The 215,758-nt window shown below is 45.7% G+C and overlaps 1 protein-coding gene, 73 non-coding genes and 10 pseudogenes across 76 annotated transcripts; all 84 read left to right on the forward strand.

The window, feature by feature from the left end:
* The first annotated feature begins 1,554 nt into the window (after positions 1–1,554).
* Positions 1,555–1,745, forward strand: LOC130340451 (U2 spliceosomal RNA). The gene has a single exon (XR_008880554.1). It is a non-coding gene; the product is annotated as a U2 spliceosomal RNA (small nuclear RNA).
* A 2,093-nt stretch (positions 1,746–3,838) lies between these two features.
* LOC130340463 (U2 spliceosomal RNA) lies at positions 3,839–4,029 on the forward strand. The gene has a single exon (XR_008880565.1). It is a non-coding gene; the product is annotated as a U2 spliceosomal RNA (small nuclear RNA).
* Positions 4,030–6,118: 2,089 nt separating this feature from the next.
* LOC130340475 (U2 spliceosomal RNA) lies at positions 6,119–6,309 on the forward strand. Its single transcript, XR_008880576.1, has one exon. It is a non-coding gene; the product is annotated as a U2 spliceosomal RNA (small nuclear RNA).
* Positions 6,310–13,110: 6,801 nt separating this feature from the next.
* Positions 13,111–13,286, forward strand: LOC130340426 (U2 spliceosomal RNA; annotated as a pseudogene).
* A 2,089-nt stretch (positions 13,287–15,375) lies between these two features.
* LOC130340487 (U2 spliceosomal RNA) lies at positions 15,376–15,566 on the forward strand. Its single transcript, XR_008880587.1, has one exon. It is a non-coding gene; the product is annotated as a U2 spliceosomal RNA (small nuclear RNA).
* A 2,101-nt stretch (positions 15,567–17,667) lies between these two features.
* LOC130340408 (U2 spliceosomal RNA) lies at positions 17,668–17,858 on the forward strand. The gene has a single exon (XR_008880526.1). It is a non-coding gene; the product is annotated as a U2 spliceosomal RNA (small nuclear RNA).
* A 2,097-nt stretch (positions 17,859–19,955) lies between these two features.
* On the forward strand, positions 19,956–20,146 carry LOC130340420 (U2 spliceosomal RNA). The gene has a single exon (XR_008880537.1). It is a non-coding gene; the product is annotated as a U2 spliceosomal RNA (small nuclear RNA).
* A 2,102-nt stretch (positions 20,147–22,248) lies between these two features.
* LOC130340432 (U2 spliceosomal RNA) lies at positions 22,249–22,439 on the forward strand. Its single transcript, XR_008880543.1, has one exon. It is a non-coding gene; the product is annotated as a U2 spliceosomal RNA (small nuclear RNA).
* Positions 22,440–24,532: 2,093 nt separating this feature from the next.
* LOC130340443 (U2 spliceosomal RNA) lies at positions 24,533–24,723 on the forward strand. The gene has a single exon (XR_008880547.1). It is a non-coding gene; the product is annotated as a U2 spliceosomal RNA (small nuclear RNA).
* A 2,096-nt stretch (positions 24,724–26,819) lies between these two features.
* On the forward strand, positions 26,820–27,010 carry LOC130340444 (U2 spliceosomal RNA). Its single transcript, XR_008880548.1, has one exon. It is a non-coding gene; the product is annotated as a U2 spliceosomal RNA (small nuclear RNA).
* Positions 27,011–29,111: 2,101 nt separating this feature from the next.
* LOC130340445 (U2 spliceosomal RNA) lies at positions 29,112–29,302 on the forward strand. The gene has a single exon (XR_008880549.1). It is a non-coding gene; the product is annotated as a U2 spliceosomal RNA (small nuclear RNA).
* Positions 29,303–31,391: 2,089 nt separating this feature from the next.
* Positions 31,392–31,582, forward strand: LOC130340446 (U2 spliceosomal RNA). Its single transcript, XR_008880550.1, has one exon. It is a non-coding gene; the product is annotated as a U2 spliceosomal RNA (small nuclear RNA).
* Positions 31,583–33,667: 2,085 nt separating this feature from the next.
* LOC130340417 (U2 spliceosomal RNA) lies at positions 33,668–33,858 on the forward strand. Its single transcript, XR_008880534.1, has one exon. It is a non-coding gene; the product is annotated as a U2 spliceosomal RNA (small nuclear RNA).
* Positions 33,859–35,950: 2,092 nt separating this feature from the next.
* On the forward strand, positions 35,951–36,131 carry LOC130340424 (U2 spliceosomal RNA; annotated as a pseudogene).
* Positions 36,132–38,223: 2,092 nt separating this feature from the next.
* On the forward strand, positions 38,224–38,414 carry LOC130340447 (U2 spliceosomal RNA). The gene has a single exon (XR_008880551.1). It is a non-coding gene; the product is annotated as a U2 spliceosomal RNA (small nuclear RNA).
* A 2,081-nt stretch (positions 38,415–40,495) lies between these two features.
* LOC130340449 (U2 spliceosomal RNA) lies at positions 40,496–40,686 on the forward strand. Its single transcript, XR_008880552.1, has one exon. It is a non-coding gene; the product is annotated as a U2 spliceosomal RNA (small nuclear RNA).
* Positions 40,687–42,772: 2,086 nt separating this feature from the next.
* Positions 42,773–42,963, forward strand: LOC130340450 (U2 spliceosomal RNA). The gene has a single exon (XR_008880553.1). It is a non-coding gene; the product is annotated as a U2 spliceosomal RNA (small nuclear RNA).
* A 2,084-nt stretch (positions 42,964–45,047) lies between these two features.
* LOC130340452 (U2 spliceosomal RNA) lies at positions 45,048–45,238 on the forward strand. Its single transcript, XR_008880555.1, has one exon. It is a non-coding gene; the product is annotated as a U2 spliceosomal RNA (small nuclear RNA).
* A 2,092-nt stretch (positions 45,239–47,330) lies between these two features.
* Positions 47,331–47,521, forward strand: LOC130340423 (U2 spliceosomal RNA). Its single transcript, XR_008880540.1, has one exon. It is a non-coding gene; the product is annotated as a U2 spliceosomal RNA (small nuclear RNA).
* A 2,078-nt stretch (positions 47,522–49,599) lies between these two features.
* LOC130340453 (U2 spliceosomal RNA) lies at positions 49,600–49,790 on the forward strand. Its single transcript, XR_008880556.1, has one exon. It is a non-coding gene; the product is annotated as a U2 spliceosomal RNA (small nuclear RNA).
* A 2,091-nt stretch (positions 49,791–51,881) lies between these two features.
* Positions 51,882–52,072, forward strand: LOC130340454 (U2 spliceosomal RNA). The gene has a single exon (XR_008880557.1). It is a non-coding gene; the product is annotated as a U2 spliceosomal RNA (small nuclear RNA).
* A 2,090-nt stretch (positions 52,073–54,162) lies between these two features.
* Positions 54,163–54,353, forward strand: LOC130340455 (U2 spliceosomal RNA). Its single transcript, XR_008880558.1, has one exon. It is a non-coding gene; the product is annotated as a U2 spliceosomal RNA (small nuclear RNA).
* Positions 54,354–56,436: 2,083 nt separating this feature from the next.
* LOC130340456 (U2 spliceosomal RNA) lies at positions 56,437–56,627 on the forward strand. Its single transcript, XR_008880559.1, has one exon. It is a non-coding gene; the product is annotated as a U2 spliceosomal RNA (small nuclear RNA).
* Positions 56,628–58,711: 2,084 nt separating this feature from the next.
* LOC130340457 (U2 spliceosomal RNA) lies at positions 58,712–58,902 on the forward strand. Its single transcript, XR_008880560.1, has one exon. It is a non-coding gene; the product is annotated as a U2 spliceosomal RNA (small nuclear RNA).
* Positions 58,903–60,930: 2,028 nt separating this feature from the next.
* LOC130340400 (uncharacterized) lies at positions 60,931–65,777 on the forward strand. 3 transcript variants are annotated; one of them, XM_056554189.1, is made up of 6 exons: positions 60,931–62,503; positions 62,753–62,887; positions 63,970–64,018; positions 64,109–64,150; positions 64,814–64,903; positions 65,566–65,777. In XM_056554189.1, exons 1-6 carry the CDS (start codon positions 61,211–61,213, stop codon positions 65,625–65,627), a joined length of 1,671 nt encoding a protein of 556 aa, XP_056410164.1. In that variant the 5' UTR covers positions 60,931–61,210; the 3' UTR covers positions 65,628–65,777. The 3 variants fall into 3 exon arrangements, 1 of the variants encoding a protein (XP_056410164.1); XR_008880519.1 differs by lacking the exons at positions 63,970–64,018; positions 64,109–64,150 and having other exon boundaries at positions 64,814–64,872; positions 65,566–65,627; XR_008880518.1 differs by lacking the exons at positions 63,970–64,018; positions 64,109–64,150 and having other exon boundaries at positions 65,566–65,605.
* Positions 65,778–66,125: 348 nt separating this feature from the next.
* LOC130340435 (U2 spliceosomal RNA) lies at positions 66,126–66,338 on the forward strand (annotated as a pseudogene).
* A 2,045-nt stretch (positions 66,339–68,383) lies between these two features.
* LOC130340458 (U2 spliceosomal RNA) lies at positions 68,384–68,574 on the forward strand. Its single transcript, XR_008880561.1, has one exon. It is a non-coding gene; the product is annotated as a U2 spliceosomal RNA (small nuclear RNA).
* Positions 68,575–70,677: 2,103 nt separating this feature from the next.
* Positions 70,678–70,868, forward strand: LOC130340421 (U2 spliceosomal RNA). Its single transcript, XR_008880538.1, has one exon. It is a non-coding gene; the product is annotated as a U2 spliceosomal RNA (small nuclear RNA).
* A 2,098-nt stretch (positions 70,869–72,966) lies between these two features.
* Positions 72,967–73,157, forward strand: LOC130340460 (U2 spliceosomal RNA). Its single transcript, XR_008880562.1, has one exon. It is a non-coding gene; the product is annotated as a U2 spliceosomal RNA (small nuclear RNA).
* Positions 73,158–75,239: 2,082 nt separating this feature from the next.
* LOC130340461 (U2 spliceosomal RNA) lies at positions 75,240–75,430 on the forward strand. Its single transcript, XR_008880563.1, has one exon. It is a non-coding gene; the product is annotated as a U2 spliceosomal RNA (small nuclear RNA).
* Positions 75,431–77,527: 2,097 nt separating this feature from the next.
* Positions 77,528–77,704, forward strand: LOC130340440 (U2 spliceosomal RNA; annotated as a pseudogene).
* Positions 77,705–78,397: 693 nt separating this feature from the next.
* On the forward strand, positions 78,398–78,577 carry LOC130340427 (U2 spliceosomal RNA; annotated as a pseudogene).
* Positions 78,578–80,663: 2,086 nt separating this feature from the next.
* LOC130340462 (U2 spliceosomal RNA) lies at positions 80,664–80,854 on the forward strand. The gene has a single exon (XR_008880564.1). It is a non-coding gene; the product is annotated as a U2 spliceosomal RNA (small nuclear RNA).
* Positions 80,855–82,945: 2,091 nt separating this feature from the next.
* On the forward strand, positions 82,946–83,135 carry LOC130340418 (U2 spliceosomal RNA). The gene has a single exon (XR_008880535.1). It is a non-coding gene; the product is annotated as a U2 spliceosomal RNA (small nuclear RNA).
* A 680-nt stretch (positions 83,136–83,815) lies between these two features.
* Positions 83,816–83,995, forward strand: LOC130340428 (U2 spliceosomal RNA; annotated as a pseudogene).
* Positions 83,996–86,085: 2,090 nt separating this feature from the next.
* Positions 86,086–86,276, forward strand: LOC130340464 (U2 spliceosomal RNA). Its single transcript, XR_008880566.1, has one exon. It is a non-coding gene; the product is annotated as a U2 spliceosomal RNA (small nuclear RNA).
* Positions 86,277–93,191: 6,915 nt separating this feature from the next.
* LOC130340437 (U2 spliceosomal RNA) lies at positions 93,192–93,375 on the forward strand. The gene has a single exon (XR_008880546.1). It is a non-coding gene; the product is annotated as a U2 spliceosomal RNA (small nuclear RNA).
* A 2,080-nt stretch (positions 93,376–95,455) lies between these two features.
* On the forward strand, positions 95,456–95,646 carry LOC130340465 (U2 spliceosomal RNA). Its single transcript, XR_008880567.1, has one exon. It is a non-coding gene; the product is annotated as a U2 spliceosomal RNA (small nuclear RNA).
* Positions 95,647–97,744: 2,098 nt separating this feature from the next.
* On the forward strand, positions 97,745–97,935 carry LOC130340413 (U2 spliceosomal RNA). Its single transcript, XR_008880531.1, has one exon. It is a non-coding gene; the product is annotated as a U2 spliceosomal RNA (small nuclear RNA).
* Positions 97,936–100,036: 2,101 nt separating this feature from the next.
* Positions 100,037–100,227, forward strand: LOC130340416 (U2 spliceosomal RNA). The gene has a single exon (XR_008880533.1). It is a non-coding gene; the product is annotated as a U2 spliceosomal RNA (small nuclear RNA).
* A 2,095-nt stretch (positions 100,228–102,322) lies between these two features.
* LOC130340466 (U2 spliceosomal RNA) lies at positions 102,323–102,513 on the forward strand. The gene has a single exon (XR_008880568.1). It is a non-coding gene; the product is annotated as a U2 spliceosomal RNA (small nuclear RNA).
* Positions 102,514–104,590: 2,077 nt separating this feature from the next.
* Positions 104,591–104,781, forward strand: LOC130340467 (U2 spliceosomal RNA). Its single transcript, XR_008880569.1, has one exon. It is a non-coding gene; the product is annotated as a U2 spliceosomal RNA (small nuclear RNA).
* Positions 104,782–106,858: 2,077 nt separating this feature from the next.
* Positions 106,859–107,049, forward strand: LOC130340468 (U2 spliceosomal RNA). Its single transcript, XR_008880570.1, has one exon. It is a non-coding gene; the product is annotated as a U2 spliceosomal RNA (small nuclear RNA).
* A 2,077-nt stretch (positions 107,050–109,126) lies between these two features.
* LOC130340422 (U2 spliceosomal RNA) lies at positions 109,127–109,317 on the forward strand. Its single transcript, XR_008880539.1, has one exon. It is a non-coding gene; the product is annotated as a U2 spliceosomal RNA (small nuclear RNA).
* Positions 109,318–111,407: 2,090 nt separating this feature from the next.
* Positions 111,408–111,598, forward strand: LOC130340469 (U2 spliceosomal RNA). The gene has a single exon (XR_008880571.1). It is a non-coding gene; the product is annotated as a U2 spliceosomal RNA (small nuclear RNA).
* A 2,081-nt stretch (positions 111,599–113,679) lies between these two features.
* Positions 113,680–113,870, forward strand: LOC130340471 (U2 spliceosomal RNA). The gene has a single exon (XR_008880572.1). It is a non-coding gene; the product is annotated as a U2 spliceosomal RNA (small nuclear RNA).
* A 2,093-nt stretch (positions 113,871–115,963) lies between these two features.
* Positions 115,964–116,123, forward strand: LOC130340439 (U2 spliceosomal RNA; annotated as a pseudogene).
* A 7,526-nt stretch (positions 116,124–123,649) lies between these two features.
* Positions 123,650–123,829, forward strand: LOC130340429 (U2 spliceosomal RNA; annotated as a pseudogene).
* A 2,086-nt stretch (positions 123,830–125,915) lies between these two features.
* On the forward strand, positions 125,916–126,106 carry LOC130340472 (U2 spliceosomal RNA). Its single transcript, XR_008880573.1, has one exon. It is a non-coding gene; the product is annotated as a U2 spliceosomal RNA (small nuclear RNA).
* A 2,075-nt stretch (positions 126,107–128,181) lies between these two features.
* LOC130340415 (U2 spliceosomal RNA) lies at positions 128,182–128,373 on the forward strand. Its single transcript, XR_008880532.1, has one exon. It is a non-coding gene; the product is annotated as a U2 spliceosomal RNA (small nuclear RNA).
* A 2,100-nt stretch (positions 128,374–130,473) lies between these two features.
* LOC130340473 (U2 spliceosomal RNA) lies at positions 130,474–130,664 on the forward strand. Its single transcript, XR_008880574.1, has one exon. It is a non-coding gene; the product is annotated as a U2 spliceosomal RNA (small nuclear RNA).
* A 2,075-nt stretch (positions 130,665–132,739) lies between these two features.
* Positions 132,740–132,930, forward strand: LOC130340474 (U2 spliceosomal RNA). The gene has a single exon (XR_008880575.1). It is a non-coding gene; the product is annotated as a U2 spliceosomal RNA (small nuclear RNA).
* Positions 132,931–135,044: 2,114 nt separating this feature from the next.
* LOC130340441 (U2 spliceosomal RNA) lies at positions 135,045–135,180 on the forward strand (annotated as a pseudogene).
* Positions 135,181–136,630: 1,450 nt separating this feature from the next.
* LOC130340430 (U2 spliceosomal RNA) lies at positions 136,631–136,815 on the forward strand. Its single transcript, XR_008880541.1, has one exon. It is a non-coding gene; the product is annotated as a U2 spliceosomal RNA (small nuclear RNA).
* Positions 136,816–138,902: 2,087 nt separating this feature from the next.
* LOC130340476 (U2 spliceosomal RNA) lies at positions 138,903–139,093 on the forward strand. Its single transcript, XR_008880577.1, has one exon. It is a non-coding gene; the product is annotated as a U2 spliceosomal RNA (small nuclear RNA).
* A 2,069-nt stretch (positions 139,094–141,162) lies between these two features.
* Positions 141,163–141,353, forward strand: LOC130340477 (U2 spliceosomal RNA). Its single transcript, XR_008880578.1, has one exon. It is a non-coding gene; the product is annotated as a U2 spliceosomal RNA (small nuclear RNA).
* A 2,090-nt stretch (positions 141,354–143,443) lies between these two features.
* LOC130340438 (U2 spliceosomal RNA) lies at positions 143,444–143,603 on the forward strand (annotated as a pseudogene).
* Positions 143,604–144,296: 693 nt separating this feature from the next.
* Positions 144,297–144,486, forward strand: LOC130340431 (U2 spliceosomal RNA). The gene has a single exon (XR_008880542.1). It is a non-coding gene; the product is annotated as a U2 spliceosomal RNA (small nuclear RNA).
* Positions 144,487–151,404: 6,918 nt separating this feature from the next.
* On the forward strand, positions 151,405–151,601 carry LOC130340434 (U2 spliceosomal RNA). Its single transcript, XR_008880545.1, has one exon. It is a non-coding gene; the product is annotated as a U2 spliceosomal RNA (small nuclear RNA).
* A 2,089-nt stretch (positions 151,602–153,690) lies between these two features.
* On the forward strand, positions 153,691–153,881 carry LOC130340478 (U2 spliceosomal RNA). Its single transcript, XR_008880579.1, has one exon. It is a non-coding gene; the product is annotated as a U2 spliceosomal RNA (small nuclear RNA).
* Positions 153,882–155,987: 2,106 nt separating this feature from the next.
* Positions 155,988–156,178, forward strand: LOC130340479 (U2 spliceosomal RNA). Its single transcript, XR_008880580.1, has one exon. It is a non-coding gene; the product is annotated as a U2 spliceosomal RNA (small nuclear RNA).
* Positions 156,179–158,262: 2,084 nt separating this feature from the next.
* Positions 158,263–158,453, forward strand: LOC130340480 (U2 spliceosomal RNA). The gene has a single exon (XR_008880581.1). It is a non-coding gene; the product is annotated as a U2 spliceosomal RNA (small nuclear RNA).
* Positions 158,454–160,544: 2,091 nt separating this feature from the next.
* On the forward strand, positions 160,545–160,735 carry LOC130340482 (U2 spliceosomal RNA). The gene has a single exon (XR_008880582.1). It is a non-coding gene; the product is annotated as a U2 spliceosomal RNA (small nuclear RNA).
* Positions 160,736–167,910: 7,175 nt separating this feature from the next.
* Positions 167,911–168,104, forward strand: LOC130340433 (U2 spliceosomal RNA). Its single transcript, XR_008880544.1, has one exon. It is a non-coding gene; the product is annotated as a U2 spliceosomal RNA (small nuclear RNA).
* A 2,090-nt stretch (positions 168,105–170,194) lies between these two features.
* Positions 170,195–170,385, forward strand: LOC130340483 (U2 spliceosomal RNA). Its single transcript, XR_008880583.1, has one exon. It is a non-coding gene; the product is annotated as a U2 spliceosomal RNA (small nuclear RNA).
* A 2,095-nt stretch (positions 170,386–172,480) lies between these two features.
* On the forward strand, positions 172,481–172,671 carry LOC130340412 (U2 spliceosomal RNA). Its single transcript, XR_008880530.1, has one exon. It is a non-coding gene; the product is annotated as a U2 spliceosomal RNA (small nuclear RNA).
* A 2,092-nt stretch (positions 172,672–174,763) lies between these two features.
* Positions 174,764–174,954, forward strand: LOC130340484 (U2 spliceosomal RNA). Its single transcript, XR_008880584.1, has one exon. It is a non-coding gene; the product is annotated as a U2 spliceosomal RNA (small nuclear RNA).
* Positions 174,955–177,040: 2,086 nt separating this feature from the next.
* Positions 177,041–177,231, forward strand: LOC130340485 (U2 spliceosomal RNA). The gene has a single exon (XR_008880585.1). It is a non-coding gene; the product is annotated as a U2 spliceosomal RNA (small nuclear RNA).
* A 2,079-nt stretch (positions 177,232–179,310) lies between these two features.
* LOC130340401 (U2 spliceosomal RNA) lies at positions 179,311–179,501 on the forward strand. The gene has a single exon (XR_008880520.1). It is a non-coding gene; the product is annotated as a U2 spliceosomal RNA (small nuclear RNA).
* Positions 179,502–181,588: 2,087 nt separating this feature from the next.
* Positions 181,589–181,779, forward strand: LOC130340486 (U2 spliceosomal RNA). The gene has a single exon (XR_008880586.1). It is a non-coding gene; the product is annotated as a U2 spliceosomal RNA (small nuclear RNA).
* Positions 181,780–183,874: 2,095 nt separating this feature from the next.
* LOC130340488 (U2 spliceosomal RNA) lies at positions 183,875–184,065 on the forward strand. Its single transcript, XR_008880588.1, has one exon. It is a non-coding gene; the product is annotated as a U2 spliceosomal RNA (small nuclear RNA).
* Positions 184,066–186,152: 2,087 nt separating this feature from the next.
* Positions 186,153–186,343, forward strand: LOC130340489 (U2 spliceosomal RNA). The gene has a single exon (XR_008880589.1). It is a non-coding gene; the product is annotated as a U2 spliceosomal RNA (small nuclear RNA).
* Positions 186,344–188,424: 2,081 nt separating this feature from the next.
* On the forward strand, positions 188,425–188,615 carry LOC130340490 (U2 spliceosomal RNA). The gene has a single exon (XR_008880590.1). It is a non-coding gene; the product is annotated as a U2 spliceosomal RNA (small nuclear RNA).
* A 2,087-nt stretch (positions 188,616–190,702) lies between these two features.
* On the forward strand, positions 190,703–190,893 carry LOC130340491 (U2 spliceosomal RNA). Its single transcript, XR_008880591.1, has one exon. It is a non-coding gene; the product is annotated as a U2 spliceosomal RNA (small nuclear RNA).
* Positions 190,894–192,995: 2,102 nt separating this feature from the next.
* LOC130340419 (U2 spliceosomal RNA) lies at positions 192,996–193,186 on the forward strand. Its single transcript, XR_008880536.1, has one exon. It is a non-coding gene; the product is annotated as a U2 spliceosomal RNA (small nuclear RNA).
* Positions 193,187–195,259: 2,073 nt separating this feature from the next.
* Positions 195,260–195,450, forward strand: LOC130340493 (U2 spliceosomal RNA). The gene has a single exon (XR_008880592.1). It is a non-coding gene; the product is annotated as a U2 spliceosomal RNA (small nuclear RNA).
* A 2,079-nt stretch (positions 195,451–197,529) lies between these two features.
* Positions 197,530–197,720, forward strand: LOC130340402 (U2 spliceosomal RNA). The gene has a single exon (XR_008880521.1). It is a non-coding gene; the product is annotated as a U2 spliceosomal RNA (small nuclear RNA).
* Positions 197,721–199,815: 2,095 nt separating this feature from the next.
* On the forward strand, positions 199,816–200,006 carry LOC130340404 (U2 spliceosomal RNA). The gene has a single exon (XR_008880522.1). It is a non-coding gene; the product is annotated as a U2 spliceosomal RNA (small nuclear RNA).
* Positions 200,007–202,091: 2,085 nt separating this feature from the next.
* LOC130340405 (U2 spliceosomal RNA) lies at positions 202,092–202,282 on the forward strand. The gene has a single exon (XR_008880523.1). It is a non-coding gene; the product is annotated as a U2 spliceosomal RNA (small nuclear RNA).
* Positions 202,283–204,381: 2,099 nt separating this feature from the next.
* LOC130340406 (U2 spliceosomal RNA) lies at positions 204,382–204,572 on the forward strand. The gene has a single exon (XR_008880524.1). It is a non-coding gene; the product is annotated as a U2 spliceosomal RNA (small nuclear RNA).
* Positions 204,573–206,662: 2,090 nt separating this feature from the next.
* Positions 206,663–206,853, forward strand: LOC130340407 (U2 spliceosomal RNA). The gene has a single exon (XR_008880525.1). It is a non-coding gene; the product is annotated as a U2 spliceosomal RNA (small nuclear RNA).
* A 2,101-nt stretch (positions 206,854–208,954) lies between these two features.
* On the forward strand, positions 208,955–209,145 carry LOC130340409 (U2 spliceosomal RNA). The gene has a single exon (XR_008880527.1). It is a non-coding gene; the product is annotated as a U2 spliceosomal RNA (small nuclear RNA).
* Positions 209,146–211,241: 2,096 nt separating this feature from the next.
* On the forward strand, positions 211,242–211,432 carry LOC130340410 (U2 spliceosomal RNA). Its single transcript, XR_008880528.1, has one exon. It is a non-coding gene; the product is annotated as a U2 spliceosomal RNA (small nuclear RNA).
* Positions 211,433–213,523: 2,091 nt separating this feature from the next.
* Positions 213,524–213,714, forward strand: LOC130340411 (U2 spliceosomal RNA). Its single transcript, XR_008880529.1, has one exon. It is a non-coding gene; the product is annotated as a U2 spliceosomal RNA (small nuclear RNA).
* Positions 213,715–215,758: the final 2,044 nt, after the last annotated feature.

Below are 215,758 nucleotides of genomic sequence, written 5' to 3' on the forward strand. Positions count from 1 at the left end.
TCTGTGGTATTGCAAAGGCAAAGACAAATGCTTCCAGCCATCCATTGCACTAATGGATTGGTCATCAGCTGGCTGTCTATGTCCCGCATCAATATAGACCAAAGTACAGAGGGTTAGGCTATGCTATTGTGCACCTACCTGATGCATCAGAAGGTGCGAGGCCCTTGCTAAATTCTGTGCACAGACTTTGAGATCTATGCTTTAGACTGTATCTAAACCTGCTCCAACATGGACTGACATTCTGGCCTACTTTCAGCCGATGCGACTTGTCTGTCGCTGAACAGTCGCTTTTTATGTATTCAGCACCTATGTATAATGTTGTAAAAATGCTCTAGAAGCTAAAGTCGCAGAAATGTCACACATATTTGGCCTGCAACTTTCTGTGCGACAAATTCAGACAGGAAAAATCAGTATAAATCCTTAGAAAATTATCCCCCAGTGTCTCCATCTGCTGGCGGTATTGAATAAGCATTGCTGCACTGATGGGGTATGCATTAGACGAAAAAAAAGAAGAAAAAGAAGAATAATACGCCCAGAAAAGAGGCGAAAAGGAGAAAAACGTAAAAAAACGTGAAAAAAAAGTAAGAGGAAGAGAAGGGAAAAAAAGGTGGAAATGGGTTTAAAAGTGATTTCGGCGGAGAAATATATATATATATATATATATATATATATATATATATATGCGCACACACACACATAGATATAAACGTATTCTCCGTTGAGATATTGCAGCCGCTGCTGTGTCCAGGCCCAGGAGCCTTAGCACTGTGCTGTGATGTCACTCAATACCACTGACATCACTAGGTGTAAACAACATCTCTCCTTTGCTGTGTATGTGACTATGGAGCTGTTTGGTGATGTCGTCTATTACGGCCTTCATAGAAGCAACAGGAGATTGTTGCATCCATCTTGAACCCTCAGAACTACAGTGCTATGATGTCACTCACTTCCACAGGCCTTGCAGAGTGTAAACAACAACAACCCAGCTTTGTTGTGTATGTAACCATAGGGATTTGTGATGTCACCTAGAACCTTCACAGCAGCGACAGCTTTATGAGGAGCATCAGCACTGCTCTGCCTGAGCAGAACCATCACCGCCATAGGTTGTCAAATAACCCGGATTTAACCCACACAGGTAAGTCCAATGGGGTGCAGGCATGTCCTCTATGCTTACAGCTTCCCGTGGGTGTTGGTTTGATACCGTTTGGGGACAGCCAAGGAGGCATCTGCAGGCAACAAAGGTAGGTGTGTGCTTGTGTGTGTGTTTCCTATGCAGATCCTAAGCCCAGTGTCACATGCAAGTAGGAGGAGTAAGAAGGGTTCCTGGCAAATCCGGGTTATGGATTGCATTTAAAAAGGCCCCGTGGGAGTGCAATGGGCCCCTGTCTTGCTGCTTAGCAATAATGGTATGGGTTTAGGTTCTGCTGTGTGTACTGGTGGTTGACTGCCCCCCAGCCCAGAGTGTGCATGGAAAATTGTCTGGCAGCCTCCCTGACAGCAAGCAGTGATAGTGCCCATGAAGGGGACCTTGTTGGGCCCGCCCCTTTCACGGTTATCGCTTCTCGGCCTTTTGGCTAAGATCAAGTGTAGTATCTGTTCTTATCAGTTTAATATCTGATACGTCCCCTATCTGGGGACCATATATTAAATGGATTTTTGAGAACGGGGGCCGATTTCGAAGCTTGCTTCCGTCGCCCTATGCATTGACCCGATATGGCAGTATCTTCGGGTACAGTGCACCACCCCCTTACAGGGTTAAAAAGAAAGATTCCTACTTTCATTGCTACCTGCTTGCTGGCTAGCCAGCTAGCCAGCCCTGTGGGCCTTGCTGCTGCTGCAGCCAAAAAACAAAAGGTGGTGCTGCTGCTGCTTCTGCTGCTTCTGCTTCTGCTTGTGTCTGGCCCCTGTTGGAGCGTCCAGGCACAGGACTTCTGCTGCTGCTGACTAAATGGCCTCCTTAATTGGATCATTTGAGTAGCCAGCACACCTGTGCAGGTAGGGCATGACATGATAGGCAGCTGCCTTGATAGCGGGTGGGTGCTGAATGTTCCTAATTGACAAAATAAGATTAATGCTTATGAAGAAATATAAAATCTCATCCCTTCCCCAATATCGCGCCACACCCCTACCCCTTAATTCCCTGGTTGAACGTGATGGACATATGTCTTTTTTCGACCGTACTAACTATGTAACTATGTAACATAACATGGGGGGGGGGGGGGGGGGGGGGTCTCCTGGCTGTTCACACAGGTGTGTCATTGCTGTACATTGACCATGCATTGCTTCTGTGGTATTGCAAAGGCAAAGACAAATGCTTCCAGCCATCCATTGCACTAATGGATTGGTCATCAGCTGGCTGTCTATGTCCCGCATCAATATAGAACAAAGTACAGAGGGTTAGGCTATGCTATTGTGCACCTACCTGATGCATCAGAAGGTGCGAGGCCCTTGCTAAATTCTGTGCACAGACTTTGAGATCTATGCTTTAGACTGTATCTAAACCTGCTCCAACATGGACTGACATTCTGGCCTACTTTCAGCCGATGCGACTTGTCTGTCGCTGAACAGTCGCTTTTTATGTATTCAGCACCTATGTATAATGTTGTAAAAATGCTCTAGAAGCTAAAGTCGCAGAAATGTCACACATATTTGGCCTGCAACTTTCTGTGCGACAAATTCAGACAGGAAAAATCAGTATAAATCCTTAGAAAATTATCCCCCAGTGTCTCCATCTGCTGGCGGTATTGAATAAGCATTGCTGCACTGATGGGGTATGCATTAGACGAAAAAAAAGAAGAAAAAGAAGAATAATACGCCCAGAAAAGAGGCGAAAAGGAGAAAAACGTAAAAAAACGTGAAAAAAAAGTAAGAGGAAGAGAAGGGAAAAAAAGGTGGAAATGGGTTTAAAAGTGATTTCGGCGGAGAAATATATATATATATATATATATATATATATATATATATATGCGCACACACACACATAGATATAAACGTATTCTCCGTTGAGATATTGCAGCCGCTGCTGTGTCCAGGCCCAGGAGCCTTAGCACTGTGCTGTGATGTCACTCAATACCACTGACATCACTAGGTGTAAACAACATCTCTCCTTTGCTGTGTATGTGACTATGGAGCTGTTTGGTGATGTCGTCTATTACGGCCTTCATAGAAGCAACAGGAGATTGTTGCATCCATCTTGAACCCTCAGAACTACAGTGCTATGATGTCACTCACTTCCACAGGCCTTGCAGAGTGTAAACAACAACAACCCAGCTTTGTTGTGTATGTAACCATAGGGATTTGTGATGTCACCTAGAACCTTCACAGCAGCGACAGCTTTATGAGGAGCATCAGCACTGCTCTGCCTGAGCAGAACCATCACCGCCATAGGTTGTCAAATAACCCGGATTTAACCCACACAGGTAAGTCCAATGGGGTGCAGGCATGTCCTCTATGCTTACAGCTTCCCGTGGGTGTTGGTTTGATACCGTTTGGGGACAGCCAAGGAGGCATCTGCAGGCAACAAAGGTAGGTGTGTGCTTGTGTGTGTGTTTCCTATGCAGATCCTAAGCCCAGTGTCACATGCAAGTAGGAGGAGTAAGAAGGGTTCCTGGCAAATCCGGGTTATGGATTGCATTTAAAAAGGCCCCGTGGGAGTGCAATGGGCCCCTGTCTTGCTGCTTAGCAATAATGGTATGGGTTTAGGTTCTGCTGTGTGTACTGGTGGTTGACTGCCCCCCAGCCCAGAGTGTGCATGGAAAATTGTCTGGCAGCCTCCCTGACAGCAAGCAGTGATAGTGCCCATGAAGGGGACCTTGTTGGGCCCGCCCCTTTCACGGTTATCGCTTCTCGGCCTTTTGGCTAAGATCAAGTGTAGTATCTGTTCTTATCAGTTTAATATCTGATACGTCCCCTATCTGGGGACCATATATTAAATGGATTTTTGAGAACGGGGGCCGATTTCGAAGCTTGCTTCCGTCGCCCTATGCATTGACCCGATATGGCAGTATCTTCGGGTACAGTGCACCACCCCCTTACAGGGTTAAAAAGAAAGATTCCTACTTTCATTGCTACCTGCTTGCTGGCTAGCCAGCTAGCCAGCCCTGTGGGCCTTGCTGCTGCTGCAGCCAAAAAACAAAAGGTGGTGCTGCTGCTGCTTCTGCTGCTTCTGCTTCTGCTTGTGTCTGGCCCCTGTTGGAGCGTCCAGGCACAGGACTTCTGCTGCTGCTGACTAAATGGCCTCCTTAATTGGATCATTTGAGTAGCCAGCACACCTGTGCAGGTAGGGCATGACATGATAGGCAGCTGCCTTGATAGCGGGTGGGTGCTGAATGTTCCTAATTGACAAAATAAGATTAATGCTTATGAAGGAATATAAAATCTCATCCCTTCCCCAATATCGCGCCACACCCCTACCCCTTAATTCCCTGGTTGAACGTGATGGACATATGTCTTTTTTCGACCGTACTAACTATGTAACTATGTAACATAACATGGGGGGGGGGGGGGGGGTCTCCTGGCTGTTCACACAGGTGTGTCATTGCTGTACATTGACCATGCATTGCTTCTGTGGTATTGCAAAGGCAAAGACAAATGCTTCCAGCCATCCATTGCACTAATGGATTGGTCATCAGCTGGCTGTCTATGTCCCGCATCAATATAGAACAAAGTACAGAGGGTTAGGCTATGCTATTGTGCACCTACCTGATGCATCAGAAGGTGCGAGGCCCTTGCTAAATTCTGTGCACAGACTTTGAGATCTATGCTTTAGACTGTATCTAAACCTGCTCCAACATGGACTGACATTCTGGCCTACTTTCAGCCGATGCGACTTGTCTGTCGCTGAACAGTCGCTTTTTATGTATTCAGCACCTATGTATAATGTTGTAAAAATGCTCTAGAAGCTAAAGTCGCAGAAATGTCACACATATTTGGCCTGCAACTTTCTGTGCGACAAATTCAGACAGGAAAAATCAGTATAAATCCTTAGAAAATTATCCCCCAGTGTCTCCATCTGCTGGCGGTATTGAATAAGCATTGCTGCACTGATGGGGTATGCATTAGACGAAAAAAAAGAAGAAAAAGAAGAATAATACGCCCAGAAAAGAGGCGAAAAGGAGAAAAACGTAAAAAAAACGTGAAAAAAAAGTAAGAGGAAGAGAAGGGAAAAAAAGGTGGAAATGGGTTTAAAAGTGATTTCGGCGGAGAAATATATATATATATATATATATATATATATATATATATATGCGCACACACACACATAGATATAAACGTATTCTCCGTTGAGATATTGCAGCCGCTGCTGTGTCCAGGCCCAGGAGCCTTAGCACTGTGCTGTGATGTCACTCAATACCACTGACATCACTAGGTGTAAACAACATCTCTCCTTTGCTGTGTATGTGACTATGGAGCTGTTTGGTGATGTCGTCTATTACGGCCTTCATAGAAGCAACAGGAGATTGTTGCATCCATCTTGAACCCTCAGAACTACAGTGCTATGATGTCACTCACTTCCACAGGCCTTGCAGAGTGTAAACAACAACAACCCAGCTTTGTTGTGTATGTAACCATAGGGATTTGTGATGTCACCTAGAACCTTCACAGCAGCGACAGCTTTATGAGGAGCATCAGCACTGCTCTGCCTGAGCAGAACCATCACCGCCATAGGTTGTCAAATAACCCGGATTTAACCCACACAGGTAAGTCCAATGGGGTGCAGGCATGTCCTCTATGCTTACAGCTTCCCGTGGGTGTTGGTTTGATACCGTTTGGGGACAGCCAAGGAGGCATCTGCAGGCAACAAAGGTAGGTGTGTGCTTGTGTGTGTGTTTCCTATGCAGATCCTAAGCCCAGTGTCACATGCAAGTAGGAGGAGTAAGAAGGGTTCCTGGCAAATCCGGGTTATGGATTGCATTTAAAAAGGCCCCGTGGGAGTGCAATGGGCCCCTGTCTTGCTGCTTAGCAATAATGGTATGGGTTTAGGTTCTGCTGTGTGTACTGGTGGTTGACTGCCCCCCAGCCCAGAGTGTGCATGGAAAATTGTCTGGCAGCCTCCCTGACAGCAAGCAGTGATAGTGCCCATGAAGGGGACCTTGTTGGGCCCGCCCCTTTCACGGTTATCGCTTCTCGGCCTTTTGGCTAAGATCAAGTGTAGTATCTGTTCTTATCAGTTTAATATCTGATACGTCCCCTATCTGGGGACCATATATTAAATGGATTTTTGAGAACGGGGGCCGATTTCGAAGCTTGCTTCCGTCGCCCTATGCATTGACCCGATATGGCAGTATCTTCGGGTACAGTGCACCACCCCCTTACAGGGTTAAAAAGAAAGATTCCTACTTTCATTGCTACCTGCTTGCTGGCTAGCCAGCTAGCCAGCCCTGTGGGCCTTGCTGCTGCTGCAGCCAAAAAACAAAAGGTGGTGCTGCTGCTGCTTCTGCTGCTTCTGCTTCTGCTTGTGTCTGGCCCCTGTTGGAGCGTCCAGGCACAGGACTTCTGCTGCTGCTGACTAAATGGCCTCCTTAATTGGATCATTTGAGTAGCCAGCACACCTGTGCAGGTAGGGCATGACATGATAGGCAGCTGCCTTGATAGCGGGTGGGTGCTGAATGTTCCTAATTGACAAAATAAGATTAATGCTTATGAAGAAATATAAAATCTCATCCCTTCCCCAATATCGCGCCACACCCCTACCCCTTAATTCCCTGGTTGAACGTGATGGACATATGTCTTTTTTCGACCGTACTAACTATGTAACTATGTAACATAACATGGGGGGGGGGGGGGGGGTCTCCTGGCTGTTCACACAGGTGTGTCATTGCTGTACATTGACCATGCATTGCTTCTGTGGTATTGCAAAGGCAAAGACAAATGCTTCCAGCCATCCATTGCACTAATGGATTGGTCATCAGCTGGCTGTCTATGTCCCGCATCAATATAGACCAAAGTACAGAGGGTTAGGCTATGCTATTGTGCACCTACCTGATGCATCAGAAGGTGCGAGGCCCTTGCTAAATTCTGTGCACAGACTTTGAGATCTATGCTTTAGACTGTATCTAAACCTGCTCCAACATGGACTGACATTCTGGCCTACTTTCAGCCGATGCGACTTGTCTGTCGCTGAACAGACGCTTTTTATGTATTCAGCACCTATGTATAATGTTGTAAAAATGCTCTAGAAGCTAAAGTCGCAGAAATGTCACACATATTTGGCCTGCAACTTTCTGTGCGACAAATTCAGACAGGAAAAATCAGTATAAATCCTTAGAAAATTATCCCCCAGTGTCTCCATCTGCTGGCGGTATTGAATAAGCATTGCTGCACTGATGGGGTATGCATTAGACGAAAAAAAAGAAGAAAAAGAAGAATAATACGCCCAGAAAAGAGGCGAAAAGGAGAAAAACGTAAAAAAAACGTGAAAAAAAAGTAAGAGGAAGAGAAGGGAAAAAAAGGTGGAAATGGGTTTAAAAGTGATTTCGGCGGAGAAATATATATATATATATATATATATATATATATATATATATGCGCACACACACACATAGATATAAACGTATTCTCCGTTGAGATATTGCAGCCGCTGCTGTGTCCAGGCCCAGGAGCCTTAGCACTGTGCTGTGATGTCACTCAATACCACTGACATCACTAGGTGTAAACAACATCTCTCCTTTGCTGTGTATGTGACTATGGAGCTGTTTGGTGATGTCGTCTATTACGGCCTTCATAGAAGCAACAGGAGATTGTTGCATCCATCTTGAACCCTCAGAACTACAGTGCTATGATGTCACTCACTTCCACAGGCCTTGCAGAGTGTAAACAACAACAACCCAGCTTTGTTGTGTATGTAACCATAGGGATTTGTGATGTCACCTAGAACCTTCACAGCAGCGACAGCTTTATGAGGAGCATCAGCACTGCTCTGCCTGAGCAGAACCATCACCGCCATAGGTTGTCAAATAACCCGGATTTAACCCACACAGGTAAGTCCAATGGGGTGCAGGCATGTCCTCTATGCTTACAGCTTCCCGTGGGTGTTGGTTTGATACCGTTTGGGGACAGCCAAGGAGGCATCTGCAGGCAACAAAGGTAGGTGTGTGCTTGTGTGTGTGTTTCCTATGCAGATCCTAAGCCCAGTGTCACATGCAAGTAGGAGGAGTAAGAAGGGTTCCTGGCAAATCCGGGTTATGGATTGCATTTAAAAAGGCCCCGTGGGAGTGCAATGGGCCCCTGTCTTGCTGCTTAGCAATAATGGTATGGGTTTAGGTTCTGCTGTGTGTACTGGTGGTTGACTGCCCCCCAGCCCAGAGTGTGCATGGAAAATTGTCTGGCAGCCTCCCTGACAGCAAGCAGTGATAGTGCCCATGAAGGGGACCTTGTTGGGCCCGCCCCTTTCACGGTTATCGCTTCTCGGCCTTTTGGCTAGATCAAGTGTCTGGTCAGGAGGATCCTGGGAGTTTGTCCTACCTTTTTCAAGGGGGGCTGCTACGAGGAACCGAAAAGGCGATCGACAAGATGGGTGTTCGCATCCGTTACCTTACATCCGGTGAAACGCGGATTCGTTTTTCCTTTCGCTTTGATGTTGATGAAGACAAACAAGAACTCGTCCAACTTTCTTATTTTGTGAAAGAAACTCTCTACAAGCTTCTTGGGGTGAAGAAAGAGAACATCGTCTGTCTCAGAGATCCTCGGAAGGGCAGCTTCATCCTAACTCTGGACTCTGCTTATGCATGCCAGAATCTTTTTGAGAAGCTGAAAAGCAATCAAGACCTTGCTGAGCTTGATGGGATCACGGTCACAGTGTTGTATACTGGAGGCGATATTCCTCTAGTTGTGTGTATGCACAATCCCTTTGTGACTGTGTCCCATATTGAGCTCTTTTTGGGGAAATACTGCAGTTCTGTTAAGTATTCCCATAAGGTGATGAATTCAGAAGACCTATGGACGGGGAAACATAAGTTTTTTGTGAAAATGAAGGAGGATGCTACTGGCATTGGAGGGTTGTGTCATCCACCCTCCAACTTTTCTATCGGTCGGGATAAGGGCTATTTGTTTTATCCCGAGATGCCTACTTTTTGTAGGAAATGTAAGAAATTCGGACATACTATGGAAGTTTGCACGGACACTACAGTTCGCTGTGGTCGGTGCAATCAAGAAGGCCATGTTTCTAAGGACTGTGCTAAAATCGTCTGCAACATTTGTGGTGAAGAAGGCCATGCCTTTAAAGATTGCAGTCTCCGTTCCAGTGTAGCTAGATCGTGGGCTGACCGTGTAGCGGGGAGAGTGGGTGTAGTGCAAGCTGAAGTACCACCTGCGAAAGCACCCCAGCGGTCTGAGGCGCCTTCAGAAAAGCCGGCTGTAACTTCTCATGTCGTGGCGGAGCTTATGGACCTTTCTGCTGTGCCTGAGACAGAGGGGAGACCTTCTGTGGAGGGTTCTGGTGGTGGAGGGTCACTAGTGAGCAGTGAAGCCATGGAGGTTGGCGTGAAGGAGATCAAGCGGAAGAAGGAACTTGGAGATGAGCCACAACTTGGCATTAAACGGCCTGTCAAAAAAAGCTCAGACGAATGTGAGGACAGTCAACATGCATGGAGGCCTTCTATAAGATCAGCGTCCGATCCAAAAAATATCAAAGAGTTCGAAAGCCCGGAGTCACCTGTGGGTTTCATATCGGACTCAAACTCCAGTAGCGAATAGCTTCCTTAAAGTGCTCCTCTCTTAATGTGAGAGGTCTAAAGAGCCCTACGAGAAGGGCTGCTTTGTTTAGTTTTTTAGAGACCTTGGACTGTTCTCTGTTCTTTTTACAAGAATGTGGAATTGAACATAGTCCAAATTATGAGGACCTTTGTCGTAGCTGGACTTTGGGACCATCGGTCTGGTCGGGTGACAATCTGAACAGATCTTCAGGTGTTGGGATCTTGTTTAGAGGTTCAGATGTACAAGTTTTGTCCTTCTTAGAAATTATACCTGGTAGAGCGCTATTAGTTAATATTAAGTACAATGGCTCGGAGATTAAGCTTTTTAACATCTATGCTTCTCCTGAAAAAAATGAGAGAGCCGACTTGATTAATGATATTCAGGCTTTTATCCCAGGTTCAACACCTATTTTAATGGCTGGAGATTTTAATTGTTGTATGAGTGGTGATCATCGTGAGAGTGGAAGTGTGCATGTCAGAGTGGATAAAACAGAGAAACAGATTAAGAGTATGACTGAGGATTTTAACTTTACCGATGTCTGGAGGAGAAAATACCCAGACGACCCTGGTTACACATGGGAAAATAATGTCTGCAAATCCAGGATTGATTTTATTTTTTTATCGGAAAGTTTTAATCTAGTTGATGTTTCTCTTTTATCGAATATTTTCTCTGATCATAAGTTATTATATGCACATGTCACTTTACCTGGCCTAGAGAAAGGCAGAGGCGTTTGGAAGCTCAACACTACTTTATTAGAGGACATGAAAACAAAAAATGATTTTATTGCTGCTTATAACAAATGGAGATTGCGTCAATCCCAATATAAAAATATTTTGGATTGGTGGGAGGATGTTAAAAAGTGGACTAAACTGTTTTTTATCCGTGTGGGCATCCAAAAGGCTAAGGAGAAAAAGTTATGGTTTAAAATGTTAAACACTAAAATCCAAACATATTATAAACTAAAGCAAGCCGGGCTTGAGATGGATGATGTTATTGCTCAGACAAAGAATGAAATAAAAAATGCCATTAGTCAAAAAGGAAAAGAAATGATTTTTAACAGCAAGGTGCAATGTCTGGAGAATGATGAAAAGTGTTCGAGATTCTTTTTTAAGAAGGTGGTGGGAAAGAAAGAAATGATATCTGTAATAGAAGGGAAGATAACTAATGAAGAGATGTTGCGAGAAGCACAAGTATTTTATCAGGAGCTTTTTAATAAAAAAGATATTGATATTTCCTTTACTAATGATGTTTTAGATACCTTGGATTCAAAACTTGACAAAACTGACCAAGAGAGCCTTTGTGATGAAATCTTTTTACCTGAACTTTTAAGCACTTTTAAGAGTTTTTTAAATGGTAAAACACCTGGTTCGGATGGGTTGCCAGTTGAATTTTATCTGTGTTTTTGGTCCATTTTAAAAGATGATCTTTTAGGTATTTTTAACTGTGCTTTTAAATCTGAGATTTTACCTGCGTCCTGGAGAGATGGTGTTGTTACTCTGATTTTTAAAAAAGGAGACATCTCTAAATTAGAAAATTGGAGGCCTATTACCCTGCTAAATACAGACTATAAGGTTTTAGCAAAAATTTTAGCAAATAGGCTCAAGCAGGTAATTGCTAAGGTTATACACAGTGACCAAGTATGCGGAGTACCTGGAAGGAAAATAAGTGATCATCTAAACCTTGTAAAAGATGTTTTATGGTATCAGAAACAATGTGATCAGAAATTGGCAATTTTATCCTTGGATTTTCAAAAGGCTTATGACCGTGTTTCTCATGATTTTTTATGGTTGGTTTTAAAGAAAATGAATTTTCCTGATTTTATTGTTGGAAAAATTGCACTTTTATATAAAAACTGTTTTAGTCGTATTTTAATTAACGGTTTTTTATCCCAAGAGGTATGTTTACAGTCTGGGGTGAAACAGGGGTGCCCCCTATCACCCATTCTTTTCATATGTGCAATAGAACCTCTGTTGAATGTTTTGAGAAAAGATAAGCTCATTAGAGGAGTGCCAATCCCTGGAAGTGGAGGACAGAGCGTAAAGACGATAGCATACATGGATGATGTTAATATTCTATGTTCAGATGAACCATCCCTGAAACGTGCTATCAGACAGACAGAATTTTTTTGTGAGGGCTCTGGCTTCAAATTAAATAAAAATAAATGTGATTGCTTTGCAATAGGGAATTGGGGCAATACGGAGGTGAATGTGCAATATGATAAAATCAAAATCTTGGGTGTCATCTTTGACAATGAAAATAATGGAGAGGAAAGCTGGTCCATCGTCAAAGAGAAAGTGCAAAAGAAAATAAGTTTTTGGAAAATGAGGAAATTAACAATAGAAGGAAAAGTACTGATAATGAAAGCTTTGTTGCTACCTATCATGCTTTATTTAAGCTTGGTTTTCCCACCGAGTGAACGCACCTTAAAGTTTTTAAACAAGATTTGCTTTCATTTTTTATGGGGGTCTAAAATGGATAAACTCAGGAGAGATGTAATGATGAAGACAAAGAAATTGGGGGGTAAGGATGTGCCTGATTTAAAAAGGTTTTTATATATTCACTTTTTTTCTATGTGTTTTAATGGCTTGCAAAGAAACTGTTATTGGTCTTATTTTTTAAAATATGCTGCAGGTCACATTTTTAGAAAAAGAAAGTGGATAACCTTACCTTTAACGTCCCCAATCTTATTTATTCCCCCAGCGCACTATGTGGTTTTAGAAAAGATTATTCGTATTTATGGCATTGCTAATTTTAGTCAAGAAATTTGTAGTAATGCACGAAAATTAGTTCCTGAAATCAGGAAGATAGAACAGATTTGCTTAATATCTAATTATTCCACTGAGAAATCTCTAAGAGTTTGGAGGATGGTGAATATGGGATTCTTATCTAATGACTTAAAAGATCTGGCCTGGCAGATAGCACATCAATGTTTGCCTACCAGAGAATTCCAACACAGAAGAGGATTGTGTCGTAGTGCAAAGTGCCCGAGAATGGGGTGTCCTAGTGAGGAAACAGTTTTACACATTTTTTGGAACTGTTTTTACGCCCAGGAGATATGGCATTTGATAGGACCCTTACTAAAATTCATTTCTGATCTTAATTTTTTAAATTATGAAGTTATTTTATATGGATTTTATAATGTTTTATCTGTGGAGAAGTCTCGGGTTTTGTGGATTAGTATAAATTGTATTAAAATTGCACTATGGAAGACGAGGAATATTCTTCTTTTTAAAAGAGACACTATTACCTCTAAAGATTGTGTTCGCCTAGCTCTTAGTGAGATGTATGTTTTCTATTTATTGGATAAAAAAAGATTAGGTCACAAAGTGGCTAAAAGTCTTTGGAATCTACATCTGTGGAATATGCTTTTAGCAGACTAAGTGTAATCTGGACTGCGTAAGGTCTTTTAGTCTAAGAATATTATATCTAAAAGTAAAAAATCTGTTCTTATCAGTTTAATATCTGATACGTCCCCTATCTGGGGACCATATATTAAATGGATTTTTGAGAACGGGGGCCGATTTCGAAGCTTGCTTCCGTCGCCCTATGCATTGACCCGATATGGCAGTATCTTCGGGTACAGTGCACCACCCCCTTACAGGGTTAAAAAGAAAGATTCCTACTTTCATTGCTACCTGCTTGCTGGCTAGCCAGCTAGCCAGCCCTGTGGGCCTTGCTGCTGCTGCAGCCAAAAAACAAAAGGTGGTGCTGCTGCTGCTTCTGCTGCTTCTGCTTCTGCTTGTGTCTGGCCCCTGTTGGAGCGTCCAGGCACAGGACTTCTGCTGCTGCTGACTAAATGGCCTCCTTAATTGGATCATTTGAGTAGCCAGCACACCTGTGCAGGTAGGGCATGACATGATAGGCAGCTGCCTTGATAGCGGGTGGGTGCTGAATGTTCCTAATTGACAAAATAAGATTAATGCTTATGAAGAAATATAAAATCTCATCCCTTCCCCAATATCGCGCCACACCCCTACCCCTTAATTCCCTGGTTGAACGTGATGGACATATGTCTTTTTTCGACCGTACTAACTATGTAACTATGTAACATAACATGGGGGGGGGGGGGGGGGGGGGGTCTCCTGGCTGTTCACACAGGTGTGTCATTGCTGTACATTGACCATGCATTGCTTCTGTGGTATTGCAAAGGCAAAGACAAATGCTTCCAGCCATCCATTGCACTAATGGATTGGTCATCAGCTGGCTGTCTATGTCCCGCATCAATATAGACCAAAGTACAGAGGGTTAGGCTATGCTATTGTGCACCTACCTGATGCATCAGAAGGTGCGAGGCCCTTGCTAAATTCTGTGCACAGACTTTGAGATCTATGCTTTAGACAGTATCTAAACCTGCTCCAACATGGACTGACATTCTGGCCTACTTTCAGCCGATGCGACTTGTCTGTCGCTGAACAGTCGCTTTTTATGTATTCAGCACCTATGTATAATGTTGTAAAAATGCTCTAGAAGCTAAAGTCGCAGAAATGTCACACATATTTGGCCTGCAACTTTCTGTGCGACAAATTCAGACAGGAAAAATCAGTATAAATCCTTAGAAAATTATCCCCCAGTGTCTCCATCTGCTGGCGGTATTGAATAAGCATTGCTGCACTGATGGGGTATGCATTAGACGAAAAAAAAGAAGAAAAAGAAGAATAATACGCCCAGAAAAGAGGCGAAAAGGAGAAAAACGTAAAAAAACGTGAAAAAAAAGTAAGAGGAAGAGAAGGGAAAAAAAGGTGGAAATGGGTTTAAAAGTGATTTCGGCGGAGAAATATATATATATATATATATATATATATATATATATGCGCACACACACACATAGATATAAACGTATTCTCCGTTGAGATATTGCAGCCGCTGCTGTGTCCAGGCCCAGGAGCCTTAGCACTGTGCTGTGATGTCACTCAATACCACTGACATCACTAGGTGTAAACAACATCTCTCCTTTGCTGTGTATGTGACTATGGAGCTGTTTGGTGATGTCGTCTATTACGGCCTTCATAGAAGCAACAGGAGATTGTTGCATCCATCTTGAACCCTCAGAACTACAGTGCTATGATGTCACTCACTTCCACAGGCCTTGCAGAGTGTAAACAACAACAACCCAGCTTTGTTGTGTATGTAACCATAGGGATTTGTGATGTCACCTAGAACCTTCACAGCAGCGACAGCTTTATGAGGAGCATCAGCACTGCTCTGCCTGAGCAGAACCATCACCGCCATAGGTTGTCAAATAACCCGGATTTAACCCACACAGGTAAGTCCAATGGGGTGCAGGCATGTCCTCTATGCTTACAGCTTCCCGTGGGTGTTGGTTTGATACCGTTTGGGGACAGCCAAGGAGGCATCTGCAGGCAACAAAGGTAGGTGTGTGCTTGTGTGTGTGTTTCCTATGCAGATCCTAAGCCCAGTGTCACATGCAAGTAGGAGGAGTAAGAAGGGTTCCTGGCAAATCCGGGTTATGGATTGCATTTAAAAAGGCCCCGTGGGAGTGCAATGGGCCCCTGTCTTGCTGCTTAGCAATAATGGTATGGGTTTAGGTTCTGCTGTGTGTACTGGTGGTTGACTGCCCCCCAGCCCAGAGTGTGCATGGAAAATTGTCTGGCAGCCTCCCTGACAGCAAGCAGTGATAGTGCCCATGAAGGGGACCTTGTTGGGCCCGCCCCTTTCACGGTTATCGCTTCTCGGCCTTTTGGCTAAGATCAAGTGTAGTATCTGTTCTTATCAGTTTAATATCTGATACGTCCCCTATCTGGGGACCATATATTAAATGGATTTTTGAGAACGGGGGCCGATTTCGAAGCTTGCTTCCGTCGCCCTATGCATTGACCCGATATGGCAGTATCTTCGGGTACAGTGCACCACCCCCTTACAGGGTTAAAAAGAAAGATTCCTACTTTCATTGCTACCTGCTTGCTGGCTAGCCAGCTAGCCAGCCCTGTGGGCCTTGCTGCTGCTGCAGCCAAAAAACAAAAGGTGGTGCTGCTGCTGCTTCTGCTGCTTCTGCTTCTGCTTGTGTCTGGCCCCTGTTGGAGCGTCCAGGCACAGGACTTCTGCTGCTGCTGACTAAATGGCCTCCTTAATTGGATCATTTGAGTAGCCAGCACACCTGTGCAGGTAGGGCATGACATGATAGGCAGCTGCCTTGATAGCGGGTGGGTGCTGAATGTTCCTAATTGACAAAATAAGATTAATGCTTATGAAGAAATATAAAATCTCATCCCTTCCCCAATATCGCGCCACACCCCTACCCCTTAATTCCCTGGTTGAACGTGATGGACATATGTCTTTTTTCGACCGTACTAACTATGTAACTATGTAACATAACATGGGGGGGGGGGGGGGGGGGGGGGGGGTCTCCTGGCTGTTCACACAGGTGTGTCATTGCTGTACATTGACCATGCATTGCTTCTGTGGTATTGCAAAGGCAAAGACAAATGCTTCCAGCCATCCATTGCACTAATGGATTGGTCATCAGCTGGCTGTCTATGTCCCGCATCAATATAGACCAAAGTACAGAGGGTTAGGCTATGCTATTGTGCACCTACCTGATGCATCAGAAGGTGCGAGGCCCTTGCTAAATTCTGTGCACAGACTTTGAGATCTATGCTTTAGACTGTATCTAAACCTGCTCCAACATGGACTGACATTCTGGCCTACTTTCAGCCGATGCGACTTGTCTGTCGCTGAACAGTCGCTTTTTATGTATTCAGCACCTATGTATAATGTTGTAAAAATGCTCTAGAAGCTAAAGTCGCAGAAATGTCACACATATTTGGCCTGCAACTTTCTGTGCGACAAATTCAGACAGGAAAAATCAGTATAAATCCTTAGAAAATTATCCCCCAGTGTCTCCATCTGCTGGCGGTATTGAATAAGCATTGCTGCACTGATGGGGTATGCATTAGACGAAAAAAAAGAAGAAAAAGAAGAATAATACGCCCAGAAAAGAGGCGAAAAGGAGAAAAACGTAAAAAAACGTGAAAAAAAAGTAAGAGGAAGAGAAGGGAAAAAAAGGTGGAAATGGGTTTAAAAGTGATTTCGGCGGAGAAATATATATATATATATATATATATATATATATATATATATATATGCGCACACACACACATAGATATAAACGTATTCTCCGTTGAGATATTGCAGCCGCTGCTGTGTCCAGGCCCAGGAGCCTTAGCACTGTGCTGTGATGTCACTCAATACCACTGACATCACTAGGTGTAAACAACATCTCTCCTTTGCTGTGTATGTGACTATGGAGCTGTTTGGTGATGTCGTCTATTACGGCCTTCATAGAAGCAACAGGAGATTGTTGCATCCATCTTGAACCCTCAGAACTACAGTGCTATGATGTCACTCACTTCCACAGGCCTTGCAGAGTGTAAACAACAACAACCCAGCTTTGTTGTGTATGTAACCATAGGGATTTGTGATGTCACCTAGAACCTTCACAGCAGCGACAGCTTTATGAGGAGCATCAGCACTGCTCTGCCTGAGCAGAACCATCACCGCCATAGGTTGTCAAATAACCCGGATTTAACCCACACAGGTAAGTCCAATGGGGTGCAGGCATGTCCTCTATGCTTACAGCTTCCCGTGGGTGTTGGTTTGATACCGTTTGGGGACAGCCAAGGAGGCATCTGCAGGCAACAAAGGTAGGTGTGTGCTTGTGTGTGTGTTTCCTATGCAGATCCTAAGCCCAGTGTCACATGCAAGTAGGAGGAGTAAGAAGGGTTCCTGGCAAATCCGGGTTATGGATTGCATTTAAAAAGGCCCCGTGGGAGTGCAATGGGCCCTTGTCTTGCTGCTTAGCAATAATGGTATGGGTTTAGGTTCTGCTGTGTGTACTGGTGGTTGACTGCCCCCCAGCCCAGAGTGTGCATGGAAAATTGTCTGGCAGCCTCCCTGACAGCAAGCAGTGATAGTGCCCATGAAGGGGACCTTGTTGGGCCCGCCCCTTTCACGGTTATCGCTTCTCGGCCTTTTGGCTAAGATCAAGTGTAGTATCTGTTCTTATCAGTTTAATATCTGATACGTCCCCTATCTGGGGACCATATATTAAATGGATTTTTGAGAACGGGGGCCGATTTCGAAGCTTGCTTCCGTCGCCCTATGCATTGACCCGATATGGCAGTATCTTCGGGTACAGTGCACCACCCCCTTACAGGGTTAAAAAGAAAGATTCCTACTTTCATTGCTACCTGCTTGCTGGCTAGCCAGCTAGCCAGCCCTGTGGGCCTTGCTGCTGCTGCAGCCAAAAAACAAAAGGTGGTGCTGCTGCTGCTTCTGCTGCTTCTGCTTCTGCTTGTGTCTGGCCCCTGTTGGAGCGTCCAGGCACAGGACTTCTGCTGCTGCTGACTAAATGGCCTCCTTAATTGGATCATTTGAGTAGCCAGCACACCTGTGCAGGTAGGGCATGACATGATAGGCAGCTGCCTTGATAGCGGGTGGGTGCTGAATGTTCCTAATTGACAAAATAAGATTAATGCTTATGAAGAAATATAAAATCTCATCCCTTCCCCAATATCGCGCCACACCCCTACCCCTTAATTCCCTGGTTGAACGTGATGGACATATGTCTTTTTTCGACCGTACTAACTATGTAACTATGTAACATAACATGGGGGGGGGGGGGGGGGGGGTCTCCTGGCTGTTCACACAGGTGTGTCATTGCTGTACATTGACCATGCATTGCTTCTGTGGTATTGCAAAGGCAAAGACAAATGCTTCCAGCCATCCATTGCACTAATGGATTGGTCATCAGCTGGCTGTCTATGTCCCGCATCAATATAGACCAAAGTACAGAGGGTTAGGCTATGCTATTGTGCACCTACCTGATGCATCGGAAGGTGCGAGGCCCTTGCTAAATTCTGTGCACAGACTTTGAGATCTATGCTTTAGACTGTATCTAAACCTGCTCCAACATGGACTGACATTCTGGCCTACTTTCAGCCGATGCGACTTGTCTGTCGCTGAACAGTCGCTTTTTATGTATTCAGCACCTATGTATAATGTTGTAAAAATGCTCTAGAAGCTAAAGTCGCAGAAATGTCACACATATTTGGCCTGCAACTTTCTGTGCGACAAATTCAGACAGGAAAAATCAGTATAAATCCTTAGAAAATTATCCCCCAGTGTCTCCATCTGCTGGCGGTATTGAATAAGCATTGCTGCACTGATGGGGTATGCATTAGACGAAAAAAAAGAAGAAAAAGAAGAATAATACGCCCAGAAAAGAGGCGAAAAGGAGAAAAACGTAAAAAAACGTGAAAAAAAAGTAAGAGGAAGAGAAGGGAAAAAAAGGTGGAAATGGGTTTAAAAGTGATTTCGGCGGAGAAATATATATATATATATATATATATATATATATATATATATATATATGCGCACACACACACATAGATATAAACGTATTCTCCGTTGAGATATTGCAGCCGCTGCTGTGTCCAGGCCCAGGAGCCTTAGCACTGTGCTGTGATGTCACTCAATACCACTGACATCACTAGGTGTAAACAACATCTCTCCTTTGCTGTGTATGTGACTATGGAGCTGTTTGGTGATGTCGTCTATTACGGCCTTCATAGAAGCAACAGGAGATTGTTGCATCCATCTTGAACCCTCAGAACTACAGTGCTATGATGTCACTCACTTCCACAGGCCTTGCAGAGTGTAAACAACAACAACCCAGCTTTGTTGTGTATGTAACCATAGGGATTGTGATGTCACCTAGAACCTTCACAGCAGCGACAGCTTTATGAGGAGCATCAGCACTGCTCTGCCTGAGCAGAACCATCACCGCCATAGGTTGTCAAATAACCCGGATTTAACCCACACAGGTAAGTCCAATGGGGTGCAGGCATGTCCTCTATGCTTACAGCTTCCCGTGGGTGTTGGTTTGATACCGTTTGGGGACAGCCAAGGAGGCATCTGCAGGCAACAAAGGTAGGTGTGTGCTTGTGTGTGTGTTTCCTATGCAGATCCTAAGCCCAGTGTCACATGCAAGTAGGAGGAGTAAGAAGGGTTCCTGGCAAATCCGGGTTATGGATTGCATTTAAAAAGGCCCCGTGGGAGTGCAATGGGCCCTTGTCTTGCTGCTTAGCAATAATGGTATGGGTTTAGGTTCTGCTGTGTGTACTGGTGGTTGACTGCCCCCCAGCCCAGAGTGTGCATGGAAAATTGTCTGGCAGCCTCCCTGACAGCAAGCAGTGATAGTGCCCATGAAGGGGGACCTTGTTGGGCCCGCCCCTTTCACGGTTATCGCTTCTCGGCCTTTTGGCTAAGATCAAGTGTAGTATCTGTTCTTATCAGTTTAATATCTGATACGTCCCCTATCTGGGGACCATATATTAAATGGATTTTTGAGAACGGGGGCCGATTTCGAAGCTTGCTTCCGTCGCCCTATGCATTGACCCGATATGGCAGTATCTTCGGGTACAGTGCACCACCCCCTTACAGGGTTAAAAAGAAAGATTCCTACTTTCATTGCTACCTGCTTGCTGGCTAGCCAGCTAGCCAGCCCTGTGGGCCTTGCTGCTGCTGCAGCCAAAAAACAAAAGGTGGTGCTGCTGCTGCTTCTGCTGCTTCTGCTTCTGCTTGTGTCTGGCCCCTGTTGGAGCGTCCAGGCACAGGACTTCTGCTGCTGCTGACTAAATGGCCTCCTTAATTGGATCATTTGAGTAGCCAGCACACCTGTGCAGGTAGGGCATGACATGATAGGCAGCTGCCTTGATAGCGGGTGGGTGCTGAATGTTCCTAATTGACAAAATAAGATTAATGCTTATGAAGAAATATAAAATCTCATCCCTTCCCCAATATCGCGCCACACCCCTACCCCTTAATTCCCTGGTTGAACGTGATGGACATATGTCTTTTTTCGACCGTACTAACTATGTAACTATGTAACATAACATGGGGGGGGGGGGGGGGGGGTCTCCTGGCTGTTCACACAGGTGTGTCATTGCTGTACATTGACCATGCATTGCTTCTGTGGTATTGCAAAGGCAAAGACAAATGCTTCCAGCCATCCATTGCACTAATGGATTGGTCATCAGCTGGCTGTCTATGTCCCGCATCAATATAGACCAAAGTACAGAGGGTTAGGCTATGCTATTGTGCACCTACCTGATGCATCGGAAGGTGCGAGGCCCTTGCTAAATTCTGTGCACAGACTTTGAGATCTATGCTTTAGACTGTATCTAAACCTGCTCCAACATGGACTGACATTCTGGCCTACTTTCAGCCGATGCGACTTGTCTGTCGCTGAACAGTCGCTTTTTATGTATTCAGCACCTATGTATAATGTTGTAAAAATGCTCTAGAAGCTAAAGTCGCAGAAATGTCACACATATTTGGCCTGCAACTTTCTGTGCGACAAATTCAGACAGGAAAAATCAGTATAAATCCTTAGAAAATTATCCCCCAGTGTCTCCATCTGCTGGCGGTATTGAATAAGCATTGCTGCACTGATGGGGTATGCATTAGACGAAAAAAAAGAAGAAAAAGAAGAATAATACGCCCAGAAAAGAGGCGAAAAGGAGAAAAACGTAAAAAAACGTGAAAAAAAAGTAAGAGGAAGAGAAGGGAAAAAAAGGTGGAAATGGGTTTAAAAGTGATTTCGGCGGAGAAATATATATATATATATATATATATATATATATATATATATATATATATATATGCGCACACACACACATAGATATAAACGTATTCTCCGTTGAGATATTGCAGCCGCTGCTGTGTCCAGGCCCAGGAGCCTTAGCACTGTGCTGTGATGTCACTCAATACCACTGACATCACTAGGTGTAAACAACATCTCTCCTTTGCTGTGTATGTGACTATGGAGCTGTTTGGTGATGTCGTCTATTACGGCCTTCATAGAAGCAACAGGAGATTGTTGCATCCATCTTGAACCCTCAGAACTACAGTGCTATGATGTCACTCACTTCCACAGGCCTTGCAGAGTGTAAACAACAACAACCCAGCTTTGTTGTGTATGTAACCATAGGGATTTGTGATGTCACCTAGAACCTTCACAGCAGCGACAGCTTTATGAGGAGCATCAGCACTGCTCTGCCTGAGCAGAACCATCACCGCCATAGGTTGTCAAATAACCCGGATTTAACCCACACAGGTAAGTCCAATGGGGTGCAGGCATGTCCTCTATGCTTACAGCTTCCCGTGGGTGTTGGTTTGATACCGTTTGGGGACAGCCAAGGAGGCATCTGCAGGCAACAAAGGTAGGTGTGTGCTTGTGTGTGTGTTTCCTATGCAGATCCTAAGCCCAGTGTCACATGCAAGTAGGAGGAGTAAGAAGGGTTCCTGGCAAATCCGGGTTATGGATTGCATTTAAAAAGGCCCCGTGGGAGTGCAATGGGCCCCTGTCTTGCTGCTTAGCAATAATGGTATGGGTTTAGGTTCTGCTGTGTGTACTGGTGGTTGACTGCCCCCCAGCCCAGAGTGTGCATGGAAAATTGTCTGGCAGCCTCCCTGACAGCAAGCAGTGATAGTGCCCATGAAGGGGACCTTGTTGGGCCCGCCCCTTTCACGGTTATCGCTTCTCGGCCTTTTGGCTAAGATCAAGTGTAGTATCTGTTCTTATCAGTTTAATATCTGATACGTCCCCTATCTGGGGACCATATATTAAATGGATTTTTGAGAACGGGGGCCGATTTCGAAGCTTGCTTCCGTCGCCCTATGCATTGACCCGATATGGCAGTATCTTCGGGTACAGTGCACCACCCCCTTACAGGGTTAAAAAGAAAGATTCCTACTTTCATTGCTACCTGCTTGCTGGCTAGCCAGCTAGCCAGCCCTGTGGGCCTTGCTGCTGCTGCAGCCAAAAAACAAAAGGTGGTGCTGCTGCTGCTTCTGCTGCTTCTGCTTCTGCTTGTGTCTGGCCCCTGTTGGAGCGTCCAGGCACAGGACTTCTGCTGCTGCTGACTAAATGGCCTCCTTAATTGGATCATTTGAGTAGCCAGCACACCTGTGCAGGTAGGGCATGACATGATAGGCAGCTGCCTTGATAGCGGGTGGGTGCTGAATGTTCCTAATTGACAAAATAAGATTAATGCTTATGAAGAAATATAAAATCTCATCCCTTCCCCAATATCGCGCCACACCCCTACCCCTTAATTCCCTGGTTGAACGTGATGGACATATGTCTTTTTTCGACCGTACTAACTATGTAACTATGTAACATAACATGGGGGGGGGGGGGGGGGGGTCTCCTGGCTGTTCACACAGGTGTGTCATTGCTGTACATTGACCATGCATTGCTTCTGTGGTATTGCAAAGGCAAAGACAAATGCTTCCAGCCATCCATTGCACTAATGGATTGGTCATCAGCTGGCTGTCTATGTCCCGCATCAATATAGACCAAAGTACAGAGGGTTAGGCTATGCTATTGTGCACCTACCTGATGCATCAGAAGGTGCGAGGCCCTTGCTAAATTCTGTGCACACTTTGAGATCTATGCTTTAGACTGTATCTAAACCTGCTCCAACATGGACTGACATTCTGGCCTACTTTCAGCCGATGCGACTTGTCTGTCGCTGAACAGTCGCTTTTTATGTATTCAGCACCTATGTATAATGTTGTAAAAATGCTCTAGAAGCTAAAGTCGCAGAAATGTCACACATATTTGGCCTGCAACTTTCTGTGCGACAAATTCAGACAGGAAAAATCAGTATAAATCCTTAGAAAATTATCCCCCAGTGTCTCCATCTGCTGGCGGTATTGAATAAGCATTGCTGCACTGATGGGGTATGCATTAGACGAAAAAAAAGAAGAAAAAGAAGAATAATACGCCCAGAAAAGAGGCGAAAAGGAGAAAAACGTAAAAAAACGTGAAAAAAAAGTAAGAGGAAGAGAAGGGAAAAAAAGGTGGAAATGGGTTTAAAAGTGATTTCGGCGGAGAAAATATATATATATATATATATATATATATATATATATATATATATGCGCACACACACACATAGATATAAACGTATTCTCCGTTGAGATATTGCAGCCGCTGCTGTGTCCAGGCCCAGGAGCCTTAGCACTGTGCTGTGATGTCACTCAATGCCACTGACATCACTAGGTGTAAACAACATCTCTCCTTTGCTGTGTATGTGACTATGGAGCTGTTTGGTGATGTCGTCTATTACGGCCTTCATAGAAGCAACAGGAGATTGTTGCATCCATCTTGAACCCTCAGAACTACAGTGCTATGATGTCACTCACTTCCACAGGCCTTGCAGAGTGTAAACAACAACAACCCAGCTTTGTTGTGTATGTAACCATAGGGATTTGTGATGTCACCTAGAACCTTCACAGCAGCGACAGCTTTATGAGGAGCATCAGCACTGCTCTGCCTGAGCAGAACCATCACCGCCATAGGTTGTCAAATAACCCGGATTTAACCCACACAGGTAAGTCCAATGGGGTGCAGGCATGTCCTCTATGCTTACAGCTTCCCGTGGGTGTTGGTTTGATACCGTTTGGGGACAGCCAAGGAGGCATCTGCAGGCAACAAAGGTAGGTGTGTGCTTGTGTGTGTGTTTCCTATGCAGATCCTAAGCCCAGTGTCACATGCAAGTAGGAGGAGTAAGAAGGGTTCCTGGCAAATCCGGGTTATGGATTGCATTTAAAAAGGCCCCGTGGGAGTGCAATGGGCCCCTGTCTTGCTGCTTAGCAATAATGGTATGGGTTTAGGTTCTGCTGTGTGTACTGGTGGTTGACTGCCCCCCAGCCCAGAGTGTGCATGGAAAATTGTCTGGCAGCCTCCCTGACAGCAAGCAGTGATAGTGCCCATGAAGGGGACCTTGTTGGGCCCGCCCCTTTCACGGTTATCGCTTCTCGGCCTTTTGGCTAAGATCAAGTGTAGTATCTGTTCTTATCAGTTTAATATCTGATACGTCCCCTATCTGGGGACCATATATTAAATGGATTTTTGAGAACGGGGGCCGATTTCGAAGCTTGCTTCCGTCGCCCTATGCATTGACCCGATATGGCAGTATCTTCGGGTACAGTGCACCACCCCCTTACAGGGTTAAAAAGAAAGATTCCTACTTTCATTGCTACCTGCTTGCTGGCTAGCCAGCTAGCCAGCCCTGTGGGCCTTGCTGCTGCTGCAGCCAAAAAACAAAAGGTGGTGCTGCTGCTGCTTCTGCTGCTTCTGCTTCTGCTTGTGTCTGGCCCCTGTTGGAGCGTCCAGGCACAGGACTTCTGCTGCTGCTGACTAAATGGCCTCCTTAATTGGATCATTTGAGTAGCCAGCACACCTGTGCAGGTAGGGCATGACATGATAGGCAGCTGCCTTGATAGCGGGTGGGTGCTGAATGTTCCTAATTGACAAAATAAGATTAATGCTTATGAAGAAATATAAAATCTCATCCCTTCCCCAATATCGCGCCACACCCCTACCCCTTAATTCCCTGGTTGAACGTGATGGACATATGTCTTTTTTCGACCGTACTAACTATGTAACTATGTAACATAACATGGGGGGGGGGGGGGGGGGGTCTCCTGGCTGTTCACACAGGTGTGTCATTGCTGTACATTGACCATGCATTGCTTCTGTGGTATTGCAAAGGCAAAGACAAATGCTTCCAGCCATCCATTGCACTAATGGATTGGTCATCAGCTGGCTGTCTATGTCCCGCATCAATATAGACCAAAGTACAGAGGGTTAGGCTATGCTATTGTGCACCTACCTGATGCATCAGAAGGTGCGAGGCCCTTGCTAAATTCTGTGCACAGACTTTGAGATCTATGCTTTAGACTGTATCTAAACCTGCTCCAACATGGACTGACATTCTGGCCTACTTTCAGCCGATGCGACTTGTCTGTCGCTGAACAGTCGCTTTTTATGTATTCAGCACCTATGTATAATGTTGTAAAAATGCTCTAGAAGCTAAAGTCGCAGAAATGTCACACATATTTGGCCTGCAACTTTCTGTGCGACAAATTCAGACAGGAAAAATCAGTATAAATCCTTAGAAAATTATCCCCCAGTGTCTCCATCTGCTGGCGGTATTGAATAAGCATTGCTGCACTGATGGGGTATGCATTAGACGAAAAAAAAGAAGAAAAAGAAGAATAATACGCCCAGAAAAGAGGCGAAAAGGAGAAAAACGTAAAAAAACGTGAAAAAAAAGTAAGAGGAAGAGAAGGGAAAAAAAGGTGGAAATGGGTTTAAAAGTGATTTCGGCGGAGAAATATATATATATATATATATATATATATATATATATATATATATATGCGCACACACACACATAGATATAAACGTATTCTCCGTTGAGATATTGCAGCCGCTGCTGTGTCCAGGCCCAGGAGCCTTAGCACTGTGCTGTGATGTCACTCAATACCACTGACATCACTAGGTGTAAACAACATCTCTCCTTTGCTGTGTATGTGACTATGGAGCTGTTTGGTGATGTCGTCTATTACGGCCTTCATAGAAGCAACAGGAGATTGTTGCATCCATCTTGAACCCTCAGAACTACAGTGCTATGATGTCACTCACTTCCACAGGCCTTGCAGAGTGTAAACAACAACAACCCAGCTTTGTTGTGTATGTAACCATAGGGATTTGTGATGTCACCTAGAACCTTCACAGCAGCGACAGCTTTATGAGGAGCATCAGCACTGCTCTGCCTGAGCAGAACCATCACCGCCATAGGTTGTCAAATAACCCGGATTTAACCCACACAGGTAAGTCCAATGGGGTGCAGGCATGTCCTCTATGCTTACAGCTTCCCGTGGGTGTTGGTTTGATACCGTTTGGGGACAGCCAAGGAGGCATCTGCAGGCAACAAAGGTAGGTGTGTGCTTGTGTGTGTGTTTCCTATGCAGATCCTAAGCCCAGTGTCACATGCAAGTAGGAGGAGTAAGAAGGGTTCCTGGCAAATCCGGGTTATGGATTGCATTTAAAAAGGCCCCGTGGGAGTGCAATGGGCCCCTGTCTTGCTGCTTAGCAATAATGGTATGGGTTTAGGTTCTGCTGTGTGTACTGGTGGTTGACTGCCCCCCAGCCCAGAGTGTGCATGGAAAATTGTCTGGCAGCCTCCCTGACAGCAAGCAGTGATAGTGCCCATGAAGGGGACCTTGTTGGGCCCGCCCCTTTCACGGTTATCGCTTCTCGGCCTTTTGGCTAAGATCAAGTGTAGTATCTGTTCTTATCAGTTTAATATCTGATACGTCCCCTATCTGGGGACCATATATTAAATGGATTTTTGAGAACGGGGGCCGATTTCGAAGCTTGCTTCCGTCGCCCTATGCATTGACCCGATATGGCAGTATCTTCGGGTACAGTGCACCACCCCCTTACAGGGTTAAAAAGAAAGATTCCTACTTTCATTGCTACCTGCTTGCTGGCTAGCCAGCTAGCCAGCCCTGTGGGCCTTGCTGCTGCTGCAGCCAAAAAACAAAAGGTGGTGCTGCTGCTGCTTCTGCTGCTTCTGCTTCTGCTTGTGTCTGGCCCCTGTTGGAGCGTCCAGGCACAGGACTTCTGCTGCTGCTGACTAAATGGCCTCCTTAATTGGATCATTTGAGTAGCCAGCACACCTGTGCAGGTAGGGCATGACATGATAGGCAGCTGCCTTGATAGCGGGTGGGTGCTGTGAATGTTCCTAATTGACAAAATAAGATTAATGCTTATGAAGAAATATAAAATCTCATCCCTTCCCCAATATCGCGCCACACCCCTACCCCTTAATTCCCTGGTTGAACGTGATGGACATATGTCTTTTTTCGACCGTACTAACTATGTAACTATGTAACATAACATGGGGGGGGGGGGGGGGGGGGGGTCTCCTGGCTGTTCACACAGGTGTGTCATTGCTGTACATTGACCATGCATTGCTTCTGTGGTATTGCAAAGGCAAAGACAAATGCTTCCAGCCATCCATTGCACTAATGGATTGGTCATCAGCTGGCTGTCTATGTCCCGCATCAATATAGACCAAAGTACAGAGGGTTAGGCTATGCTATTGTGCACCTACCTGATGCATCAGAAGGTGCGAGGCCCTTGCTAAATTCTGTGCACAGACTTTGAGATCTATGCTTTAGACTGTATCTAAACCTGCTCCAACATGGACTGACATTCTGGCCTACTTTCAGCCGATGCGACTTGTCTGTCGCTGAACAGTCGCTTTTTATGTATTCAGCACCTATGTATAATGTTGTAAAAATGCTCTAGAAGCTAAAGTCGCAGAAATGTCACACATATTTGGCCTGCAACTTTCTGTGCGACAAATTCAGACAGGAAAAATCAGTATAAATCCTTAGAAAATTATCCCCCAGTGTCTCCATCTGCTGGCGGTATTGAATAAGCATTGCTGCACTGATGGGGTATGCATTAGACGAAAAAAAAGAAGAAAAAGAAGAATAATACGCCCAGAAAAGAGGCGAAAAGGAGAAAAACGTAAAAAAACGTGAAAAAAAAGTAAGAGGAAGAGAAGGGAAAAAAAGGTGGAAATGGGTTTAAAAGTGATTTCGGCGGAGAAATATATATATATATATATATATATATATATATATATATATATATATGCGCACACACACACATAGATATAAACGTATTCTCCGTTGAGATATTGCAGCCGCTGCTGTGTCCAGGCCCAGGAGCCTTAGCACTGTGCTGTGATGTCACTCAATACCACTGACATCACTAGGTGTAAACAACATCTCTCCTTTGCTGTGTATGTGACTATGGAGCTGTTTGGTGATGTCGTCTATTACGGCCTTCATAGAAGCAACAGGAGATTGTTGCATCCATCTTGAACCCTCAGAACTACAGTGCTATGATGTCACTCACTTCCACAGGCCTTGCAGAGTGTAAACAACAACAACCCAGCTTTGTTGTGTATGTAACCATAGGGATTTGTGATGTCACCTAGAACCTTCACAGCAGCGACAGCTTTATGAGGAGCATCAGCACTGCTCTGCCTGAGCAGAACCATCACCGCCATAGGTTGTCAAATAACCCGGATTTAACCCACACAGGTAAGTCCAATGGGGTGCAGGCATGTCCTCTATGCTTACAGCTTCCCGTGGGTGTTGGTTTGATACCGTTTGGGGACAGCCAAGGAGGCATCTGCAGGCAACAAAGGTAGGTGTGTGCTTGTGTGTGTGTTTCCTATGCAGATCCTAAGCCCAGTGTCACATGCAAGTAGGAGGAGTAAGAAGGGTTCCTGGCAAATCCGGGTTATGGATTGCATTTAAAAAGGCCCCGTGGGAGTGCAATGGGCCCCTGTCTTGCTGCTTAGCAATAATGGTATGGGTTTAGGTTCTGCTGTGTGTACTGGTGGTTGACTGCCCCCCAGCCCAGAGTGTGCATGGAAAATTGTCTGGCAGCCTCCCTGACAGCAAGCAGTGATAGTGCCCATGAAGGGGACCTTGTTGGGCCCGCCCCTTTCACGGTTATCGCTTCTCGGCCTTTTGGCTAAGATCAAGTGTAGTATCTGTTCTTATCAGTTTAATATCTGATACGTCCCCTATCTGGGGACCATATATTAAATGGATTTTTGAGAACGGGGGCCGATTTCGAAGCTTGCTTCCGTCGCCCTATGCATTGACCCGATATGGCAGTATCTTCGGGTACAGTGCACCACCCCCTTACAGGGTTAAAAAGAAAGATTCCTACTTTCATTGCTACCTGCTTGCTGGCTAGCCAGCTAGCCAGCCCTGTGGGCCTTGCTGCTGCTGCAGCCAAAAAACAAAAGGTGGTGCTGCTGCTGCTTCTGCTGCTTCTGCTTCTGCTTGTGTCTGGCCCCTGTTGGAGCGTCCAGGCACAGGACTTCTGCTGCTGCTGACTAAATGGCCTCCTTAATTGGATCATTTGAGTAGCCAGCACACCTGTGCAGGTAGGGCATGACATGATAGGCAGCTGCCTTGATAGCGGGTGGGTGCTGAATGTTCCTAATTGACAAAATAAGATTAATGCTTATGAAGAAATATAAAATCTCATCCCTTCCCCAATATCGCGCCACACCCCTACCCCTTAATTCCCTGGTTGAACGTGATGGACATATGTCTTTTTTCGACCGTACTAACTATGTAACTATGTAACATAACATGGGGGGGGGGGGGGGGTCTCCTGGCTGTTCACACAGGTGTGTCATTGCTGTACATTGACCATGCATTGCTTCTGTGGTATTGCAAAGGCAAAGACAAATGCTTCCAGCCATCCATTGCACTAATGGATTGGTCATCAGCTGGCTGTCTATGTCCCGCATCAATATAGACCAAAGTACAGAGGGTTAGGCTATGCTATTGTGCACCTACCTGATGCATCAGAAGGTGCGAGGCCCTTGCTAAATTCTGTGCACAGACTTTGAGATCTATGCTTTAGACTGTATCTAAACCTGCTCCAACATGGACTGACATTCTGGCCTACTTTCAGCCGATGCGACTTGTCTGTCGCTGAACAGTCGCTTTTTATGTATTCAGCACCTATGTATAATGTTGTAAAAATGCTCTAGAAGCTAAAGTCGCAGAAATGTCACACATATTTGGCCTGCAACTTTCTGTGCGACAAATTCAGACAGGAAAAATCAGTATAAATCCTTAGAAAATTATCCCCCAGTGTCTCCATCTGCTGGCGGTATTGAATAAGCATTGCTGCACTGATGGGGTATGCATTAGACGAAAAAAAAGAAGAAAAAGAAGAATAATACGCCCAGAAAAGAGGCGAAAAGGAGAAAAACGTAAAAAAACGTGAAAAAAAAGTAAGAGGAAGAGAAGGGAAAAAAAGGTGGAAATGGGTTTAAAAGTGATTTCGGCGGAGAAATATATATATATATATAATATATATATATATATATATATATGCGCACACACACACATAGATATAAACGTATTCTCCGTTGAGATATTGCAGCCGCTGCTGTGTCCAGGCCCAGGAGCCTTAGCACTGTGCTGTGATGTCACTCAATACCACTGACATCACTAGGTGTAAACAACATCTCTCCTTTGCTGTGTATGTGACTATGGAGCTGTTTGGTGATGTCGTCTATTACGGCCTTCATAGAAGCAACAGGAGATTGTTGCATCCATCTTGAACCCTCAGAACTACAGTGCTATGATGTCACTCACTTCCACAGGCCTTGCAGAGTGTAAACAACAACAACCCAGCTTTGTTGTGTATGTAACCATAGGGATTTGTGATGTCACCTAGAACCTTCACAGCAGCGACAGCTTTATGAGGAGCATCAGCACTGCTCTGCCTGAGCAGAACCATCACCGCCATAGGTTGTCAAATAACCCGGATTTAACCCACACAGGTAAGTCCAATGGGGTGCAGGGCATGTCCTCTATGCTTACAGCTTCCCGTGGGTGTTGGTTTGATACCGTTTGGGGACAGCCAAGGAGGCATCTGCAGGCAACAAAGGTAGGTGTGTGCTTGTGTGTGTGTTTCCTATGCAGATCCTAAGCCCAGTGTCACATGCAAGTAGGAGGAGTAAGAAGGGTTCCTGGCAAATCCGGGTTATGGATTGCATTTAAAAAGGCCCCGTGGGAGTGCAATGGGCCCCTGTCTTGCTGCTTAGCAATAATGGTATGGGTTTAGGTTCTGCTGTGTGTACTGGTGGTTGACTGCCCCCCAGCCCAGAGTGTGCATGGAAAATTGTCTGGCAGCCTCCCTGACAGCAAGCAGTGATAGTGCCCATGAAGGGGACCTTGTTGGGCCCGCCCCTTTCACGGTTATCGCTTCTCGGCCTTTTGGCTAAGATCAAGTGTAGTATCTGTTCTTATCAGTTTAATATCTGATACGTCCCCTATCTGGGGACCATATATTAAATGGATTTTTGAGAACGGGGGCCGATTTCGAAGCTTGCTTCCGTCGCCCTATGCATTGACCCGATATGGCAGTATCTTCGGGTACAGTGCACCACCCCCTTACAGGGTTAAAAAGAAAGATTCCTACTTTCATTGCTACCTGCTTGCTGGCTAGCCAGCTAGCCAGCCCTGTGGGCCTTGCTGCTGCTGCAGCCAAAAAACAAAAGGTGGTGCTGCTGCTGCTTCTGCTGCTTCTGCTTCTGCTTGTGTCTGGCCCCTGTTGGAGCGTCCAGGCACAGGACTTCTGCTGCTGCTGACTAAATGGCCTCCTTAATTGGATCATTTGAGTAGCCAGCACACCTGTGCAGGTAGGGCATGACATGATAGGCAGCTGCCTTGATAGCGGGTGGGTGCTGAATGTTCCTAATTGACAAAATAAGATTAATGCTTATGAAGAAATATAAAATCTCATCCCTTCCCCAATATCGCGCCACACCCCTACCCCTTAATTCCCTGGTTGAACGTGATGGACATATGTCTTTTTTCGACCGTACTAACTATGTAACTATGTAACATAACATGGGGGGGGGGGGGGGGTCTCCTGGCTGTTCACACAGGTGTGTCATTGCTGTACATTGACCATGCATTGCTTCTGTGGTATTGCAAAGGCAAAGACAAATGCTTCCAGCCATCCATTGCACTAATGGATTGGTCATCAGCTGGCTGTCTATGTCCCGCATCAATATAGACCAAAGTACAGAGGGTTAGGCTATGCTATTGTGCACCTACCTGATGCATCAGAAGGTGCGAGGCCCTTGCTAAATTCTGTGCACAGACTTTGAGATCTATGCTTTAGACTGTATCTAAACCTGCTCCAACATGGACTGACATTCTGGCCTACTTTCAGCCGATGCGACTTGTCTGTCGCTGAACAGTCGCTTTTTATGTATTCAGCACCTATGTATAATGTTGTAAAAATGCTCTAGAAGCTAAAGTCGCAGAAATGTCACACATATTTGGCCTGCAACTTTCTGTGCGACAAATTCAGACAGGAAAAATCAGTATAAATCCTTAGAAAATTATCCCCCAGTGTCTCCATCTGCTGGCGGTATTGAATAAGCATTGCTGCACTGATGGGGTATGCATTAGACGAAAAAAAAGAAGAAAAAGAAGAATAATACGCCCAGAAAAGAGGCGAAAAGGAGAAAAACGTAAAAAAACGTGAAAAAAAAGTAAGAGGAAGAGAAGGGAAAAAAAGGTGGAAATGGGTTTAAAAGTGATTTCGGCGGAGAAATATATATATATATATATATATATATATATATATATATGCGCACACACACACATAGATATAAACGTATTCTCCGTTGAGATATTGCAGCCGCTGCTGTGTCCAGGCCCAGGAGCCTTAGCACTGTGCTGTGATGTCACTCAATACCACTGACATCACTAGGTGTAAACAACATCTCTCCTTTGCTGTGTATGTGACTATGGAGCTGTTTGGTGATGTCGTCTATTACGGCCTTCATAGAAGCAACAGGAGATTGTTGCATCCATCTTGAACCCTCAGAACTACAGTGCTATGATGTCACTCACTTCCACAGGCCTTGCAGAGTGTAAACAACAACAACCCAGCTTTGTTGTGTATGTAACCATAGGGATTTGTGATGTCACCTAGAACCTTCACAGCAGCGACAGCTTTATGAGGAGCATCAGCACTGCTCTGCCTGAGCAGAACCATCACCGCCATAGGTTGTCAAATAACCCGGATTTAACCCACACAGGTAAGTCCAATGGGGTGCAGGCATGTCCTCTATGCTTACAGCTTCCCGTGGGTGTTGGTTTGATACCGTTTGGGGACAGCCAAGGAGGCATCTGCAGGCAACAAAGGTAGGTGTGTGCTTGTGTGTGTGTTTCCTATGCAGATCCTAAGCCCAGTGTCACATGCAAGTAGGAGGAGTAAGAAGGGTTCCTGGCAAATCCGGGTTATGGATTGCATTTAAAAAGGCCCCGTGGGAGTGCAATGGGCCCCTGTCTTGCTGCTTAGCAATAATGGTATGGGTTTAGGTTCTGCTGTGTGTACTGGTGGTTGACTGCCCCCCAGCCCAGAGTGTGCATGGAAAATTGTCTGGCAGCCTCCCTGACAGCAAGCAGTGATAGTGCCCATGAAGGGGACCTTGTTGGGCCCGCCCCTTTCACGGTTATCGCTTCTCGGCCTTTTGGCTAAGATCAAGTGTAGTATCTGTTCTTATCAGTTTAATATCTGATACGTCCCCTATCTGGGGACCATATATTAAATGGATTTTTGAGAACGGGGGCCGATTTCGAAGCTTGCTTCCGTCGCCCTATGCATTGACCCGATATGGCAGTATCTTTGGGTACAGTGCACCACCCCCTTACAGGGTTAAAAAGAAAGATTCCTACTTTCATTGCTACCTGCTTGCTGGCTAGCCAGCTAGCCAGCCCTGTGGGCCTTGCTGCTGCTGCAGCCAAAAAACAAAAGGTGGTGCTGCTGCTGCTTCTGCTGCTTCTGCTTCTGCTTGTGTCTGGCCCCTGTTGGAGCGTCCAGGCACAGGACTTCTGCTGCTGCTGACTAAATGGCCTCCTTAATTGGATCATTTGAGTAGCCAGCACACCTGTGCAGGTAGGGCATGACATGATAGGCAGCTGCCTTGATAGCGGGTGGGTGCTGAATGTTCCTAATTGACAAAATAAGATTAATGCTTATGAAGAAATATAAAATCTCATCCCTTCCCCAATATCGCGCCACACCCCTACCCCTTAATTCCCTGGTTGAACGTGATGGACATATGTCTTTTTTCGACCGTACTAACTATGTAACTATGTAACATAACATGGGGGGGGGGGGGGGGGGGTCTCCTGGCTGTTCACACAGGTGTGTCATTGCTGTACATTGACCATGCATTGCTTCTGTGGTATTGCAAAGGCAAAGACAAATGCTTCCAGCCATCCATTGCACTAATGGATTGGTCATCAGCTGGCTGTCTATGTCCCGCATCAATATAGACCAAAGTACAGAGGGTTAGGCTATGCTATTGTGCACCTACCTGATGCATCAGAAGGTGCGAGGCCCTTGCTAAATTCTGTGCACAGACTTTGAGATCTATGCTTTAGACTGTATCTAAACCTGCTCCAACATGGACTGACATTCTGGCCTACTTTCAGCCGATGCGACTTGTCTGTCGCTGAACAGTCGCTTTTTATGTATTCAGCACCTATGTATAATGTTGTAAAAATGCTCTAGAAGCTAAAGTCGCAGAAATGTCACACATATTTGGCCTGCAACTTTCTGTGTGACAAATTCAGACAGGAAAAATCAGTATAAATCCTTAGAAAATTATCCCCCAGTGTCTCCATCTGCTGGCGGTATTGAATAAGCATTGCTGCACTGATGGGGTATGCATTAGACGAAAAAAAAGAAGAAAAAGAAGAATAATACGCCCAGAAAAGAGGCGAAAAGGAGAAAAACGTAAAAAAACGTGAAAAAAAAGTAAGAGGAAGAGAAGGGAAAAAAAGGTGGAAATGGGTTTAAAAGTGATTTCGGCGGAGAAATATATATATATATATATATATATATATATATATATATATATGCGCACACACACACATAGATATAAACGTATTCTCCGTTGAGATATTGCAGCCGCTGCTGTGTCCAGGCCCAGGAGCCTTAGCACTGTGCTGTGATGTCACTCAATACCACTGACATCACTAGGTGTAAACAACATCTCTCCTTTGCTGTGTATGTGACTATGGAGCTGTTTGGTGATGTCGTCTATTACGGCCTTCATAGAAGCAACAGGAGATTGTTGCATCCATCTTGAACCCTCAGAACTACAGTGCTATGATGTCACTCACTTCCACAGGCCTTGCAGAGTGTAAACAACAACAACCCAGCTTTGTTGTGTATGTAACCATAGGGATTTGTGATGTCACCTAGAACCTTCACAGCAGCGACAGCTTTATGAGGAGCATCAGCACTGCTCTGCCTGAGCAGAACCATCACCGCCATAGGTTGTCAAATAACCCGGATTTAACCCACACAGGTAAGTCCAATGGGGTGCAGGCATGTCCTCTATGCTTACAGCTTCCCGTGGGTGTTGGTTTGATACCGTTTGGGGACAGCCAAGGAGGCATCTGCAGGCAACAAAGGTAGGTGTGTGCTTGTGTGTGTGTTTCCTATGCAGATCCTAAGCCCAGTGTCACATGCAAGTAGGAGGAGTAAGAAGGGTTCCTGGCAAATCCGGGTTATGGATTGCATTTAAAAAGGCCCCGTGGGAGTGCAATGGGCCCCTGTCTTGCTGCTTAGCAATAATGGTATGGGTTTAGGTTCTGCTGTGTGTACTGGTGGTTGACTGCCCCCCAGCCCAGAGTGTGCATGGAAAATTGTCTGGCAGCCTCCCTGACAGCAAGCAGTGATAGTGCCCATGAAGGGGACCTTGTTGGGCCCGCCCCTTTCACGGTTATCGCTTCTCGGCCTTTTGGCTAAGATCAAGTGTAGTATCTGTTCTTATCAGTTTAATATCTGATACGTCCCCTATCTGGGGACCATATATTAAATGGATTTTTGAGAACGGGGGCCGATTTCGAAGCTTGCTTCCGTCGCCCTATGCATTGACCCGATATGGCGGTACAGTGCACCACCCCCTTACAGGGTTAAAAAGAAAGATTCCTACTTTCATTGCTACCTGCTTGCTGGCTACCCAGCTAGCCAGCCCTGTGGGCCTTGCTGCTGCTGCAGCCAAAAAACAAAAGGTGGTGCTGCTGCTGCTTCTGCTGCTTCTGCTTCTGCTTGTGTCTGGCCCCTGTTGGAGCGTCCAGGCACAGGACTTCTGCTGCTGCTGACTAAATGGCCTCCTTAATTGGATCATTTGAGTAGCCAGCACACCTGTGCAGGTAGGGCATGACATGATAGGCAGCTGCCTTGATAGCGGGTGGGTGCTGAATGTTCCTAATTGACAAAATAAGATTAATGCTTATGAAGAAATATAAAATCTCATCCCTTCCCCAATATCGCGCCACACCCCTACCCCTTAATTCCCTGGTTGAACTTGATGGACATATGTCTTTTTTCGACCGTACTAACTATGTAACTATGTAACATAACATGGGGGGGGGGGTCTCCTGGCTGTTCACACAGGTGTGTCATTGCTGTACATTGACCATGCATTGCTTCTGTGGTATTGCAAAGGCAAAGACAAATGCTTCCAGCCATCCATTGCACTAATGGATTGGTCATCAGCTGGCTGTCTATGTCCCGCATCAATATAGACCAAAGTACAGAGGGTTAGGCTATGCTATTGTGCACCTACCTGATGCATCAGAAGGTGCGAGGCCCTTGCTAAATTCTGTGCACAGACTTTGAGATCTATGCTTTAGACTGTATCTAAACCTGCTCCAACATGGACTGACATTCTGGCCTACTTTCAGCCGATGCGACTTGTCTGTCGCTGAACAGTCGCTTTTTATGTATTCAGCACCTATGTATAATGTTGTAAAAATGCTCTAGAAGCTAAAGTCGCAGAAATGTCACACATATTTGGCCTGCAACTTTCTGTGCGACAAATTCAGACAGGAAAAATCAGTATAAATCCTTAGAAAATTATCCCCCAGTGTCTCCATCTGCTGGCGGTATTGAATAAGCATTGCTGCACTGATGGGGTATGCATTAGACGAAAAAAAAGAAGAAAAAGAAGAATAATACGCCCAGAAAAGAGGCGAAAAGGAGAAAAACGTAAAAAAACGTGAAAAAAAAGTAAGAGGAAGAGAAGGGAAAAAAAGGTGGAAATGGGTTTAAAAGTGATTTCGGCGGAGAAATATATATATATATATATATATATATATATATATATATATATATATATATGCGCACACACACACATAGATATAAACGTATTCTCCGTTGAGATATTGCAGCCGCTGCTGTGTCCAGGCCCAGGAGCCTTAGCACTGTGCTGTGATGTCACTCAATACCACTGACATCACTAGGTGTAAACAACATCTCTCCTTTGCTGTGTATGTGACTATGGAGCTGTTTGGTGATGTCGTCTATTACGGCCTTCATAGAAGCAACAGGAGATTGTTGCATCCATCTTGAACCCTCAGAACTACAGTGCTATGATGTCACTCACTTCCACAGGCCTTGCAGAGTGTAAACAACAACAACCCAGCTTTGTTGTGTATGTAACCATAGGGATTTGTGATGTCACCTAGAACCTTCACAGCAGCGACAGCTTTATGAGGAGCATCAGCACTGCTCTGCCTGAGCAGAACCATCACCGCCATAGGTTGTCAAATAACCCGGATTTAACCCACACAGGTAAGTCCAATGGGGTGCAGGCATGTCCTCTATGCTTACAGCTTCCCGTGGGTGTTGGTTTGATACCGTTTGGGGACAGCCAAGGAGGCATCTGCAGGCAACAAAGGTAGGTGTGTGCTTGTGTGTGTGTTTCCTATGCAGATCCTAAGCCCAGTGTCACATGCAAGTAGGAGGAGTAAGAAGGGTTCCTGGCAAATCCGGGTTATGGATTGCATTTAAAAAGGCCCCGTGGGAGTGCAATGGGCCCCTGTCTTGCTGCTTAGCAATAATGGTATGGGTTTAGGTTCTGCTGTGTGTACTGGTGGTTGACTGCCCCCCAGCCCAGAGTGTGCATGGAAAATTGTCTGGCAGCCTCCCTGACAGCAAGCAGTGATAGTGCCCATGAAGGGGACCTTGTTGGGCCCGCCCCTTTCACGGTTATCGCTTCTCGGCCTTTTGGCTAAGATCAAGTGTAGTATCTGTTCTTATCAGTTTAATATCTGATACGTCCCCTATCTGGGGACCATATATTAAATGGATTTTTGAGAACGGGGGCCGATTTCGAAGCTTGCTTCCGTCGCCCTATGCATTGACCCGATATGGCAGTATCTTCGGGTACAGTGCACCACCCCCTTACAGGGTTAAAAAGAAAGATTCCTACTTTCATTGCTACCTGCTTGCTGGCTAGCCAGCTAGCCAGCCCTGTGGGCCTTGCTGCTGCTGCAGCCAAAAAACAAAAGGTGGTGCTGCTGCTGCTTCTGCTGCTTCTGCTTCTGCTTGTGTCTGGCCCCTGTTGGAGCGTCCAGGCACAGGACTTCTGCTGCTGCTGACTAAATGGCCTCCTTAATTGGATCATTTGAGTAGCCAGCACACCTGTGCAGGTAGGGCATGACATGATAGGCAGCTGCCTTGATAGCGGGTGGGTGCTGAATGTTCCTAATTGACAAAATAAGATTAATGCTTATGAAGAAATATAAAATCTCATCCCTTCCCCAATATCGCGCCACACCCCTACCCCTTAATTCCCTGGTTGAACTTGATGGACATATGTCTTTTTTCGACCGTACTAACTATGTAACTATGTAACATAACATGGGGGGGGGGTCTCCTGGCTGTTCACACAGGTGTGTCATTGCTGTACATTGACCATGCATTGCTTCTGTGGTATTGCAAAGGCAAAGACAAATGCTTCCAGCCATCCATTGCACTAATGGATTGGTCATCAGCTGGCTGTCTATGTCCCGCATCAATATAGACCAAAGTACAGAGGGTTAGGCTATGCTATTGTGCACCTACCTGATGCATCAGAAGGTGCGAGGCCCTTGCTAAATTCTGTGCACAGACTTTGAGATCTATGCTTTAGACTGTATCTAAACCTGCTCCAACATGGACTGACATTCTGGCCTACTTTCAGCCGATGCGACTTGTCTGTCGCTGAACAGTCGCTTTTTATGTATTCAGCACCTATGTATAATGTTGTAAAAATGCTCTAGAAGCTAAAGTCGCAGAAATGTCACACATATTTGGCCTGCAACTTTCTGTGCGACAAATTCAGACAGGAAAAATCAGTATAAATCCTTAGAAAATTATCCCCCAGTGTCTCCATCTGCTGGCGGTATTGAATAAGCATTGCTGCACTGATGGGGTATGCATTAGACGAAAAAAAAGAAGAAAAAGAAGAATAATACGCCCAGAAAAGAGGCGAAAAGGAGAAAAACGTAAAAAAACGTGAAAAAAAAGTAAGAGGAAGAGAAGGGAAAAAAAGGTGGAAATGGGTTTAAAAGTGATTTCGGCGGAGAAATATATATATATATATATATATATATATATATATATATATGCGCACACACACACATAGATATAAACGTATTCTCCGTTGAGATATTGCAGCCGCTGCTGTGTCCAGGCCCAGGAGCCTTAGCACTGTGCTGTGATGTCACTCAATACCACTGACATCACTAGGTGTAAACAACATCTCTCCTTTGCTGTGTATGTGACTATGGAGCTGTTTGGTGATGTCGTCTATTACGGCCTTCATAGAAGCAACAGGAGATTGTTGCATCCATCTTGAACCCTCAGAACTACAGTGCTATGATGTCACTCACTTCCACAGGCCTTGCAGAGTGTAAACAACAACAACCCAGCTTTGTTGTGTATGTAACCATAGGGATTTGTGATGTCACCTAGAACCTTCACAGCAGCGACAGCTTTATGAGGAGCATCAGCACTGCTCTGCCTGAGCAGAACCATCACCGCCATAGGTTGTCAAATAACCCGGATTTAACCCACACAGGTAAGTCCAATGGGGTGCAGGCATGTCCTCTATGCTTACAGCTTCCCGTGGGTGTTGGTTTGATACCGTTTGGGGACAGCCAAGGAGGCATCTGCAGGCAACAAAGGTAGGTGTGTGCTTGTGTGTGTGTTTCCTATGCAGATCCTAAGCCCAGTGTCACATGCAAGTAGGAGGAGTAAGAAGGGTTCCTGGCAAATCCGGGTTATGGATTGCATTTAAAAAGGCCCCGTGGGAGTGCAATGGGCCCCTGTCTTGCTGCTTAGCAATAATGGTATGGGTTTAGGTTCTGCTGTGTGTACTGGTGGTTGACTGCCCCCCAGCCCAGAGTGTGCATGGAAAATTGTCTGGCAGCCTCCCTGACAGCAAGCAGTGATAGTGCCCATGAAGGGGACCTTGTTGGGCCCGCCCCTTTCACGGTTATCGCTTCTCGGCCTTTTGGCTAAGATCAAGTGTAGTATCTGTTCTTATCAGTTTAATATCTGATACGTCCCCTATCTGGGGACCATATATTAAATGGATTTTTGAGAACGGGGGCCGATTTCGAAGCTTGCTTCCGTCGCCCTATGCATTGACCCGATATGGCAGTATCTTCGGGTACAGTGCACCACCCCCTTACAGGGTTAAAAAGAAAGATTCCTACTTTCATTGCTACCTGCTTGCTGGCTAGCCAGCTAGCCAGCCCTGTGGGCCTTGCTGCTGCTGCAGCCAAAAAACAAAAGGTGGTGCTGCTGCTGCTTCTGCTGCTTCTGCTTCTGCTTGTGTCTGGCCCCTGTTGGAGCGTCCAGGCACAGGACTTCTGCTGCTGCTGACTAAATGGCCTCCTTAATTGGATCATTTGAGTAGCCAGCACACCTGTGCAGGTAGGGCATGACATGATAGGCAGCTGCCTTGATAGCGGGTGGGTGCTGAATGTTCCTAATTGACAAAATAAGATTAATGCTTATGAAGAAATATAAAATCTCATCCCTTCCCCAATATCGCGCCACACCCCTACCCCTTAATTCCCTGGTTGAACTTGATGGACATATGTCTTTTTTCGACCGTACTAACTATGTAACTATGTAACATAACATGGGGGGGGGGGTCTCCTGGCTGTTCACACAGGTGTGTCATTGCTGTACATTGACCATGCATTGCTTCTGTGGTATTGCAAAGGCAAAGACAAATGCTTCCAGCCATCCATTGCACTAATGGATTGGTCATCAGCTGGCTGTCTATGTCCCGCATCAATATAGACCAAAGTACAGAGGGTTAGGCTATGCTATTGTGCACCTACCTGATGCATCAGAAGGTGCGAGGCCCTTGCTAAATTCTGTGCACAGACTTTGAGATCTATGTTTTAGACTGTATCTAAACCTGCTCCAACATGGACTGACATTCTGGCCTACTTTCAGCCGATGCGACTTGTCTGTCGCTGAACAGTCGCTTTTTATGTATTCAGCACCTATGTATAATGTTGTAAAAATGCTCTAGAAGCTAAAGTCGCAGAAATGTCACACATATTTGGCCTGCAACTTTCTGTGCGACAAATTCAGACAGGAAAAATCAGTATAAATCCTTAGAAAATTATCCCCCAGTGTCTCCATCTGCTGGCGGTATTGAATAAGCATTGCTGCACTGATGGGGTATGCATTAGACGAAAAAAAAGAAGAAAAAGAAGAATAATACGCCCAGAAAAGAGGCGAAAAGGAGAAAAACGTAAAAAAACGTGAAAAAAAAGTAAGAGGAAGAGAAGGGAAAAAAAGGTGGAAATGGGTTTAAAAGTGATTTCGGCGGAGAAATATATATATATATATATATATATATATATATATATATATATATGCGCACACACACACATAGATATAAACGTATTCTCCGTTGAGATATTGCAGCCGCTGCTGTGTCCAGGCCCAGGAGCCTTAGCACTGTGCTGTGATGTCACTCAATACCACTGACATCACTAGGTGTAAACAACATCTCTCCTTTGCTGTGTATGTGACTATGGAGCTGTTTGGTGATGTCGTCTATTACGGCCTTCATAGAAGCAACAGGAGATTGTTGCATCCATCTTGAACCCTCAGAACTACAGTGCTATGATGTCACTCACTTCCACAGGCCTTGCAGAGTGTAAACAACAACAACCCAGCTTTGTTGTGTATGTAACCATAGGGATTTGTGATGTCACCTAGAACCTTCACAGCAGCGACAGCTTTATGAGGAGCATCAGCACTGCTCTGCCTGAGCAGAACCATCACCGCCATAGGTTGTCAAATAACCCGGATTTAACCCACACAGGTAAGTCCAATGGGGTGCAGGCATGTCCTCTATGCTTACAGCTTCCCGTGGGTGTTGGTTTGATACCGTTTGGGGACAGCCAAGGAGGCATCTGCAGGCAACAAAGGTAGGTGTGTGCTTGTGTGTGTGTTTCCTATGCAGATCCTAAGCCCAGTGTCACATGCAAGTAGGAGGAGTAAGAAGGGTTCCTGGCAAATCCGGGTTATGGATTGCATTTAAAAAGGCCCCGTGGGAGTGCAATGGGCCCCTGTCTTGCTGCTTAGCAATAATGGTATGGGTTTAGGTTCTGCTGTGTGTACTGGTGGTTGACTGCCCCCCAGCCCAGAGTGTGCATGGAAAATTGTCTGGCAGCCTCCCTGACAGCAAGCAGTGATAGTGCCCATGAAGGGGACCTTGTTGGGCCCGCCCCTTTCACGGTTATCGCTTCTCGGCCTTTTGGCTAAGATCAAGTGTAGTATCTGTTCTTATCAGTTTAATATCTGATACGTCCCCTATCTGGGGACCATATATTAAATGGATTTTTGAGAACGGGGGCCGATTTCGAAGCTTGCTTCCGTCGCCCTATGCATTGACCCGATATGGCAGTATCTTCGGGTACAGTGCACCACCCCCTTACAGGGTTAAAAAGAAAGATTCCTACTTTCATTGCTACCTGCTTGCTGGCTAGCCAGCTAGCCAGCCCTGTGGGCCTTGCTGCTGCTGCAGCCAAAAAACAAAAGGTGGTGCTGCTGCTGCTTCTGCTGCTTCTGCTTCTGCTTGTGTCTGGCCCCTGTTGGAGCGTCCAGGCACAGGACTTCTGCTGCTGCTGACTAAATGGCCTCCTTAATTGGATCATTTGAGTAGCCAGCACACCTGTGCAGGTAGGGCATGACATGATAGGCAGCTGCCTTGATAGCGGGTGGGTGCTGAATGTTCCTAATTGACAAAATAAGATTAATGCTTATGAAGAAATATAAAATCTCATCCCTTCCCCAATATCGCGCCACACCCCTACCCCTTAATTCCCTGGTTGAACTTGATGGACATATGTCTTTTTTCGACCGTACTAACTATGTAACTATGTAACATAACATGGGGGGGGGGGTCTCCTGGCTGTTCACACAGGTGTGTCATTGCTGTACATTGACCATGCATTGCTTCTGTGGTATTGCAAAGGCAAAGACAAATGCTTCCAGCCATCCATTGCACTAATGGATTGGTCATCAGCTGGCTGTCTATGTCCCGCATCAATATAGACCAAAGTACAGAGGGTTAGGCTATGCTATTGTGCACCTACCTGATGCATCAGAAGGTGCGAGGCCCTTGCTAAATTCTGTGCACAGACTTTGAGATCTATGCTTTAGACTGTATCTAAACCTGCTCCAACATGGACTGACATTCTGGCCTACTTTCAGCCGATGCGACTTGTCTGTCGCTGAACAGTCGCTTTTTATGTATTCAGCACCTATGTATAATGTTGTAAAAATGCTCTAGAAGCTAAAGTCGCAGAAATGTCACACATATTTGGCCTGCAACTTTCTGTGCGACAAATTCAGACAGGAAAAATCAGTATAAATCCTTAGAAAATTATCCCCCAGTGTCTCCATCTGCTGGCGGTATTGAATAAGCATTGCTGCACTGATGGGGTATGCATTAGACGAAAAAAAAGAAGAAAAAGAAGAATAATACGCCCAGAAAAGAGGCGAAAAGGAGAAAAACGTAAAAAAACGTGAAAAAAAAGTAAGAGGAAGAGAAGGGAAAAAAAGGTGGAAATGGGTTTAAAAGTGATTTCGGCGGAGAAATATATATATATATATATATATATATATATATATATATATATGCGCACACACACACATAGATATAAACGTATTCTCCGTTGAGATATTGCAGCCGCTGCTGTGTCCAGGCCCAGGAGCCTTAGCACTGTGCTGTGATGTCACTCAATACCACTGACATCACTAGGTGTAAACAACATCTCTCCTTTGCTGTGTATGTGACTATGGAGCTGTTTGGTGATGTCGTCTATTACGGCCTTCATAGAAGCAACAGGAGATTGTTGCATCCATCTTGAACCCTCAGAACTACAGTGCTATGATGTCACTCACTTCCACAGGCCTTGCAGAGTGTAAACAACAACAACCCAGCTTTGTTGTGTATGTAACCATAGGGATTTGTGATGTCACCTAGAACCTTCACAGCAGCGACAGCTTTATGAGGAGCATCAGCACTGCTCTGCCTGAGCAGAACCATCACCGCCATAGGTTGTCAAATAACCCGGATTTAACCCACACAGGTAAGTCCAATGGGGTGCAGGCATGTCCTCTATGCTTACAGCTTCCCGTGGGTGTTGGTTTGATACCGTTTGGGGACAGCCAAGGAGGCATCTGCAGGCAACAAAGGTAGGTGTGTGCTTGTGTGTGTGTTTCCTATGCAGATCCTAAGCCCAGTGTCACATGCAAGTAGGAGGAGTAAGAAGGGTTCCTGGCAAATCCGGGTTATGGATTGCATTTAAAAAGGCCCCGTGGGAGTGCAATGGGCCCCTGTCTTGCTGCTTAGCAATAATGGTATGGGTTTAGGTTCTGCTGTGTGTACTGGTGGTTGACTGCCCCCCAGCCCAGAGTGTGCATGGAAAATTGTCTGGCAGCCTCCCTGACAGCAAGCAGTGATAGTGCCCATGAAGGGGACCTTGTTGGGCCCGCCCCTTTCACGGTTATCGCTTCTCGGCCTTTTGGCTAAGATCAAGTGTAGTATCTGTTCTTATCAGTTTAATATCTGATACGTCCCCTATCTGGGGACCATATATTAAATGGATTTTTGAGAACGGGGGCCGATTTCGAAGCTTGCTTCCGTCGCCCTATGCATTGACCCGATATGGCAGTATCTTCGGGTACAGTGCACCACCCCCTTACAGGGTTAAAAAGAAAGATTCCTACTTTCATTGCTACCTGCTTGCTGGCTAGCCAGCTAGCCAGCCCTGTGGGCCTTGCTGCTGCTGCAGCCAAAAAACAAAAGGTGGTGCTGCTGCTGCTTCTGCTGCTTCTGCTTCTGCTTGTGTCTGGCCCCTGTTGGAGCGTCCAGGCACAGGACTTCTGCTGCTGCTGACTAAATGGCCTCCTTAATTGGATCATTTGAGTAGCCAGCACACCTGTGCAGGTAGGGCATGACATGATAGGCAGCTGCCTTGATAGCGGGTGGGTGCTGAATGTTCCTAATTGACAAAATAAGATTAATGCTTATGAAGAAATATAAAATCTCATCCCTTCCCCAATATCGCGCCACACCCCTACCCCTTAATTCCCTGGTTGAACTTGATGGACATATGTCTTTTTTCGACCGTACTAACTATGTAACTATGTAACATAACATGGGGGGGGGGGGTCTCCTGGCTGTTCACACAGGTGTGTCATTGCTGTACATTGACCATGCATTGCTTCTGTGGTATTGCAAAGGCAAAGACAAATGCTTCCAGCCATCCATTGCACTAATGGATTGGTCATCAGCTGGCTGTCTATGTCCCGCATCAATATAGACCAAAGTACAGAGGGTTAGGCTATGCTATTGTGCACCTACCTGATGCATCAGAAGGTGCGAGGCCCTTGCTAAATTCTGTGCACAGACTTTGAGATCTATGCTTTAGACTGTATCTAAACCTGCTCCAACATGGACTGACATTCTGGCCTACTTTCAGCCGATGCGACTTGTCTGTCGCTGAACAGTCGCTTTTTATGTATTCAGCACCTATGTATAATGTTGTAAAAATGCTCTAGAAGCTAAAGTCGCAGAAATGTCACACATATTTGGCCTGCAACTTTCTGTGCGACAAATTCAGACAGGAAAAATCAGTATAAATCCTTAGAAAATTATCCCCCAGTGTCTCCATCTGCTGGCGGTATTGAATAAGCATTGCTGCACTGATGGGGTATGCATTAGACGAAAAAAAAGAAGAAAAAGAAGAATAATACGCCCAGAAAAGAGGCGAAAAGGAGAAAAACGTAAAAAAACGTGAAAAAAAAGTAAGAGGAAGAGAAGGGGAAAAAAAGGTGGAAATGGGTTTAAAAGTGATTTCGGCGGAGAAATATATATATATATATATATATATATATATATATATATATATATATATGCGCACACACACACATAGATATAAACGTATTCTCCGTTGAGATATTGCAGCCGCTGCTGTGTCCAGGCCCAGGAGCCTTAGCACTGTGCTGTGATGTCACTCAATACCACTGACATCACTAGGTGTAAACAACATCTCTCCTTTGCTGTGTATGTGACTATGGAGCTGTTTGGTGATGTCGTCTATTACGGCCTTCATAGAAGCAACAGGAGATTGTTGCATCCATCTTGAACCCTCAGAACTACAGTGCTATGATGTCACTCACTTCCACAGGCCTTGCAGAGTGTAAACAACAACAACCCAGCTTTGTTGTGTATGTAACCATAGGGATTTGTGATGTCACCTAGAACCTTCACAGCAGCGACAGCTTTATGAGGAGCATCAGCACTGCTCTGCCTGAGCAGAACCATCACCGCCATAGGTTGTCAAATAACCCGGATTTAACCCACACAGGTAAGTCCAATGGGGTGCAGGCATGTCCTCTATGCTTACAGCTTCCCGTGGGTGTTGGTTTGATACCGTTTGGGGACAGCCAAGGAGGCATCTGCAGGCAACAAAGGTAGGTGTGTGCTTGTGTGTGTGTTTCCTATGCAGATCCTAAGCCCAGTGTCACATGCAAGTAGGAGGAGTAAGAAGGGTTCCTGGCAAATCCGGGTTATGGATTGCATTTAAAAAGGCCCCGTGGGAGTGCAATGGGCCCCTGTCTTGCTGCTTAGCAATAATGGTATGGGTTTAGGTTCTGCTGTGTGTACTGGTGGTTGACTGCCCCCCAGCCCAGAGTGTGCATGGAAAATTGTCTGGCAGCCTCCCTGACAGCAAGCAGTGATAGTGCCCATGAAGGGGACCTTGTTGGGCCCGCCCCTTTCACGGTTATCGCTTCTCGGCGTTTTGGCTAAGATCAAGTGTAGTATCTGTTCTTATCAGTTTAATATCTGATACGTCCCCTATCTGGGGACCATATATTAAATGGATTTTTGAGAACGGGGGCCGATTTCGAAGCTTGCTTCCGTCGCCCTATGCATTGACCCGATATGGCAGTATCTTCGGGTACAGTGCACCACCCCCTTACAGGGTTAAAAAGAAAGATTCCTACTTTCATTGCTACCTGCTTGCTGGCTACCCAGCTAGCCAGCCCTGTGGGCCTTGCTGCTGCTGCAGCCAAAAAACAAAAGGTGGTGCTGCTGCTGCTTCTGCTGCTTCTGCTTCTGCTTGTGTCTGGCCCCTGTTGGAGCGTCCAGGCACAGGACTTCTGCTGCTGCTGACTAAATGGCCTCCTTAATTGGATCATTTGAGTAGCCAGCACACCTGTGCAGGTAGGGCATGACATGATAGGCAGCTGCCTTGATAGCGGGTGGGTGCTGAATGTTCCTAATTGACAAAATAAGATTAATGCTTATGAAGAAATATAAAATCTCATCCCTTCCCCAATATCGCGCCACACCCCTACCCCTTAATTCCCTGGTTGAACTTGATGGACATATGTCTTTTTTCGACCGTACTAACTATGTAACTATGTAACATAACATGGGGGGGGGGGTCTCCTGGCTGTTCACACAGGTGTGTCATTGCTGTACATTGACCATGCATTGCTTCTGTGGTATTGCAAAGGCAAAGACAAATGCTTCCAGCCATCCATTGCACTAATGGATTGGTCATCAGCTGGCTGTCTATGTCCCGCATCAATATAGACCAAAGTACAGAGGGTTAGGCTATGCTATTGTGCACCTACCTGATGCATCAGAAGGTGCGAGGCCCTTGCTAAATTCTGTGCACAGACTTTGAGATCTATGCTTTAGACTGTATCTAAACCTGCTCCAACATGGACTGACATTCTGGCCTACTTTCAGCCGATGCGACTTGTCTGTCGCTGAACAGTCGCTTTTTATGTATTCAGCACCTATGTATAATGTTGTAAAAATGCTCTAGAAGCTAAAGTCGCAGAAATGTCACACATATTTGGCCTGCAACTTTCTGTGCGACAAATTCAGACAGGAAAAATCAGTATAAATCCTTAGAAAATTATCCCCCAGTGTCTCCATCTGCTGGCGGTATTGAATAAGCATTGCTGCACTGATGGGGTATGCATTAGACGAAAAAAAAGAAGAAAAAGAAGAATAATACGCCCAGAAAAGAGGCGAAAAGGAGAAAAACGTAAAAAAACGTGAAAAAAAAGTAAGAGGAAGAGAAGGGAAAAAAAGGTGGAAATGGGTTTAAAAGTGATTTCGGCGGAGAAATATATATATATATATATATATATATATATATATATGCGCACACACACACATAGATATAAACGTATTCTCCGTTGAGATATTGCAGCCGCTGCTGTGTCCAGGCCCAGGAGCCTTAGCACTGTGCTGTGATGTCACTCAATACCACTGACATCACTAGGTGTAAACAACATCTCTCCTTTGCTGTGTATGTGACTATGGAGCTGTTTGGTGATGTCGTCTATTACGGCCTTCATAGAAGCAACAGGAGATTGTTGCATCCATCTTGAACCCTCAGAACTACAGTGCTATGATGTCACTCACTTCCACAGGCCTTGCAGAGTGTAAACAACAACAACCCAGCTTTGTTGTGTATGTAACCATAGGGATTTGTGATGTCACCTAGAACCTTCACAGCAGCGACAGCTTTATGAGGAGCATCAGCACTGCTCTGCCTGAGCAGAACCATCACCGCCATAGGTTGTCAAATAACCCGGATTTAACCCACACAGGTAAGTCCAATGGGGTGCAGGCATGTCCTCTATGCTTACAGCTTCCCGTGGGTGTTGGTTTGATACCGTTTGGGGACAGCCAAGGAGGCATCTGCAGGCAACAAAGGTAGGTGTGTGCTTGTGTGTGTGTTTCCTATGCAGATCCTAAGCCCAGTGTCACATGCAAGTAGGAGGAGTAAGAAGGGTTCCTGGCAAATCCGGGTTATGGATTGCATTTAAAAAGGCCCCGTGGGAGTGCAATGGGCCCCTGTCTTGCTGCTTAGCAATAATGGTATGGGTTTAGGTTCTGCTGTGTGTACTGGTGGTTGACTGCCCCCCAGCCCAGAGTGTGCATGGAAAATTGTCTGGCAGCCTCCCTGACAGCAAGCAGTGATAGTGCCCATGAAGGGGACCTTGTTGGGCCCGCCCCTTTCACGGTTATCGCTTCTCGGCCTTTTGGCTAAGATCAAGTGTAGTATCTGTTCTTATCAGTTTAATATCTGATACGTCCCCTATCTGGGGACCATATATTAAATGGATTTTTGAGAACGGGGGCCGATTTCGAAGCTTGCTTCCGTCGCCCTATGCATTGACCCGATATGGCAGTATCTTCGGGTACAGTGCACCACCCCCTTACAGGGTTAAAAAGAAAGATTCCTACTTTCATTGCTACCTGCTTGCTGGCTAGCCAGCTAGCCAGCCCTGTGGGCCTTGCTGCTGCTGCAGCCAAAAAACAAAAGGTGGTGCTGCTGCTGCTTCTGCTGCTTCTGCTTCTGCTTGTGTCTGGCCCCTGTTGGAGCGTCCAGGCACAGGACTTCTGCTGCTGCTGACTAAATGGCCTCCTTAATTGGATCATTTGAGTAGCCAGCACACCTGTGCAGGTAGGGCATGACATGATAGGCAGCTGCCTTGATAGCGGGTGGGTGCTGAATGTTCCTAATTGACAAAATAAGATTAATGCTTATGAAGAAATATAAAATCTCATCCCTTCCCCAATATCGCGCCACACCCCTACCCCTTAATTCCCTGGTTGAACTTGATGGACATATGTCTTTTTTCGACCGTACTAACTATGTAACTATGTAACATAACATGGGGGGGGGGGGGGTCTCCTGGCTGTTCACACAGGTGTGTCATTGCTGTACATTGACCATGCATTGCTTCTGTGGTATTGCAAAGGCAAAGACAAATGCTTCCAGCCATCCATTGCACTAATGGATTGGTCATCAGCTGGCTGTCTATGTCCCGCATCAATATAGACCAAAGTACAGAGGGTTAGGCTATGCTATTGTGCACCTACCTGATGCATCAGAAGGTGCGAGGCCCTTGCTAAATTCTGTGCACAGACTTTAAGATCTATGCTTTAGACTGTATCTAAACCTGCTCCAACATGGACTGACATTCTGGCCTACTTTCAGCCGATGCGACTTGTCTGTCGCTGAACAGTCGCTTTTTATGTATTCAGCACCTATGTATAATGTTGTAAAAATGCTCTAGAAGCTAAAGTCGCAGAAATGTCACACATATTTGGCCTGCAACTTTCTGTGCGACAAATTCAGACAGGAAAAATCAGTATAAATCCTTAGAAAATTATCCCCCAGTGTCTCCATCTGCTGGCGGTATTGAATAAGCATTGCTGCACTGATGGGGTATGCATTAGACGAAAAAAAAGAAGAAAAAGAAGAATAATACGCCCAGAAAAGAGGCGAAAAGGAGAAAAACGTAAAAAAACGTGAAAAAAAAGTAAGAGGAAGAGAAGGGAAAAAAAGGTGGAAATGGGTTTAAAAGTGATTTCGGCGGAGAAATATATATATATATATATATATATATATATATATATATATATATATGCGCACACACACACATAGATATAAACGTATTCTCCGTTGAGATATTGCAGCCGCTGCTGTGTCCAGGCCCAGGAGCCTTAGCACTGTGCTGTGATGTCACTCAATACCACTGACATCACTAGGTGTAAACAACATCTCTCCTTTGCTGTGTATGTGACTATGGAGCTGTTTGGTGATGTCGTCTATTACGGCCTTCATAGAAGCAACAGGAGATTGTTGCATCCATCTTGAACCCTCAGAACTACAGTGCTATGATGTCACTCACTTCCACAGGCCTTGCAGAGTGTAAACAACAACAACCCAGCTTTGTTGTGTATGTAACCATAGGGATTTGTGATGTCACCTAGAACCTTCACAGCAGCGACAGCTTTATGAGGAGCATCAGCACTGCTCTGCCTGAGCAGAACCATCACCGCCATAGGTTGTCAAATAACCCGGATTTAACCCACACAGGTAAGTCCAATGGGGTGCAGGCATGTCCTCTATGCTTACAGCTTCCCGTGGGTGTTGGTTTGATACCGTTTGGGGACAGCCAAGGAGGCATCTGCAGGCAACAAAGGTAGGTGTGTGCTTGTGTGTGTGTTTCCTATGCAGATCCTAAGCCCAGTGTCACATGCAAGTAGGAGGAGTAAGAAGGGTTCCTGGCAAATCCGGGTTATGGATTGCATTTAAAAAGGCCCCGTGGGAGTGCAATGGGCCCCTGTCTTGCTGCTTAGCAATAATGGTATGGGTTTAGGTTCTGCTGTGTGTACTGGTGGTTGACTGCCCCCCAGCCCAGAGTGTGCATGGAAAATTGTCTGGCAGCCTCCCTGACAGCAAGCAGTGATAGTGCCCATGAAGGGGACCTTGTTGGGCCCGCCCCTTTCACGGTTATCGCTTCTCGGCCTTTTGGCTAAGATCAAGTGTAGTATCTGTTCTTATCAGTTTAATATCTGATACGTCCCCTATCTGGGGACCATATATTAAATGGATTTTTGAGAACGGGGGCCGATTTCGAAGCTTGCTTCCGTCGCCCTATGCATTGACCCGATATGGCAGTATCTTCGGGTACAGTGCACCACCCCCTTACAGGGTTAAAAAGAAAGATTCCTACTTTCATTGCTACCTGCTTGCTGGCTAGCCAGCTAGCCAGCCCTGTGGGCCTTGCTGCTGCTGCAGCCAAAAAACAAAAGGTGGTGCTGCTGCTGCTTCTGCTGCTTCTGCTTCTGCTTGTGTCTGGCCCCTGTTGGAGCGTCCAGGCACAGGACTTCTGCTGCTGCTGACTAAATGGCCTCCTTAATTGGATCATTTGAGTAGCCAGCACACCTGTGCAGGTAGGGCATGACATGATAGGCAGCTGCCTTGATAGCGGGTGGGTGCTGAATGTTCCTAATTGACAAAATAAGATTAATGCTTATGAAGAAATATAAAATCTCATCCCTTCCCCAATATCGCGCCACACCCCTACCCCTTAATTCCCTGGTTGAACTTGATGGACATATGTCTTTTTTCGACCGTACTAACTATGTAACTATGTAACATAACATGGGGGGGGGGGGGTCTCCTGGCTGTTCACACAGGTGTGTCATTGCTGTACATTGACCATGCATTGCTTCTGTGGTATTGCAAAGGCAAAGACAAATGCTTCCAGCCATCCATTGCACTAATGGATTGGTCATCAGCTGGCTGTCTATGTCCCGCATCAATATAGACCAAAGTACAGAGGGTTAGGCTATGCTATTGTGCACCTACCTGATGCATCAGAAGGTGCGAGGCCCTTGCTAAATTCTGTGCACAGACTTTGAGATCTATGCTTTAGACTGTATCTAAACCTGCTCCAACATGGACTGACATTCTGGCCTACTTTCAGCCGATGCGACTTGTCTGTCGCTGAACAGTCGCTTTTTATGTATTCAGCACCTATGTATAATGTTGTAAAAATGCTCTAGAAGCTAAAGTCGCAGAAATGTCACACATATTTGGCCTGCAACTTTCTGTGCGACAAATTCAGACAGGAAAAATCAGTATAAATCCTTAGAAAATTATCCCCCAGTGTCTCCATCTGCTGGCGGTATTGAATAAGCATTGCTGCACTGATGGGGTATGCATTAGACGAAAAAAAAGAAGAAAAAGAAGAATAATACGCCCAGAAAAGAGGCGAAAAGGAGAAAAACGTAAAAAAACGTGAAAAAAAAGTAAGAGGAAGAGAAGGGAAAAAAAGGTGGAAATGGGTTTAAAAGTGATTTCGGCGGAGAAATATATATATATATATATATATATATATATATATATATATATATATGCGCACACACACACATAGATATAAACGTATTCTCCGTTGAGATATTGCAGCCGCTGCTGTGTCCAGGCCCAGGAGCCTTAGCACTGTGCTGTGATGTCACTCAATACCACTGACATCACTAGGTGTAAACAACATCTCTCCTTTGCTGTGTATGTGACTATGGAGCTGTTTGGTGATGTCGTCTATTATGGCCTTCATAGAAGCAACAGGAGATTGTTGCATCCATCTAGAACCCTCAGAACTACAGTGCTATGATGTCACTGACTTCCACAGGCCTTGCAGAGTGTAAACAACAACAACCCAGCTTTGTTGTGTATGTAACCATAGGGATTTGTGATGTCACCTAGAACCTTCACAGCAGCGACAGCTTTATGAGGAGCATCAGCACTGCTCTGCCTGAGCAGAACCATCACCGCCATAGGTTGTCAAATAACCCGGATTTAACCCACACAGGTAAGTCCAATGGGGTGCAGGCATGTCCTCTATGCTTACAGCTTCCCGTGGGTGTTGGTTTGATACCGTTTGGGGACAGCCAAGGAGGCATCTGCAGGCAACAAAGGTAGGTGTGTGCTTGTGTGTGTGTTTCCTATGCAGATCCTAAGCCCAGTGTCACATGCAAGTAGGAGGAGTAAGAAGGGTTCCTGGCAAATCCGGGTTATGGATTGCATTTAAAAAGGCCCCGTGGGAGTGCAATGGGCCCCTGTCTTGCTGCTTAGCAATAATGGTATGGGTTTAGGTTCTGCTGTGTGTACTGGTGGTTGACTGCCCCCCAGCCCAGAGTGTGCATGGAAAATTGTCTGGCAGCCTCCCTGACAGCAAGCAGTGATAGTGCCCATGAAGGGGACCTTGTTGGGCCCGCCCCTTTCACGGTTATCGCTTCTCGGCCTTTTGGCTAAGATCAAGTGTAGTATCTGTTCTTATCAGTTTAATATCTGATACGTCCCCTATCTGGGGACCATATATTAAATGGATTTTTGAGAACGGGGGCCGATTTCGAAGCTTGCTTCCGTCGCCCTATGCATTGACCCGATATGGCAGTATCTTCGGGTACAGTGCACCACCCCCTTACAGGGTTAAAAAGAAAGATTCCTACTTTCATTGCTACCTGCTTGCTGGCTAGCCAGCTAGCCAGCCCTGTGGGCCTTGCTGCTGCTGCAGCCAAAAAACAAAAGGTGGTGCTGCTGCTGCTTCTGCTGCTTCTGCTTCTGCTTGTGTCTGGCCCCTGTTGGAGCGTCCAGGCACAGGACTTCTGCTGCTGCTGACTAAATGGCCTCCTTAATTGGATCATTTGAGTAGCCAGCACACCTGTGCAGGTAGGGCATGACATGATAGGCAGCTGCCTTGATAGCGGGTGGGTGCTGAATGTTCCTAATTGACAAAATAAGATTAATGCTTATGAAGAAATATAAAATCTCATCCCTTCCCCAATATCGCGCCACACCCCTACCCCTTAATTCCCTGGTTGAACTTGATGGACATATGTCTTTTTTCGACCGTACTAACTATGTAACTATGTAACATAACATGGGGGGGGGGGGTCTCCTGGCTGTTCACACAGGTGTGTCATTGCTGTACATTGACCATGCATTGCTTCTGTGGTATTGCAAAGGCAAAGACAAATGCTTCCAGCCATCCATTGCACTAATGGATTGGTCATCAGCTGGCTGTCTATGTCCCGCATCAATATAGACCAAAGTACAGAGGGTTAGGCTATGCTATTGTGCACCTACCTGATGCATCAGAAGGTGCGAGGCCCTTGCTAAATTCTGTGCACAGACTTTGAGATCTATGCTTTAGACTGTATCTAAACCTGCTCCAACATGGACTGACATTCTGGCCTACTTTCAGCCGATGCGACTTGTCTGTCGCTGAACAGTCGCTTTTTATGTATTCAGCACCTATGTATAATGTTGTAAAAATGCTCTAGAAGCTAAAGTCGCAGAAATGTCACACATATTTGGCCTGCAACTTTCTGTGCGACAAATTCAGACAGGAAAAATCAGTATAAATCCTTAGAAAATTATCCCCCAGTGTCTCCATCTGCTGGCGGTATTGAATAAGCATTGCTGCACTGATGGGGTATGCATTAGACGAAAAAAAAGAAGAAAAAGAAGAATAATACGCCCAGAAAAGAGGCGAAAAGGAGAAAAACGTAAAAAAACGTGAAAAAAAAGTAAGAGGAAGAGAAGGGAAAAAAAGGTGGAAATGGGTTTAAAAGTGATTTCGGCGGAGAAATATATATATATATATATATATATATATATATATATATATGCGCACACACACACATAGATATAAACGTATTCTCCGTTGAGATATTGCAGCCGCTGCTGTGTCCAGGCCCAGGAGCCTTAGCACTGTGCTGTGATGTCACTCAATACCACTGACATCACTAGGTGTAAACAACATCTCTCCTTTGCTGTGTATGTGACTATGGAGCTGTTTGGTGATGTCGTCTATTACGGCCTTCATAGAAGCAACAGGAGATTGTTGCATCCATCTTGAACCCTCAGAACTACAGTGCTATGATGTCACTCACTTCCACAGGCCTTGCAGGGTGTAAACAACAACAACCCAGCTTTGTTGTGTATGTAACCATAGGGATTTGTGATGTCACCTAGAACCTTCACAGCAGCGACAGCTTTATGAGGAGCATCAGCACTGCTCTGCCTGAGCAGAACCATCACCGCCATAGGTTGTCAAATAACCCGGATTTAACCCACACAGGTAAGTCCAATGGGGTGCAGGCATGTCCTCTATGCTTACAGCTTCCCGTGGGTGTTGGTTTGATACCGTTTGGGGACAGCCAAGGAGGCATCTGCAGGCAACAAAGGTAGGTGTGTGCTTGTGTGTGTGTTTCCTATGCAGATCCTAAGCCCAGTGTCACATGCAAGTAGGAGGAGTAAGAAGGGTTCCTGGCAAATCCGGGTTATGGATTGCATTTAAAAAGGCCCCGTGGGAGTGCAATGGGCCCCTGTCTTGCTGCTTAGCAATAATGGTATGGGTTTAGGTTCTGCTGTGTGTACTGGTGGTTGACTGCCCCCCAGCCCAGAGTGTGCATGGAAAATTGTCTGGCAGCCTCCCTGACAGCAAGCAGTGATAGTGCCCATGAAGGGGACCTTGTTGGGCCCGCCCCTTTCACGGTTATCGCTTCTCGGCCTTTTGGCTAAGATCAAGTGTAGTATCTGTTCTTATCAGTTTAATATCTGATACGTCCCCTATCTGGGGACCATATATTAAATGGATTTTTGAGAACGGGGGCCGATTTCGAAGCTTGCTTCCGTCGCCCTATGCATTGACCCGATATGGCAGTATCTTCGGGTACAGTGCACCACCCCCTTACAGGGTTAAAAAGAAAGATTCCTACTTTCATTGCTACCTGCTTGCTGGCTAGCCAGCTAGCCAGCCCTGTGGGCCTTGCTGCTGCTGCAGCCAAAAAACAAAAGGTGCTGCTGCTGCTGCTTCTGCTGCTTCTGCTTCTGCTTGTGTCTGGCCCCTGTTGGAGCGTCCAGGCACAGGACTTCTGCTGCTGCTGACTAAATGGCCTCCTTAATTGGATCATTTGAGTAGCCAGCACACCTGTGCAGGTAGGGCATGACATGATAGGCAGCTGCCTTGATAGCGGGTGGGTGCTGAATGTTCCTAATTGACAAAATAAGATTAATGCTTATGAAGAAATATAAAATCTCATCCCTTCCCCAATATCGCGCCACACCCCTACCCCTTAATTCCCTGGTTGAACTTGATGGACATATGTCTTTTTTCGACCGTACTAACTATGTAACTATGTAACATAACATGGGGGGGGGGGTCTCCTGGCTGTTCACACAGGTGTGTCATTGCTGTACATTGACCATGCATTGCTTCTGTGGTATTGCAAAGGCAAAGACAAATGCTTCCAGCCATCCATTGCACTAATGGATTGGTCATCAGCTGGCTGTCTATGTCCCGCATCAATATAGACCAAAGTACAGAGGGTTAGGCTATGCTATTGTGCACCTACCTGATGCATCAGAAGGTGCGAGGCCCTTGCTAAATTCTGTGCACAGACTTTGAGATCTATGCTTTAGACTGTATCTAAACCTGCTCCAACATGGACTGACATTCTGGCCTACTTTCAGCCGATGCGACTTGTCTGTCGCTGAACAGTCGCTTTTTATGTATTCAGCACCTATGTATAATGTTGTAAAAATGCTCTAGAAGCTAAAGTCGCAGAAATGTCACACATATTTGGCCTGCAACTTTCTGTGCGACAAATTCAGACAGGAAAAATCAGTATAAATCCTTAGAAAATTATCCCCCAGTGTCTCCATCTGCTGGCGGTATTGAATAAGCATTGCTGCACTGATGGGGTATGCATTAGACGAAAAAAAAGAAGAAAAAGAAGAATAATACGCCCAGAAAAGAGGCGAAAAGGAGAAAAACGTAAAAAAACGTGAAAAAAAAGTAAGAGGAAGAGAAGGGAAAAAAAGGTGGAAATGGGTTTAAAAGTGATTTCGGCGGAGAAATATATATATATATATATATATATATATATATATATATATATGCGCACACACACACATAGATATAAACGTATTCTCCGTTGAGATATTGCAGCCGCTGCTGTGTCCAGGCCCAGGAGCCTTAGCACTGTGCTGTGATGTCACTCAATACCACTGACATCACTAGGTGTAAACAACATCTCTCCTTTGCTGTGTATGTGACTATGGAGCTGTTTGGTGATGTCGTCTATTACGGCCTTCATAGAAGCAACAGGAGATTGTTGCATCCATCTTGAACCCTCAGAACTACAGTGCTATGATGTCACTCACTTCCACAGGCCTTGCAGAGTGTAAACAACAACAACCCAGCTTTGTTGTGTATGTAACCATAGGGATTTGTGATGTCACCTAGAACCTTCACAGCAGCGACAGCTTTATGAGGAGCATCAGCACTGCTCTGCCTGAGCAGAACCATCACCGCCATAGGTTGTCAAATAACCCGGATTTAACCCACACAGGTAAGTCCAATGGGGTGCAGGCATGTCCTCTATGCTTACAGCTTCCCGTGGGTGTTGGTTTGATACCGTTTGGGGACAGCCAAGGAGGCATCTGCAGGCAACAAAGGTAGGTGTGTGCTTGTGTGTGTGTTTCCTATGCAGATCCTAAGCCCAGTGTCACATGCAAGTAGGAGGAGTAAGAAGGGTTCCTGGCAAATCCGGGTTATGGATTGCATTTAAAAAGGCCCCGTGGGAGTGCAATGGGCCCCTGTCTTGCTGCTTAGCAATAATGGTATGGGTTTAGGTTCTGCTGTGTGTACTGGTGGTTGACTGCCCCCCAGCCCAGAGTGTGCATGGAAAATTGTCTGGCAGCCTCCCTGACAGCAAGCAGTGATAGTGCCCATGAAGGGGACCTTGTTGGGCCCGCCCCTTTCACGGTTATCGCTTCTCGGCCTTTTGGCTAAGATCAAGTGTAGTATCTGTTCTTATCAGTTTAATATCTGATACGTCCCCTATCTGGGGACCATATATTAAATGGATTTTTGAGAACGGGGGCCGATTTCGAAGCTTGCTTCCGTCGCCCTATGCATTGACCCGATATGGCAGTATCTTCGGGTACAGTGCACCACCCCCTTACAGGGTTAAAAAGAAAGATTCCTACTTTCATTGCTACCTGCTTGCTGGCTAGCCAGCTAGCCAGCCCTGTGGGCCTTGCTGCTGCTGCAGCCAAAAAACAAAAGGTGGTGCTGCTGCTGCTTCTGCTGCTTCTGCTTCTGCTTGTGTCTGGCCCCTGTTGGAGCGTCCAGGCACAGGACTTCTGCTGCTGCTGACTAAATGGCCTCCTTAATTGGATCATTTGAGTAGCCAGCACACCTGTGCAGGTAGGGCATGACATGATAGGCAGCTGCCTTGATAGCGGGTGGGTGCTGAATGTTCCTAATTGACAAAATAAGATTAATGCTTATGAAGAAATATAAAATCTCATCCCTTCCCCAATATCGCGCCACACCCCTACCCCTTAATTCCCTGGTTGAACTTGATGGACATATGTCTTTTTTCGACCGTACTAACTATGTAACTATGTAACATAACATGGGGGGGGGGGGTCTCCTGGCTGTTCACACAGGTGTGTCATTGCTGTACATTGACCATGCATTGCTTCTGTGGTATTGCAAAGGCAAAGACAAATGCTTCCAGCCATCCATTGCACTAATGGATTGGTCATCAGCTGGCTGTCTATGTCCCGCATCAATATAGACCAAAGTACAGAGGGTTAGGCTATGCTATTGTGCACCTACCTGATGCATCAGAAGGTGCGAGGCCCTTGCTAAATTCTGTGCACAGACTTTGAGATCTATGCTTTAGACTGTATCTAAACCTGCTCCAACATGGACTGACATTCTGGCCTACTTTCAGCCGATGCGACTTGTCTGTCGCTGAACAGTCGCTTTTTATGTATTCAGCACCTATGTATAATGTTGTAAAAATGCTCTAGAAGCTAAAGTCGCAGAAATGTCACACATATTTGGCCTGCAACTTTCTGTGCGACAAATTCAGACAGGAAAAATCAGTATAAATCCTTAGAAAATTATCCCCCAGTGCTCCATCTGCTGGCGGTATTGAATAAGCATTGCTGCACTGATGGGGTATGCATTAGACGAAAAAAAAGAAGAAAAAGAAGAATAATACGCCCAGAAAAGAGGCGAAAAGGAGAAAAACGTAAAAAAACGTGAAAAAAAAGTAAGAGGAAGAGAAGGGAAAAAAAGGTGGAAATGGGTTTAAAAGTGATTTCGGCGGAGAATATATATATATATATATATATATATATATATATATATATATATGCGCACACACACACATAGATATAAACGTATTCTCCGTTGAGATATTGCAGCCGCTGCTGTGTCCAGGCCCAGGAGCCTTAGCACTGTGCTGTGATGTCACTCAATACCACTGACATCACTAGGTGTAAACAACATCTCTCCTTTGCTGTGTATGTGACTATGGAGCTGTTTGGTGATGTCGTCTATTACGGCCTTCATAGAAGCAACAGGAGATTGTTGCATCCATCTTGAACCCTCAGAACTACAGTGCTATGATGTCACTCACTTCCACAGGCCTTGCAGAGTGTAAACAACAACAACCCAGCTTTGTTGTGTATGTAACCATAGGGATTTGTGATGTCACCTAGAACCTTCACAGCAGCGACAGCTTTATGAGGAGCATCAGCACTGCTCTGCCTGAGCAGAACCATCACCGCCATAGGTTGTCAAATAACCCGGATTTAACCCACACAGGTAAGTCCAATGGGGTGCAGGCATGTCCTCTATGCTTACAGCTTCCCGTGGGTGTTGGTTTGATACCGTTTGGGGACAGCCAAGGAGGCATCTGCAGGCAACAAAGGTAGGTGTGTGCTTGTGTGTGTGTTTCCTATGCAGATCCTAAGCCCAGTGTCACATGCAAGTAGGAGGAGTAAGAAGGGTTCCTGGCAAATCCGGGTTATGGATTGCATTTAAAAAGGCCCCGTGGGAGTGCAATGGGCCCCTGTCTTGCTGCTTAGCAATAATGGTATGGGTTTAGGTTCTGCTGTGTGTACTGGTGGTTGACTGCCCCCCAGCCCAGAGTGTGCATGGAAAATTGTCTGGCAGCCTCCCTGACAGCAAGCAGTGATAGTGCCCATGAAGGGGACCTTGTTGGGCCCGCCCCTTTCACGGTTATCGCTTCTCGGCCTTTTGGCTAAGGTATAGGGATATACCTTGGCTGATCCGGTTCCTGCTTTTGTGGGTGCTCTGAGACCCCCCTCCTCGGCCCTGGGACATCGCCCTTCGTTGGGCTTAAGTCCCTTGCTGCTATTGGGGAGGGGGCCCACCTCAGTGTAGAGTTGCGATCCCCCTTTGCCTTAGGGACCTAGTGTCTCTTTGGTGCGCTTGATTGTGAGCATGGCGTCAGCCAGTGACGGAGATCCAGGCATGGTACCATCTTATGCCAAGCTCAAGAACTCAGTACGTATATCGTACTTGGAGGACCAGAGAAAGAACCGGGACCTGAAGTACATCGTGGAGCAAGTTCTGCTGGGCGTCTTTGGATTAAGGAAGCATGAGATATTATCCATCCAAGATTATCCGAAAAGAGGAGTATACGATGTTACTTTTACGGAAGGAGGTATTTACAAGGACTTTGTTATACAGATGAAGAAGGTAAGCGGAGATGCCCGCTTGAGTGGAATAAGAATTGTTGAGCACTTTCCCGATGAACTTATGCTTTTAGTTATAAAAATGTACTCTCCATACGTTAAAGAAGATGAAATTGTTGTGTTTTTAAGGAATTTTTGTAAAAAAATTATAAATAGAGGGAAAGTGATGAATGAGTGTGGAATATGGTCCTCTAAGTGGAAGTTTCTGGTTGAGTTCAAAGAAGATCTATTACTCCCAGGACGAAAGGTTATGCCTCCAGCTCGGTTCAAGTTAGGAAATGTAAATGGTGACGTGTTTTTCCCAGGAATGCCCAATTTCTGCAGAGCTTGTAGAAGATATGGACATGATAAAAACGTATGTGAGAGTACATGTACAAATTGTGGCAGCACTGAGCACTCCTCCAGAGAATGCACAAAAGAAAAGAAATGCAGTTTATGTTACAGAGTTGACCATTTGTATGCTTCTTGTCCTCACAGAAACAAAGAGAAACAACAGAGAAGCCAGCCAGACCCCCGTCATATGAACAGAGAAGACAGCAAACCAGAAGAAAACCCAACTGATCAACATGGTGAGTCTGCTACCTCTGATGAAGATGGATATGAGAAACCCTCCAGCATGAAGGTAAGAAGAAAGGAGAAGAAAGCATGGCAGACAGGAGCTCCTCTCTCGCAGCAGAGGGGTAGTAACCTGGATGAAGCTGTCAGCAAGCCTCAGAGTGCCCCCCTGAGGAAGCCAGAAAATGTTGGGGCTAAGAGAAGAAAGACCGGAACAGGAAGAGAAGAGGCGTTTGTGGAAGAAGAGGGGGGGGTAGGGATGCCATCAGGTGTTCCAGCCCCCTCCCCAAGTGAAACAGGCAACTCGTCCATGGTTCCCGACACGGTGGAAGTCGTTGTGCCCGACCAGCTGCCCGGGGTGGCTCCGACAGGTCATCCCGGGGAGGAGATGGACACTGGGCAAGGTGACGGAGACGGGACAACCCCTGTTCCGGCGAAGAGGAATCCTCTCCTTAGTCCCCTACCGGAGGATCTTCAGGAGGAGGTAATGGAGGAGTCAGACGGTAGCAGCTCACCGGAATCTCTGGTGACAGTGAGATCAGAAGGGGAAAATGATAGTTTTGGGGGTCTGGCTGATGAGGATGAGATAGAATGTGCACAAAGATATTGAAAGTGGTCTCTCTGTAACCTTTAATGATGGCGCTCCATGGACTCTCCCTCAATGTGAGGGGCCTTAAGACACACGCAAGAAGAACTGCTATTTTTAATTTTTTATCCTTTTTGTCTGCATCAGTTTTCTTCTTACAGGAATGTGGCATCCCTCACCAAGCATCATACAAGAAATATGAAGAAGACTGGAAGCATGGCCCCTCAGTGTGGTCAGGGTCCAACGCATCTAAATCTGGAGGAGTTGCTATACTTTTTAAGGGTAATGTTAATATAATTTTTAAGCAAGAGATTTTACCAGGAAGGATTTTATTAGTTAAAGCTTTTATAAATGGTTTTACATGGCAGTTTTTAAACTTTTATGGTTCACCTGATAAAAAAGAAAGAGAAGAGATGTTAGAGATTTTACCTCTTTTTATTAATGATTCTTATCCTTTGATTTTAGCTGGGGATTTTAATTGTGTTTTAAGAGGTGAGAAAAGATATTCTCGAGCTACTAGTAGAAATTATGATAAGACATCTAACATTTTAAAAAATATTACTTTAGATTTTAGGCTTATAGATGTTTTTAAAAAATGTAATCCAAATTTACCTGATACTGAAGGCATTACATGGAGTAATGTGAATTGTAGCTCGAGGATTGATTTTATCTTCTCTTCTCAAAATGTTTTACCTGCCAAATGTGAGCTTTTAACTAATATATTTTCTGATCATAAATGTCTTCTATTTGTTTTAAATCCTGTTCCTGGTTTTAAGAGGGGTATTGGTTCATGGAAATTGAACATATCTCTTTTAGAAGATAAAATAATCTTAACAGAATACGCCAATTTTTATAATAAATGTAAAAATAATAGAGACCCAAATATAGATATAAAAGTATGGTGGGAAAATATGAAGAAAAAAACTAAAGATTTTTTTATAAAACAAGGTATCCAAAAAGCTAAAGATAAAAGACATTGTTATGATATTTTAAATACACATCTTCAAACTCTTTTTAAATTGCACAATATAGGGATAGATGTAAAAGATGATATTGTTAACATTAAAAAAGAAATAAAAACATTTTTAAATGAAAAAGGTAAAGAGATCATTTTTAAAGCTAAAATCAAACATATTGAAAATAACGAAAAATGTACAAGATATTTTTTTAAAAAATCTAATCAAAAAAGAGTCCATATCGAAAAACTAGAAGGAGAAGTGGAGATGAATAAAATTTTATTTAAAGTACAATGTTATTATAGGGAACTTTTTAATGAGAAAAAAATAGATGCTAATTTCATGAACGATGCCTTAAACAAAATAGAACGTGTTTTAGAGAATAATTCTCAATCCTTTCTTTTACAGTCTATCCCAGAGAAGGAAATATTGGATACCATAAACAGTTTTAATTTGGGTAAAGTACCAGGGTCTGATGGCCTGCCAATCGAATTTTATAAGGTTTTTTATGAGGTTTTAAAAGATGATCTTTTATCTCTTTTTACAGATGTTTTTAATACCAAGATTTTACCACAGTCATGGAAAATGGGTGAGGTTTCTCTGCTCTTTAAAAAAGGTGATAAAGAGGATATTAGGAATTGGAGACCAATAACCCTTTTAAACGCTGATTATAAAATAATGGCTAAAATATGTGCAAACAGACTAAAAAATGTTATAGATAAATTAATACATAATAATCAAGTGTGTGGTATACCGGGTAGAAACATGTGGGAAAATTTAAACCTCATAAAAGATATAATAGAAGATGCTAAAATAAGGAAAAGTAATTTAGCAATTTTAACAATAGACTTTGAAAAAGCATTTGACAGAGTCTCGCACTGTTTTTTATTTAATGTTTTAAATAAAATGGGCATACCAGAAGGTTTTTTAACGTCACTCAAAGCCTTTTATAATGACTGTTTTAGCAAAATTTTAATTAATGGTTTTAAGACTGAAATGGTTCCTTTAAAATCTGGTGTGAAGCAGGGTTGCCCCCTATCACCCCTTTTATTTATTTGTGCACTAGAGCCACTTTTATGTGTCATAAGAGGTGATAAACAGATCCGTGGGATAAGGCTCCCCGGAGGAAATGGTCTTGAAGCTAAAGTAGTCAGTTATATGGATGATGTAGCAGTGACATGTCAAGATAGCCTGGCACTTAAAAAAACTTTAACACAAATTAACTATTTCTGTTGTGCTTCTGGTTTTAAAGTGAATTTTAACAAGTGCGAGATTTTAAAAGTCGGCAAGCTGGATACAAGAGACATAAAGGTACCGGTAGTAGAAAAAGTAAAAATTTTAGGTGTGTATTTTAATGAATTAAATAATGGAAACGAAAGCTGGGAGCTAACAATGCAAAAGGTGAACCAAAAATTATGTGTATGGAGACTAAGAGACCTTACAATGGAAGGAAAAGTGCTGATTTTAAAGATGGTGATTTTACCTTTGCTTTTATATTTAAGTTTAGTGTTCCCACCTAACACACATATAATACGTAAAGTCTCAAAAGTCTGTTACACCTTTTTTTGGAATTCCAAATATGAGAAGTTAAAAAGAGAAATTGTATCTAAACCTAAAGAGAAAGGGGGGAAAAGTTTTACTGATTTTACTGCGTTCCTTTATACAAAATTCTTTTCATTGTGTCTTAAGAATGTTTTTAAAGACAACTATTGGTCGTTCTTTTTGCGCTATAATGTTGGTAATCTCATGAGACACCATGGTTGGTTTGAAACAGATCTTAAACACCCTTATGCTTTTAACCTCCCTATTACTTATTGTATTTTAGAAAAGATTGTTTTTCTTTTTAAACTGTTTGATTTTAGTAAAGATATTCTAATCGATGGGAAAAAACTTACGAGAGTCATTTTAAACAATATTAACATGTGCCAAGTTGGAAATTTTAATGATGATAAATGTAAAGAAATCTGGAGAATTGTGAACTCATTTTATCTTTTTAACTCACAGAAGGACTTATCCTGGAGCTGCATCCACAGTTGCCTTCCGTGCCGGGCTTTCCAACACCGTAGAGGATTTGCAAGCACAGCAAAGTGTCCAAGAGAGGGATGCCACGAAGAGGAGACTGTTTTACATCTTTTATGGACATGTGATTTTTCTAGAAGGATATGGACTAAAATGCTGCCACTTTTAAACAAAATTGCTGCTATAAAAGACTTGGACTATAATATGGTTTTATATGGGTGTTTGGATTGTCCCGGCGAACAAGAGAAACGGAAGGCATGGCAAATAATAAACTGTGTGAAGGCAGCTCTGTGGAAAAATAGGAATATTTTATTATTTAAAAAGGACATTTTATCTTTCGATGATGTTATTGGAATGATATTAAGTGAAATGTACATCTATCTTTTAATCGATAAACAAAGTGATGAGTTTGCATTCTTAAAATGGCATTTTACCGACTGGCATATGTGAAATTGTAAAATTGTAAGTTTTTTATGTTCCCCTGGTTTTAATGCTATGTAACTATGTAACTATGTTAAAACTTGAAACTTAAATAAAATAGGTGTGTACCTGTGAAGGTGCAGCCAAGTTAAAAAAAAAAAAAAAAAAAAAAAAAAAAAAAAAAATCTGTTCTTATCAGTTTAATATCTGATACGTCCCCTATCTGGGGACCATATATTAAATGGATTTTTGAGAACGGGGGCCGATTTCGAAGCTTGCTTCCGTCGCCCTATGCATTGACCCGATATGGCAGTATCTTCGGGTACAGTGCACCACCCCCTTACAGGGTTAAAAAGAAAGATTCCTACTTTCATTGCTACCTGCTTGCTGGCTAGCCAGCTAGCCAGCCCTGTGGGCCTTGCTGCTGCTGCTGCTTCTGCTGCTTCTGCTTCTGCTTGTGTCTGGCCGCTGTTGGAGCGTCCAGGCACAGGACTTCTGCTGCTGCTGACTAAATGGCCTCCTTAATTGGATCATTTGAGTAGCCAGCACACCTGTGCAGGTAGGGCATGACATGATAGGCAGCTGCCTTGATAGCGGGTGGGTGCTGAATGTTCCTAATTGACAAAATAAGATTAATGCTTATGAAGAAATATAAAATCTCATCCCTTCCCCAATATCGCGCCACACCCCTACCCCTTAATTCCCTGGTTGAACTTGATGGACATATGTCTTTTTTCGACCGTACTAACTATGTAACTATGTAACATAACATGGGGGGGGGCTCCTGGCTGTTCACACAGGTGTGTCATTGCTGTACATTGACCATGCATTGCTTCTGTGGTATTGCAAAGGCAAAGACAAATGCTTCCAGCCATCCATTGCACTAATGGATTGGTCATCAGCTGGCTGTCTATGTCCCGCATCAATATAGACCAAAGTACAGAGGGTTAGGCTATGCTATTGTGCACCTACCTGATGCATCAGAAGGTGCGAGGCCCTTGCTAAATTCTGTGCACAGACTTTGAGATCTATACTTTAGACTGTATCTAAACCTGCTCCAACATGGACTGACATTCTGGCCTACTTTCAGCCGATGCGACTTGTCTGTCGCTGAACAGTCGCTTTTTATGTATTCAGCACCTATGTATAATGTTGTAAAAATGCTCTAGAAGCTAAAGTCGCAGAAATGTCACACATATTTGGCCTGCAACTTTCTGTGCGACAAATTCAGACAGGAAAAATCAGTATAAATCCTTAGAAAATTATCCCCCAGTGTCTCCATCTGCTGGCGGTATTGAATAAGCATTGCTGCACTGATGGGGTATGCATTAGACGAAAAAAAAGAAGAAAAAGAAGAATAATACGCCCAGAAAATAGGCGAAAAGGAGAAAAACGTAAAAAAACGTGAAAAAAAAGTAAGAGGAAGAGAAGGGAAAAAAAGGTGGAAATGGGTTTAAAAGTGATTTCGGCGGAGAATATATATATATATATATATATATATATATATATACGCGCACACACACACATATATATAAACGTATTCTCCGTTGAGATATTGCAGCCGCTGCTGTGTCCAGGCCCAGGAGCCTTAGCACTGTGCTGTGATGTCACTCAATACCACTGACATCACTAGGTGTAAACAACATCTCTCCTTTGCTGTGTATGTGACTATGGAGCTGTTTGGTGATGTCGTCTATTATGGCCTTCATAGAAGCAACAGGAGATTGTTGCATCCATCTAGAACCCTCAGAACTACAGTGCTATGATGTCACTCACTTCCACAGGCCTTGCAGAGTGTAAACAACAACAACCCAGCTTTGTTGTGTATGTAACCATAGGGATTTGTGATGTCACCTAGAACCTTCACAGCAGCGACAGCTTTATGAGGAGCATCAGCACTGCTCTGCCTGAGCAGAACCATCACCGCCATAGGTTGTCAAATAACCCGGGTTTAACCCACACAGGTAAGTCCAATGGGGTGCAGGCATGTCCTCTATGCTTACAGCTTCCCGTGGGTGTTGGTTTGATACCGTTTGGGGACAGCCAAGGAGGCATCTGCAGGCAACAAAGGTAGGTGTGTGCTTGTGTGTGTGTTTCCTATGCAGATCCTAAGCCCAGTGTCACATGCAAGTAGGAGGAGTAAGAAGGGTTCCTGGCAAATCCGGGTTATGGATTGCATTTAAAAAGGCCCCGTGGGAGTGCAATGGGCCCCTGTCTTGCTGCTTAGCAATAATGGTATGGGTTTAGGTTCTGCTGTGTGTACTGGTGGTTGACTGCCCCCCAGCCCAGAGTGTGCATGGAAAATTGTCTGGCAGCCTCCCTGACAGCAAGCAGTGATAGTGCCCATGAAGGGCACCTTGTTGGGCCCGCCCCTTTCACGGTTATCGCTTCTCGGCCTTTTGGCTAAGATCAAGTGTAGTATCTGTTCTTATCAGTTTAATATCTGATACGTCCCCTATCTGGGGACCATATATTAAATGGATTTTTGAGAACGGGGGCCGATTTCGAAGCTTGCTTCCGTCGCCCTATGCATTGACCCGATATGGCAGTATCTTCGGGTACAGTGCACCACCCCCTTACAGGGTTAAAAAGAAAGATTCCTACTTTCATTGCTACCTGCTTGCTGGCTAGCCAGCTAGCCAGCCCTGTGGGCCTTGCTGCTGCTGCAGCCAAAAAACAAAAGGTGGTGCTGCTGCTGCTTCTGCTGCTTCTGCTTCTGCTTCTGCTTGTGTCTGGCCGCTGTTGGAGCGTCCAGGCACAGGACTTCTGCTGCTGCTGACTAAATGGCCTCCTTAATTGGATCATTTGAGTAGCCAGCACACCTGTGCAGGTAGGGCATGACATGATAGGCAGCTGCCTTGATAGCGGGTGGGTGCTGAATGTTCCTAATTGACAAAATAAGATTAATGCTTATGAAGAAATATAAAATCTCATCCCTTCCCCAATATCGCGCCACACCCCTACCCCTTAATTCCCTGGTTGAACTTGATGGACATATGTCTTTTTTCGACCGTACTAACTATGTAACTATGTAACATAACATGGGGGGGGGGGGGGGGGTCTCCTGGCTGTTCACACAGGTGTGTCATTGCTGTACATTGACCATGCATTGCTTCTGTGGTATTGCAAAGGCAAAGACAAATGCTTCCAGCCATCCATTGCACTAATGGATTGGTCATCAGCTGGCTGTCTATGTCCCGCATCAATATAGACCAAAGTACAGAGGGTTAGGCTATGCTATTGTGCACCTACCTGATGCATCAGAAGGTGCGAGGCCCTTGCTAAATTCTGTGCACAGACTTTGAGATCTATACTTTAGACTGTATCTAAACCTGCTCCAACATTGACTGACATTCTGGCCTACTTTCAGCCGATGCGACTTGTCTGTCGCTGAACAGTCGCTTTTTATGTATTCAGCACCTATGTATAATGTTGTAAAAATGCTCTAGAAGCTAAAGTCGCAGAAATGTCACACATATTTGGCCTGCAACTTTCTGTGCGACAAATTCAGACAGGAAAAATCAGTATAAATCCTTAGAAAATTATCCCCCAGTGTCTCCATCTGCTGGCGGTATTGAATAAGCATTGCTGCACTGATGGGGTATGCATTAGACGAAAAAAAAGAAGAAAAAGAAGAATAATACGCCCAGAAAAGAGGCGAAAAGGAGAAAAACGTAAAAAAACGTGAAAAAAAAGTAAGAGGAAGAGAAGGGAAAAAAAGGTGGAAATGGGTTTAAAAGTGATTTCGGCGGAGAATATATATATATATATATATATATATATATATATATATATATATATATACGCGCACACACACACATATATATAAACGTATTCTCCGTTGAGATATTGCAGCCGCTGCTGTGTCCAGGCCCAGGAGCCTTAGCACTGTGCTGTGATGTCACTCAATACCACTGACATCACTAGGTGTAAACAACATCTCTCCTTTGCTGTGTATGTGACTATGGAGCTGTTTGGTGATGTCGTCTATTATGGCCTTCATAGAAGCAACAGGAGATTGTTGCATCCATCTAGAACCCTCAGAACTACAGTGCTATGATGTCACTCACTTCCACAGGCCTTGCAGAGTGTAAACAACAACAACCCAGCTTTGTTGTGTATGTAACCATAGGGATTTGTGATGTCACCTAGAACCTTCACAGCAGCGACAGCTTTATGAGGAGCATCAGCACTGCTCTGCCTGAGCAGAACCATCACCGCCATAGGTTGTCAAATAACCCGGGTTTAACCCACACAGGTAAGTCCAATGGGGTGCAGGCATGTCCTCTATGCTTACAGCTTCCCGTGGGTGTTGGTTTGATACCGTTTGGGGACAGCCAAGGAGGCATCTGCAGGCAACAAAAGTAGGTGTGTGCTTGTGTGTGTGTTTCCTATGCAGATCCTAAGCCCAGTGTCACATGCAAGTAGGAGGAGTAAGAAGGGTTCCTGGCAAATCCGGGTTATGGATTGCATTTAAAAAGGCCCCGTGGGAGTGCAATGGGCCCCTGTCTTGCTGCTTAGCAATAATGGTATGGGTTTAGGTTCTGCTGTGTGTACTGGTGGTTGACTGCCCCCCAGCCCAGAGTGTGCATGGAAAATTGTCTGGCAGCCTCCCTGACAGCAAGCAGTGATAGTGCCCATGAAGGGCACCTTGTTGGGCCCGCCCCTTTCACGGTTATCGCTTCTCGGCCTTTTGGCTAAGATCAAGTGTAGTATCTGTTCTTATCAGTTTAATATCTGATACGTCCCCTATCTGGGGACCATATATTAAATGGATTTTTGAGAACGGGGGCCGATTTCGAAGCTTGCTTCCGTCGCCCTATGCATTGACCTGATATGGCAGTATCTTCGGGTAAAGTGCACCACCCCCTTACAGGGTTAAAAAGAAAGATTCCTACTTTCATTGCTACCTGCTTGCTGGCTAGCCAGCTAGCCAGCCCTGTGGGCCTTGCTGCTGCTGCAGCCAAAAAACAAAAGGTGGTGCTGCTGCTGCTTCTGCTGCTTCTGCTGCTTCTGCTTGTGTCTGGCCGCTGTTGGAGCGTCCAGGCACAGGACTTCTGCTGCTGCTGACTAAATGGCCTCCTTAATTGGATCATTTGAGTAGCCAGCACACCTGTGCAGGTAGGGCATGACATGATAGGCAGCTGCCTTGATAGCGGGTGGGTGCTGAATGTTCCTAATTGACAAAATAAGATTAATGCTTATGAAGAAATATAAAATCTCATCCCTTCCCCAATATCGCGCCACACCCCTACCCCTTAATTCCCTGGTTGAACTTGATGGACATATGTCTTTTTTCGACCGTACTAACTATGTAACTATGTAACATAACATGGGGGGGGGGGGGGGTCTCCTGGCTGTTCACACAGGTGTGTCATTGCTGTACATTGACCATGCATTGCTTCTGTGGTATTGCAAAGGCAAAGACAAATGCTTCCAGCCATCCATTGCACTAATGGATTGGTCATCAGCTGGCTGTCTATGTCCCGCATCAATATAGACCAAAGTACAGAGGGTTAGGCTATGCTATTGTGCACCTACCTGATGCATCAGAAGGTGCGAGGCCCTTGCTAAATTCTGTGCACAGACTTTGAGATCTATACTTTAGACTGTATCTAAACCTGCTCCAACATGGACTGACATTCTGGCCTACTTTCAGCCGATGCGACTTGTCTGTCGCTGAACAGTCGCTTTTTATGTATTCAGCACCTATGTATAATGTTGTAAAAATGCTCTAGAAGCTAAAGTCGCAGAAATGTCACACATATTTGGCCTGCAACTTTCTGTGCGACAAATTCAGACAGGAAAAATCAGTATAAATCCTTAGAAAATTATCCCCCAGTGTCTCCATCTGCTGGCGGCATTGAATAAGCATTGCTGCACTGATGGGGTATGCATTAGACGAAAAAAAAGAAGAAAAAGAAGAATAATACGCCCAGAAAAGAGGCGAAAAGGAGAAAAACGTAAAAAACGTGAAAAAAAAGTAAGAGGAAGAGAAGGGAAAAAAAGGTGGAAATGGGTTTAAAAGTGATTTCGGCGGAGAAATATATATATATATATATATATATATATATATATATATATATATATACGCGCACACACACACATATATATATAAACGTATTCTCCGTTGAGATATTGCAGCCGCTGCTGTGTCCAGGCCCAGGAGCCTTAGCACTGTGCTGTGATGTCACTCAATACCACTGACATCACTAGGTGTAAACAACATCTCTCCTTTGCTGTGTATGTGACTATGGAGCTGTTTGGTGATGTCGTCTATTATGGCCTTCATAGAAGCAACAGGAGATTGTTGCATCCATCTAGAACCCTCAGAACTACAGTGCTATGATGTCACTCACTTCCACAGGCCTTGCAGAGTGTAAACAACAACAACCCAGCTTTGTTGTGTATGTAACCATAGGGATTTGTGATGTCACCTAGAACCTTCACAGCAGCGACAGCTTTATGAGGAGCATCAGCACTGCTCTGCCTGAGCAGAACCATCACCGCCATAGGTTGTCAAATAACCCGGGTTTAACCCACACAGGTAAGTCCAATGGGGTGCAGGCATGTCCTCTATGCTTACAGCTTCCCGTGGGTGTTGGTTTGATACCGTTTGGGGACAGCCAAGGAGGCATCTGCAGGCAACAAAGGTAGGTGTGTGCTTGTGTGTGTGTTTCCTATGCAGATCCTAAGCCCAGTGTCACATGCAAGTAGGAGGAGTAAGAAGGGTTCCTGGCAAATCCGGGTTATGGATTGCATTTAAAAAGGCCCCGTGGGAGTGCAATGGGCCCCTGTCTTGCTGCTTAGCAATAATGGTATGGGTTTAGGTTCTGCTGTGTGTACTGGTGGTTGACTGCCCCCCAGCCCAGAGTGTGCATGGAAAATTGTCTGGCAGCCTCCCTGACAGCAAGCAGTGATAGTGCCCATGAAGGGCACCTTGTTGGGCCCGCCCCTTTCACGGTTATCGCTTCTCGGCCTTTTGGCTAAGATCAAGTGTAGTATCTGTTCTTATCAGTTTAATATCTGATACGTCCCCTATCTGGGGACCATATATTAAATGGATTTTTGAGAACGGGGGCCGATTTCGAAGCTTGCTTCCGTCGCCCTATGCATTGACCCGATATGGCAGTATCTTCGGGTACAGTGCACCACCCCCTTACAGGGTTAAAAAGAAAGATTCCTACTTTCATTGCTACCTGCTTGCTGGCTAGCCAGCTAGCCAGCCCTGTGGGCCTTGCTGCTGCTGCAGCCAAAAAACAAAAGGTGGTGCTGCTGCTGCTTCTGCTGCTTCTGCTTCTGCTTGTGTCTGGCCGCTGTTGGAGCGTCCAGGCACAGGACTTCTGCTGCTGCTGACTAAATGGCCTCCTTAATTGGATCATTTGAGTAGCCAGCACACCTGTGCAGGTAGGGCATGACATGATAGGCAGCTGCCTTGATAGCGGGTGGGTGCTGAATGTTCCTAATTGACAAAATAAGATTAATGCTTATGAAGAAATATAAAATCTCATCCCTTCCCCAATATCGCGCCACACCCCTACCCCTTAATTCCCTGGTTGAACTTGATGGACATATGTCTTTTTTCGACCGTACTAACTATGTAACTATGTAACATAACATGGGGGGGGGGGGGGTCTCCTGGCTGTTCACACAGGTGTGTCATTGCTGTACATTGACCATGCATTGCTTCTGTGGTATTGCAAAGGCAAAGACAAATGCTTCCAGCCATCCATTGCACTAATGGATTGGTCATCAGCTGGCTGTCTATGTCCCGCATCAATATAGACCAAAGTACAGAGGGTTAGGCTATGCTATTGTGCACCTACCTGATGCATCAGAAGGTGCGAGGCCCTTGCTAAATTCTGTGCACAGACTTTGAGATCTATACTTTAGACTGTATCTAAACCTGCTCCAACATGGACTGACATTCTGGCCTACTTTCAGCCGATGCGACTTGTCTGTCGCTGAACAGTCGCTTTTTATGTATTCAGCACCTATGTATAATGTTGTAAAAATGCTCTAGAAGCTAAAGTCGCAGAAATGTCACACATATTTGGCCTGCAACTTTCTGTGCGACAAATTCAGACAGGAAAAATCAGTATAAATCCTTAGAAAATTATCCCCCAGTGTCTCCATCTGCTGGCGGTATTGAATAAGCATTGCTGCACTGATGGGGTATGCATTAGACGAAAAAAAAGAAGAATAATACGCCCAGAAAAGAGGCGAAAAGGAGAAAAACGTAAAAAAACGTGAAAAAAAAGTAAGAGGAAGAGAAGGGAAAAAAAGGTGGAAATGGGTTTAAAAGTGATTTCGGCGGAGAAATATATATATATATATATATATATATATATATATATATATATATATACGCGCACACACACATATATATAAACGTATTCTCCGTTGAGATATTGCAGCCGCTGCTGTGTCCAGGCCCAGGAGCCTTAGCACTGTGCTGTGATGTCACTCAATACCACTGACATCACTAGGTGTAAACAACATCTCTCCTTTGCTGTGTATGTGACTATGGAGCTGTTTGGTGATGTCGTCTATTATGGCCTTCATAGAAGCAACAGGAGATTGTTGCATCCATCTAGAACCCTCAGAACTACAGTGCTATGATGTCACTCACTTCCACAGGCCTTGCAGAGTGTAAACAACAACAACCCAGCTTTGTTGTGTATGTAACCATAGGGATTTGTGATGTCACCTAGAACCTTCACAGCAGCGACAGCTTTATGAGGAGCATCAGCACTGCTCTGCCTGAGCAGAACCATCACCGCCATAGGTTGTCAAATAACCCGGGTTTAACCCACACAGGTAAGTCCAATGGGGTGCAGGCATGTCCTCTATGCTTACAGCTTCCCGTGGGTGTTGGTTTGATACCGTTTGGGGACAGCCAAGGAGGCATCTGCAGGCAACAAAGGTAGGTGTGTGCTTGTGTGTGTGTTTCCTATGCAGATCCTAAGCCCAGTGTCACATGCAAGTAGGAGGAGTAAGAAGGGTTCCTGGCAAATCCGGGTTATGGATTGCATTTAAAAAGGCCCCGTGGGAGTGCAATGGGCCCCTGTCTTGCTGCTTAGCAATAATGGTATGGGTTTAGGTTCTGCTGTGTGTACTGGTGGTTGACTGCCCCCCAGCCCAGAGTGTGCATGGAAAATTGTCTGGCAGCCTCCCTGACAGCAAGCAGTGATAGTGCCCATGAAGGGCACCTTGTTGGGCCCGCCCCTTTCACGGTTATCGCTTCTCGGCCTTTTGGCTAAGATCAAGTGTAGTATCTGTTCTTATCAGTTTAATATCTGATACGTCCCCTATCTGGGGACCATATATTAAATGGATTTTTGAGAACGGGGGCCGATTTCGAAGCTTGCTTCCGTCGCCCTATGCATTGACCCGATATGGCAGTATCTTCGGGTACAGTGCACCACCCCCTTACAGGGTTAAAAAGAAAGATTCCTACTTTCATTGCTACCTGCTTGCTGGCTAGCCAGCTAGCCAGCCCTGTGGGCCTTGCTGCTGCTGCAGCCAAAAAACAAAAGGTGGTGCTGCTGCTGCTTCTGCTGCTTCTGCTTCTGCTTGTGTCTGGCCGCTGTTGGAGCGTCCAGGCACAGGACTTCTGCTGCTGCTGACTAAATGGCCTCCTTAATTGGATCATTTGAGTAGCCAGCACACCTGTGCAGGTAGGGCATGACATGATAGGCAGCTGCCTTGATAGCGGGTGGGTGCTGAATGTTCCTAATTGACAAAATAAGATTAATGCTTATGAAGAAATATAAAATCTCATCCCTTCCCCAATATCGCGCCACACCCCTACCCCTTAATTCCCTGGTTGAACTTGATGGACATATGTCTTTTTTCGACCGTACTAACTATGTAACTATGTAACATAACATGGGGGGGGGGGGGGGGGGTCTCCTGGCTGTTCACACAGGTGTGTCATTGCTGTACATTGACCATGCATTGCTTCTGTGGCATTGCAAAGGCAAAGACAAATGCTTCCAGCCATCCATTGCACTAATGGATTGGTCATCAGCTGGCTGTCTATGTCCCGCATCAATATAGACCAAAGTACAGAGGGTTAGGCTATGCTATTGTGCACCTACCTGATGCATCAGAAGGTGCGAGGCCCTTGCTAAATTCTGTGCACAGACTTTGAGATCTATACTTTAGACTGTATCTAAACCTGCTCCAACATGGACTGACATTCTGGCCTACTTTCAGCCGATGCGACTTGTCTGTCGCTGAACAGTCGCTTTTTATGTATTCAGCACCTATGTATAATGTTGTAAAAATGCTCTAGAAGCTAAAGTCGCAGAAATGTCACACATATTTGGCCTGCAACTTTCTGTGCGACAAATTCAGACAGGAAAAATCAGTATAAATCCTTAGAAAATTATCCCCCAGTGTCTCCATCTGCTGGCGGTATTGAATAAGCATTGCTGCACTGATGGGGTATGCATTAGACGAAAAAAAAGAAGAAAAAGAAGAATAATACGCCCAGAAAAGAGGCGAAAAGGAGAAAAACGTAAAAAAACGTGAAAAAAAAGTAAGAGGAAGAGAAGGGAAAAAAAGGTGGAAATGGGTTTAAAAGTGATTTCGGCGGAGAAATATATATATATATATATATATATATATATATATATATATATATATACGCGCACACACACACATATATATAAACGTATTCTCCGTTGAGATATTGCAGCCGCTGCTGTGTCCAGGCCCAGGAGCCTTAGCACTGTGCTGTGATGTCACTCAATACCACTGACATCACTAGGTGTAAACAACATCTCTCCTTTGCTGTGTATGTGACTATGGAGCTGTTTGGTGATGTCGTCTATTATGGCCTTCATAGAAGCAACAGGAGATTGTTGCATCCATCTAGAACCCTCAGAACTACAGTGCTATGATGTCACTCACTTCCACAGGCCTTGCAGAGTGTAAACAACAACAACCCAGCTTTGTTGTGTATGTAACCATAGGGATTTGTGATGTCACCTAGAACCTTCACAGCAGCGACAGCTTTATGAGGAGCATCAGCACTGCTCTGCCTGAGCAGAACCATCACCGCCATAGGTTGTCAAATAACCCGGGTTTAACCCACACAGGTAAGTCCAATGGGGTGCAGGCATGTCCTCTATGCTTACAGCTTCCCGTGGGTGTTGGTTTGATACCGTTTGGGGACAGCCAAGGAGGCATCTGCAGGCAACAAAGGTAGGTGTGTGCTTGTGTGTGTGTTTCCTATGCAGATCCTAAGCCCAGTGTCACATGCAAGTAGGAGGAGTAAGAAGGGTTCCTGGCAAATCCGGGTTATGGATTGCATTTAAAAAGGCCCCGTGGGAGTGCAATGGGCCCCTGTCTTGCTGCTTAGCAATAATGGTATGGGTTTAGGTTCTGCTGTGTGTACTGGTGGTTGACTGCCCCCCAGCCCAGAGTGTGCATGGAAAATTGTCTGGCAGCCTCCCTGACAGCAAGCAGTGATAGTGCCCATGAAGGGCACCTTGTTGGGCCCGCCCCTTTCACGGTTATCGCTTCTCGGCCTTTTGGCTAAGATCAAGTGTAGTATCTGTTCTTATCAGTTTTTCATGCCGGTGTACAGTGACGCTGGTGGGGATGGGTGCTGCATGGAGGATGCAGGTGTACCAGGGCTTTCCGGGGCTGGTTCTGAGGAATCAGCTCGACGGCTGCCCCGATGTGACCTGTTCCCTCCGGGTCTCGCCATGAGGCTGAGAGGGTCTAGAGCCGAGGTACTTTTGTGCCTCGGGGAGTGGTGACCCCGAGGTGCCGAAACTCACTGGGAGAATAGACTCACTGAGTTGAAGCACGGGCACCATAATCTCTTCACCTTGTGGCACTCACCTCTTGATTCCCGGCCTTCTGGCTAGGATCAGAGAAATTTTTATAGATCCGGCCGGATGTCCGGGCAGTATATCTGCACACATTCACTTATTTATTTCTTTTTTGTTTCACTGTGTCACTTTTTGCGTGTTGTGTGTTCACAGGATTTGTCAGGATGCGGTAGCCCTTCTGGGTGTCCCTCCTGGCGGTCTAGGGGAGGTGTGTGTGGCCATTAGGTTCCGCACCTCCCTGCAAACACCCCGGGTACTCCTGCTTTGGCAGGGTACCTACCGTAATCGGCTCTGCGGGCAGATACCTTGGCTAACGCCAAGGGGGATGCCGGGAGCATTTGTGGTCCCCTAGTAGCTTCGGCGAAAAGGGACATCGAACCTGGAACCTCGCAGGTACCTTTTGGTCCGGAGGCGAAGGGTAAGGTTTGTTGGGGGGCCTCTCTCCTATCGGAGAAGGGCTTGCGATAGACCGCATCCTTTGTGCACGTTTTTTTAGTGTAACACGTTTGCACTTTTTCTTGCACTTTGGGTGAATCGAAAGCACGTTCCTCGGCTTTAAAAAAAAAAAAAAAAAATCTGTTCTTATCAGTTTAATATCTGATACGTCCCCTATCTGGGGACCATATATTAAATGGATTTTTGAGAACGGGGGCCGATTTCGAAGCTTGCTTCCGTCGCCCTATGCATTGACCCGATATGGCAGTATCTTCGGGTACAGTGCACCACCCCCTTACAGGGTTAAAAAGAAAGATTCCTACTTTCATTGCTACCTGCTTGCTGGCTAGCCAGCTAGCCAGCCCTGTGGGCCTTGCTGCTGCTGCAGCCAAAAAACAAAAGGTGGTGCTGCTGCTGCTTCTGCTGCTTCTGCTTCTGCTTGTGTCTGGCCGCTGTTGGAGCGTCCAGGCACAGGACTTCTGCTGCTGCTGACTAAATGGCCTCCTTAATTGGATCATTTGAGTAGCCAGCACACCTGTGCAGGTAGGGCATGACATGATAGGCAGCTGCCTTGATAGCGGGTGGGTGCTGAATGTTCCTAATTGACAAAATAAGATTAATGCTTATGAAGAAATATAAAATCTCATCCCTTCCCCAATATCGCGCCACACCCCTACCCCTTAATTCCCTGGTTGAACTTGATGGACATATGTCTTTTTTCGACCGTACTAACTATGTAACTATGTAACATAACATGGGGGGGGGGGGGGGTCTCCTGGCTGTTCACACAGGTGTGTCATTGCTGTACATTGACCATGCATTGCTTCTGTGGTATTGCAAAGGCAAAGACAAATGCTTCCAGCCATCCATTGCACTAATGGATTGGTCATCAGCTGGCTGTCTATGTCCCGCATCAATATAGACCAAAGTACAGAGGGTTAGGCTATGCTATTGTGCACCTACCTGATGCATCAGAAGGTGCGAGGCCCTTGCTAAATTCTGTGCACAGACTTTGAGATCTATACTTTAGACTGTATCTAAACCTGCTCCAACATGGACTGACATTCTGGCCTACTTTCAGCCGATGCGACTTGTCTGTCGCTGAACAGTCGCTTTTTATGTATTCAGCACCTATGTATAATGTTGTAAAAATGCTCTAGAAGCTAAAGTCGCAGAAATGTCACACATATTTGGCCTGCAACTTTCTGTGCGACAAATTCAGACAGGAAAAATCAGTATAAATCCTTAGAAAATTATCCCCCAGTGTCTCCATCTGCTGGCGGTATTGAATAAGCATTGCTGCACTGATGGGGTATGCATTAGACGAAAAAAAAGAAGAAAAAGAAGAATAATACGCCCAGAAAAGAGGCGAAAAGGAGAAAAACGTAAAAAAACGTGAAAAAAAAGTAAGAGGAAGAGAAGGGAAAAAAAGGTGGAAATGGGTTTAAAAGTGATTTCGGCGGAGAAATATATATATATATATATATATATATATATATATATATACGCGCACACACACACATATATATAAACGTATTCTCCGTTGAGATATTGCAGCCGCTGCTGTGTCCAGGCCCAGGAGCCTTAGCACTGTGCTGTGATGTCACTCAATACCACTGACATCACTAGGTGTAAACAACATCTCTCCTTTGCTGTGTATGTGACTATGGAGCTGTTTGGTGATGTCGTCTATTATGGCCTTCATAGAAGCAACAGGAGATTGTTGCATCCATCTAGAACCCTCAGAACTACAGTGCTATGATGTCACTCACTTCCACAGGCCTTGCAGAGTGTAAACAACAACAACCCAGCTTTGTTGTGTATGTAACCATAGGGATTTGTGATGTCACCTAGAACCTTCACAGCAGCGACAGCTTTATGAGGAGCATCAGCACTGCTCTGCCTGAGCAGAACCATCACCGCCATAGGTTGTCAAATAACCCGGGTTTAACCCACACAGGTAAGTCCAATGGGGTGCAGGCATGTCCTCTATGCTTACAGCTTCCCGTGGGTGTTGGTTTGATACCGTTTGGGGACAGCCAAGGAGGCATCTGCAGGCAACAAAGGTAGGTGTGTGCTTGTGTGTGTGTTTCCTATGCAGATCCTAAGCCCAGTGTCACATGCAAGTAGGAGGAGTAAGAAGGGTTCCTGGCAAATCCGGGTTATGGATTGCATTTAAAAAGGCCCCGTGGGAGTGCAATGGGCCCCTGTCTTGCTGCTTAGCAATAATGGTATGGGTTTAGGTTCTGCTGTGTGTACTGGTGGTTGACTGCCCCCCAGCCCAGAGTGTGCATGGAAAATTGTCTGGCAGCCTCCCTGACAGCAAGCAGTGATAGTGCCCATGAAGGGCACCTTGTTGGGCCCGCCCCTTTCACGGTTATCGCTTCTCGGCCTTTTGGCTAAGATCAAGTGTAGTATCTGTTCTTATCAGTTTAATATCTGATACGTCCCCTATCTGGGGACCATATATTAAATGGATTTTTGAGAACGGGGGCCGATTTCGAAGCTTGCTTCCGTCGCCCTATGCATTGACCCGATATGGCAGTATCTTCGGGTACAGTGCACCACCCCCTTACAGGGTTAAAAAGAAAGATTCCTACTTTCATTGCTACCTGCTTGCTGGCTAGCCAGCTAGCCAGCCCTGTGGGCCTTGCTGCTGCTGCAGCCAAAAAACAAAAGGTGGTGCTGCTGCTGCTTCTGCTGCTTCTGCTTCTGCTTGTGTCTGGCCGCTGTTGGAGCGTCCAGGCACAGGACTTCTGCTGCTGCTGACTAAATGGCCTCCTTAATTGGATCATTTGAGTAGCCAGCACACCTGTGCAGGTAGGGCATGACATGATAGGCAGCTGCCTTGATAGCGGGTGGGTGCTGAATGTTCCTAATTGACAAAATAAGATTAATGCTTATGAAGAAATATAAAATCTCATCCCTTCCCCAATATCGCGCCACACCCCTACCCCTTAATTCCCTGGTTGAACTTGATGGACATATGTCTTTTTTCGACCGTACTAACTATGTAACTATGTAACATAACATGGGGGGGGGGGGGGGGGTCTCCTGGCTGTTCACACAGGTGTGTCATTGCTGTACATTGACCATGCATTGCTTCTGTGGCATTGCAAAGGCAAAGACAAATGCTTCCAGCCATCCATTGCACTAATGGATTGGTCATCAGCTGGCTGTCTATGTCCCGCATCAATATAGACCAAAGTACAGAGGGTTAGGCTATGCTATTGTGCACCTACCTGATGCATCAGAAGGTGCGAGGCCCTTGCTAAATTCTGTGCACAGACTTTGAGATCTATACTTTAGACTGTATCTAAACCTGCTCCAACATGGACTGACATTCTGGCCTACTTTCAGCCGATGCGACTTGTCTGTCGCTGAACAGTCGCTTTTTATGTATTCAGCACCTATGTATAATGTTGTAAAAATGCTCTAGAAGCTAAAGTCGCAGAAATGTCACACATATTTGGCCTGCAACTTTCTGTGCGACAAATTCAGACAGGAAAAATCAGTATAAATCCTTAGAAAATTATCCCCCAGTGTCTCCATCTGCTGGCGGTATTGAATAAGCATTGCTGCACTGATGGGGTATGCATTAGACGAAAAAAAAGAAGAAAAAGAAGAATAATACGCCCAGAAAAGAGGCGAAAAGGAGAAAAACGTAAAAAAACGTGAAAAAAAAGTAAGAGGAAGAGAAGGGAAAAAAAGGTGGAAATGGGTTTAAAAGTGATTTCGGCGGAGAATATATATATATATATATATATATATATATATATATATATATACGCGCACACACACACATATATATAAACGTATTCTCCGTTGAGATATTGCAGCCGCTGCTGTGTCCAGGCCCAGGAGCCTTAGCACTGTGCTGTGATGTCACTCAATACCACTGACATCACTAGGTGTAAACAACATCTCTCCTTTGCTGTGTATGTGACTATGGAGCTGTTTGGTGATGTCGTCTATTATGGCCTTCATAGAAGCAACAGGAGATTGTTGCATCCATCTAGAACCCTCAGAACTACAGTGCTATGATGTCACTCACTTCCACAGGCCTTGCAGAGTGTAAACAACAACAACCCAGCTTTGTTGTGTATGTAACCATAGGGATTTGTGATGTCACCTAGAACCTTCACAGCAGCGACAGCTTTATGAGGAGCATCAGCACTGCTCTGCCTGAGCAGAACCATCACCGCCATAGGTTGTCAAATAACCCGGGTTTAACCCACACAGGTAAGTCCAATGGGGTGCAGGCATGTCCTCTATGCTTACAGCTTCCCGTGGGTGTTGGTTTGATACCGTTTGGGGACAGCCAAGGAGGCATCTGCAGGCAACAAAGGTAGGTGTGTGCTTGTGTGTGTGTTTCCTATGCAGATCCTAAGCCCAGTGTCACATGCAAGTAGGAGGAGTAAGAAGGGTTCCTGGCAAATCCGGGTTATGGATTGCATTTAAAAAGGCCCCGTGGGAGTGCAATGGGCCCCTGTCTTGCTGCTTAGCAATAATGGTATGGGTTTAGGTTCTGCTGTGTGTACTGGTGGTTGACTGCCCCCCAGCCCAGAGTGTGCATGGAAAATTGTCTGGCAGCCTCCCTGACAGCAAGCAGTGATAGTGCCCATGAAGGGGACCTTGTTGGGCCCGCCCCTTTCACGGTTATCGCTTCTCGGCCTTTTGGCTAAGATCAAGTGTAGTATCTGTTCTTATCAGTTTAATATCTGATACGTCCCCTATCTGGGGACCATATATTAAATGGATTTTGAGAACGGGGGCCGATTTCGAAGCTTGCTTCCGTCGCCCTATGCATTGACCCGATATGGCAGTATCTTCGGGTACAGTGCACCACCCCCTTACAGGGTTAAAAAGAAAGATTCCTACTTTCATTGCTACCTGCTTGCTGGCTAGCCAGCTAGCCAGCCCTGTGGGCCTTGCTGCTGCTGCAGCCAAAAAACAAAAGGACACCATAATCTCTTCACCTTGTGGCACTCACCTCTTGATTCCCGGCCTTCTGGCTAGGATCAGAGAAATTTTTATAGATCCGGCCGGATGTCCGGGCAGTATATCTGCACACATTCACTTATTTATTTCTTTTTTGTTTCACTGTGTCACTTTTTGCGTGTTGTGTGTTCACAGGATTTGTCAGGATGCGGTAGCCCTTCTGGGTGTCCCTCCTGGCGGTCTAGGGGAGGTGTGTGTGGCCATTAGGTTCCGCACCTCCCTGCAAACACCCCGGGTACTCCTGCTTTGGCAGGGTACCTACCGTAATCGGCTCTGCGGGCAGATACCTTGGCTAACGCCAAGGGGGATGCCGGGAGCATTTGTGGTCCCCTAGTAGCTTCGGCGAAAAGGGACATCGAACCTGGAACCTCGCAGGTACCTTTTGGTCCGGAGGCGAAGGGTAAGGTTTGTTGGGGGGCCTCTCTCCTATCGGAGAAGGGCTTGCGATAGACCGCATCCTTTGTGCACGTTTTTTTAGTGTAACACGTTTGCACTTTTTCTTGCACTTTGGGTGAATCGAAAGCACGTTCCTCGGCTTTAAAAAAAAAAAAAAAAAATCTGTTCTTATCAGTTTAATATCTGATACGTCCCCTATCTGGGGACCATATATTAAATGGATTTTTGAGAACGGGGGCCGATTTCGAAGCTTGCTTCCGTCGCCCTATGCATTGACCCGATATGGCAGTATCTTCGGGTACAGTGCACCACCCCCTTACAGGGTTAAAAAGAAAGATTCCTACTTTCATTGCTACCTGCTTGCTGGCTAGCCAGCTAGCCAGCCCTGTGGGCCTTGCTGCTGCTGCAGCCAAAAAACAAAAGGTGGTGCTGCTGCTGCTTCTGCTGCTTCTGCTTCTGCTTGTGTCTGGCCGCTGTTGGAGCGTCCAGGCACAGGACTTCTGCTGCTGCTGACTAAATGGCCTCCTTAATTGGATCATTTGAGTAGCCAGCACACCTGTGCAGGTAGGGCATGACATGATAGGCAGCTGCCTTGATAGCGGGTGGGTGCTGAATGTTCCTAATTGACAAAATAAGATTAATGCTTATGAAGAAATATAAAATCTCATCCCTTCCCCAATATCGCGCCACACCCCTACCCCTTAATTCCCTGGTTGAACTTGATGGACATATGTCTTTTTTCGACCGTACTAACTATGTAACTATGTAACATAACATGGGGGGGGGGGGGGGTCTCCTGGCTGTTCACACAGGTGTGTCATTGCTGTACATTGACCATGCATTGCTTCTGTGGTATTGCAAAGGCAAAGACAAATGCTTCCAGCCATCCATTGCACTAATGGATTGGTCATCAGCTGGCTGTCTATGTCCCGCATCAATATAGACCAAAGTACAGAGGGTTAGGCTATGCTATTGTGCACCTACCTGATGCATCAGAAGGTGCGAGGCCCTTGCTAAATTCTGTGCACAGACTTTGAGATCTATACTTTAGACTGTATCTAAACCTGCTCCAACATGGACTGACATTCTGGCCTACTTTCAGCCGATGCGACTTGTCTGTCGCTGAACAGTCGCTTTTTATGTATTCAGCACCTATGTATAATGTTGTAAAAATGCTCTAGAAGCTAAAGTCGCAGAAATGTCACACATATTTGGCCTGCAACTTTCTGTGCGACAAATTCAGACAGGAAAAATCAGTATAAATCCTTAGAAAATTATCCCCCAGTGTCTCCATCTGCTGGCGGTATTGAATAAGCATTGCTGCACTGATGGGGTATGCATTAGACGAAAAAAAAGAAGAAAAAGAAGAATAATACGCCCAGAAAAGAGGCGAAAAGGAGAAAAACGTAAAAAAACGTGAAAAAAAAGTAAGAGGAAGAGAAGGGAAAAAAAGGTGGAAATGGGTTTAAAAGTGATTTCGGCGGAGAAATATATATATATATATATATATATATATATATATATATATATACGCGCACACACACACATATATATAAACGTATTCTCCGTTGAGATATTGCAGCCGCTGCTGTGTCCAGGCCCAGGAGCCTTAGCACTGTGCTGTGATGTCACTCAATACCACTGACATCACTAGGTGTAAACAACATCTCTCCTTTGCTGTGTATGTGACTATGGAGCTGTTTGGTGATGTCGTCTATTATGGCCTTCATAGAAGCAACAGGAGATTGTTGCATCCATCTAGAACCCTCAGAACTACAGTGCTATGATGTCACTCACTTCCACAGGCCTTGCAGAGTGTAAACAACAACAACCCAGCTTTGTTGTGTATGTAACCATAGGGATTTGTGATGTCACCTAGAACCTTCACAGCAGCGACAGCTTTATGAGGAGCATCAGCACTGCTCTGCCTGAGCAGAACCATCACCGCCATAGGTTGTCAAATAACCCGGGTTTAACCCACACAGGTAAGTCCAATGGGGTGCAGGCATGTCCTCTATGCTTACAGCTTCCCGTGGGTGTTGGTTTGATACCGTTTGGGGACAGCCAAGGAGGCATCTGCAGGCAACAAAGGTAGGTGTGTGCTTGTGTGTGTGTTTCCTATGCAGATCCTAAGCCCAGTGTCACATGCAAGTAGGAGGAGTAAGAAGGGTTCCTGGCAAATCCGGGTTATGGATTGCATTTAAAAAGGCCCCGTGGGAGTGCAATGGGCCCCTGTCTTGCTGCTTAGCAATAATGGTATGGGTTTAGGTTCTGCTGTGTGTACTGGTGGTTGACTGCCCCCCAGCCCAGAGTGTGCATGGAAAATTGTCTGGCAGCCTCCCTGACAGCAAGCAGTGATAGTGCCCATGAAGGGCACCTTGTTGGGCCCGCCCCTTTCACGGTTATCGCTTCTCGGCCTTTTGGCTAAGATCAAGTGTAGTATCTGTTCTTATCAGTTTAATATCTGATACGTCCCCTATCTGGGGACCATATATTAAATGGATTTTTGAGAACGGGGGCCGATTTCGAAGCTTGCTTCCGTCGCCCTATGCATTGACCCGATATGGCAGTATCTTCGGGTACAGTGCACCACCCCCTTACAGGGTTAAAAAGAAAGATTCCTACTTTCATTGCTACCTGCTTGCTGGCTAGCCAGCTAGCCAGCCCTGTGGGCCTTGCTGCTGCTGCAGCCAAAGAACAAAAGGTGGTGCTGCTGCTGCTTCTGCTGCTTCTGCTTCTGCTTGTGTCTGGCCGCTGTTGGAGCGTCCAGGCACAGGACTTCTGCTGCTGCTGACTAAATGGCCTCCTTAATTGGATCATTTGAGTAGCCAGCACACCTGTGCAGGTAGGGCATGACATGATAGGCAGCTGCCTTGATAGCGGGTGGGTGCTGAATGTTCCTAATTGACAAAATAAGATTAATGCTTATGAAGAAATATAAAATCTCATCCCTTCCCCAATATCGCGCCACACCCCTACCCCTTAATTCCCTGGTTGAACTTGATGGACATATGTCTTTTTTCGACCGTACTAACTATGTAACTATGTAACATAACATGGGGGGGGGGGGGGGGGTCTCCTGGCTGTTCACACAGGTGTGTCATTGCTGTACATTGACCATGCATTGCTTCTGTGGTATTGCAAAGGCAAAGACAAATGCTTCCAGCCATCCATTGCACTAATGGATTGGTCATCAGCTGGCTGTCTATGTCCCGCATCAATATAGACCAAAGTACAGAGGGTTAGGCTATGCTATTGTGCACCTACCTGATGCATCAGAAGGTGCGAGGCCCTTGCTAAATTCTGTGCACAGACTTTGAGATCTATACTTTAGACTGTATCTAAACCTGCTCCAACATGGACTGACATTCTGGCCTACTTTCAGCCGATGCGACTTGTCTGTCGCTGAACAGTCGCTTTTTATGTATTCAGCACCTATGTATAATGTTGTAAAAATGCTCTAGAAGCTAAAGTCGCAGAAATGTCACACATATTTGGCCTGCAACTTTCTGTGCGACAAATTCAGACAGGAAAAATCAGTATAAATCCTTAGAAAATTATCCCCCAGTGTCTCCATCTGCTGGCGGTATTGAATAAGCATTGCTGCACTGATGGGGTATGCATTAGACGAAAAAAAAGAAGAAAAAGAAGAATAATACGCCCAGAAAAGAGGCGAAAAGGAGAAAAACGTAAAAAAACGTGAAAAAAAAGTAAGAGGAAGAGAAGGGAAAAAAAGGTGGAAATGGGTTTAAAAGTGATTTCGGCGGAGAAATATATATATATATATATATATATATATATATATATATATATATATACGCGCACACACACACATATATATAAACGTATTCTCCGTTGAGATATTGCAGCCGCTGCTGTGTCCAGGCCCAGGAGCCTTAGCACTGTGCTGTGATGTCACTCAATACCACTGACATCACTAGGTGTAAACAACATCTCTCCTTTGCTGTGTATGTGACTATGGAGCTGTTTGGTGATGTCGTCTATTATGGCCTTCATAGAAGCAACAGGAGATTGTTGCATCCATCTAGAACCCTCAGAACTACAGTGCTATGATGTCACTCACTTCCACAGGCCTTGCAGAGTGTAAACAACAACAACCCAGCTTTGTTGTGTATGTAACCATAGGGATTTGTGATGTCACCTAGAACCTTCACAGCAGCGACAGCTTTATGAGGAGCATCAGCACTGCTCTGCCTGAGCAGAACCATCACCGCCATAGGTTGTCAAATAACCCGGGTTTAACCCACACAGGTAAGTCCAATGGGGTGCAGGCATGTCCTCTATGCTTACAGCTTCCCGTGGGTGTTGGTTTGATACCGTTTGGGGACAGCCAAGGAGGCATCTGCAGGCAACAAAGGTAGGTGTGTGCTTGTGTGTGTGTTTCCTATGCAGATCCTAAGCCCAGTGTCACATGCAAGTAGGAGGAGTAAGAAGGGTTCCTGGCAAATCCGGGTTATGGATTGCATTTAAAAAGGCCCCGTGGGAGTGCAATGGGCCCCTGTCTTGCTGCTTAGCAATAATGGTATGGGTTTAGGTTCTGCTGTGTGTACTGGTGGTTGACTGCCCCCCAGCCCAGAGTGTGCATGGAAAATTGTCTGGCAGCCTCCCTGACAGCAAGCAGTGATAGTGCCCATGAAGGGCACCTTGTTGGGCCCGCCCCTTTCACGGTTATCGCTTCTCGGCCTTTTGGCTCCGATCAAGTGTAAACTTGGTCTAGGTCAGGGGTGCGGGTGTTCTGCTGAGCAGGAATCCGGAGTGGTGATCTTACTGTGGAATCGACAGACAAGAGAAGAACAATGGCTGGAAAGGAATACCTCCCTGCGATTGAGAAGACTGTACGTTTTGTGGTGGAAACTTCTGACCGGGGTAAGAATCGGATTGAGTACATTGGACATGAACTTGTGGAGAAATTGGGCGGTTTTGGCATGGATAGTTTGTTCTGTGTGCAAGAGAATAGGAAGCAAGGAATATATGATGTGTCCTTCATCTATGAAGCTGATTGCCAGAACTTCTATGAATGTTTGAAAAGAAATGCCAATAACTCTGTCTTGGAAAATGTAAAGTTTTTTCCTCTGTTTGAGATGGGAGTGAAGACTCTGTTTGTACATATGTACAATCCGTTCTTAGACCCGGATATGATTAAGAACTTTCTAAGTATCTACTGTGAAAGTGTCCAAGGGGGAGTGAAGCAAACTAGTAGTTTGGGTGTGTTTAATGGCACATGGAAGTTCTTTGTAAAACTGAAGCTGGATCCTGGGAGCATTGGTGGAGTGAAACACCCACCGGCCAATTTTTCAATCGCTGGAAATTGGGGTTATGTCTATTATTATGGCCAGCCATTGTTTTGCCGTGATTGTTTGCTGTTTGGACATGTCAAAGAGGCTTGTCCAGGTAATAAGAAGTGCCGAAATTGTAAAATGCCAGGGCATGAGGCGGGAGCTTGTCCACAGCCCAGAACTTGTGATCTTTGTGGCCTTGTTGGACATGTGTATAGAAATTGTCCGGAGGTGGCTAAGAGGGAGAAGGAGAAAGAGGCCAGAAAAGATTTGGCAATTAAAAAAAGGGAAAAGGCAAAGGCAGACATGGCAGAAAAGAGTGTGATTGCTAGCATTATTGAGAAAGCAACGGTGGTGGAAGAGAAGGTGCAGGAGGAGATTGAAGAGGAGATGGAGGAGGAGGTGAGAATTGAAGAGGTGCCTAGTCCTCAGGTGTCTGGCACTCAAAAAGTTGAATGGTCGAATTCAGAAGAGGAAAGTGCTAAAGAGAGAGAGGAAGATCTTTTTCGTCCCCCACGGAAGGCGGCGAGAGGTGCCAGTGGTGAAAAGATGGAGCAGACGGTGGTGGAGACGAGTAATCGTTTTGCCGCAATATCTGAGGGTGAAATGGATAAATGCATTGGAGAAGAAACTTCTCCCTCGACACTGAGCCGTAAAGTTCATTAACTCTCTTCTAGGTTTTTTCTTCCTATGGGTTGTTATTTGATTTGATATGTCTTTTTCGGTTAGTTTGTCAAATGTTAGAGTCTTTAAAAATAAGAATAGAAGAGCGGCCATTCTGGAGGAATTGGCAGGAACTAATAATGACATAATTTGTCTACAGGAATGTGGATTGGATTTTCCTCCAAAAAAGGAGGAGTGGAGATATGGACCAGCAGTGTGGTCTTGCTCTAATGTAAATAGAAATGATGGAGTTGGGGTTTTGTTTAGGAATAATAAGTTTAAAGTTTGTAGTCAAATGGTGTTAAGGGAAGGAAGGTGTGTGTTGGTGGAGGTTGGGTTACATGGGTTTAAGTTTAAGTTAATTAATGTTTATGCACCTGTGAATAAGGAGGAGAGGGTGGGTTTGTTTGAAATAATTAAGGGGTTTTTGTCTGGGAAGGAACCAGTGTTGTTAGTAGGTGATTTCAACTGTGAGATTGGGAGGGATGCGGATGTTTCTGGAAATATGCTTAAGAGTATGGTGAGTGATTTCAAGTTAAGAGATGTGGTTGAAGTGTGTGGTGTGAATCCTGTGTTAGCAACATATCATGCTGAGAGTGGAAGGAGTGAGTCAAGATTAGATATGTGTTTTGTGTCCAAAATGATAGGATGTATGTGGTATAAGCAAGAGAGAGTGATTTATTCTGATCATGAGCGTGTGAGTTGTGGTTTGGTGTTGGATGAGATTTGCATAAGTGGGAGGGGTTACTGGAAGCTTAATGTGAAACTGTTGGATGAAAAGGAGGTATATGATAGGTATATTAAGAAGTATAAGTTATGGTGTGAGAAGAAAAAAGAATTTTTGGATTTATTGTGTTGGTGGGAGTGGGTTAAAGAAAGAACTAAGGTTTTTTTCAAGAGGGAAGGTTATAAAAGGAAAGCTAGGGAAAGAAAGAAGTATGAATGGCTGAATAAAAGGTTGGGGTTTCTCATTAAGTTGAAAAAGAAGGGATGGAGAGTGGATGGTAAGATTGATGCTGTGAAAAGAGATATAAAGGATTGGTTGAATGAAAGAGGAAAAGAGTTAATGTACCGAGCAAAAGTGGACAAATTGGAGAAGGATGAAAAGTGTTCAAGATTTTTTTTTTTTAAGAAAGTGATTGGGAGAAAGGATGATTTAGTGAGTGTGTATGATAAGGATGGTGGTTTGGTGAGAGGCAAAGCTGTACTGAATGTGGTGAAAGAGTTTTATGAGGACTTATATGCAGTCAAACAGTGTGATAGGGGTTTGGCTGAGGAAGTGCTGGAAGTGATTGATAAGAAGGTAGATTGTAATGAGTATGAGAGTTTAATGAGAGAGATTGGAATGGAAGAAATTAAAAGGACGGTTGATAGTATGGCTAAAAATAAGACTCCTGGAGAGGATGGGTTGCCGGCTGAGTTTTATGTGAAATTGTGGGATGTACTGAAGGATGATATGGAGAGTATCTTTAAGTATATGTGGGCTAATGGAAGATTGGTGGAAAGTATGAAGAGTGGGATAGTGGTTTTGATTTATAAGAAAGGGGATGTGAATGATGTAAGGAATTGGAGGCCGATAACTTTGTTGAATGTGGATTATAAAATATTTGCAAAGCTGATTACAAATAGAATGAGGGACGTGATAGAGCAAGTGATTGGGGAGGAGCAAGTGTGTGGTGTGCCAGGAAGAAGAATTAGTGAGAATTTGTGTTTGTTGAGAGATATATTGTGGGATGGTATGTGTAGAAAGCAGGTGGTTCGTGTGTTGTCAATTGATTTTGAAAAAGCTTTTGACCGTTTGTCGCATGGGTTTTTGTTTAAGGTGCTAGTTAAAATGGGGTTTCCAGGTGATTTTGTGAATATTGTGAGAATGTTGTATAAGGAAGTGTATAGTAAGATTCTGATTAATGGATGGATGACGGAGGAGATTAAAGTATGTTCAGGGGTGAGACAGGGATGTCCCTTGTCACCTATTGCTTTTATTTGTGCTATGGAACCATTATTAGAATTATTGCGTAAGGATAAATGTGTGAGAGGTGTGAGAGTTCCGGGGGGTCGTGGTAAAGAGGTTAAAGTGTTGGCTTATATGGATGATGTATGTGTGGTAAGTGAATCTGTTGCGGCTGTAAGAAGATCCAAGTTATTGGTAAGTCTGTTTTGTGGTGCGTCTGGTTTTAAGGTCAATTGGGGAAAGAGTGAATATAAATGTTTTGGTGGTGTGACTCAGAGTGAGGATGTTGGTATGGAAGGGGTGGAAGGGCCTATTCAGGTGTTGGGGGTGAAGATGGATGAACGGTTGGATGGTAGAAATAGTTGGGAGGATGTGGGGAAGAGAGTGCAAAAGAAATTGAATTTTTGGAGGTTGAGAGAGTTGTCAATGGTTGGTAAGGTTATGATAGTGAAGAGTGTGATTTTGCCAATACTGTTATATGTTGCTGTTGTGTTTCCGCCAAGTTATATGGTTTTGCGAAAGGTGAAAAGAATGTTATTTGTGTTTTTGTGGGGTACAAAGATGGAAAGAGTTAAGAGAGAGATTGTAATGAAAGATGGTAAAAATGGAGGAATGGACTTTCCGAATGTTGATGTGTATCTGGGTGTGAATATTGTTTTTGCTTTGAAAAGAATGATGGGAGGTGAAAAGAGTTGTGCATGTATGGTGAGATATTTGGGTGGCAGTGTGTTATGTAAATTGGGTTGGTTGGAAAGAGATTTGAGAGTGCCTTATGCTTTTGTGTGTCCTAGTTGGTATGTATATGTGGTGAAATTTTTGGAGAATTATAGGTTGATTGGTGTGGGTCCAGAAGTGTTTGTGAGTAAAAAGAGTATGATTGGGTACATTAAAAAAGACGAAGTTGAATGTTCAATTAATATGGTGAGAGCTGTAGATGTGGGGAGAGTGTGGAAGAGTATAATGACTGTTGGAGTAACAAATAGACAACGTGAGATAGTATGGCAGAGTTTGCATGGTGCGTTACCGGTAAGAGAATTTCAAAGAAATAGAGGGATTGGAAGGTATGAGAGGTGTCCAAGAGATGGGTGTGATGGGATTGAGAGTGTGATGCATGTATTTTGGAATTGTGAAATGGCGCAAGGTGTGTGGAAAGGGATGAGTTTGCTGTTTAAAGAATTGACTGGTATAAGGTATATGTCGTATGATGTGGTTATGTTTGGACTTAGTATGGTAGGGAGAGATAAGGAAAGGGTTTTTTTTGTGTTGCTTGCCATTATTAAAGAAGTACTTTGGGATGTTAGGAATTTATGTGTATTCAAAAGAAAAAACGTGTCGGTGGAGGGTTGTATTAAGTTGATTCTAGATAGGTTATATGTTGTTTATTTGTGTGATAGGAAGAATTTGGGGGATAAGGATGCTGAGGGGATATGGAAGTTTTTGAAATGGAGATATCTTGTAAGTTTGTAATTGGTGATGGTATTTATGTTTGTTTGAAATTGAAAATAAAAAGAAAGACCTAATGATGAGTTGGACTTTACTTCAGAAAGTCTAAGTGACGAAGTATGGAGTTGGATTTTGATGTTTTAATGTCCAAACCTGAAGGTTTAAAAAAAAAAAAAAAAAAAAAAAATCTGTTCTTATCAGTTTAATATCTGATACGTCCCCTATCTGGGGACCATATATTAAATGGATTTTTGAGAACGGGGGCCGATTTCGAAGCTTGCTTCCGTCGCCCTATGCATTGACCCGATATGGCAGTATCTTTGGGTACAGTGCACCACCCCCTTACAGGGTTAAAAAGAAAGATTCCTACTTTCATTGCTACCTGCTTGCTGGCTAGCCAGCTAGCCAGCCCTGTGGGCCTTGCTGCTGCTGCAGCCAAAAAACAAAAGGTGGTGCTGCTGCTGCTTCTGCTGCTTCTGCTTCTGCTTGTGTCTGGCCGCTGTTGGAGCGTCCAGGCACAGGACTTCTGCTGCTGCTGACTAAATGGCCTCCTTAATTGGATCATTTGAGTAGCCAGCACACCTGTGCAGGTAGGGCATGACATGATAGGCAGCTGCCTTGATAGCGGGTGGGTGCTGAATGTTCCTAATTGACAAAATAAGATTAATGCTTATGAAGAAATATAAAATCTCATCCCTTCCCCAATATCGCGCCACACCCCTACCCCTTAATTCCCTGGTTGAACTTGATGGACATATGTCTTTTTTCGACCGTACTAACTATGTAACTATGTAACATAACATGGGGGGGGGGTCTCCTGGCTGTTCACACAGGTGTGTCATTGCTGTACATTGACCATGCATTGCTTCTGTGGTATTGCAAAGGCAAAGACAAATGCTTCCAGCCATCCATTGCACTAATGGATTGGTCATCAGCTGGCTGTCTATGTCCCGCATCAATATAGACCAAAGTACAGAGGGTTAGGCTATGCTATTGTGCACCTACCTGATGCATCAGAAGGTGCGAGGCCCTTGCTAAATTCTGTGCACAGACTTTGAGATCTATACTTTAGACTGTATCTAAACCTGCTCCAACATGGACTGACATTCTGGCCTACTTTCAGCCGATGCGACTTGTCTGTCGCTGAACAGTCGCTTTTTATGTATTCAGCACCTATGTATAATGTTGTAAAAATGCTCTAGAAGCTAAAGTCGCAGAAATGTCACACATATTTGGCCTGCAACTTTCTGTGCGACAAATTCAGACAGGAAAAATCAGTATAAATCCTTAGAAAATTATCCCCCAGTGTCTCCATCTGCTGGCGGTATTGAATAAGCATTGCTGCACTGATGGGGTATGCATTAGACGAAAAAAAGAAGAAAAAGAAGAATAATACGCCCAGAAAAGAGGCGAAAAGGAGAAAAACGTAAAAAAACGTGAAAAAAAAGTAAGAGGAAGAGAAGGGAAAAAAAGGTGGAAATGGGTTTAAAAGTGATTTCGGCGGAGAAATATATATATATATATATATATATATATATATATATATACGCGCACACACACACATATATATAAACGTATTCTCCGTTGAGATATTGCAGCCGCTGCTGTGTCCAGGCCCAGGAGCCTTAGCACTGTGCTGTGATGTCACTCAATACCACTGACATCACTAGGTGTAAACAACATCTCTCCTTTGCTGTGTATGTGACTATGGAGCTGTTTGGTGATGTCGTCTATTATGGCCTTCATAGAAGCAACAGGAGATTGTTGCATCCATCTAGAACCCTCAGAACTACAGTGCTATGATGTCACTCACTTCCACAGGCCTTGCAGAGTGTAAACAACAACAACCCAGCTTTGTTGTGTATGTAACCATAGGGATTTGTGATGTCACCTAGAACCTTCACAGCAGCGACAGCTTTATGAGGAGCATCAGCACTGCTCTGCCTGAGCAGAACCATCACCGCCATAGGTTGTCAAATAACCCGGGTTTAACCCACACAGGTAAGTCCAATGGGGTGCAGGCATGTCCTCTATGCTTACAGCTTCCCGTGGGTGTTGGTTTGATACCGTTTGGGGACAGCCAAGGAGGCATCTGCAGGCAACAAAGGTAGGTGTGTGCTTGTGTGTGTGTTTCCTATGCAGATCCTAAGCCCAGTGTCACATGCAAGTAGGAGGAGTAAGAAGGGTTCCTGGCAAATCCGGGTTATGGATTGCATTTAAAAAGGCCCCGTGGGAGTGCAATGGGCCCCTGTCTTGCTGCTTAGCAATAATGGTATGGGTTTAGGTTCTGCTGTGTGTACTGGTGGTTGACTGCCCCCCAGCCCAGAGTGTGCATGGAAAATTGTCTGGCAGCCTCCCTGACAGCAAGCAGTGATAGTGCCCATGAAGGGCACCTTGTTGGGCCCGCCCCTTTCACGGTTATCGCTTCTCGGCCTTTTGGCTAAGATCAAGTGTAGTATCTGTTCTTATCAGTTTAATATCTGATACGTCCCCTATCTGGGGACCATATATTAAATGGATTTTTGAGAACGGGGGCCGATTTCGAAGCTTGCTTCCGTCGCCCTATGCATTGACCCGATATGGCAGTATCTTCGGGTACAGTGCACCACCCCCTTACAGGGTTAAAAAGAAAGATTCCTACTTTCATTGCTACCTGCTTGCTGGCTAGCCAGCTAGCCAGCCCTGTGGGCCTTGCTGCTGCTGCAGCCAAAAAACAAAAGGTGGTGCTGCTGCTGCTTCTGCTGCTTCTGCTTCTGCTTGTGTCTGGCCGCTGTTGGAGCGTCCAGGCACAGGACTTCTGCTGCTGCTGACTAAATGGCCTCCTTAATTGGATCATTTGAGTAGCCAGCACACCTGTGCAGGTAGGGCATGACATGATAGGCAGCTGCCTTGATAGCGGGTGGGTGCTGAATGTTCCTAATTGACAAAATAAGATTAATGCTTATGAAGAAATATAAAATCTCATCCCTTCCCCAATATCGCGCCACACCCCTACCCCTTAATTCCCTGGTTGAACTTGATGGACATATGTCTTTTTTCGACCGTACTAACTATGTAACTATGTAACATAACATGGGGGGGGGGAAGGGGGGGTCTCCTGGCTGTTCACACAGGTGTGTCATTGCTGTACATTGACCATGCATTGCTTCTGTGGTATTGCAAAGGCAAAGACAAATGCTTCCAGCCATCCATTGCACTAATGGATTGGTCATCAGCTGGCTGTCTATGTCCCGCATCAATATAGACCAAAGTACAGAGGGTTAGGCTATGCTATTGTGCACCTACCTGATGCATCAGAAGGTGCGAGGCCCTTGCTAAATTCTGTGCACAGACTTTGAGATCTATACTTTAGACTGTATCTAAACCTGCTCCAACATGGACTGACATTCTGGCCTACTTTCAGCCGATGCGACTTGTCTGTCGCTGAACAGTCGCTTTTTATGTATTCAGCACCTATGTATAATGTTGTAAAAATGCTCTAGAAGCTAAAGTCGCAGAAATGTCACACATATTTGGCCTGCAACTTTCTGTGCGACAAATTCAGACAGGAAAAATCAGTATAAATCCTTAGAAAATTATCCCCCAGTGTCTCCATCTGCTGGCGGTATTGAATAAGCATTGCTGCACTGATGGGGTATGCATTAGACGAAAAAAAAGAAGAAAAAGAAGAATAATACGCCCAGAAAATAGGCGAAAAGGAGAAAAACGTAAAAAAACGTGAAAAAAAAGTAAGAGGAAGAGAAGGGAAAAAGAGGTGGAAATGGGTTTAAAAGTGATTTCGGCGGAGAAATATATATATATATATATATATATATATATATATATATATATATATACGCGCACACACACACATATATATAAACGTATTCTCCGTTGAGATATTGCAGCCGCTGCTGTGTCCAGGCCCAGGAGCCTTAGCACTGTGCTGTGATGTCACTCAATACCACTGACATCACTAGGTGTAAACAACATCTCTCCTTTGCTGTGTATGTGACTATGGAGCTGTTTGGTGATGTCGTCTATTATGGCCTTCATAGAAGCAACAGGAGATTGTTGCATCCATCTAGAACCCTCAGAACTACAGTGCTATGATGTCACTCACTTCCACAGGCCTTGCAGAGTGTAAACAACAACAACCCAGCTTTGTTGTGTATGTAACCATAGGGATTTGTGATGTCACCTAGAACCTTCACAGCAGCGACAGCTTTATGAGGAGCATCAGCACTGCTCTGCCTGAGCAGAACCATCACCGCCATAGGTTGTCAAATAACCCGGGTTTAACCCACACAGGTAAGTCCAATGGGGTGCAGGCATGTCCTCTATGCTTACAGCTTCCCGTGGGTGTTGGTTTGATACCGTTTGGGGACAGCCAAGGAGGCATCTGCAGGCAACAAAGGTAGGTGTGTGCTTGTGTGTGTGTTTCCTATGCAGATCCTAAGCCCAGTGTCACATGCAAGTAGGAGGAGTAAGAAGGGTTCCTGGCAAATCCGGGTTATGGATTGCATTTAAAAAGGCCCCGTGGGAGTGCAATGGGCCCCTGTCTTGCTGCTTAGCAATAATGGTATGGGTTTAGGTTCTGCTGTGTGTACTGGTGGTTGACTGCCCCCCAGCCCAGAGTGTGCATGGAAAATTGTCTGGCAGCCTCCCTGACAGCAAGCAGTGATAGTGCCCATGAAGGGCACCTTGTTGGGCCCGCCCCTTTCACGGTTATCGCTTCTCGGCCTTTTGGCTAAGATCAAGTGTAGTATCTGTTCTTATCAGTTTAATATCTGATACGTCCCCTATCTGGGGACCATATATTAAATGGATTTTTGAGAACGGGGGCCGATTTCGAAGCTTGCTTCCGTCGCCCTATGCATTGACCTGATATGGCAGTATCTTCGGGTACAGTGCACCACCCCCTTACAGGGTTAAAAAGAAAGATTCCTACTTTCATTGCTACCTGCTTGCTGGCTAGCCAGCTAGCCAGCCCTGTGGGCCTTGCTGCTGCTGCAGCCAAAAAACAAAAGGTGGTGCTGCTGCTGCTTCTGCTGCTTCTGCTTCTGCTTGTGTCTGGCCGCTGTTGGAGCGTCCAGGCACAGGACTTCTGCTGCTGCTGACTAAATGGCCTCCTTAATTGGATCATTTGAGTAGCCAGCACACCTGTGCAGGTAGGGCATGACATGATAGGCAGCTGCCTTGATAGCGGGTGGGTGCTGAATGTTCCTAATTGACAAAATAAGATTAATGCTTATGAAGAAATATAAAATCTCATCCCTTCCCCAATATCGCGCCACACCCCTACCCCTTAATTCCCTGGTTGAACTTGATGGACATATGTCTTTTTTCGACCGTACTAACTATGTAACTATGTAACATAACATGGGGGGGGGGGGGGGGGTCTCCTGGCTGTTCACACAGGTGTGTCATTGCTGTACATTGACCATGCATTGCTTCTGTGGTATTGCAAAGGCAAAGACAAATGCTTCTAGCCATCCATTGCACTAATGGATTGGTCATCAGCTGGCTGTCTATGTCCCGCATCAATATAGACCAAAGTACAGAGGGTTAGGCTATGCTATTGTGCACCTACCTGATGCATCAGAAGGTGCGAGGCCCTTGCTAAATTCTGTGCACAGACTTTGAGATCTATACTTTAGACTGTATCTAAACCTGCTCCAACATGGACTGACATTCTGGCCTACTTTCAGCCGATGCGACTTGTCTGTCGCTGAACAGTCGCTTTTTATGTATTCAGCACCTATGTATAATGTTGTAAAAATGCTCTAGAAGCTAAAGTCGCAGAAATGTCACACATATTTGGCCTGCAACTTTCTGTGCGACAAATTCAGACAGGAAAAATCAGTATAAATCCTTAGAAAATTATCCCCCAGTGTCTCCATCTGCTGGCGGTATTGAATAAGCATTGCTGCACTGATGGGGTATGCATTAGACGAAAAAAAAGAAGAAAAAGAAGAATAATACGCCCAGAAAAGAGGCGAAAAGGAGAAAAACGTAAAAAAACGTGAAAAAAAAGTAAGAGGAAGAGAAGGGAAAAAAAGGTGGAAATGGGTTTAAAAGTGATTTCGGCGGAGTATATATATATATATATATATATATATATATATATATATATATATATATATACGCGCACACACACACATATATATATAAACGTATTCTCCGTTGAGATATTGCAGCCGCTGCTGTGTCCAGGCCCAGGAGCCTTAGCACTGTGCTGTGATGTCACTCAATACCACTGACATCACTAGGTGTAAACAACATCTCTCCTTTGCTGTGTATGTGACTATGGAGCTGTTTGGTGATGTCGTCTATTATGGCCTTCATAGAAGCAACAGGAGATTGTTGCATCCATCTAGAACCCTCAGAACTACAGTGCTATGATGTCACTCACTTCCACAGGCCTTGCAGAGTGTAAACAACAACAACCCAGCTTTGTTGTGTATGTAACCATAGGGATTTGTGATGTCACCTAGAACCTTCACAGCAGCGACAGCTTTATGAGGAGCATCAGCACTGCTCTGCCTGAGCAGAACCATCACCGCCATAGGTTGTCAAATAACCCGGGTTTAACCCACACAGGTAAGTCCAATGGGGTGCAGGCATGTCCTCTATGCTTACAGCTTCCCGTGGGTGTTGGTTTGATACCGTTTGGGGACAGCCAAGGAGGCATCTGCAGGCAACAAAGGTAGGTGTGTGCTTGTGTGTGTGTTTCCTATGCAGATCCTAAGCCCAGTGTCACATGCAAGTAGGAGGAGTAAGAAGGGTTCCTGGCAAATCCGGGTTATGGATTGCATTTAAAAAGGCCCCGTGGGAGTGCAATGGGCCCCTGTCTTGCTGCTTAGCAATAATGGTATGGGTTTAGGTTCTGCTGTGTGTACTGGTGGTTGACTGCCCCCCAGCCCAGAGTGTGCATGGAAAATTGTCTGGCAGCCTCCCTGACAGCAAGCAGTGATAGTGCCCATGAAGGGCACCTTGTTGGGCCCGCCCCTTTCACGGTTATCGCTTCTCGGCCTTTTGGCTAAGATCAAGTGTAGTATCTGTTCTTATCAGTTTAATATCTGATACGTCCCCTAACTGGGGACCATATATTAAATGGATTTTTGAGAACGGGGGCCGATTTCGAAGCTTGCTTCCGTCGCCCTATGCATTGACCTGATATGGCAGTATCTTCGGGTACAGTGCACCACCCCCTTACAGGGTTAAAAAGAAAGATTCCTACTTTCATTGCTACCTGCTTGCTGGCTAGCCAGCTAGCCAGCCCTGTGGGCCTTGCTGCTGCTGCAGCCAAAAAACAAAAGGTGGTGCTGCTGCTGCTTCTGCTTCTGCTTGTGTCTGGCCGCTGTTGGAGCGTCCAGGCACAGGACTTCTGCTGCTGCTGACTAAATGGCCTCCTTAATTGGATCATTTGAGTAGCCAGCACACCTGTGCAGGTAGGGCATGACATGATAGGCAGCTGCCTTGATAGCGGGTGGGTGCTGAATGTTCCTAATTGACAAAATAAGATTAATGCTTATGAAGAAATATAAAATCTCATCCCTTCCCCAATATCGCGCCACACCCCTACCCCTTAATTCCCTGGTTGAACTTGATGGACATATGTCTTTTTTCGACCGTACTAACTATGTAACTATGTAACATAACATGGGGGGGGGGGGGGGTCTCCTGGCTGTTCACACAGGTGTGTCATTGCTGTACATTGACCATGCATTGCTTCTGTGGTATTGCAAAGGCAAAGACAAATGCTTCCAGCCATCCATTGCACTAATGGATTGGTCATCAGCTGGCTGTCTATGTCCCGCATCAATATAGACCAAAGTACAGAGGGTTAGGCTATGCTATTGTGCACCTACCTGATGCATCAGAAGGTGCGAGGCCCTTGCTAAATTCTGTGCACAGACTTTGAGATCTATACTTTAGACTGTATCTAAACCTGCTCCAACATGGACTGACATTCTGGCCTACTTTCAGCCGATGCGACTTGTCTGTCGCTGAACAGTCGCTTTTTATGTATTCAGCACCTATGTATAATGTTGTAAAAATGCTCTAGAAGCTAAAGTCGCAGAAATGTCACACATATTTGGCCTGCAACTTTCTGTGCGACAAATTCAGACAGGAAAAATCAGTATAAATCCTTAGAAAATTATCCCCCAGTGTCTCCATCTGCTGGCGGTATTGAATAAGCATTGCTGCACTGATGGGGTATGCATTAGACGAAAAAAAAGAAGAAAAAGAAGAATAATACGCCCAGAAAAGAGGCGAAAAGGAGAAAAACGTAAAAAAACGTGAAAAAAAAGTAAGAGGAAGAGAAGGGAAAAAAAGGTGGAAATGGGTTTAAAAGTGATTTCGGCGGAGAAATATATATATATATATATATATATATATATATATATATATATATATATATATATACGCGCACACACACACATATATATATAAACGTATTCTCCGTTGAGATATTGCAGCCGCTGCTGTGTCCAGGCCCAGGAGCCTTAGCACTGTGCTGTGATGTCACTCAATACCACTGACATCACTAGGTGTAAACAACATCTCTCCTTTGCTGTGTATGTGACTATGGAGCTGTTTGGTGATGTCGTCTATTATGGCCTTCATAGAAGCAACAGGAGATTGTTGCATCCATCTAGAACCCTCAGAACTACAGTGCTGTGATGTCACTCACTTCCACAGGCCTTGCAGAGTGTAAACAACAACAACCCAGCTTTGTTGTGTATGTAACCATAGGGATTTGTGATGTCACCTAGAACCTTCACAGCAGCGACAGCTTTATGAGGAGCATCAGCACTGCTCTGCCTGAGCAGAACCATCACCGCCATAGGTTGTCAAATAACCCGGGTTTAACCCACACAGGTAAGTCCAATGGGGTGCAGGCATGTCCTCTATGCTTACAGCTTCCCGTGGGTGTTGGTTTGATACCGTTTGGGGACAGCCAAGGAGGCATCTGCAGGCAACAAAGGTAGGTGTGTGCTTGTGTGTGTGTTTCCTATGCAGATCCTAAGCCCAGTGTCACATGCAAGTAGGAGGAGTAAGAAGGGTTCCTGGCAAATCCGGGTTATGGATTGCATTTAAAAAGGCCCCGTGGGAGTGCAATGGGCCCCTGTCTTGCTGCTTAGCAATAATGGTATGGGTTTAGGTTCTGCTGTGTGTACTGGTGGTTGACTGCCCCCCAGCCCAGAGTGTGCATGGAAAATTGTCTGGCAGCCTCCCTGACAGCAAGCAGTGATAGTGCCCATGAAGGGCACCTTGTTGGGCCCGCCCCTTTCACGGTTATCGCTTCTCGGCCTTTTGGCTAAGATCAAGTGTAGTATCTGTTCTTATCAGTTTAATATCTGATACGTCCCCTATCTGGGGACCATATATTAAATGGATTTTTGAGAACGGGGGCCGATTTCGAAGCTTGCTTCCGTCGCCCTATGCATTGACCCGATATGGCAGTATCTTCGGGTACAGTGCACCACCCCCTTACAGGGTTAAAAAGAAAGATTCCTACTTTCATTGCTACCTGCTTGCTGGCTAGCCAGCTAGCCAGCCCTGTGGGCCTTGCTGCTGCTGCAGCCAAAAAACAAAAGGTGGTGCTTCTGCTGCTTCTGCTTGTGTCTGGCCGCTGTTGGAGCGTCCAGGCACAGGACTTCTGCTGCTGCTGACTAAATGGCCTCCTTAATTGGATCATTTGAGTAGCCAGCACACCTGTGCAGGTAGGGCATGACATGATAGGCAGCTGCCTTGATAGCGGGTGGGTGCTGAATGTTCCTAATTGACAAAATAAGATTAATGCTTATGAAGAAATATAAAATCTCATCCCTTCCCCAATATCGCGCCACACCCCTACCCCTTAATTCCCTGGTTGAACTTGATGGACATATGTCTTTTTTCGACCGTACTAACTATGTAACTATGTAACATAACATGGGGGGGGGGGGGGTCTCCTGGCTGTTCACACAGGTGTGTCATTGCTGTACATTGACCATGCATTGCTTCTGTGGTATTGCAAAGGCAAAGACAAATGCTTCCAGCCATCCATTGCACTAATGGATTGGTCATCAGCTGGCTGTCTATGTCCCGCATCAATATAGACCAAAGTACAGAGGGTTAGGCTATGCTATTGTGCACCTACCTGATGCATCAGAAGGTGCGAGGCCCTTGCTAAATTCTGTGCACAGACTTTGAGATCTATACTTTAGACTGTATCTAAACCTGCTCCAACATGGACTGACATTCTGGCCTACTTTCAGCCGATGCGACTTGTCTGTCGCTGAACAGTCGCTTTTTATGTATTCAGCACCTATGTATAATGTTGTAAAAATGCTCTAGAAGCTAAAGTCGCAGAAATGTCACACATATTTGGCCTGCAACTTTCTGTGCGACAAATTCAGACAGGAAAAATCAGTATAAATCCTTAGAAAATTATCCCCCAGTGTCTCCATCTGCTGGCGGTATTGAATAAGCATTGCTGCACTGATGGGGTATGCATTAGACGAAAAAAAAGAAGAAAAAGAAGAATAATACGCCCAGAAAAGAGGCGAAAAGGAGAAAAACGTAAAAAAACGTGAAAAAAAAGTAAGAGGAAGAGAAGGGAAAAAAAGGTGGAAATGGGTTTAAAAGTGATTTCGGCGGAGAATATATATATATATATATATATATATATATATATATATATATATACGCGCACACACACACATATATATATAAACGTATTCTCCGTTGAGATATTGCAGCCGCTGCTGTGTCCAGGCCCAGGAGCCTTAGCACTGTGCTGTGATGTCACTCAATACCACTGACATCACTAGGTGTAAACAACATCTCTCCTTTGCTGTGTATGTGACTATGGAGCTGTTTGGTGATGTCGTCTATTATGGCCTTCATAGAAGCAACAGGAGATTGTTGCATCCATCTAGAACCCTCAGAACTACAGTGCTGTGATGTCACTCACTTCCACAGGCCTTGCAGAGTGTAAACAACAACAACCCAGCTTTGTTGTGTATGTAACCATAGGGATTTGTGATGTCACCTAGAACCTTCACAGCAGCGACAGCTTTATGAGGAGCATCAGCACTGCTCTGCCTGAGCAGAACCATCACCGCCATAGGTTGTCAAATAACCCGGGTTTAACCCACACAGGTAAGTCCAATGGGGTGCAGGCATGTCCTCTATGCTTACAGCTTCCCGTGGGTGTTGGTTTGATACCGTTTGGGGACAGCCAAGGAGGCATCTGCAGGCAACAAAGGTAGGTGTGTGCTTGTGTGTGTGTTTCCTATGCAGATCCTAAGCCCAGTGTCACATGCAAGTAGGAGGAGTAAGAAGGGTTCCTGGCAAATCCGGGTTATGGATTGCATTTAAAAAGGCCCCGTGGGAGTGCAATGGGCCCCTGTCTTGCTGCTTAGCAATAATGGTATGGGTTTAGGTTCTGCTGTGTGTACTGGTGGTTGACTGCCCCCCAGCCCAGAGTGTGCATGGAAAATTGTCTGGCAGCCTCCCTGACAGCAAGCAGTGATAGTGCCCATGAAGGGCACCTTGTTGGGCCCGCCCCTTTCACGGTTATCGCTTCTCGGCCTTTTGGCTAAGATCAAGTGTAGTATCTGTTCTTATCAGTTTAATATCTGATACGTCCCCTATCTGGGGACCATATATTAAATGGATTTTTGAGAACGGGGGCCGATTTCGAAGCTTGCTTCCGTCGCCCTATGCATTGACCCGATATGGCAGTATCTTCGGGTACAGTGCACCACCCCCTTACAGGGTTAAAAAGAAAGATTCCTACTTTCATTGCTACCTGCTTGCTGGCTAGCCAGCTAGCCAGCCCTGTGGGCCTTGCTGCTGCTGCAGCCAAAAAACAAAAGGTGGTGCTTCTGCTGCTTCTGCTTGTGTCTGGCCGCTGTTGGAGCGTCCAGGCACAGGACTTCTGCTGCTGCTGACTAAATGGCCTCCTTAATTGGATCATTTGAGTAGCCAGCACACCTGTGCAGGTAGGGCATGACATGATAGGCAGCTGCCTTGATAGCGGGTGGGTGCTGAATGTTCCTAATTGACAAAATAAGATTAATGCTTATGAAGAAATATAAAATCTCATCCCTTCCCCAATATCGCGCCACACCCCTACCCCTTAATTCCCTGGTTGAACTTGATGGACATATGTCTTTTTTCGACCGTACTAACTATGTAACTATGTAACATAACATGGGGGGGGGGGGGTCTCCTGGCTGTTCACACAGGTGTGTCATTGCTGTACATTGACCATGCATTGCTTCTGTGGTATTGCAAAGGCAAAGACAAATGCTTCCAGCCATCCATTGCACTAATGGATTGGTCATCAGCTGGCTGTCTATGTCCCGCATCAATATAGACCAAAGTACAGAGGGTTAGGCTATGCTATTGTGCACCTACCTGATGCATCAGAAGGTGCGAGGCCCTTGCTAAATTCTGTGCACAGACTTTGAGATCTATACTTTAGACTGTATCTAAACCTGCTCCAACATGGACTGACATTCTGGCCTACTTTCAGCCGATGCGACTTGTCTGTCGCTGAACAGTCGCTTTTTATGTATTCAGCACCTATGTATAATGTTGTAAAAATGCTCTAGAAGCTAAAGTCGCAGAAATGTCACACATATTTGGCCTGCAACTTTCTGTGCGACAAATTCAGACAGGAAAAATCAGTATAAATCCTTAGAAAATTATCCCCCAGTGTCTCCATCTGCTGGCGGTATTGAATAAGCATTGCTGCACTGATGGGGTATGCATTAGACGAAAAAAAAGAAGAAAAAGAAGAATAATACGCCCAGAAAAGAGGCGAAAAGGAGAAAAACGTAAAAAAACGTGAAAAAAAAGTAAGAGGAAGAGAAGGGAAAAAAAGGTGGAAATGGGTTTAAAAGTGATTTCGGCGGAGAAATATATATATATATATATATATATATATATATATATATATATATACGCGCACACACACACATATATATATAAACGTATTCTCCGTTGAGATATTGCAGCCGCTGCTGTGTCCAGGCCCAGGAGCCTTAGCACTGTGCTGTGATGTCACTCAATACCACTGACATCACTAGGTGTAAACAACATCTCTCCTTTGCTGTGTATGTGACTATGGAGCTGTTTGGTGATGTCGTCTATTATGGCCTTCATAGAAGCAACAGGAGATTGTTGCATCCATCTAGAACCCTCAGAACTACAGTGCTATGATGTCACTCACTTCCACAGGCCTTGCAGAGTGTAAACAACAACAACCCAGCTTTGTTGTGTATGTAACCATAGGGATTTGTGATGTCACCTAGAACCTTCACAGCAGCGACAGCTTTATGAGGAGCATCAGCACTGCTCTGCCTGAGCAGAACCATCACCGCCATAGGTTGTCAAATAACCCGGGTTTAACCCACACAGGTAAGTCCAATGGGGTGCAGGCATGTCCTCTATGCTTACAGCTTCCCGTGGGTGTTGGTTTGATACCGTTTGGGGACAGCCAAGGAGGCATCTGCAGGCAACAAAGGTAGGTGTGTGCTTGTGTGTGTGTTTCCTATGCAGATCCTAAGCCCAGTGTCACATGCAAGTAGGAGGAGTAAGAAGGGTTCCTGGCAAATCCGGGTTATGGATTGCATTTAAAAAGGCCCCGTGGGAGTGCAATGGGCCCCTGTCTTGCTGCTTAGCAATAATGGTATGGGTTTAGGTTCTGCTGTGTGTACTGGTGGTTGACTGCCCCCCAGCCCAGAGTGTGCATGGAAAATTGTCTGGCAGCCTCCCTGACAGCAAGCAGTGATAGTGCCCATGAAGGGCACCTTGTTGGGCCCGCCCCTTTCACGGTTATCGCTTCTCGGCCTTTTGGCTAAGATCAAGTGTAGTATCTGTTCTTATCAGTTTAATATCTGATACGTCCCCTATCTGGGGACCATATATTAAATGGATTTTTGAGAACGGGGGCCGATTTCGAAGCTTGCTTCCGTCGCCCTATGCATTGACCCGATATGGCAGTATCTTCGGGTACAGTGCACCACCCCCTTACAGGGTTAAAAAGAAAGATTCCTACTTTCATTGCTACCTGCTTGCTGGCTAGCCAGCTAGCCAGCCCTGTGGGCCTTGCTGCTGCTGCAGCCAAAAAACAAAAGGTGGTGCTGCTGCTGCTTCTGCTGCTTCTGCTTCTGCTTGTGTCTGGCCGCTGTTGGAGCGTCCAGGCACAGGACTTCTGCTGCTGCTGACTAAATGGCCTCCTTAATTGGATCATTTGAGTAGCCAGCACACCTGTGCAGGTAGGGCATGACATGATAGGCAGCTGCCTTGATAGCGGGTGGGTGCTGAATGTTCCTAATTGACAAAATAAGATTAATGCTTATGAAGAAATATAAAATCTCATCCCTTCCCCAATATCGCGCCACACCCCTACCCCTTAATTCCCTGGTTGAACTTGATGGACATATGTCTTTTTTCGACCGTACTAACTATGTAACTATGTAACATAACATGGGGGGGGGCTCCTGGCTGTTCACACAGGTGTGTCATTGCTGTACATTGACCATGCATTGCTTCTGTGGTATTGCAAAGGCAAAGACAAATGCTTCCAGCCATCCATTGCACTAATGGATTGGTCATCAGCTGGCTGTCTATGTCCCGCATCAATATAGACCAAAGTACAGAGGGTTAGGCTATGCTATTGTGCACCTACCTGATGCATCAGAAGGTGCGAGGCCCTTGCTAAATTCTGTGCACAGACTTTGAGATCTATACTTTAGACTGTATCTAAACCTGCTCCAACATGGACTGACATTCTGGCCTACTTTCAGCCGATGCGACTTGTCTGTCGCTGAACAGTCGCTTTTTATGTATTCAGCACCTATGTATAATGTTGTAAAAATGCTCTAGAAGCTAAAGTCGCAGAAATGTCACACATATTTGGCCTGCAACTTTCTGTGCGACAAATTCAGACAGGAAAAATCAGTATAAATCCTTAGAAAATTATCCCCCAGTGTCTCCATCTGCTGGCGGTATTGAATAAGCATTGCTGCACTGATGGGGTATGCATTAGACGAAAAAAAAGAAGAAAAAGAAGAATAATACGCCCAGAAAATAGGCGAAAAGGAGAAAAACGTAAAAAAACGTGAAAAAAAAGTAAGAGGAAGAGAAGGGAAAAAAAGGTGGAAATGGGTTTAAAAGTGATTTCGGCGGAGAAATATATATATATATATATATATATATATATATATATACGCGCACACACACACATATATATAAACGTATTCTCCGTTGAGATATTGCAGCCGCTGCTGTGTCCAGGCCCAGGAGCCTTAGCACTGTGCTGTGATGTCACTCAATACCACTGACATCACTAGGTGTAAACAACATCTCTCCTTTGCTGTGTATGTGACTATGGAGCTGTTTGGTGATGTCGTCTATTATGGCCTTCATAGAAGCAACAGGAGATTGTTGCATCCATCTAGAACCCTCAGAACTACAGTGCTATGATGTCACTCACTTCCACAGGCCTTGCAGAGTGTAAACAACAACAACCCAGCTTTGTTGTGTATGTAACCATAGGGATTTGTGATGTCACCTAGAACCTTCACAGCAGCGACAGCTTTATGAGGAGCATCAGCACTGCTCTGCCTGAGCAGAACCATCACCGCCATAGGTTGTCAAATAACCCGGGTTTAACCCACACAGGTAAGTCCAATGGGGTGCAGGCATGTCCTCTATGCTTACAGCTTCCCGTGGGTGTTGGTTTGATACCGTTTGGGGACAGCCAAGGAGGCATCTGCAGGCAACAAAGGTAGGTGTGTGCTTGTGTGTGTGTTTCCTATGCAGATCCTAAGCCCAGTGTCACATGCAAGTAGGAGGAGTAAGAAGGGTTCCTGGCAAATCCGGGTTATGGATTGCATTTAAAAAGGCCCCGTGGGAGTGCAATGGGCCCCTGTCTTGCTGCTTAGCAATAATGGTATGGGTTTAGGTTCTGCTGTGTGTACTGGTGGTTGACTGCCCCCCAGCCCAGAGTGTGCATGGAAAATTGTCTGGCAGCCTCCCTGACAGCAAGCAGTGATAGTGCCCATGAAGGGCACCTTGTTGGGCCCGCCCCTTTCACGGTTATCGCTTCTCGGCCTTTTGGCTAAGATCAAGTGTAGTATCTGTTCTTATCAGTTTAATATCTGATACGTCCCCTATCTGGGGACCATATATTAAATGGATTTTTGAGAACGGGGGCCGATTTCGAAGCTTGCTTCCGTCGCCCTATGCATTGACCTGATATGGCAGTATCTTCGGGTAAAGTGCACCACCCCCTTACAGGGTTAAAAAGAAAGATTCCTACTTTCATTGCTACCTGCTTGCTGGCTAGCCAGCTAGCCAGCCCTGTGGGCCTTGCTGCTGCTGCAGCCAAAAAACAAAAGGTGGTGCTGCTGCTGCTTCTGCTGCTTCTGCTGCTTCTGCTTGTGTCTGGCCGCTGTTGGAGCGTCCAGGCACAGGACTTCTGCTGCTGCTGACTAAATGGCCTCCTTAATTGGATCATTTGAGTAGCCAGCACACCTGTGCAGGTAGGGCATGACATGATAGGCAGCTGCCTTGATAGCGGGTGGGTGCTGAATGTTCCTAATTGACAAAATAAGATTAATGCTTATGAAGAAATATAAAATCTCATCCCTTCCCCAATATCGCGCCACACCCCTACCCCTTAATTCCCTGGTTGAACTTGATGGACATATGTCTTTTTTCGACCGTACTAACTATGTAACTATGTAACATAACATGGGGGGGGGGGGGGTCTCCTGGCTGTTCACACAGGTGTGTCATTGCTGTACATTGACCATGCATTGCTTCTGTGGTATTGCAAAGGCAAAGACAAATGCTTCCAGCCATCCATTGCACTAATGGATTGGTCATCAGCTGGCTGTCTATGTCCCGCATCAATATAGACCAAAGTACAGAGGGTTAGGCTATGCTATTGTGCACCTACCTGATGCATCAGAAGGTGCGAGGCCCTTGCTAAATTCTGTGCACAGACTTTGAGATCTATACTTTAGACTGTATCTAAACCTGCTCCAACATGGACTGACATTCTGGCCTACTTTCAGCCGATGCGACTTGTCTGTCGCTGAACAGTCGCTTTTTATGTATTCAGCACCTATGTATAATGTTGTAAAAATGCTCTAGAAGCTAAAGTCGCAGAAATGTCACACATATTTGGCCTGCAACTTTCTGTGCGACAAATTCAGACAGGAAAAATCAGTATAAATCCTTAGAAAATTATCCCCCAGTGTCTCCATCTGCTGGCGGCATTGAATAAGCATTGCTGCACTGATGGGGTATGCATTAGACGAAAAAAAAGAAGAAAAAGAAGAATAATACGCCCAGAAAAGAGGCGAAAAGGAGAAAAACGTAAAAAAACGTGAAAAAAAAGTAAGAGGAAGAGAAGGGAAAAAAAGGTGGAAATGGGTTTAAAAGTGATTTCGGCGGAGAAATATATATATATATATATATATATATATATATATATATACGCGCACACACACACATATATATATAAACGTATTCTCCGTTGAGATATTGCAGCCGCTGCTGTGTCCAGGCCCAGGAGCCTTAGCACTGTGCTGTGATGTCACTCAATACCACTGACATCACTAGGTGTAAACAACATCTCTCCTTTGCTGTGTATGTGACTATGGAGCTGTTTGGTGATGTCGTCTATTATGGCCTTCATAGAAGCAACAGGAGATTGTTGCATCCATCTAGAACCCTCAGAACTACAGTGCTATGATGTCACTCACTTCCACAGGCCTTGCAGAGTGTAAACAACAACAACCCAGCTTTGTTGTGTATGTAACCATAGGGATTTGTGATGTCACCTAGAACCTTCACAGCAGCGACAGCTTTATGAGGAGCATCAGCACTGCTCTGCCTGAGCAGAACCATCACCGCCATAGGTTGTCAAATAACCCGGGTTTAACCCACACAGGTAAGTCCAATGGGGTGCAGGCATGTCCTCTATGCTTACAGCTTCCCGTGGGTGTTGGTTTGATACCGTTTGGGGACAGCCAAGGAGGCATCTGCAGGCAACAAAGGTAGGTGTGTGCTTGTGTGTGTGTTTCCTATGCAGATCCTAAGCCCAGTGTCACATGCAAGTAGGAGGAGTAAGAAGGGTTCCTGGCAAATCCGGGTTATGGATTGCATTTAAAAAGGCCCCGTGGGAGTGCAATGGGCCCCTGTCTTGCTGCTTAGCAATAATGGTATGGGTTTAGGTTCTGCTGTGTGTACTGGTGGTTGACTGCCCCCCAGCCCAGAGTGTGCATGGAAAATTGTCTGGCAGCCTCCCTGACAGCAAGCAGTGATAGTGCCCATGAAGGGCACCTTGTTGGGCCCGCCCCTTTCACGGTTATCGCTTCTCGGCCTTTTGGCTAAGATCAAGTGTAGTATCTGTTCTTATCAGTTTAATATCTGATACGTCCCCTATCTGGGGACCATATATTAAATGGATTTTTGAGAACGGGGGCCGATTTCGAAGCTTGCTTCCGTCGCCCTATGCATTGACCCGATATGGCAGTATCTTCGGGTACAGTGCACCACCCCCTTACAGGGTTAAAAAGAAAGATTCCTACTTTCATTGCTACCTGCTTGCTGGCTAGCCAGCTAGCCAGCCCTGTGGGCCTTGCTGCTGCTGCAGCCAAAAAACAAAAGGTGGTGCTGCTGCTGCTTCTGCTGCTTCTGCTTCTGCTTGTGTCTGGCCGCTGTTGGAGCGTCCAGGCACAGGACTTCTGCTGCTGCTGACTAAATGGCCTCCTTAATTGGATCATTTGAGTAGCCAGCACACCTGTGCAGGTAGGTCATGACATGATAGGCAGCTGCCTTGATAGCGGGTGGGTGCTGAATGTTCCTAATTGACAAAATAAGATTAATGCTTATGAAGAAATATAAAATCTCATCCCTTCCCCAATATCGCGCCACACCCCTACCCCTTAATTCCCTGGTTGAACTTGATGGACATATGTCTTTTTTCGACCGTACTAACTATGTAACTATGTAACATAACATGGGGGGGGGGGGGGTCTCCTGGCTGTTCACACAGGTGTGTCATTGCTGTACATTGACCATGCATTGCTTCTGTGGTATTGCAAAGGCAAAGACAAATGCTTCCAGCCATCCATTGCACTAATGGATTGGTCATCAGCTGGCTGTCTATGTCCCGCATCAATATAGACCAAAGTACAGAGGGTTAGGCTATGCTATTGTGCACCTACCTGATGCATCAGAAGGTGCGAGGCCCTTGCTAAATTCTGTGCACAGACTTTGAGATCTATACTTTAGACTGTATCTAAACCTGCTCCAACATGGACTGACATTCTGGCCTACTTTCAGCCGATGCGACTTGTCTGTCGCTGAACAGTCGCTTTTTATGTATTCAGCACCTATGTATAATGTTGTAAAAATGCTCTAGAAGCTAAAGTCGCAGAAATGTCACACATATTTGGCCTGCAACTTTCTGTGCGACAAATTCAGACATGAAAAATCAGTATAAATCCTTAGAAAATTATCCCCCAGTGTCTCCATCTGCTGGCGGTATTGAATAAGCATTGCTGCACTGATGGGGTATGCATTAGACGAAAAAAAAGAAGAAAAAGAAGAATAATACGCCCAGAAAAGAGGCGAAAAGGAGAAAAACGTAAAAAAACGTGAAAAAAAAGTAAGAGGAAGAGAAGGGAAAAAAAGGTGGAAATGGGTTTAAAAGTGATTTCGGCGGAGAAATATATATATATATATATATATATATATATATATACGCGCACACACACACATATATATAAACGTATTCTCCGTTGAGATATTGCAGCCGCTGCTGTGTCCAGGCCCAGGAGCCTTAGCACTGTGCTGTGATGTCACTCAATACCACTGACATCACTAGGTGTAAACAACATCTCTCCTTTGCTGTGTATGTGACTATGGAGCTGTTTGGTGATGTCGTCTATTATGGCCTTCATAGAAGCAACAGGAGATTGTTGCATCCATCTAGAACCCTCAGAACTACAGTGCTATGATGTCACTCACTTCCACAGGCCTTGCAGAGTGTAAACAACAACAACCCAGCTTTGTTGTGTATGTAACCATAGGGATTTGTGATGTCACCTAGAACCTTCACAGCAGCGACAGCTTTATGAGGAGCATCAGCACTGCTCTGCCTGAGCAGAACCATCACCGCCATAGGTTGTCAAATAACCCGGGTTTAACCCACACAGGTAAGTCCAATGGGGTGCAGGCATGTCCTCTATGCTTACAGCTTCCCGTGGGTGTTGGTTTGATACCGTTTGGGGACAGCCAAGGAGGCATCTGCAGGCAACAAAGGTAGGTGTGTGCTTGTGTGTGTGTTTCCTATGCAGATCCTAAGCCCAGTGTCACATGCAAGTAGGAGGAGTAAGAAGGGTTCCTGGCAAATCCGGGTTATGGATTGCATTTAAAAAGGCCCCGTGGGAGTGCAATGGGCCCCTGTCTTGCTGCTTAGCAATAATGGTATGGGTTTAGGTTCTGCTGTGTGTACTGGTGGTTGACTGCCCCCCAGCCCAGAGTGTGCATGGAAAATTGTCTGGCAGCCTCCCTGACAGCAAGCAGTGATAGTGCCCATGAAGGGCACCTTGTTGGGCCCGCCCCTTTCACGGTTATCGCTTCTCGGCCTTTTGGCTAAGATCAAGTGTAGTATCTGTTCTTATCAGTTTAATATCTGATACGTCCCCTATCTGGGGACCATATATTAAATGGATTTTTGAGAACGGGGGCCGATTTCGAAGCTTGCTTCCGTCGCCCTATGCATTGACCCGATATGGCAGTATCTTCGGGTACAGTGCACCACCCCCTTACAGGGTTAAAAAGAAAGATTCCTACTTTCATTGCTACCTGCTTGCTGGCTAGCCAGCTAGCCAGCCCTGTGGGCCTTGCTGCTGCTGCAGCCAAAAAACAAAAGGTGGTGCTGCTGCTGCTTCTGCTGCTTCTGCTTCTGCTTGTGTCTGGCCGCTGTTGGAGCGTCCAGGCACAGGACTTCTGCTGCTGCTGACTAAATGGCCTCCTTAATTGGATCATTTGAGTAGCCAGCACACCTGTGCAGGTAGGGCATGACATGATAGGCAGCTGCCTTGATAGCGGGTGGGTGCTGAATGTTCCTAATTGACAAAATAAGATTAATGCTTATGAAGAAATATAAAATCTCATCCCTTCCCCAATATCGCGCCACACCCCTACCCCTTAATTCCCTGGTTGAACTTGATGGACATATGTCTTTTTTCGACCGTACTAACTATGTAACTATGTAACATAACATGGGGGGGGGGGGGGGGGGGGTCTCCTGGCTGTTCACACAGGTGTGTCATTGCTGTACATTGACCATGCATTGCTTCTGTGGCATTGCAAAGGCAAAGACAAATGCTTCCAGCCATCCATTGCACTAATGGATTGGTCATCAGCTGGCTGTCTATGTCCCGCATCAATATAGACCAAAGTACAGAGGGTTAGGCTATGCTATTGTGCACCTACCTGATGCATCAGAAGGTGCGAGGCCCTTGCTAAATTCTGTGCACAGACTTTGAGATCTATACTTTAGACTGTATCTAAACCTGCTCCAACATGGACTGACATTCTGGCCTACTTTCAGCCGATGCGACTTGTCTGTCGCTGAACAGTCGCTTTTTATGTATTCAGCACCTATGTATAATGTTGTAAAAATGCTCTAGAAGCTAAAGTCGCAGAAATGTCACACATATTTGGCCTGCAACTTTCTGTGCGACAAATTCAGACAGGAAAAATCAGTATAAATCCTTAGAAAATTATCCCCCAGTGTCTCCATCTGCTGGCGGTATTGAATAAGCATTGCTGCACTGATGGGGTATGCATTAGACGAAAAAAAAGAAGAAAAAGAAGAATAATACGCCCAGAAAAGAGGCGAAAAGGAGAAAAACGTAAAAAAACGTGAAAAAAAAGTAAGAGGAAGAGAAGGGAAAAAAAGGTGGAAATGGGTTTAAAAGTGATTTCGGCGGAGAAATATATATATATATATATATATATATATATATATATATATACGCGCACACACACACATATATATAAACGTATTCTCCGTTGAGATATTGCAGCCGCTGCTGTGTCCAGGCCCAGGAGCCTTAGCACTGTGCTGTGATGTCACTCAATACCACTGACATCACTAGGTGTAAACAACATCTCTCCTTTGCTGTGTATGTGACTATGGAGCTGTTTGGTGATGTCGTCTATTATGGCCTTCATAGAAGCAACAGGAGATTTTTGCATCCATCTAGAACCCTCAGAACTACAGTGCTATGATGTCACTCACTTCCACAGGCCTTGCAGAGTGTAAACAACAACAACCCAGCTTTGTTGTGTATGTAACCATAGGGATTTGTGATGTCACCTAGAACCTTCACAGCAGCGACAGCTTTATGAGGAGCATCAGCACTGCTCTGCCTGAGCAGAACCATCACCGCCATAGGTTGTCAAATAACCCGGGATTAACCCACACAGGTAAGTCCAATGGGGTGCAGGCATGTCCTCTATGCTTACAGCTTCCCGTGGGTGTTGGTTTGATACCGTTTGGGGACAGCCAAGGAGGCATCTGCAGGCAACAAAGGTAGGTGTGTGCTTGTGTGTGTGTTTCCTATGCAGATCCTAAGCCCAGTGTCACATGCAAGTAGGAGGAGTAAGAAGGGTTCCTGGCAAATCCGGGTTATGGATTGCATTTAAAAAGGCCCCGTGGGAGTGCAATGGGCCCCTGTCTTGCTGCTTAGCAATAATGGTATGGGTTTAGGTTCTGCTGTGTGTACTGGTGGTTGACTGCCCCCCAGCCCAGAGTGTGCATGGAAAATTGTCTGGCAGCCTCCCTGACAGCAAGCAGTGATAGTGCCCATGAAGGGCACCTTGTTGGGCCCGCCCCTTTCACGGTTATCGCTTCTCGGCCTTTTGGCTAAGATCAAGTGTAGTATCTGTTCTTATCAGTTTTCATGCTGGTGGGGATGGGTGCTGCATGGAGGATGCAGGTGTACCAGGGCTTTCCGGGGCTGGTTCTGAGGAATCAGCTCGACGGCTGCCCCGATGTGACCTGTTCCCTCCGGGTCTCGCCATGAGGCTGAGAGGGTCTAGAGCCGAGGTACTTTTGTGCCTCGGGGAGTGGTGACCCCGAGGTGCCGAAACTCACTGGGAGAATAGACTCACTGAGTTGAAGCACGGGCACCATAATCTCTTCACCTTGTGGCACTCACCTCTTGATTCCCGGCCTTCTGGCTAGGATCAGAGAAATTTTTATTGATCCGGCCGGATGTCCGGGCAGTATATCTGCACACATTCACTTATTTATTTCTTTTTTGTCTCACTGTGTCACCTTTTGCGTGTTGTGTGTTCACAGGATTGGTCAGGATGCGGTAGCCCTTCTGGGTGTCCCTCCTGGCGGTCTAGGGGAGGTGTGTGTGGCCATTAGGTTCCGCACCTCCCTGCAAACACCCCGGGTACTCCTGCTTTGGCAGGGTACCTACCGTAATCGGCTCTGCGGGCAGATACCTTGGCTAACGCCAAGGGGGATGCCGGGAGCATTTGTGGTCCCCTAGTAGCTTCGGCGAAAAGGGACATCGAACCTGGAACCTCGCAGGTACCATTTGGTCCGGAGGCGAAGGGTAAGGTTTGTTGGGGGGCCTCTCTCCTATCGGAGAAGGGCTTGCGATAGACCGCATCCTTTGTGCACGTTTTTTTAGTGTAACACGTTTGCACTTTTTCTTGCACTTTGGGTGAATCGAAAGCACGTTCCTCGGCTTTAGATAAAAAAAAAAAAAAAAAATCTGTTCTTATCAGTTTAATATTTAATACTTACCTGGCAGGGGAGATACCATGATCGCTACGGTCTGAAGAACTCCAAGCATTGTGGTAGAGATTTTGCGTAGTACGATTGCAGTACTTTTCGTTCTTATTAGAACCGCATTTCTCTAGAGCATACCACCTGAAGATCGTCTCCTGCCTGCCTCGGAACATCTGAAGAAGGAGAAGATCTTGAAGACTGCAGCTCCGGAAGAAGCCGACGAAGAACCTGGAAGAAGGGAATCGGCGGTGAATTCCGGAACAGCGGCGAAGAGGAAGGCGGCGCAGAATCTTTTCGAAGAAACTCGCTGCCTCTGGAGAAGGATTTGCATAGCTCCTCCCACCGGGACCGGATCTGCATAGCTCCTCCCACCCGGGAAAGAAGACTTTGCGAAGCCTCTCTCCACAAGCAAGCAAGGAAGCAGAAAAGAGCCTGCTGGAAGAAGCCATGGCCTCAACCAGCAAGTCCACCCAGGAGGCTGCAGGGCAAGGCCTGGAGGTCCAGCCCCAACCACAGCAAGCTTCAACCTCCACCACGGCAAGGCAGAAGGGCGGCAGAATTCCTAACCTGGAAGCTCCAACCCTGGAGCCCTGGATGAGGCAGACTGTTGCCTTGAAGCTCAAGCCCGTGGACGGAAGGGTGCCGGACATGTCCCACGACGTGTTCTGCAAGAAGATGCTGGCGGATCAAGGCTTCCCCACGGCTGACACCCTGGGAATAGCAACCTTCTTTTCGGGAATCTTCTACATCACCTTTGCCACCATTGGGACCTGTAGAAGATACTGGGAGGTGGTGAAAGCGGCGAGTCCCGAATCCCCTTTCTCTCGCTTTGTGGGCAACTGCCTTATTCAAAGAGAGGAGAGGCGGGTGACGGTCTCAATGCGGAACCCACACACCCCAGGCACGGACATCTCGACCTTCCTGAAGCGCTTCTGCACCGTGGTGAGGGAGCCCACCCGCATCCTGAACTCACTCGGATACTGGACCTGCAAGTGGTCTGTGGTCGTCAGACTCAACAAGAACCCTGCTTCTCCAGACGGACTACAGCACCTGCCAACGACATTTTCCTTGGGCAACTCCACAGGACTTATCTTCTACCCGGACATGCCGCAGACCTGCAGGAGATGTGGCAAGATGGGCCACGAGGGCAAGGACTGTACGGAGGATGCCTGCAGGTATTGCCGTGTGACAGGTCACACGACCAAGGACTGCCCCAAGAGCAAGACCTGCAACCTCTGCGGACTGGCAGCCCACAGCTACAAGGACTGCCCCCAGAGGGAGAGAACATGGGCATCTGTGGCAGCGAGAGCACCGAAGCCAGCCCCAGCTCCGGAGCCAACACCACGGATGGCCAAGCCGACCAAGGAGGGTAAGAAGGCGAAAGCCACCACCCCTGCCCCGTCCCGCCCCTCCCCTGCCCCGTCCCGCCCCTCCCCTGCCCCTCCCGCCCCATCCCCTGCCCCTCCCGCCCCATCTCCTGCCCCATCCCGCCCCACCCCTGCCCCATCCCGTCCCACCCCTGCCCCATCCCGTCCCACCCCTGCCCCTCCTGCCCCATCCCGTCCCACCCCTGCCCCTCCTACACCATCCCGTCCCACCCCTGCCCCTCCTGCCCCATCCCGCCCCACCCCTGCCCCCCGTACCCCACCCCGGCCCACCCCTGCCCCGTCCTCCCCTGCCCGGCCCACCCCTGCCCCGTCCTCCCCTGCCCGGCCCACCCCTGCCCCGTCCTCCCCTGCCCGGGCACTCTCTCCTGCCCCCCGCCCCACCCAGCCTCCTTTCTCTCCTGGCCCAGCAGCACCTAACCCCCCTCCAGCTGCTGGTGCCCGCCCTTCGGAGGACTTTCCTGTGCTTCCTCCCCCAGGTACCATACAGAGGAAGAGGAAAGGAAGGGACAACGTATCAGAAGAGTCCCACAAAAGAAAGATAATCGAGACCTGCGAGACCCCTCAAGCTTCAGATGAGGAGGAGGAGATGGAGCAGGTCTGCGAGAGCCTTGAGGCTTCAGAAGGAGAGGAGGTGATGGAGCAGGCCCAAGTGGAGCAGGTCCAAGCAGAGCCAGTCCAAGCTCAATCTATGGAGGAGCTGCTGCAGGACCCAGAGGTTAAGAAAATCCTGGACACTCCGTCCAACACGGTCTACGACGAGTTCTTGGAAGGGCGCTACGAGAAGCCACAGGAGCCGACAGGCGCCAGAGAAGAGGACCCGTCCGACCAGACTGGTAACTAGTATCAGAACTAACCTCTCTTTTTATTCCCATGGCTGATCTCAACATCTTCTGCATTAATGTGAGGAGTATTAGAGCTTGGTTTAGATTTCAGACTGTTCTTACGTTCTTAGATTCCCAGAGGTGTGATGTTTACATGTTGCAGGAATGTGCTTTGTCTGCTTCTAGGTCTTACAACCATCTGGCCAGGCAGTGGCCTCACGGCCCTTCCTACTGGTCTGGTGGGGGCGACAATAGGTCTGCGGGGGTGGCCATCCTGATCAGGGGAGGTAACTTTGCACTTGATTCCGTCCGGGAGCTCGTCTGTGGCAGACTTCTTGTCGCAGACGGTTCCTGGGCGGGTGAGCCCGTGCGGCTCATCAACGTGTATGCCTCCCCTGAGAGGGATGTCCGACTGGAGGTTCTCCAGGCCCTGCGGGCTGAACTTGCCACCACTAGAGCAGTAGTGTTGGGTGGTGACTTCAACTGCCCCATTGAGGTGGACGGGCGCAGTTCTGGCACATCCGCCAGCCTGGACGTGACGTCTAAACTGCTGATTGAGATGGTGACGGAGGCATCCTTGCAGGACGTTGTCGGGTCCATCGGGAACGGCTCCGTAAACTATACGTGGAGCCGCCCCGATGGCTCGCTCCGTTCTCGGATAGACTTCATCTTCACTTCGAGAGCAGTCAGAAAGGTGTCGTACTCTATGGTCCCCTGCTTCTTCTCTGACCACAGGGCCATTCGATTCCGGGGGACTCTGGGCCATGGATTCCCACCTGGCCCGGGCTCCTGGAAGTTGAATTGTGCCCTGTTGGAGCAGAGGGAGGTCATGGAGGAACTTAGGGATGCTTACCTTGTATGGCGAAATGACAAATGTCTGTTCAAGTGCATCAGCGATTGGTGGGAATATGTTAAAGTCGAATTCCGTTGTTTCTTTCAGGCAAAAGGCAGACAACAGGCGTGTGCGAAGAAGTGGGACTTGAGGAAACTGCAGCGCGAGCTGCGGTCCCTGCAGGACCTGCTCCAGTGTGGCTGGGACGTCAGGGAGGAGCTGGAGGAGACCAAAAAGAGCTTGAAAAGGCACTTTGAGGAGGAATCCAAGCGAATCGTCTTTCGTTCCAAGGTGGAGAACCTGGAGAAGGGTGAGAAATGTAACTCTTTCTTTTTCAGGAAGCTCCATGCCGGCCACACGCCCCTGACTGAGCTACGAGATGAGACCGGACACATGAGGAGCGGCAAGGAGGAAGTGATGGGGGTCGTCCACGACTTCTACAGCAACCTCTACGCCCCCAAGTCATCCGACCCCGAAGCCGCCGAGAGGTTCCTGTCAGGTGTCACTAACGTTGTTGATCCCGCAGGTGCGGCGGCTATGGACGATCCCTTGACGGTGGGGGAGCTGCTCTCTGCCGCTAAATCCTTTAAGCCCGGCAGGACCCCGGGCAGTGACGGTCTCCCGGCCGAGCTCTACGTAGCGCTGGGTGACCTGATCTGTCCGGACCTGTTGGAGGTGTACGAGGAGATGGTGGTGGGGGGCAGAATGCCTCCGTCGTTGAGGGAAGGGATGATCACGATCTTGTATAAGCGGAAGGGGGAGAGATGTGACCTGAAAAACTGGCGTCCCATCTCTCTCCTGAACGTGGACTACAAGATCCTCGCCAAGGTGCTGGCCAACAGGCTGAAACCTGTCATGGGGCAGATCGTCTATCCGGACCAGACCTGCAGCATTCCTGGCCGCAGGATTGCCGACAGCCTTGCCCTTGTGAGAGACACGGTCCATTACATCCAGGACCGCGGGGGCCGCGCCGCCCTGGTCAGCTTAGATCAGGAGAAGGCGTTCGACCGTGTCTCCCACGCATTCATGGACAGGGTTTTGCGCAGGCTGGGTCTGGGGAAGATGTTTTGCTCTTTTGTTAACGTTATGTATTTTGACATTTACAGCACGGTGTTGGTGAACGGCTGGAAGACTGACCCCTTTCCTATTCTTTCAGGGGTTAGACAAGGCTGCCCTCTTTCACCTCTCCTTTTTGTTTGTGTTATAGAGCTCTTCGCTGAGACTATCCGGCAGAATGGAGAGATCAGAGGCATCACCGCACCAGGACCAGATCGCCACGAGGTCAAGTGCTCGCTCTACATGGACGACGTGACCGTCTTCTGCGCTGACCAGCGTTCGGTGACTGCACTCGTCCAGACCTGCGAGGACTTCGGCAGAGCTTCGGGGGCAAAAGTCAACTGCGGGAAGTCGGAGGCCATGCTCTTCGGGGAATGGCACCTGGCTTCTTCCGCCCCCTTCCCCTTTACTATTAAGCCGGACTTCATTCAAATTCTTGGAGTCTGGTTCGGGAAGGAAGGAGCGGCCCTTAAGTCTTGGCAAGACCGACTAGGAAGGATAAACTCGAAGATCGGACTGTGGAGCTCCAGAAAGCTCACGATGGAAGGCAAGGCACTTGTCCTGCGGAGTGAAGTTTTGCCTGTGCTCCAATATACCGCACAGGCCTGGCCTCCCCATACCACCGTTTGCAAGGCCATCACCCGGACAGTGTTTGGCTTCGTCTGGGGCAAAATGGACAGAGTCAAGAGGACCGTGATGTACAAGGAACCCCGCAAGGGTGGGAAGGGAATACCCGACATCCCCGCTCTGCTGAGGGCCTCCTTTGCATGTGTCACGGTGCAGCGGACTCTTGTAGAAAAGACTGGCTCAGCGGGCAGGTCCATGTCTCGCTTGCTTCTCATGCCCCTCTGGAGACAGCTGGGCTGGGACAAGTGGGACAGCTCCATCCCTTACAACTGGAACACTCCCTGGTTCTATGGGGATGTTGTCCGGTTTGTGAGGGAGCACCAGCTGGAAGGACTGAAACCAGACCTATGGAAGCCAAAGACAATCCACAAGCTCATCCGAGCTAAGGACTCGACCGAGCTGGTTCCGGGACTCCCCGCAGCCACTGCAGAGACAGTTTGGAACAATGTGGCCTCAAAGCGGCTTACCAATGGACACAAGGACTTGTCGTGGATGGCCGTCATGGGAGGTCTCTCTCTCAGGTCATTCATGCATGCCCGCAACCTGTGCAAGACCCGGTACTGCCCCCGTTGCCCCTACGTGGAGGAAACATCTTTCCACGTGTTTTGGCAGTGCCCCTTTGCACAGGGTCTGTTGGACGCCCTAGAACAGGAACTCAGAGACTCAGTGCCCAGGAGCTGCCTATCGTACCATTCGGTGCTTTACGGCCTGTTCCCTGGGACCCACGACGTGGAGGCCATCCAGGAGGCCTGGCGCCTTATGAACTGTTTTAAGGACGCAGTGTGGCTTGCCAGGAACCGCCTCGTGATCAACAGGGAAAACATGTCCGTCCGGGACTGCCGCAGGTTCATCAAGAACCTGCTTAGAGACTATTCCATCTTGGACAGCTCGGCCGTTGATGAGGAAGAAGAGGAGTGAAGACCCCTCTCCTTCTCCCATGTCTCCCTGAAGATACAGCCCAACAGTTTGGCCCTGTGATCCGCCCCCTCCCTACCCCCACATAGTCGCCCACACCCCTACCCCGATCACAGATTGTATTATTTGGTTTTTGTTTGATCTCTTGTGCCTTTATATTGCAGGATTGAGCTGAATGTTAGAGTAGCATGGTGTGCGATGTATAGCTTAGGGAACCTTTGCTGTGTATTGTACTATCATGCTTTGTGTGACTGTAATTTATTGTACGACTTGTAATGACTGAACGGAAAATAAAGCTCTTTCAATCAAAAAATCTGTTCTTATCAGTTTTTCATGCCGGTGTACAGTGACGCTGGTGGGGATGGGTGCTGCATGGAGGATGCAGGTGTACCAGGGCTTTCCGGGGCTGGTTCTGAGGAATCAGCTCGACGGCTGCCCCGATGTGACCTGTTCCCTCCGGGTCTCGCCATGAGGCTGAGAGGGTCTAGAGCCGAGGTACTTTTGTGCCTCGGGGAGTGGTGACCCCGAGGTGCCGAAACTCACTGGGAGAATAGACTCACTGAGTTGAAGCACGGGCACCATAATCTCTTCACCTTGTGGCACTCACCTCTTGATTCCCGGCCTTCTGGCTAGGATCAGAGAAATTTTTATAGATCCGGCCGGATGTCCGGGCAGTATATCTGCACACATTCACTTATTTATTTCTTTTTTGTTTCACTGTGTCACTTTTTGCGTGTTGTGTGTTCACAGGATTTGTCAGGATGCGGTAGCCCTTCTGGGTGTCCCTCCTGGCGGTCTAGGGGAGGTGTGTGTGGCCATTAGGTTCCGCACCTCCCTGCAAACACCCCGGGTACTCCTGCTTTGGCAGGGTACCTACCGTAATCGGCTCTGCGGGCAGATACCTTGGCTAACGCCAAGGGGGATGCCGGGAGCATTTGTGGTCCCCTAGTAGCTTCGGCGAAAAGGGACATCGAACCTGGAACCTCGCAGGTACCTTTTGGTCCGGAGGCGAAGGGTAAGGTTTGTTGGGGGGCCTCTCTCCTATCGGAGAAGGGCTTGCGATAGACCGCATCCTTTGTGCACGTTTTTTTAGTGTAACACGTTTGCACTTTTTCTTGCACTTTGGGTGAATCGAAAGCACGTTCCTCGGCTTTAAAAAAAAAAAAAAAAAATCTGTTCTTATCAGTTTAATATCTGATACGTCCCCTATCTGGGGACCATATATTAAATGGATTTTTGAGAACGGGGGCCGATTTCGAAGCTTGCTTCCGTCGCCCTATGCATTGACCCGATATGGCAGTATCTTCGGGTACAGTGCACCACCCCCTTACAGGGTTAAAAAGAAAGATTCCTACTTTCATTGCTACCTGCTTGCTGGCTAGCCAGCTAGCCAGCCCTGTGGGCCTTGCTGCTGCTGCAGCCAAAAAACAAAAGGTGGTGCTGCTGCTGCTTCTGCTGCTTCTGCTTCTGCTTGTGTCTGGCCGCTGTTGGAGCGTCCAGGCACAGGACTTCTGCTGCTGCTGACTAAATGGCCTCCTTAATTGGATCATTTGAGTAGCCAGCACACCTGTGCAGGTAGGGCATGACATGATAGGCAGCTGCCTTGATAGCGGGTGGGTGCTGAATGTTCCTAATTGACAAAATAAGATTAATGCTTATGAAGAAATATAAAATCTCATCCCTTCCCCAATATCGCGCCACACCCCTACCCCTTAATTCCCTGGTTGAACTTGATGGACATATGTCTTTTTTCGACCGTACTAACTATGTAACTATGTAACATAACATGGGGGGGGGGGGGTCTCCTGGCTGTTCACACAGGTGTGTCATTGCTGTACATTGACCATGCATTGCTTCTGTGGTATTGCAAAGGCAAAGACAAATGCTTCCAGCCATCCATTGCACTAATGGATTGGTCATCAGCTGGCTGTCTATGTCCCGCATCAATATAGACCAAAGTACAGAGGGTTAGGCTATGCTATTGTGCACCTACCTGATGCATCAGAAGGTGCGAGGCCCTTGCTAAATTCTGTGCACAGACTTTGAGATCTATACTTTAGACTGTATCTAAACCTGCTCCAACATGGACTGACATTCTGGCCTACTTTCAGCCGATGCGACTTGTCTGTCGCTGAACAGTCGCTTTTTATGTATTCAGCACCTATGTATAATGTTGTAAAAATGCTCTAGAAGCTAAAGTCGCAGAAATGTCACACATATTTGGCCTGCAACTTTCTGTGCGACAAATTCAGACAGGAAAAATCAGTATAAATCCTTAGAAAATTATCCCCCAGTGTCTCCATCTGCTGGCGGTATTGAATAAGCATTGCTGCACTGATGGGGTATGCATTAGACGAAAAAAAAGAAGAAAAAGAAGAATAATACGCCCAGAAAAGAGGCGAAAAGGAGAAAAACGTAAAAAAACGTGAAAAAAAAGTAAGAGGAAGAGAAGGGAAAAAAAGGTGGAAATGGGTTTAAAAGTGATTTCGGCGGAGAAATATATATATATATATATATATATATATATATATATATATACGCGCACACACACACATATATATAAACGTATTCTCCGTTGAGATATTGCAGCCGCTGCTGTGTCCAGGCCCAGGAGCCTTAGCACTGTGCTGTGATGTCACTCAATACCACTGACATCACTAGGTGTAAACAACATCTCTCCTTTGCTGTGTATGTGACTATGGAGCTGTTTGGTGATGTCGTCTATTATGGCCTTCATAGAAGCAACAGGAGATTGTTGCATCCATCTAGAACCCTCAGAACTACAGTGCTATGATGTCACTCACTTCCACAGGCCTTGCAGAGTGTAAACAACAACAACCCAGCTTTGTTGTGTATGTAACCATAGGGATTTGTGATGTCACCTAGAACCTTCACAGCAGCGACAGCTTTATGAGGAGCATCAGCACTGCTCTGCCTGAGCAGAACCATCACCGCCATAGGTTGTCAAATAACCCGGGTTTAACCCACACAGGTAAGTCCAATGGGGTGCAGGCATGTCCTCTATGCTTACAGCTTCCCGTGGGTGTTGGTTTGATACCGTTTGGGGACAGCCAAGGAGGCATCTGCAGGCAACAAAGGTAGGTGTGTGCTTGTGTGTGTGTTTCCTATGCAGATCCTAAGCCCAGTGTCACATGCAAGTAGGAGGAGTAAGAAGGGTTCCTGGCAAATCCGGGTTATGGATTGCATTTAAAAAGGCCCCGTGGGAGTGCAATGGGCCCCTGTCTTGCTGCTTAGCAATAATGGTATGGGTTTAGGTTCTGCTGTGTGTACTGGTGGTTGACTGCCCCCCAGCCCAGAGTGTGCATGGAAAATTGTCTGGCAGCCTCCCTGACAGCAAGCAGTGATAGTGCCCATGAAGGGCACCTTGTTGGGCCCGCCCCTTTCACGGTTATCGCTTCTCGGCCTTTTGGCTAAGATCAAGTGTAGTATCTGTTCTTATCAGTTTAATATCTGATACGTCCCCTATCTGGGGACCATATATTAAATGGATTTTTGAGAACGGGGGCCGATTTCGAAGCTTGCTTCCGTCGCCCTATGCATTGACCCGATATGGCAGTATCTTCGGGTACAGTGCACCACCCCCTTACAGGGTTAAAAAGAAAGATTCCTACTTTCATTGCTACCTGCTTGCTGGCTAGCCAGCTAGCCAGCCCTGTGGGCCTTGCTGCTGCTGCAGCAGCCAAAAAACAAAAGGTGGTGCTGCTGCTGCTTCTGCTGCTTCTGCTTCTGCTTGTGTCTGGCCGCTGTTGGAGCGTCCAGGCACAGGACTTCTGCTGCTGCTGACTAAATGGCCTCCTTAATTGGATCATTTGAGTAGCCAGCACACCTGTGCAGGTAGGGCATGACATGATAGGCAGCTGCCTTGATAGCGGGTGGGTGCTGAATGTTCCTAATTGACAAAATAAGATTAATGCTTATGAAGAAATATAAAATCTCATCCCTTCCCCAATATCGCGCCACACCCCTACCCCTTAATTCCCTGGTTGAACTTGATGGACATATGTCTTTTTTCGACCGTACTAACTATGTAACTATGTAACATAACATGGGGGGGGGGGGGGGTCTCCTGGCTGTTCACACAGGTGTGTCATTGCTGTACATTGACCATGCATTGCTTCTGTGGTATTGCAAAGGCAAAGACAAATGCTTCCAGCCATCCATTGCACTAATGGATTGGTCATCAGCTGGCTGTCTATGTCCCGCATCAATATAGACCAAAGTACAGAGGGTTAGGCTATGCTATTGTGCACCTACCTGATGCATCAGAAGGTGCGAGGCCCTTGCTAAATTCTGTGCACAGACTTTGAGATCTATACTTTAGACTGTATCTAAACCTGCTCCAACATGGACTGACATTCTGGCCTACTTTCAGCCGATGCGACTTGTCTGTCGCTGAACAGTCGCTTTTTATGTATTCAGCACCTATGTATAATGTTGTAAAAATGCTCTAGAAGCTAAAGTCGCAGAAATGTCACACATATTTGGCCTGCAACTTTCTGTGCGACAAATTCAGACAGGAAAAATCAGTATAAATCCTTAGAAAATTATCCCCCAGTGTCTCCATCTGCTGGCGGTATTGAATAAGCATTGCTGCACTGATGGGGTATGCATTAGACGAAAAAAAAGAAGAAAAAGAAGAATAATACGCCCAGAAAAGAGGCGAAAAGGAGAAAAACGTAAAAAAACGTGAAAAAAAAGTAAGAGGAAGAGAAGGGAAAAAAAGGTGGAAATGGGTTTAAAAGTGATTTCGGCGGAGAAATATATATATATATATATATATATACGCGCACACACACACATATATATAAACGTATTCTCCGTTGAGATATTGCAGCCGCTGCTGTGTCCAGGCCCAGGAGCCTTAGCACTGTGCTGTGATGTCACTCAATACCACTGACATCACTAGGTGTAAACAACATCTCTCCTTTGCTGTGTATGTGACTATGGAGCTGTTTGGTGATGTCGTCTATTATGGCCTTCATAGAAGCAACAGGAGATTGTTGCATCCATCTAGAACCCTCAGAACTACAGTGCTATGATGTCACTCACTTCCACAGGCCTTGCAGAGTGTAAACAACAACAACCCAGCTTTGTTGTGTATGTAACCATAGGGATTTGTGATGTCACCTAGAACCTTCACAGCAGCGACAGCTTTATGAGGAGCATCAGCACTGCTCTGCCTGAGCAGAACCATCACCGCCATAGGTTGTCAAATAACCCGGGTTTAACCCACACAGGTAAGTCCAATGGGGTGCAGGCATGTCCTCTATGCTTACAGCTTCCCGTGGGTGTTGGTTTGATACCGTTTGGGGACAGCCAAGGAGGCATCTGCAGGCAACAAAGGTAGGTGTGTGCTTGTGTGTGTGTTTCCTATGCAGATCCTAAGCCCAGTGTCACATGCAAGTAGGAGGAGTAAGAAGGGTTCCTGGCAAATCCGGGTTATGGATTGCATTTAAAAAGGCCCCGTGGGAGTGCAATGGGCCCCTGTCTTGCTGCTTAGCAATAATGGTATGGGTTTAGGTTCTGCTGTGTGTACTGGTGGTTGACTGCCCCCCAGCCCAGAGTGTGCATGGAAAATTGTCTGGCAGCCTCCCTGACAGCAAGCAGTGATAGTGCCCATGAAGGGCACCTTGTTGGGCCCGCCCCTTTCACGGTTATCGCTTCTCGGCCTTTTGGCTAAGATCAAGTGTAGTATCTGTTCTTATCAGTTTAATATCTGATACGTCCCCTATCTGGGGACCATATATTAAATGGATTTTTGAGAACGGGGGGCCGATTTCGAAGCTTGCTTCCGTCGCCCTATGCATTGACCCGATATGGCAGTATCTTCGGGTACAGTGCACCACCCCCTTACAGGGTTAAAAAGAAAGATTCCTACTTTCATTGCTACCTGCTTGCTGGCTAGCCAGCTAGCCAGCCCTGTGGGCCTTGCTGCTGCTGCAGCCAAAAAACAAAAGGTGGTGCTGCTGCTGCTTCTGCTGCTTCTGCTTCTGCTTGTGTCTGGCCGCTGTTGGAGCGTCCAGGCACAGGACTTCTGCTGCTGCTGACTAAATGGCCTCCTTAATTGGATCATTTGAGTAGCCAGCACACCTGTGCAGGTAGGGCATGACATGATAGGCAGCTGCCTTGATAGCGGGTGGGTGCTGAATGTTCCTAATTGACAAAATAAGATTAATGCTTATGAAGAAATATAAAATCTCATCCCTTCCCCAATATCGCGCCACACCCCTACCCCTTAATTCCCTGGTTGAACTTGATGGACATATGTCTTTTTTCGACCGTACTAACTATGTAACTATGTAACATAACATGGGGGGGGGGGGGTCTCCTGGCTGTTCACACAGGTGTGTCATTGCTGTACATTGACCATGCATTGCTTCTGTGGTATTGCAAAGGCAAAGACAAATGCTTCCAGCCATCCATTGCACTAATGGATTGGTCATCAGCTGGCTGTCTATGTCCCGCATCAATATAGACCAAAGTACAGAGGGTTAGGCTATGCTATTGTGCACCTACCTGATGCATCAGAAGGTGCGAGGCCCTTGCTAAATTCTGTGCACAGACTTTGAGATCTATACTTTAGACTGTATCTAAACCTGCTCCAACATGGACTGACATTCTGGCCTACTTTCAGCCGATGCGACTTGTCTGTCGCTGAACAGTCGCTTTTTATGTATTCAGCACCTATGTATAATGTTGTAAAAATGCTCTAGAAGCTAAAGTCGCAGAAATGTCACACATATTTGGCCTGCAACTTTCTGTGCGACAAATACAGACAGGAAAAATCAGTATAAATCCTTAGAAAATTATCCCCCAGTGTCTCCATCTGCTGGCGGTATTGAATAAGCATTGCTGCACTGATGGGGTATGCATTAGACGAAAAAAAAGAAGAAAAAGAAGAATAATACGCCCAGAAAAGAGGCGAAAAGGAGAAAAACGTAAAAAAACGTGAAAAAAAAGTAAGAGGAAGAGAAGGGAAAAAAAGGTGGAAATGGGTTTAAAAGTGATTTCGGCGGAGAAATATATATATATATATATATATATATATATATATATATATATATATATATATATACGCGCACACACACACATATATATAAACGTATTCTCCGTTGAGATATTGCAGCCGCTGCTGTGTCCAGGCCCAGGAGCCTTAGCACTGTGCTGTGATGTCACTCAATACCACTGACATCACTAGGTGTAAACAACATCTCTCCTTTGCTGTGTATGTGACTATGGAGCTGTTTGGTGATGTCGTCTATTATGGCCTTCATAGAAGCAACAGGAGATTGTTGCATCCATCTAGAACCCTCAGAACTACAGTGCTATGATGTCACTCACTTCCACAGGCCTTGCAGAGTGTAAACAACAACAACCCAGCTTTGTTGTGTATGTAACCATAGGGATTTGTGATGTCACCTAGAACCTTCACAGCAGCGACAGCTTTATGAGGAGCATCAGCACTGCTCTGCCTGAGCAGAACCATCACCGCCATAGGTTGTCAAATAACCCGGGATTAACCCACACAGGTAAGTCCAATGGGGTGCAGGCATGTCCTCTATGCTTACAGCTTCCCGTGGGTGTTGGTTTGATACCGTTTGGGGACAGCCAAGGAGGCATCTGCAGGCAACAAAGGTAGGTGTGTGCTTGTGTGTGTGTTTCCTATGCAGATCCTAAGCCCAGTGTCACATGCAAGTAGGAGGAGTAAGAAGGGTTCCTGGCAAATCCGGGTTATGGATTGCATTTAAAAAGGCCCCGTGGGAGTGCAATGGGCCCCTGTCTTGCTGCTTAGCAATAATGGTATGGGTTTAGGTTCTGCTGTGTGTACTGGTGGTTGACTGCCCCCCAGCCCAGAGTGTGCATGGAAAATTGTCTGGCAGCCTCCCTGACAGCAAGCAGTGATAGTGCCCATGAAGGGCACCTTGTTGGGCCCGCCCCTTTCACGGTTATCGCTTCTCGGCCTTTTGGCTAAGATCAAGTGTAGTATCTGTTCTTATCAGTTTAATATCTGATACGTCCCCTATCTGGGGACCATATATTAAATGGATTTTTGAGAACGGGGGCCGATTTCGAAGCTTGCTTCCGTCGCCCTATGCATTGACCCGATATGGCAGTATCTTCGGGTACAGTGCACCACCCCCTTACAGGGTTAAAAAGAAAGATTCCTACTTTCATTGCTACCTGCTTGCTGGCTAGCCAGCTAGCCAGCCCTGTGGGCCTTGCTGCTGCTGCAGCCAAAAAACAAAAGGTGGTGCTGCTGCTGCTTCTGCTGCTTCTGCTGCTTCTGCTTCTGCTTGTGTCTGGCCGCTGTTGGAGCGTCCAGGCACAGGACTTCTGCTGCTGCTGACTAAATGGCCTCCTTAATTGGATCATTTGAGTAGCCAGCACACCTGTGCAGGTAGGGCATGACATGATAGGCAGCTGCCTTGATAGCGGGTGGGTGCTGAATGTTCCTAATTGACAAAATAAGATTAATGCCTATGAAGAAATATAAAATCTCATCCCTTCCCCAATATCGCGCCACACCCCTACCCCTTAATTCCCTGGTTGAACTTGATGGACATATGTCTTTTTTCGACCGTACTAACTATGTAACTATGTAACATAACATGGGGGGGGGGGGGTCTCCTGGCTGTTCACAGGTGTGTCATTGCTGTACATTGACCATGCATTGCTTCTGTGGTATTGCAAAGGCAAAGACAAATGCTTCCAGCCATCCATTGCACTAATGGATTGGTCATCAGCTGGCTGTCTATGTCCCGCATCAATATAGACCAAAGTACAGAGGGTTAGGCTATGCTATTGTGCACCTACCTGATGCATCAGAAGGTGCGAGGCCCTTGCTAAATTCTGTGCACAGACTTTGAGATCTATACTTTAGACTGTATCTAAACCTGCTCCAACATGGACTGACATTCTGGCCTACTTTCAGCCGATGCGACTTGTCTGTCGCTGAACAGTCGCTTTTTATGTATTCAGCACCTATGTATAATGTTGTAAAAATGCTCTAGAAGCTAAAGTCGCAGAAATGTCACACATATTTGGCCTGCAACTTTCTGTGCGACAAATTCAGACAGGAAAAATCAGTATAAATCCTTAGAAAATTATCCCCCAGTGTCTCCATCTGCTGGCGGTATTGAATAAGCATTGCTGCACTGATGGGGTATGCATTAGACGAAAAAAAAGAAGAAAAAGAAGAATAATACGCCCAGAAAAGAGGCGAAAAGGAGAAAAACGTAAAAAAACGTGAAAAAAAAGTAAGAGGAAGAGAAGGGAAAAAAAGGTGGAAATGGGTTTAAAAGTGATTTCGGCGGAGAAATATATATATATATATATATATACGCGCACACACACACATATATATAAACGTATTCTCCGTTGAGATATTGCAGCCGCTGCTGTGTCCAGGCCCAGGAGCCTTAGCACTGTGCTGTGATGTCACTCAATACCACTGACATCACTAGGTGTAAACAACATCTCTCCTTTGCTGTGTATGTGACTATGGAGCTGTTTGGTGATGTCGTCTATTATGGCCTTCATAGAAGCAACAGGAGATTGTTGCATCCATCTAGAACCCTCAGAACTACAGTGCTATGATGTCACTCACTTCCACAGGCCTTGCAGAGTGTAAACAACAACAACCCAGCTTTGTTGTGTATGTAACCATAGGGATTTGTGATGTCACCTAGAACCTTCACAGCAGCGACAGCTTTATGAGGAGCATCAGCACTGCTCTGCCTGAGCAGAACCATCACCGCCATAGGTTGTCAAATAACCCGGGTTTAACCCACACAGGTAAGTCCAATGGGGTGCAGGCATGTCCTCTATGCTTACAGCTTCCCGTGGGTGTTGGTTTGATACCGTTTGGGGACAGCCAAGGAGGCATCTGCAGGCAACAAAGGTAGGTGTGTGCTTGTGTGTGTGTTTCCTATGCAGATCCTAAGCCCAGTGTCACATGCAAGTAGGAGGAGTAAGAAGGGTTCCTGGCAAATCCGGGTTATGGATTGCATTTAAAAAGGCCCCGTGGGAGTGCAATGGGCCCCTGTCTTGCTGCTTAGCAATAATGGTATGGGTTTAGGTTCTGCTGTGTGTACTGGTGGTTGACTGCCCCCCAGCCCAGAGTGTGCATGGAAAATTGTCTGGCAGCCTCCCTGACAGCAAGCAGTGATAGTGCCCATGAAGGGCACCTTGTTGGGCCCGCCCCTTTCACGGTTATCGCTTCTCGGCCTTTTGGCTAAGATCAAGTGTAGTATCTGTTCTTATCAGTTTAATATCTGATACGTCCCCTATCTGGGGACCATATATTAAATGGATTTTTGAGAACGGGGGCCGATTTCGAAGCTTGCTTCCGTCGCCCTATGCATTGACCCGATATGGCAGTATCTTCGGGTACAGTGCACCACCCCCTTACAGGGTTAAAAAGAAAGATTCCTACTTTCATTGCTACCTGCTTGCTGGCTAGCCAGCTAGCCAGCCCTGTGGGCCTTGCTGCTGCTGCAGCCAAAAAACAAAAGGTGGTGCTGCTGCTGCTTCTGCTGCTTCTGCTGCTTCTGCTTCTGCTTGTGTCTGGCCGCTGTTGGAGCGTCCAGGCACAGGACTTCTGCTGCTGCTGACTAAATGGCCTCCTTAATTGGATCATTTGAGTAGCCAGCACACCTGTGCAGGTAGGGCATGACATGATAGGCAGCTGCCTTGATAGCGGGTGGGTGCTGAATGTTCCTAATTGACAAAATAAGATTAATGCTTATGAAGAAATATAAAATCTCATCCCTTCCCCAATATCGCGCCACACCCCTACCCCTTAATTCCCTGGTTGAACTTGATGGACATATGTCTTTTTTCGACCGTACTAACTATGTAACTATGTAACATAACATGGGGGGGGGGGGGGGGTCTCCTGGCTGTTCACACAGGTGTGTCATTGCTGTACATTGACCATGCATTGCTTCTGTGGTATTGCAAAGGCAAAGACAAATGCTTCCAGCCATCCATTGCACTAATGGATTGGTCATCAGCTGGCTGTCTATGTCCCGCATCAATATAGACCAAAGTACAGAGGGTTAGGCTATGCTATTGTGCACCTACCTGATGCATCAGAAGGTGCGAGGCCCTTGCTAAATTCTGTGCACAGACTTTGAGATCTATACTTTAGACTGTATCTAAACCTGCTCCAACATGGACTGACATTCTGGCCTACTTTCAGCCGATGCGACTTGTCTGTCGCTGAACAGTCGCTTTTTATGCATTCAGCACCTATGTATAATGTTGTAAAAATGCTCTAGAAGCTAAAGTCGCAGAAATGTCACACATATTTGGCCTGCAACTTTCTGTGCGACAAATTCAGACAGGAAAAATCAGTATAAATCCTTAGAAAATTATCCCCCAGTGTCTCCATCTGCTGGCGGTATTGAATAAGCATTGCTGCACTGATGGGGTATGCATTAGACGAAAAAAAAGAAGAAAAAGAAGAATAATACGCCCAGAAAAGAGGCGAAAAGGAGAAAAACGTAAAAAAACGTGAAAAAAAAGTAAGAGGAAGAGAAGGGAAAAAAAGGTGGAAATGGGTTTAAAAGTGATTTCGGCGGAGAAATATATATATATATATATATATATATATATATATATATATATATATATATATATATACGCGCACACACACACATATATATAAACGTATTCTCCGTTGAGATATTGCAGCCGCTGCTGTGTCCAGGCCCAGGAGCCTTAGCACTGTGCTGTGATGTCACTCAATACCACTGACATCACTAGGTGTAAACAACATCTCTCCTTTGCTGTGTATGTGACTATGGAGCTGTTTGGTGATGTCGTCTATTATGGCCTTCATAGAAGCAACAGGAGATTGTTGCATCCATCTAGAACCCTCAGAACTACAGTGCTATGATGTCACTCACTTCCACAGGCCTTGCAGAGTGTAAACAACAACAACCCAGCTTTGTTGTGTATGTAACCATAGGGATTTGTGATGTCACCTAGAACCTTCACAGCAGCGACAGCTTTATGAGGAGCATCAGCACTGCTCTGCCTGAGCAGAACCATCACCGCCATAGGTTGTCAAATAACCCGGGATTAACCCACACAGGTAAGTCCAATGGGGTGCAGGCATGTCCTCTATGCTTACAGCTTCCCGTGGGTGTTGGTTTGATACCGTTTGGGGACAGCCAAGGAGGCATCTGCAGGCAACAAAGGTAGGTGTGTGCTTGTGTGTGTGTTTCCTATGCAGATCCTAAGCCCAGTGTCACATGCAAGTAGGAGGAGTAAGAAGGGTTCCTGGCAAATCCGGGTTATGGATTGCATTTAAAAAGGCCCCGTGGGAGTGCAATGGGCCCCTGTCTTGCTGCTTAGCAATAATGGTATGGGTTTAGGTTCTGCTGTGTGTACTGGTGGTTGACTGCCCCCCAGCCCAGAGTGTGCATGGAAAATTGTCTGGCAGCCTCCCTGACAGCAAGCAGTGATAGTGCCCATGAAGGGCACCTTGTTGGGCCCGCCCCTTTCACGGTTATCGCTTCTCGGCCTTTTGGCTAAGATCAAGTGTAGTATATGCTTGCTTGATCTGGCTGGAAGGAGCCCGGGGTACCCGCTCCTTTTCCCTGGGGGATCGTCCCATCTATATGGTGGGACTAAACCCCCTTGCTGACATCAGGGTGGCGGCTTAGTCCCCGGGCAACGAGGAGCGATCACCACCTACCTACCTACCTGCCTGCAGTAGGGGAGGTGTTTTTTCTGCGATGGAGGAGGCTGGCAAGAAAGGAGAGCCTGCTGGAGGTGTACCTAGCTACGCCAGACTACGAAATGGAGTCCGAATTACTCTTTTGGATGCTGGAAAGAAGGAGAGAGGTTTATTCTTCGTGGTGGAGGAGATTTTGTTCCAGTTTTTTGAGCTGAGGAAGGACCAGATATTATCGATGCTGGAATTTCCAAGAAATGGAGTCTATGATGTGGTTCTGGTTTCGGAGGAGGACTATGGTGTGTTCTGCAATAAAGCATTGCTGTGGAAGTCGCACCCTAAGTTGGGAGGGGTAGAGATTACTCCCCATTTCCCGACTCGGGAAAGACTTATAACTGTGAGGATGTACAGTCCGTATATCACAGAAGAAGAGATTGTTCTGTTCCTTTCTAGATTCTGTGAGGAGGTGAAGCCAAAAGGCAAGATCTATAATCAATATGGACTTTGGACGACAAAGTGGAAATTTCAAGTGAAGTTTCAGAAAACACCTGATGGAAAGCTAATTTATCCCCCAGGGCGTTTTAAGATTGGCCCAGTAAATGGGGACCTGTTCTTTTCAGGCATGGACGACTTTTGTCGAAAGTGTAAAAGGTATGGCCATAGGAAAGATTTTTGTGATATTGTTTGGTGCTATAAATGCCAAGAAGAAGGCCATGAGCCAGAAGCATGTAAGGTGAAGAAAAAGTGTCATCTATGTGGTGATGAGGGACACCTGGCAGTAATGTGTCCTAAGAAGAAGAAGAAGAAAAAGGAGGTTATGAAACGAAGTAGGGAGGAGGAAACTGATGTGAGGGAAGAACCTGAAGAGGAGGAAACTCCAACCAGGAAAGTGATGGAGGAGAAGAAAAGGAAAGAAAATGAAGAAGAATATGTATCGGTAGAGTATGGAGGCTCTCTTGATGTTGTCTTCAAGAGTGTGTCAAAAAAAGAAAAAAAAGCCTTTGACGAGGATTTGGGAAATCTGAAAGAAAGATTGGGAATCAAAGTCAATGAAGCAAGGGATAAAGTCTATTGTTCCTTTCACGCAGATATAGATAGATTTGTGGAAACATACAAGGTTCCAGCGTGGCTGGCGATTCCAGCCAAAAGTGAGATGCTGAGTGGATCTATAACTTGTGGTTTCTTAGACTTCTTGATGGTCTTTGCATGGAGAAGAGGAATGACATTTGGGTAATTTTTCTTTAAGAAATTATAGAATTATAGTATGGTTAGTTTTGGTTTGATAATTTTTTTATGTTTTAAATATGGTTTCTTTTATTGTTTAAAAAAAAAAAAAAAAAAAGAGATAAAGAAATAAAGAAAAACGGGTTTTCCTGATGATGAACAAAAAATCAAGCTCAAATAAGATCTTAGAGCTCTGATGGAGTTCTGAGGGTTAACTAAAAAAAAAAATCTGTTCTTATCAGTTTAATATCTGATACGTCCCCTATCTGGGGACCATATATTAAATGGATTTTTGAGAACGGGGGCCGATTTCGAAGCTTGCTTCCGTCGCCCTATGCATTGACCCGATATGGCAGTATCTTCGGGTACAGTGCACCACCCCCTTACAGGGTTAAAAAGAAAGATTCCTACTTTCATTGCTACCTGCTTGCTGGCTAGCCAGCCCTGTGGGCCTTGCTGCTGCTGCAGCCAAAAAACAAAAGGTGGTGCTGCTGCTGCTTCTGCTGCTTCTGCTTCTGCTTGTGTCTGGCCGCTGTTGGAGCGTCCAGGCACAGGACTTCTGCTGCTGCTGACTAAATGGCCTGCTTAATTGGATCATTTGAGTAGCCAGCACACCTGTGCAGGTAGGGCATGACATGATAGGCAGCTGCCTTGATAGCGGGTGGGTGCTGAATGTTCCTAATTGACAAAATAAGATTAATGCTTATGAAGAAATATAAAATCTCATCCCTTCCCCAATATCGCGCCACACCCCTACCCCTTAATTCCCTGGTTGAACTTGATGGACATATGTCTTTTTTCGACCGTACTAACTATGTAACTATGTAACATAACATGGGGGGGGGGGGGGTCTCCTGGCTGTTCACACAGGTGTGTCATTGCTGTACATTGACCATGCATTGCTTCTGTGGTATTGCAAAGGCAAAGACAAATGCTTCCAGCCATCCATTGCACTAATGGATTGGTCATCAGCTGGCTGTCTATGTCCCGCATCAATATAGACCAAAGTACAGAGGGTTAGGCTATGCTATTGTGCACCTACCTGATGCATCAGAAGGTGCGAGGCCCTTGCTAAATTCTGTGCACAGACTTTGAGATCTATACTTTAGACTGTATCTAAACCTGCTCCAACATGGACTGACATTCTGGCCTACTTTCAGCCGATGCGACTTGTCTGTCGCTGAACAGTCGCTTTTTATGTATTCAGCACCTATGTATAATGTTGTAAAAATGCTCTAGAAGCTAAAGTCGCAGAAATGTCACACATATTTGGCCTGCAACTTTCTGTGCGACAAATTCAGACAGGAAAAATCAGTATAAATCCTTAGAAAATTATCCCCCAGTGTCTCCATCTGCTGGCGGTATTGAATAAGCATTGCTGCACTGATGGGGTATGCATTAGACGAAAAAAAAGAAGAAAAAGAAGAATAATACGCCCAGAAAAGAGGCGAAAAGGAGAAAAACGTAAAAAAACGTGAAAAAAAAGTAAGAGGAAGAGAAGGGAAAAAAAGGTGGAAATGGGTTTAAAAGTGATTTCGGCGGAGAAATATATATATATATATATATATATATATATATATATATATATATATATACGCGCACACACACACATATATATAAACGTATTCTCCGTTGAGATATTGCAGCCGCTGCTGTGTCCAGGCCCAGGAGCCTTAGCACTGTGCTGTGATGTCACTCAATACCACTGACATCACTAGGTGTAAACAACATCTCTCCTTTGCTGTGTATGTGACTATGGAGCTGTTTGGTGATGTCGTCTATTATGGCCTTCATAGAAGCAACAGGAGATTGTTGCATCCATCTAGAACCCTCAGAACTACAGTGCTATGATGTCACTCACTTCCACAGGCCTTGCAGAGTGTAAACAACAACAACCCAGCTTTGTTGTGTATGTAACCATAGGGATTTGTGATGTCACCTAGAACCTTCACAGCAGCGACAGCTTTATGAGGAGCATCAGCACTGCTCTGCCTGAGCAGAACCATCACCGCCATAGGTTGTCAAATAACCCGGGTTTAACCCACACAGGTAAGTCCAATGGGGTGCAGGCATGTCCTCTATGCTTACAGCTTCCCGTGGGTGTTGGTTTGATACCGTTTGGGGACAGCCAAGGAGGCATCTGCAGGCAACAAAGGTAGGTGTGTGCTTGTGTGTGTGTTTCCTATGCAGATCCTAAGCCCAGTGTCACATGCAAGTAGGAGGAGTAAGAAGGGTTCCTGGCAAATCCGGGTTATGGATTGCATTTAAAAAGGCCCCGTGGGAGTGCAATGGGCCCCTGTCTTGCTGCTTAGCAATAATGGTATGGGTTTAGGTTCTGCTGTGTGTACTGGTGGTTGACTGCCCCCCAGCCCAGAGTGTGCATGGAAAATTGTCTGGCAGCCTCCCTGACAGCAAGCAGTGATAGTGCCCATGAAGGGCACCTTGTTGGGCCCGCCCCTTTCACGGTTATCGCTTCTCGGCCTTTTGGCTAAGATCAAGTGTAGTATCTGTTCTTATCAGTTTAATATCTGATACGTCCCCTATCTGGGGACCATATATTAAATGGATTTTTGAGAACGGGGGCCGATTTCGAAGCTTGCTTCCGTCGCCCTATGCATTGACCCGATATGGCAGTATCTTCGGGTACAGTGCACCACCCCCTTACAGGGTTAAAAAGAAAGATTCCTACTTTCATTGCTACCTGCTTGCTGGCTAGCCAGCTAGCCAGCCCTGTGGGCCTTGCTGCTGCTGCAGCCAAAAAACAAAAGGTGGTGCTGCTGCTGCTTCTGCTGCTTCTGCTTCTGCTTGTGTCTGGCCGCTGTTGGAGCGTCCAGGCACAGGACTTCTGCTGCTGCTGACTAAATGGCCTCCTTAATTGGATCATTTGAGTAGCCAGCACACCTGTGCAGGTAGGGCATGACATGATAGGCAGCTGCCTTGATAGCGGGTGGGTGCTGAATGTTCCTAATTGACAAAATAAGATTAATGCTTATGAAGAAATATAAAATCTCATCCCTTCCCCAATATCGCGCCACACCCCTACCCCTTAATTCCCTGGTTGAACTTGATGGACATATGTCTTTTTTCGACCGTACTAACTATGTAACTATGTAACATAACATGGGGGGGGGGGGGGTCTCCTGGCTGTTCACACAGGTGTGTCATTGCTGTACATTGACCATGCATTGCTTCTGTGGTATTGCAAAGGCAAAGACAAATGCTTCCAGCCATCCATTGCACTAATGGATTGGTCATCAGCTGGCTGTCTATGTCCCGCATCAATATAGACCAAAGTACAGAGGGTTAGGCTATGCTCTTGTGCACCTACCTGATGCATCAGAAGGTGCGAGGCCCTTGCTAAATTCTGTGCACAGACTTTGAGATCTATACTTTAGACTGTATCTAAACCTGCTCCAACATGGACTGACATTCTGGCCTACTTTCAGCCGATGCGACTTGTCTGTCGCTGAACAGTCGCTTTTTATGTATTCAGCACCTATGTATAATGTTGTAAAAATGCTCTAGAAGCTAAAGTCGCAGAAATGTCACACATATTTGGCCTGCAACTTTCTGTGCGACAAATTCAGACAGGAAAAATCAGTATAAATCCTTAGAAAATTATCCCCCAGTGTCTCCATCTGCTGGCGGTATTGAATAAGCATTGCTGCACTGATGGGGTATGCATTAGACGAAAAAAAAGAAGAAAAAGAAGAATAATACGCCCAGAAAAGAGGCGAAAAGGAGAAAAACGTAAAAAAACGTGAAAAAAAAGTAAGAGGAAGAGAAGGGAAAAAAAGGTGGAAATGGGTTTAAAAGTGATTTCGGCGGAGAAATATATATATATATATATATATACGCGCACACACACACATATATATAAACTTATTCTCCGTTGAGATATTGCAGCCGCTGCTGTGTCCAGGCCCAGGAGCCTTAGCACTGTGCTGTGATGTCACTCAATACCACTGACATCACTAGGTGTAAACAACATCTCTCCTTTGCTGTGTATGTGACTATGGAGCTGTTTGGTGATGTCGTCTATTATGGCCTTCATAGAAGCAACAGGAGATTGTTGCATCCATCTAGAACCCTCAGAACTACAGTGCTATGATGTCACTCACTTCCACAGGCCTTGCAGAGTGTAAACAACAACAACCCAGCTTTGTTGTGTATGTAACCATAGGGATTTGTGATGTCACCTAGAACCTTCACAGCAGCGACAGCTTTATGAGGAGCATCAGCACTGCTCTGCCTGAGCAGAACCATCACCGCCATAGGTTGTCAAATAACCCGGGTTTAACCCACACAGGTAAGTCCAATGGGGTGCAGGCATGTCCTCTATGCTTACAGCTTCCCGTGGGTGTTGGTTTGATACCGTTTGGGGACAGCCAAGGAGGCATCTGCAGGCAACAAAGGTAGGTGTGTGCTTGTGTGTGTGTTTCCTATGCAGATCCTAAGCCCAGTGTCACATGCAAGTAGGAGGAGTAAGAAGGGTTCCTGGCAAATCCGGGTTATGGATTGCATTTAAAAAGGCCCCGTGGGAGTGCAATGGGCCCCTGTCTTGCTGCTTAGCAATAATGGTATGGGTTTAGGTTCTGCTGTGTGTACTGGTGGTTGACTGCCCCCCAGCCCAGAGTGTGCATGGAAAATTGTCTGGCAGCCTCCCTGACAGCAAGCAGTGATAGTGCCCATGAAGGGCACCTTGTTGGGCCCGCCCCTTTCACGGTTATCGCTTCTCGGCCTTTTGGCTAAGATCAAGTGTAGTATCTGTTCTTATCAGTTTAATATCTGATACGTCCCCTATCTGGGGACCATATATTAAATGGATTTTTGAGAACGGGGGCCGATTTCGAAGCTTGCTTCCGTCGCCCTATGCATTGACCCGATATGGCAGTATCTTCGGGTACAGTGCACCACCCCCTTACAGGGTTAAAAAGAAAGATTCCTACTTTCATTGCTACCTGCTTGCTGGCTAGCCAGCTAGCCAGCCCTGTGGGCCTTGCTGCTGCTGCAGCCAAAAAACAAAAGGTGGTGCTGCTGCTGCTTCTGCTGCTTCTGCTTCTGCTTGTGTCTGGCCGCTGTTGGAGCGTCCAGGCACAGGACTTCTGCTGCTGCTGACTAAATGGCCTCCTTAATTGGATCATTTGAGTAGCCAGCACACCTGTGCAGGTAGGGCATGACATGATAGGCAGCTGCCTTGATAGCGGGTGGGTGCTGAATGTTCCTAATTGACAAAATAAGATTAATGCTTATGAAGAAATATAAAATCTCATCCCTTCCCCAATATCGCGCCACACCCCTACCCCTTAATTCCCTGGTTGAACTTGATGGACATATGTCTTTTTTCGACCGTACTAACTATGTAACTATGTAACATAACATGGGGGGGGGTCTCCTGGCTGTTCACACAGGTGTGTCATTGCTGTACATTGACCATGCATTGCTTCTGTGGTATTGCAAAGGCAAAGACAAATGCTTCCAGCCATCCATTGCACTAATGGATTGGTCATCAGCTGGCTGTCTATGTCCCGCATCAATATAGACCAAAGTACAGAGGGTTAGGCTATGCTATTGTGCACCTACCTGATGCATCAGAAGGTGCGAGGCCCTTGCTAAATTCTGTGCACAGACTTTGAGATCTATACTTTAGACTGTATCTAAACCTGCTCCAACATGGACTGACATTCTGGCCTACTTTCAGCCGATGCGACTTGTCTGTCGCTGAACAGTCGCTTTTTATGTATTCAGCACCTATGTATAATGTTGTAAAAATGCTCTAGAAGCTAAAGTCGCAGAAATGTCACACATATTTGGCCTGCAACTTTCTGTGCGACAAATTCAGACAGGAAAAATCAGTATAAATCCTTAGAAAATTATCCCCCAGTGTCTCCATCTGCTGGCGGTATTGAATAAGCATTGCTGCACTGATGGGGTATGCATTAGACGAAAAAAAAGAAGAAAAAGAAGAATAATACGCCCAGAAAAGAGGCGAAAAGGAGAAAAACGTAAAAAAACGTGAAAAAAAAGTAAGAGGAAGAGAAGGGAAAAAAAGGTGGAAATGGGTTTAAAAGTGATTTCGGCGGAGAAATATATATATATATATATATATATATATATATATATATATATATATACGCGCACACACACACATATATATAAACGTATTCTCCGTTGAGATATTGCAGCCGCTGCTGTGTCCAGGCCCAGGAGCCTTAGCACTGTGCTGTGATGTCACTCAATACCACTGACATCACTAGGTGTAAACAACATCTCTCCTTTGCTGTGTATGTGACTATGGAGCTGTTTGGTGATGTCGTCTATTATGGCCTTCATAGAAGCAACAGGAGATTGTTGCATCCATCTAGAACCCTCAGAACTACAGTGCTATGATGTCACTCACTTCCACAGGCCTTGCAGAGTGTAAACAACAACAACCCAGCTTTGTTGTGTATGTAACCATAGGGATTTGTGATGTCACCTAGAACCTTCACAGCAGCGACAGCTTTATGAGGAGCATCAGCACTGCTCTGCCTGAGCAGAACCATCACCGCCATAGGTTGTCAAATAACCCGGGTTTAACCCACACAGGTAAGTCCAATGGGGTGCAGGCATGTCCTCTATGCTTACAGCTTCCCGTGGGTGTTGGTTTGATACCGTTTGGGGACAGCCAAGGAGGCATCTGCAGGCAACAAAGGTAGGTGTGTGCTTGTGTGTGTGTGTTTCCTATGCAGATCCTAAGCCCAGTGTCACATGCAAGTAGGAGGAGTAAGAAGGGTTCCTGGCAAATCCGGGTTATGGATTGCATTTAAAAAGGCCCCGTGGGAGTGCAATGGGCCCCTGTCTTGCTGCTTAGCAATAATGGTATGGGTTTAGGTTCTGCTGTGTGTACTGGTGGTTGACTGCCCCCCAGCCCAGAGTGTGCATGGAAAATTGTCTGGCAGCCTCCCTGACAGCAAGCAGTGATAGTGCCCATGAAGGGCACCTTGTTGGGCCCGCCCCTTTCACGGTTATCGCTTCTCGGCCTTTTGGCTAAGATCAAGTGTAGTATCTGTTCTTATCAGTTTTCATGCTGGTGGGGATGGGTGCTGCATGGAGGATGCAGGTGTACCAGGGCTTCCCGGGGCTGGTTCTGAGGAATCAGCTCGACGGCTGCCCCGATGTGACCTGTTCCCTCCGGGTCTCGCCATGAGGCTGAGAGGGTCTAGAGCCGAGGTACTTTTGTGCCTCGGGGAGTGGTGACCCCGAGGTGCCGAAACTCACTGGGAGAATAGACTCACTGAGTTGACGCACGGGCACCATAATCTCTTCACCTTGTGGCACTCACCTCTTGATTCCCGGCCTTCTGGCTAGGATCAGAGAAATTTTTATAGATCCGGCCGAATGTCCGGGCAGTATATCTGCACACATTCACTTATTTATTTCTTTTTTGTCTCACTGTGTCACTTTTTGCGTGTTGTGTGTTCACAGGATTTGTCAGGATGCGGTAGCCCTTCTGGGTGTCCCTCCTGGCGGTCTAGGGGAGGTGTGTGTGGCCATTAGGTTCCGCACCTCCCTGCAAACACCCCGGGTACTCCTGCTTTGGCAGGGTACCTACCGTAATCGGCTCTGCGGGCAGATACCTTGGCTAACGCCAAGGGGGATGCCGGGAGCATTTGTGGTCCCCTAGTAGCTTCGGCGAAAAGGGACATCGAACCTGGAACCTCGCAGGTACCTTTTGGTCCGGAGGCGAAGGGTAAGGTTTGTTGGGGGGCCTCTCTCCTATCGGAGAAGGGCTTGCGATAGACCGCATCCTTTGTGCACGTTTTTTTTGTGTAACACGTTTGCACTTTTTCTTGCACTTTGGGTGAATCGAAAGCACGTTCCTCGGCTTTAGATAAAAAAAAAAAAAAAAAAAAAAAATCTGTTCTTATCAGTTTAATATCTGATACGTCCCCTATCTGGGGACCATATATTAAATGGATTTTTGAGAACGGGGGCCGATTTCGAAGCTTGCTTCCGTCGCCCTATGCATTGACCCGATATGGCAGTATCTTCGGGTACAGTGCACCACCCCCTTACAGGGTTAAAAAGAAAGATTCCTACTTTCATTGCTACCTGCTTGCTGGCTAGCCAGCTAGCCAGCCCTGTGGGCCTTGCTGCTGCTGCAGCCAAAAAACAAAAGGTGGTGCTGCTGCTGCTTCTGCTTCTGCTTGTGTCTGGCCGCTGTTGGAGCGTCCAGGCACAGGACTTCTGCTGCTGCTGACTAAATGGCCTCCTTAATTGGATCATTTGAGTAGCCAGCACACCTGTGCAGGGTAGGGCATGACATGATAGGCAGCTGCCTTGATAGCGGGTGGGTGCTGAATGTTCCTAATTGACAAAATAAGATTAATGCTTATGAAGAAATATAAAATCTCATCCCTTCCCCAATATCGCGCCACACCCCTACCCCTTAATTCCCTGGTTGAACTTGATGGACATATGTCTTTTTTCGACCGTACTAACTATGTAACTATGTAACATAACATGGGGGGGGGGGGGGGGTCTCCTGGCTGTTCACACAGGTGTGTCATTGCTGTACATTGACCATGCATTGCTTCTGTGGTATTGCAAAGGCAAAGACAAATGCTTCCAGCCATCCATTGCACTAATGGATTGGTCATCAGCTGGCTGTCTATGTCCCGCATCAATATAGACCAAAGTACAGAGGGTTAGGCTATGCTATTGTGCACCTACCTGATGCATCAGAAGGTGCGAGGCCCTTGCTAAATTCTGTGCACAGACTTTGAGATCTATACTTTAGACTGTATCTAAACCTGCTCCAACATGGACTGACATTCTGGCCTACTTTCAGCCGATGCGACTTGTCTGTCGCTGAACAGTCGCTTTTTATGTATTCAGCACCTATGTATAATGTTGTAAAAATGCTCTAGAAGCTAAAGTCGCAGAAATGTCACACATATTTGGCCTGCAACTTTCTGTGCGACAAATTCAGACAGGAAAAATCAGTATAAATCCTTAGAAAATTATCCCCCAGTGTCTCCATCTGCTGGCGGTATTGAATAAGCATTGCTGCACTGATGGGGTATGCATTAGACGAAAAAAAAGAAGAAAAAGAAGAATAATACGCCCAGAAAAGAGGCGAAAAGGAGAAAAACGTAAAAAAACGTGAAAAAAAAGTAAGAGGAAGAGAAGGGAAAAAAAGGTGGAAATGGGTTTAAAAGTGATTTCGGCGGAGAAATATATATATATATATATATATATATATATATATATATATACGCGCACACACACACATATATATAAACGTATTCTCCGTTGAGATATTGCAGCCGCTGCTGTGTCCAGGCCCAGGAGCCTTAGCACTGTGCTGTGATGTCACTCAATACCACTGACATCACTAGGTGTAAACAACATCTCTCCTTTGCTGTGTATGTGACTATGGAGCTGTTTGGTGATGTCGTCTATTATGGCCTTCATAGAAGCAACAGGAGATTGTTGCATCCATCTAGAACCCTCAGAACTACAGTGCTATGATGTCACTCACTTCCACAGGCCTTGCAGAGTGTAAACAACAACAACCCAGCTTTGTTGTGTATGTAACCATAGGGATTTGTGATGTCACCTAGAACCTTCACAGCAGCGACAGCTTTATGAGGAGCATCAGCACTGCTCTGCCTGAGCAGAACCATCACCGCCATAGGTTGTCAAATAACCCGGGTTTAACCCACACAGGTAAGTCCATTGGGGTGCAGGCATGTCCTCTATGCTTACAGCTTCCCGTGGGTGTTGGTTTGATACCGTTTGGGGACAGCCAAGGAGGCATCTGCAGGCAACAAAGGTAGGTGTGTGCTTGTGTGTGTGTTTCCTATGCAGATCCTAAGCCCAGTGTCACATGCAAGTAGGAGGAGTAAGAAGGGTTCCTGGCAAATCCGGGTTATGGATTGCATTTAAAAAGGCCCCGTGGGAGTGCAATGGGCCCCTGTCTTGCTGCTTAGCAATAATGGTATGGGTTTAGGTTCTGCTGTGTGTACTGGTGGTTGACTGCCCCCCAGCCCAGAGTGTGCATGGAAAATTGTCTGGCAGCCTCCCTGACAGCAAGCAGTGATAGTGCCCATGAAGGGCACCTTGTTGGGCCCGCCCCTTTCACGGTTATCGCTTCTCGGCCTTTTGGCTAAGATCAAGTGCAGTTTGCTCTGGTCTGGCCAGAGGGTGCGATCTCTGGGTCTACCCAGTTTGCCGGAGGAAGATTTTTTTCACTGTGGTCCTGTACCGACAGATTATCATCTGGAAGAATGGCTGGAGTAAAGAATACTATCCGCATGGAGGTGGATCCTGCAAGTTCCAAGAACAACATGGTTTATCTGGTGAGAGACATCATTATGGAGAAGATTGGAGTGGACAAGGCTGAAATCTTCAGTGTTAATGAGTCTCCCCGCAGGGGCTCCTATGAGGTAACCTTTGTGGATGAGGGCAGGTGTTTGCATGTGTATGAATACTTAAGGAATCTCAGCAATGAGCCCTTGCTGGTTGGGGTGAAGATTACTCCACTGTTTGGTCTGCGGGAAAAACTGTGATAGTGCATGTGCATAATCCTTACACAGATGTGGAAATTATTAAGAACTTTTTGCACAAGTACTGTGACTATGTGAAGGGTGGAGAGAAACAGACGAATGTACTGGGGATTTTTAACTGCAATTATAAGTTTGTGGTTAAATTAAAAGTAGACCCTACTTGTGTTGGGGGTTTTAAACACCCCCCTGCCAGTTTTTCCATTGCAGGTTATAGGGGGTACCTGTCCTATGCTGGTCAGCCTTCCTACTGCAGGAATTGTTTTTCCTTTGGACATTTAAAGGAGAACTGTGTGCAAGGACAAATGTGCAGGAACTGTAATACTGCTGGCCACCATGCTGGAAGTTGTCCTAAAGCCAGGAAATGTGACTTATGTCGGGAGGAAGGTCATGTTTATAAGGACTGCCCTGGGGTGAGAAGTCCTTTATTCAGTAGTGTGGTGAGAGAGGGGGAAATAGTGAGGAGATTGGCCCCTCTGAAGACCATTGCAGCTCCTCAGAAGCCCCCTGATGTTCAGGCTGCAGTCTCTGATGCCTTCAGACAGTTGGAGGAAGTTATTGAGGGAGTGCAGAGTCCTAGTCACTCTGTGGAGTCTGTTCACCCCTCTGACCCTGTTCACATTGAGCCATTTCCATCCTCAGGTGAGACTGATTTGTGTAACAGGGAGGGTGGTGGGAAACATAATGCAGAGGATGAAAATTATGATGGCTTTCAACTGGTGCATGGAGGGAAGTCTGCCAAGAAAAGAAGAGGTGAGAAGGGTGCGGACTCGCGCCCGGAAACCAGCAACTTTTATGAAGTCCTGGAGACGGATGTTATGGAGGCTACTGAGAGTGGTGAATAACTATGCTGGGACTTGATTTGCTAGTTAGTAGCAGGTGGCTGATGCACCTGTGTAGCTCATGCAGGGTTAAACCTTGTTCTTTGTAGCTTTAGGCTATGGGTTTTGTTGTATGTTCTCAAAATGTGAGAGTGTTTAAAAATAAGGCTAGGAGAGCTGCTATTTTAAGTTTTTTAGCTCAGGAAAATGCTGCAATTTTTTGTTTGCAGGAGTGTGGTATTGATCTCACCATAAGTCAGGATGAATGGGTGTATGGTCGGTGTGTGTGGTCTGGGAGTGTTTTGAATAAGAATGATGGTGTGGGGATCTTGATTAAATCACCTGACATTGCTGTGGAAAGCTATGTGGTAATTGAACCTGGCAGGTGTATTTCTGCTGTATTAAGTTATAAAAATGTGAAATTTCGTTTGATTAATGTTTATGCTCCTGCATATAAAAATGAAAGAAAAAATTTGTTTGATAAGTTAAAGTTTTATGTTCAGGGCAAGATGCCTGTTATTTTAGTTGGAGATATGAATGTTGATTTAACAAAAAAAGCTTTTGATGTATCTGGTAGAAAATTATTTGAGTTAGTCTCTGATTTTAGGTTAAGGGATATCCAAGAGTTATGTAATATTAATCCTAATTTATGTACATATCATGCAGATAGAGGTAATTTTCACTCTAAGTTAGATTATTGTTTTTTGTCTGAGAGTTTGAATGCTTTAAGTTACAGACAGAGGTCTGTTTGTTATTCGGACCATGATTCCTTGCTGTGTGAGATTGATGTGGGTCAGAGTGCTGTGTATGGGAGAGGTTTGTGGAAAATGAATATTAAACATTTAGATAGTGTGGATGTGAGAGATCAGTATGAATGTATGTATAAGAAGTGGTGTGGAAAGAAAGGTGAGTTTGATAACATTATTTTGTGGTGGGAATGGGTTAAAAAGAAAACAAAGTCCTTTTTTAAGTCCTTTGGATACAAAGTCGCTGCTCTTAAGAGGGAGCAATATGTGAAGTTGAATGCGCGTTTGTCCTATTTGTGTAGGTTGAGAGATTGTGGAGTGGATGTTCAGGATGATATTGTGAGCACTAAGAGGGAGATTAATAATTTTGTGTTGGAAAAGGGTAGGAGTATCATGTATAGGGCCAAGTTAGATAAATTGGAACATGATGAGAAATGTTCACGTTATTTTTTCAAAAAAGTTTTTTCTAAAAAACCTGTTATTGATATGATTGTGAGAGAGGATGGTAGGGAAGTGACTGGTGATGGTGTGAGTGAGGAAATTGCATGCTTTTATGAGGAGCTGTATGGAGAGAAGTGGAGAGATGAGAATTTGGAGAGTGAGGTATTGAGTGTGTTGGATGGGAAGCTTGGAGAAGCTGAGCAGGCTTTTGTTATGCGTAAGATTTCAAGTGAAGAAGTATGGGATGTAGTGCAGAAAATGTCAGCGAATAAGACTCCAGGGGAAGATGGTTTGCCTGTGGAATTTTATCGTTTTTTGTGGAATGTGGTGGGTAAGGATGTTGTTGCAGTGTGTCAGTTTATGTGGGAGAATATGGAAATTGCGGAGAGTATGCGTGGTGGTGTGGTAGTATTAATTCCAAAAAAAGGGAATTTAAAAAATTTAAAGAATTGGCGTCCAATTACGTTACTTAACTGCGATTATAAGATCTATGCAAAAATTATTGCTAATCGAATGAGGGATGTTGTTGAATGTGTGGTTGGTTATGATCAGTTTTGTGCTGTGCCTGGACGTCGTATACATGAGAGTTTGTGTCTGTTGAGAGATTGTTTGTGGGATTGTAAGAGTAGAAAACAAAATGCTTATTTGTTGTCACTTGATTTTGAAAAGGCGTATGATAGGTTGTCTCATAATTTTTTGTTCAGGGTATTGTTGCGAATGGGGTTTCCGAGTGATTTTGTGTGGAGAGTTAGGAGTTTGTATGATAGAATATATAGTAGGATGCTCGTTAATGGATGTGTGGGGAGAAGAGTGAATGTTTTTTCAGGAGTAAGGCAGGGGTGCCCGCTCTCGCCAGTAGCGTTTATATGCGCGATTGAGCCTCTGTTATGTCTGATTAGGAGGGATAAGATAGTGAGAGGTGTTCATATTCCTGGTAGCAATGGTAGGGAATTTAAAGTGAATGCTTATATGGATGATGTATGTGTCCTGTGTGATTCTGAGTGTGCTGTGAGGAGAGTGAGGCTTTTGGTTTCAATTTTCTGTGGTGCGTCTGCTTTTAAAGTGAATTGGTTAAAGAGCGAATGTAAATGCTTTGGTGAAGGTGGGTTAAGTAGTGATGTTGGGGTGAATGTAGTGGAGGGGGCTATTAAAGTATTGGGGATTAAGTTTAGTAAGGACTTGGATGGAAAGGAGAGTTGGGATGATGCAAAAAAGAAGGTAGAGATGCGTTTGAATTTTTGGAGTATGAGAAGTCTTTCTTTTATTGGAAAAATTGTGGTTATTAAAAGTGTTGTTTTACCAATTTTTCTGTATGTTGCTATGATTTTTCCTCCGCAGTATATGTGTTTAAGGAGTCTGAATCGGGTTTTGTTTGTCTTTTTCTGGGGGTCTAAAGTAGAAAGATTAAGGAGAGAAGTGGTGATTAAAAATTGGCGGAAGGGTGGGATGAGTTTTCCAAATCTGGAGGTTTATTTTGGAGTGAATATTTTAGTTTTCATACTGGTCATTATTGAAGGAGATAAGAAGATGTCTTGTATGACTAAGTTTCTTGCTGGAAGACTGTTTGTTAGGCTGAAGTGGTGTAAGAGGGATCTGAGTAGGCCTGTTGCTTTTGAGGTTCCTAAGTGGTATGAGTGGGTTGTGAGGTTTTTGGAGAAATTTGAGTTGATAGAAGAAGAGATGAGTGTGTTGAAGAATAAACGTTTGGTGATGAGAATGATTGAGAGTAAAGAGGTTGTATGTAATATTAATTCTGTGAGGGGAGCGGATGTGGAGAAAGTTTGGAAGAAAGTAAGGATGGATGGTATGTCTAATAAGCAAAAGGAGATTGTGTGGCAAAGTCTACATGGTGTGTTGTCTGTGAGAGAGTTTCAGAAAGCAAGGGGTTTGGTGAGATGTGATGTGTGTCCTAGAGTGGGTTGTAATGGTTTTGAAAGTGTTATTCATCTCTTTTGGAATTGTAAGTATGCTCGTGAGGTTGTTAGAAGGCTTGGTCCTTTATGCAAGGAGTTGACAGGTATGGAGTTTTTGTCTTTTGAGATGATGATGTTTGGGCTTTGTGTAAGTGGAGGTCAGAATGTAAGAGTGTTGTGGTTATTGTTGTCGTGTATTAAGGAAGTCTTGTGGGATGTGAGGAATGTTTATGTGTTTTTGAGGAAAGAAGTGAGTGTTAATAATAGTGTGCGAATGGTGTTAGGCAAACTGTATTTGTGTTATTTGTGGGATTCTAAGAGGGGTGGGATTGATGCGGAAGGCATTTGGAAATCGAAAAAATGGATTCATCTTGTTGATTTATCTTGATTGTTTTTTTTTGTCTGTTTGATTGATAAATAAAGTTTCCCAATGATGAGAGGGTTGTGTGTTACAGAAAGTTTGTAATGCCAGTTTGAAAGTATTGCTTGGAGTACTTTCATCCCCTACCTGAGGGATTTAAAAAAAAAAAAAAAAAAAAAAAATCTGTTCTTATCAGTTTAATATCTGATACGTCCCCTATCTGGGGACCATATATTAAATGGATTTTTGAGAACGGGGGCCGATTTCGAAGCTTGCTTCCGTCGCCCTATGCATTGACCCGATATGGCAGTATCTTCGGGTACAGTGTACCACCCCCTTACAGGGTTAAAAAGAAAGATTCCTACTTTCATTGCTACCTGCTTGCTGGCTAGCCAGCTAGCCAGCCCTGTGGGCCTTGCTGCTGCTGCAGCCAAAAAACAAAAGGTGGTGCTGCTGCTGCTTCTGCTGCTTCTGCTTCTGCTTGTGTCTGGCCGCTGTTGGAGCATCCAGGCACAGGACTTCTGCTGCTGCTGACTAAATGGCCTCCTTAATTGGATCATTTGAGTAGCCAGCACACCTGTGCAGGTAGGGCATGACATGATAGGCAGCTGCCTTGATAGCGGGTGGGTGCTGAATGTTCCTAATTGACAAAATAAGATTAATGCTTATGAAGAAATATAAAATCTCATCCCTTCCCCAATATCGCGCCACACCCCTACCCCTTAATTCCCTGGTTGAACTTGATGGACATATGTCTTTTTTCGACCGTACTAACTATGTAACTATGTAACATAACATGGGGGGGGGGGGGGTCTCCTGGCTGTTCACACAGGTGTGTCATTGCTGTACATTGACCATGCATTGCTTCTGTGGTATTGCAAAGGCAAAGACAAATGCTTCCAGCCATCCATTGCACTAATGGATTGGTCATCAGCTGGCTGTCTATGTCCCGCATCAATATAGACCAAAGTACAGAGGGTTAGGCTATGCTATTGTGCACCTACCTGATGCATCAGAAGGTGCGAGGCCCTTGCTAAATTCTGTGCACAGACTTTGAGATCTATACTTTAGACTGTATCTAAACCTGCTCCAACATGGACTGACATTCTGGCCTACTTTCAGCCGATGCGACTTGTCTGTCGCTGAACAGTCGCTTTTTATGTATTCAGCACCTATGTATAATGTTGTAAAAATGCTCTAGAAGCTAAAGTCGCAGAAATGTCACACATATTTGGCCTGCAACTTTCTGTGCGACAAATTCAGACAGGAAAAATCAGTATAAATCCTTAGAAAATTATCCCCCAGTGTCTCCATCTGCTGGCGGTATTGAATAAGCATTGCTGCACTGATGGGGTATGCATTAGACGAAAAAAAAGAAGAAAAAGAAGAATAATACGCCCAGAAAAGAGGCGAAAAGGAGAAAAACGTAAAAAAACGTGAAAAAAAAGTAAGAGGAAGAGAAGGGAAAAAAAGGTGGAAATGGGTTTAAAAGTGATTTCGGCGGAGAAATATATATATATATATATATATATATATATATATATATATATATACGCGCACACACACACATATATATAAACGTATTCTCCGTTGAGATATTGCAGCCGCTGCTGTGTCCAGGCCCAGGAGCCTTAGCACTGTGCTGTGATGTCACTCAATACCACTGACATCACTAGGTGTAAACAACATCTCTCCTTTGCTGTGTATGTGACTATGGAGCTGTTTGGTGATGTCGTCTATTATGGCCTTCATAGAAGCAACAGGAGATTGTTGCATCCATCTAGAACCCTCAGAACTACAGTGCTGATGTCACTCACTTCCACAGGCCTTGCAGAGTGTAAACAACAACAACCCAGCTTTGTTGTGTATGTAACCATAGGGATTTGTGATGTCACCTAGAACCTTCACAGCAGCGACAGCTTTATGAGGAGCATCAGCACTGCTCTGCCTGAGCAGAACCATCACCGCCATAGGTTGTCAAATAACCCGGGTTTAACCCACACAGGTAAGTCCAATGGGGTGCAGGCATGTCCTCTATGCTTACAGCTTCCCGTGGGTGTTGGTTTGATACCGTTTGGGGACAGCCAAGGAGGCATCTGCAGGCAACAAAGGTAGGTGTGTGCTTGTGTGTGTGTTTCCTATGCAGATCCTAAGCCCAGTGTCACATGCAAGTAGGAGGAGTAAGAAGGGTTCCTGGCAAATCCGGGTTATGGATTGCATTTAAAAAGGCCCCGTGGGAGTGCAATGGGCCCCTGTCTTGCTGCTTAGCAATAATGGTATGGGTTTAGGTTCTGCTGTGTGTACTGGTGGTTGACTGCCCCCCAGCCCAGAGTGTGCATGGAAAATTGTCTGGCAGCCTCCCTGACAGCAAGCAGTGATAGTGCCCATGAAGGGCACCTTGTTGGGCCCGCCCCTTTCACGGTTATCGCTTCTCGGCCTTTTGGCTAAGATCAAGTGTAGTATCTGTTCTTATCAGTTTAATATCTGATACGTCCCCTATCTGGGGACCATATATTAAATGGATTTTTGAGAACGGGGGCCGATTTCGAAGCTTGCTTCCGTCGCCCTATGCATTGACCCGATATGGCAGTATCTTCGGGTACAGTGCACCACCCCCTTACAGGGTTAAAAAGAAAGATTCCTACTTTCATTGCTACCTGCTTGCTGGCTAGCCAGCTAGCCAGCCCTGTGGGCCTTGCTGCTGCTGCAGCCAAAAAACAAAAGGTGGTGCTGCTGCTGCTTCTGCTGCTTCTGCTTCTGCTTGTGTCTGGCCGCTGTTGGAGCGTCCAGGCACAGGACTTCTGCTGCTGCTGACTAAATGGCCTCCTTAATTGGATCATTTGAGTAGCCAGCACACCTGTGCAGGTAGGGCATGACATGATAGGCAGCTGCCTTGATAGCGGGTGGGTGCTGAATGTTCCTAATTGACAAAATAAGATTAATGCTTATGAAGAAATATAAAATCTCATCCCTTCCCCAATATCGCGCCACACCCCTACCCCTTAATTCCCTGGTTGAACTTGATGGACATATGTCTTTTTTCGACCGTACTAACTATGTAACTATGTAACATAACATGGGGGGGGGGGGGGGGGGGTCTCCTGGCTGTTCACACAGGTGTGTCATTGCTGTACATTGACCATGCATTGCTTCTGTGGTATTGCAAAGGCAAAGACAAATGCTTCCAGCCATCCATTGCACTAATGGATTGGTCATCAGCTGGCTGTCTATGTCCCGCATCAATATAGACCAAAGTACAGAGGGTTGGGCTATGCTATTGTGCACCTACCTGATGCATCAGAAGGTGCGAGGCCCTTGCTAAATTCTGTGCACAGACTTTGAGATCTATACTTTAGACTGTATCTAAACCTGCTCCAACATGGACTGACATTCTGGCCTACTTTCAGCCGATGCGACTTGTCTGCCGCTGAACAGTCGCTTTTTATGTATTCAGCACCTATGTATAATGTTGTAAAAATGCTCTAGAAGCTAAAGTCGCAGAAATGTCACACATATTTGGCCTGCAACTTTCTGTGCGACAAATTCAGACAGGAAAAATCAGTATAAATCCTTAGAAAATTATCCCCCAGTGTCTCCATCTGCTGGCGGTATTGAATAAGCATTACTGCACTGATGGGGTATGCATTAGACGAAAAAAAAGAAGAAAAAGAAGAATAATACGCCCAGAAAAGAGGCGAAAAGGAGAAAAACGTAAAAAAACGTGAAAAAAAAGTAAGAGGAAGAGAAGGGAAAAAAAGGTGGAAATGGGTTTAAAAGTGATTTCGGCGGAGATATATATATATATATATATATATATATATATATATATATATATATATATATATATACGCGCACACACACACATATATATAAACGTATTCTCCGTTGAGATATTGCAGCCGCTGCTGTGTCCAGGCCCAGGAGCCTTAGCACTGTGCGGTGATGTCACTCAATACCACTGACATCACTAGGTGTAAACAACATCTCTCCTTTGCTGTGTATGTGACTATGGAGCTGTTTGGTGATGTCGTCTATTATGGCCTTCATAGAAGCAACAGGAGATTGTTGCATCCATCTAGAACCCTCAGAACTACAGTGCTATGATGTCACTCACTTCCACAGGCCTTGCAGAGTGTAAACAACAACAACCCAGCTTTGTTGTGTATGTAACCATAGGGATTTGTGATGTCACCTAGAACCTTCACAGCAGCGACAGCTTTATGAGGAGCATCAGCACTGCTCTGCCTGAGCAGAACCATCACCGCCATAGGTTGTCAAATAACCCGGGTTTAACCCACACAGGTAAGTCCAATGGGGTGCAGGCATGTCCTCTATGCTTACAGCTTCCCGTGGGTGTTGGTTTGATACCGTTTGGGGACAGCCAAGGAGGCATCTGCAGGCAACAAAGGTAGGTGTGTGCTTGTGTGTGTGTTTCCTATGCAGATCCTAAGCCCAGTGTCACATGCAAGTAGGAGGAGTAAGAAGGGTTCCTGGCAAATCCGGGTTATGGATTGCATTTAAAAAGGCCCCGTGGGAGTGCAATGGGCCCCTGTCTTGCTGCTTAGCAATAATGGTATGGGTTTAGGTTCTGCTGTGTGTACTGGTGGTTGACTGCCCCCCAGCCCAGAGTGTGCATGGAAAATTGTCTGGCAGCCTCCCTGACAGCAAGCAGTGATAGTGCCCATGAAGGGCACCTTGTTGGGCCCGCCCCTTTCACGGTTATCGCTTCTCGGCCTTTTGGCTAAGATCAAGTGTAGTATCTGTTCTTATCAGTTTAATATCTGATACGTCCCCTATCTGGGGACCATATATTAAATGGATTTTTGAGAACGGGGGCCGATTTCGAAGCTTGCTTCCGTCGCCCTATGCATTGACCCGATATGGCAGTATCTTCGGGTACAGTGCACCACCCCCTTACAGGGTTAAAAAGAAAGATTCCTACTTTCATTGCTACCTGCTTGCTGGCTAGCCAGCTAGCCAGCCCTGTGGGCCTTGCTGCTGCTGCAGCCAAAAAACAAAAGGTGGTGCTGCTGCTGCTTCTGCTGCTTCTGCTTGTGTCTGGCCGCTGTTGGAGCGTCCAGGCACAGGACTTCTGCTGCTGCTGACTAAATGGCCTCCTTAATTGGATCATTTGAGTAGCCAGCACACCTGTGCAGGTAGGGCATGACATGATAGGCAGCTGCCTTGATAGCGGGTGGGTGCTGAATGTTCCTAATTGACAAAATAAGATTAATGCTTATGAAGAAATATAAAATCTCATCCCTTCCCCAATATCGCGCCACACCCCTACCCCTTAATTCCCTGGTTGAACTTGATGGACATATGTCTTTTTTCGACCGTACTAACTATGTAACTATGTAACATAACATGGGGGGGGGGGGGGGGTCTCCTGGCTGTTCACACAGGTGTGTCATTGCTGTACATTGACCATGCATTGCTTCTGTGGTATTGCAAAGGCAAATACAAATGCTTCCAGCCATCCATTGCACTAATGGATTGGTCATCAGCTGGCTGTCTATGTCCCGCATCAATATAGACCAAAGTACAGAGGGTTGGGCTATGCTATTGTGCACCTACCTGATGCATCAGAAGGTGCGAGGCCCTTGCTAAATTCTGTGCACAGACTTTGAGATCTATACTTTAGACTGTATCTAAACCTGCTCCAACATGGACTGACATTCTGGCCTACTTTCAGCCGATGCGACTTGTCTGCCGCTGAACAGTCGCTTTTTATGTATTCAGCACCTATGTATAATGTTGTAAAAATGCTCTAGAAGCTAAAGTCGCAGAAATGTCACACATATTTGGCCTGCAACTTTCTGTGCGACAAATTCAGACAGGAAAAATCAGTATAAATCCTTAGAAAATTATCCCCCAGTGTCTCCATCTGCTGGCGGTATTGAATAAGCATTGCTGCACTGATGGGGTATGCATTAGACGAAAAAAAAGAAGAAAAAGAAGAATAATACGCCCAGAAAAGAGGCGAAAAGGAGAAAAACGTAAAAAAACGTGAAAAAAAGTAAGAGGAAGAGAAGGGAAAAAAAGGTGGAAATGGGTTTAAAAGTGATTTCGGCGGAGAATATATATATATATATATATATATATATATATATATATATATATACGCGCACACACACACATATATATAAACGTATTCTCCGTTGAGATATTGCAGCCGCTGCTGTGTCCAGGCCCAGGAGCCTTAGCACTGTGCTGTGATGTCACTCAATACCACTGACATCACTAGGTGTAAACAACATCTCTCCTTTGCTGTGTATGTGACTATGGAGCTGTTTGGTGATGTCGTCTATTATGGCCTTCATAGAAGCAACAGGAGATTGTTGCATCCATCTAGAACCCTCAGAACTACAGTGCTATGATGTCACTCACTTCCACAGGCCTTGCAGAGTGTAAACAACAACAACCCAGCTTTGTTGTGTATGTAACCATAGGGATTTGTGATGTCACCTAGAACCTTCACAGCAGCGACAGCTTTATGAGGAGCATAAGCACTGCTCTGCCTGAGCAGAACCATCACCGCCATAGGTTGTCAAATAACCCGGGTTTAACCCACACAGGTAAGTCCAATTGGGTGCAGGCATGTCCTCTATGCTTACAGCTTCCCGTGGGTGTTGGTTTGATACCGTTTGGGGACAGCCAAGGAGGCATCTGCAGGCAACAAAGGTAGGTGTGTGCTTGTGTGTGTGTTTCCTATGCAGATCCTAAGCCCAGTGTCACATGCAAGTAGGAGGAGTAAGAAGGGTTCCTGGCAAATCCGGGTTATGGATTGCATTTAAAAAGGCCCCGTGGGAGTGCAATGGGCCCCTGTCTTGCTGCTTAGCAATAATGGTATGGGTTTAGGTTCTGCTGTGTGTACTGGTGGTTGACTGCCCCCAGCCCAGAGTGTGCATGGAAAATTGTCTGGCAGCCTCCCTGACAGCAAGCAGTGATAGTGCCCATGAAGGGCACCTTGTTGGGCCCGCCCCTTTCACGGTTATCGCTTCTCGGCCTTTTGGCTAAGATCAAGTGTAGTATCTGTTCTTATCAGTTTAATATCTGATACGTCCCCTATCTGGGGACCATATATTAAATGGATTTTTGAGAACGGGGGCCGATTTCGAAGCTTGCTTCCGTCGCCCTATGCATTGACCCGATATGGCAGTATCTTCGGGTACAGTGCACCACCCCCTTACAGGGTTAAAAAGAAAGATTCCTACTTTCATTGCTACCTGCTTGCTGGCTAGCCAGCTAGCCAGCCCTGTGGGCCTTGCTGCTGCTGCAGCCAAAAAACAAAAGGTGGTGCTGCTGCTGCTTCTGCTGCTTCTGCTTCTGCTTGTGTCTGGCCGCTGTTGGAGCGTCCAGGCACAGGACTTCTGCTGCTGCTGACTAAATGGCCTCCTTAATTGGATCATTTGAGTAGCCAGCACACCTGTGCAGGTAGGGCATGACATGATAGGCAGCTGCCTTGATAGCGGGTGGGTGCTGAATGTTCCTAATTGACAAAATAAGATTAATGCTTATGAAGAAATATAAAATCTCATCCCTTCCCCAATATCGCGCCACACCCCTACCCCTTAATTCCCTGGTTGAACTTGATGGACATATGTCTTTTTTCGACCGTACTAACTATGTAACTATGTAACATAACATGGGGGGGGGGGGGGTCTCCTGGCTGTTCACACAGGTGTGTCATTGCTGTACATTGACCATGCATTGCTTCTGTGGTATTGCAAAGGCAAAGACAAATGCTTCCAGCCATCCATTGCACTAATGGATTGGTCATCAGCTGGCTGTCTATGTCCCGCATCAATATAGACCAAAGTACAGAGGGTTAGGCTATGCTATTGTGCACCTACCTGATGCATCAGAAGGTGCGAGGCCCTTGCTAAATTCTGTGCACAGACTTTGAGATCTATACTTTAGACTGTATCTAAACCTGCTCCAACATGGACTGACATTCTGGCCTACTTTCAGCCGATGCGACTTGTCTGTCGCTGAACAGTCGCTTTTTATGTATTCAGCACCTATGTATAATGTTGTAAAAATGCTCTAGAAGCTAAAGTCGCAGAAATGTCACACATATTTGGCCTGCAACTTTGTGTGCGACAAATTCAGACAGGAACAATCAGTATAAATCCTTAGAAAATTATCCCCCAGTGTCTCCATCTGCTGGCGGTATTGAATAAGCATTGCTGCACTGATGGGGTATGCATTAGACGAAAAAAAAGAAGAAAAAGAAGAATAATACGCCCAGAAAAGAGGCGAAAAGGAGAAAAACGTAAAAAAACGTGAAAAAAAAGTAAGAGGAAGAGAAGGGAAAAAAAGGTGGAAATGGGTTTAAAAGTGATTTCGGCGGAGAAATATATATATATATATATATATATATATATATATATATATATATACGCGCACACACACACATATATATAAACGTATTCTCCGTTGAGATATTGCAGCCGCTGCTGTGTCCAGGCCCAGGAGCCTTAGCACTGTGCTGTGATGTCACTCAATACCACTGACATCACTAGGTGTAAACAACATCTCTCCTTTGCTGTGTATGTGACTATGGAGCTGTTTGGTGATGTCGTCTATTATGGCCTTCATAGAAGCAACAGGAGATTGTTGCATCCATCTAGAACCCTCAGAACTACAGTGCTATGATGTCACTCACTTCCACAGGCCTTGCAGAGTGTAAACAACAACAACCCAGCTTTGTTGTGTATGTAACCATAGGGATTTGTGATGTCACCTAGAACCTTCACAGCAGCGACAGCTTTATGAGGAGCATCAGCACTGCTCTGCCTGAGCAGAACCATCACCGCCATAGGTTGTCAAATAACCCGGGTTTAACCCACACAGGTAAGTCCAATGGGGTGCAGGCATGTCCTCTATGCTTACAGCTTCCCGTGGGTGTTGGTTTGATACCGTTTGGGGACAGCCAAGGAGGCATCTGCAGGCAACAAAGGTAGGTGTGTGCTTGTGTGTGTGTTTCCTATGCAGATCCTAAGCCCAGTGTCACATGCAAGTAGGAGGAGTAAGAAGGGTTCCTGGCAAATCCGGGTTATGGATTGCATTTAAAAAGGCCCCGTGGGAGTGCAATGGGCCCCTGTCTTGCTGCTTAGCAATAATGGTATGGGTTTAGGTTCTGCTGTGTGTACTGGTGGTTGACTGCCCCCCAGCCCAGAGTGTGCATGGAAAATTGTCTGGCAGCCTCCCTGACAGCAAGCAGTGATAGTGCCCATGAAGGGCACCTTGTTGGGCCCGCCCCTTTCACGGTTATCGCTTCTCGGCCTTTTGGCTAAGATCAAGTGTAGTATCTGTTCTTATCAGTTTAATATCTGATACGTCCCCTATCTGGGGACCATATATTAAATGGATTTTTGAGAACGGGGGCCGATTTCGAAGCTTGCTTCCGTCGCCCTATGCATTGACCCGATATGGCAGTATCTTCGGGTACAGTGCACCACCCCCTTACAGGGTTAAAAAGAAAGATTCCTACTTTCATTGCTACCTGCTTGCTGGCTAGCCAGCTAGCCAGCCCTGTGGGCCTTGCTGCTGCTGCAGCCAAAAAACAAAAGGTGGTGCTGCTGCTGCTTCTGCTGCTTCTGCTTCTGCTTGTGTCTGGCCGCTGTTGGAGCGTCCAGGCACAGGACTTCTGCTGCTGCTGACTAAATGGCCTCCTTAATTGGATCATTTGAGTAGCCAGCACACCTGTGCAGGTAGGGCATGACATGATAGGCAGCTGCCTTGATAGCGGGTGGGTGCTGAATGTTCCTAATTGACAAAATAAGATTAATGCTTATGAAGAAATATAAAATCTCATCCCTTCCCCAATATCGCGCCACACCCCTACCCCTTAATTCCCTGGTTGAACTTGATGGACATATGTCTTTTTTCGACCGTACTAACTATGTAACTATGTAACATAACATGGGGGGGGGGGGGTCTCCTGGCTGTTCACACAGGTGTGTCATTGCTGTACATTGACCATGCATTGCTTCTGTGGTATTGCAAAGGCAAAGACAAATGCTTCCAGCCATCCATTGCACTAATGGATTGGTCATCAGCTGGCTGTCTATGTCCCGCATCAATATAGACCAAAGTACAGAGGGTTAGGCTATGCTATTGTGCACCTACCTGATGCATCAGAAGGTGCGAGGCCCTTGCTAAATTCTGTGCACAGACTTTGAGATCTATACTTTAGACTGTATCTAAACCTGCTCCAACATGGACTGACATTCTGGCCTACTTTCAGCCGATGCGACTTGTCTGCCGCTGAACAGTCGCTTTTTATGTATTCAGCACCTATGTATAATGTTGTAAAAATGCTCTAGAAGCTAAAGTCGCAGAAATGTCACACATATTTGGCCTGCAACTTTCTGTGCGACAAATTCAGACAGGAAAAATCAGTATAAATCCTTAGAAAATTATCCCCCAGTGTCTCCATCTGCTGGCGGTATTGAATAAGCATTGCTGCACTGATGGGGTATGCATTAGACGAAAAAAAAGAAGAAAAAGAAGAATAATACGCCCAGAAAAGAGGCGAAAAGGAGAAAAACGTAAAAAAACGTGAAAAAAAAGTAAGAGGAAGAGAAGGGAAAAAAAGGTGGAAATGGGTTTAAAAGTGATTTCGGCGGAGAATATATATATATATATATATATATATATATATATATACGCGCACACACACACACACATATATATAAACGTATTCTCCGTTGAGATATTGCAGCCGCTGCTGTGTCCAGGCCCAGGAGCCTTAGCACTGTGCTGTGATGTCACTCAATACCACTGACATCACTAGGTGTAAACAACATCTCTCCTTTGCTGTGTATGTGACTATGGAGCTGTTTGGTGATGTCGTCTATTATGGCCTTCATAGAAGCAACAGGAGATTGTTGCATCCATCTAGAACCCTCAGAACTACAGTGCTATGATGTCACTCACTTCCACAGGCCTTGCAGAGTGTAAACAACAACAACCCAGCTTTGTTGTGTATGTAACCATAGGGATTTGTGATGTCACCTAGAACCTTCACAGCAGCGACAGCTTTATGAGGAGCATCAGCACTGCTCTGCCTGAGCAGAACCATCACCGCCATAGGTTGTCAAATAACCCGGGTTTAACCCACACAGGTAAGTCCAATGGGGTGCAGGCATGTCCTCTATGCTTACAGCTTCCCGTGGGTGTTGGTTTGATACCGTTTGGGGACAGCCAAGGAGGCATCTGCAGGCAACAAAGGTAGGTGTGTGCTTGTGTGTGTGTTTCCTATGCAGATCCTAAGCCCAGTGTCACATGCAAGTAGGAGGAGTAAGAAGGGTTCCTGGCAAATCCGGGTTATGGATTGCATTTAAAAAGGCCCCGTGGGAGTGCAATGGGCCCCTGTCTTGCTGCTTAGCAATAATGGTATGGGTTTAGGTTCTGCTGTGTGTACTGGTGGTTGACTGCCCCCCAGCCCAGAGTGTGCATGGAAAATTGTCTGGCAGCCTCCCTGACAGCAAGCAGTGATAGTGCCCATGAAGGGCACCTTGTTGGGCCCGCCCCTTTCACGGTTATCGCTTCTCGGCCTTTTGGCAAAGATCACGTGTGGATTTCTGTGCGTGGTTTGGGTTGAAAGGAGTGGTGATCGGGGCCCTCTTTACGGGGGGCCCTGGATTGTTGCTGAGCTGCGATCGTGGGTTTTACCTGCAAAAATGAGCGAGAAGGCGCGTGGACTTGAGGACACGGTGCGGATCTACGTTCCTGGCGAGCACCGGGGGACGATCGGACTTGACCAAATCGTTTTTGAGATTCTTCGCAAGCTTGATTACCTACAGGTATGGAATGTATTGGCTATACAGGATTTTCCTAGGCAAGGAATTTATGATATTACTTTTTGTGGTTCTGAGATTTGCCAGAGAGTCTATATGGATCTTGAAGAAATGAAGAGGAAAAGTGAGCCTGCTATAATGAAGAAGATTAAAGTGGAACCGTTATTTATGAATACAACAAAGGTAGTAATTGTCCACATGTATAATCCTAAGGTTTCTGATGAAATGGTTACAAACTTTTTGTTCCGGTATTGCGAGGAAGTGAAATTTATAGGAAGACTTAAGAACAAGTTTGGGTACTTTAATTGTAAGAGAAAGTTTATTGTAAAATTTAAAAAAGATGAAGGAATGCAAGATGGAAGGAAGAGCATACCACAGGTGTTTTCTATCGGAGGAGAGAGAGGTTTCTGCTTTTATGAAGGCCAGTTGCAATATTGTAGAAAGTGCCATGCCTATGGCCATGTGCAGGATTATTGCCCTGAGAAAGGAGAATGTTGCAGAAATTGTGGGAAAACTGGTCATGAAGCAAGTATCTGTACAGAGAAGAAGACATGTGATATCTGTGGAAGTGAGGAACATTTGGCAAGAGGCTGTGATATGTGGTATAAAAAGAAGAGAAGTTATGCTGATGCAGCTGGGAATAGAGGAGAACAAAGAGAAAAAGGGGGAGGGAGGTTTGTTCCTGGAGTTGGTGAGAGTGTGAGTGTTAATGTGGCACAGGTGGCTGAGGAAACTTCTGTGATAGTGGAGCACATTAGCACTCAGGAGAGGTCAGGGGAGGAGGGTGTTTCCACTGCTGTGACTGGTGAGGAGACAGGTGTGGGAGGTGAATTTACCTTGGTGAAAAAGAAAAAAGCAAAAAAAGTGAAAGTGGTGGAGAAAATTGAGACAGTGTATGGTGATGTTCTTTCTAGTGAAGAGGCTATGGATGATATTGAATGTCCAAACCCAATTGTGGGGGAGGAGGAGGGAATGGAAGTTGTTGGGTCATCTCAGAGATCTCTGACACCTGGTCAGAGAGTTTCTCGCAGTAAGGAAGAAGAGGAGGAGGAAGATGAGGATGTGCAGGTTGTGAATAAAAGGTGTAAGACAGGGAGCTGGTCTGAGGATCAGGAAGCCCTTGTTCTTGGTAGTGATAATGAAATAGACAGGGACTCTAACATAGGGTCGCCTGATTGTTTTGCAAGTTTACATAGGAAAGTTGAAGGCCAAAATGTTAATTTCTAAGTTAAGATGGATTTTAAAGCATTTGGTTTTCTTTTCCTAGTTATTATGACTTTGGTTGTAACAACTATTAATGTAAGAAGTATTGAGTCTGAAATTAGGAGAGCTGCAATTTTTGATATTCTTGAGAATGTTAGAAGTGATGTGATATGTTTACAGGAGTGTGCAATAAAGTCAGCACCTTATGCAAATGAGTGGAAGTGTGGGCAGTCCTTCTGGTCCACATGTGCAGAAAACAAAAATGAAGGTGTGGGGATTTTATTGCGAAACAGGGACATTAAAGTTTTAAATTGCCAAATTTTAGTACCTGGTCGTTGTATGGTTTTAATTTTTGAGGTTTTGGGCCAGAGGATGAGAATTTTTAATGTGTATGCTCCAGCAGAAAAACAAGCACGTTTGTCTTTTTTAGAGTCCCTTAAGTTTTTTATCCCTGGTCGTGAAGATACTATTATTGTTGGCGATTTTAACTGCATTAGATCCGTCAATGATCGTGAGAGCTCTGCTGAGGTTAGAACTGATATTACTTCCAATGTTTTAAATCAAATTATTCAAGACTTGCATTTTACTGATGTTGGACTGATGGTTAGCACTGATGAAAGATATACGTACATATCAGATAGTGGCCGCTGTAAATCCCGGATCGATTACATCCTGGTCTCTGATGGGATTAAGGTGGTCCGGTGCAATCAAATGATGTCAACTTTCTCAGACCACAAGATGGTGTCGGCTGAGATAAGTGTCACAGAGTCCCTTCATTTTGGGAGGGGGCTCTGGAAATTAAATGTAAGTCTATTGGAAGATGAGGAAGTAATGGCTGGTTTTAATCATGTGTTTTTATCCTGTGTTTCTAAACAACCTGATTTTAGTAATGTCTTAGTGTGGTGGGAATGGGCTAAAGGAGAGTTTTCTAATTTCTTTAAGATGTTTTGCATAAAGAGAGCACAAGAGAAGAGGAGGAGTGATGAAAGGCTTGTATCCCGGTTAGAGACTCTCTATAAGTTTAAACGTGTTGGTGTGGAGGTGGAGAATGAGATTGTTAAGGTGAAGGGGGAGATGAAAAAAAGGTTGTTGGAAAAGGGAAGAAATATTGTATATAAGTCTAAAGTGCAGCACCTAGAAGAAAATGAGCAGTGTACACGGTATTTCTTTAAAAAATGTTTTAATGCTAAAGGTGTTTTTAAATCTGTTTTTACCCCTACGGGGGAAGTTTTTGGAGAGGAGATGGTGAAGGAGATTGGCAGATTTTATGAGACACTCTTTAGTAATAAGAGCAGAGCCAGTGAGACGGAGATGAATGATTATTGTAATATTTTGGAGAATAATGTTCCTGTTGAAAAAGTAGATTTTTTGATTGATGATGTTAGTGAAGGGGAGATCAAGCAGGCCCTGGATAAGATGGCCAAAGGGAAGACACCAGGCTGTGATGGTCTTCCCGCTGAGTTTTATTCCGCGTTCTGGAATATTTTAAGTAAAGAGTTTACACGGGTGGTGCAATATGTTTTTAACTCAGGTGTTTTAGCTGAATCTATGAAGAAAGGGGTCATAACATTAATTCATAAAAAAGGTGATGGCAGAGATCTTAAAAATTGGAGACCTATAACTTTATTAAATTGTGACTACAAGATAATTGCTAAGATTGTGGCTAATAGACTGAGTGATGTAGTGGACCACCTTGTGGGAGAATACCAAGTTTGTGCAGTACCGAAAAGAAAAATAACAGATAATTTATTGCTTTTAAGAGACTCTATTTATTACAGTAACTTCAACAAGAATGCACTGTTTGTTGAGTCCATAGATTTCGAAAAGGCTTATGATAAGGTTGCACATGATTTTATGTTCATTGCTTTAAAACACTTAGGTATTCCAGAAAAGTTATTATCTGTTATTATGAGTTTTTATCATGGGGTGACAAGTCAGATTTTAGTAAATGGGCATGTGGGGCCTGCTTTTAATGTCCTGTCTGGAGTCAGACAGGGATGCCCACTCTCCCCAATTCTGTTTATATGCGTTATAGAGGGCCTGTTGAAGAATGTGCAGAAAGATAAATGTGTGAGTGGTGTTTTTATTCCAGGTAGTGATGGTAGTAAGTTAAAGGTTTTAAGTTATATGGATGATGTGGTTTTTACTTGTACATCCCAAGCAGATCTCAACAGAGTAAATTTGCATGTGAGGATTTTTTGTTGTGTGGCTGGGATGAATGTGAACTGGGGGAAGTGCCAATTATGCAGTTTTGGGAACCAAGAGAATATAGTAGTGGATGGTGTTAAGGAAAAAGAAGACATTGAAGTGCTAGGAGTGATATTTGACAAAGACCTCAAAGGAAAGAAAAGTTATGAGACTTTGGACAGTAAAATTGAGAAGAAGCTATCCTTCTGGAGGTTAAGGAACTTGTCACTTAAAGGGAAAGTTCTTATCATTAAGTCTGTAATCCTACCGCTTCTCTTGTATACGGCTATGGTGCTTCCTCCAGGAAAGTTATGGACTAGGAGAGTTACAAGGAAGCTTTTTGTGTTCTTCTGGGGGTCTAAGATGGAGAAAATGAGAAGAGAAGAAGTGATGAAGAGTATGAATTTGGGCGGATATAACTTTCCAAACATTGATCTGTTTTTAAAGGTGCACTATTTTCTTTTAATTTTTAAATTGATACAGTGCAATAATAGGGCGGCAGACATGAGTAAATACCTTGCAGGATGGTTGTTTTCCAAGTGGGGCTGGTGTGAGAGGGATTTGAGGAGACCCATAGCACATGTGATACCTACCTTCTATGTGCTCCTCAGGTCTTTCAATGATCAATTTGGTTTGAGCTCTTTAGGTGAACCTGATAAAAAGAAAATAGAACAAGAAATAAGGAAAAATGAGAGATTATATGAAGTACCATTCTGCACTAATGCTCAGTCTGTGAAGATTTGGAAGTTTTTTAAAGTTATTGGACTATCAAACAGACAAAAAGACGTTAGTTGGATGTCCTTTCATGGCTGCCTCCCAACCCGATCTTTTTTAAATGGAAGAGGTTTGAGAATAAGTGACAGATGCCCAAGAGAGGGTTGTGGAGGTAGAGAAGACTTAGTGCACCTTTATTGGGACTGTTTTTATGCAAAAGAATTTTTTATGTTTTTAAAGAGGTTTTTAATCCAACTCACTGGATATAATAGTTTTTCTTTTGAGAAAGTTTTTATTGGTCAAGATCTTAGTAAAAAGGAAGATACACGTACTAATTGGATTCTTTTTTCTGTTTTTAAAGAGGTTTTATGGGACTCACGCAATTTGCTTGTTTTTAAAAATGTTGTTATTTCTCCGAGGGAATTGAAAAGATTGTTTTTAGGAAGGATTTTTACTATCTTTCTACTGGACAAAAAGAGAATTGGTGAAGAAGAAGCGGAGAAAATCTGGATGCATACACGATGGAAGAATTTATAAGAAGTACGTAAAGGAGAAAGCTGTAAGTTTTTGACCAATTTCTGTGATTGTTTTTGACATGTTTTTTTGTTTTGTTGTTTAGTCACTTTTTCTTGGCACTCGGTTCCCTTAGTTAGTTTTTTCCGTATGATGTTTTTTCAGATATTGTTTTAAGTGACGAGTCTTGGTAGGTGACCTGATGATCGTCCAAACAATAGTCTGTAACTGAGGAAAAAAAAAAAAAAAAAAAAAAAATCTGTTCTTATCAGTTTAATATCTGATACGTCCCCTATCTGGGGACCATATATTAAATGGATTTTTGAGAACGGGGGCCGATTTCGAAGCTTGCTTCCGTCGCCCTATGCATTGACCCGATATGGCAGTATCTTCGGGTACAGTGCACCACCCCCTTACAGGGTTAAAAAGAAAGATTCCTACTTTCATTGCTACCTGCTTGCTGGCTAGCCAGCTAGCCAGCCCTGTGGGCCTTGCTGCTGCTGCAGCCAAAAAACAAAAGGTGGTGCTGCTGCTGCTTCTGCTGCTTCTGCTTCTGCTTGTGTCTGGCCGCTGTTGGAGCGTCCAGGCACAGGACTTCTGCTGCTGCTGACTAAATGGCCTCCTTAATTGGATCATTTGAGTAGCCAGCACACCTGTGCAGGTAGGGCATGACATGATAGGCAGCTGCCTTGATAGCGGGTGGGTGCTGAATGTTCCTAATTGACAAAATAAGATTAATGCTTATGAAGAAATATAAAATCTCATCCCTTCCCCAATATCGCGCCACACCCCTACCCCTTAATTCCCTGGTTGAACTTGATGGACATATGTCTTTTTTCGACCGTACTAACTATGTAACTATGTAACATAACATGGGGGGGGGGGGGTCTCCTGGCTGTTCACACAGGTGTGTCATTGCTGTACATTGACCATGCATTGCTTCTGTGGTATTGCAAAGGCAAAGACAAATGCTTCCAGCCATCCATTGCACTAATGGATTGGTCATCAGCTGGCTGTCTATGTCCCGCATCAATATAGACCAAAGTACAGAGGGTTAGGCTATGCTATTGTGCACCTACCTGATGCATCAGAAGGTGCGAGGCCCTTGCTAAATTCTGTGCACAGACTTTGAGATCTATACTTTAGACTGTATCTAAACCTGCTCCAACATGGACTGACATTCTGGCCTACTTTCAGCCGATGCGACTTGTCTGTCGCTGAACAGTCGCTTTTTATGTATTCAGCACCTATGTATAATGTTGTAAAAATGCTCTAGAAGCTAAAGTCGCAGAAATGTCACACATATTTGGCCTGCAACTTTCTGTGCGACAAATTCAGACAGGAAAAATCAGTATAAATCCTTAGAAAATTATCCCCCAGTGTCTCCATCTGCTGGCGGTATTGAATAAGCATTGCTGCACTGATGGGGTATGCATTAGACGAAAAAAAAGAAGAAAAAGAAGAATAATACGCCCAGAAAAGAGGCGAAAAGGAGAAAAACGTAAAAAAAAACGTGAAAAAAAAGTAAGAGGAAGAGAAGGGAAAAAAAGGTGGAAATGGGTTTAAAAGTGATTTCGGCGGAGAAATATATATATATATATATATATATATATATATATATATATATACGCGCACACACACACATATATATAAACGTATTCTCCGTTGAGATATTGCAGCCGCTGCTGTGTCCAGGCCCAGGAGCCTTAGCACTGTGCTGTGATGTCACTCAATACCACTGACATCACTAGGTGTAAACAACATCTCTCCTTTGCTGTGTATGTGACTATGGAGCTGTTTGGTGATGTCGTCTATTATGGCCTTCATAGAAGCAACAGGAGATTGTTGCATCCATCTAGAACCCTCAGAACTACAGTGCTATGATGTCACTCACTTCCACAGGCCTTGCAGAGTGTAAACAACAACAACCCAGCTTTGTTGTGTATGTAACCATAGGGATTTGTGATGTCACCTAGAACCTTCACAGCAGCGACAGCTTTATGAGGAGCATCAGCACTGCTCTGCCTGAGCAGAACCATCACCGCCATAGGTTGTCAAATAACCCGGGTTTAACCCACACAGGTAAGTCCAATGGGGTGCAGGCATGTCCTCTATGCTTACAGCTTCCCGTGGGTGTTGGTTTGATACCGTTTGGGGACAGCCAAGGAGGCATCTGCAGGCAACAAAGGTAGGTGTGTGCTTGTGTGTGTGTTTCCTATGCAGATCCTAAGCCCAGTGTCACATGCAAGTAGGAGGAGTAAGAAGGGTTCCTGGCAAATCCGGGTTATGGATTGCATTTAAAAAGGCCCCGTGGGAGTGCAATGGGCCCCTGTCTTGCTGCTTAGCAATAATGGTATGGGTTTAGGTTCTGCTGTGTGTACTGGTGGTTGACTGCCCCCCAGCCCAGAGTGTGCATGGAAAATTGTCTGGCAGCCTCCCTGACAGCAAGCAGTGATAGTGCCCATGAAGGGCACCTTGTTGGGCCCGCCCCTTTCACGGTTATCGCTTCTCGGCCTTTTGGCTAAGATCAAGTGTAGTATCTGTTCTTATCAGTTTAATATCTGATACGTCCCCTATCTGGGGACCATATATTAAATGGATTTTTGAGAACGGGGGCCGATTTCGAAGCTTGCTTCCGTCGCCCTATGCATTGACCCGATATGGCAGTATCTTCGGGTACAGTGCACCACCCCCTTACAGGGTTAAAAAGAAAGATTCCTACTTTCATTGCTACCTGCTTGCTGGCTAGCCAGCTAGCCAGCCCTGTGGGCCTTGCTGCTGCTGCAGCCAAAAAACAAAAGGTGGTGCTGCTGCTGCTTCTGCTGCTTCTGCTTCTGCTTGTGTCTGGCCGCTGTTGGAGCGTCCAGGCACAGGACTTCTGCTGCTGCTGACTAAATGGCCTCCTTAATTGGTTCATTTGAGTAGCCAGCACACCTGTGCAGGTAGGGCATGACATGATAGGCAGCTGCCTTGATAGCGGGTGGGTGCTGAATGTTCCTAATTGACAAAATAAGATTAATGCTTATGAAGAAATATAAAATCTCATCCCTTCCCCAATATCGCGCCACACCCCTACCCCTTAATTCCCTGGTTGAACTTGATGGACATATGTCTTTTTTCGACCGTACTAACTATGTAACTATGTAACATAACATGGGGGGGGGGGGGGTCTCCTGGCTGTTCACACAGGTGTGTCATTGCTGTACATTGACCATGCATTGCTTCTGTGGTATTGCAAAGGCAAAGACAAATGCTTCCAGCCATCCATTGCACTAATGGATTGGTCATCAGCTGGCTGTCTATGTCCCGCATCAATATAGACCAAAGTACAGAGGGTTAGGCTATGCTATTGTGCACCTACCTGATGCATCAGAAGGTGCGAGGCCCTTGCTAAATTCTGTGCACAGACTTTGAGATCTATACTTTAGACTGTATCTAAACCTGCTCCAACATGGACTGACATTCTGGCCTACTTTCAGCCGATGCGACTTGTCTGTCGCTGAACAGTCGCTTTTTATGTATTCAGCACCTATGTATAATGTTGTAAAAATGCTCTAGAAGCTAAAGTCGCAGAAATGTCACACATATTTGGCCTGCAACTTTCTGTGCGACAAATTCAGACAGGAAAAATCAGTATAAATCCTTAGAAAATTATCCCCCAGTGTCTCCATCTGCTGGCGGTATTGAATAAGCATTGCTGCACTGATGGGGTATGCATTAGACGAAAAAAAAGAAGAAAAAGAAGAATAATACGCCCAGAAAAGAGGCGAAAAGGAGAAAAACGTAAAAAAACGTGAAAAAAAAGTAAGAGGAAGAGAAGGGAAAAAAAGGTGGAAATGGGTTTAAAAGTGATTTCGGCGGAGAAATATATATATATATATATATATATATATATATATATATATATATATATACGCGCACACACACACATATATATAAACGTATTCTCCGTTGAGATATTGCAGCCGCTGCTGTGTCCAGGCCCAGGAGCCTTAGCACTGTGCTGTGATGTCACTCAATACCACTGACATCACTAGGTGTAAACAACATCTCTCCTTTGCTGTGTATGTGACTATGGAGCTGTTTGGTGATGTCGTCTATTATGGCCTTCATAGAAGCAACAGGAGATTGTTGCATCCATCTAGAACCCTCAGAACTACAGTGCTATGATGTCACTCACTTCCACAGGCCTTGCAGAGTGTAAACAACAACAACCCAGCTTTGTTGTGTATGTAACCATAGGGATTTGTGATGTCACCTAGAACCTTCACAGCAGCGACAGCTTTATGAGGAGCATCAGCACTGCTCTGCCTGAGCAGAACCATCACCGCCATAGGTTGTCAAATAACCCGGGTTTAACCCACACAGGTAAGTCCAATGGGGTGCAGGCATGTCCTCTATGCTTACAGCTTCCCGTGGGTGTTGGTTTGATACCGTTTGGGGACAGCCAAGGAGGCATCTGCAGGCAACAAAGGTAGGTGTGTGCTTGTGTGTGTGTTTCCTATGCAGATCCTAAGCCCAGTGTCACATGCAAGTAGGAGGAGTAAGAAGGGTTCCTGGCAAATCCGGGTTATGGATTGCATTTAAAAAGGCCCCGTGGGAGTGCAATGGGCCCCTGTCTTGCTGCTTAGCAATAATGGTATGGGTTTAGGTTCTGCTGTGTGTACTGGTGGTTGACTGCCCCCCAGCCCAGAGTGTGCATGGAAAATTGTCTGGCAGCCTCCCTGACAGCAAGCAGTGATAGTGCCCATGAAGGGCACCTTGTTGGGCCCGCCCCTTTCACGGTTATTGCTTCTCGGCCTTTTGGCTAAGATCAAGTGTAGTATCTGTTCTTATCAGTTTAATATCTGATACGTCCCCTATCTGGGGACCATATATTAAATGGATTTTTGAGAACGGGGGCCGATTTCGAAGCTTGCTTCCGTCGCCCTATGCATTGACCCGATATGGCAGTATCTTCGGGTACAGTGCACCACCCCCTTACAGGGTTAAAAAGAAAGATTCCTACTTTCATTGCTACCTGCTTGCTGGCTAGCCAGCTAGCCAGCCCTGTGGGCCTTGCTGCTGCTGCAGCCAAAAAACAAAAGGTGGTGCTGCTGCTGCTTCTGCTGCTTCTGCTTCTGCTTGTGTCTGGCCGCTGTTGGAGCGTCCAGGCACAGGACTTCTGCTGCTGCTGACTAAATGGCCTCCTTAATTGGATCATTTGAGTAGCCAGCACACCTGTGCAGGTAGGGCATGACATGATAGGCAGCTGCCTTGATAGCGGGTGGGTGCTGAATGTTCCTAATTGACAAAATAAGATTAATGCTTATGAAGAAATATAAAATCTCATCCCTTCCCCAATATCGCGCCACACCCCTACCCCTTAATTCCCTGGTTGAACTTGATGGACATATGTCTTTTTTCGACCGTACTAACTATGTAACTATGTAACATAACATGGGGGGGGGGGGGGGTCTCCTGGCTGTTCACACAGGTGTGTCATTGCTGTACATTGACCATGCATTGCTTCTGTGGTATTGCAAAGGCAAAGACAAATGCTTCCAGCCATCCATTGCACTAATGGATTGGTCATCAGCTGGCTGTCTATGTCCCGCATCAATATAGACCAAAGTACAGAGGGTTAGGCTATGCTATTGTGCACCTACCTGATGCATCAGAAGGTGCGAGGCCCTTGCTAAATTCTGTGCACAGACTTTGAGATCTATACTTTAGACTGTATCTAAACCTGCTCCAACATGGACTGACATTCTGGCCTACTTTCAGCCGATGCGACTTGTCTGTCGCTGAACAGTCGCTTTTTATGTATTCAGCACCTATGTATAATGTTGTAAAAATGCTCTAGAAGCTAAAGTCGCAGAAATGTCACACATATTTGGCCTGCAACTTTCTGTGCGACAAATTCAGACAGGAAAAATCAGTATAAATCCTTAGAAAATTATCCCCCAGTGTCTCCATCTGCTGGCGGTATTGAATAAGCATTGCTGCACTGATGGGGTATGCATTAGACGAAAAAAAAGAAGAAAAAGAAGAATAATACGCCCAGAAAAGAGGCGAAAAGGAGAAAAACGTAAAAAAACGTGAAAAAAAAGTAAGAGGAAGAGAAGGGAAAAAAAGGTGGAAATGGGTTTAAAAGTGATTTCGGCGGAGAAATATATATATATATATATATATATATATATATATATATATATATACGCGCACACACACACATATATATAAACGTATTCTCCGTTGAGATATTGCAGCCGCTGCTGTGTCCAGGCCCAGGAGCCTTAGCACTGTGCTGTGATGTCACTCAATACCACTGACATCACTAGGTGTAAACAACATCTCTCCTTTGCTGTGTATGTGACTATGGAGCTGTTTGGTGATGTCGTCTATTATGGCCTTCATAGAAGCAACAGGAGATTGTTGCATCCATCTAGAACCCTCAGAACTACAGTGCTATGATGTCACTCACTTCCACAGGCCTTGCAGAGTGTAAACAACAACAACCCAGCTTTGTTGTGTATGTAACCATAGGGATTTGTGATGTCACCTAGAACCTTCACAGCAGCGACAGCTTTATGAGGAGCATCAGCACTGCTCTGCCTGAGCAGAACCATCACCGCCATAGGTTGTCAAATAACCCGGGTTTAACCCACACAGGTAAGTCCAATGGGGTGCAGGCATGTCCTCTATGCTTACAGCTTCCCGTGGGTGTTGGTTTGATACCGTTTGGGGACAGCCAAGGAGGCATCTGCAGGCAACAAAGGTAGGTGTGTGCTTGTGTGTGTGTTTCCTATGCAGATCCTAAGCCCAGTGTCACATGCAAGTAGGAGGAGTAAGAAGGGTTCCTGGCAAATCCGGGTTATGGATTGCATTTAAAAAGGCCCCGTGGGAGTGCAATGGGCCCCTGTCTTGCTGCTTAGCAATAATGGTATGGGTTTAGGTTCTGCTGTGTGTACTGGTGGTTGACTGCCCCCCAGCCCAGAGTGTGCATGGAAAATTGTCTGGCAGCCTCCCTGACAGCAAGCAGTGATAGTGCCCATGAAGGGCACCTTGTTGGGCCCGCCCCTTTCACGGTTATCGCTTCTCGGCCTTTTGGCTAAGATCAAGTGTAGTATCTGTTCTTATCAGTTTAATATCTGATACGTCCCCTATCTGGGGACCATATATTAAATGGATTTTTGAGAACGGGGGCCGATTTCGAAGCTTGCTTCCGTCGCCCTATGCATTGACCCGATATGGCAGTATCTTCGGGTACAGTGCACCACCCCCTTACAGGGTTAAAAAGAAAGATTCCTACTTTCATTGCTACCTGCTTGCTGGCTAGCCAGCTAGCCAGCCCTGTGGGCCTTGCTGCTGCTGCAGCCAAAAAACAAAAGGTGGTGCTGCTGCTGCTTCTGCTGCTTCTGCTTCTGCTTGTGTCTGGCCGCTGTTGGAGCGTCCAGGCACAGGACTTCTGCTGCTGCTGACTAAATGGCCTCCTTAATTGGATCATTTGAGTAGCCAGCACACCTGTGCAGGTAGGGCATGACATGATAGGCAGCTGCCTTGATAGCGGGTGGGTGCTGAATGTTCCTAATTGACAAAATAAGATTAATGCTTATGAAGAAATATAAAATCTCATCCCTTCCCCAATATCGCGCCACACCCCTACCCCTTAATTCCCTGGTTGAACTTGATGGACATATGTCTTTTTTCGACCGTACTAACTATGTAACTATGTAACATAACATGGGGGGGGGGGGGTCTCCTGGCTGTTCACACAGGTGTGTCATTGCTGTACATTGACCATGCATTGCTTCTGTGGTATTGCAAAGGCAAAGACAAATGCTTCCAGCCATCCATTGCACTAATGGATTGGTCATCAGCTGGCTGTCTATGTCCCGCATCAATATAGACCAAAGTACAGAGGGTTAGGCTATGCTATTGTGCACCTACCTGATGCATCAGAAGGTGCGAGGCCCTTGCTAAATTCTGTGCACAGACTTTGAGATCTATACTTTAGACTGTATCTAAACCTGCTCCAACATGGACTGACATTCTGGCCTACTTTCAGCCGATGCGACTTGTCTGTCGCTGAACAGTCGCTTTTTATGTATTCAGCACCTATGTATAATGTTGTAAAAATGCTCTAGAAGCTAAAGTCGCAGAAATGTCACACATATTTGGCCTGCAACTTTCTGTGCGACAAATTCAGACAGGAAAAATCAGTATAAATCCTTAGAAAATTATCCCCCAGTGTCTCCATCTGCTGGCGGTATTGAATAAGCATTGCTGCACTGATGGGGTATGCATTAGACGAAAAAAAAGAAGAAAAAGAAGAATAATACGCCCAGAAAAGAGGCGAAAAGGAGAAAAACGTAAAAAAACGTGAAAAAAAAGTAAGAGGAAGAGAAGGGAAAAAAAGGTGGAAATGGGTTTAAAAGTGATTTCGGCGGAGAAATATATATATATATATATATATATATATATATATATATATACGCGCACACACACACATATATATAAACGTATTCTCCGTTGAGATATTGCAGCCGCTGCTGTGTCCAGGCCCAGGAGCCTTAGCACTGTGCTGTGATGTCACTCAATACCACTGACATCACTAGGTGTAAACAACATCTCTCCTTTGCTGTGTATGTGACTATGGAGCTGTTTGGTGATGTCGTCTATTATGGCCTTCATAGAAGCAACAGGAGATTGTTGCATCCATCTAGAACCCTCAGAACTACAGTGCTATGATGTCACTCACTTCCACAGGCCTTGCAGAGTGTAAACAACAACAACCCAGCTTTGTTGTGTATGTAACCATAGGGATTTGTGATGTCACCTAGAACCTTCACAGCAGCGACAGCTTTATGAGGAGCATCAGCACTGCTCTGCCTGAGCAGAACCATCACCGCCATAGGTTGTCAAATAACCCGGGTTTAACCCACACAGGTAAGTCCAATGGGGTGCAGGCATGTCCTCTATGCTTACAGCTTCCCGTGGGTGTTGGTTTGATACCGTTTGGGGACAGCCAAGGAGGCATCTGCAGGCAACAAAGGTAGGTGTGTGCTTGTGTGTGTGTTTCCTATGCAGATCCTAAGCCCAGTGTCACATGCAAGTAGGAGGAGTAAGAAGGGTTCCTGGCAAATCCGGGTTATGGATTGCATTTAAAAAGGCCCCGTGGGAGTGCAATGGGCCCCTGTCTTGCTGCTTAGCAATAATGGTATGGGTTTAGGTTCTGCTGTGTGTACTGGTGGTTGACTGCCCCCCAGCCCAGAGTGTGCATGGAAAATTGTCTGGCAGCCTCCCTGACAGCAAGCAGTGATAGTGCCCATGAAGGGCACCTTGTTGGGCCCGCCCCTTTCACGGTTATCGCTTCTCGGCCTTTTGGCTAAGATCAAGTGTAGTATCTGTTCTTATCAGTTTAATATCTGATACGTCCCCTATCTGGGGACCATATATTAAATGGATTTTTGAGAACGGGGGCCGATTTCGAAGCTTGCTTCCGTCGCCCTATGCATTGACCCGATATGGCAGTATCTTCGGGTACAGTGCACCACCCCCTTACAGGGTTAAAAAGAAAGATTCCTACTTTCATTGCTACCTGCTTGCTGGCTAGCCAGCTAGCCAGCCCTGTGGGCCTTGCTGCTGCTGCAGCCAAAAAACAAAAGGTGGTGCTGCTGCTGCTTCTGCTGCTTCTGCTTCTGCTTGTGTCTGGCCGCTGTTGGAGCGTCCAGGCACAGGACTTCTGCTGCTGCTGACTAAATGGCCTCCTTAATTGGATCATTTGAGTAGCCAGCACACCTGTGCAGGTAGGGCATGACATGATAGGCAGCTGCCTTGATAGCGGGTGGGTGCTGAATGTTCCTAATTGACAAAATAAGATTAATGCTTATGAAGAAATATAAAATCTCATCCCTTCCCCAATATCGCGCCACACCCCTACCCCTTAATTCCCTGGTTGAACTTGATGGACATATGTCTTTTTTCGACCGTACTAACTATGTAACTATGTAACATAACATGGGGGGGGGGGGGGTCTCCTGGCTGTTCACACAGGTGTGTCATTGCTGTACATTGACCATGCATTGCTTCTGTGGTATTGCAAAGGCAAAGACAAATGCTTCCAGCCATCCATTGCACTAATGGATTGGTCATCAGCTGGCTGTCTATGTCCCGCATCAATATAGACCAAAGTACAGAGGGTTAGGCTATGCTATTGTGCACCTACCTGATGCATCAGAAGGTGCGAGGCCCTTGCTAAATTCTGTGCACAGACTTTGAGATCTATACTTTAGACTGTATCTAAACCTGCTCCAACATGGACTGACATTCTGGCCTACTTTCAGCCGATGCGACTTGTCTGTCGCTGAACAGTCGCTTTTTATGTATTCAGCACCTATGTATAATGTTGTAAAAATGCTCTAGAAGCTAAAGTCGCAGAAATGTCACACATATTTGGCCTGCAACTTTCTGTGCGACAAATTCAGACAGGAAAAATCAGTATAAATCCTTAGAAAATTATCCCCCAGTGTATCCATCTGCTGGCGGTATTGAATAAGCATTGCTGCACTGATGGGGTATGCATTAGACGAAAAAAAAGAAGAAAAAGAAGAATAATACGCCCAGAAAAGAGGCGAAAAGGAGAAAAACGTAAAAAAACGTGAAAAAAAAGTAAGAGGAAGAGAAGGGAAAAAAAGGTGGAAATGGGTTTAAAAGTGATTTCGGCGGAGAAATATATATATATATATATATATATATATATATACGCGCACACACACACATATATATAAACGTATTCTCCGTTGAGATATTGCAGCCGCTGCTGTGTCCAGGCCCAGGAGCCTTAGCACTGTGCTGTGATGTCACTCAATACCACTGACATCACTAGGTGTAAACAACATCTCTCCTTTGCTGTGTATGTGACTATGGAGCTGTTTGGTGATGTCGTCTATTATGGCCTTCATAGAAGCAACAGGAGATTGTTGCATCCATCTAGAACCCTCAGAACTACAGTGCTATGATGTCACTCACTTCCACAGGCCTTGCAGAGTGTAAACAACAACAACCCAGCTTTGTTGTGTATGTAACCATAGGGATTTGTGATGTCACCTAGAACCTTCACAGCAGCGACAGCTTTATGAGGAGCATCAGCACTGCTCTGCCTGAGCAGAACCATCACCGCCATAGGTTGTCAAATAACCCGGGTTTAACCCACACAGGTAAGTCCAATGGGGTGCAGGCATGTCCTCTATGCTTACAGCTTCCCGTGGGTGTTGGTTTGATACCGTTTGGGGACAGCCAAGGAGGCATCTGCAGGCAACAAAGGTAGGTGTGTGCTTGTGTGTGTGTTTCCTATGCAGATCCTAAGCCCAGTGTCACATGCAAGTAGGAGGAGTAAGAAGGGTTCCTGGCAAATCCGGGTTATGGATTGCATTTAAAAAGGCCCCGTGGGAGTGCAATGGGCCCCTGTCTTGCTGCTTAGCAATAATGGTATGGGTTTAGGTTCTGCTGTGTGTACTGGTGGTTGACTGCCCCCCAGCCCAGAGTGTGCATGGAAAATTGTCTGGCAGCCTCCCTGACAGCAAGCAGTGATAGTGCCCATGAAGGGCACCTTGTTGGGCCCGCCCCTTTCACGGTTATCGCTTCTCGGCCTTTTGGCTAAGATCAAGTGTAGTATCTGTTCTTATCAGTTTAATATCTGATACGTCCCCTATCTGGGGACCATATATTAAATGGATTTTTGAGAACGGGGGCTTATTTCGAAGCTTGCTTCCGTCGCCCTATGCATTGACCCGATATGGCAGTATCTTCGGGTACAGTGCACCACCCCCTTACAGGGTTAAAAAGAAAGATTCCTACTTTCATTGCTACCTGCTTGCTGGCTAGCCAGCTAGCCAGCCCTGTGGGCCTTGCTGCTGCTGCAGCCAAAAAACAAAAGGTGGTGCTGCTGCTGCTTCTGCTGCTTCTGCTTCTGCTTGTGTCTGGCCGCTGTTGGAGCGTCCAGGCACAGGACTTCTGCTGCTGCTGACTAAATGGCCTCCTTAATTGGATCATTTGAGTAGCCAGCACACCTGTGCAGGTAGGGCATGACATGATAGGCAGCTGCCTTGATAGCGGGTGGGTGCTGAATGTTCCTAATTGACAAAATAAGATTAATGCTTATGAAGAAATATAAAATCTCATCCCTTCCCCAATATCGCGCCACACCCCTACCCCTTAATTCCCTGGTTGAACTTGATGGACATATGTCTTTTTTCGACCGTACTAACTATGTAACTATGTAACATAACATGGGGGGGGGGGGGGGGGGTCTCCTGGCTGTTCACACAGGTGTGTCATTGCTGTACATTGACCATGCATTGCTTCTGTGGTATTGCAAAGGCAAAGACAAATGCTTCCAGCCATCCATTGCACTAATGGATTGGTCATCAGCTGGCTGTCTATGTCCCGCATCAATATAGACCAAAGTACAGAGGGTTAGGCTATGCTATTGTGCACCTACCTGATGCATCAGAAGGTGCGAGGCCCTTGCTAAATTCTGTGCACAGACTTTGAGATCTATACTTTAGACTGTATCTAAACCTGCTCCAACATGGACTGACATTCTGGCCTACTTTCAGCCGATGCGACTTGTCTGTCGCTGAACAGTCGCTTTTTATGTATTCAGCACCTATGTATAATGTTGTAAAAATGCTCTAGAAGCTAAAGTCGCAGAAATGTCACACATATTTGGCCTGCAACTTTCTGTGCGACAAATTCAGACAGGAAAAATCAGTATAAATCCTTAGAAAATTATCCCCCAGTGTCTCCATCTGCTGGCGGTATTGAATAAGCATTGCTGCACTGATGGGGTATGCATTAGACGAAAAAAAAGAAGAAAAAGAAGAATAATACGCCCAGAAAAGAGGCGAAAAGGAGAAAAACGTAAAAAAACGTGAAAAAAAAGTAAGAGGAAGAGAAGGGAAAAAAAGGTGGAAATGGGTTTAAAAGTGATTTCGGCGGAGAAATATATATATATATATATATATATATATATATATATACGCGCACACACACACATATATATAAACGTATTCTCCGTTGAGATATTGCAGCCGCTGCTGTGTCCAGGCCCAGGAGCCTTAGCACTGTGCTGTGATGTCACTCAATACCACTGACATCACTAGGTGTAAACAACATCTCTCCTTTGCTGTGTATGTGACTATGGAGCTGTTTGGTGATGTCGTCTATTATGGCCTTCATAGAAGCAACAGGAGATTGTTGCATCCATCTAGAACCCTCAGAACTACAGTGCTATGATGTCACTCACTTCCACAGGCCTTGCAGAGTGTAAACAACAACAACCCAGCTTTGTTGTGTATGTAACCATAGGGATTTGTGATGTCACCTAGAACCTTCACAGCAGCGACAGCTTTATGAGGAGCATCAGCACTGCTCTGCCTGAGCAGAACCATCACCGCCATAGGTTGTCAAATAACCCGGGTTTAACCCACACAGGTAAGTCCAATGGGGTGCAGGCATGTCCTCTATGCTTACAGCTTCCCGTGGGTGTTGGTTTGATACCGTTTGGGGACAGCCAAGGAGGCATCTGCAGGCAACAAAGGTAGGTGTGTGCTTGTGTGTGTGTTTCCTATGCAGATCCTAAGCCCAGTGTCACATGCAAGTAGGAGGAGTAAGAAGGGTTCCTGGCAAATCCGGGTTATGGATTGCATTTAAAAAGGCCCCGTGGGAGTGCAATGGGCCCCTGTCTTGCTGCTTAGCAATAATGGTATGGGTTTAGGTTCTGCTGTGTGTACTGGTGGTTGACTGCCCCCCAGCCCAGAGTGTGCATGGAAAATTGTCTGGCAGCCTCCCTGACAGCAAGCAGTGATAGTGCCCATGAAGGGCACCTTGTTGGGCCCGCCCCTTTCACGGTTATCGCTTCTCGGCCTTTTGGCTAAGATCAAGTGTAGTATCTGTTCTTATCAGTTTAATATCTGATACGTCCCCTATCTGGGGACCATATATTAAATGGATTTTTGAGAACGGGGGCCGATTTCGAAGCTTGCTTCCGTCGCCCTATGCATTGACCCGATATGGCAGTATCTTCGGGTACAGTGCACCACCCCCTTACAGGGTTAAAAAGAAAGATTCCTACTTTCATTGCTACCTGCTTGCTGGCTAGCCAGCTAGCCAGCCCTGTGGGCCTTGCTGCTGCTGCAGCCAAAAAACAAAAGGTGGTGCTGCTGCTGCTTCTGCTGCTTCTGCTTCTGCTTGTGTCTGGCCGCTGTTGGAGCGTCCAGGCACAGGACTTCTGCTGCTGCTGACTAAATGGCCTCCTTAATTGGATCATTTGAGTAGCCAGCACACCTGTGCAGGTAGGGCATGACATGATAGGCAGCTGCCTTGATAGCGGGTGGGTGCTGAATGTTCCTAATTGACAAAATAAGATTAATGCTTATGAAGAAATATAAAATCTCATCCCTTCCCCAATATCGCGCCACACCCCTACCCCTTAATTCCCTGGTTGAACTTGATGGACATATGTCTTTTTTCGACCGTACTAACTATGTAACTATGTAACATAACATGGGGGGGGGGGGGGGGTCTCCTGGCTGTTCACACAGGTGTGTCATTGCTGTACATTGACCATGCATTGCTTCTGTGGTATTGCAAAGGCAAAGACAAATGCTTCCAGCCATCCATTGCACTAATGGATTGGTCATCAGCTGGCTGTCTATGTCCCGCATCAATATAGACCAAAGTACAGAGGGTTAGGCTATGCTATTGTGCACCTACCTGATGCATCAGAAGGTGCGAGGCCCTTGCTAAATTCTGTGCACAGACTTTGAGATCTATACTTTAGACTGTATCTAAACCTGCTCCAACATGGACTGACATTCTGGCCTACTTTCAGCCGATGCGACTTGTCTGTCGCTGAACAGTCGCTTTTTATGTATTCAGCACCTATGTATAATGTTGTAAAAATGCTCTAGAAGCTAAAGTCGCAGAAATGTCACACATATTTGGCCTGCAACTTTCTGTGCGACAAATTCAGACAGGAAAAATCAGTATAAATCCTTAGAAAATTATCCCCCAGTGTCTCCATCTGCTGGCGGTATTGAATAAGCATTGCTGCACTGATGGGGTATGCATTAGACGAAAAAAAAGAAGAAAAAGAAGAATAATACGCCCAGAAAAGAGGCGAAAAGGAGAAAAACGTAAAAAAACGTGAAAAAAAAGTAAGAGGAAGAGAAGGGAAAAAAAGGTGGAAATGGGTTTAAAAGTGATTTCGGCGGAGAAATATATATATATATATATATATATATATATATATATATATATATATACGCGCACACACACACATATATATAAACGTATTCTCCGTTGAGATATTGCAGCCGCTGCTGTGTCCAGGCCCAGGAGCCTTAGCACTGTGCTGTGATGTCACTCAATACCACTGACATCACTAGGTGTAAACAACATCTCTCCTTTGCTGTGTATGTGACTATGGAGCTGTTTGGTGATGTCGTCTATTATGGCCTTCATAGAAGCAACAGGAGATTGTTGCATCCATCTAGAACCCTCAGAACTACAGTGCTATGATGTCACTCACTTCCACAGGCCTTGCAGAGTGTAAACAACAACAACCCAGCTTTGTTGTGTATGTAACCATAGGGATTTGTGATGTCACCTAGAACCTTCACAGCAGCGACAGCTTTATGAGGAGCATCAGCACTGCTCTGCCTGAGCAGAACCATCACCGCCATAGGTTGTCAAATAACCCGGGTTTAACCCACACAGGTAAGTCCAATGGGGTGCAGGCATGTCCTCTATGCTTACAGCTTCCCGTGGGTGTTGGTTTGATACCGTTTGGGGACAGCCAAGGAGGCATCTGCAGGCAACAAAGGTAGGTGTGTGCTTGTGTGTGTGTTTCCTATGCAGATCCTAAGCCCAGTGTCACATGCAAGTAGGAGGAGTAAGAAGGGTTCCTGGCAAATCCGGGTTATGGATTGCATTTAAAAAGGCCCCGTGGGAGTGCAATGGGCCCCTGTCTTGCTGCTTAGCAATAATGGTATGGGTTTAGGTTCTGCTGTGTGTACTGGTGGTTGACTGCCCCCCAGCCCAGAGTGTGCATGGAAAATTGTCTGGCAGCCTCCCTGACAGCAAGCAGTGATAGTGCCCATGAAGGGCACCTTGTTGGGCCCGCCCCTTTCACGGTTATCGCTTCTCGGCCTTTTGGCTAAGATCAAGTGTAGTATCTGTTCTTATCAGTTTAATATCTGATACGTCCCCTATCTGGGGACCATATATTAAATGGATTTTTGAGAACGGGGGCCGATTTCGAAGCTTGCTTCCGTCGCCCTATGCATTGACCCGATATGGCAGTATCTTCGGGTACAGTGCACCACCCCCTTACAGGGTTAAAAAGAAAGATTCCTACTTTCATTGCTACCTGCTTGCTGGCTAGCCAGCTAGCCAGCCCTGTGGGCCTTGCTGCTGCTGCAGCCAAAAAACAAAAGGTGGTGCTGCTGCTGCTTCTGCTGCTTCTGCTTCTGCTTGTGTCTGGCCGCTGTTGGAGCGTCCAGGCACAGGACTTCTGCTGCTGCTGACTAAATGGCCTCCTTAATTGGATCATTTGAGTAGCCAGCACACCTGTGCAGGTAGGGCATGACATGATAGGCAGCTGCCTTGATAGCGGGTGGGTGCTGAATGTTCCTAATTGACAAAATAAGATTAATGCTTATGAAGAAATATAAAATCTCATCCCTTCCCCAATATCGCGCCACACCCCTACCCCTTAATTCCCTGGTTGAACTTGATGGACATATGTCTTTTTTCGACCGTACTAACTATGTAACTATGTAACATAACATGGGGGGGGGGGGGGTCTCCTGGCTGTTCACACAGGTGTGTCATTGCTGTACATTGACCATGCATTGCTTCTGTGGTATTGCAAAGGCAAAGACAAATGCTTCCAGCCATCCATTGCACTAATGGATTGGTCATCAGCTGGCTGTCTATGTCCCGCATCAATATAGACCAAAGTACAGAGGGTTAGGCTATGCTATTGTGCACCTACCTGATGCATCAGAAGGTGCGAGGCCCTTGCTAAATTCTGTGCACAGACTTTGAGATCTATACTTTAGACTGTATCTAAACCTGCTCCAACATGGACTGACATTCTGGCCTACTTTCAGCCGATGCGACTTGTCTGTCGCTGAACAGTCGCTTTTTATGTATTCAGCACCTATGTATAATGTTGTAAAAATGCTCTAGAAGCTAAAGTCGCAGAAATGTCACACATATTTGGCCTGCAACTTTCTGTGCGACAAATTCAGACAGGAAAAATCAGTATAAATCCTTAGAAAATTATCCCCCAGTGTCTCCATCTGCTGGCGGTATTGAATAAGCATTGCTGCACTGATGGGGTATGCATTAGACGAAAAAAAAGAAGAAAAAGAAGAATAATACGCCCAGAAAAGAGGCGAAAAGGAGAAAAACGTAAAAAAACGTGAAAAAAAAGTAAGAGGAAGAGAAGGGAAAAAAAGGTGGAAATGGGTTTAAAAGTGATTTCGGCGGAGAAATATATATATATATATATATATATATATATATATATATATACGCGCACACACACACATATATATAAACGTATTCTCCGTTGAGATATTGCAGCCGCTGCTGTGTCCAGGCCCAGGAGCCTTAGCACTGTGCTGTGATGTCACTCAATACCACTGACATCACTAGGTGTAAACAACATCTCTCCTTTGCTGTGTATGTGACTATGGAGCTGTTTGGTGATGTCGTCTATTATGGCCTTCATAGAAGCAACAGGAGATTGTTGCATCCATCTAGAACCCTCAGAACTACAGTGCTATGATGTCACTCACTTCCACAGGCCTTGCAGAGTGTAAACAACAACAACCCAGCTTTGTTGTGTATGTAACCATAGGGATTTGTGATGTCACCTAGAACCTTCACAGCAGCGACAGCTTTATGAGGAGCATCAGCACTGCTCTGCCTGAGCAGAACCATCACCGCCATAGGTTGTCAAATAACCCGGGTTTAACCCACACAGGTAAGTCCAATGGGGTGCAGGCATGTCCTCTATGCTTACAGCTTCCCGTGGGTGTTGGTTTGATACCGTTTGGGGACAGCCAAGGAGGCATCTGCAGGCAACAAAGGTAGGTGTGTGCTTGTGTGTGTGTTTCCTATGCAGATCCTAAGCCCAGTGTCACATGCAAGTAGGAGGAGTAAGAAGGGTTCCTGGCAAATCCGGGTTATGGATTGCATTTAAAAAGGCCCCGTGGGAGTGCAATGGGCCCCTGTCTTGCTGCTTAGCAATAATGGTATGGGTTTAGGTTCTGCTGTGTGTACTGGTGGTTGACTGCCCCCCAGCCCAGAGTGTGCATGGAAAATTGTCTGGCAGCCTCCCTGACAGCAAGCAGTGATAGTGCCCATGAAGGGCACCTTGTTGGGCCCGCCCCTTTCACGGTTATCGCTTCTCGGCCTTTTGGCTAAGATCAAGTGTAGTATCTGTTCTTATCAGTTTAATATCTGATACGTCCCCTATCTGGGGACCATATATTAAATGGATTTTTGAGAACGGGGGCCGATTTCGAAGCTTGCTTCCGTCGCCCTATGCATTGACCCGATATGGCAGTATCTTCGGGTACAGTGCACCACCCCCTTACAGGGTTAAAAAGAAATTCCTACTTTCATTGCTACCTGCTTGCTGGCTAGCCAGCTAGCCAGCCCTGTGGGCCTTGCTGCTGCTGCAGCCAAAAAACAAAAGGTGGTGCTGCTGCTGCTTCTGCTGCTTCTGCTTCTGCTTGTGTCTGGCCGCTGTTGGAGCGTCCAGGCACAGGACTTCTGCTGCTGCTGACTAAATGGCCTCCTTAATTGGATCATTTGAGTAGCCAGCACACCTGTGCAGGTAGGGCATGACATGATAGGCAGCTGCCTTGATAGCGGGTGGGTGCTGAATGTTCCTAATTGACAAAATAAGATTAATGCTTATGAAGAAATATAAAATCTCATCCCTTCCCCAATATCGCGCCACACCCCTACCCCTTAATTCCCTGGTTGAACTTGATGGACATATGTCTTTTTTCGACCGTACTAACTATGTAACTATGTAACATAACATGGGGGGGGGGGGGGTCTCCTGGCTGTTCACACAGGTGTGTCATTGCTGTACATTGACCATGCATTGCTTCTGTGGTATTGCAAAGGCAAAGACAAATGCTTCCAGCCATCCATTGCACTAATGGATTGGTCATCAGCTGGCTGTCTATGTCCCGCATCAATATAGACTAAAGTACAGAGGGTTAGGCTATGCTATTGTGCACCTACCTGATGCATCAGAAGGTGCGAGGCCCTTGCTAAATTCTGTGCACAGACTTTGAGATCTATACTTTAGACTGTATCTAAACCTGCTCCAACATGGACTGACATTCTGGCCTACTTTCAGCCGATGCGACTTGTCTGTCGCTGAACAGTCGCTTTTTATGTATTCAGCACCTATGTATAATGTTGTAAAAATGCTCTAGAAGCTAAAGTCGCAGAAATGTCACACATATTTGGCCTGCAACTTTCTGTGCGACAAATTCAGACAGGAAAAATCAGTATAAATCCTTAGAAAATTATCCCCCAGTGTCTCCATCTGCTGGCGGTATTGAATAAGCATTGCTGCACTGATGGGGTATGCATTAGACGAAAAAAAAGAAGAAAAAGAAGAATAATACGCCCAGAAAAGAGGCGAAAAGGAGAAAAACGTAAAAAAACGTGAAAAAAAAGTAAGAGGAAGAGAAGGGAAAAAAAGGTGGAAATGGGTTTAAAAGTGATTTCGGCGGAGAATATATATATATATATATATATATATATATATATATATACGCGCACACACACACATATATATAAACGTATTCTCCGTTGAGATATTGCAGCCGCTGCTGTGTCCAGGCCCAGGAGCCTTAGCACTGTGCTGTGATGTCACTCAATACCACTGACATCACTAGGTGTAAACAACATCTCTCCTTTGCTGTGTATGTGACTATGGAGCTGTTTGGTGATGTCGTCTATTATGGCCTTCATAGAAGCAACAGGAGATTGTTGCATCCATCTAGAACCCTCAGAACTACAGTGCTATGATGTCACTCACTTCCACAGGCCTTGCAGAGTGTAAACAACAACAACCCAGCTTTGTTGTGTATGTAACCATAGGGATTTGTGATGTCACCTAGAACCTTCACAGCAGCGACAGCTTTATGAGGAGCATCAGCACTGCTCTGCCTGAGCAGAACCATCACCGCCATAGGTTGTCAAATAACCCGGGTTTAACCCACACAGGTAAGTCCAATGGGGTGCAGGCATGTCCTCTATGCTTACAGCTTCCCGTGGGTGTTGGTTTGATACCGTTTGGGGACAGCAAGGAGGCATCTGCAGGCAACAAAGGTAGGTGTGTGCTTGTGTGTGTGTTTCCTATGCAGATCCTAAGCCCAGTGTCACATGCAAGTAGGAGGAGTAAGAAGGGTTCCTGGCAAATCCGGGTTATGGATTGCATTTAAAAAGGCCCCGTGGGAGTGCAATGGGCCCCTGTCTTGCTGCTTAGCAATAATGGTATGGGTTTAGGTTCTGCTGTGTGTACTGGTGGTTGACTGCCCCCCAGCCCAGAGTGTGCATGGAAAATTGTCTGGCAGCCTCCCTGACAGCAAGCAGTGATAGTGCCCATGAAGGGCACCTTGTTGGGCCCGCCCCTTTCACGGTTATCGCTTCTCGGCCTTTTGGCTAAGATCAAGTGTAGTATCTGTTCTTATCAGTTTAATATCTGATACGTCCCCTATCTGGGGACCATATATTAAATGGATTTTTGAGAACGGGGGCCGATTTCGAAGCTTGCTTCCGTCGCCCTATGCATTGACCCGATATGGCAGTATCTTCGGGTACAGTGCACCACCCCCTTACAGGGTTAAAAAGAAAGATTCCTACTTTCATTGCTACCTGCTTGCTGGCTAGCCAGCTAGCCAGCCCTGTGGGCCTTGCTGCTGCTGCAGCCAAAAAACAAAAGGTGGTGCTGCTGCTGCTTCTGCTGCTTCTGCTTCTGCTTGTGTCTGGCCGCTGTTGGAGCGTCCAGGCACAGGACTTCTGCTGCTGCTGACTAAATGGCCTCCTTAATTGGATCATTTGAGTAGCCAGCACACCTGTGCAGGTAGGGCATGACATGATAGGCAGCTGCCTTGATAGCGGGTGGGTGCTGAATGTTCCTAATTGACAAAATAAGATTAATGCTTATGAAGAAATATAAAATCTCATCCCTTCCCCAATATCGCGCCACACCCCTACCCCTTAATTCCCTGGTTGAACTTGATGGACATATGTCATTTTTCGACCGTACTAACTATGTAACTATGTAACATAACATGGGGGGGGGGGGGGTCTCCTGGCTGTTCACACAGGTGTGTCATTGCTGTACATTGACCATGCATTGCTTCTGTGGTATTGCAAAGGCAAAGACAAATGCTTCCAGCCATCCATTGCACTAATGGATTGGTCATCAGCTGGCTGTCTATGTCCCGCATCAATATAGACCAAAGTACAGAGGGTTAGGCTATGCTATTGTGCACCTACCTGATGCATCAGAAGGTGCGAGGCCCTTGCTAAATTCTGTGCACAGACTTTGAGATCTATACTTTAGACTGTATCTAAACCTGCTCCAACATGGACTGACATTCTGGCCTACTTTCAGCCGATGCGACTTGTCTGTCGCTGAACAGTCGCTTTTTATGTATTCAGCACCTATGTATAATGTTGTAAAAATGCTCTAGAAGCTAAAGTCGCAGAAATGTCACACATATTTGGCCTGCAACTTTCTGTGCGACAAATTCAGACAGGAAAAATCAGTATAAATCCTTAGAAAATTATCCCCCAGTGTCTCCATCTGCTGGCGGTATTGAATAAGCATTGCTGCACTGATGGGGTATGCATTAGACGAAAAAAAAGAAGAAAAAGAAGAATAATACGCCCAGAAAAGAGGCGAAAAGGAGAAAAACGTAAAAAAACGTGAAAAAAAAGTAAGAGGAAGAGAAGGGAAAAAAAGGTGGAAATGGGTTTAAAAGTGATTTCGGCGGAGAAATATATATATATATATATATATATATATATATATATATATACGCGCACACACACACATATATATAAACGTATTCTCCGTTGAGATATTGCAGCCGCTGCTGTGTCCAGGCCCAGGAGCCTTAGCACTGTGCTGTGATGTCACTCAATACCACTGACATCACTAGGTGTAAACAACATCTCTCCTTTGCTGTGTATGTGACTATGGAGCTGTTTGGTGATGTCGTCTATTATGGCCTTCATAGAAGCAACAGGAGATTGTTGCATCCATCTAGAACCCTCAGAACTACAGTGCTATGATGTCACTCACTTCCACAGGCCTTGCAGAGTGTAAACAACAACAACCCAGCTTTGTTGTGTATGTAACCATAGGGATTTGTGATGTCACCTAGAACCTTCACAGCAGCGACAGCTTTATGAGGAGCATCAGCACTGCTCTGCCTGAGCAGAACCATCACCGCCATAGGTTGTCAAATAACCCGGGTTTAACCCACACAGGTAAGTCCAATGGGGTGCAGGCATGTCCTCTATGCTTACAGCTTCCCGTGGGTGTTGGTTTGATACCGTTTGGGGACAGCCAAGGAGGCATCTGCAGGCAACAAAGGTAGGTGTGTGCTTGTGTGTGTGTTTCCTATGCAGATCCTAAGCCCAGTGTCACATGCAAGTAGGAGGAGTAAGAAGGGTTCCTGGCAAATCCGGGTTATGGATTGCATTTAAAAAGGCCCCGTGGGAGTGCAATGGGCCCCTGTCTTGCTGCTTAGCAATAATGGTATGGGTTTAGGTTCTGCTGTGTGTACTGGTGGTTGACTGCCCCCCAGCCCAGAGTGTGCATGGAAAATTGTCTGGCAGCCTCCCTGACAGCAAGCAGTGATAGTGCCCATGAAGGGCACCTTGTTGGGCCCGCCCCTTTCACGGTTATCGCTTCTCGGCCTTTTGGCTAAGATCAAGTGTAGTATCTGTTCTTATCAGTTTAATATCTGATACGTCCCCTATCTGGGGACCATATATTAAATGGATTTTTGAGAACGGGGGCCGATTTCGAAGCTTGCTTCCGTCGCCCTATGCATTGACCCGATATGGCAGTATCTTCGGGTACAGTGCACCACCCCCTTACAGGGTTAAAAAGAAAGATTCCTACTTTCATTGCTACCTGCTTGCTGGCTAGCCAGCTAGCCAGCCCTGTGGGCCTTGCTGCTGCTGCAGCCAAAAAACAAAAGGTGGTGCTGCTGCTGCTTCTGCTGCTTCTGCTTCTGCTTGTGTCTGGCCGCTGTTGGAGCGTCCAGGCACAGGACTTCTGCTGCTGCTGACTAAATGGCCTCCTTAATTGGATCATTTGAGTAGCCAGCACACCTGTGCAGGTAGGGCATGACATGATAGGCAGCTGCCTTGATAGCGGGTGGGTGCTGAATGTTCCTAATTGACAAAATAAGATTAATGCTTATGAAGAAATATAAAATCTCATCCCTTCCCCAATATCGCGCCACACCCCTACCCCTTAATTCCCTGGTTGAACTTGATGGACATATGTCTTTTTTCGACCGTACTAACTATGTAACTATGTAACATAACATGGGGGGGGGGGGGTCTCCTGGCTGTTCACACAGGTGTGTCATTGCTGTACATTGACCATGCATTGCTTCTGTGGTATTGCAAAGGCAAAGACAAATGCTTCCAGCCATCCATTGCACTAATGGATTGGTCATCAGCTGGCTGTCTATGTCCCGCATCAATATAGACCAAAGTACAGAGGGTTAGGCTATGCTATTGTGCACCTACCTGATGCATCAGAAGGTGCGAGGCCCTTGCTAAATTCTGTGCACAGACTTTGAGATCTATACTTTAGACTGTATCTAAACCTGCTCCAACATGGACTGACATTCTGGCCTACTTTCAGCCGATGCGACTTGTCTGTCGCTGAACAGTCGCTTTTTATGTATTCAGCACCTATGTATAATGTTGTAAAAATGCTCTAGAAGCTAAAGTCGCAGAAATGTCACACATATTTGGCCTGCAACTTTCTGTGCGACAAATTCAGACAGGAAAAATCAGTATAAATCCTTAGAAAATTATCCCCCAGTGTCTCCATCTGCTGGCGGTATTGAATAAGCATTGCTGCACTGATGGGGTATGCATTAGACGAAAAAAAAGAAGAAAAAGAAGAATAATACGCCCAGAAAAGAGGCGAAAAGGAGAAAAACGTAAAAAAACGTGAAAAAAAAGTAAGAGGAAGAGAAGGGAAAAAAAGGTGGAAATGGGTTTAAAAGTGATTTCGGCGGAGAAATATATATATATATATATATATATATATATATATATATATATATATATATATATATACGCGCACACACACACATATATATAAACGTATTCTCCGTTGAGATATTGCAGCCGCTGCTGTGTCCAGGCCCAGGAGCCTTAGCACTGTGCTGTGATGTCACTCAATACCACTGACATCACTAGGTGTAAACAACATCTCTCCTTTGCTGTGTATGTGACTATGGAGCTGTTTGGTGATGTCGTCTATTATGGCCTTCATAGAAGCAACAGGAGATTGTTGCATCCATCTAGAACCCTCAGAACTACAGTGCTATGATGTCACTCACTTCCACAGGCCTTGCAGAGTGTAAACAACAACAACCCAGCTTTGTTGTGTATGTAACCATAGCGATTTGTGATGTCACCTAGAACCTTCACAGCAGCGACAGCTTTATGAGGAGCATCAGCACTGCTCTGTCTGAGCAGAACCATCACCGCCATAGGTTGTCAAATAACCCGGGTTTAACCCACACAGGTAAGTCCAATGGGGTGCAGGCATGTCCTCTATGCTTACAGCTTCCCGTGGGTGTTGGTTTGATACCGTTTGGGGACAGCCAAGGAGGCATCTGCAGGCAACAAAGGTAGGTGTGTGCTTGTGTGTGTGTTTCCTATGCAGATCCTAAGCCCAGTGTCACATGCAAGTAGGAGGAGTAAGAAGGGTTCCTGGCAAATCCGGGTTATGGATTGCATTTAAAAAGGCCCCGTGGGAGTGCAATGGGCCCCTGTCTTGCTGCTTAGCAATAATGGTATGGGTTTAGGTTCTGCTGTGTGTACTGGTGGTTGACTGCCCCCCAGCCCAGAGTGTGCATGGAAAATTGTCTGGCAGCCTCCCTGACAGCAAGCAGTGATAGTGCCCATGAAGGGCACCTTGTTGGGCCCGCCCCTTTCACGGTTATCGCTTCTCGGCCTTTTGGCTAAGATCAAGTGTGGTATCTGTTCTTATCAGTTTAATATCTGATACGTCCCCTATCTGGGGACCATATATTAAATGGATTTTTGAGAACGGGGGCCGATTTCGAAGCTTGCTTCCGTTGCCCTATGCATTGACCCGATATGGCAGTATCTTCGGGTACAGTGCACCACCCCCTTACAGGGTTAAAAAGAAAGATTCCTACTTTCATTGCTACCTGCTTGCTGGCTAGCCAGCTAGCCAGCCCTGTGGGCCTTGCTGCTGCTGCAGCCAAAAAACAAAAGGTGGTGCTGCTGCTGCTTCTGCTGCTTCTGCTTCTGCTTGTGTCTGGCCGCTGTTGGAGCGTCCAGGCACAGGACTTCTGCTGCTGCTGACTAAATGGCCTCCTTAATTGGATCATTTGAGTAGCCAGCACACCTGTGCAGGTAGGGCATGACATGATAGGCAGCTGCCTTGATAGCGGGTGGGTGCTGAATGTTCCTAATTGACAAAATAAGATTAATGCTTATGAAGAAATATAAAATCTCATCCCTTCCCCAATATCGCGCCACACCCCTACCCCTTAATTCCCTGGTTGAACTTGATGGACATATGTCTTTTTTCGACCGTACTAACTATGTAACTATGTAACATAACATGGGGGGGGGGGGGGTCTCCTGGCTGTTCACACAGGTGTGTCATTGCTGTACATTGACCATGCATTGCTTCTGTGGTATTGCAAAGGCAAAGACAAATGCTTCCAGCCATCCATTGCACTAATGGATTGGTCATCAGCTGGCTGTCTATGTCCCGCATCAATATAGACCAAAGTACAGAGGGTTAGGCTATGCTATTGTGCACCTACCTGATGCATCAGAAGGTGCGAGGCCCTTGCTAAATTCTGTGCACAGACTTTGAGATCTATACTTTAGACTGTATCTAAACCTGCTCCAACATGGACTGACATTCTGGCCTACTTTCAGCCGATGCAACTTGTCTGTCGCTGAACAGTTGCTTTTTATGTATTCAGCACCTATGTATAATGTTGTAAAAATGCTCTAGAAGCTAAAGTCGCAGAAATGTCACACATATTTGGCCTGCAACTTTCTGTGCGACAAATTCAGACAGGAAAAATCAGTATAAATCCTTAGAAAATTATCCCCCAGTGTCTCCATCTGCTGGCGGTATTGAATAAGCATTGCTGCACTGATGGGGTATGCATTAGACGAAAAAAAAGAAGAAAAAGAAGAATAATACGCCCAGAAAAGAGGCGAAAAGGAGAAAAACGTAAAAAAACGTGAAAAAAAAGTAAGAGGAAGAGAAGGGAAAAAAAGGTGGAAATGGGTTTAAAAGTGATTTCGGCGGAGAAATATATATATATATATATATATATATACGCGCACACACACACATATATATAAACGTATTCTCCGTTGAGATATTGCAGCCGCTGCTGTGTCCAGGCCCAGGAGCCTTAGCACTGTGCTGTGATGTCACTCAATACCACTGACATCACTAGGTGTAAACAACATCTCTCCTTTGCTGTGTATGTGACTATGGAGCTGTTTGGTGATGTCGTCTATTATGGCCTTCATAGAAGCAACAGGAGATTGTTGCATCCATCTAGAACCCTCAGAACTACAGTGCTATGATGTCACTCACTTCCACAGGCCTTGCAGAGTGTAAACAACAACAACCCAGCTTTGTTGTGTATGTAACCATAGGGATTTGTGATGTCACCTAGAACCTTCACAGCAGCGACAGCTTTATGAGGAGCATCAGCACTGCTCTGCCTGAGCAGAACCATCACCGCCATAGGTTGTCAAATAACCCGGGTTTAACCCACACAGGTAAGTCCAATGGGGTGCAGGCATGTCCTCTATGCTTACAGCTTCCCGTGGGTGTTGGTTTGATACCGTTTGGGGACAGCCAAGGAGGCATCTGCAGGCAACAAAGGTAGGTGTGTGCTTGTGTGTGTGTTTCCTATGCAGATCCTAAGCCCAGTGTCACATGCAAGTAGGAGGAGTAAGAAGGGTTCCTGGCAAATCCGGGTTATGGATTGCATTTAAAAAGGCCCCGTGGGAGTGCAATGGGCCCCTGTCTTGCTGCTTAGCAATAATGGTATGGGTTTAGGTTCTGCTGTGTGTACTGGTGGTTGACTGCCCCCCAGCCCAGAGTGTGCATGGAAAATTGTCTGGCAGCCTCCCTGACAGCAAGCAGTGATAGTGCCCATGAAGGGCACCTTGTTGGGCCCGCCCCTTTCACGGTTATCGCTTCTCGGCCTTTTGGCTAAGATCAAGTGTAGTATCTGTTCTTATCAGTTTAATATCTGATACGTCCCCTATCTGGGGACCATATATTAAATGGATTTTTGAGAACGGGGGCCGATTTCGAAGCTTGCTTCCGTCGCCCTATGCATTGACCCGATATGGCAGTATCTTCGGGTACAGTGCACCACCCCCTTACAGGGTTAAAAAGAAAGATTCCTACTTTCATTGCTACCTGCTTGCTGGCTAGCCAGCTAGCCAGCCCTGTGGGCCTTGCTGCTGCTGCAGCCAAAAAACAAAAGGTGGTGCTGCTGCTGCTTCTGCTGCTTCTGCTTCTGCTTGTGTCTGGCCGCTGTTGGAGCGTCCAGGCACAGGACTTCTGCTGCTGCTGACTAAATGGCCTCCTTAATTGGATCATTTGAGTAGCCAGCACACCTGTGCAGGTAGGGCATGACATGATAGGCAGCTGCCTTGATAGCGGGTGGGTGCTGAATGTTCCTAATTGACAAAATAAGATTAATGCTTATGAAGAAATATAAAATCTCATCCCTTCCCCAATATCGCGCCACACCCCTACCCCTTAATTCCCTGGTTGAACTTGATGGACATATGTCTTTTTTCGACCGTACTAACTATGTAACTATGTAACATAACATGGGGGGGGGGGGGGTCTCCTGGCTGTTCACACAGGTGTGTCATTGCTGTACATTGACCATGCATTGCTTCTGTGGTATTGCAAAGGCAAAGACAAATGCTTCCAGCCATCCATTGCACTAATGGATTGGTCATCAGCTGGCTGTCTATGTCCCGCATCAATATAGACCAAAGTACAGAGGGTTAGGCTATGCTATTGTGCACCTACCTGATGCATCAGAAGGTGCGAGGCCCTTGCTAAATTCTGTGCACAGACTTTGAGATCTATACTTTAGACTGTATCTAAACCTGCTCCAACATGGACTGACATTCTGGCCTACTTTCAGCCGATGCGACTTGTCTGTCGCTGAACAGTCGCTTTTTATGTATTCAGCACCTATGTATAATGTTGTAAAAATGCTCTAGAAGCTAAAGTCGCAGAAATGTCACACATATTTGGCCTGCAACTTTCTGTGCGACAAATTCAGACAGGAAAAATCAGTATAAATCCTTAGAAAATTATCCCCCAGTGTCTCCATCTGCTGGCGGTATTGAATAAGCATTGCTGCACTGATAGGGTATCCATTAGACGAAAAAAAAGAAGAAAAAGAAGAATAATACGCCCAGAAAAGAGGCGAAAAGGAGAAAAACGTAAAAAAACGTGAAAAAAAAGTAAGAGGAAGAGAAGGGAAAAAAAGGTGGAAATGGGTTTAAAAGTGATTTCGGCGGAGAAATATATATATATATATATATATATATATATATACGCGCACACACACACATATATATAAACGTATTCTCCGTTGAGATATTGCAGCCGCTGCTGTGTCCAGGCCCAGGAGCCTTAGCACTGTGCTGTGATGTCACTCAATACCACTGACATCACTAGGTGTAAACAACATCTCTCCTTTGCTGTGTATGTGACTATGGAGCTGTTTGGTGATGTCGTCTATTATGGCCTTCATAGAAGCAACAGGAGATTGTTGCATCCATCTAGAACCCTCAGAACTACAGTGCTATGATGTCACTCACTTCCACAGGCCTTGCAGAGTGTAAACAACAACAACCCAGCTTTGTTGTGTATGTAACCATAGGGATTTGTGATGTCACCTAGAACCTTCACAGCAGCGACAGCTTTATGAGGAGCATCAGCACTGCTCTGCCTGAGCAGAACCATCACCGCCATAGGTTGTCAAATAACCCGGGTTTAACCCACACAGGTAAGTCCAATGGGGTGCAGGCATGTCCTCTATGCTTACAGCTTCCCGTGGGTGTTGGTTTGATACCGTTTGGGGACAGCCAAGGAGGCATCTGCAGGCAACAAAGGTAGGTGTGTGCTTGTGTGTGTGTTTCCTATGCAGATCCTAAGCCCAGTGTCACATGCAAGTAGGAGGAGTAAGAAGGGTTCCTGGCAAATCCGGGTTATGGATTGCATTTAAAAAGGCCCCGTGGGAGTGCAATGGGCCCCTGTCTTGCTGCTTAGCAATAATGGTATGGGTTTAGGTTCTGCTGTGTGTACTGGTGGTTGACTGCCCCCCAGCCCAGAGTGTGCATGGAAAATTGTCTGGCAGCCTCCCTGACAGCAAGCAGTGATAGTGCCCATGAAGGGCACCTTGTTGGGCCCGCCCCTTTCACGGTTATCGCTTCTCGGCCTTTTGGCTAAGATCAAGTGTAGTATCTGTTCTTATCAGTTTAATATCTGATACGTCCCCTATCTGGGGACCATATATTAAATGGATTTTTGAGAACGGGGGCCGATTTCGAAGCTTGCTTCCGTCGCCCTATGCATTGACCCGATATGGCAGTATCTTCGGGTACAGTGCACCACCCCCTTACAGGGTTAAAAAGAAAGATTCCTACTTTCATTGCTACCTGCTTGCTGGCTAGCCAGCTAGCCAGCCCTGTGGGCCTTGCTGCTGCTGCAGCCAAAAAACAAAAGGTGGTGCTGCTGCTGCTTCTGCTGCTTCTGCTTCTGCTTGTGTCTGGCCGCTGTTGGAGCGTCCAGGCACAGGACTTCTGCTGCTGCTGACTAAATGGCCTCCTTAATTGGATCATTTGAGTAGCCAGCACACCTGTGCAGGTAGGGCATGACATGATAGGCAGCTGCCTTGATAGCGGGTGGGTGCTGAATGTTCCTAATTGACAAAATAAGATTAATGCTTATGAAGAAATATAAAATCTCATCCCTTCCCCAATATCGCGCCACACCCCTACCCCTTAATTCCCTGGTTGAACTTGATGGACATATGTCTTTTTTCGACCGTACTAACTATGTAACTATGTAACATAACATGGGGGGGGGGGGGGTCTCCTGGCTGTTCACACAGGTGTGTCATTGCTGTACATTGACCATGCATTGCTTCTGTGGTATTGCAAAGGCAAAGACAAATGCTTCCAGCCATCCATTGCACTAATGGATTGGTCATCAGCTGGCTGTCTATGTCCCGCATCAATATAGACCAAAGTACAGAGGGTTAGGCTATGCTATTGTGCACCTACCTGATGCATCAGAAGGTGCGAGGCCCTTGCTAAATTCTGTGCACAGACTTTGAGATCTATACTTTAGACTGTATCTAAACCTGCTCCAACATGGACTGACATTCTGGCCTACTTTCAGCCGATGCGACTTGTCTGTCGCTGAACAGTCGCTTTTTATGTATTCAGCACCTATGTATAATGTTGTAAAAATGCTCTAGAAGCTAAAGTCGCAGAAATGTCACACATATTTGGCCTGCAACTTTCTGTGCGACAAATTCAGACAGGAAAAATCAGTATAAATCCTTAGAAAATTATCCCCCAGTGTCTCCATCTGCTGGCGGTATTGAATAAGCATTGCTGCACTGATGGGGTATGCATTAGACGAAAAAAAAGAAGAAAAAGAAGAATAATACGCCCAGAAAAGAGGCGAAAAGGAGAAAAACGTAAAAAAACGTGAAAAAAAAGTAAGAGGAAGAGAAGGGAAAAAAAGGTGGAAATGGGTTTAAAAGTGATTTCGGCGGAGAAATATATATATATATATATATATATATATATATATATATATATATATATACGCGCACACACACACATATATATAAACGTATTCTCCGTTGAGATATTGCAGCCGCTGCTGTGTCCAGGCCCAGGAGCCTTAGCACTGTGCTGTGATGTCACTCAATACCACTGACATCACTAGGTGTAAACAACATCTCTCCTTTGCTGTGTATGTGACTATGGAGCTGTTTGGTGATGTCGTCTATTATGGCCTTCATAGAAGCAACAGGAGATTGTTGCATCCATCTAGAACCCTCAGAACTACAGTGCTATGATGTCACTCACTTCCACAGGCCTTGCAGAGTGTAAACAACAACAACCCAGCTTTGTTGTGTATGTAACCATAGGGATTTGTGATGTCACCTAGAACCTTCACAGCAGCGACAGCTTTATGAGGAGCATCAGCACTGCTCTGCCTGAGCAGAACCATCACCGCCATAGGTTGTCAAATAACCCGGGTTTAACCCACACAGGTAAGTCCAATGGGGTGCAGGCATGTCCTCTATGCTTACAGCTTCCCGTGGGTGTTGGTTTGATACCGTTTGGGGACAGCCAAGGAGGCATCTGCAGGCAACAAAGGTAGGTGTGTGCTTGTGTGTGTGTTTCCTATGCAGATCCTAAGCCCAGTGTCACATGCAAGTAGGAGGAGTAAGAAGGGTTCCTGGCAAATCCGGGTTATGGATTGCATTTAAAAAGGCCCCGTGGGAGTGCAATGGGCCCCTGTCTTGCTGCTTAGCAATAATGGTATGGGTTTAGGTTCTGCTGTGTGTACTGGTGGTTGACTGCCCCCCAGCCCAGAGTGTGCATGGAAAATTGTCTGGCAGCCTCCCTGACAGCAAGCAGTGATAGTGCCCATGAAGGGCACCTTGTTGGGCCCGCCCCTTTCACGGTTATCGCTTCTCGGCCTTTTGGCTAAGATCAAGTGTAGTATCTGTTCTTATCAGTTTAATATCTGATACGTCCCCTATCTGGGGACCATATATTAAATGGATTTTTGAGAACGGGGGCCGATTTCGAAGCTTGCTTCCGTCGCCCTATGCATTGACCCGATATGGCAGTATCTTCGGGTACAGTGCACCACCCCCTTACAGGGTTAAAAAGAAAGATTCCTACTTTCATTGCTACCTGCTTGCTGGCTAGCCAGCTAGCCAGCCCTGTGGGCCTTGCTGCTGCTGCAGCCAAAAAACAAAAGGTGGTGCTGCTGCTGCTTCTGCTGCTTCTGCTTCTGCTTGTGTCTGGCCGCTGTTGGAGCGTCCAGGCACAGGACTTCTGCTGCTGCTGACTAAATGGCCTCCTTAATTGGATCATTTGAGTAGCCAGCACACCTGTGCAGGTAGGGCATGACATGATAGGCAGCTGCCTTGATAGCGGGTGGGTGCTGAATGTTCCTAATTGACAAAATAAGATTAATGCTTATGAAGAAATATAAAATCTCATCCCTTCCCCAATATCGCGCCACACCCCTACCCCTTAATTCCCTGGTTGAACTTGATGGACATATGTCTTTTTTCGACCGTACTAACTATGTAACTATGTAACATAACATGGGGGGGGGGGGTCTCCTGGCTGTTCACACAGGTGTGTCATTGCTGTACATTGACCATGCATTGCTTCTGTGGTATTGCAAAGGCAAAGACAAATGCTTCCAGCCATCCATTGCACTAATGGATTGGTCATCAGCTGGCTGTCTATGTCCCGCATCAATATAGACCAAAGTACAGAGGGTTAGGCTATGCTATTGTGCACCTACCTGATGCATCAGAAGGTGCGAGGCCCTTGCTAAATTCTGTGCACAGACTTTGAGATCTATACTTTAGACTGTATCTAAACCTGCTCCAACATGGACTGACATTCTGGCCTACTTTCAGCCGATGCGACTTGTCTGTCGCTGAACAGTCGCTTTTTATGTATTCAGCACCTATGTATAATGTTGTAAAAATGCTCTAGAAGCTAAAGTCGCAGAAATGTCACACATATTTGGCCTGCAACTTTCTGTGCGACAAATTCAGACAGGAAAAATCAGTATAAATCCTTAGAAAATTATCCCCCAGTGTCTCCATCTGCTGGCGGTATTGAATAAGCATTGCTGCACTGATGGGGTATGCATTAGACGAAAAAAAAGAAGAAAAAGAAGAATAATACGCCCAGAAAAGAGGCGAAAAGGAGAAAAACGTAAAAAAACGTGAAAAAAAAGTAAGAGGAAGAGAAGGGAAAAAAAGGTGGAAATGGGTTTAAAAGTGATTTCGGCGGAGAAATATATATATATATATATATATATATATATATATATATATACGCGCACACACACACATATATATAAACGTATTCTCCGTTGAGATATTGCAGCCGCTGCTGTGTCCAGGCCCAGGAGCCTTAGCACTGTGCTGTGATGTCACTCAATACCACTGACATCACTAGGTGTAAACAACATCTCTCCTTTGCTGTGTATGTGACTATGGAGCTGTTTGGTGATGTCGTCTATTATGGCCTTCATAGAAGCAACAGGAGATTGTTGCATCCATCTAGAACCCTCAGAACTACAGTGCTATGATGTCACTCACTTCCACAGGCCTTGCAGAGTGTAAACAACAACAACCCAGCTTTGTTGTGTATGTAACCATAGGGATTTGTGATGTCACCTAGAACCTTCACAGCAGCGACAGCTTTATGAGGAGCATCAGCACTGCTCTGCCTGAGCAGAACCATCACCGCCATAGGTTGTCAAATAACCCGGGTTTAACCCACACAGGTAAGTCCAATGGGGTGCAGGCATGTCCTCTATGCTTACAGCTTCCCGTGGGTGTTGGTTTGATACCGTTTGGGGACAGCCAAGGAGGCATCTGCAGGCAACAAAGGTAGGTGTGTGCTTGTGTGTGTGTTTCCTATGCAGATCCTAAGCCCAGTGTCACATGCAAGTAGGAGGAGTAAGAAGGGTTCCTGGCAAATCCGGGTTATGGATTGCATTTAAAAAGGCCCTGTGGGAGTGCAATGGGCCCCTGTCTTGCTGCTTAGCAATAATGGTATGGGTTTAGGTTCTGCTGTGTGTACTGGTGGTTGACTGCCCCCCAGCCCAGAGTGTGCATGGAAAATTGTCTGGCAGCCTCCCTGACAGCAAGCAGTGATAGTGCCCATGAAGGGCACCTTGTTGGGCCCGCCCCTTTCACGGTTATCGCTTCTCGGCCTTTTGGCTAAGATCAAGTGTAGTATCTGTTCTTATCAGTTTAATATCTGATACGTCCCCTATCTGGGGACCATATATTAAATGGATTTTTGAGAACGGGGGCCGATTTCGAAGCTTGCTTCCGTCGCCCTATGCATTGACCCGATATGGCAGTATCTTCGGGTACAGTGCACCACCCCCTTACAGGGTTAAAAAGAAAGATTCCTACTTTCATTGCTACCTGCTTGCTGGCTAGCCAGCTAGCCAGCCCTGTGGGCCTTGCTGCTGCTGCAGCCAAAAAACAAAAGGTGGTGCTGCTGCTGCTTCTGCTGCTTCTGCTTCTGCTTGTGTCTGGCCGCTGTTGGAGCGTCCAGGCACAGGACTTCTGCTGCTGCTGACTAAATGGCCTCCTTAATTGGATCATTTGAGTAGCCAGCACACCTGTGCAGGTAGGGCATGACATGATAGGCAGCTGCCTTGATAGCGGGTGGGTGCTGAATGTTCCTAATTGACAAAATAAGATTAATGCTTATGAAGAAATATAAAATCTCATCCCTTCCCCAATATCGCGCCACACCCCTACCCCTTAATTCCCTGGTTGAACTTGATGGACATATGTCTTTTTTCGACCGTACTAACTATGTAACTATGTAACATAACATGGGGGGGGGGGGGGGGGGTCTCCTGGCTGTTCACACAGGTGTGTCATTGCTGTACATTGACCATGCATTGCTTCTGTGGTATTGCAAAGGCAAAGACAAATGCTTCCAGCCATCCATTGCACTAATGGATTGGTCATCAGCTGGCTGTCTATGTCCCGCATCAATATAGACCAAAGTACAGAGGGTTAGGCTATGCTATTGTGCACCTACCTGATGCATCAGAAGGTGCGAGGCCCTTGCTAAATTCTGTGCACAGACTTTGAGATCTATACTTTAGACTGTATCTAAACCTGCTCCAACATGGACTGACATTCTGGCCTACTTTCAGCCGATGCGACTTGTCTGTCGCTGAATAGTCGCTTTTTATGTATTCAGCACCTATGTATAATGTTGTAAAAATGCTCTAGAAGCTAAAGTCGCAGAAATGTCACACATATTTGGCCTGCAACTTTCTGTGCGACAAATTCAGACAGGAAAAATCAGTATAAATCCTTAGAAAATTATCCCCCAGTGTCTCCATCTGCTGGCGGTATTGAATAAGCATTGCTGCACTGATGGGGTATGCATTAGACGAAAAAAAAGAAGAAAAAGAAGAATAATACGCCCAGAAAAGAGGCGAAAAGGAGAAAAACGTAAAAAAACGTGAAAAAAAAGTAAGAGGAAGAGAAGGGAAAAAAAGGTGGAAATGGGTTTAAAAGTGATTTCGGCGGAGAAATATATATATATATATATATATATATATATATATATATATATATATATACGCGCACACACACACATATATATAAACGTATTCTCCGTTGAGATATTGCAGCCGCTGCTGTGTCCAGGCCCAGGAGCCTTAGCACTGTGCTGTGATGTCACTCAATACCACTGACATCACTAGGTGTAAACAACATCTCTCCTTTGCTGTGTATGTGACTATGGAGCTGTTTGGTGATGTCGTCTATTATGGCCTTCATAGAAGCAACAGGAGATTGTTGCATCCATCTAGAACCCTCAGAACTACAGTGCTATGATGTCACTCACTTCCACAGGCCTTGCAGAGTGTAAACAACAACAACCCAGCTTTGTTGTGTATGTAACCATAGGGATTTGTGATGTCACCTAGAACCTTCACAGCAGCGACAGCTTTATGAGGAGCATCAGCACTGCTCTGCCTGAGCAGAACCATCACCGCCATAGGTTGTCAAATAACCCGGGTTTAACCCACACAGGTAAGTCCAATGGGGTGCAGGCATGTCCTCTATGCTTACAGCTTCCCGTGGGTGTTGGTTTGATACCGTTTGGGGACAGCCAAGGAGGCATCTGCAGGCAACAAAGGTAGGTGTGTGCTTGCGTGTGTGTTTCCTATGCAGATCCTAAGCCCAGTGTCACATGCAAGTAGGAGGAGTAAGAAGGGTTCCTGGCAAATCCGGGTTATGGATTGCATTTAAAAAGGCCCCGTGGGAGTGCAATGGGCCCCTGTCTTGCTGCTTAGCAATAATGGTATGGGTTTAGGTTCTGCTGTGTGTACTGGTGGTTGACTGCCCCCCAGCCCAGAGTGTGCATGGAAAATTGTCTGGCAGCCTCCCTGACAGCAAGCAGTGATAGTGCCCATGAAGGGCACCTTGTTGGGCCCGCCCCTTTCACGGTTATCGCTTCTCGGCCTTTTGGCTAAGATCAAGTGTAGTATCTGTTCTTATCAGTTTAATATCTGATACGTCCCCTATCTGGGGACCATATATTAAATGGATTTTTGAGAACGGGGGCCGATTTCGAAGCTTGCTTCCGTCGCCCTATGCATTGACCCGATATGGCAGTATCTTCGGGTACAGTGCACCACCCCCTTACAGGGTTAAAAAGAAAGATTCCTACTTTCATTGCTACCTGCTTGCTGGCTAGCCAGCTAGCCAGCCCTGTGGGCCTTGCTGCTGCTGCAGCCAAAAAACAAAAGGTGGTGCTGCTGCTGCTTCTGCTGCTTCTGCTTCTGCTTGTGTCTGGCCGCTGTTGGAGCGTCCAGGCACAGGACTTCTGCTGCTGCTGACTAAATGGCCTCCTTAATTGGATCATTTGAGTAGCCAGCACACCTGTGCAGGTAGGGCATGACATGATAGGCAGCTGCCTTGATAGCGGGTGGGTGCTGAATGTTCCTAATTGACAAAATAAGATTAATGCTTATGAAGAAATATAAAATCTCATCCCTTCCCCAATATCGCGCCACACCCCTACCCCTTAATTCCCTGGTTGAACTTGATGGACATATGTCTTTTTTCGACCGTACTAACTATGTAACTATGTAACATAACATGGGGGGGGGGGGGTCTCCTGGCTGTTCACACAGGTGTGTCATTGCTGTACATTGACCATGCATTGCTTCTGTGGTATTGCAAAGGCAAAGACAAATGCTTCCAGCCATCCATTGCACTAATGGATTGGTCATCAGCTGGCTGTCTATGTCCCGCATCAATATAGACCAAAGTACAGAGGGTTAGGCTATGCTATTGTGCACCTACCTGATGCATCAGAAGGTGCGAGGCCCTTGCTAAATTCTGTGCACAGACTTTGAGATCTATACTTTAGACTGTATCTAAACCTGCTCCAACATGGACTGACATTCTGGCCTACTTTCAGCCGATGCGACTTGTCTGTCGCTGAATAGTCGCTTTTTATGTATTCAGCACCTATGTATAATGTTGTAAAAATGCTCTAGAAGCTAAAGTCGCAGAAATGTCACACATATTTGGCCTGCAACTTTCTGTGCGACAAATTCAGACAGGAAAAATCAGTATAAATCCTTAGAAAATTATCCCCCAGTGTCTCCATCTGCTGGCGGTATTGAATAAGCATTGCTGCACTGATGGGGTATGCATTAGACGAAAAAAAAGAAGAAAAAGAAGAATAATACGCCCAGAAAAGAGGCGAAAAGGAGAAAAACGTAAAAAAACGTGAAAAAAAAGTAAGAGGAAGAGAAGGGAAAAAAAGGTGGAAATGGGTTTAAAAGTGATTTCGGCGGAGAAATATATATATATATATATATATATATATATATATATATATATATACGCGCACACACACACATATATATAAACGTATTCTCCGTTGAGATATTGCAGCCGCTGCTGTGTCCAGGCCCAGGAGCCTTAGCACTGTGCTGTGATGTCACTCAATACCACTGACATCACTAGGTGTAAACAACATCTCTCCTTTGCTGTGTATGTGACTATGGAGCTGTTTGGTGATGTCGTCTATTATGGCCTTCATAGAAGCAACAGGAGATTGTTGCATCCATCTAGAACCCTCAGAACTACAGTGCTATGATGTCACTCACTTCCACAGGCCTTGCAGAGTGTAAACAACAACAACCCAGCTTTGTTGTGTATGTAACCATAGGGATTTGTGATGTCACCTAGAACCTTCACAGCAGCGACAGCTTTATGAGGAGCATCAGCACTGCTCTGCCTGAGCAGAACCATCACCGCCATAGGTTGTCAAATAACCCGGGTTTAACCCACACAGGTAAGTCCAATGGGGTGCAGGCATGTCCTCTATGCTTACAGCTTCCCGTGGGTGTTGGTTTGATACCGTTTGGGGACAGCCAAGGAGGCATCTGCAGGCAACAAAGGTAGGTGTGTGCTTGTGTGTGTGTTTCCTATGCAGATCCTAAGCCCAGTGTCACATGCAAGTAGGAGGAGTAAGAAGGGTTCCTGGCAAATCCGGGTTATGGATTGCATTTAAAAAGGCCCCGTGGGAGTGCAATGGGCCCCTGTCTTGCTGCTTAGCAATAATGGTATGGGTTTAGGTTCTGCTGTGTGTACTGGTGGTTGACTGCCCCCCAGCCCAGAGTGTGCATGGAAAATTGTCTGGCAGCCTCCCTGACAGCAAGCAGTGATAGTGCCCATGAAGGGCACCTTGTTGGGCCCGCCCCTTTCACGGTTATCGCTTCTCGGCCTTTTGGCTAAGATCAAGTGTAGTATCTGTTCTTATCAGTTTAATATCTGATACGTCCCCTATCTGGGGACCATATATTAAATGGATTTTTGAGAACGGGGGCCGATTTCGAAGCTTGCTTCCGTCGCCCTATGCATTGACCCGATATGGCAGTATCTTCGGGTACAGTGCACCACCCCCTTACAGGGTTAAAAAGAAAGATTCCTACTTTCATTGCTACCTGCTTGCTGGCTAGCCAGCTAGCCAGCCCTGTGGGCCTTGCTGCTGCTGCAGCCAAAAAACAAAAGGTGGTGCTGCTGCTGCTTCTGCTGCTTCTGCTTCTGCTTGTGTCTGGCCGCTGTTGGAGCGTCCAGGCACAGGACTTCTGCTGCTGCTGACTAAATGGCCTCCTTAATTGGATCATTTGAGTAGCCAGCACACCTGTGCAGGTAGGGCATGACATGATAGGCAGCTGCCTTGATAGCGGGTGGGTGCTGAATGTTCCTAATTGACAAAATAAGATTAATGCTTATGAAGAAATATAAAATCTCATCCCTTCCCCAATATCGCGCCACACCCCTACCCCTTAATTCCCTGGTTGAACTTGATGGACATATGTCTTTTTTCGACCGTACTAACTATGTAACTATGTAACATAACATGGGGGGGGGGGGGGGGGTCTCCTGGCTGTTCACACAGGTGTGTCATTGCTGTACATTGACCATGCATTGCTTCTGTGGTATTGCAAAGGCAAAGACAAATGCTTCCAGCCATCCATTGCACTAATGGATTGGTCATCAGCTGGCTGTCTATGTCCCGCATCAATATAGACCAAAGTACAGAGGGTTAGGCTATGCTATTGTGCACCTACCTGATGCATCAGAAGGTGCGAGGCCCTTGCTAAATTCTGTGCACAGACTTTGAGATCTATACTTTAGACTGTATCTAAACCTGCTCCAACATGGACTGACATTCTGGCCTACTTTCAGCCGATGCGACTTGTCTGTCGCTGAACAGTCGCTTTTTATGTATTCAGCACCTATGTATAATGTTGTAAAAATGCTCTAGAAGCTAAAGTCGCAGAAATGTCACACATATTTGGCCTGCAACTTTCTGTGCGACAAATTCAGACAGGAAAAATCAGTATAAATCCTTAGAAAATTATCCCCCAGTGTCTCCATCTGCTGGCAGCATTGAATAAGCATTGCTGCACTGATGGGGTATGCATTAGACGAAAAAAAAGAAGAAAAAGAAGAATAATACGCCCAGAAAAGAGGCGAAAAGGAGAAAAACGTAAAGAAAACGTGAAAAAAAAGTAAGAGGAAGAGAAGGGAAAAAAAGGTGGAAATGGGTTTAAAAGTGATTTCGGCGGAGAAATATATATATATATATATATATATATATATATATATATATATATATATATACGCGCACACACACACATATATATAAACGTATTCTCCGTTGAGATATTGCAGCCGCTGCTGTGTCCAGGCCCAGGAGCCTTAGCACTGTGCTGTGATGTCACTCAATACCACTGACATCACTAGGTGTAAACAACATCTCTCCTTTGCTGTGTATGTGACTATGGAGCTGTTTGGTGATGTCGTCTATTATGGCCTTCATAGAAGCAACAGGAGATTGTTGCATCCATCTAGAACCCTCAGAACTACAGTGCTATGATGTCACTCACTTCCACAGGCCTTGCAGAGTGTAAACAACAACAACCCAGCTTTGTTGTGTATGTAACCATAGGGATTTGTGATGTCACCTAGAACCTTCACAGCAGCGACAGCTTTATGAGGAGCATCAGCACTGCTCTGCCTGAGCAGAACCATCACCGCCATAGGTTGTCAAATAACCCGGGTTTAACCCACACAGGTAAGTCCAATGGGGTGCAGGCATGTCCTCTATGCTTACAGCTTCCCGTGGGTGTTGGTTTGATACCGTTTGGGGACAGCCAAGGAGGCATCTGCAGGCAACAAAGGTAGGTGTGTGCTTGTGTGTGTGTTTCCTATGCAGATCCTAAGCCCAGTGTCACATGCAAGTAGGAGGAGTAAGAAGGGTTCCTGGCAAATCCGGGTTATGGATTGCATTTAAAAAGGCCCCGTGGGAGTGCAATGGGCCCCTGTCTTGCTGCTTAGCAATAATGGTATGGGTTTAGGTTCTGCTGTGTGTACTGGTGGTTGACTGCCCCCCAGCCCAGAGTGTGCATGGAAAATTGTCTGGCAGCCTCCCTGACAGCAAGCAGTGATAGTGCCCATGAAGGGCACCTTGTTGGGCCCGCCCCTTTCACGGTTATCGCTTCTCGGCCTTTTGGCTAAGATCAAGTGTAGTATCTGTTCTTATCAGTTTAATATCTGATACGTCCCCTATCTGGGGACCATATATTAAATGGATTTTTGAGAACGGGGGCCGATTTCGAAGCTTGCTTCCGTCGCCCTATGCATTGACCCGATATGGCAGTATCTTCGGGTACAGTGCACCACCCCCTTACAGGGTTAAAAAGAAAGATTCCTACTTTCATTGCTACCTGCTTGCTGGCTAGCCAGCTAGCCAGCCCTGTGGGCCTTGCTGCTGCTGCAGCCAAAAAACAAAAGGTGGTGCTGCTGCTGCTTCTGCTGCTTCTGCTTCTGCTTGTGTCTGGCCGCTGTTGGAGCGTCCAGGCACAGGACTTCTGCTGCTGCTGACTAAATGGCCTCCTTAATTGGATCATTTGAGTAGCCAGCACACCTGTGCAGGTAGGGCATGACATGATAGGCAGCTGCCTTGATAGCGGGTGGGTGCTGAATGTTCCTAATTGACAAAATAAGATTAATGCTTATGAAGAAATATAAAATCTCATCCCTTCCCCAATATCGCGCCACACCCCTACCCCTTAATTCCCTGGTTGAACTTGATGGACATATGTCTTTTTTCGACCGTACTAACTATGTAACTATGTAACATAACATGGGGGGGGGGGGTCTCCTGGCTGTTCACACAGGTGTGTCATTGCTGTACATTGACCATGCATTGCTTCTGTGGTATTGCAAAGGCAAAGACAAATGCTTCCAGCCATCCATTGCACTAATGGATTGGTCATCAGCTGGCTGTCTATGTCCCGCATCAATATAGACCAAAGTACAGAGGGTTAGGCTATGCTATTGTGCACCTACCTGATGCATCAGAAGGTGCGAGGCCCTTGCTAAATTCTGTGCACAGACTTTGAGATCTATACTTTAGACTGTATCTAAACCTGCTCCAACATGGACTGACATTCTGGCCTACTTTCAGCCGATGCGACTTGTCTGTCGCTGAACAGTCGCTTTTTATGTATTCAGCACCTATGTATAATGTTGTAAAAATGCTCTAGAAGCTAAAGTCGCAGAAATGTCACACATATTTGGCCTGCAACTTTCTGTGCGACAAATTCAGACAGGAAAAATCAGTATAAATCCTTAGAAAATTATCCCCCAGTGTCTCCATCTGCTGGCAGCATTGAATAAGCATTGCTGCACTGATGGGGTATGCATTAGACGAAAAAAAAGAAGAAAAAGAAGAATAATACGCCCAGAAAAGAGGCGAAAAGGAGAAAAACGTAAAGAAAACGTGAAAAAAAAGTAAGAGGAAGAGAAGGGAAAAAAAGGTGGAAATGGGTTTAAAAGTGATTTCGGCGGAGAAATATATATATATATATATATATATATATATATATATATATATATATATATACGCGCACACACACACATATATATAAACGTATTCTCCGTTGAGATATTGCAGCCGCTGCTGTGTCCAGGCCCAGGAGCCTTAGCACTGTGCTGTGATGTCACTCAATACCACTGACATCACTAGGTGTAAACAACATCTCTCCTTTGCTGTGTATGTGACTATGGAGCTGTTTGGTGATGTCGTCTATTATGGCCTTCATAGAAGCAACAGGAGATTGTTGCATCCATCTAGAACCCTCAGAACTACAGTGCTATGATGTCACTCACTTCCACAGGCCTTGCAGAGTGTAAACAACAACAACCCAGCTTTGTTGTGTATGTAACCATAGGGATTTGTGATGTCACCTAGAACCTTCACAGCAGCGACAGCTTTATGAGGAGCATCAGCACTGCTCTGCCTGAGCAGAACCATCACCGCCATAGGTTGTCAAATAACCCGGGTTTAACCCACACAGGTAAGTCCAATGGGGTGCAGGCATGTCCTCTATGCTTACAGCTTCCCGTGGGTGTTGGTTTGATACCGTTTGGGGACAGCCAAGGAGGCATCTGCAGGCAACAAAGGTAGGTGTGTGCTTGTGTGTGTGTTTCCTATGCAGATCCTAAGCCCAGTGTCACATGCAAGTAGGAGGAGTAAGAAGGGTTCCTGGCAAATCCGGGTTATGGATTGCATTTAAAAAGGCCCCGTGGGAGTGCAATGGGCCCCTGTCTTGCTGCTTAGCAATAATGGTATGGGTTTAGGTTCTGCTGTGTGTACTGGTGGTTGACTGCCCCCCAGCCCAGAGTGTGCATGGAAAATTGTCTGGCAGCCTCCCTGACAGCAAGCAGTGATAGTGCCCATGAAGGGCACCTTGTTGGGCCCGCCCCTTTCACGGTTATCGCTTCTCGGCCTTTTGGCTAAGATCAAGTGTAGTATCTGTTCTTATCAGTTTAATATCTGATACGTCCCCTATCTGGGGACCATATATTAAATGGATTTTTGAGAACGGGGGCCGATTTCGAAGCTTGCTTCCGTCGCCCTATGCATTGACCCGATATGGCAGTATCTTCGGGTACAGTGCACCACCCCCTTACAGGGTTAAAAAGAAAGATTCCTACTTTCATTGCTACCTGCTTGCTGGCTAGCCAGCTAGCCAGCCCTGTGGGCCTTGCTGCTGCTGCAGCCAAAAAACAAAAGGTGGTGCTGCTGCTGCTTCTGCTGCTTCTGCTTCTGCTTGTGTCTGGCCGCTGTTGGAGCGTCCAGGCACAGGACTTCTGCTGCTGCTGACTAAATGGCCTCCTTAATTGGATCATTTGAGTAGCCAGCACACCTGTGCAGGTAGGGCATGACATGATAGGCAGCTGCCTTGATAGCGGGTGGGTGCTGAATGTTCCTAATTGACAAAATAAGATTAATGCTTATGAAGAAATATAAAATCTCATCCCTTCCCCAATATCGCGCCACACCCCTACCCCTTAATTCCCTGGTTGAACTTGATGGACATATGTCTTTTTTCGACCGTACTAACTATGTAACTATGTAACATAACATGGGGGGGGGGGGTCTCCTGGCTGTTCACACAGGTGTGTCATTGCTGTACATTGACCATGCATTGCTTCTGTGGTATTGCAAAGGCAAAGACAAATGCTTCCAGCCATCCATTGCACTAATGGATTGGTCATCAGCTGGCTGTCTATGTCCCGCATCAATATAGACCAAAGTACAGAGGGTTAGGCTATGCTATTGTGCACCTACCTGATGCATCAGAAGGTGCGAGGCCCTTGCTAAATTCTGTGCACAGACTTTGAGATCTATACTTTAGACTGTATCTAAACCTGCTCCAACATGGACTGACATTCTGGCCTACTTTCAGCCGATGCGACTTGTCTGTCGCTGAACAGTCGCTTTTTATGTATTCAGCACCTATGTATAATGTTGTAAAAATGCTCTAGAAGCTAAAGTCGCAGAAATGTCACACATATTTGGCCTGCAACTTTCTGTGCGACAAATTCAGACAGGAAAAATCAGTATAAATCCTTAGAAAATTATCCCCCAGTGTCTCCATCTGCTGGCGGTATTGAATAAGCATTGCTGCACTGATGGGGTATGCATTAGACGAAAAAAAAGAAGAAAAAGAAGAATAATACGCCCAGAAAAGAGGCGAAAAGGAGAAAAACGTAAAAAAACGTGAAAAAAAAGTAAGAGGAAGAGAAGGGAAAAAAAGGTGGAAATGGGTTTAAAAGTGATTTCGGCGGAGAAATATATATATATATATATATATATATATATATATATATATATATATACGCGCACACACACACATATATATAAACGTATTCTCCGTTGAGATTTTGCAGCCGCTGCTGTGTCCAGGCCCAGGAGCCTTAGCACTGTGCTGTGATGTCACTCAATACCACTGACATCACTAGGTGTAAACAACATCTCTCCTTTGCTGTGTATGTGACTATGGAGCTGTTTGGTGATGTCGTCTATTATGGCCTTCATAGAAGCAACAGGAGATTGTTGCATCCATCTAGAACCCTCAGAACTACAGTGCTATGATGTCACTCACTTCCACAGGCCTTGCAGAGTGTAAACAACAACAACCCAGCTTTGTTGTGTATGTAACCATAGGGATTTGTGATGTCACCTAGAACCTTCACAGCAGCGACAGCTTTATGAGGAGCATCAGCACTGCTCTGCCTGAGCAGAACCATCACCGCCATAGGTTGTCAAATAACCCGGGTTTAACCCACACAGGTAAGTCCAATGGGGTGCAGGCATGTCCTCTATGCTTACAGCTTCCCGTGGGTGTTGGTTTGATACCGTTTGGGGACAGCCAAGGAGGCATCTGCAGGCAACAAAGGTAGGTGTGTGCTTGTGTGTGTGTTTCCTATGCAGATCCTAAGCCCAGTGTCACATGCAAGTAGGAGGAGTAAGAAGGGTTCCTGGCAAATCCGGGTTATGGATTGCATTTAAAAAGGCCCCGTGGGAGTGCAATGGGCCCCTGTCTTGCTGCTTAGCAATAATGGTATGGGTTTAGGTTCTGCTGTGTGTACTGGTGGTTGACTGCCCCCCAGCCCAGAGTGTGCATGGAAAATTGTCTGGCAGCCTCCCTGACAGCAAGCAGTGATAGTGCCCATGAAGGGCACCTTGTTGGGCCCGCCCCTTTCACGGTTATCGCTTCTCGGCCTTTTGGCTAAGATCAAGTGTAGTATCTGTTCTTATCAGTTTAATATCTGATACGTCCCCTATCTGGGGACCATATATTAAATGGATTTTTGAGAACGGGGGCCGATTTCGAAGCTTGCTTCCGTCGCCCTATGCATTGACCCGATATGGCAGTATCTTCGGGTACAGTGCACCACCCCCTTACAGGGTTAAAAAGAAAGATTCCTACTTTCATTGCTACCTGCTTGCTGGCTAGCCAGCTAGCCAGCCCTGTGGGCCTTGCTGCTGCTGCAGCCAAAAAACAAAAGGTGGTGCTTCTGCTGCTTCTGCTTCTGCTTGTGTCTGGCCGCTGTTGGAGCGTCCAGGCACAGGACTTCTGCTGCTGCTGACTAAATGGCCTCCTTAATTGGATCATTTGAGTAGCCAGCACACCTGTGCAGGTAGGGCATGACATGATAGGCAGCTGCCTTGATAGCGGGTGGGTGCTGAATGTTCCTAATTGACAAAATAAGATTAATGCTTATGAAGAAATATAAAATCTCATCCCTTCCCCAATTTCGCGCCACACCCCTACCCCTTAATTCCCTGGTTGAACTTGATGGACATATGTCTTTTTTCGACCGTACTAACTATGTAACTATGTAACATAACATGGGGGGGGGGGGGTCTCCTGGCTGTTCACACAGGTGTGTCATTGCTGTACATTGACCATGCATTGCTTCTGTGGTATTGCAAAGGCAAAGACAAATGCTTCCAGCCATCCATTGCACTAATGGATTGGTCATCAGCTGGCTGTCTATGTCCCGCATCAATATAGACCAAAGTACAGAGGGTTAGGCTATGCTATTGTGCACCTACCTGATGCATCAGAAGGTGCGAGGCCCTTGCTAAATTCTGTGCACAGACTTTGAGATCTATACTTTAGACTGTATCTAAACCTGCTCCAACATGGACTGACATTCTGGCCTACTTTCAGCCGATGCGACTTGTCTGTCGCTGAACAGTCGCTTTTTATGTATTCAGCACCTATGTATAATGTTGTAAAAATGCTCTAGAAGCTAAAGTCGCAGAAATGTCACACATATTTGGCCTGCAACTTTCTGTGCGACAAATTCAGACAGGAAAAATCAGTATAAATCCTTAGAAAATTATCCCCCAGTGTCTCCATCTGCTGGCGGTATTGAATAAGCATTGCTGCACTGATGGGGTATGCATTAGACGAAAAAAAAGAAGAAAAAGAAGAATAATACGCCCAGAAAAGAGGCGAAAAGGAGAAAAACGTAAAAAAACGTGAAAAAAAAGTAAGAGGAAGAGAAGGGAAAAAAAGGTGGAAATGGGTTTAAAAGTGATTTCGGCGGAGAAATATATATATATATATATATATATATATATATATATATACACGCACACACACACATATATATAAACGTATTCTCCGTTGAGATATTGCAGCCGCTGCTGTGTCCAGGCCCAGGAGCCTTAGCACTGTGCTGTGATGTCACTCAATACCACTGACATCACTAGGTGTAAACAACATCTCTCCTTTGCTGTGTATGTGACTATGGAGCTGTTTGGTGATGTCGTCTATTATGGCCTTCATAGAAGCAACAGGAGATTGTTGCATCCATCTAGAACCCTCAGAACTACAGTGCTATGATGTCACTCACTTCCACAGGCCTTGCAGAGTGTAAACAACAACAACCCAGCTTTGTTGTGTATGTAACCATAGGGATTTGTGATGTCACCTAGAACCTTCACAGCAGCGACAGCTTTATGAGGAGCATCAGCACTGCTCTGCCTGAGCAGAACCATCACCGCCATAGGTTGTCAAATAACCCGGGTTTAACCCACACAGGTAAGTCCAATGGGGTGCAGGCATGTCCTCTATGCTTACAGCTTCCCGTGGGTGTTGGTTTGATACCGTTTGGGGACAGCCAAGGAGGCATCTGCAGGCAACAAAGGTAGGTGTGTGCTTGTGTGTGTGTTTCCTATGCAGATCCTAAGCCCAGTGTCACATGCAAGTAGGAGGAGTAAGAAGGGTTCCTGGCAAATCCGGGTTATGGATTGCATTTAAAAAGGCCCCGTGGGAGTGCAATGGGCCCCTGTCTTGCTGCTTAGCAATAATGGTATGGGTTTAGGTTCTGCTGTGTGTACTGGTGGTTGACTGCCCCCCAGCCCAGAGTGTGCATGGAAAATTGTCTGGCAGCCTCCCTGACAGCAAGCAGTGATAGTGCCCATGAAGG

Source organism: Hyla sarda, unplaced genomic scaffold (genome assembly GCF_029499605.1).
Source record: "Hyla sarda isolate aHylSar1 unplaced genomic scaffold, aHylSar1.hap1 scaffold_591, whole genome shotgun sequence".
In the NCBI taxonomy this organism is placed as follows: Eukaryota; Metazoa; Chordata; class Amphibia; order Anura; family Hylidae; genus Hyla; species Hyla sarda.

What these genes read in the sequence shown, in the direction of transcription:
- LOC130340400 (XM_056554189.1), top strand. Translation starts at nt 61,211, where the DNA reads ATGGCGTCAGCCAGTGACGGAGATCCAGGCATGGTACCATCTTATGCC. An exon ending in CATAAACAGTTTTAATTTGG is followed by an intron (nt 64,019 to 64,108) that starts GTAAAGTACCAG and finishes CTCTTTTTACAG; the next exon opens with ATGTTTTTAATACCAAGATT. An exon ending in AGAAAAAGTAAAAATTTTAG is followed by an intron (nt 64,904 to 65,565) that starts GTGTGTATTTTA and finishes TTTAACTCACAG; the next exon opens with AAGGACTTATCCTGGAGCTG.